Source organism: Bombus fervidus, chromosome 11 (assembly GCF_041682495.2).
Source record: "Bombus fervidus isolate BK054 chromosome 11, iyBomFerv1, whole genome shotgun sequence".
In the NCBI taxonomy this organism is placed as follows: Eukaryota; Metazoa; Arthropoda; class Insecta; order Hymenoptera; family Apidae; genus Bombus; species Bombus fervidus.
Window position 1 is genome coordinate 1,096,418 of NC_091527.1, and position 288,358 is coordinate 1,384,775.

General features: G+C 36.1%; 1 long non-coding RNA gene across 4 annotated transcripts; it reads right to left on the minus strand.

Moving 5' to 3' along the window:
• Positions 1-14,116: 14,116 nt before the first annotated feature.
• LOC139992579 (uncharacterized) lies at positions 14,117-236,560 on the minus strand. Of its 4 annotated transcripts, none has more exons than XR_011801147.1 (3): positions 235,514-236,560; positions 224,413-225,039; positions 14,117-14,225 (listed from the first exon to the last, which is right to left on the minus strand). It is a non-coding gene; the product is annotated as an uncharacterized lncRNA (long non-coding RNA). The 4 variants fall into 4 exon arrangements; XR_011801145.1 differs by lacking the exon at positions 14,117-14,225 and adding an exon at positions 151,052-151,527; XR_011801146.1 differs by lacking the exon at positions 14,117-14,225 and adding an exon at positions 198,126-198,832 and having other exon boundaries at positions 224,409-225,039.
• Between the last annotated feature and the right edge of the window lie 51,798 nt (positions 236,561-288,358).

A 288,358-nucleotide genomic window follows, 5' to 3' on the forward strand; every position in this document is an offset into this window, starting at 1 on the left:
ACCCAAACTCAATCCAACTCTAGTTCAAATCTAACGTTAGCAACAAAGTAACAATTGCATATATTGTCGCCAACTACTACCTGCGATCTCCAAGTTATAGCACTGCAATTTAAATCAATAATTATGATATATTTCAATCTAAAAGCATTCCGTTTAATATTCTAATTATATTGATATTAAGGTAGGTGTGCAAATTTCGCCATACTAACTTTTAAAATATTACGTATTTTCTAAATATTTTTTTGGTGAGTTTTCCAGATGTTTTATATCTTATTTGATTATTGTCTGAGTAATTCCCAAAAATATGTTCAAACTGCAGATGTTCATGGGATTTTATTCAAATTGCAATACATACTTCGTAATCTATATAAAAATGGGGGTGGTTTAAGCCATCATTCTTTTGATAGCAAACCCTTTGGTAGTTTAAAAACTACAGATCTTCAAACTGGACAATATTTTATCTATTTCCAAAAGAATTATCTTCAGAAAAGTATTTTTATTTCCGCAGCTATTAAACATACAAACTTTACTCTTTTTATTTTGATCGTAAAAGATTGTGCTTTTCAATTAATTTACTATTCAATTGGTAAACTAATTTTCAATGGAAATATATTAAAACTTTCTTCGCTTTGTAAACTTGACATCTCCTTCGAACCTTGAAAAATTTGAAAAAATACTTTATCCCTTGTGTTATAAACAGCGTTAATGAGGTCACACAATTGCACGTTACAACTATGTATAGTAATCTCATTTTTCCACCACGAGTAAGATGTCATGAATCTCACAAATAAACCAAAAACTCCTACACCGATTACTACGAAATAACAATCACGCCGTCATATTGATGAAAAGCAATGATAAGTCAAATGAAACGATAAAGCTGACCGTGGCTATAAAACTCCCGAAGACTTCTACAATAAAATTTATACCTCAGTTCAAAACGACCATCCAAGCTAAGGGTAAATTCAAGGGGTGTGCCATAATCGTGGCTCCAGCGATCAAACGAATTAATCCAGGACAATTTCCTTCTACTGTCCAGTTTATTTTCACGAGTCAATGCTTTTAAATTACAAGAATCGTCGGATTAAACGTTAACCCTTTACCTTATCTTTTACCCGAAAAGTATTTCCTAAAAATATCGATTTTATTTTATATTTCGTAATCTGTGCAGATGGACAAAGAAACAGTCGAAACTTCTTAGAGTAATTGTTATTACGTAAGAAATTATTATATTATAAATTATATAATTTTTATTCCAAGATACCTGGTGAATTACATAAAAATACAAAGAAATTTGAACCAACCTAGACTGAACTTATTATTAGACTGCGGATTTTTATGCAAATTTATATTTTTGAGAATGTAGTTAAAAAAATTGAACCTCGGTGAAAAATTTGTTATAGTTTGGACGTTTTACATATTTTTCATATTATGTGCGTTTTGTGCAATTATTTCCAAAATTTTCTATAAATGAATAAAAAAATGCAGTCTACTCGTAATAAAATCTCCTTCTGCCGAGTTAACTCATTCGATTAACGCAAAGTGTTAAACCAGAAGTCCACAAGACGCACTTAATTAAACGACGTCTTTTATAATCGAAATAAAATTATCCCTTCATTCGGTATTATTCCACGCGTGATTTTTATTCTACACGAGCGTGATCGATCGAGCATGGCTTTTACAGGGGCATCGATAAGATCATTAAAGAAAAGAAGAGAAAAGTTCAGAGGAGAGGAGAGAAGCCGGTCTGTAATTCAGAAGTGGGCCGAAATTATGTTGGGGTCTCGACTAATTCAGAAATTGCCCTCTCCCGTGTAATTACAAACCGAGTGTCCACCAGGTATCCCGCTTTATTATCCTAATTTACGCGCGACGGCGCTCCTTATTGCGCAATTAGGCGAGCCAGCCCCGGCCGATGCTCGTCGTTCGCGATACCGCGCTGAATTTATGGCGGGGACACGCCTGCGCGAACGATGATGGAACTGAATAGCGGTAATTGATATGGGGCGGTGAAGGGTGATTAAGATAGAAGTGTACGATATTGGTTCTCTGTCGTGTATCAATGCTAGTAAAAGATTTTAACATGATTGTTTCCTTTTTGCTCGGTCTTTTGGCAATTTGGATCGTCTGCAATGCTGTGTGATTTAAATGCTGTGCATAGTAGCATAGAAAAGAAAATTTGTAATTGCTAAACAATATCTATTTACGTATATGTAAATATCAGTAACTTTCGTATTAGGTATTTTTCTCTATGTTTTTGACAGTTGTCTATTTTAGTGTACGTATATATATGGTATCTGATTTTGATCTGTTGTTTAGGTAGAAAGTGAATGGTTTCGATGGAATCATAATCTGGTGTAAGTAATTTTCCTATAGATGGTCTTTTAAAAATTTTAAAGTCCTTTTCAAATTTCTAATGCACTAGTTGTTCTGTCTTGAAATTTTTTGTAAGAAGTTATTAACCTAGCAATGTCGAAAAAATATTAGTTTAACAGCTTCTACTTTGTACAAGCAATCATATAAAAGACAAGGGGAAAAGATACAAAACCGAGCCTACATCTCATATTTTATGCGACAGGTTTCACAAAGCGATAGATAAAATATCTGCTAAGTTAATGACTTTTCGACATGAAAAGGTTAATAATTTTTTATAGAGGATATCAAGACGAATCGACTAGCGCATTAAAGATTATAATGTTTTCCTTTCAAAATATGTATGCCACTTTCATATGGACTGTACATGTCTATCTTCAGAAAAATTACACTAGATTATGTCTCCCTCAAAACTATTCAATTTTTATCTGAACATTTTCTGTATGTGGCAGATAGTTTACCAGCAATTCACATTTGCAGACACCCTGTATTATATTTATGCACTGCTCTTGTCAAATACAATTCTGTTTTGAAAAATTGCGATGCAACTTTCTCTTGTATGCTACTGCATACATGTCATGTTTATCTTATGTTTTTTTAGTTTTAGTTTATTTAGCAGTATATTCTATTAGATCCTATTTATATTTTAGATTTTGTTATCATTATTACACATTAGTATCTTTTTATATCTTGGATTTTATACTTTACCGGACTGTAGATGTTTATATCTCAATGGGAAATTTAAAGATACAGAAATTTATAAGATATACACAATTTATAAAATATATAACTCAATTTTATATGCATGTGGGTATTCTTGGTGATCAAAACAAAAATATTTCAAGTTGACATCTTCGATGTATTTTATTTGTAGCTATTACGTTGCCATTATGTTTCATATCTTATATTTTTTACATTTGAGACGTTTGAAGACTCGTTTACCAAAATGATATAATGACTAGGTGGAGCGCTAATGATACCGGATCATGAAGGCACGTGAACTCAAGTAAAAATTGTGCGGTAAGTTAACTACGGATTAAATTTAATTCTTTGTGTATTCCGCGCACATTAACTCAATTAAAATCCATCAAACTTGTGCCAAAAGGAATGATATATGACAAAATACATAATATAAATTGGAAATAAATTTCCACCCATATACTTTATTAAAAAGTCATTGAAATTAAAAAAATTATAAAACTTGTACTTTTCGACATATTTTTTTTTGAACATTCAAACTGGTGACGACTAAATCGTAAAACACGAGCATAAACATCGAGATGAAGATACATAAGAATGCATAATGGAAGGAAAGGGGTAAACTTTATTCATATGATATATCAAAAAATTGATCAAAATTTCTTTGAAAAGCTACAAACTAATTATTCTAAACACGATATGTAGGTTCATGTAATGTCAAAAAGTAACAAGATCTAATTCAAAAACTGATCAAAACAAAAGCAACGAAAAACGCAAAGTATCGATACAAGGATCGAATACCCAGCGGTTTATCTGGAGAAACACAATACATGAATATTTATCGCGTACCGATCGCTCCACAACCTCTTGTCAGGTTTACCTGTACGCACCAAGAGTTCACCATGCATCGAAGTCTCCGGAAGTCGAGCATCCACCGATCAATGCGCTCGCGGATCGATTCATCCGGTCGGCTTAACGTGCTTGTTCAGTTTTCACGAGACTCGAAGCGCTGGTTCCTAGCGGGACCTCGCGTTAATCCTTCAGTCAACTCTATAATCTTAGCGAACGCGAAAACCGCTATATCCCAGAGGAATAACTGTCGCTGACCACGCGAAGCCTCGTCGCTGCTCTGCTCTGACGTTTCCGCGACTTCTCTTTACTGAACCATGCCGACGAATTCTCCACCAGATTAATTTATTGTGGTTAAGTAACGTTATGGTGGTTTCTATATATGTGGTTTGTATATATGGAGAATAGACAGTAGCTGATGTTCGCGTTATTGTGTATGAACACTTATCTAAATGATAAATGGGTAAATTGGTAAATGTACAGTGAAAATGAAAGAGATGAATGGAATGCCGTAAATATGCCTTTTTATGTGTATGATATAACGATTCTTATAACGAATTCAAGTGTGTAGTATAAAATAGGTGTCAAAATCGTAGAAGATCACGAATGAAAGAAATAGTACCAGGATAAAGAAAAATTACAAGGATAATTTTCCGGTATTTTTTAATATTATATTCGCTAATATAACGGTTGGTTTGTAGTAACGCGAATTAAATGATTTATTCATAAAAAAAAAAAAAAGGAAAATGGAAGAATATTTTTAGATACATGTCTTTCATTCGAAAAATCAATCAACAGTAACAAATGATTCAACAAAAAATTACAAATTTATGAAATTACCAATAAATTGCATAAATTATAACTATAACTTATAATTCGAATACAAAAATCACGAATACCTTAAACAAGTATTTCCCAAAAATTCTAGCATAACCAAGTAACTTAATTCAAGCCATAAGCTCTCACACTAAATTCAATCTTTAAGAATCATCTTTCACATCAAAGATCTTCCTGAAATTGCAATTCCTCAACTTCGATTCCCCGAAATCCCAGCGAAAATAGCAACTACAAATTCTCAACCCTGACGTGCACAGAAAAATCACCTTAGCAGGCATCGCGCGGCACCATTCGCTACTATGCACGCCGTTTCATCCCATCATGAACGAAGCAACATTTATCATTGGATAGTGGGTGGTCGCATTAAAGCTCGAAAATTTCCGAAAAATGCACTCTTCGAAATGATCCATGAACGCGTTACGTTCGCGCCGTTCACGGAACGAGCCAGCAACTACGCTGAAGCAACCACGAACTCCCACTCTCGCGTTATGCTTCCGGCATTCGGTATAACGTTTTATCGCGGAAGACGGCCATATCAAGTTGTCATGAGTTGCAGGCAATTTCGTTTCCAACGTCTGGCCGCCCTTACCACCGTCGACGCGTTCAGCGACGAAAGAAACGACGATGAAGAAGAGGAAAATGGAGAAGAGGAAAAGCGACGACGGATATGTAGATCAGCGCGGTAATAAGTGGAGAGATACGCGGTAGGGGTTAGGTAGAATGGAAAGGGTGGCATGGGATAAAATTGTTTGTAACTTATGACAGCTTCCATGGTAACCTTCGTGCCACGGGTTAAGTTGGTCTATGGGTGGCGTAGCGGTACGATTAGGCGAGCTTGTCGTATGTTGCAGCCAATTTTCTTCTTAACTCGTGACTGGCCGACGCTTTCGTACCTTCAGATGAATTGGAAGCAAAAAAATAAACGAGGGTATGAAAAAGTGGAAGGTGAAAATTAGAGGAGTGGGATAAAGGAAGATTATAGGAGGGGAAAGACGAAAGAAACGAGAAAGAAATGGAAATTAGCAAGTGTAGAATGGAGGTAGCGGAAAGATAGGTTACAGGAGTAGTTTTGGTTTTGTTTGTGTGTTTGCAAGAGGTGAATTTTTATGAGATATAGATATATATAGGAAATTGTGAATTATATGATACAATAATAGACTTCCTAAGAAATTAAAATGAAAAAGTACATATAATAAATACGCAAGATTCTTACCGAAGAAGTATTCTATATGATGATATTCAGCGTTTTCCTATGACGAAAATTTTTTTCGATTGTTTTTTTCCTTTGGGGGTTAATATTTTTATGCATTTCAATTTGTAATGAAAATGTACAGAATATTATCGAAACTGTTTTAAACAGAAATGTTCAATTTCAATGAAACAACGATGGCACACGTATAAATAGAAAAGTACTTGATTATATTATGAAAGAAATCTCTTCTTATTCCTTCTCTATAATGCAGGACTCAACAATACATCTTATATTTTGAAATATTATGAATACAAAACGACTTTCAAATTTTTACTTCAATTAATAATTATAAATTAAATTAATTTAAATTTACTATGAACATCTTGCTCATTTATATGCTCCTATTATACGTTCTTCCGAAACAACCATCTTTTCAAATTATTCCCAGCTGTGACATTTTTCAATGTAATACGATGCACGACACCTGCACAGATCGCGTATCACCAAGTAGTAGATTCGTTCAATTTAGATCTGTAGGATTCATCACATCTGTTGTTAGATTCAGCAAAAGTCTCGTTACACTTATGAACAGCGTAATGTCAGATTACGTGTAGGAAATACGACGACGAGGGAAGGAGAAAGGAGTAAGATAAGAGGTCTGTGCAGCTGTCACGCGTCACTTTAATTTCGTACTACAACGAATAATCATCCACGCGAATACCAAATTTTTGTTTCTCGTCTGCGCGCCATTACTCGTTTGCTATCGAACCAGGTACCACGCGTTTTTCTGCCACAATTCCCTCGAGGGACTAGAAACGAGTTATACGCCTCGTTAGAGGTTTCCAACGCAAGTACTTACTCGTTTCAGGCGTATACGTGGCAAGAAATTAAACGCTGATCGCCGATTTCCAACGGCCCGTTTCATTGGCATGTTCGCTTTTTGCTGCTAGACTAATCGCTGATCTGATGCTGTTAGACTCTGAGAAACGATACGTGTGGCTGCTGGCGCCGAGTACCGGTTGCTAGGTGCAAATAATTTTCTACGGAAACTGCGTTTTTCTTTTGGTTTAGACATATTTTGCAGAGAATGAAATACAGTCAAACTAGGATAAATCGAACTTTTCTAAATCGAAATTTCCATAAAACTATAGAAACTGTTAATTGTCTTCCGTTCTGCTGTAAAAATCTTCATAAATCGATACGACCGTATCTCGATAACTCTAGCTTCTATAACTAGAAGATTCGCATAAAAAAAAAAAATTGTTATATGGCAAGAAAAATATAATTTACTGAATAAAAGAAGTAAAGCACCAAAGTCATGTAACGAAAAATTCATATAAGCGATAAAATAATTTTTGAGTAATCTGTGGCATCAACAATTTTATTAGTCTAATCTATATTTTAACAGTTAAAATAGATTTTATCGCCATAGAGCGCAACTTCAGCTCATTATTAGAAGTCACGAATAGGATAAAACTATTTTGTCCGCATGTCTCGTTCCGTCTTAATATGCATATCTATACCATGAAGAGTCGCATTTTAATCTGTATTTTTGTCATGTCGCACCACACATGTGAGCTACACTCCTCACATCTGAGCTACATGATGTAGATTCACTTCGTTCGTGTCATTCACTTTTACAAATAAATAATTTATTTATAAAGGTTGTTATCTTTTTTTGAGCCGCTACAATTCTAAAGACATTAGATTCTTTAAAAAATCTTCTAGTTTTTGTAGAAATATTTTGTAAGTTCTTTCCACTTAATTCCTTTATTCTTACTCGAAAAGCTCAATAAAACAAAACCTCCGCAACTCGAAGATTTTCGCTCTTTTCTTGATATTGAAGTTATCGAGGTTCGATTGTATTTGCTGTAGATGGTTGAATTTTGTTATTTTGTGAAAAATGGATGGGTGAACTCTCCATGGTCGTGATTGAGTAGACGTGAGTTGCAAAACGCAATAGAAAATAAGATAAGTGGAGGAACAGGTATAAAAGAAAGGATAAAAAATGAATAAGAGGCGAATAATGATCGAAAATAGAATAACAAAAATACTATAGTAATTATGCACGAAATATACACGAGAAATTATTACGAGCGTGAAAGAGATGTAATTACGAAAAGGTAGATAATTATATACAGAATAGAGAACTATAATAATTTAATAATAGCTAATTTAGATATAATTTAGATATTAAAACTAGAATAATTACAAATGAAACTTTTATACATGAAAGAGTGTGGAATAAAGTTCTATCTACTGGAATAATAAATGAAGTTATTGCAAATGAAAAAATTCCAGAATGTTTTCGGCGAAAAGGAATGGTCGATTCAAGAAGCAGTGTGCGATTAAATCAGTCTGAAATGAGGCCAACATCAAGAATTGTCTAAATAGATCCGAAACTATCGTGGCAACAAATAGATGGATGTGATAAAATCTTCCAGAATATTTGAATAAGTCGTAAATTAATCGACCAAAGCGAAACGTACTTAAATTAAACCGTCTTAAACAGAATGAGTAGAATAACCTCAAACGAAACAATTGTAAGTAGAAACGTTAAACTCACTCGTGAAATGTTGTGAGATATTTGAAGGTACTATTTGCTTTTAGGAGAAAAGTTTCAATATTCAAACTTCCAAATTTCGCAATCTTTTATTGGGTCAATCTTAATTAATCATGCGTAATTATAATTTTAAGAAGAACCTACGGGTAGAATCTTATTTAATCAATCTGAAAGAATGAATCCGGTTAAATATCGTTTCTTTGACATCGATGTTTATTCAATATCAGAGGAAAGTAGCTAAAACATTCAACATCAATTATAAAAACGAATTGAAAATTGCTTGAATTGTGTACGAACGCCTTCCATTGTGCAAACACCACGCTCGGCTTTCTTTTATCATCGAATAACGCGCATGATAATTAATGCAATTTCCCTTCCATAGAAAAATTTACAAAAAGAACTAAATGTACGATGAAAAATTCAAATAACGCGCATATATTCCAGCGAATAAATTACAAACTGTAATCTATATAAAATATACAATACCCACAACCATTGTCTTTAAATCATTCTTAAAAATATTCATAAGGAAGAATATCTATTTAACCATTTAAAAAATTGCCAAATATTGAATTAGAATTAAGTATCAAAATTCATAATAACTCAATAATCATTCTAACAAAGTTTCCTAGCAGAAGCTTGTAATGTGAAATTCTATTCTTAGTCACAGATCGTTCGTGATTTCTATTGGAAAACGAGATCGAAGCACGCAAATTACGACGAACGTCGAACACGCGCAACTATAGGAACGTGAGAGTAGCACGTTGAAATCGAGGTTTGTCGATGGTCTGTGGTAATACGGAAACGAGAAAGCACACCGATTCTGGGCAATTAAAAACGACATGTCGATCGACTGAATATTTATGCATCGTTTTATACCGCGAACTTAACCACGCAGGTATTCAGCTTTACGGACGTAATTCCACGATTTTCTCATTAGTTCCGCCAATCGACGCAAACGAATACGCGGTGTCGTGTTTTCAACATAAATAAATATCTCTTGTTCGACCAATCGGACTTCCCGTATACGGTATTTTTAATTTTAAATAAACTACTAATTTTTAAAAAATTATGATAACAAACGTGGCGGTAAAATAAGGTTCGAATACGAGTGACAGAGCTATGAATAACACCTAAACGTCGAACAAAAGTAGTATTTGAACTTTTCTCAACCTGAGGAGAGCTGCGACTAGCTTCTGTTGTGTGTCTTTGTTTGCAGATGTTTTAGAGCACACCTATTGTAAATCGTATTCCAAATTTACACTTTGTCCTCTATCTTGTCCATTTGCAACTATCACTAATTAAAACATTTAGTAGTAAGGAAGTAATTTATAAATTAACTTAGAAATTGATGATGGATAAATTCTTAAAAAATACACCAAACGAAAGATGCTTATTATTTATATAATTATTATATATTACATATAATTATTATATATATTATACATTATTATTACATATAATATATGATTATTATTATTCGTATATAAAAAATAATTGTAGAAATTTGACTAGACTATTTCTAGATAAGTGATTAATTTAGTGATATCTAACGATTTACAGTATCGTTAAAGTACAATTTCAATAAAAAAACAAACGAAGAATATCTTAAAGAAAAAAAGAAATGAATCAAGACTAGAATTTTAAATAATTCTACAAGAAAATGTAAAGCAGTAAATAGAATTCTATTACATTCTTTAACGAGATACCTATTTGTCTCTGAAAGAGTTACATCAGGACTACTCTCCTCAGCTATTTCACTCTTGCCTTTGGCGGCGATTTATTATGCATGCTTACACGCTGTTTTGCAGCGCGGATTTATTCATGCGACTGGATTTTTTTCATCGCTTCACACTTTCGCGATTTTCCATGGTATTTGTTGCGCGATGCGCGATCATCGTCTGGGAATCGATGAAAGGAATCCCGTTTTTAAGCGCATCGGCTCATCAACATGGACCGGTTTAATCCCCACGACTGGACACGACGATAAAACTGGCCGGGTATTTAGGATTCCGGTCGAATTTTCATGTCAAGCCGGACAGGGACGCGGTTGCGGACAATCGCTCCTTTTTTCCCCGCCGTGGATACAGTCAGTAAACAATCCTTGTCGACACCATGTCGGAAAACTATCGACTGTCCAGGGATAAAATTGAAAACTTGTTCGGACACTGTTAACCAATTTTACGGAAGCTTATTTTTATCAGACGAACCCCGATTATAGAAATATTTCAAAAAGCAAAATTACACGTGCTTTTCGCTATTTTCGTACCGGTCATTGTTTCCGGATATATTTCAAACGATAAATAAACTTTTGTGAGATTAAATGCACTTTTATAGTACTGGTCATTATTTCTTTTCGGTTTTTTTTTAATTCGGTTGGAGGTACAGTATCATAGGAACTGATTAACATGTTCACCGTGCGGTCAATTTCTGCCGACTTTCTAGTTCAATCGTAGATATTTCTTTAATCATAGCTATTATTAATTTAAAATGAATAATCAAATATATAATTAATTTTACTTAATTACATTCTATTACAAATTATACGTCGTACGTATATTACAAATTCGGATCTCATTAAAATCACCGATAGGGACTTCATCAACACTGATTTTACGAACAACAATTCACCGACGCTGGACTTGGATGCTGGATCAACAACCTTGACCAACAACAGCTTTAATCGCCGACAATATTAACCGATAACAATGACGATTGAGATATATGATATTCTCTACGTGAACAAAGCTAAAACGCAGACTGATATAATACTCTAAACCGAACTTGTACTTTGTTCGAACTTGCTGTAAACAATTGGTTAAACTCTGTGTCGATCGTTGTTGTTATCGGTTAATATCGTCGTCGATTAAAACTGTTGTCGGTCAAAGTTGTTGTCGATCGAGTCCGGTGTCGGTGAATTGTTGTCGGTAAAACCAGTGCCAGTGATTTCAATGCGACCTACAAATTCATATAATGGTCACCGGTACTTGACATCATGTTGAATGTGTTAAAAGGGAATCTACTCTAAATGTGTCGTAACAGAGTTTAGTTTAAACTTCAATCTTAGTTCGAATTTTTCCGACGATTACTGATAAAAAATTATGTATAATCTATTCACACCTCACATTAACTTGACAGTTTTACATTAAAATTTTACATTATTGTGACAGTTTTAAAATTATTGAAAAATGACAAGTATTAATTTCTAAAAAATCATGTCGGTGGATTAAAGTTTTAATAAAGGGGAACAATATGATTGGCACGTGCCATTACACCTAACCTATCATACCATTCCGGAAACGCTCGTTACATCTGACAATTCACGAAATTGGACTAAACGTAATGGGTCGAACGAAGTTCGTAAGTGTCCCCGAACGACGGTCTGGTTCGTACGCCATTTTCGATGGCTCGATTTTAGAAAATCCTCGGTCGCCGGGCGTCCTGACCCGCGAAACTCTTCGACAACTATTTGGAACGAATTCCGAAACTGTCCGATTAACCGGAAGGACGTGCCGGAAGTACATTTCTGGGAAACTGATGCAGCGATCGTAACCATTCTGGTGTTCGTTCTGCGGTTTTGCGCGGAGAACTATTCAGAACTAGCGGCCACCGTTGTCGAAACTGTCAATTTCCCCGGAACAGTCAGTCTACCGTCAAAAATACACCGAACATCCATTTTCTACCGAGTCTTAACTTCTCTACTAAGATAAAGTTTATGTGGAAATCGTCGTAAGTTGACGAAAGTTCATTAAAAATTTATGAAACGAATTGGGAGCTCGAGCTTGGCAATTTGAATACTGTGATTACTTATTCTTCGTCTTGTCGTTAAAAGATCAATTTACACCAACTATTAGTTCCTACCTTTGCTATTGGAGATTCTAAAATTCTAAATAATTATTCCTCTATTTGAATATAATTTTTAATTCTCTTGTTACAGTTAAAAATTGTAATCAATCACAATCCTCCTTTCCAACGAGAAGAGAATAATTCGAAGAAGAAGAGAATAATAATAATAATAAACCTACAAAGAATCTCTATAAATAAAGAAACGATAAAACGAAATGAATATTTCAAAATGCAAAAACATCAAGAGTCCCGTTATAAAAACGAAGAAGAACAAATTAAATACTAAAAAAAATATATTCCGCGTAGCTATCGGAACAAACGAAGCAAAAGTCAAAACAAAACGAAAGAATACAAGAAACGCGTAAAAAGAAGAAGAATGAGTAGTGAAGAAGAGGATAAACTAAGAAAAACAATGGCAGATCGCCCGGAAATTCACTGTTCGTTCCGTAAAATCATGGTCGGCGATTCGCTTCGTCGTTTTGTTGACCACGATGAATTCCCGCAACGAAGTAGGTAAGATTAACCTACGTCATCGTGGGGGATATAACAGCCCGATGGAAGTTTCTCTATGGTTCCTTTACCACAGAGGGACGGCTACTTAGTTCGTGAGACGCGAAAAATTCAAATTCATCCTGAACGATTCTCTTTGCGCTGCCGCACCATCAATCTTTGCCCCTTAGTTCCTGCTGCTGCTGTCTTCGATTGGACACATTTGTGTATCCAGCGAATCAGTTTTTATGCTTCGTAATCGATAACGCCCGCGAACAATACCTCAAAACGCTTACAGTTCCACGAATCATGCTGAAATCCATTCTAGCCAGCTTCACAATTCATTTATTTTTTTTATATGTATACGAAGATATATTATTGAAAATATATATTTAATATTTAATTAAAAAATCAGTATACGGCATGAATAGTCATTTTAACTATATAATAAACGTTAAAAATGATCTCACCGAATAACGAGGATAATTAATATATGTAACGTATTGTATTTGTATTATATATACTATACGTAATTAATTCCCTAGTAATCTTTCCTAAGAAAAGTATTTGTACAAAATTGAATTTATTATTGTACTTATCTGTTATTTAATTAGATAAATATAATAAATTTCGTATTGGGTAATAGTACTTTTATGTGATTATAAAACATTGATATTGTTGAAACAAAATACAGAACGTTATAAAAAAACGCTTTATTGGAAAATAAGAATTTGTACAAATACTTTTTATAACCATTGTACTCATACTAAGCATCTTGTAATTTTGATATCTATTTTCAAATTAGATTCTAACTATATCAATGTAATTACGATAGTCAGTCTCATAACGGTGCTAATGAATACTTACAATATGTCGTAAAACACACACAGTTATATTGAAAAAAGGTGTTCACAAATCGTTAAAGAATACGCAACATTTTCGTGTGTCTGTGTACATCGGTAGCAGCCAAATGTATCAAATACTAGCTACACAAAGCAACCTAGACGTCTCTGTGGACTCTGTTTCACGTAGTTTCCAGTGTCCAAGAGATCATTCACAGTAGAAATATGTTAACAGTGAGTAATGAAATCGGGCTGGACGGGATTCAGGTGGAGAAAGAATCTGTAACCCGTTGCAGATTTTTCACGGTGGCATCGGCTCGGACACAGAAAGAGAGAGAGACAAGGGAAGGAAGCTTGTCAGGCTGGAGAAAGATACGAGGGTGAAAACAAAGCGCGAGATGAATGGCACTTTTCGCGTGACACCCGCGAAAAACGTTTGTCCTGTGCGAATCTTGCAGCTCGAAGCTCGTAAAAATTTCAACAAGAACGCCTCTTCCGGGGCCGCTCGTGATTCCAGGCCTCTTTCTCTGTCTGCCTGTCCGAATAGAACAAACAAGATCGTTACGTCGAAGGAACAGTGTAATGGTACTTGTAAAATCACTCGATTGTTAAAGTAAACGCGTTTTTGATGTTTCAAATGTCGCGCTGGAGCCAATTTCACCGAAATATTTACGTGAGGAGACTTGGAAAGGTTAACCTGGATGTGTCACAATATTTTCTCGAATATCTTTCAGATTGATGTCGCGTTTCCTTTATTTGATATATATCTATCATTATTGTATTCATAGTTAATTATCGTCTATCATAAGAAAATTTACCTAATCGTATCGTATTGATAGAATTATTTAAAACTGTCTAATTTTCCTGTACGATATATTTTTTTTTATTTTCAACCATTTTTAAAATACTAGCGTTATATTCTATTTCAACGTATCTCTTATACTGAGTTTCATTCTAAAAATACTTTTACTTCTTTTCATTTTAAAGATACTTCTAGATCTATAATTTTAATTATTCGGCGATCGAAGGGCCGCGAGATGTTTCAATATCGCTACACAATTGTGAATGTTTCATTAATTGATACATGCGCGGTAATAATGATCATCAGCCTGTTATTTCATAACAAGGAAGGGTAGAAAGTTGTACGAAATGGAAGTATTAATTGAATTCAACGACGCACGAAGTACACTGTAACTTGTTACTCTTCGTATCGCGGTTGGCTAGCCACAAACGTGACTGAAATCGTTTCGCTGCCCGTTAATTATTTCGTGCTTACACCAGTATCCGTCTTTAATTAACGAAATTATCGTTAATCGAAAGAATGAGCTGGTAACTGCTTCGTTTCGTTTGTTGTTGAATAAGATTGTTCTTTAATGAAGATTTAAATTAATTGAAGCTTCGAATTTATGTGGTGTTAAGTGAGATTAGATAACTTATAATTACATGTGTGTATCATCTTTCCAAAACAATCGTTACAAGGTGATTTTATTACACCTTCTGGATTTTTTCAAAGTCGTTCGCGTTATTGGTTCATACACCAATATTTTTGAAATGATCAAATATCTGAACTTTCGAGTTTCCAGCATTTCGAATCTTTAAAGTTTTAAATCTCTAAAGTTCCACATTTCCAAGGTTTCAAATACTTTCATTTTCAAACTTCTATATATAAACTTTCAAATTTCTAAATCTTCCAATTTTCAAACCGTCAAATCATTGATTTCTCGAACATACAAATTCCCAAATTTACCTTCTACTTACACGTCCATTCGCAACCATCGAAATCACAATTTGAAAAATTCACCGGAAAACAGCTTCGACTTCCAACACGTCTTACCCCGCCTGTATACAGGCGCCGTGCAATCGTACAAAACTGTATAGGAGCTAAAAAGCACGTAGAAAATGAAAAAAACAAGAATCAAGGAGTCAAGAAATGAGAAAACAAGAGGAACACGAAATGAAAGGAGCAAAAGCAGCGCGAACCAAGGCGGGGTAAATAGATAGAAATCGGAAATAGAAGCGGGTGAAGTGGCGTAAACCAAAGAGAGGGTAGTAGAAGAGAATGGAGAGAGTACGAAAAAGTCAATAGAGTTTTGTAGGTATACCAGTGGGAAAAAGTGCTTGTACGTCGCGTATCGCCCCGCTTAATGACCAGAACAGTCGACGAAGACTGAAATTAAACCGTGTTTTCTAGTTACTTACCGGCTGAAAGGCTTTCAATTCCAAGGGTTAGTGACGAACGAGAGTGAGAAAGAAATTTTTTCTGTCGACTGGGAAAGAACTCGAAGATAGAGTAGGACGTACAATGGTAGTTTTCTTCGCGTCTGACACGTAAAGAAACCGTTTGTTTACCATGAATTATGTCACTCGATATCGCAGTGAGTGGGATAAGAAGACAGCCGAAGAAAGGGAGGCTTAATGCCCTGTAGACCGGGCAAACTTCTTTAAGTGTCGTGTTTATGGAACGTCTAAATGTTTGGGAAAAAACATCGAATAGGTGGAAAATGATTTTACCATTCTCAAATTTTGTCAAGATATTTTTAAATTTTTCTAACATATAATATTCCTAAATTTGTCTAAAATTGTATAACCTTGTTAAGAAGAAAAAATGATATGATAACAATTTTTTTCAATGAATTTACTTAGTTGAACTTTGTGTTTTCACTTAATCAAGGTTTCATTTAATATTTTTTGGATCAGTATTTTCTCCATTTAGATTCTATCAAGAGAATTTTGCGGATTGTTGGCGATTTCAAGTACGCGACGCAGTAGGAGTATAAGTTTGATAAGCATTTCAAGTCTCATTTCAATTTGACAGTTTACACTTCACACGAAAATTTCATTTGTAAATTCAACAGGACTTTACTTAACGTAAGACACTCTTAGCACGTTTCATCTGGAATCCGAGTTACTATGTAGGTACTTCGATATACCTACATACGATGGTACTATATACAACGATACTGAGTTACCAAGAGAAAATTAAAAAACATGAAAATTTAGAAACAGATTGTACAATAACATATATATGTATGCGGTACAGAAGTTTACAAATATATTACAGAAAAATTTGGATAACGTAGATTATATCACATATGTAGCGCTATTACGTTGTTCACTGAATATATTAAATGTTCCAATCATGGCACAAACTTCCTCTTCAAGCTATTTAATAAGCCTATCACAAGACAGTGCCATCGAGTAACCAAGGAAAGGTCACTAGAATCTTCGGGATTTATCTAAGGTACAGAACAAATTTCTCATTGAAAGAATTTACCTTTCCAAGGAAAAACCAGTTCAACACACGATTCAATACGAACCTCAATCACGCTACGGTCGAGACAGAGAAACTAAAAATGGTTCGCAGCAGGGACACCGGAAGTCGTCACGTCAGTCATCCGGCAGCGAAAAAGTCTCTCGCGTTAACGAATCGTGAAACTCGAAACATCGGAGGACGAAGCGAGAGAATTAATTGACCAATCGGGAAAGAAACGTACTTGACCTTTTTTGTCTGTTAGCAGGGAAAGGAAGGAGAAAAGATCCACGTATTTACGAGTACGAAGCTCGATGAGGAAAACAAGCACGACCGGCTGGAATAAGTCTCTGGAGAGCTGAACGACGAGGAGGAGCACTTTTACTTCTTGTAACAGGCTCGCTTTGTCGCGCTTAATTTCAGAGATTTACGAATCGATAGAAATTTACGCAAGACACAGGCCAAATTTTATTCTCGTCCTCTCTCTCTCTCTCTCTCTCTCTCTCTCTCTCTCTCTCTCTCTCTCTCACTTAACTTCGAAGGTAGCTTGAATGGATTTTAAGCGGATTTATACGCTTCCGCGGTTTATGTGTCGAGTACTGGTATACTATACTTCGTCATTTATTTCATAGACTTCGTTGTTTCCTTCGGCGACGATCGATTCGGCTATCGTTCTGTTTGCTGTTATAGCGACGAATTTGCCTGGTCAATAGTTTCGATAGATTTAGGGTGAATCATTCAATGTAATGTTAAGTCTTTGATTCGTGACAATGACCAAATATAGTAAAAAATGGTAAAAAAGTGTTCATTTATTTTGGAACTGAAATTGTGTTTAATTACATACAATATAATACAATATATCAAGCTATTATATTTTTCATATGTATTATATTCTTGTACAATTTACGTCTTCAAGAACGAATTTACTAAGGTTGTAAGAAAATAATAATCTGTAATAATAATATCTTTAACAAAACCGATTTTGAATTCTGCTATACATTATATCCTCTTTCAAAAAACATTCGAAGAGGTATATTTCAAGTTTCTATGAAATTGTCGGAGAAAACATTTCCACTATTCGATAAAAGGCTAATTTCAAAAATTGAAGAACTCAAATCAACAAAGTTGAAGCAAAGAAAAAAGACACGAAAGTCAAAGCGATTAACGAGTAAATACTTTCAAATAAACCGTAAGAGTTAAATTTATTCAGTTGGTGGTATTCTGTAAACGTTCTAAGAGTGTTCGGGTAGCACCGAAGTGTCAAAGAAGACATAATCATCTTATAAACCCATAGTGGGTTTCATACCGAAATTTGTCTATGTGGAACGTGAAAAAATTCTTAGTCTATCGACGTTTATGGCGTTCCATTGCGGAAAGCAGAATTAATACATGACTATCGTTCGTAAAAAAAGTCGGTTTCATACTGCTGAGAGGTTTTTTGTCGGCCGGTGAAACAAAGAGAGTCCGGAGGAAAAGTTGGTAAAAAGAGGTCGGCATGAGGGAGACAGAAGATAAAGGGCGAAAGCGTAGAAAAAGGGAGGGACGTATCTTCTGGGGCGCATCAATCGCGAGGAACGCGAGAATTATCCCGAGTGAAACCGCGAAAACTAAATCCTGGCCTGGGGAAAGGCGAAATTAATGCTTGCGGCTTGCTACGACAGAGACGAGTGCAATTGAGGGGACCAAGAGGGAGAAAAGAAAAAAAGAAAGTCCCATAATCTTGAGAGGTTTCTTACGAGGACTCGTGAGGATGAAAATGGACAGCCAGGTCGGCTGAAAGGAGTCAATGTACCTTCCTGCGTGCGTCACTTGCGAAAAACACGAGTTCTTTACGAATCGACCCTCATTGATACTCCACCGCCATCAATTATGCCACCATCTCGCTTCGAACGCAAGGTGGCATCTTTAGGCTATAGCCCCACTGTGTTTCCCCATAAACATCCCTCGCCAACCCTCTTTTTCTCCAGCGTATTCCTCGAGGTACGTTCCGTTTCTACACAAGTTTCTTTCACTAGTTTGTACTTGTTGTTTTTCGCTTTGCCGCTTCTTCTGCTTTGTTAAGAAGTTTGTATAGGTAGGTATATATGAATTTGTGTTAAAGTGTATATGTCTATAGGTTTGATTGTTACTTTGTAACTTATTCTACAGTAGTTCGTTTTCTGTTGTTGGTTAAGCTTCCTTTGGGGTTTCATTGGGAATTTTTTGACGAACTTTGCAGCGTATTTTATCATATCCTTTTGCGACAATCGAACTGCTGATGAATATATTGCCAAACTTGCAAAATGGAGAGAAATAAGGAAAATAATCTTCATTGGTGTACTTTACTAAAAATCATTCGAATCTCCAATATATATATCCAATATATATATCTCCAATATATATATATATATAAAGGCGTAATAAGTCTATAAAATTACGAAGTTTTATTTGTGTTGGTACTTGGGATATTTTAATTCATTTATTTTGAGACGTTAAACAAAAATGCGAAGAAGATGCAGCTGTTTAACGCGAATTATATTACTACGTGTAACGAAGGAAGTAAGAAAACAGTAAACTACTACGTACAAGTGTGCACAATTTACAAGATCTTGTGAAAGTATCAAATATATCTAAGGAAAAATCTACTCTTCTTATATTACATTGTTCTCGTATAACTATGGAGATACATTTTACACTATTTTCGAGTCACTTTAAAACTACTCGAAATACCTATTTCTACAATCTTTATTATACGTGCTCCGTTTAAAACTACTTTCTAGCTGTGATCCTTTAACTCGGTTTATTATTAAAACAACGAAGAGATATTAATAAAATTCTCTGCAAGCGTCATATACATCCGTGGAACCTTACAATATCGTCTCAAAGTATACTCTACGTTATTTTCAACATTCCCCAAACATACTAAAAAAGATCTCCTTCTACAATCTTCATTCTATTTTCTCCGTTCAAATTTATCTTCTACCTACAATGACTTAACTCGATTTATTATTGCAACAGGAAAAAGAAAAATCTGGCCATAAGACCGTATTAAAGTCTCTAAAAATTTTTCGACGTTACATCACTCTTACATAATCATCGCATTATTTCAAACACCTTAAAAATCTTGAAGAATCTACTTCTACGATCTCAATTCCATTTTCTCCGTTGGAATCTATGTTCAATCTACAATCACTTAACTTGTTCGACTATTCAAATAAGTCGAAAATATTTAATTAACTTATCAGATGGCCACAGAATTCTACCCTGGAAACTTTCTCCCGCTACCCCTGTAAATCTTCCACTTCCCCTCTACCATCGTTCGAAATACGTTCATTGATCCTTCCACTCTGTTGGGAACCTTCTTATTCCTGGTCATTCCGCTACCATTCCTTTCCCCTGTCAGCCATCCTTCGTTCCGGAGGAATGGCACCCGTTGGACCGTTTAAAACACGAGGTGGGCGCGCGCACTTTTCCGGAGAAACTCGACATCCGGTACGTCAATCCGTGCCCCGTTGCTCCTTTTAAGAGCATCGATTCGACTTCCGTACAAACCACCATCGAAACGACTGTTACTTCGTTTGTTCGACTTGTCGGCCGACAAACGCAGAAACTTCGACAACTGGCCCGGCCGGAAAAATTAAGTCGATAAATCTGTAATCACGTCCGCCCCTTCGACTGTGCCAAGCGAAATTATGACGTTCACAACGGCTAACCGGCCACCATGGATCTGCCCCAGCTGGTTCGCCCTTCTTTTCAAGGTGTAAAACATTCTTTCTTACTCCGGTCGAAGAAACATTGCGGTGTCATAAAATAGTTGTTCGAGGTTGAAGTCTAGATGGTCGAGTATTTAGACGAATAGACGGGAGACGGGGAAGGGTGAGGATTTGGAAATTTGGTCAAGGCTGTATGAAGTTTATATCGACTATAAATTTAGTATATTCGATAAAAAGAGAATTAAATAAACGATAGAATACCACAGCTTTCTCCCTTTTGTAATAGAAGTTCTCTTCCTTTTTTTTCTTTTTTTAACATGTACAATGTAAAATTTCTTTCAATTTTCATTATAAACAAAAAGAATAGAAAAAAGAATGATAGACACGACCTAAAGGATAAAGTTCGTGTAAAAAGAGAAAGAGAGAAAATAGAAAATAACCGAAAAATACAATAACACAAAAAAGGACAATAGACAAAAGGACGGCACATCTACAGTGCACAAAATATACTCCAGAGTAAACGAAAGAAGAAAATAGCAGAAAATAACCAAGAAATCTAACAACAGGTAAGACAGTAATGCATTGTTTGGAAAATAAGAGACTCCAGACAAAACGGAAGAAGCGTCAGCAAAAAATAACCAATTCTAAGGAACCTATCAGAAAAGTAACAGAAAAAAGAATGTTACGCATCTGTAGATATAAGATGCATAACCCGGGAAATAGAACACACTATGAAGAATAGGAGAAAACCGGCAAACCGAGAAATCGAATACCAAAAAAAACCTCATGGAAAAAAGTATATTACATGCATAACCAAGGAAATAAAATATTGTGAAAAGGAAAAACGAAAGAGCGAATCCGACATTCCCATTCCTTAGACAACCCTCGACATCCTTTCAGCAATACCTTGCCACCTTCGCTTTATTTCCCAATAATTCGCACAATAACCCGGCTGCATAAATCAAGCAACGCGGCCAACTGACAGCAATTCCCTCGTCTCACGATCCAATCTCACGAACGTGGAACTTGGAAATCGTTGTTACCCCATTCCTGTTCCAGCTGAACGGTGCGAGCGCGAGGGACAAAACGTTTCACGCGTTGAACTCGAAGCAAGAACGACCGATTACGCTCTCGTCGAACGAATTCCGTTGCGCCGTGTAAAACACGATAGCGACGATGGTGGAGGAAGAAAATAAGCGAACACGAGTCGGCCGCGAATCGTTCGGTGAAATTTCGTTTGTCTGACCTTCATGGTCGTCGTATTCTATTCGATTTATGAAGTAGGAACCTCCATGCGCGGGTCCTCGAAGTTGAAGAGTCGATATGAATATTTCTAGGTCTCCGGCTGAAGCTCGATATTCGCTCGCGACGAACAGAAGTATTGGAAACGCGCAAGAAGTTTGGACAATCGAATTGTTTTACTTTGACTCTTGACTTACTTGGCTTCGGTTCGAGCCGATATGAGCGTGTTCGATAAGAGTCGAAGGATCGGGACTTTCGTTATTTGGGCAAAGGATATGGAAATTTTCAATCGATTTTGGAATTGGTTAAGATGGGTTTAGTGATAGTGAAAACTGAATTAATCGTTGATGTGTGATATTGAGCTATACCTGCGCAGGAATTATGGTTTCTATAGAAATATCGATTAGGTATATTGTTATATTAGGATTATGTTTCTGTAGGAATATTGATTATTGATATTAGGATATAGGAGGAAGATTGATTATATTCATAATATAGTTTAGTTTGAACTATGAGTTTAGTTCTCATTTCTTAGTGCAAATTGCTTGTACAAGTTATTTGAAAATAAATCAAATTTGACAAACGTACGTATAAAAGAGAAAAAAATACAAAGAATGTAAATTGTAAGGTATAAGTGTTGTTTAAAAAACAAATTGTTAATGCTGTAAACTAAATGTACAGTAAAAATAAAATATAAAAAAGGTGGTAAATATCAATCTCCAGCCTACAATAAGATTACAATTTTTTATCAATCCATAAAACAGGTTTCCCTCGACCGAAGAACACTTATCGTTCATTGTAAGATGAAGTCGATTCTTGCGACGTTCCATTCCCATCGGGTTGACACGAACAAACCCTGACAAATCTCTGTTGACTGGCGACAGACGAGCGACACGTATGTAAAGATTCGACTTGATCCTTACAGACATAATCTGATCGTAAAAGAAGCGGAAAGGGCGCGGTGTCGAACATCGATGATTATTTTACGAGCGTTGAATTTACGAGAATCTCCGTTTTCCGTATTATCACCGGCTTTTATTAGACCCTCCAGATGTTTGTTCGAGAAAAAGAGCGCCGTTTCGATACGCTTAAACGATTCGTGATTTCTTCGTGACCGGAGAAATTACTTATTACTGATAAGGATGCATACGGAATAACTAGAAATATTAATGAAAGGAACGTACGACATTTTATGGCGAATTGTGATTTTTTGGAATTAACGCGCCAAGTTGCAAATTTTTAGTGACGACAGTAGTTTGGAATATTTAAATGAAAAGATTTAAAGAGTTTAACAACAAACGTTAATTCGTCTAAATGAAAGATACAGAAATTGAAAATATAATTTTCGTTGTACGTTTAAACGAAAAAGGCTAATTTTCACAAAAATGAAGAAACGGGAGAGGCTTTTTCTGGTGCACGCATGAAACTGGCACGGAAATGACAAAGATAACAATTAAGAAAATTCAAATGAGATAACTGGATATAATATCAGCGAACACACCTGCATTTATGTCGAGCATAAAACCATTTTGTTCTCTTTCTTTCTAGATAACATAACAGTTAAAATGTGTGACATGTTAAATATGAATAAATGTTACGCTTATATAATATATAAATATGTATATGCGGTGGCATAATTTTTTAATGGAAAATACCGGATCCAAGAGAAACGCGTTGTGTTATATTTAATAGTATATCATATCACTGAATTGTACAACAAATAAGAATGCAACGAATGCGAGATTCGTAACTTTTATAAACGCATATAATGTACGTAATTTTCATGCCACAGCACCCGTATATCACGCAATGGTAACTTTTTTAATTTTCGTATGTCTTTATCCATTTTCATATCGAGATTTTTATATTTGCAGCGTGTGCCTTTTGATCTAGTATGCGTTTTTATATGCGTGTTTGTAAGCAACATAGTTGCGCAGTACGAATTTCAGAGTAAGCATAGTTCGTCAGTACTAAAGAGAAATAACGTTACTGCGCCTTTGAGCTAGTAAGCTTCTAATGATTTCAAAGAAGGCATCACTCTTTTCATCATTACGTTACGCTTCTTTCGTATATATTTTTCCAGTTTTTTCAACACACTTTTTTGGTTTCTCTTTTGTAAAATATGATTTGGTAGCTTTTTAAAAGTTACTTACTTAACAGATTCTTACTACTGATGAGTCTTCTAAAGTGTCGAACTTACCTGAAACAAACAAAATAATTTCATCACCACAAATCGTTATGAAATATTTTACAAACATGAAACTCTTTGTTTTTACAAAATAGTTTAAGCTTGAACGTACAATAGCACGTTTAAAAATGCACAAATTCAATTTCGTTTTTATAATATCTTTTATTATATGAACATTAAAGCTGTAATTCACAATTCAAACATTTTTCGTCATTTAAAAAGTAGCTAATTATGAAGTAGTATTAGAATATTTAATTCCAACAAACCTACAAATTTAATTTAACTTCTGTAATACTAAATTTAATATACATATAAATTCAGTTCCATTTATATAATATCATATTTTTGTAACGTAGAGTTTAAAACGTGTAAAAATTCGTCGCTATTTACAAAACAACATTAGTTCCAGCGAATAATGAAACGTTTAATAATCCACAAATCCAATTTCATTTTTATAATGATGCATCCAGATCCACGAAATCCCTTCAAAGCCCTGTCAACTCATTTCCACGGCGAAGAAAAACGAAGGAGGAGTTCAATTTTCTAAAACAAACCTCACAAAGAAGCTCTTCGAACGATCGATTCATTAATCCATCGCTTATCCATTATCCCTAACGCTTCGAACTTTCCTCGAGCTTTCATTCATCTTCACAGTGCGCGCACTCGCGTGCACCTAAAGCCCTTTCCTCACCGGAGAGATACACCACTGCCACAACGGGGGAAAAACCAAATTCATAAATCATCTGTCTCGATACGAGCAACTTCGTGCAACGCGTGAAAAACTCCAACTTTCTCCCTTGAAATAGAGCGTTCCCCTTAAGGAACGAGGAGTTCACCAATCTCTCATACTTTACCACCTCACTTCGAACAGCAAAAAAAGTTCTAAGAAGCGACAAAGAAAAGAGACGGATTTAAATCGTCGCTTTTATCATTGCCTTCAACGTTATGCTATTGAAGTCCCGATTAGTTGAGGATGTAAGTTGTTTCGAGTATTTAAATGGTAGAAGTATGATTTGGAAGGAGTAAAAATTTAGAAAAATTTCATTAACGAATAGAATGGTGTTACGTTCTTATATCGTATACAGAATTTTGTGAATAATAATAATCTTTTATTGATAGTGATCTTTCATTGATAAATCTAACTAATATTTTGTAAAATCAAAATGCACAAATTTTCTGGTATCAAATATTATAGTTTCAGTATAAATAATAGAAAGTTATTTATATTTTGATCGTAAAACTTCAGGAGAGGGATTATGTAGATCTTGATAGATTTGGATATTTGGATATATGAAGGTAAAGTTAAACGATTTTTCGATATCAAGCGCTGGTTGCAAATATAAGCTATATATATCTTAATCGCTACAACTGAAGGAGAAAATTATTTGTTTCGAGTGATAGCAACTTTATGAAGCTAAAATTGAACAACCATTTGGTATTGCATATATCAATTGCATTTATATTCCGGTTCCAAAAATTTGAATATCGCGATCAAGACAATCGCGAACAATTAAAACCTACTCTATTTTACTTAACGACATGTATCTAGCCCTCGCCATATAAAGTTACAATTCAACCTTATCACATAAATCCCACGAACGATAAAAAAAAAGCTGCGCCAACTCCCTTACCGAAAGAAGAAATATAGAAAAATATAGAACACATCCCACAGAAAATAAAGAAATAAAAATAGAGCAAAAAAGGAGAGATACAATGCATCTAGTGAACAATAAAAGCAGTGAATTTTCCCTGGTATCGTAATCTCTTTCCTCTTTCAACTCCATCGGAGCCACGTTTCGGCTCATCTATACAAGACACCCTCTCGTACTTTCCAAAATACGCCGGTGTGCAAACCGAATCTTGTTCTCAGTGAAATCACGACCGAGAGCTTTCCCCCCGATGATCAGAGTTTTTCTTCCTCTTTTCCGTTTCCCTTGGTACACTCGGAGGATTCCCATCGGAGGAAGATTTGTCCGACACTCTTACAGAGTCTAGAGGATCTCTACCCTTTTCTATGACCGGTGTCAAGCCGACGGACAACGAGAGAAGTTGCGCGGAAATGGCGAAAAATTCGGACGTGGTACGTGTGGCTAGCGATGAGGAGGCGGCACGTGTGATAAGTTTCCCAGTTATCACCAGATGCCGGCCAACAATTTATTTTCCTCTCCACCTCTTTCCTATCCGCCCGAAACACGCTCCGCCCTTTTATCCCCTATCCGCCTTTACCGATAGGTAGTTCTTTTCTACTTCAAACTCCATCCTTCTCTCTCATCTTGTTACTCTAGCTAGTTGATACTTCGTTTTTTGCAACTACGTTTTCTTTTTTCTCTTAAGCTACTCCCGATTTTTTGATTCAATTTATCCTTGATTTGTATTATCCTCCTCCTTGCTGCATATTCCTTTCAAAAATTACAGCTCGCTTATTGTAGGAAATGGAGTCGATCGGTCAAGTTATCAAAATCTCCTTTTATCACACAGCGACATTAAGATCAGAAAATCGAACAAATGTATTTATTTTATCTTTCTTTCGTAGTCTCCGAGTAGAAAATAAAAATATTGAGACGACTATAACAAAAGTCGATATTTGCTCGATCTTTTTTTATTTTTAAGAATATATCGCAATTATATTGCATGTTTATTTGTGTTTCACTTAGTGTTTTTTCGTGTTTGATATCGCTTTGTTACTTTAGCTAGCTGCGTTTACTATTTTTGATTTACCTTTCTTTTTGCTTTTTGCGATGGCATTTCATCACTTTTTTCTTTTTTTTAAATATTTATTTCTATCGGTTGGACATTTATCTATTGTTTCTTCGTTCCGGCTTTTATTTTGTACCTTTTTGGATTTTGGAACATGTACATTGTACATGTTTGTTCCTATCACACTTGTTCACTTCTTTAATTTTATATTTTGTTGCTTTTTCATTTTTATTTCTCCGCTTTTTCTTTATTTATTTCAGCTTCAAAGCTCTGTATGCCCGGTCTATTTTCAATTCTCGTCCCTTTTTGTGTGAATCTTGTCAACTCTTTATCCTGCTTTCAACCGTTAATTGAGAAATACTAATTTAAAGCTTTTCCAAAATTGTCTTTTCTGTAAACGTGACAATTCATTCAATTTTTTTATAATTTACCTATTCACTGACTGAATTTACAAACGTGGTGGCCAATTATTTGGTATCAATTATTTACCCTTTGTTAACATATTATTCCTCATTAGCAGAGTTGATTATTCTCAATTTACATCTAGTGCCTCCTTTATTAATATTCATACTTCGCTCAGTCAGCATATTCTTGGGAGATTTTTTTTTATTTCTGTCCTGAGATTTCTCTCTGTCCAAATTTCTCTGGGTATTTTCAGTTTCCAGTTCTTCCATCCCTCTACTTTCCGAGGATCCTTCTTTCACTGCCATAAAGGCTTGGAAGCATATAAATATAATACACGCGTGATATTTTGGCCTGTACGAATCGGAATAGATTCTGTCTTCTCCATTGTCAGACTTTCCTTTTTCTTCCTCCTATTTCTATCTATTTATTCTTTCTATCATCCTTCCTCCTTTATTAGTATTTATCTAAACTTGGATACTTTCTTCTCAAAGGCAGCCTTCTCTTTGTACGTAAGATTTTCCGCATATTTTCCGCCAATTATTTTACGTCATACTGTGAGTTATTCACATTCCTCTTCCCCTTTTTCAACTTACGCTATGACATTTCTCAACAACTGTCGTCTGGAATATTCCATTTGTAAAGTAAAAACGAAGAAAAGACCTTGAATACAATCTTTCTGTGCTATTAGATTCTAATTGCAGAAATAAGACGAAAAAAATTATTCAAATCTTTACACTTTCTGATATTTTCCTTACACCAAATCTCTACAATTTTCACTCTTTCATGCTTGATTGCCATTTACAATACATTACCATTATTTACATTACACTATGATTCTCTGGTATAACACCAGATTCACACTCTCATTTTTGATGATAGTATCTCAACAATTCCCTTCCATTTATAAAATAAAATATATATATCACTTCCCAAAGGCAGTTTTATTTCATTATTAAATTATCGTTGTAGAAATAAATTAAAGGCAATTGTTGAAATCCTCTCATTTCCTAATATTTTCCTTGCACCAAATCTCTACGTCGACGATCGTCCACTGCTCATATATCCACCTTTGACTTTTCTAGTTTCAAACATTTTTTAGTTTCTTTGTGTTCTCATCTTTGTCTCTGGCTCCACCCAATTGCCTCCATGAACACCCACGTGCGCGCGCGCACACACACACATACTCTCTCTGCATGTTCTTTTTATTTCTCTGTTTTTCTCAGTGTTCCTCCTTTCTCGATCTCTGTATGATAGGTACAGGATACACAGAGTCTCGTCTCGAGTTCTCTCAACCTGGTTTTTTCAGCGACGAGAAAAGAAAGTCTCCTCGACTCAGTCCACGTAACGCAAGGCCCGAGTCATAGATACGTGTATTAAGAACGATGTAAGCGGGCCGTTTTTTCTTTGCGCCGTGGCACGGTGCTTGAAGAAAGGGAGAAAACAGAGTCGTGGGACGTTTGCACGGAGCGCGAAACGGATGTTCTTGTGTGGATCTTCCTTTTGAGAGAAGATCTCCACCTGCTCGTTCTCGAATAATTTCTACGTCCTGCCTTGTACTTTGTCATAAAACTTTGCCATAATGCGAAGCATGGCCATTTTTAAAGAACATCCCGGAGTATGTCTATGACATAGTGTTTTAAAACGTAATTTTCGCGATATATAAGCGAATTAATATTTTTATAGGAATGGCTTTGTTGAGATACATCGAACGAATTACATTTGTCAGTTGTTTGTGATTTCTTATTTAATATATTATATTTTATCTTATTTTTTTATTATACAATATTATAATATATTATTATTATTACTATTATGAATATATTAGTCTGATTAATCATATCAAGGTTGGAAAAGTAGGTTTATTATTATGCAATAATTGATTTTAACTGCTATATATTCTGACGCAGATTTTTTCTTGCACGACTAATGAAAATAATACTTTTTTTCAAAATTATTGCAACATGCGTATATTTTTAGTAATAAGTATTGTAAGTGGAAATTTAATTTTCTTTGTTAGTAGTAGTCCATGATGTTTTAATTTAAATTATTATAACTTATGTTGTTTCTGCTCTTACATCGTAGGTTACTAGGTATACATATACATATGATTTGTATAACGATTTTTGTTTTTGAACTCATTTGACGTATTTAAGCATGAATATTTCGATATTCAGTATACGAATATTTTCTGGATTATATATTTTTTTAAATATTTTGTAAAAGATTTCCTTTTACAAAAGATTTTAAAGATTTTAAAATTATTTGATATTTTCAAATATTTCAATACAAGATTAATAGTACAATAAAAGACCTTAACCTTAGGACTCTGCTCCGGTCGCGAAATTTTACCCTTGATATTATGCAAATATTAATCTGACAAATTATAATTAGCATAAGAAGACACAACTATCTCTCTCTTTTAATTAATCATACAGTTACATCTTCTGACAAAGTTGAAAATAACTTTCCACCCTCGCAATTATCACAGAGAAACAATTTACATTAATACAATACATTTTGCCACTAAACTGGTTTTCTAAAGTCAAATATACCTATTTTTTTTATCACATTTCTGAAGATACAGCAAAGATTATAATATATAAAATATTTCTTATACCCTTTTACCCTAAGACGAAGTACTATTGTTATCAAATTGCAACATACACTGCTCATAGGAGATTAGTTACATAAGCCAAGCAAATACAAGTAAAAACGTCCTATAAGTTTAATAGACTGGCACTTATTCATGTGATATCGTAATAGTAAATGATTTTTAAAAAGCGATTAAAAACTCAAGCTTCTAATTTCTCTTCTTATTTTAATTTCTTAACATTCACATTTATATAAATCTAAATATTTCTGAATCTAGTTAAGTACACATCACTAAAAATTCGACATTTTACGTATTTTATAACCCAATTTTATCTTTTACAACCTAATATCTTATAAAAATCGACATAAGGATAAAATCGCTTTGAAATTAAAGCGCAATACATGCTTTTCCAGAATCTCTACGGCGTTAATTATTAACTTACATAGAGAAAGAAAATGTAAGTATACCAAACGGGTGGAGTCCGTCTAAGAGTTGCATCAACGGTTATTAATGTTTCAAGATTACTATCTCTTTGAGCACGCTTTCTTCTCAGCGTGGAACGCCGGAAAATTCTATTCGGGACAATTTTAGCAGAATTTTGTGCAATCCTCTGGCCGAAACGTGTACAACGTAAGTAAATACAACGGAAGGAAGTATTTCGAGACTGGGTTCTCGCGGCGCAGGACGTCGATTAAAATTACTGCTCCAGAGGTGGCCACGTTGTTCCTTCTAGGTTTCGTCAAGTTGTGTGATGTCGGAAGTTTTGCAAAATTCGCCCGCCATTCCGATATGGAAACATAATTATGAACATACAATTTGTCGAAAGTTTACGTTAATTGAATCGAGACATTAGATTAAATATTCAGACCATTAACAACCATTAATATTACGTTAACGTAACATTACATTTAAAATCTTTATCTTTTTGTTTTTTTAAATTAATTCACGGTTATGACTTAAACTTTGCTTTCTCACATTGCGTTTGTGAATTCGAAGGATCTATTTAATATCTTTTTCATGGCTATTTCTTTTTTATTTTTGGACCGTACAATTTTTTAAGGTTTCTAAAAAGAACGTAAGACACACTTTATTAATTAACTGAACCAGAGCATGATCTTAACTTTTCATCCGCAACCTTTCTTCAGTAAGTTTATACAGGTAATTCAATTGTAAAGTAAATTCCAAGAATTTTCGTTGCTATAACTTATTCCATCGCTATGAAGTTTCATACAATATATTTCTATCGAATAATAAAGTATGTAATCTTCTATCATTTCTCTCGTGCCTTAAAAACAATAAATAAAAATTATTCTGCTATCAAGTAGCTCGTGCATAAAGAAGTATTCGAGATCTTTTAAAATCAAACATTTGCAAACAATAGTAATCGCTACTAAAGATATCAATTTTCACCAATTAATTTCAACTCATTTAATTTTTCAAGTGTTACGGAAGTAACATTAAAACTGTTAGTATTCTCAGCTATTTAAAATATTCCATGCGAGTATCTGAACTCGTTTTAGTTTCAAAACTGTCAAGCAAAGTGCAATCGTTATTACGGTATTACATCTTGCCAACCAATAAAATGTCCAATTACTCAGCAATACGAGCACCTCGAGATTTTAATTATCCATTCTCATCCACGTTGACCGTGCTCCTGTAGCCGCAGTGCAATCATTATTCTTCTAACCTCATCAATTATACGAGGAAACGCGAAGAATCTCGCGTCTCCGACGTTCAAGATCGTCTGTACCGGTGGACCGTCGAAAAAACTGACTATCATTTTCCTTAAAAATATTCTTAACGTCAGTGATGGGATTTTAATAGCGGATCGTCGCCTTAACGACGCTCCGGCTAACTTCGTTAGCTTCGTTAATATCCTCCACGGCTGCTAACTTTTCTTATTTTCCGTCCAACTTCGCCGTTATTGCATTCCATTCACTCTTCCATTAACAAGCTTATTGTTATTTTTCTCTTCCACCTTTGTTTATGACTTTTTTTCGATGCATTGTTAACACTTCAACGACATAAGAGTTTCATCAGTGGACAGACATGGAATGGAAAATTATTTCAATCCTAACGTTTTAAATTCTGAATATGCGGTCAAAAGAATTTTTTAATTTTTATATTTCGAATACTGAATATTTAGGCCGAGAAACTTTTCATTTATGACATTTTAAATATTGAATATTTGCAAAAGAATTATTTAGTTCCTACTATTCGAATATCGAATATTCACTGAAAAGAATTTTTTAATTCATAAATTTCAAACACTTGTTTGACGAGTAGGTATTTGGTGAAAAGAATTCTTCAAATCAAACATTTCGAACACTAAGCATTAAATAAAAGTAATTTTTTATTCCTTACATTTTAAACACTTAACATCTGAACAAAAAGAAAGCTTGATTTTTCTTTACAAGAACAATCTTAAAAGCAATCTTGGTACAATGTGTGTTATGCAAGTAAGTACGTTAAACACGTGACACATGAAGGAAATGGTAATTTATAGGTGAGTCATTGCGATTACGGAAGTTGAAGGATAGTTTCCTTTACATATAATTAAGGGAGAAAGCATAAATAAAAACAATATCGATCTAAGAAAATAATAAATTTCTAAGTGTGCCATTGAAATTTTTAGTCAGGAAAAAGTTCGCTGTGTGTATAATTAATCGCGAAAACGTAGTTAACAGCTACTTCGACTCGAAAAATTAATTATGTACCTTAGATCTGAAAATCTTTGCATAAAATCTACGTTTAATTCCTCAGTTCCCTACAATTTATTACCGAACTTGTTATCAAAGAAGAGGAGGGGGCGAATCATTAAATTCATATTTTATGTAAATTGTGAGTTTCTCGAGAAAAATTCTAGAATCAGTTCCTTCTGTTATAATCGACTTGTAAAAAATATACACTAATTTTGCCTTTACAGAATTTTTCAAGATTCTTTTACAAGAATACTTAAAATAACCAAAATCGCAAGCAATTATAAAAATGACAAACTGTTTCGTCCTTAGTCCCGTAAAAAATTTTACAGTTCATTGAAAATCAATGGATCATTCACGGCCAACGGAAAATCGAATCCTCACTTCTCCACATACTTACGCAATAGTTTCATCTCTTATCCTTTCATCCCCCATTCATAAATTTATTCTATCTCACCATTTCCTTCACAGGCAACAAACTGGAGCTTTAGAACACACATACACAATCTGTTGAAGGTAATCGAACACTTGTAGGTAACTTTTATGAATACATATTGTTACATAGTTATACGAAACATTTTGACATTTTATAGACACTGCTATGAAACTTGACTATCACGATTACAATGATGAAGTTTGAACCAAATTTGAAAACATATTATAGAATTTGTCAGATATATTTCTCAGAGATTACAAAAGTATTTATGCAACCAATTATCCATTATGCTAATAAACCTCGGCCATAATACGAGATAAAGATAACGTATATTTTGTAGTCTCTATTTGTGGACTAATAAGCTGAAATGAATAACCTATTATTACTACTATTAATAAATCTCGATACTCAGTGGAAGCGTGATTATATTTGACATTTGTTATATTCTTCAGATGACTATTTATGGCGTATAATTTTGCACTAAGTGTATACGATAATATGTAACAATATATATATATATATATATATATATATATATATATATATATATATATATATATATATGCAATATCTAGCGATAAGTATCTTGTAATTGGTATATAAATTTTCAAATCGGATTCAAATTTGACCAATATAATCACGACAGTCGTGTCTTACAACAATAGCAATATTCAAAAAGTTTGATATAATGCATACAACACAGACATCAAACTATTCCACGATAAGTTTCCAATAACCTCGTTACGATTCGGTGTAGAATCTAAAGGCCGCCATAAAAATCGTCAAAGCAAGCAAAATACGCCATAGAAGAATATCGACGCATGATACTGGACGAGTACCCAGCCATACCACGTAGCCAATTGATTTTTAACTAACTTCATCACCAATTGTTCCTCGTCAAACGTTCCTCGATTACCGGAAACTAAACCTCCTTTCAAAAAAGAAATCTTCATTGTGCACAAGCGACACTACTTCCCTAATCGAATTCCGCTACCAATACTACTAACATCATTTTCCACGAAAAACACATTGCAAGATCCTTCGGTAAAATGAAAGGTAGGGGAGAAGAGGGAGAAGGAAGAAAATGGAGGATAGAGAACAAAGGGCGCGGGGCATGCTTTCGAGGAAAGGAAACGAGATTTTTCGAGAGGAATAGAGTTGTGCTTGAAAGCACAGCGGCGTGACTTCGTTAGTCTCATTATCAACAGGATACTAAGCGCACCCTTTTCCGGCTATCTCGTTTTTCCGACGAGCATTTCAGCTTCGTTACCGTGCATTTCGTTAGCCCGCGCCCGTCGATGTTGCCGCGCCGCTCATAACATCGTTAATTTCGCTTTATTTACTTCCCACGTTAATTGACGTTGTGCGAGAACAAAAGGGCGAGCAACGCGACCGCGTGCACGCGCCTCTTCCAATCCGCACGGAAAATTGGCTCACTCCCTCTTATGTTTGGTGCTTCAAACCCCGTTGCTTGTCCTTGGGCCGTCATAGAAAAGGGAGAGGTAATCTTTTATGGGAAATTCATGGCTAATTCGAGATTTCGTGCTGGAAAATGCTTTAACGACGTTTGATGTTGGTTTTTGCGGTTGATTGAAGGTTTTAGTAGTGGTTTGGTAAGAATTAGAGATATGTAGAGTTCCGTTAATTACTTCAATAGGATAATTTTTAACGACACAATAACAGGGGAAAAGCAGAGAATCGTTTTCTTTTTTTTATAGCGGATTTGAGATTTCGCACTGGAAAAGATTTTAGTTACGTTCGATGTGTTTTCTGTGGCTGATTGAAGATTCTAGTCATAATTTGGTAGATAATGATCGTAAGGAGTTATTATAGTTTTATTATGAATTTTAGTAGCATGATTTCAAGCTCTTATACGTTGTTTTCGACACGTTCGTAACTTTCTGTTGGAAATAATCGCGAAAATGTTCGGTGTAATTCTCTATGGTTAATTTAATATTCTATCGTTCTTTATGTGTACAATAATGAGTCTAATAAGGATAGAATAAAGTTTTCTATCTTAATAATTCTTATATTGAAACTTCTAAGAGAAACTTGAAACTTCTCAACGGATAAAAGTGTGAATTTGTTGAAGAATGTTTTAGGAAGATACTCGAGAGAACAAAACTCGCTTTTAACTTCGGTACAAATTATTTCGAAGTATTTTAAAGCATCTTATACACATACTCTAATTACAAACTTCAAAAATTCAAGAGTACATTTTTCCACAGTCGTCCACTAATTCCTGAACCTTTAACGAACCTTCAACTAACATTCTCTTCGACATCGGATCGTGCTATCGATAACCTAACGTTGGTATGATAATTCGATGTTCCACGATAAAACGACGAAGCTCGTCGTCGTCGTCGTCGTTGTCAATGTGGCGGCGTTGAGAACAAAGGGAAGTTCATAGATGCTTGGAGAATAAATAACGAACGGCCGTGCAAAGGGCTGGAGTACGAACCGAAGGGTGGAAAAGTTGGCGAGCTGAGTTATATGACGTGCGGCAGCACACTTGGGGCGTGATCCGATGTGACGTACGATCAGAAGGCGATTTAATAAATTTAACGCGGCGCCCGATGACAGCGTGTCACCGGCAGACACGGACGATCGTTCGTGCGCGGATCCGCCAAGATCGCGGACGATCAACCGTTCAAGTTTGTCATTAATCGTCTAGATCGACTGGCATCGCTTTTACGGATATAGCAGGCCTCCGCTCACCGATTTCACATTGAGAGGATTCGAGAGAATGAAAGAGGGTAGTCAGTGTGTTTTGTCGTTGCAGTGATTCCTATTCGCGATTCTGTTTGGTTCGCGATGAAGAAAGATGATGATGTTTAATTTACTTAATGGATTTTGGCTACTTTTTTGTTCTAAGAGCTCTTTATGTGTTTTACTTTAAAATTGTCAATTCTTAAAGAAATAAATGTCATTGTAGTGTTATATCTATATACTTTTAGAATATTCAGAGATGAATAAATATCTTCTTTGGAAAATATAGGGTAACAGGGTTCAAGAAAATTTATGATTACTGATTTCGTGCAAATTTAATATGTACGCTGCTGAATTTCAATTTAAAGGCATGTAAACGTAATTAATGTAATCAATAATTAGATACAATCTTTACGTTTCTAATTTATGAAAATAGATATCTTGTATTCTTTTTTTTCTTTTTGTTTTTTTAGAGCATCTAGAATTACGAAAATATTTCAGAAAAATAATATACGTTGATAAAATTAAGGAAAATTTATTAGTTAAAAAGTTACCGATATGTGAGCTATGAAAGCTTGGATCTGCAATACTGTAAAAAATAATTTCTATCTTAATTATTATGAATATACGAAACCTGTTTAATTTTTTCGAGAATATTTACTCGCGTAGGTACCACTGTATTTTACCAAAGAAGATATATAATACCTTTCTTACTTCCCTGTTATAACAAACCTTCGTTGAAAGAAAAAAGCATTCTCATACACTCATAATAGCCAAAGTCACTGGCAGAGCATAAAGTAACACTGTACCGAAGAAAGAACGCGTACGAAAATGCCATGAGAAATACGAGAATTAATATCAAGAGGGTTAAAGCGGACACATATTTCTTCTCTTACCGAAAAGCACTCCAAAATCTGAGTTAACGCCAAGCAACCCTTAAAACGTGTCTGATTTCCACTTCTCTTTTTCCTAACTTTCTTTCGGTTTCGAAAATCAAATTCCACGGTCTCCTTCATCGAAGAATTTTATCGACTCGGGGCGTTCGTGTAACAAATTAAACTGCCAACGAATAGCACAGGCATGATTTACAAAATGCATATCCGGCCGCGCCCCGTCCAATTTCGTGTATCGGCTCCCCGTCCAATTTATAGCGTGGTATTTTCTAAACCAAGCTGTTGCATTATAGAGCAATTTAGCTGGATGTAATTTATGCTTCTGTAGTTCCGAAGAGGTGGGCGAGGTGTACAATAGGGATGATTGCTTGAAAAATCACGACGAGATATGACGGAATTTGCGGCCGAGATACCATAGAAAATATGTTTTGACGAATCCGACTTATCTGAAGTTACGTCTATTTGCCATATTTATAGTTGAATTAATTTTTATCTTTTAAATCTACATTTAGATTTATTTTCATCTTTTTGGATTTTTCATTCGAGTTTGCTTTTGTTGATATTTCGAATTACTTTTATTTTTCACGTTTTTATATTAAATTTTATTTTGATCTGTGACAAATATTTGTTTTTCAAGTTTACATTTGGATTTATTTTCGTCTTTTCGAATATTTTACTTAGCTCTATTTTGAGGCATTATAATTAAGCTTTGAATAGTTTATTCTACTTAAATTTCTATATTAATGTTTGTCTGTAATCATTAAATTACATATTAAATTTAGAATGATATCTTCATTTAAAATTTATCCCTTTGAGAATTATATATTGTGCATCTATTAAATTATATTATATCTATATATTATATTATTATATATTATAATGATATTATTATTATATATTTATTATATAAAATATATTATGTATGTATTAAATATCTTATTAGAAGGTATCAATGATTTAAATATAACTTTCTTGTAATAATACGCGGTTGGAAATTTTCTGCATAGTGATTAAAGAAACCTTGAGGACGTATGTGTAGCCCACCGAGCAAGTGAAACTCCGACAATCGTCCGAAGAATTGTTATTAGCTTCTCTGTATCCAACTTCGTGATTCTCTAAGAAACTTCCTAAGAAAGATAATTATGTCACCATATGTGCTATGATTGCTGTAGAAACTTTTTCAGGCTTTATCCGATGTTACACGAACTGCTTTGAACTTTGCACTCGAGGTAAGTGTACTATACCGTGAACTTCATGGATCTGAAGTACGTATAACTACTTGAATTTTCATCCTTATACGATTATTCAAGAATAAAAGAAAGAAGAAGAGACTTGATACTGCTTATCTTTTCTTCAGTCTCCAACTTGCGACAAAAAATATAATTCTCAAGATTTTCCTTTGAACAAAATATATTAAAAAATGCGACTGGTAATAAATTCTATTATTCGCTAATGTATGATAAACAACAAGACAAGATTTCATTGATACAATTGGTCAATCGAATTCAAACTTCGGAGAAACAAACATTTCACGATGCATGCGCTAACTTAATACGTTCATATAAATTTTACTCTAAAAAATTTCAATGAAAGACACGACCAACGAAACGTCGTCCGTAAAAAATTTTGCCAATGAACAACACATGCGAAATCGATAGAATAACGACCATAGACCGCATAGAAGTGATCAAACGCCTCTCATTACGAATCCGACAGAAAATCCTTCATGATTCAAAGAAGCATCCCATTCATAACCCTGCAAATTCTCTCTGATCGAATTAACCATTACAAACGTACGAATTCCTTCGCAATCAATTTCCTTTAGCAATGGTCGAACCTCATATTCCCTCTTAACGACCATCCATCGATATCGTTCATGGATTTAACCCTTTGTTAGTTCCTTTCACGTCGATCAATTCCTATTTATCCTTTTCACTCTGAACGAGCGTAGCTGGGGAGGTTACGTTGTTGCTTTTGCAACAAAATGGCTAAAATATATGAGAGCGCTCAGCGGAATCGTTAATCTCGCCGCAGATGATCCGTAGAAAGGAAGCGACGAAACGGAGTCTTGGACGAAAAGCTTGGAAGAAAGAGAACTTGAAATAGCCGCGGGTTTAACGCAGCAGATCATTTTGAAAGTTAAATCGTTACTCGTTGGAATATGATGCGAAGCACTTTTGATACGGTTTATACATATGTATATGAATAATCCGGATCGTTCGACACCGTGCAAGAATAATTGCGAGATCGGGATTGGGAATGAACTGTGGAATTAGCCGCCCCGGAATTCGTTAATTACTAGTTGGGTAGGAAGAGATAATTTGTGATATATAGTCTGACGGTATGATCCCGATTTTCGTCGAAATGAAAAATATCGGCAGCCAGGTGTACCTATCTCTAATATAAATTTTTATTGGTTAATACACGTGTGTGTTTGATTGTGGAGTTGCTATGTGGTGTAAATGGTAAAAAATACAAAAGAAGTAAATGGTAAACAATAATGATAAGTGATAGAGAAAATAAAAAACGACTTTTTAGTGGAAATAGATGTAAATTCAACGAAGAATACGATAAGAATAGTTATAAATGGGCAAGTAATTTATTTTAGCTGTCAGAAATATTGCAAGATGAGACAACTATGGTTGTAAGTGCTCAGTAGGTCATAGTTGAAATAGATGAAAGTATAATGTACACATAAATATTGTACATTTAACTAATCTAGTACTTACACGCATCTTACGATTTATTCTCTCTCCAAATCTTTAAATCAGTAGGAATGTCAGAAATGAATATTACTTAAGTAAAAGATATTAAAATACATGAAACGTATCTTACATTAAAATCAGTTTTTTATTTTTAATATAAGTAATACAACAGGGAATTAAATATGTGTTTAAAGATATGTTGTGTATTTATATATATGTATACATTTTGGGCGATTATCCATTATTAAGACATAATTTTATTTAAATTAAGGTAATATTATATTTAAATTTTAATTGAGATTATATAAAATATAATTACATAAGATAATATAAGACTTCGATTGCGCTAGAAAGCTTTAATCTTCAATCGATTAAAATGTTTTTCTTGAGGCAGATAACAAGATAACGTTTCAGAACACGTCTTGGTTCACTGATTTGTGAAACCAGACCTGCAGGAGAATTCGAGAGAATGTACGTTCAGCCACGTTAATAATCGTAAACCGCCCGCTTAATTTCACACTAGATCTGCGCTACGTTGATTGCACGGACCGGAAACTCTCGCGATCCTGTGTTACGAATAATCACGCGATAGCTCGGACGCAGTTGATTAAAACCGGCGCGGCGGTGGCGTGGAACTATTCGGTGTTACGGTTAAAAAAGGGACGAAAGAAGAAACAGAAGACAAATCTGAAGAAGATAAAGAACCCAGCGCAAGCGATACAGAAACTAGGTTACGTTTAGAAATTTATATCGATCTCGTAAGCCAATAGATACATTTACAAGATAGATAATTTATGATAAAAATTATACTTTCTATGTCGATTTGAAAAGTTCAAATTTTCGTTAATTTTGGAAAAGAAACTAGAACAACTGTATAGCTAATTATATAACTTTCGTCAACGAAATGTTCGTGTAACAATAAAAAATGTATCTAAAATACTTATTTAAGGTAATCTTCCTATACTAGAGGTTTATGTCATAAGCTCTATTACAGTCCATCTTTAGTAAGTTTTGGTATCTATGGAGGGCGACGTTTCATCGAAAACGATGCACGAAATATCTCGATGTAATCTGTAGGCATCATCGACTATGCAGTATAATTCATCTAAGCTTTATGACGCTGGCTTTCCCACCACATATTTGGCATCTATAGCGAGAGGATTTGAAGTATCGATCGAGGCTTTCTGTATCGGAAGTTTCATTGAAAAGAGTTACGTGAAGAGAGTTACTCACACAATATCACACAGAATAAGAACAAATTCGTGATTAATGTAATAGCTTAAGAGCGATTATATCTATCGATGCATCGCACAAATGAATATTCTGTGATTCTAAGAAAATTTTTATATATATATGATACAAGTAAAAGATATGGTTATTTACAGACACCGGTGTCCATTGAATGTTTGTAAAAAGTCAATTCTTCCACATGGTTATCTGTCTCACCCACAATATATCGCATAAAGTCTTCAATAAAAAAGCAATTTAAATACTTTCATTATGTCAGTAATACCTGCAGCTTCGTTACCCGGGCCGCGTGCTTGTGAAAATAGTTCGTATCTACCGCTATAATTGTCCACAAATTCCCACGAGAAATTTTGGAAGTGTGTGCTTGAAATTCTATCAATAATATGTGCATCTATAATTCCATCTGTACTTGTTTGATCGTTTACATTAATCGTCAAATTCATCATCCGAGTCTGGGAAATCAGAATTTTCGCTTTCACTTTCACATTCAGATTTCTTTTCTACGGTATATCTCTGCCTACTGATGACATGGCTTCGAAACCAGAATCGAAAAATGTTTCCAACAAATGTCAAGCGATCTGCACACGTAAAACGTAAAGATTTTCATCATCCTAACATGATGGAAGCCTAAGAAACGGAAGATACGGAAAGTTGATGAGTCGATGCTCGTAACCCGATACGACGTAGTGACTCCTGTTGCTAGCGAAAACAAATGGATCAGTACAGTGTACTTACGCATTCCAGCTGCTAGTAGGGTCATGTGCGAAGGGTTGATTACAAACATTATTTCCCTGTGTTAAATATACGGGATTACATTTATCAAATCACTTCTACCCAGTAAAATTCTATCAAAAATTCTCACTAAAAATCCTAAATGAAAACTCTACAAAAAAGCTCAAAATGAAACATCTTTCTTGAGATGTGCTAATTCTGTAATTAGCATAACTTCCGTACCTCCAATTTTTCATTGCCCTGACTAGATTGCCCTGGCCAGATTGCCCTGCCTTAAACTAGAACCACTTGACGTTAACTAACAGTAACATCAATCTACGTACATAAATCATGATCCCATACGTGAGCCACAAAATAAAAAATCGACGAATCAGTAAATGGTGGAACAGATTCTCCACTAGGATCGAGGCTAAAACTCGATCACAAAGCCCGGTCCGGCGTGCAACAGGAATATCAATAAAGTTATGACGAATGAACTTTTCTAATTACGCGGCGAGGTACGCGAAGTCGCCGGTCCAGTCAACTAATTGCAGGTCCCTGTTTCTGCACTTGTATGCAGGTATCTTGAATCCAAAACTAACCTGCTTTGCATGTTGCATCAGAGGAATCCATGGCGTGATGGCGATGGAAGTGGAACGAAGAGGGAAAGCTGGTGAATAACGGCTTGAATGAGAGAACGTACAACAGAGTGAATGAACCAAAGAACAAACCACGGGAGTCAGTAAGCGAGTCACTGAATGAGAAAGCAAGATAGCAAGAGAGAGAAAGAGAGAGAGAAGGAGAGAGAGGGAGAGCTGAAAGACAGTGAACGAGAGAGGATGAACGAGATGGAGAAAGGGAGGAAAAAGTGAAAGAGAAAGGGCGAAGCATGAGAATCGGAAAACGATCTTGCATATTGTGGAACGGATGATCCTTGTTTGGTATCGGATTCTGCGGACTCAAGAAATGTCAGATTTGTGCTGTAAACTTTTTCTTGGAATTTTTGTTTTAGTTTGTTTACGATAATATCGTTGCTACGTGGGTAATATCGATTATATTTTTGTTATTTTGGTAATTTAATAAGGAGGCTGTCTTCGTTCGACAACATTATAATTTTCTTATAAGTTTTAATTCCTTCATAATTCGTAGAAAATTAAAGGCAAGAATTTACGTAATTACTTACATCGTGAATTTGAACAATTCAGAGTACGACAATTTGCAGGATCACATCCTTCTTGTACAGCCAATAATGTGTATTCAACAACAGCATAATTTTTTTTTTTATGGAAATGTATTCACTGGAATGTAGAAACGTATTTTCATAGATCGAATCCTCTCGTTAATATCGAGATAAAACATTAAAAATTATCAAATTCTTTTCAAACAAAAGTATCTATTTATCTATAAGACACTCTCTAATTATGATGAAATAAAATTACACCAACTTTCTATCGACATTTCTAAGATATCAATCCTATCAAAACACCCAAACTTCCTATCCCTTTCAAATGAAAATATTTATCAAGGCAGAGAAATTTTTTAATTACCTCGAGCAAGATTGCACCAGCTCCCTATGAACATTTCCATGAACTACTTTTAACTACTCTCAAATATCAAAGAGCAACCAGAAAATTCTTTCCACTTGTTCCACGAAAGTAGAAGGAAGCCTATCAATTTTTCAAGAGATCTGTCGATCTTAATCTCTCAAAACATTCTCACGTGCACCACTTTTCCCGTGTTATCGAGGAAAGAAAAGAGAGGAAGCAAACAAGTGACAGCGAAAGATCCGCCGGTTTGGAGAACAGAAAGGGATCGTACCGGTATAGTCGCCGTGAAAGAGGCTCAATAGAGGGTTTTGAACGAGGGCCACCGTTCATTTAGTCTATCCTCGAGTGCCCCTAATAACTCTAAGACTACCGTCGGTTTCAGTGGCAGCGGAGGCGCAGCTTATTATTCAACGATCGCGGTTGCTCGAGTGGGACAGGATGTACAAAGTGGCCGAGCACTTCACTCCCGGATTTAAATATCGCTCTCGCTGTTTACGGTTCAATTATGACGTGAAAGATGGCGTCGTTTGTGTGTACAGATTGTTCCAAAGTTCGTTGGCCTCGTTTTGAAATTTATCCAATTAAAAATAATTATTTCTGGATCAATGTCAATTTAGTTAAATCGACTAGATTTAGTTTAATGAATCAAATTGCATTGGATAACTGGAATATTGAAGTTGAAAGTATAATTGGCATAATGGAATTTCAATAATATTATGGGACGGTGTAAATATTAATACACCACTTTATAAGATAGTACAAATATTAATACGTTATTTTACATGTACATCTTGTTCGATGGATTAATTGACTAGCGATCCTAATTCTATTGGACTATGTACAGGATAACGTTTAATATCTCGTTGCAACTACTTCCCAACGTTCTACGGGTTATTAAGGTTTGCTCTTTCGATAAGATCTGAACGTGTCGAGGCTATGCGCAACGTTGGTTGTAGATCGTCCGGCAGAATCTATTATACACAGTAGAACTTCCGTTATCTAGACTTTCATTAGCTGCACCCTTGCCAGATTGCTCTATTATTCTGTTAGCTAAACATTCCATTATATATTATCTGATACTATTATCCTACTTTAAACGAAAGTACTTTTTATTCCATTTTGGAAAAAAAATATCAAAATTAGGTAAAAGAATAAATTAAGGACATAAATTAAATCTCTCGTAGGCGAACTGGATCATTGACAACTGAAGCGAAATTTCACTTTCAATGATTTCTTTCCCAATTCCTATTTTTATTGAAAAACTTCCATTTTCACAGATTAACGCGATTACAGTCATTTCATAAATATTGAAATTCTTTTACCAAAAAAATTTCCGTTATTAACAAATATTTTCTTTGTACCATAATAAGCTATAATAACATAATAATAAAAATATTAGAACATTTTTCATGAAATTTAAGTTTCATGCATAAATACATATCGTTATTAAATTTCTCCAGATACGTCTTTCTGTTAATCGATCGTACTATATTTTAATATCATTGATTATTTTCATCTCATCAATTTGGAATGTTCGCATAAGAAAAAAATTGCTGAAAGTTTTCGACGTAGAATACTTAGAGCTTACGTTATTGTTAATGAACATAGCTATCGATAATGCAACGCCCTGTATAGATATCAGCAAGCTGTGTGGCGGAGTCATCACAGTTGTTCGATGTTGTTGTTATATACCACTAAAGTAACATCAAAACATTCCAACAATTCGAACAGCTAAACTGAATGCAGATAAGGTCGACAAAGAACGAGTTGACCGAATTACTGAATTGATGAATCGTTCATGAAATCTTAATTGCTCCTTGAAATTTTTCTCTCCTATTTTCTTATTATTAGATATATAGCTGTTTCATTACATTACTAGTATCATTTACTAAATTTCTTCTTTAATTTTATCTATACTACAACTTTAATTTTATTTATACTACAATTATTCTTTTAACTTTTATTATCCCTAAATAATAATTGGATAGCAAAATGCAAACTCTCGTATTGTTTTCCAGATGATTAAAGTGTTCCGTATTCAATATTAGACACTTATTAGAATAATTATTAACTTCCTCAATGGAGAATCCAAAAGAAATGAAATTTCCTAATGGCGTAACATTATCAAATTTCCCTTTCGAAAGAATATTAACAAATCAGAGAAATTGAAGGATATCACAAAGTAAAAAATTGAATTAAACTATAAACAGATGTTATACAAAATTGCCAGTTTAGATATAACATTCGCAAATGATTCGCAAATTATTTATTTTCCATCGAGATGAATTTCATCGACAACAGCCGGACAACTTTCAATTCCAGCGATATCGTATTTGTGCAAGAAACGTGACGCTTAAATCTCGAGAAAGGAACCGAGGAAACCTATCTTGTATCTGGCTACAGAGCCATTGATCGTGCTCGAACATTAGATGCGGCTGTTTCACGATTTATTGAACTTTAGCCCGACATCGTTCGTGATTACCATTTAAGCCATTTATCTAAATTTGTTTTGCCGCCCATATTCAATCAGAAACAAGAATTTCACGGCGTTCGGTAACATCGTCCGCACACACCAGATTACATCTCAACAAACTCCGAAACCATATCGGCATATTCGGCCCAAAGGGAGCACGAAATCTAGTTCGTACGCGCCGGTTCGATAAAGTTTGAATCTAGTTAAAAATTATTCCGCCTGCTTAGTCGGCTTCGTTCTTCCTATACATGTATTTACGATTTTGGACGAAATAATTTGCAGCTTAATAGCAAGTTTTGTATGGTATTCCCGAAGGTTTCGATCGATTTAATCTGATCTTAACGCGAAAGAACAATATCTTGTAATTTTATCTCATATTCTAATTGTAATTTTCATTTTATTTATGACGTCACGATCTTATTTTCAGCGGTAATATCTTTGCCATATTAAAAATTATTTCTAGTTCGTCGATGAAAATTTATTTGCAATAACTTTAGAATGCTAAATAATTTATACAAGTGGGGAGAGGAGAGAAAAGAAAAAGGAAAAGATACGGCAACAATAACGTTCTTCTTTTTACGGCAGACAAACGAGAAAACTTCAGGTTAGCGAAGCTTAAACTTCGCTAACTTTATTGCCACGAACTTTGCGAGTGGAAACGTCGTGGCAGTAGTTGCGTCTTACTTAGTATTGCATACTGATTGCCAGAAGAACGAGTTCATCCTGTCGTAAATTTCAAACGCGCGCACTAATAACAATTTAGTCGGAAACAAGAGCCGAAACGAGACACTCACCGGCTCGCTTTCCGGCTCATATCGAGTCGCGATAATTAAAGCAAACACTATTATACTCTTCTAACGCGTTCCTTATTTGCACGTTTAATATTTAATTAAAGAAAAGTTTCGTTTTATTGCCAGAAAATCCTTTGAGATAAAGTTACAGGATAGTAGTAAGATACTAGGAAATTCTATTTAATTCTTGAATGTTCGAAGCTCCTTGTTTGTTTGAATAAATATCATTGCGATTTTGTAGAAATAGAAAGAGGTATTTGATTAAAATTAATGAGATAAATGAAACCGAGTTGACGACATTTTCAAAATTAGGTTTTACTACTTAAAGTATATTTGGGGAATAATGATATCAATTTTTGTATAACATACCAAGTATTCTGTCGTTGCTTTTTCACAATTCAAAGGGTTTCTCAACATATCGTTGTAAAATATTTTACTCTTTAAATTAATTCCAGAGCAAAGTTAATACTCAATTACGTAAAATTAAGTACCCCAATTAAACACATTCAAAATATTTCACATATTTAACGACGTACAAAAAATTCATAAAAATTATGGATCAAAGCAATTAGTTTGTAATTTTCCCAGCAAAGAAGCAAATAAAGCCATCTTCATGAACCACATACAAATGCCATTGACGAAGCAACATTAATAAGGAGCACGTTATTCAATATTCCTACATTATTCCCAAGCGTAAAAAATGCTTCCTAACACAACAAATTATCTCCAAACTTCTATCCTGTTAGAGGATACAACTCTGGAAATAGCAATCTTTTCTTTCTAAATATTTCAATAACTTAAAAATTAACTTCTGAAAAGTTGGTGCAATTCGTAAGAGTACCAGAATTGTTAACGTCCTACGAGAGATTTATCTTTTTTCAGAATCAAACTTTCCTAAACCCGTAACGTTTTCTCGCGTGGAACAGTTATACAAGAAACGTAATTTACAAACTTGTATTCCATTATAAAAGTAAAACTTCAAAAATCCCAATTTATTTCTCCTAACAATCTGATAATCTAAATATTAAGGATATATCGAGGAACGAGCTTCGCTAAGGAATTTTTTTAAAACGTGTAGAAGCATTAGAATCGCCGATATTTAGAATATAAAAATTTACTTTTTCGACAATTCAATATTTTGTCGCACAAAGAAAAATGTTCTAACGTGAAAAATCGGAAGAAACATATTACGTATAAAATCCTCCAATTTTTATTCTACCGAAACGTGAAACTGCGAGTACGTCTATCTTTTCCTTTTAAATATTCTGATAATTTAAATGTTAAAAGAGAAGCTTTTAAAGTATCGCGGTAAAATTCGCAGAAGTGTAGCAGAGCTGTTCGAGGTTTCCTTTCACAAGGACTCAACACTTTTTCGCGTTCTGCATAAGTAAAACGGTTCTCCGGAAGTAAAACAATTCTTCCGAAAATAATTCGAAGCGAATCGTTGTCGACGTTTCACGCCACCGCGCACTTCCGCTAAAATGGAAGCCGCCCGAACGCGCGCCAACTTTCTCTGAATTACATTGGGATCATCCGGCGCAAAGGGTATATTCGTCATAATTTCAAAGTTTTTGCTGTATGTAATATCGATATACCATTAAAAAGTTAGATAAGATGTTCCGTGAGATTAAGATCATGGGTGACGGAGAAAACAGAGTTAAGATGGAGAAGGGAGAGAAAGGGAAGATGAAACGTTTCACTGCGCTGCTGCATAAATCTTCTACCTCGATAAATAAAAATCGACGATCTGTGCGCTTTTCTTATATTCTCGCCTCGATGCAAACGACTTTTTTCGTTTGAGGTAACGATAATGCGAATTTCTTTGTTGTTAATGCGAAATGAAGAAATATATTTAACGAAGATATAAATAGGAGAATCGTGATAGAATGTTAGTGATCGAATGACCGTGAGGTTCGATCTACGTAACTTCCACGAGTTAGAATTTATTAGATGAAAATTCCAATTTTTTAATAGCGTCATAGTCATAAAATAGTTGAATCCGGCGGATTATCAATTCGCAATATGTACTTTTATATTTTTCAATCTCTTCCTGGTTTTTTCTCTATTCCCAATAATACAGTACTATTTTTGTACTTCTAAAGTCGACAATATTGTTTCTATCCATTATTTTCTCTAACGAATTTAACTGCTCAATGTTGCTTCTACTTTTCTTCACTACACTTTTCCCTTTCTTGCACACTTTGAGCTGACATCGAAATTTTTTAAGCATGTTATCTTAAGCGACTCTTCTGTTATTTTTACTCTTTCACCTATAATTCCTTCTCGTCTAGAATTTCTCGTCGTTCACGTAGGTTTCCACATATTTCAATTATAAATATTTAATTTCTTAATCTGTAAATCAACTTCTCGTTTAATCACAATTGTCATGTAATAATAGAATTATCGTGAAATTAAAGTTGAAATTCAGCAAAACAAATGAATTTCACTTAAGTTTATTTCACTCTTTAAAGAGGTAAATTTATCATAGTTTATCTTTAAGAAAAATGAAACGACACATAAAAAAGTAGAAGATTTCTAAGTAAAAAAATTTTCCAAGTATTAACAATCTACCAACAGATGAAAATTTCAGGATTGAAAACAATTATTTCACACATACGTATATAAGCGCTAATGAACTTTTTACAAAAAAAAAAAAAAAATCAGCAATAAAAGTCGCATTATGACGACAAATTGTTACGAGTAATTATCACCACAGGAATCACAATTGAGTAGAAAAAAGCTGTGGAAACGAATAACTTCAAAGAACATGCTTTCCTTTCAGCAACCAGGCTTCGCAGCAAAAGAGTTGAAAGAACAATGAGTCGGCATCTTTCAAGTAAAAAATACGACGTATTTAAATTGCACGAAGAAGAAAACGGTACTACGCGCTAATGTAATGAAACAGGAAGACTATACAGAACAATCGTTTTAAGATTCTCGCTGTTGCTTTAATTTTCACGCTGCAATGAGCCTCGTATCGTATCTCCTTCACCTCTTGATGCTTAATTAATTCTGCAAAATAAAATAACTCTCTTGAAACCATTTCGCCGGGAACAAGCAATATTTTCCCATGGAAGCCATTTAATTGTCCCTAATGGCCAGCCACCAATACCCTGTACTTAGAAACCTTTTTAATTACTATATTCGGAAACTAGACTCTGTTCTTACATTTTATTTAATTAATTTTTGCTTATTACGAGCTAGAACACTTTTCGGTTAATTATTTTGATTTTTATATCAGTTGTATTATGTTAGGCATACTAGCTGTGATATATGGATCATTAGTGATTTAAAATTTGCTAAAAGCGAAACTGAATATTATTCTGGATTAAAGATTGAGATTCTTCTAGATTAAAAATCCCAGGAATTTGATACATTTAATATTTTTCTCTTACTCGACAAATGCAATCTCCTTGCTTAAATTTCTTTTAAGTTCTGTAAGAATATAGAATGTTTTGATAATAACTGATTTGATTTAATATTAATTTAACATTCTTTGATTTAATACTAATTGTTTCCTTATCTTGCGATAAACTAGGATATCGAAATTATTGTGTTACGATGCTAACTGTCATTTCTTCATTTTTTTTGCTATGACACAAGTTGTATTTGACCAATTTTCTACGAAAAGAGTACTGCTTTATTTTTAGTTACTTCTTCATTCAATAATTTAAAAAATGTAGTTTCTAAATTTGAATCGTTAACTTTTAACATTCATTCAATACCAAGAATTCAACGATAATAAATGAATTTTTCTCATCTTAAAAGAAAAATAATAAAATAAAATTAAACCTCGGCAAACAACTCTTACTACTTACAGCACCAATTACGCGCTTAAACCATAGTTTCTTTATTGAATTTGTCAGGAATAAAGCTGTGGGTCTTTCCCAGATTCATTATGTTACTTTAATTTGTATGCCGTTTTGCGTGCAATCGGCCGTTAATAAAGAAACAACACAGTTTTGTGAACCTAATCTGCCCGAACACGCCGCCGATCGCGTCGCCGGATAATTTTAATGGATTGCAGGTCGAGTGAAATTGCATGAGCGGTTCGTAGCGTCGCGCTATAATTATCATCGGCTGACTATCAGGCCTTCTGTCATTTACAGTAAATTTACATTTCCCATTGATAGAGGCGACTTTGACGGGTGAAACGCGAGCGCGCTGCCAGCAACACCGACATCCGCTTCGACGTTATCGTCGCGCTTCCGAAAGGGTTGAACGCGTCAGCTTGAACGCGAGTACGCGTTTTAACCTCTGAGCTCGTATTTTTTTACGATATTTAATACTATCTCAATCCTCGAATTTCTATTTATTTTCTTTTCTATACCCGAACAACATTTTCGTTTTAACGAATAAAAATCAGACAAATTTAGTTTTCAATAAACGAATAAAATAACACGGAAGATTGTTAATAAATAAAGAAAATTACCGGCGGAGGATTGAAACGAAAAATAACGCATATCAATATCGATTATTTTATTCGTTTCTTAAATTTGTAAAATTTGTTAATGGTAGAAAAACACTATTGGATTGGAAATTACTCGAAAAACGCGATAGAATTAAGTAGGGAAACATCTGAGTCGTTTTAAAATACTTTGAGTTTGTTTCTTTTTCAAACTTATGCAAAGGGGCAGCTTTTCTCTTTGATTTACCGATCGTTTAATTTTACATTACGTTTATACCTTGTTAATTAATTTTTAATTAATTTTTTCGTCTTTTTGTACAGGAAAATTTAATTGGTTCGAGAAGCTTTCGAACTAAAGTTTTCAGATCGTTCTATTAGATTTTTTTTATGAAAAAAAATATTCTTTTCTTATTTTAGCAGTCAATTAATTTCTCGAAATATTCTGTTACGGTTCTATGAATTCTTTAGTAGCTTTTTATAGCTACATTTTTAAAATGATAAAAAATTTGGTTCTGTTTGGAGTACAATTAGATTGGACTTCCAGATTTTTCTACTCTGTACGTGGATTTCTTTTCTGCTCGTGGCTATTTTTATACCTTATTCTAACAGTCAGTTTGTCCCCCATTGCCTTCTATTAAATTGTTTCAATTTTTTGCCGGTTTCCATCAAGTTTTGGAATAGAATAATTTTAGAATATATTTTGACGTTTTCGACGACGAAATTCTAGACGTTTCTTCTTTATACGTTAATTTCGCTAATTTTCTTTTCGCGACTGCGTTTGTCCAAAACCCATTTCGGTCGTTGATTAATTTTGCAGCATTTTTTGTTAAATTAGTTTAATGAATCGTAATAATTTAATGGGAAATTATGAGCATTGTTCGTGTTCAGAGTAATTAGTATAATTACAACAGCACGATGGTTATAATTTCATCTGTGATTATATTAGAATATGTTCTGTTCTCTTTCTCTCGTTTTCATATTTCTTTTCTCTTTTTCAACATATTTGCGTTTACAAGAGGAGTTTGTTAAAGTAGTAACGCTGTTAATAATTAAAACTGACGATGCCTTTTCACACAACTATCTTTTCTTGTATTAATTCCGTAAATTTCCATGGCTTTTCATTAGAAGTACGGTATTTAATTTTAATTTAATGGAAATTAAATTCCGATAACTATGAACTGCTCTTTAATATTGCTCAAACATTATCACGATCAAGTTCTTATCCCAGTGTCACGTAATAAATTTTGCACGTTTCTCAGTGCTCAACCATCAAAAAGATAGCGGCAAGTTATTGCATAAAACGGATAATCTCGATGTAAATTTCTTCCATGTATTATATACATATTTACAATCAACGGAGTTATAGGTTTATTTCATAATCAAAATTCTGGCTTATTCAAAAAAGGGCATTGTTCTGTTAACAAAGTACTATATTTTATTATAATGTTAAAATTATTGGACCGGTTAAAATAGAGTGTGATAAAATGACGCGTAATGGATTTTCTTTTTTCTTTTTATAGAAATATGAAATTTGAATCACAATTTTATGTACCTATTTATCTTCATTACGTCGCTTTAATTATAGACTCATCGACTTACCAAACTTTCATGTACAGTCCCATGGATTCTTAACTGAAAGACTACGTATTCTGAAAGTTTTTTTTTTTCTAAAAAGACAAATCTGCAAGCCTTCCGATACTTTGTCCAGACGATCCCAAACCTCTCGCCACCAATAAATCACCACTCAAAGCGCCCTATTTACATCCAACAACTAGCTACACTCATCACTCTACAATCACTCTTCCGACCCTTGTGCCTTATCTACTTACTGAAATCCCATCATTTCTTTTACCCTGCTTTTGCGAGGGAAAAAAACCGAGAAAATCAATCCCCATTTTTCTCCAAATAATCTCTCGCAATTTGCCGAAGGTCCGGTCATCTGATCAAGAATAGCGATACCAAATCGCGGTCGAAATATCTTCTGCCCACACGTCGAAATACAAAGAGGCGCTCTCTTTCACAGTAATAGGAAAGGAAAAAAAAATGAAGCTGGAATGAAAACTTTCTGTTGAATCCTTTCTTCTATCGATTTTCGTTATTTTTAGTTCCCTTTTTTCTTTATTTCTCTTTAATTTTCCTTCATTCGCTTTCAAATATTTTACTGGCTTATCTAATAGCTTATCCATTGTGTTATTTGCAGCGACAAAATTTGTATTCCGTGGATCAAGATAATTATTGTACATGTTGAAGAATTAATCATAATATAACACGTTTAAATCAGAATAAAAGTAGTAATTGATTTTAGAAAAATATTTATGGTAGTGATTACTTATGTGTGTCGGAGTTTGAAGTTCCAGTTTTTAACTACACACGTGTGTATTTTTCCCGTTTTCATAAACGTATACATAATCTCTCAAAGTATGTATTCTTGGTAATTTTATTCATTAAATTTTATTTCTTTACGATGCATACTTTTGTTTGCAAAGATCTTTTACCAACTAATATACCGAAGTACTGCAGCTTTTAAAATTCTTCATCACAGTATGGTAATGAAATAAAAATTCTGATTCCTCTTACTGTAGTTAAGAATCAATACATAATAAACCAATTTCTGAGAATTTAAAATGGAAGAAATACACCCTTTGTAAAATACAGGTTTGAAAATTACCAAAAATGCGTGCGTACATATATCGCAATGAACATATGTCATGTCGTAAATTTAGAAATCTTCACTCTCATAATTTTCCAATAAAATTAATAATTCACCAATAATAAACGATCCGTCAGTCGGCGGATATTACAAATAACGACGCTATCTCGAAATCAAGACATTTGTTTCGATGAACATTAAAATACATACGTGCAAAAAGAAGTCCTCCATCGAAGCTATGGTACATAGGAAAGAGGAAAGAAAACGAAAAAGAAACAACGAAGGGGTGGCTGCGAACAAATGTTTCGAGATTTATGCACAGTACTACTATACACACTTCGGTAAAGCAACGTTTCGTTTGAATGACATGCGTCGGTATTTATGTCTGCAGTGGAGCAGTCGGAAAAGAGTGGAATCGGAAGTAGCGCGATCGAACCCCTTGGAGATTGTGACTCTCCCTGTCCCTTGTTCTCCAGGGGGTCGAATCGAGGAGCGTAGTTGTTACGTACTGCAACCAGGACAGAATGAAATATGAGAATTAGATCTTGGCTTGGCCAATTTATTTCGCAATAGTCGACTACTACCGATCTCGACATATAGAGTAGAGGTATTCCTGGTGATCTACCGAGGCGTGTAGGTTGGTTGGTCGAGGTTTATGCGTTTTAGAGGAGGAATTGAGTCCTGTTGGTTCGTAATCGGGGTTAATTGATCGGTCAAAGAAGCTTGAACCGTGAATCTTGTTTATATGTAATGTATCTCTAAGTATCTGGTTATTTTTGTTGATTTGTTGCAGCAGATGAATTATAGAGAAATTAAAGTGATTTGCACCGATAGATGAATGGTAGTGGAATTGAAAGCAATATTTTTCGTTCTTTTATATATCGGACAAGTTGTGAATTTAAATTGGTGATCAGTCAAATTTACGAATAACATGCGTTGAAATTAAAGACGTAATCTATCGAGTATCCTATAGCTTTGAATATAGCATTATTTACAGTAAGCGTGGAAATTTTCTAGATATTTCTGAAGAAATCTTTTTCTCTTAGAAATTAACCGAGTTGAAGAAAACAAAATTTTCGAGTAATAAGAATACTATGTACTGATTAGATCTGTAGCGTAACATAAGTTAGAAGACAATTCAAATCATGTTGTTGTTTTGCCTTGGAGTATCAATATCGTTAGAATACACATAATGTAATAATAAATAAATTCCGGGCAAAACAATGTCGCCGCTACGTGCAACCGTCGAACAAAGACGAATTTGAATTTTCCGACTCTCCTTTTATGTACAGTATAAATAGACGGATGCAACCAAAAAGAGTTCAGTTGTCGATCAGTTATCTATCAGTTATTAATCAGTGTCTACAAGTATTTACGAGTATCTATCGAGCATTTATCGAGTATTTATCAGCAATCTTATTTTGCAACTTATACACTGTACGAGCGTCTCAGCGAATATTGTCTGTATACTAATTTATTTAATTATTTTAAATACATTCGACGGTTTCAACAACGAGCAATCTCGTCTAATAAATCTCACGATCAAACATCCTCTACACAAGTCCAGTATAAATTGGTAACCCCGACGTGAATTGAACACGACTAAATCACTAAACAACCTCTACAGATCAAAATATAGTAACATATATCAAGCTTATGGCAGAAGATTTTAACGTCAAAACGTCGGAAATATTTCTTTGACACTCAGGGCCTTGAAAACGATCGATCCATCTTGTTTAACGAATCTCATTCTCACTACAAAAATCAACCATAAAGCTTGTCCTGCGCGTTGCATATGAAATATTCATTTTTTACGAATTTCAGACGGTTTCTCCCCTTGGATAATCGCGCTACACTGTAGAACAAGCGATTTTTCAGGCTCCGCGCGTTTCTCCACTTATTTATACGCAACTTCCATTTTCGCGGGTCGATTCGAACGCAACTACAATTTTTCTGGCGTTTCAACAAGATTTCCAACGTTTCTCCAATACATTTTTAACAAAAATTCTTCTCAATTGTGTCATAATTCATATAGATTTTACTATACACAGTCGTGTACAGCCTCGCTGAAAAGTTGCAAGACAGTTATTATATTTCGTTCAAAACTGGAAAAAGTTAAGCAATCGTTAAAAAATATGACACAATAGCTTCATTTAGCATGATACTTTATCCAACAATGAAACTACTTAATGCATAAGGTGTTAATGCATTAAAATTCATACTACAGAACATGTATGTAATTTAAAGGTCATAATATACATATTATATAAGCTATTGTAAAATATGTTTTAAAACTTCCGAGCAGAAGTGTATGTAGCTAGAGTTATCAATCTTCCTTGCATAAAATATCAAAGTCCAGAAGAATTAAAATAAGCAATACCTTGACGAAACTCCCGAAAGCAACCGAATTAACGATCAACATTTTCCCACTAAACAATGCACACTTATTTCAGCTGCGTTCCAGTTCCGTTTTATAATAGCGAAACCGGGTACCTTTCACGACAGCGAGCGAGGCGTGAATTCGTGAGGTCTCGTCGATTAATAATCGAACGAGCGAATTACGACGTTCCAGTTCATGGTTCGTCATCGGTCGCTCAATGCGGCTGGGATTATTTTGTTGATTCAACGAAACGTTTCGGTCGCGTGCAAACTGGTCGACCGTGTTTGACCGTCGTCATTTCCGTGGGTTCGCGCGTCAGCGTTATTTGATCGACAGGATCCATTCCCAATTTTTTCAGCGCCCTCTTCACATCAGCGATGAACAAAAAAGAAAAAAAAAAAAAAGAAGGAAAACAATAAAAACAGAGATGTGAAAAACAAGTACAGAAATCGTGTAAGTTGCACGTAGGCTGCGTTCGTGTGTCTAAACAACGATGAGAAAAATGCAAATATTATTAAATATGGTGGATCGGTTTTCCCTTTGTTCCATTAAAAACTCGCATTACGTCGTTATTTTTTACGCTGTGCAATCCGTGTAAGTTTTATTGTTCCACGTTTGGATTCCCGTTCCGCTTTTGTATGTTTTTCTTTCTCTTTATAATGTCGTTTAATACCATTCGTTTTATTCGTCTGCACTCCCCGCTCCCTTTTGGTTATATTTTACTGCATCGTTGTCATATCGTTCGTTACAGATAAATACGTGTGCACACCATAAGTCTCCCGTTTAACCGATCTCGTTTCGCGATTCACGAGTTTTCTCATCCCTCCAACACGTAGCTTCTCTCTTTTTTCTTTCCTTTTCCGCCTGCAAACCGCCTGGGACTATGAAGCGCGAATTAAGCGTATCCCCCTTTTATAAATAATGCAAACATGATGCATAGTCTCGCAAAGAACTTTACACCCGGTGAATTTCAATGCTACCACCTCCCAAGTGCTCCGCTTTTCCGGATACTTCAATCTCTCGTGATTTTCGAAGTATTCAGTCGCAGAATCATTGTACAATGGGATAAACTTCGTGAAGAAGGGGATATCGATAAAAGGGAAGGACAGAATGGAAATTCCGATAGAGTATCGTACTAGAAATAATAAGATAATTGTTATTAGAAAGAGTTAGTTGTTAGTAGTAGTTTTTGATTGTCCGCGATTTTGAAGTTATTCATATAATTTTCATCTTCATTTTATTTCGTCTTTTCATTTGTTGTATTTTAGTAGATAGAAATTTATTGTATAATTACGTACGTACGAATTACTAAAGGTATTAATAATAAGATTAACTCTTTCGGTAATATTTTACGTTTATTTATCATTATTTTAGTATAAAGGTTATATACTAATGGGATGTCAAGCAGCTAATATAGCGTTTTGGGAACTAATCAACGCATAATATATTGATATTGGTATACACAGTAGGTGAGTATAGGTATCACCGTCTTATTCCCCTGAGTATCTGTTCGTGACTGCACGAATTCGATTTCCCTCTTCCCAAACCATCTGATTCATCCTGTGCAAACGATTATGATAGTATAAAAGCGTATTAATGCTCTGTTCAATCTACTTAAAAAAAATTCAAAATAACTTTGTTCTCCACTCAGTCGTCATTTTCTAATTTTTGGATATATTTTCATAATCGTTATTACATTTGATAGAATCCTAAATCAGCCACTTGAATCCCAATGCTTAAATGTAAGAGACAATACATTGAACGTAACGTTCAAATATTTGCCATGTCATTGTTAAAAACTCACCCTTCTACGAATCTCTTTTCTACGAAAGGAAAAGAGATCTATTCGATTCACTCTAAGAATCCTTATATAGCTACGTTCTTCAATCACCTATCAATTCCGAATTAATTTCTAATTCCGTAAACAATCTCGCATTGATCGCAGCTGTTCCAAATTACCCATTCGAATTCCAGCAAATGCGCTCAAAAATTGCGACTTCAGCCGAGTAAAAATACGATCATACCGTTTTCCCGCAAAATAAGAAAAAAAGTGTATAAATCCTCTATTCAATTCAGTCTGAATATCTTGAAATAACTTCGTCCCTCAATCATCCATTCCAAACGAATTTTCCGTATTCCACAAACATTATCGCCTTCGCCACCATTCCCCAAATCACCCATTTCAATTCCAATAAATTCGGCCATTTCGATTCCAATAAATGCACCCAAAAATTCCAACATCCGTCAAGCAATGGTTAAAAATACGACACAGCAGCCGTCGGAAAAACGAGTAGAAATGAAAAACAGCATCGAAACTGAATGAATTTCAACGTCCATCAGTGTCATTAACGCCAGAAGCATGGTTGGTGCGTGGTCGATTTGCCTGAAAACGAGCCGCCAATATAAGTTCGCGCATAATTTTTTTACTCGGTTCAGCCGTCCTGTAAAATATGTCTCTTTTCTGTGGTGCTAGCGCTCGCGCCCCGGAAATAAATTCGACGATCGTGTCAACGAGGAGGCGGCCGGCTTTTATCCCGGTTGGCCGCCATTAACGGCGCGAATAACGCGGCCAAAGCTTTATTTGGCCGAACATATAAAACGCCCGGTGCACCTGGCCGGATAACGAGCGTGCATCATCTTGCGGCCGGCCAGCTTTTTAACCGCCCTCGAATATTCGCGTTTCATTAACAAAACATTCCAGGGCGCCACGATTGCCCGAATCTATTCGATTCGATAGTATGTTTTCCATTCGGCAACAAATAAAAATTCATTTTTCTCCTTCGGAGAAAAATTCGATTTTCCATGGCTCTTTAACTCCTCCCGAAGCTTTTTTCGATTTAACAAGCTTTTTGTCTTCTGTAATCCGTGCTAAACCTTTCTTTTCCGTTTTCTAACATTCGCCTTCTTTAACCGCTTTCCAAGAGATTCTTTGTGCACTTTTTTCTCTTTCCTGCAATATTTCTTGAGACTCTCGTTTTATCTAATCCATCTTTAATTACGCGTTTTGGATTTTTTGTTCTAATCGAGTTTTTTAACTGTATTTTTAAAATAATTTCTCCTTTTTAACTTATCTTTTGTTACGTTTTCTATCTTTTAGTCTCCTTAGTTTCTGCGATATCGTCTCTTTCCCTTTCTACGTTCTCTTCAATCCAACGTAAATCGCACGTCAGTGATTAAAATCAAACGTAATAGAAACAGAGAAGACATTCACATAGAATAGATCTGAGACAGCAAGTAGGAAGTGATATTCATGATCAGACAAGTATCACTTTTGTCGCTGTCGATTCTTATCATTACACAATCAATGACTGGACTCGTGGTTGGACTCCAGTTAATTGTGTAACGTAGCTCACGGAAATTGACGCGTTAAACGGCGCGTAGGAAACGTTGGCAACTCGTAAAATTGCCTCTGCGTTCGACGAGGCTCCGGTCCAGCCCGGGTCATTACAACGAAAACTCTCCACGGGGAGTTAATGGAAGATAACAGTCCATTAAGGCATCGCTCTGCTGCTGCCGTTAAATTGATTTGCAAATAAAAGACCTTTCCTCGGAAACGCGCGCCCTTCCGTTATCCACTTTTTACGTTGATGGATACGCATAACCCCCTGCTTTAGCTGTGCTCTATTTGTTTCTGTTACGCTATCCACGCTGTGCACCCCTTTTTAAACAAAAAAAGAAAAAACATAGGATTTATAAAGTATCGGATCGTCGAGCAAATTTTGTTTGATCGATAGAAATGACCCTTTCAAATCTTTTTTGCGAATCCTGGAATGAAATTGGTATTGATATCATGTAACGTGAACAACGATTTCGTTCAGTTTTTCAATTATTCGAAATGTTGATACGAAATTTGGAGGATGTGTTTAATAAAGAAACTTTATTACTAGTTACCTTTTTGAATATATTAGGTAGTTAAATTATACGTTATTTCGAATATTACGTTTTCAATGTGCAAAATGTCCAATTTTATCTGCTAACAATTAGTTTTGAATTTTTTATGGAACTACCACGCTCTTTCCATTCAACTTTTTTAATGTAATACCGCGACCATTTAAATTTATTACAGCTGGCAAATAATATTTACGATTTTACAATAATATAGTCTATAATCAACGTCAATGTTCTAAATCTTTCTTAATATAATGAATATTTTTATTCGTATAGAAGTCTCATAGCAGACAATTTTAAAATTGAGTATTTACCCTTTGGTAAATGATATTCATATGTTAATATATATAATATATATATTACATATACACATATTACACATATATGTAGATTATATATATATATATATATGTCGGGTTAGGGTTAACACTTGGGTTTGGGGCGTGTAAAGAATCTGCGCCAGGGTCGCTCATCGTCGGTGTACAATCGATGATATCTTTTATTGTCACAAATACAAGATAAACTACTGGTCTCGATACTCGAACGATAATGACAACGATCGTGGGATTGGTATAGCGAATCCACGGCCCACGGGATAACTGATCTACTTTACTTCAAAGTCTAAGTCGAACTCGACTTACTCCTCGTGATACAAGGATCGCTTGATTAACTCTTTACTAAGACGTAGATTATTCACTGATCGTACAAACACACTAGGTATCTAACTAATGCGACTGTAAGAAAAAGAATGACTTTCCGTCGCAACGACGCTGCAGAGGAAAACTATGGTGGGATGTGCCTAAGGGCACGAGGTCATCGGATTCGTCAAAGAAAGCCTCCGCTCGGAGGGTGAGGGAAATAGACGTTGCTGTTAATTGGTTAATCTCCATGTTGGCGGTTAGAAAAGGATGCTAGCCGCTCTCGAGAGAGAGTTCCTAGCGGGAAGCGTCGTACGTGAAGAAAGCAGATCTCCCGTATCTTGTCGCAATAGGTGACAGATATATGGGCTGATATAATAAAGACTGTTTGCCAATCTAAAGGACTTTAGTTAACCAGATCCTAAGATTTGTAACGGTTCCTCAGGCTATCTGAACATAAACTGCGAATGATGCGTCGGCATGTGGCGACCATCTTACCCAAAGAATGGGGTCTGTGTGTGGCCGCTGGAATGTTTCATTGTCAAGTGCCGGTACGGCCAATTCTTTAAAGGAAAGCTATGTAACTTCATATCTCTGTTAGGTGGAGCGTTCATCCCGTGACCGTGGCTACACTCGGCGACCGGTCGTCGCCTCGAGCCCAAGATCATTGTCTCAAGTTTCGAATGGCTGTGTTTGGGTTATTTCGTGAATGCTATTGAGGTTTTTCCAAGTAATTCCAACGGGTGGCCCCGTTGTCCTTTCATCTCCGACATATATATATATATAAATATATATATATTTCTTTTTTTTCTTTCAGTATAAATGAGTAGACGTAATAAGACGAAATTAAGCTTCCGATACTCGTATAATAAAACTAATAATAGCGGAATAAACGAAATACCGCAAAAGTCATCAGAGCGAAAATGGTTCAATTTCGCAAACTAAAAATATGTTACACTAATTTCTCTTACTTTGGTATAACCTTGCTCACGTATTCGTCGCTAAAACGTTGCAATTATTATTCTCTGGCTGTCTCCTCGTTTCCAATCCATCAACCGTGAGGAACCATCGATTTTTGAAAACCGCAGAACGTAAATTGAACAGAGGAGCCAGAATGGAAAATTACATGAACAATTAAACACGTTCCCCCGGTAATTAAGGAGCAATCGAGCAGAGCTTCCCATTTAATCCGACAACTCGATTTGATCGGTAATGAACCCGTCAGATTCCACGAGTTTAATCAAATCACCGGCGATTCGGCAAAAATGTCGGGCCGAGGTCGGTGACCGGTTGTCAAGACATGCGACGATGGAATTGGCTTGGACAAGTTGACGAGGAAATGGCGAAAATAAATTCGAAGGGTCAGCCTCGTTAAATACAACGTATTTACGTAGCCGTGTCGGCGATCGATTCTCGCCGATGGAAACACGAGCCACGTGAATCATTGCGAGTATTGCGCGCAGATAATTGAAACGCGCGTTGCTCAATGTCGAAAATAGCAAAAAGAGAGCGAAAAGGAGCAACAATGGGAAGATATAAAGACAGATCGGTCAAAAGTTTGGAGTTGCTGCATGTCAATGTAGAGTTACCTGAGTCAGCGGATTAATAAAACAAAAAACAAAATAACTTGCAGAAATGAAGTAATACGCGCACACTACTGAATCATGATAATCACAAGAGATTATTAGTATCAGTATAAGAGGATATTAGTATCAGTCGAGTAAACTTCTTTCCTTGTGAGAAGAAGCTTTTCTCTATTATAGACTTTTTATATTATTATATTCGTATCATTTTCTCTTTTGTCGTATTTTCTCTTATTGGATATAATAATCGATGAACTTCTAGATTTAAAAGCACTCCTCCTGAAACTGTTTCTTTTTTTTCACATTAGCTTAACAATATCTTTAAAATTAACTTGTATTTGATTATCGTGATTTATTGATTTTGTATACATGATTCTATATACATGTTTTATATGTATATTTTCTGTCTATATGTACATTTTCTTTGTTTATTTTATCTGGATTGCAACAATATCTCGTCCGTATTTGTTGTATAATCAGGAATTAAAGATGAAATATTCCTAAACAAATCGCACTCTTTGTATGATAACTAACTTGTCATATATTAATAATTATGGTTAATATGGAGAATATTATTCACGTCTAAGAACCGATGAAATAGAATCTATCTATGCTGTAAGTAATAATTATTAAATTTTGTTTCAACAACTACCACATTTATTACGCAAAATATTGATCGAAAAATATCAATCAGATATCCAAAATCAGCGAAATTTGTACAATCGAATTTTAAACATTTGGAAGGCAACGTCCGAACATATTAGAAAAAGAATACAGGAAGAACAAATAGAATAAAACATCAAAGTGTATGAAAGTGACGCAAATGAACAGTAGAAGGGAGACAGTAACGGTGACCAAGGATAAGCAGAAATAGAAATAAAGGAGAATAGCGAATAAGAGGTTGGATAAGAGAAACTGAGGATGAGAAGGGGATAAACGTGTAAGTAAAGTGACAAAAAAGAATTGGAGGGATCGGCGAAAACGGATTTCAGAAGTATCATTAAAGAACAACGAAGAAGGAGACAGATAAACGGGTAAAAAGGTGAAAACGTAGCACAAACGCAACTGAAGTATAAAGTAAACAATAGAATGGCAGAGTAGAGAGAGAGAGAGAGAGAGAGAGCAACAAAGCAGCAGGTCTAGATTGCGGAGTAAAGCCGCCAATAATGGAATGGAATACCTACAAAGGGAAAAACGAAGAGCCTCGATAACAAGAAAAATCCTATCACAAGCGAAAAATGACAGAGGGGGGAAGCTAATAAGAAAAAGAGGAAAATAAAATGTAGGAGGCAAACGCTATCGAACAGGTAAAGGTATTAATAACGGAATGGAAGAGAAGCAATCGAATAAACAAAGATGACGAGAAGATAAGAAAAAGATGGGAGGGTAGAAGGAGAAAGGGAAAGTGGAGATGCGAAAGAGAAAATAAGAGAGAACGTCGCTCGATTGATTTTTCCTTCAGGAGTAATATCGAGAGAGCTCGCCTCCCCTTTCTATTATCAAAGACGAAGTATAGTATAGACCTTATATCTTATGGGATTTCGTGTCGCGTAAAATGGAGTACCTGCATTGAAAAAACTTAGTGCTCCTGTACAGACCGTGATAATTTAAGAATTTTCAATTTAATTACCGAAGTTTAGATAAAATTAGTCGAGTTGCAAGAATCGTCGTCTGTTATATTCAGGCAGAAAGATATGTTTCCAAATCATTCAACAAAGAAGGTGTTCATATTTGCAGTAAATAAAAAATTTATGACTAGATTTCAGGAAGGCTCGGAAAAATTTACATTCTACTATGCTTTTTTAGTATTTTCATCTTTCTATGATCTTCAATCTCTCCTAAAAACGTAAACTAGATACCACCTACACTCCAGCGAAAATTACGTACATAAATACATATAAGCTTACAAAGCTTTGTGTGATTTATGTGTATCATTTAATTTCATCTACCAGCCACTGTATAATTTCATTTTATTAGCATTCTTTTCCAAGATCACGTCGAAAATGGTACAAAAATGTTAAGAAGGCTGTAGACCTGTCATGATACAAGAACATACGATATTTCGCGTATGCTATTATCGAGGCTTATGAAGACTATAATATCGATACATAGTTGGTCGACAAAGCTATAATTCTCACGATCCGCGTTGTATAATAACGTATAAAATTTACGCCAATGTTCACTTCGAGGGTCAGAAGCACACGTGTATTTTCCGCCGGGATGCGATTAAACGTGTGTACTTTACGAGGGTCGTGGCGGGACTTTTAAATTTCTCGGTATCGCTCGCACGCGGCGCATTCTCGCTGTTTATGCACGCGCCAGGGAAATTAACGAGATTTCTAGACCACCTTGAAAATCGATCGTCCTATGCCGAGAAACATTCCCAGCTCAAAAACTATAGTACGTGCCACGGTTTAGTATAATAACCTTGGTGTCTTATTATACGATGAATATGCAACATAATTGCGTGTACTCATATTTTTTAAAGAAATGATTTATTGGATAGTTCGCACTCTTTACTTTTCTATTCGATTTATCTTTTGCTTCTTTTTAATTAACAAAGTTCTTGAAGAATTATTGCAATTATCATTTCGAAGGTAGCTAATATTAAAGAACTAAAATTAAAATTGCCCTATTTTATCTTATAGGCCCTATCCCGCGAAAGATTTTCAATTACAAAATTTTATATAATTTTAACCATTATTAGTCACCTATTTTGATTTTATCTTAATTTTGATTTTAAACTTTTGCTTGTTGAGAATAAATACTGTTTTCCAATATCGGTAAATATCATATTTAAGTAAACTTGAAAATACAATGTTTTTAAATACAGTAGATTGTCGATTATCGGAGAAAATAATAGACAATATAATCCGATGAGTCGATAATGATACACCGGATTTTAATGTAGATTAAAATGGAGAAATACACGATGCGCAATAAAAATTTCTATCGATACATCCGGATGAAAGAATTAAATTTTAAATAATTGAAAATCTAAGTAATGTAAAATGGGAAATTTAGATAAGTTTTGTATAAATTAGATATTTCTTTTATTCCTATTTATAGCCTCAAATACTTTGATCAAGAAATGGATAATTTAGATAAAATTTAGATAAAATGACGAAATGAAAGAAACAAAACACATACAGCTAAATACATATATGCAAAGAATTCCGTTTGAAAAAGTTAGGTAAAACTGATGAGAGTGCGCAATTCAGGCTAGAACTAAATTCTCATGAAAAAAATTGCGAAAGAATAAGTATCTATATAAGTGATTTCGAGGGTGGGCTCCTTGGCCGATTCTATTTCAAATAGCTGACCTGCTTTTGGAACCTGAATCCTATTGAGTCATCGAGTATCTCTTATCGCGCTTTGACTTTTCTTCTACTTCGGTATTTCCGGGTCTTTCTTCCGATATTTGATATTTCCTTCTCGAAAAAGATTAGTTCTATCCTGCACAAAAATGTCAGTTTGAAGTCACTAAAGAAGATTGAAATATTTCAATTTTTATATTTTATCCTTCTCTCAAAATGGTTCACATTACCATAATTCAGATCAGCATAACCTAAACCACTAACTTCAATATCTCCAAATTCTCATTTTCTCACCGGTAACATAATTTTCATTATAACTGATCTCTTCCCCATTCGATCTAACATTATTTTCTCCTCCAATCAAATATAAAAAAAAGATACGCTTAACAAAGGAATCAGGATAAAAGAGGATGGAAAAATGTCTGTTACGTCCGGATTTACAAGAGACCGAATCAATCATCCGTGTCGTGAATTCCATTGTGAAAAACGAAATCCCCAAAATCGGAGAGGAAAAATAAACCATGGCTATACATCGAAAACAGCGACAGAGATGCGGGTGGTCCGTGGACGTTTCACACGGGAATAGTAACATAGCGTAACGTGGTGGACATTATACTGGCCTATGCATAAAATACGAGCCGGTGATATCTGCCGGAGATATGGGGATAAAATATAAATAGGCAGGGGCACGTGTCGTTTCGCCGAGTGCGCTCGATGAATGTTTAAGTGTTATTCCGTTTCTACGTACGACTAGCGCAAAAATGTACGCCTCATCGCGAAACGAATCAAAATCCTATTACGATACATTTTATAGTTTCGCCAAATGAACTGCGTAAAATTACAATGGACGTCTTGACGATGGAAGATGAACGACGATGGCGTTTAGAGTTGATGTAAATGTTTGTAGAGATCCCGAAATATGAGGAACTAAAGAAGAAGAGAAATGCATTTATGTGTACTTTTATATTTATAATAATGATCAATTTGCTATCTCAACAAATAAGAGGAATTTTTATTTTTCTTGCTAGATATTACGATATGATTTAAGTTCGGAAGAAAACACAACTGGGTGGTTAAGAAAATCTTCAAAGCTTCCAACAAATTGTCAAAGATGAATCTGTTTCACTTCAACTCGAAATTCTTAAACAATTAAAAGCAGTCGATATGATTTGGTCGTGCAGAATTTACATAAAATTTTCAAGATTAAATTCTTCGTAATTTTCATGGTTTGAAAGTACTTGAATATACCGGTTTCGTTAGTATCTTGCTATTTTCAAAATAGCAACTCTTAAAACTAGATATTCTTGGCATTCTGATTTTAGTTAATAGATTCAGTCACATAAAATTGAAGAGGGTCTCTGGTTGTGGAAATCGATTTTTCTATAACACGCGAGTACTTACTTATCCATTTATTCACGCGTCATCCATAAGAAAGTGGGAAATCTATAGTACGTTCATGTCTTCCGCACTGAATATATTAACAAGTTTACGAAATTATCGATGAAATTATTCTTACCAAAAAAATGAATATACATACTTAAAAATTAATCATTATAACTACATTAAATACAACTACATACTACTTCTAATAGGACCCTATATTTTCACGTTCAATCGATTGTATAAGCACTACGTGTGCTAACGATTCCAGAAACCATTATAGATACAGATGCTTAGTACATATATACGTCGTTGAAACGGTCTTGAAACGTTTATTATAGAGAAAAAATTGTGTAACAGTAAAAAATATCATGTAATTCGTGACATAAAGGGTTAGAACTCGTCTCATGCCAAGCCAGGTAACTTCGAACGGGAGAAAGAGAAAGGCAATGAAAAAGATTATGAAGGAGGACGATCGAGTATATGGAGAATCGAGTGAAAAGGAGTCAGAGATTGAACGAAGGGGGCGGAGACGGGGATAGATTTAATAAATCGCGTTAACGTCGGCGTCGTTTGAAGGATGGAAACGGCTCGCGAATGGGCCCGGTGTCTGCGTGCCTATTAAATCTATAATTGCGGTCTCCGACAGTTAGAATGAATATTTTACGAGCGCGTGGAAATGGCGCGACTATTGAAATTGCTTCCTCGTGATGCTACCCTTCCCCCTTCCCCCACGCTCCTTCTCTGCACACGGATGACGTTCCAGGATTTTCCAGAATGTAGTTTTGTTATTTCAATAGAATGAAACCGGTTTTGAATGGGACGCGGTATAATTTCAATTCCAGGAGGAATGTTTTCGCAAGGAACGTACCACGAATAGGTTATATTAAAGCGGTTCTTGAAAGGAAGGGATGCATTCTAGGCCATCCACAGCTCGAGGGATATATCGCTGATGGTATCAGACATGTAGAACTCACTGAGAGTCAACATCAATCTTGTAGAACTCAGTGTAGATGACCCGAAGTTTCCAAGACTTTATACATATGACTGGATGAACTTATATTAGTTTACATAGAGTGTTAAAGACGATATTGTCTTTTGTTAAGACTTTGAAGTTTATGGAAGTTATAATATTGAGAAAAATAAGAGATACTTCTAATTGATTTTGGATGTCTGAAATTTGCATTCAATACGAATGTCCACGTGGAACGTAATATTGTATGGTTCATGGGGAACAATGTGGCAGACTTACAATAACAAATCGAAAATATACGTAGCAGAATAGATAGAAGTTGTGCAAATAACGTAACTTTATTCATTAATGGGTTTTTGCGAAATGTTTTACGAGTTTGGACAAGTTTTCTGAAATCCCCATATTACGTAAATATTATTTCAATTCTAAAATAAGTGTATATATGTGTATGTGCAATGTATATGATAATTCGTATAATAATTGAACAATCTAAAATATTGTGATAATTTCTAGATAAAGAATTTGAAACTACGTTTCCAGTTATACTTATATTAATTATCTTAATTTTACTACTAAGTCAAAATGAATGCTACAACTATCAATACGAATTTCTTTTAGTTCCATACATTTTTGACTAAAAAGTGTTCCCTGATAAAAGAATTCCAAGTTAACTTCTTCTTTGCTTCTTAAATTCCACAGTAACAGTAGCAATTTCGAGCTTTTATAATCAATCAATATCATTGAAAGAAACTTACGAATCAATTCGCGACACCGACAAGAGAACCAAAATTTATTATACATATAATTCCTTCGTTCTTTTTCTCGATCAAACGTTCAAACCATTATTCTGACTCCGTATAACCTAGTAAATTATCGATGGTACATAATGGAATCGACTGGAATACCATTTTGTCAGAGGGGATATCATTTTCAGGGTCCAGGAGGAATGAAACATAAATATACAAAAAGACCGGACAAGCTTTCACGAGCGTTGTCACGCCGGTTAATTTTTTAACAGGCGTCCCCAAACCCCATCTAAAGCGGGGTTGAACGAGCCGCGAAATGGCTCGATGAAAAATGGCTGAAAGAAGCCATTTCGCACCGATGAGCTGGCCTTCCCTTGTCGGTGAGCGCGATACCAGCCGAACAGGTGCCAGGTAAATTACGTTTCCCGAAATAAGGAAGAGGATAAGAACCCTCGAGGTACGAGGGTGCCGGTACAAGCCAAGGGAAAATGTATTTCACGAGCTGGTTACGCCAAATTTTCCAGCAACTAAGAGAAAAGAGGGAGAATCGAGGGCTGATGGAAGAATGACTGGGGTTGAAAAATTCACCAAGCTTTGTCCTTGTTAGATGGGCTTCCTGTTAATTTCTGTTACAAGATGAAAAAGGGGGAAGTTCCAGAGCGACAGGAAAGCTTCTCGTGGCATTTCGTTGCGAACAAAATTGGAAACTGGAAGACATATAAATGCTAAGAAATTTTGACTGCAAGTAGGTAAAAGGTGAAAGGAAACAATAGAGACTGGGAGATAGGAAACCTGGCTAGCTTTAAGTCGGATCGAAATGACGAGTCGTAGTAGTAAGTCAACGAAATTAAAAAAAAAGTAGTGTTTCAGTATATACACCTAACTGTAAGTCTGAAAGTGAAAACTTGCGTATAAAAAGTAAAAAAAAAAAAGAAAAGAAAAAAAAAATAAAGAACTCATAAACTTATAAAATATAATATGTAATGTAAATTTCTATAATTTTCTTGTAAATCATATTATAACGCTAGTAAGTCACCCTCAATTTATTTTCACCGTTATTTCTTTCTTTTCTGTGCTTTCAGTATCTATTTACCTAACAGAAATTTCAGCTGGGCGCGTCGTAATGAACTTTCAACAAAGCACGCTTTTACGAAGCAAACGAAATTGGTAATATCCATAAAGCCCAGTGACGCTGACACAAAGAGCCAGAACCGTTCGCGAGCCGGAAACGCGGATATGTATGCCGTTCTTTAAACGCATCAATTTAATTCGGTCGCGTGTTCACTTCGCGACGATGCGGAGGACCAGATGGCGAGGAACAGGACCGAATTGCTCCCATCATTTGTGCCACGACGAGACCAGATTATCTTTGGAACTGAATCGAGCTGAAAGTTCCTCGGCGATCGAGTTTCCGACGATTGAACTTGTTTGCTTGAAAGTTTAGTTACACCACGACGACATATTATGATGTTCATGGTTCACAGATGGTGGCAGGAAGTCACTCTGGATCATGCAATGAATCTTGTTACGCGGATGTAATAAGACGATGTATATTTTTAGTGTTTCAGAGGATAAGTAAGCGATTAGCAGACTGCAGATTTTTATGCATTTATGATAAATTTACAAATGCAGAAATACACAAAATATATATAGTGTAAAAAAAAAAAAAAAAAAAAAAAATAGAAAATATCCAAAGTGGAGTAGTCATTATAATTTGTTAAAGTATGGAGAGAATTTGGAGAGGTATTACAAAGAACTTTATTCTAATATTCACATAACTTTGCTCGCCGCGTGGGTTACTTGCCAGAGGCCTAGGGCACCAGATTTCACACCGCGCTTTTCTCTTTTGTCTCAACGGAGGCCTAGGCCATCATGCGACGTTCACATACATACTAGGGAGGGGATACATGCTTGTATGTGTTTTCGCTCTACGTTCCCTCACTCTCGCACGTACAATACAAATGTACTATATATTCAACATAATTTTTAATAGGTCAAACAATTTTCTAAATAGATTTCATTGCTTTGGTTCTATTCACAAAGAAGTATCAACGTCCATAGTGTATCGCATCTATACTGATCAGTCTCGAGGTTTCGTTCTTTTGTGTATTTACAATTACGCATACAGGTCTTTGTACGGATTATAAAAGGATCATTTTTATTCAAATAAAGTGCTACAAAAATTCAACACCGAGGTTAAACGTACAGATTAATAGTATCAGATTTTTGTATTTGTACGAAGGTACAACTGAATGATACAAAATTTAATATACCCGAATCTAATTAATTAGTATGTAAATGTTGTAATAAATAAAATAGCGTGTACATACTTTTTACAGCCATTGAATCCAAAAGTACCGCGCGTAACCAAGAACGATCATCGAGTTATCAATTTTCCCCGAAACAAAGTCTCGCGTGCTAAAACGAGCGATTCTAGAATTTCCCCCTCGTTTTTTATCGAAGAAATTACCGGTGGTTGTATTGTATACGCGAGTGCGCAGAGGAACGGAAGCACGGTAAAATAATATGATTTATTGGGGCGCGAAATGGCCGAGTTTTATATCCGTCCGCATCGCGGAAACTGCGCTCGCAACTGAACTCGTTCCGGCGCGACGATTACCTCGTAAAATTAGCTATTCTGTTTCGCAGCTTGCTTCTGCGACCCTGTTACACGCTCGCAATCAGTTCTCGCTGCGAGATAAATTTCTAAGACGCCGGTAATTACCGCCGTGACGGCCTCACTTTTCTCCCTCTGTCGTGTCCTTTGGCGCGATGAAACGCTTCACAAAGTTTGCGTTGAAATTGAATGCTTTCACCTAAATTCTCGTTTTGGGTGCATTTAAGATGGTAATTTATTTCTTTTTTTAGCGATCTCTTTTATTGATTTTCCTAAGGCAGAGTTTTCCAAACATTTTGGAGCTGCTTTATGTCAATTCCTTTATGTCGTACATTTTAATGTCTTTTACATCTCACGTTTCGGTTGCTTTATTACGTATATTAATTATATTGAAAAATTCGTAGATATTAACGCGATACGGGAAGATATGTACGAGAACGTCGATGGAGAAAGTTCTATAGATTACTTGTAAAAAGATGCCAAACAGACCTCAAGAGCGCACTTAATAGAGCAAACCTTAGATGTCAGTCATGGCCGGATTGTACTATTTGTTTCTACTAGTCTGTGTTCATCTGTCTGTATTTCGATTGCTAATAGCATATTACAGTGCAGGAATATTTTCAAATAAACAAGCGCTTAAAATCTTCATAAAGAAATTTTCTATAAAAATAATTCCAGTTGAAAATAAAAATGTTACAATTCCCTTAAGAGAAGTCTAAGGAATAACGTTGATGAAATCGTTTGGATATGGTTCTGAGTCTAGGCTATTAGCATTACTGATTGATACTTTCACGTATTATGTTTTCATATCGTTAATATTATTTTCGCGTGTTATTTAATAATTTGCTAATGAATGCATTTGGGAGTCTATAAAATCCAGCGAGAATTGTCAAACGTTTCGTACATTATCATCATCATGATAACGGAAATTCATCATATCGATTCGAATAAATTTTAGAATTCTTTGATATTAAAGTACTGCAGGAAAGTTCGTAGCAAGTTATAATACTGGATAATAAACTACGCCGGTGTTACTCGTAAAAAAGAAAGAACATAATTTTAATATAAAGAATAATATAGTCAAGACATAAAGCTACTATAAAATTCACTACCACTGAATGAACAAATTCATATCCTTCCGATTAAATGCTTTACGCCTAGGAGCATAAAAGTAAAGCTTATGATTAAACGAAATACAGACTGACATTATTCTAAAAAACATGCAATATTTTTCTTTCGAAACGTCATTAATTGCAACGACACCTCTAATAAATTGCTGTCCTGTCAAAAATTCCAATTTTTCGTGCAAGAGGCAGTTTATGAAATAATATATGTTTATATATATATGCATATAATCCATGGTTTTGACGAATAATTGGTAGTTTGCGTAAGAGAGCATGTATATTTTGCTGGAAACTAGTCTCTATTTTGATTTTTAAGGTTGACGTAGATCATAAACTCGATTAGTTATGTCAACGGTCGTTATTTCTTTCCTATTTCAAAACATTTTGATTTGTCGATATTTTTGTCGACGTCAATTTTTAATCACTTTTTCGAGATGAGTGCGTATCATCGTGATTCAAATTAACGTAATACGTACATCCTATCGATATTGGATTTTTTCCATGAATTCTGTTTTATCCTGTTCTCATGCGTTTCGATAAATCGCGATATTTCGTAGATTTTGTTTTTTTCTTTTTTTTTTATTTTTTTTTAAATTTCTGATTCAGGCTTTCCTCGTTATGAACAACGAAGTTGTTCAATTATGAAGTAGATAAAACAGCCTGACAATACTTCAACGTAATAATAATAGAAGCATTAAAAGACGGCGCGTAGAAAGTTATAAAATTTTTAATTCTGTAATCTGCGCAATTACGAGCCATTGAAAAACAAGACGAATCACGATCTGAAATACCTAATAGAATTGTCATTGCACAATTTTGTTACACATAACTACCATGCGAAATTACTTCCATCATTTCACAAATGTATTGCATCAAATCATTTAGAAGGATTCCATAAAATCCCTTTAACTACATTTTCAAGAGAATCATCGTACTAACCCCTAACGCTCACATTTTTTTCGATCTAATCGAAGTGAATATATGAATTCTTCACTTAACTTAGATTTTTAGAACATCCACAATTCTTTGTATAAATTTCAAACCAAATTAATAATTCTTAAATAATCTTAATCATTTCTAAGTATAACCTAACTTTTTATGTTTTCTAATATTTATGAACGAGTGTGTATACTATCTACTACAACGATTAGAATAGATGAATTGATCACAAAAGTATATATAAATTATTAATTATTTCTACTTCTGTGAAACACGAGTTTAGTCGACAACGGATTATAATGAATTTAAAAGAATATCTGAACCATTTTGCCTTCAACAAACACGTCGCTATCGATTGAGGTATTGCGCGTTTTGTTGTTTTTTTCATCCCCGACAAGCATAGAAGAAAAGCACTCTCGAAGCCACAGACGAAACAGACGAAACGCGGATGATATTACGTTCAACTTTCGAGACGAAACGAAAAGGACCGGCGACGGAAAACTAAAAAACCCTTCTCGCTTTCCTTCTGCTACGATACGTCGATTCCTTTTTCTCCCCTTCTTCATTCCTTTTTATTCGCGCTTTTTCTTGCTTCTCCTTTCGTTCCTCTCTTCCCTATTTTTCAATCGATATTTGCGAATACGAATTGAACATGTGCACGCGAAACTTCGCAGCGTTTTCCACGTTTCCTGCCCGCTTCCGCACATTTCATGCGCTATTATGATCGGTACAGTCGCTGGTTGAAGGAAAAATACGCCCGGATGAGGAAGCGTGTATCTCTTGAATTGAAAACTCGCGGGCTCGTGCGCTGATATTGTCGGCGAGCAGATTGATTTTTCCTAGAATTCTGATCTCTGGTCTGGATGAATAGCCCGATTTATCCCCGATCTTAAATTTCCCGCGTTTGCGTCGTTGTCCATTATTACCATTGTCAAACTTGTCAAAATGGTGGATTTTAGAACCTTCTTCTTTATAAGTAAATAGGAACATGTCTTTCGGTAAAGTTTGGCGTTGAATTCTAATCCTTTGTTTATATTAATATTTTAATGTTACTTAAATTTTACCAAGGAAGGATAATCCAAAAATTATATTCCCCTATAATTCCAATTATTGATTGCATATCTTCCTGGATTTTAATTAACGTTTCAACCAAACGCTCCCATTTAAACACGCCTTATTCTCAATTAATACATAAATTACATTGATATTTCACAAAATTAATTTTAATTCCAGAAAATAGAGCTTTCTACCTAAAAGGTTAAAACCCCGACCTACATAGAGCAATTAACTGTCTGTCCATAATTTAATATCTCTTTATACATTTTCAATAAATTACGTCAATTATGTCAAAATACAATAAAAAAAGCAAAGAGAAAAGTGTAGTGTATACTAAAATGGAATACCTAGTAAAAAAGTCTTCATTCAATACAGAAAAAGTATACATTTTTATTCACAATTTAATATCTTTCCACGCATCTCTAGCTATATAATTGCAAAAAGAAAGAGAAAAGACAGAAGTGAAAGAAAAGTATAGTATAGTATACAATGCACTAAAATAGGAAGAAAGGATGAAAATTTCCAGGAAGAATACGAAAGTATTCACAGTAAATCAGTCACCTGTTCGCGAGTTCTTTCCACGGATCCTCAGTACATTAACAAACCCAAGAAAAAAGGAGGAGAAAATGAAGCTAGAAGCAGAAGGGTAAAACAGGTAAAAGGGATGCATAATCGAGCAGAAAATTGTCGGAGAAGGAATTAAAATCAGTGAGGAACGTGGGAGATGATCATTATTCCCGGAGCGCGACAACGCGGAAATCAGAAGGCGACCACGGCGAGATGAATCGACCGATCGATCGCCGTGACGCGCATGAATCTCCTTCTGCTATCAGGAGAGAACGATTCCCGGATCACGAGCAGGAAGCGGACGGGTGCGACACAGTAAAGCAAGCCGGTCGACCAAGGAAAAAAGAACAAGGAAGAGAGCGAAGATCCGGCCGAGTTTCGTCCTACGATCACGTCGCGTTTGCATCGAAGGAATTCCAAGTGCGATATATCAAGTTAAATTGCAAATATCGAGCCGTGGGACGAGTGAAAAATAAATCAACCGCGAACACCGCTTAAGAATATCCGCCGTCATAACCGAAGATTGAAACGCGCGCCACACGTTTCATAAACGGTGTATGGCCTTAAGGTCTGGTTCTGCGCAGCGTCGAAATCTTCTCGAAATCGGACTCGTTTCGTGCTTACTTGAAAGGAATTTGAGATTTTAGATATCTTTCCGAGAAATTGAGTTTGTCTTAGGAATTTCTTCAAATTTTAACTACATCTTAGGAAGGATACGATGTACATGTAGTTAAGGAACCCTAGCGGTACTGAAATCGAAATATCGAGCCTGAAAGTTTTAATATTTAACACTCCCTATGTCGCCGAAATGACATTTTCATTTATTATGAAAATTTTTTAGAGAATTTTTCAAAGAACTAATATATGATGTGAATTTGTACTAAAAATTTTATATTAAAAAGTGAAGAGTCTAGTAGCAGCGTTTTTGAGGTAAAGAAGTACGAAGTATGTAATCAGATGAAGTTCTGGATGAATGAATAAATGTGAGAAATGTGTGCGCATTGCATAGATATAATACTGCCATGCATGTCTATCTATGTAAGGAGCTAGCGCGTACCGTCGCGCGTTCAAAAAGTTCCTTTTCCTCTCGCATGTGCTGATATGTACTGTCTTACCACTTTTGCGAGCGATTTATTCGCTGAAAAAATGCCTTAAAATGGGAGGATATTGGCTATGTTAAAGTCATATTAATAGACTGAAAATTTTTGTGGGTACGGGTGACAAGATGAATTAACTAAAACACTTTCCTAACATTAATACTTTAAACCTATCACTTAATGCTAGTACATATTTCAACACACGTATTCGCTCCTTACAACTTTTAATCATCTTTGATACATAGATTTAATTGTTCACTCATTCGTCTTCTTCATTCATCCTTCTCATTTGTTTCTACAGATGTCTTACGCTTTCATGCAATCTCAAACCGCATCCTCAATAAATATAACCTCGCAATTTTTATACAAATTGATATTTTTAAGAATATAGTTAAAAAGCTAGAACCTACATAGAAAATTGTTTTACTTACCAAGTAACATAAAAAATATTATACTTTGGATATTTTATATATTTTTTATATTACGTGCATAATTTTGTACTTTTTCTATAAATGCATAAAGATTCGCTATCCATTAATAAGGCTTCAGATTTTATAATATATATAGGTACATATGGTTTTAGGAACGATCACGTGATAATTAAAGATTCTTTCTAGGTGTTAGTACATATACAGAGAATACTATAAAAGAAAATATTCTTCGTAGCGTGACACTCATTAATGAGAAGCAATAGTTTCTTCGCTTAAATTATTCTTCATAAGAGATCTCTTGTAGAAAAATTTAATGAGACGACAAATTGAAGGGTCAGGAGAATTAACCAAAGCTGACATTCCATATTTTCCATGCACCTCGTTATTCCCACGTTGCGAGCATAAAAGATTGCTTGCTTTCGTTACAACCAGGGAAAGATTATTCTAAGCAAGATAAAAAAAGATATCGAAACAACGTTTTCAAAAATCGTTCAAAAAATCGTAGAAAAACAACTGAAAGCCTTAAACATTGAGCAATTTCTATGATCGCTCATCGACGACCTACACCAAATCAAAAAGGCAACATAAAAAAGAGCAAAAATAAAAGGGATTGGAAAAACAGAAAACGCCATAGGACACGATGTAGCTTGTAATTTTTCCGTACTTCGAAATGGTTCCAGTGTCGCGTTTTGCAATGGGCGCGCAACTAACAAACAGAATGAAAAACCGAAACTATCCTTTCCTTTTCTCCAAAAAGGATAGAGAGGGATGAAAAATAGCTGGGAATAAAGTTTAAAAGAAGAGAGAAACTGGCAATATCCTCCTCTGCTCTCTGACAAAACGTAACATTTCGAATTAAACTACGAATAGCAGACGTGTATACAAGATGTTAAAAAATATATGGGGGATGTTTACATCTAATGTACAAAAATGCAGTTTGGCGCTTATTTAACATGTTATAATTTGCATTTCACATTCTTCCTCATTCTCACTCAGTGATCCACGGACCGAAACAAATGAGACGGAGTGTGTATAAGATTTCGATTATTATATTACAATGAGAAACATGAAGTTTCTTATAACGATGTAATATAACGATATAATAAAAACACAATTTCATTAACAAACAAAATATAATATATCTTAAACTTCTTGATGAAAACCCCTTCAATGTCCTCTTTAGTCTTTCTTCAAGTCTACTACCTAATAAATATGAAGTGTGTGTGAGATAGAGAGAAAGGTTCGTTACTTGATTCATTCGTGCTAGTATACTCCTAGCGTAAAATCGTTTATAGCTTGAAAAATAAACCTCAAACGATATTTTTGTACACGAAACTTTTTCATCGTTTTGGTGTCTAGAATCGACCCCATAAATATCCCCCACGTTTCGTGACACCCTGTAGACAGGAACAGTGGAGCAAGCAGGCTGTGTATTTTCCGAATGAAAAAGAGTCGTGTATTGATCATATAGAGGAATCGACAGAACAAGAGAGCTCCGTTGGCCTTCGTTACTCCAGCAAACACCTACGAACAAACCAGGAACCAAAATAATCCTATCGTGGAATTTATATACGCGAAAATTCAACGTACAGTGTAATTCGCCGGCGAAAAAACTAATTTTCTGGTGTCGGATTTAATACCTCCCTCTACCTTTTCCATGCTGACGATTAATACGCTCGACAAACTTTATTTAACCCAAAAATTATTGTAAAATCGCAATATTAATCTAATTATGAGATAAAATGGGGTATTAAAGAAATAATAGGGAGGGAATATGAGAATTTGTAAGTTTTTGATACTCGAGGGCAATTTATGCATTCGGTATTCACATTCGTGTCCCACACATGTACCACTTGGTCCCTGGAAGATTTGTGAACATTTGTGGACGACATGAAGTAATTCTGGCGAATTCATTGCCGGTGACTCTGTTTGGTCTATTTTAAGTGTTGAAATATAGGATTTATCTAATAATGGCCACGGAATTGGAAAGTGTTATAATGGTACTTTAATGATGATGTATACGACAGGGAATTTATAGCAGTAGTTTGAACATATCGCAAGGAGAAATAAATTTAACGAAATTTTTCGTTTATCAGTCACATTCGTGTATAGTATATCCTGGTATACTAAATGATAAGAGCACACCATCAATAATCTACCTTTAACAGCCTATTAAAGAATGTTATCTGCAATATAAAATGTGTTCTTACGAACTTTCCTTTTATTTAAAAATCATAAATTACGTTAATTATACTATTCTCTGTTAAGTTCTTCCGATATTTTGTCTTCATATAATATTTTCTCTGTGACACGTGGCTTAAAAGCTTTTGAAATTGTTGAATTAATTATATACTCTTGAATCAATAACACAAACTATCTCACGAATATGACTCGGTTGTAAATAATTAATTGTAAAATCTTGTCTTTCGTATTTTTGCATTAAAATTTCTTGTAAATTCAACCGTGAATGCATTAATATTTTCACAAAAATTTCTAACACATAAGTGTACCTAAATTAATTAACCTAACCTGTAATAGTACGTAAACGTGTACAAGTGTAAATGAATCTCAATTATTCTGTACCAACAATAACAGGAACGCGCGTGAATTTGTAAATTTCGTGGATCCTCGAAATTCCTCTCGAAACCGTTGCGAACAGTTCATCGGTCTTGCCGAAACTTTGCACGGTGAAGTGGAGCCAAGAATCACGAGCTACTTACTCGAACACTAGCCTCTAATTTTTAATTTATCCCCGGCAAAAGGAAACCACGTTCCGTACAGAGCGGAACGAACCCCTTCCCGACGAGTTTTAAGAACTTATCAGATCTCCTCGGCCCATTGACTTCACTCTAAGCATAAATCACAAACTTTATCCGAGTATAGTTTTCCTTGGCCCTAGCAGCGGCCAAGAATAAAGCGTAACTGCATCGACAAGAACTAAACAACAAAAGGAAACCTCGACTCGATGATATTGAAAACTATATACCCGACCAGATCCAAGTTCGTGATACAACTGAAGCCATCAACTTCCAGCAAATCGACCATCCTTTTCGTTTGCATACTTTCTTGGAAAGAGCGTAAGTTGCTTCGAGTATTTTGGAAACATAGTAAGTTGGGGTTGGTTCCAACGTCGAATTGGTCGATAAATTTGTTTTGTATATTGTTCGTATAAAAGAATATATTATAGGTAGATTGAAGATTTTTCTACATTTATAGCAAATTTAAAGATACTAAAATATCTATTTTAAAACGTATATCTACCAAGTATCGAAGTACAGTAGATACTCGTTATATACGAATTTGCAAAGATATCCGTAGTTGAAATGTAGCAAATAAAATAAAACTTGCTTGAAAGTTTGAAGCCCTTTACAAGTTTACAGAAAAATAGTATAAATTCTAAAATTCTGAAATTATCAAATTCTGAAATTAACAAGTTTTAGAACTAGAATTTCACAGAATCCTTAACACTGAACTTACCGGCGCGGTCAAACTGACCGCTCTCGCGACTTTTACATAAATTTATTCATATTTAAACTTTATCTTATCGCTTCATAATTTCTAACTTTTCCTAAAACATGCATATAATATATTTTTCGGTATTTAATTTTAGTTTGCTCTTTTACTTTCTGAGAAAAATTTGTACTTTGCCTCATTTTGACCGCCCGATAAAATATGATAGTTATTCTTAAAATAAATGCAATCAGTACAAAGAAAGGGCTATCTCAAGGTCAGATGACAAACAAAATCAGTAATAACAAATAATAACAGCTGTTACACCCGCTGTTACACAAGATAGCCACCAGCTGTCAAGACATATCAACTCAAACCCATAATAATCCTAAGGAACTGCCACAAAATTTAGCATTTTTTACAGTCCATTGTTACAAACATTTTAAAAGCCGAGAAGTTTCTTACAGTTATTGATCATTGTTATAAAACACGGGAAAAGCTTTCCCAACTCCACCCTCGAGTAATCGTTGGTGGAGAATGGTCAATACTCGTCAATATTTTCATATAAATATCGTCGTCGCAGATCATATTTTTACTTGCTATTGTCTTTTCGACTAGAATACATCTCGATTTTTAAATCAACTAGTCGACATCTAAATTTGCTATCTCTAAAACTCAGACAGAAAGCGTCTCAGAGCGTTTTGTGTAAAGTAAAAAAAAATAAAGCATATCAAATTTGGCAATAATTTTGTATTCCGTACATGATATTATTCTGTGATAAATATTTACCCCAGAAATGTCAAAATTTTTTTTCAAAAACAATGAGCAGGAATGACTGCTGGAATTATGAGGTTTATACGATTTGATAAAAAGAGTGAAAGAAACCAACGTTTACGAACCAATAAATTTGCAATGGTGGCCAATACAATATGGGGCCAATTTACAGAGAATTTACAAAATTGTTATAAACCTGGTGCATACATTACTTTTATGTAAAGAATCGCGGGAAAAAACCATGCAATAAAACTATCAAGTTCAGATTCATTACTACAAAAAACTTGTCAAGTAAAAAATTGTAAACGTTACAAAATTACGAAAATGTGTTTAAGATGCGGGAAATATTTATGCGGGAAATGTAAATTTGATAATAAGATATGAGGTGTACATGGGTGTGTAGTAGTGGTCTAGCCGATATAGTTGTGGTGATAGTGCACTACTACTAGCGTGTAGGGTGAGACAGGTTCTTCTGCGGGTCGCCGGTGTCGCTGCTGGGATACTGCTGTATTTTCTTCTCATTTTTGATGCCGCGGAAGAAAAATCGGACACCGGTCGCCGGGATTTGAGAACCCGGGTCCCGAACGAACGTTCGTAACCTAAGGCGCTAACCATTGCGCCGCCGTCGTCCGACGTTAGTTGGTGTCGAGTGGTGGTATTTTACTGTAGAGTACCGCCACAGATAATTTGTAAAAAATGCAGCAAAGTTGAATAAGACATATCTCTATATAAATAAAAGTGTAATTCTATTTAAGTCTATAATTGAAATTAAACAAAAGTAAATTTGGACGAAATTTTATGAAAATTCATCATTTTATATACATTTAGTTGTAAATTAACCATTATCTAAGTTAAATTATAAAAGCTATTACTTCTTTAATCACCGGTCATTTTGATCGCACACGGTAGGAATAGGTATACACGAAGTGTCGGTAGGTTTAGTGTTGAAAGGATAAATGGACTTCTGAGTCATCTAATGGAGAGATTATATGATAGAATTATTAGTTGTAAATGACGGTAGGGTTACGTTTGGTTTAGATAGTAATCGATAGTGATAGTACCTGTGGTGGATGAAATTTGGGGTTAATGGATGTTTTATGTTAACATGCATAATGAGGTGGGATTCGATGTTATCATTGAGAAATATGATTTATGAGAGACTGCATTTGATATTGGTACTTCTGCCGGCTTGCAGTCGCTGTTCTTATTGAATTATTCATATTAATGATTAGAGCTTACAACTTAACAATTTGACTGTCTGTGTCACGGAATCATAATTTTGCTCTACCACCTGTTGTTGGTCGTCGTCACGTTTACTGCGCACTTTACACGCACACACACTTGAGACAAATTATTTCTGTATTTAATAGTGTTTTATCGAACTATTAAATTAAACGATTTACAAATATACTGAGAAGATCGGGAATTTGTGATTTTAATGATCCTGCGAAATATGATTATAATCCCGATTTTGTAACTGTATGGGACAAGCAGAAAATAAGTAAATAAATTCATATAATACATAAGTGCACAAAATAAATAAAAATAAAAATAATGATATAATAATAAAAATAAAATATAAATTCAATAATGATAATGGATTCAATGAAATTTTCTTAAAAAGTGTATCACACACAATAATAGACTGAATGAAAGGTGCCGGCAGTTGATAGTAAGATGTGCGGCCATCAAAGTGTAAACAATCTAAGAATCAGTGTCATATCATACCATAACAAATTCTCTTATCATAACAAAGCTATTGGTATTTTCCTACACTCTCTTTTACATCGTGTAAAACCGTACACAATGTTGTGAAACTTCTTTCGATTCTTTTTAAGATATCACGGAACCAGCGAATCTCGACGAAAGAATTTACCTTTTGCCCCTTGTACTTTTCAACTTTATCGATTGAAGGATCGATATTTAATACAGGTATCGGCATCGTGGAACTGCAAGCCTTACAAGAAATACTACAACTTGTACCGAAGTACATCATCGCAAATCTCTTTTATATTACGATCTTCTGAATGTTACAGTTTAATTGTTCCTGAATTCAATCGGCATGTAAGTCAACTATTCCATCCATACAACATTATTTTAACGTCATTAAGCTTTGAATAAAACGTAACTTTTTTTCTTGAATTTGATGATAACAAGGAGAAGTAATAGAATGAAAGTATGAATGAAACAAACAGTTTGTCACACGATTGACTCGAGTATTAATAAAGTAAAAAAAAAAAAAAACTGTAAAAAAATAAAGTAAAGTAAAGTAAAAGTAACTATTATATCTAATAAACATACATCTACTTTAAACCGACTGCTTAGAAGAAAATGACTGAAATACTTCAGAAAATAGTAGATACGAATCGGCATAAGATTGATCTTTAATAGATGAGACATCAGTAATATTATTAAAATTTAGTGAAATATACCTGGGATTCTTTTTACATAGCGAATGCGTATAGTGTAAAAATTTTGTGTAAAAAAAGTGTTGTGAAATAACTGATTTGCAGCAAAGCATAAAATTTGCGTTGAACTAAAGCAAACAATAAATAAAGCAATTTAGAAGATTCAATCAATAAATACATGAAAGAAAAGCTAATGTATTAAAGAAAATTGAAAAAATACCTTTTTCAAAAATCAACACTTTATTTATCGTCACAATCTATTATATTACAACGAATGCGGTTTCTCATTACTGGAAAATAGTCACTCTCGTCGCTCGAAATATTCTTCGTTTGGTCGTTTTGTATCAGTTCCAATGACATATGTTTTATTTTGTCTTTTAATAATTCTTCATAGGAAGCCATACAAGTTTTCAAATCCCTTTAAAATCGCGTAGAACATTCGAGATTGGTATTAATTACAGCGAAATGATAAAACGCGTTGGAAAGGTTGCATAACTGTAACCAAAACATGTTAAATAAACTGTGCAAAAGTTAATAAGACGTGTTTAAGAAACCATGTAAAAGTCAATAAACCGTTTAAAAAAAATCATATAAGAAGAGTCCCTGGTGTATTAAATTGCATCATTGATCGCAAGGGTAGTTCCAAACTTGATAAAATAAGTGAATGCAACGATATTAATATAATTTTTACTTATAAATTTTACGTCTATCTCTAAATAAGAAGATATAAAATTAGAAATAAACTACATGCTTAATCGAATGATATTCACTTGATGATATTTCTGATAAACTCCTACATACAGCTCTTTTCCTACTGCAAACTTCTTCTTTATTATGTCCAGAACAAATTCCAAAACCATAAAAGAAGAACGAACGACCGTTCAACAGCCAAGCATCGAGTCGAAAGACCAAACGGAAGCCCGAAGGGTAAAATTCTCGGAGGAACCAGCAAAGAGGAAGTGGATATACGGGGTCGTCGTCTAGGGTACGATCAAGGCGAGCTTTCGTTCTGGGAATTTTACGCGGATATCTGAACTTACGATCGCCGATATCGAGTACGAGGAAGCCTCCGCCTCGAGACCATCGCGAACCTTGTCCAGGTCGGGATAGTGGTTGAGAAATGAGAGAGAACGGGACAAGATTCGAATAGCGGAGCAAGGAGAAGAAAAATCGTAGTGAGGGCTGATGTTTGTTCGCAGATAGAAAAAGGCAATCGAGATGCCTCGGGGTAGCTACCACGTAGTGCAGCAGAAGTTGTGCGTACACTGGATCAGAAATGTTTGTGTTTGATAGGTCGGTAAGTTTAATCCGGGTGCGGGCAACCGAGTATCTGGATACTTATTTCTATATTTCTTTTAACAATCTTTTTTCTTTTTACTAGAAGCATTACGATATTGTTTCGGATGCCTGATCTTTGAATATTTTAAGTTGAAATTTCTGAACAAATAATAAACATTGACGGATCAAACATATTAATTGTAGATAATTTTGCAAAAATTACTTCACATTGATAAAGTTTTATCACCGTTAGAAACAATTCACCTCGAAAGATATAAAGAATAAATCTAAGAATTAGAAAACTTCGAGTACTCGTTCTTATAATCGCTAACTGAATTTTTCGTACATTCTGAAATTTGTATTTTACGTCTCTGCCAGTTTAAGAATAAATAAAATGTTTCTTAATTACTAAAATTTAAGCAAAGAGAACAAAGTAACAAGTTAATGAACCTTTCTATAAACGCGCCTTTTAACACAGCATGCATTATAGCACGAATTTCATAATTTCAACTTTCAACACCCCTCTAATAACAATAGTTCCAAATTAACGATCCACTTCAAACACTCTCATCTAACTCAAATCAAAACTCACTGAAGATTTTTGTACAGCAGATTTCGCGAAACCACTTTTCCCACGAGCACATGTGCCACACGGAAACGACACACAAACCTACCACACATCCCCACATACTATATATTTTTCTATATATACGTATATGTGAAACAGAATGATCGTGCAGCAGGCGAAAGAGAACGAAAATCGTCGAGAGTAAAGGAGAATACCGAAAAGGGGTAGTAAAACCGTGTAGAACGTAGAGAAAGAGGGAAATAGGGGCAGGGGGAGAACGGAGGAAATATCAGCGGGATAGGTACAAATACGGCGCTATATATGACAGTTTGATGTATAGTTGAATTTTTATGCCGGTGAGAGATGTTATTGCCGCGTCACAGGATGAATCTCTGATATGTCGAGGGCGGCAGCGAGGAAAGTTGGCAGCGAAATCGATATCGCATGATTTATGCCTAGATTGAGTTTTTCCGTTCTTTCTCTGTATTCGACTCGTCTCTTTTCCCCTCCCCCACCACCACCGCCACCAAGCCCTCTCTCTTTTTTCAACCCTGACGTCGAAACGTCTGTTACGATCTCGCTTACTCTTTTTCCGTTTCTCTGTCTTTCTATTTCCATTGCACACTGTCTACTCGCTTTCGTTCATCACTAGTCTTCTCTTTGTCAATACGGTACGACGGCCAGGTACGACAGAACCTAATTTCAGCGAGGATTGCACGTCAGAATCGAATGCGTCGATTGGCGAGATGCCTGTTTCTCTATGTTCGGTATTCCTCCTCCTGTTCCGATAAAATTTCCGCATGAAAATCATCGCGCGCTTTAAACAGGATGCTCTCTTTTCATCGATCTCTTCTCAGTCTCCCTCTCTCTCCCTCTCTCTCCCTCTCTCTCCCTCTCTCTCTCTCTCTCTCTCTTTCTCTCTTGCACGAATATCCCGATTCAACATGGGCAAATTAGGAAAATCGAGCTCCAGCTGGGAATGAAATGGAATAGTTGTTTTGATTGTGCACCTCAATCTCTATTTGTGATTTGTACAGTGACGAGCATACGAATAGGGAAAGTATCTGTGTGAAATTCAACTTAATTTAATTTAATTATAGGATAATAATTTATAGGACCTTCGAATCTTGAAATATTTCTTATAAAAAAGAAGATAAAATTCCAAGCTATAAAAAAAAAACGTCTATGAAAATCGAAAATCTAGCTAGGTTTTAAAAGTACGTCAATACGAATTCATTTATATCTGAAGTTGTACGAACGAGGAATATTTTTTAACGTCGTACTTCGGAAAAGTCCGTATTTTCAAGGATATGGTTCCTGATCGCAGAGAATGTAGAACTTACGGCCAGGCTGCATATAAATTTCTTTTTATCGAGTATATCGTAGCACCTTACGATTCGCGGTGGAGTTAAATATAAATTTCCTTTCATGGAATTGGCACGTTTCCGGGTCGCCTTGACCCTCTCCAGGGTTTTACACGACTCTAACAATGCCATTGTAAATTCAAAATTAATTTTTCATAAAACAAGAAGAAGCGTAGCCTCCTTCCGAACTACGATTTAACTTATAAAATGGAACCAACTCCCGACGATTGAAGTGTAAAATCAAAGGAATCAAAATAAAAGTTATGTAAGGGAAGCAGTTTTTTCCATATATTTTACACATATATTTTCAAACTGTCCTAAAATTAAAGTCTATTCCAAAACACTTAGTCTATTTACAAAAGACCACCTTCATAAAAGATGACAAAAGCTATTAGAACAATCTAAGAACACAGACATTCCCTTGTAGAATACCTTATCTAAAAATCCAACGGGCCATATAAATTACCCAAAAGACCCTATTCCCCATAAATACTGCTATTATAATCATCTCAAAACACAGCTACTCGCAAGAATCCACTTATACGCTTCATGCCACAATAAACCATCTTCCATCAAAAACACCCAATCCACTTGCAAAATACTATTTCGTACGAAATCTAAAAATCCTCACTATTCACCTAAATTACGCAAAACGCTGTATCCTCTACGAACACGATGAAAATTACCAAAAAATACAGCCACCTCCCAAAAACCCATTTATTCCACCCAAAAAGCTCCATCTCCCACCGAAAACATACTATACGTTCCTTCCACTTGGACCCATCCATTCCCAAACGCAGGGTCCTTAATCCTAGGGTTTCATGGTAAGAAAAGAAATTGTCTCGAAGAGAACCAGAGTCGCACGAATCTTCCGGAGGATCGTACTTGAGCGTGCCATAAGTCGTGGACTCGTGGCAGAAGCACGAACGCGTGTCGCGGCAAGCCGTGAATGGCCCACTTCCGGTTCGACGTTGGTCGGTGGATCGCGTGAATTGTTCGCGTGTACACTTTTGCTCGAACGCGTCTGGATTTGGTCCAACCGGTTTTATGGGCGTCGCGACAGCGACGACGCGAGGACGCCCTATCGACAACATGATTTGTCCGCCTTTGCGTTCGACAAAAGCCAACCCCTATCTCGAACGTAACCCACGGGGACGTACACCGTAATTTACGAGCTTGGCCATTCTTTCGATACGCGCGAATAACGCCAGGAGGTAAAAGCGCTTTTGTTTCCGAGGATCGAGCGACACGCATCTCATATTTAGTCCTACGATTGTTTGTTCAACAATGTAATCGCAGTCAACATCGAGATATCGAGACACATTCGAAGCACGTGTAAGGCGACAACGTACAACAGGTGACGGAGGTAAGCTTGCAAGAATTGATTACAAAGCAGCTTCGAACGTGTGTGCGACTTCTTGACGATACACTAGGGTGATGGTTGAGAAGGGGTTGCTTGTGGATGTTTGGTGTCGTAAAATTGAAAAACATACGGGAGATAATTATACAAGGGAATTTTGATCATTTTCTGACAGTTTTAGAGCAATACGTAATAAAAATGCAGCGTAGTAATTACTAACTTGTTGAAGTGGTCGCGACTTCTAAGGAAACTCTACATCTGGTCTTTAGTTTTCTCAAGCACTGAAGCCATCGACAGCGCATAAACAAAAGACTGCGTCGAAGGCAAACCATAAACGGTACACATGCAACGTTGGCTCAGGGTTTTTCAGTTATAGAGTAACGCTGCTAGCGTGTGGATCTGGACCAGCTCATATTGTATTCCAAACTTTGTACTTACACTTTAATATTCAATATAAATATATATATTTTCTACCTTACAATTTATCTACGCGTTCCTTTGTATTCACATACATCCAATAACCTTAACATAACTAATGCAAGGTGGAAAAGGATCTTGGCTCTTTGGTGTTATAAAATTAGAAAATATTCAAAAGATAGTAATTAAGATAATCTTGAAAATTTTCTGGTGATTTTAAAAACGAGAATGTAGCTAAATTTCTAATTAATTTTAGGTGGGAAAGGATTGTGGTTGTTTGGTGTCATAAAATTGGATAGGATCGGGAGACAGTAAGCAGGAGACTTTTGAAAATTTTCTACTGTTTTTACGGGCGACAACAGGTGGTGGAAGTAAACTCATGGGAATTGATTGCAAAGTAGTTTCGAACGGGTGTGGGACTTCTTGACGATACATGAAAATTGTGGTCGAGAAGAAGTTTCGTGGATGTTTGGTGTTGTAAGATTGCAGAATATTCCGAAAATAGAATATTCAGGTAAGAGTATTTGGAAAATTTTGTGGTGTTTCTAAAGGAATCTGTAGTGAAAATATAGCGGAATTTGTAATTAATTTTAGGCGGAAAAAGAGGGGTTCATGGAATATTTGACGTGATAAAGTTGGAAGACATTCGAGGAATAGTTAAGCAAGGGAATTTTGAAAATTTTCTGGCTTTAGATTTAATTTTTATTTAAACAGATAAGTAGTGAGAATAGAACAAATATGTAGTAAAAGAAAAGGCTGGTCGTAAATGTTTGATATCATAAAACTGAACCGTATTCAAGATGCGAGAGAATTTGAAAAATTGTCCGATATTTCTTTTTTTGAAGAATACATAGTAAAAATCTGTTCTCCAAATTTTTGTAAATAAAATATGCGAAAAACCGCAATTTTTAGAATGAAAACTACTGTGTTTCAAAGATCCTTCGCCGATCTATCTGTTTATTGTATCATGTTACATTATTCGAGTAAATATGATTAATGAATGGAACAGAATAATTATACTGGTAAGAAGTGGCTACATACACCAGTAACACTCTGTTTAATGGTTCTGCATAATTGTTAAAGCGCAAAGCAATTATTAATCTTGTTACACGGTTGATTAATGACTGCAGTTTTTACGACCTAGACTTTGCAAGAAAATTAGAATTCCAACAATCCAAAGGATTCCACTTTTTAGTGTGATCTCTCAAGATGATAAAAATTTCCATTCAATTAATTTATGATTCATTTGTATTGTTTTCGTTATTTGAAAATGTTGGTTTGTAATACAAAAAAGGGATTCGTAGGAGAATATAATTGCACAGACAATTGTTTTGATACATAATTACATTTCTGTTCACTGTAGGGTGAATCTAGTTCAATTCTACCGTAAGTAAAACTTCATAAAAATGTAGTATCGTGGACGAAAGGCCTAAGAGATACCGGGCAAACCATAAACAATGTCGCGAGAAAGCTTAAGTGCCGACAGGTCCAACAATGTATCGTCGGTTCTTCAATCGAATAGTTACGCGGAAAAGGCCGGCGTAATCCTGGCCACGAGCGGTTGCGGGACACGTGCGTGGTGGGGCTAAGACAAAAGACAAAGAGATGCTAAGGAAGAAAGACGAATTAACAGTCAGTGTTAGTTGAGAAACCAGAGAGTGTGAATCAAGAAGTCAGGGAGTGCGAATTGCGTTGTCGAGAGAGTGTGGTCCGCGTGAGAGAGAGCGTTGGAACCGTAGTAACGAGAGTTGCAAATCAACTATTTAGTTGTCTTAAATTATAGTACGTCATTGTATTTAGTTCATGTTAAATAACCACCGTTCCCTGTCTAACCAACGCCTGTTTAATCCGTTTTAAATAAACTAATTGTAGTAAGATCCTACAGAAATGTAATACATTCGGTAATAATTCAACTATGGAAAGTAGTAAATTAACTGGACCATACTCGATTATCAAGCCATTGTATCTTTGTTGGAATCGAAATTACGTAAGATGTCATCTACAGCGAATTCGAACTATATCGTTGGTATAATAGCAATGTTATCCTAGTTAAATGATTTTAGATCCCAACTTTAGATTCGATTTTGTCATGCTGTACGGCTATAATTAACTGCAATGTAAATTGCCAGGGGCTTGAAAACGGAAATTCTTTAGAGCAGACAGTTTTCAAATTACTCCCAATTCTTGAAACTGGACGATACTTTAATCACCTTCTAACATAAAAAAAGATTAAAAATTGCTATACTTTTATAATTACGAGGTTATGTGACTCTGTAAGTTTATTTTAACGAAATGACTGAAATCCTTTCAGTGAAAGAGAAAATATCGATCAATAATTTATCTTTAGCAATTTATGATACGAAATCTAGAATTGAAAACACGCAACTATACGAATTACTATTATTTTCCGCGATTAGATCTTTGCTATATTTCGATAGAATTCGTTCGTCGTTTTCACGAATTCTATAATGCTCATCGATAAATGCATTCGTTACATCCCGGGTTAAAAAATTCGACCAATTGAAAGTTAAGTTACGAAGCAAAATGAACAAGTTCAGTTTCTTGAAGCATAGTTTGTAATTAAGACGATGTCCATAGTTTGTGAGACGATAATAAATGTCTGAGGTATTCTGCATTTGATGTGACACTTATTTAAGGATAGATTAAATAATTTTATAAATAAATATTATGAAATTTAAAACCAACGTTTAGGTTTCGTAACTACAGAAAAATATGATCTTGTGCTTTCTTTAACCTTCTTAACTTTGCAACTTTTAGTATGTTGTCATTTATAAATATAATTTATAACCACCAGTATATACTTGAAATTTTCTTATAATTTGCAAAAGTTAATTTGCAAGGAGCGAGTAGTAAAAATGAAGTCAGTTTGTCAGTGAAGAAATGACGTTGAACAATGAAAATCTCCACTTAAGACTACAAGAGGGAATATATCATATTCGAGGTTCTTTCATGGGACACGCGGTTGACATCGTAAGATTATCACACTACATTGATCCTTCTGTTTTTCATTCAGCACGATATCGCGTTGCATGCAGCATTGAGCTCGGCCATCTAGATGTATTAACGCGTTGGCCGTGAACGAATTTATCTTGCGCCGGCCAGACCTTGTCTTTCTATCGATATCGTCACGTTAACGGGGCAAAGCCAGTTGGAAGCGAAGGACGACAGCCCTTTCATGATAAATTTATGGAATTGCGTCGGAGAAGTCCTGAAGTGGACAGATGAAATGGACCGGAGGCGTCGACAACCTTCCAGAATCGATATCGCTTGATTCCTTTCATCGTCGAGTTAAATATATACATTTCAGCGTTATTTAAATTTTCTTTTTTTTTTAATACAAAAAAAAGTTTTTAGGTTTAAAAAGAATAACTAATCGGGGCTTTGTCTTTCCATTTGTATAAATGATGGAGAGTTTATTCAAAAAGCGATGTATTTAAAAATGGAATACGCAAAAGTATTCATCTAAGTACAATTTATTTTATAATCCACAAAATTATAAATTTGGGATTAGATGATTTTAATCCAACATATGTTAATCATTCAAGGTATTTACATTTATGTTTATTGATATAGGAGATACATACTAATTATTAAAATCAATTTTTGTGTGTTTATACAGTATTGACGTTTATGCTATTAACAAGCGAATGTATGTAGGCTATCTATTCATAAATAAATCTTTCGTTTTATGTTAATATCTTACGTATTGGAGTCTTTCATATTTAGCCTGTTCTGTCACTAAAATATCTTAGAAATTATGTTATATTATTAATAAATACTTTATTCTATTAGCAAAATAATTAATATGTATAATAAATGAGTTTATATCATTCTACGATCTATAGTAGAACATAAAGTAATAATTTTAAGATATCTTGTTACGTTTGAAAATATCGTACGTCGAAACATACACTAATCATCAGTAAGAGATACAAATCTGTAATCCTTCATGTAAAATCATCTCCACAAATTTTCACTCTTGTAACTATTTCTCCAAATCAAACACTTTGCTGGGAAAATTCTTCACCTACACGACGCGTCACCTCGCCATCCAATCCCTATAAGAAGAATCTATCAACCGACCAAAGATCCAAGTTTGAGGAGAACCTACTTGAGAACGTCAATACCAGTGGTGAAAGAAGATCGCAAGACAGGAAACCATACTCGACGCGCGATTTCACGTGAAACGATGCGCCTAGAAATACATGCATTCCGTATCATCGTTTCCAAAGGGATGCCGTGTCACGTTGTTGATATTTAGATAGCTCGTGTGGGTCGAATCAATTCGCGGATAAATTCAGCTAATTAATTATTCGCGCAAACAGTTCGCGAAATGTTGTTTCGCTACGTACGCCAGCTGATAATTACCGGATTTATCGACTAATGTATAATTAAGTAAATGAATATGTTCATCGTCGCTCTATAAAACTATCTACTATGTTGAAGCGATTCGCAGCGAAGTGCTAGCATGCATAGTTAAGTTGAAGTTCGAAACGAGTAGTGCTTAAGGCGCCAGATAACACGGTTGAAATTTTTATGAAAATTTTATGAAAATTTTATGAAATTTTTAAAAGAAGTTACCGTTCCATTGCGGAAGGAACTATCAAAGAAATCACGTTTCATACCGCGAGAAATCTGCCCATCCAAGTAAATTGCGTGACCAAGAATTAATTCTCTCGCCATTCTGAGTAATTTGTAATTTTAAACATTTTCTTTTCTTTTGTACTTTTGACTACAACAATTTGATATTATGGAACTGAGATGCAGAACCTGATATCATTAACAAGTATAATCCTCTCCAGAAGAATAAAATTAATTTAAAAATAATGTATTGTAATTAAAATAATATTATGTAAAATATATTATATCATAATAGAAATAATAAAAAAATAACATAAAAATTCAATTATGCAGGATTAATATAATTATTTTTTCTTCAATATCATTAAAGCGTAGTTGCAATTAACAATAATTAAAAGCTAAATGGAACTGGATTGAGAGCGGACAGTTCAAATGAGTATTTACTTAAATACATGTTATAATAAATATGAATTGCATACTATTATAGTACAACACATAACGAATATAATTAGTTATTATTTTACGAAAAGTACGATTTGCCAATTAACCAAGTCAATCGGATCGTGAAGTAAGCAAGTGATTGATTCAGCTTCCTCGATGTGGTTTCAAGTGATTCAAAGAAATACTAAGAAAGTGATTTTCGAACAAGAATTCCCGCGATTTCTTCTACGTGAAATCTCAATTAACCGATCCACGCATCAGCACGTTTTTAATTAATTCTCCTTTCCGCGATTCCGAGTAATTAAGGGAATTAAGAACGTGAAATTCGATCAAGAATTATCTCATGCTTCTATCCTTTTATTCCCAAATAAAATTGTTCATGATATAATGAACTGTGATAAACTTTAATGAAAAAAATGGCCTAGAACAAATTAATACAATACTACTTACATAGAAATCAGATTGCGTAAAATGGAATCAGCATTATGGGCTTACCTAGAACAGAAAAATAATATATTTGGTTAATTAAAATCGCAAGATTCAAGAAACGATTCAAGCCAATAAAAAAGATCAAATACTTAAATAGTGTATAAAATATATATTATATCGTTGGATTAAAAATAATTTGTAGCTGTCATTTCCACAATTATTTAAAGTCTATAGATACCTATTTGCCTATTATATGGTTAGTTTGCAAATGTTTGTGCAAATTCATGTTTTTATAAACGCAGCTTATAAACGTGAAGAAACACAATCTGAATAGGAATATCTGTTCACCTACTAAATATTATAACGCATACATTGAATATTTTATATATCGCGTGCATTCTGTGCATTTCTCTGTACGGTCATACAAACGTTTTGACGTTTAAAACTGTGTGAGGGTAGTTTACAAGTGAAATAAGATTTATCTATAATTCTATGGCCAATGAAGCACGTAGAATAGCGTAAATTAAGAACCGTTCCTTCCCCCGCGATATGCTAGATGTTCTTTAGATCTTTGTTCCAGGATTCCATTTAATTTTCCAAAACATTTACCTCGCTCGTTGTACCAGTAGTAAATGAACGTAATCTAATTAATTATTCGACGTTCTGCGTGACCTTACTACTTCGGATCTCCAAAAAAGCAAGAAAGAGCTAAGTAACAGCCAAGAATGTGTGAAGGAGAGATGAATTTAGAGAGATGGGTAAGTCGCGGCCGCAGAGAGGAAGACAGCTGATGTAGGAATTAAATTGCAACGGTCGGACTCGCGCTCGATTACTTATTCCAGCCCTGTCACTCGTAACTCTAATCCAGATTAAACGATCGATCGCGGCAGATTAGTACGTAAAAAGCGGCGACGCGTGTCGCTGCAGAACGGAGTGGTTTCGATACTACTAGCTAGATAACTAGGCGGGTAACTAAGTCCAACATTTAATGCGTACACACGCCACTAGTCATGCATAGAGTTCGCCCCCGTTCCACTACATTTTGCCACCGCAATTTTGTAGTTTAACTATACTATGCCGCGTGTAGTTACAGTTCTCAGATTTTTGGCAAACCCCTGACAAAATTGTAGAGTATTCTGGGAATTAGAAACTCGTCTGCATCCGACAACATCCTGGAATCTGATCGTTATGTATTTCCAGTTATGGGAATTCTCTTGGGTTTCAGCGTTACTGTGTTTCTTTTGTGTGCCATTGATTGTTGCTTCGGTTGCTTTTCTTTCAATTAATCGCATGTTGAAACTATTTTATTGATTTTTTAAATTGCTTATGTCGTTGGAATTTTCTCTTGATATCCTTATACTGATTTTTATTGTTAGAATCTCAGTCCAAATTTGGAAATATTATTCGGAAATTCCTTTTTTGGAATCTTTGTTGTATCTTTTATTGCTGATTTTTATTATGTCTTTGCACTGTTCTTCTCATGATTTATGATTATGAATTGCAAATGTGTCGATTTATCATTCAATTTCTAGTATACAATTGTTAACAGATAATATGGAATTTTTTTCGTTAATTAAACTATTTATTTGCTATTTCATTAGATATGCTTTATTGACGAGTATCCTAATTTGTATCTTTACCAACCCAATAACGACTAATAACATTACCATATAGATACGATAAAAACATCCACGAAATTTTCTTATGAGCTTGAATAACCATACACATGTATTCTTTTTCCTAACCACCCGTCTTTTTTTCCAGCGGTCCACCCATGCAGGTTCGATATTAAAATGAGCAGTGCCACGGGTAATCGGAGTAACGGTCGTAAATTTATTAAGACACGACATCGTATAATATGGAGAGCGGAAATAGGAAGCACGAAAGGCGACGAAAGCTTTGCCCGCCGATAGCCTTTTAGCCAAGCTTTCTCGCCCCACGAATCCCTATTCGAAAAGCTTGACCGCTCTATGAATATTTCTGACCGTCTTTTTTTTCCGCCGACAGAAAGATATATCGTAGTTAGAGGGTTTGTTCAGGTTACAGCGTTATGGACATTTGTAAATTTCACGCTCGTCACGGGTCGAAAGGTTGATGGAAAGGATTCGTTGGCTTTTGAGAAGGATCAGGAGTAAAGCTTGGGTATTTGTATAAATTTATATCGCATTACGTTTCTTTGACTCGATGTTTGAAACATTACGTTTGTCTGCCAATTTTGAAGAGGAATAAAAAAGATACTCCAATTCGAAAAGCTTAGCCAGCACTTTTCGTGATAAGGATAACTATAAATGTATACGTATATTACGTGTTGATATATTTAAATAAAGATAAATATGAATACATTCGATATCGTTTTTAAAATGAGAATTCTCTCTTTCATATGTAATTTTAATTCGTTAATATTTATAAATATAAAGAAATCCCTTTCAATATCTAGAGTAGTATGAGTCATTAAAAATCGTCAATAATATTTCACATATTATAAACAAATAAGTTAAATAGAGCATATAAGTACATCATTTTGTAGAACATTATAGAACAATTTACTCAATCATATATTGAAGCGTTTTTATGAATAATAACTAGAATTCTAGAAATGTTGATCAATATGAAATTTAACATTTAAATTAGTCAGATATTCCAAGAAAACTTTAATTCCAAGAAAAGTTTTCTAATCTTTTACAAATATAACTTCTCCCAACATAAAAATTCGCTTTCTTAGGATCAATTTATTTTTTCCAAAACTTGATTTCCATTGAACCTAACATATCGACAATCATCATCATGTGAATCATAGATTAATCGACTAAAGAAACAAAGGATATAATCAAGTTATCTTACTATAAAGTTATTTTTAGTACTCGAAAAACATCTTGGAATACTCTAAACTCGAGTAAATTCAAAGGTGCATGGCTAGTCAATTAAAACGTCAAGGCTACTACCAGTGTCCGTTTTAATTGAGCATCATCAGAAGCGACAACCTTAACTATGCCTGTCAGAAGATAAATCAAAGACCCGATGATTTTCCGACGAATTATTTTCATCCATCTTGGGAATTTCGGAAAAGAAGAAAATAGGAGATCAAGCGACTGAGTGCGACCTCGTCGATATTTCCGTCGTTTCGATTTCCATTCCCGTGAGAGATAAAAACGACGAAGATACATTATATGGCAATTAGCATGATTATTTATTCCTTTATCCGCGCCAATCAATGGCTACTGCTAAACGAAAATTAATATTGGTACTCGATATAACGCGTAATAATTAAAAGTTGCTCTTTCGATACGAGATATAGCAGAGTTTGAAATATTACGACTTAATTATTCGAAATGGCATAATTTTACTCTGGAAATTATTCGATAAGAATTGTTATGTTTGATTAGAAAATAGTCTGAAGCATTTGTTGTAATGATTGTATAATGTAGACGTTGTATAATGAGACTTTTATAAGTATTCTCGAATACTTTTCAGATATTTTGGAATAGTACAGAATAGTAAGAAAACCAGGCTTCGATATAAATGATACAGTTTATCTTCTACTGTTATGTAGTGATATATAAAAAGAATATGTTTTTCACAGAAAGTTAAGAACTTAAATTTGTAATGTAAGGAAATTAATTTATATTTCCTACAAAATTTTAGCTCGTTTCAGAGATGCAGAAATTTTTAAATAACATTCACGTATGTATGTGAATTACGAGAAGAAGATAAGAAATTCATATATTCTGTGCGTGATTGCTATCGATAAACAACAAAAATCTTTCTACTAACCCGCACATTCGTAAGAAACTAAATCCTTCATCGTAACATCGGACAAATCCCTAGAATCCCCCAGGTCCCTTAGAACCTTCTAAATAACATTACTGACAAGTCCACGTGTACCTTCCACTTCAATCTTCCCTATTTCCTGTCGGCCTTCCTTTACCAACTACCATAGCCATCCTTATTCGATCTAACAGAGCTACACAAAGCTTCAGCGCCAGAGTCTACAAAAAGGACAGTTTCATCGTAATTCACGTTTATAAGGCAACCCGACCATCCAAGTAGCAACCCTATGTTACAATCATTTGAGTAGCGACACCTTAGGGTGAATGAGGTGGAATGAAAGGAAAAGTTGACGCGAATCAGATAATATCTCCACGATAAAACATTTTCAACAAAATTTCAATCGGAAATAAATTGTTGAACTCATGCTGAGTAATGTATATGTAAGAAACATCTCATGTAATAATAACATTATCATACTGACTCATAATACTAAATTTATTATTAATATACGATTCAACGCTGAATTTCCATTGCGATCATTCTTATATTAACTTTCATGCTTTTATTATTAGTATATGATTAATTAGAAATTTTAATTATTAGTGAGGTTACTTTAAACGAAAATCTGTGAATGATTATCCCTATAACCTGTAGATTATTCTCATCGAAGCTGCAATCTTGCGAAAAGCTTATAGTAAAATATTAAATGTAAGAACATTAGGAACTCATACGTTAATTATCCTTTGTGAGATGAATTAGTGATACATACTCGTTTCGCAGATTCTCCTTGCTCTGATCTATTTGAACAATTCCATTTCTAAATTGAAAAGAATAGAAATATAGAGAAGAATTTCAAATATGTATTTCCACTGGCTGTTTGAACAAATCAAAAACAGATAGTGATAAGGAATGATGGGAATGGACACTATTTAGGAAATGATGTTTAATAGCATCAGGTGACTGGAAATAGTTGTTATGAATTTCTTAAAATTTGATAACGAAAACGCTTGACAATTGCATGCTACGAATCAGAATACTCAAAAAACTCATATTTCATATTCTATATATACTATATATTCTATATATTTTTTATATATTCTATATATTCTATATATTACAAATATTTCATATTCTACCAATTTAAAATTAAATTATCGAAATATTTTAAACACAATAATTTTATCTATGCCAATATATAATCGAATTATTTTTCTTCTATTGATCATAGAATCATTGTTGCCAAATTTAGCTGTCCATGTAGTATCACGGATACAACCAATACGAGTTTTTCCACCTTCGAAATATTATTCATGTAATCGGGTACACAAAACTCGACACGGGCGTTCATGAATCAAAGAAAACCTGACACGCGTAGATGTATATTCGTTCTCATCGAATGGTACGTATGTATATCGAAGAGGCGAAATCCCCCATCGATTGTGCATGGGCCCTCCGGTGGCATCGGTGCCACCGCTCTCAGTCTCATTAGAATCTCACTTCTTCAGTTGGATGGTTGCCGAGTTGAATCCCGGCCAATGCGGTGGCCTGCTGTTTTTGGAATTCGACTGGAGACTGTTGTTCGTACTTGACGAATGGTTCGCATGATTACTTTGTTTAGCATGAGAATACGTTCCGTTCGATCTTGGACAGTGTCTGTGCTCGAGGCGGCACGATTTATGAAGTATCTGATAGGATCCTGGCAGCGTTCTGATGCGAAACTTTCGATTGAAACGCTTCGTACCAGTCAACCGACCCGACACCTGAATAATTTACGACTCGCTGCCGGGACGATCGGCGTTTAATTGCTCGATCATTCCAAACAGATCGTTATTCGCCGCCTGAAATGATAGATCAATCGCGATCGTACGCTGATAAGCGCATCGGGAGATCCAAACGAGATTTACTAGAGAAATCGAGGTTGTATTGTTTCGTAGTGTTTATGGTCGGTTTTGATCTGGGTACGTTAGGGTTAGGTTAAGGTTAGGTCTGTAAGCGTTCTATGATTTACGGTAGAACTTCATTTATTATCTGAATTCATCGGAGAACAAACAGTTTGTACAATTCTTCTTTTTTTTTTTTGAGCATTGTGGCTATGAAAGTAATTGCAAAGTCCTGCTTAATATTATTCCCTTTAACTCGACAGTGACAGATTTTCTTCAATTAAGATTAAACACGATTCTGCCTTGGACTTCAATCTTCCTGTACGAGCAAACTATTCCCTCCGTAGGAACCTAATACATCCCAATTATGCCTAGTTCCCGGTTGATTCCTAACTATCGACATGCCATACATTACCATCAAACAAGAAAAGAATACGAAAACGAAGAAGCAAGTAGATTCGATCACGTCACTCTGTCGCAAAAGTTCTACGAATCCCACGAGATACGAGACGACTTTTTCGTAACCACGACTTCAGGATTAATATGGATCGGTTGACATGCGACAGGAAAAACAACTCAAAACACTCTGAAAGTACATTGACATCGTTTTATGTGTCAGAATCCTTTCTTCAACTAAGAAGCTAAGTCTAAAAGAAACGCAGAAAATTTCTCATTCTTCTTTTTTCTTTTCAAATTAAATTAGTCGTAAATTAGACTTCGAATGCTTGTGCAAACTTTTGTTTTTAGAAATGGTATCTAAACAGATGTTTATTTCTATATAGTTTATTTATATATAGGTACTTTATACAAAGTATAAATCTTATATAAGTATTTTCGTACGACGTATACTGCAGATATTTTTGCATCTTTAAATTTTCGATAGATGCATAAACATTCGTAATTCACGAATAGTTTGTCATACTACCACGTTGCTGAAAGAATCTTCTTAAGTAAAATTACTACTTTCATAATAATCTATGTATATAAGTATTTGTACCAATTATCGATTGTAAGGTGTAGTTCACATCGCATGGTAGGAAAACATAGTACATATAAGACAGACGATATAGCACCCAAGGGAATTGCGCTTTTCCGCCTGGAAACCCTACTGAATTTTAAGCCACATAATCCGACCGCGTTGTAATACTCTTCTTCCCTTGGTATCAAAATCTCTTTAAACTAGACAACTTCACAGAACACGCGTAGCTACAGTTTTCGGTCATTAGGAGTACAAAGCGAGGATGGAGACGCGTAACTTGAGATCGCTGAATTTGGAATACGAAAGAGATAACGTTTTTATTATGTTTATTTTCCTTTAAATTCTAGCATTCCTTTTAGACATTTCCTTGCGCACTTCTTGTTCTCGGTAGTAATCTTTTGAGAACTATTTTGTCTGTTGAAAATCTATCAAAATACATATAGAAACGTGTGTTGCTCCGATTTATTGTTTTTACTATTATACTAGAAATATGCAGATGTTTTTAGCAAAATTAATGTCAACTTTTATTAAGCTAAGAATATAATTCTATATACCTATTCATTTTTTTATTACATACTATTTTACAACTTCTCAATAATCTTACTCATCAATTATCTTACTTTTCCACTGAACGAAAGAAACATAAAATAATATATAATATACAAGGTATGGATATAATATTCATTTAATGTGAGATATAACAAGATCGTTTCTTTTCTAAACGAATCACCCTGTATAATCGGCTGCACGAGCATCAAAGCCGTTAGCACACTACTTTCAGCCTATTCTCCGTCGTCTCTCCTTCAATTTCTCCACCGACAGCTTGCCTCCCTTTTAAATTCACCTTCCCCCTTTCTTTGCCTGTCTCCCTCCAATAATCTCGTTTCACGCAACACTCTCCTTTTCTCTTCGCGATCTCTCGATTTACCGCTTCGTCTTCTCCCACTCCCCGCAGGCTTCCTTTCCTTTCTATCTTCTGCCCGCATTCGCCATCCCCATATCTGTTTGCTTAATGAAAAAAAGAAAAAAAGAAAAAGCACGTGGGAGCGAAAGCGTGGCAGCATCTTTCGTCGAACGATTCGTTCGAAACGACAAGATTCCTCAAAATCTTCCTTGATTGTTTCACACTTTTCGATTCACTGATTCCTGTAGCGTTATTTGTGCATTCTTGATTTTTTAGCGATTTATTTCATGAAAGATAACTTAGAATTCTGTCATTTCACGAAGATTTGTTCGTCAATAATCTGTGAGCGATTTTTCCAACAAATGCAAAAATTATCCTCTTATACTTATATTTGTGAGTTTACGGGTAGATACATATTAACGTTTCATTTGCAATTTTTTTCAATGAATTTATTACTGAACTTTACTTTTTGATACTGTGGTTATGAAATGGAATTCTGTGGATTTGTTTAATATTTTGCTTTTACATATTTTATTATTTTTCACGTGCATATGACTCGAGTTCAAATTTTCGAGTTTTTAGCTTTTAAAAAATTCATCAATGTTTAATAATATTGCGTGCATGCAATTTTTATCCATTATCTCCCAAATCAGTCCTTAACGAATTCATCTAATTATTCGAAATCATATATATTCATATTAAGGGAGGAAATTTGGATCTCGAAAAATGCAGAATCGAAGTTTCAATATGTTCGTCATTCAAATGTTCTTTAAAGATAGAATTAAAAAAGAGGATTTATTAACAAAAAATACTAAAGAGATAACTATCTTATGCATAGAGTGCACTCTATGCATAATTACATGTTTCAATAATACCTCATGCTACATACGATATGTTGTATTCGTTCGTTAATCAAAACATGCGACGTACGCGTAAATTAATATGAGACGGTTAGTATTAATGTTAGATGCTCTGTATCATAATATCGAATCGTTTATAATAAATCGAATAATAAATAACCTATTTTATGACTAGACATTAAAGTAAAAACGTGAAATTCCAAAGACACAAGAAATACCTAATTAATAAAAAGTATCCTAAATATATCATAATTTAATAAACTGTCTTAAAAATTCATCCTTTCAACACCGAATTGCTTTCTAACATATGTAAAAGTTTAGATCAGTTTCATCGAACACAAATAGATTTCTATTATCTAACTATATTTAGTTAGTTGATAATTTAATAAAGTACAATATAGCTAAATAAAGATTGTAAATGTTAGACAATGATTAAACGTCGAAATATTTGGAGACTGTCTGATCCAAACAAGCTTCATGGGCAGCAGAACGTTTCCATGGCGGAAAAGTGAATTAATTACAATCGAAAACCAGGGGAATATAATGTTCAAAACTGCTTGCAGATTTATACGATTCGGATAGGGCGTCTGCGGTCCTGACAATGAATATTCATACATTTTGCCCGAGCCATATATCCATTGATTGAGATATTCGAACTGATAGAAGCGAATACTCGAATTAGAACATAACCGAATACCGAAGGATCCGGTTGAACTAATTCACAGTCTGCATACGATCACCTCCACCTCCATGTTCGAATATCGTGTAATTTGTAAGCGGAGAAATAAACGTTTCCAGTCTCTGTTTAAAACATTCATCATACTTTTATCAACCTATCTTTGTTTTATATTACTTTCCGAAAATTTGCTATCATTACGTGTTCCATAGAAAAATAATTATCATTACCAGAGGTTTTATTACGCTGTACTTATATTGCTAGATCAACAATTTAGAATTAGAATCATTTTAGAAGACAGTAATTTGAAAGCAAGGTAGTTTAGAATTTTGTCATCTTAGAAAATTGGTTTATCAATAACCTAATAAAGACATCATTAGACTATGGATTTTTATACATTTATGGGAAGTTCAAGGAATATAGATAATATGGAATTACTAAGAAAGTTAGTAAAAAATTCAATATAGATAGAACTGAGAAGCGACTTCAAATTTCTAACTAGAAATATACACGTGTTTACATGCGAATGTAAATTTAACAATATTGAAGAACATTAAGAAGATCAAGGCACGCTGTAAGAAAAAATCTTAATTAAGATTTCAGAATCTGAAAGATTTATACGCAGAGTACCTATGTATCTAAAACTGAAAAGCTCCGACTTCTAAAGTTCGAAGTTCAACAGTTTTAGCATCAAAAGTTTAATACTCAAGGTTCATAGTTGACATCAAACGGATTAGAGCAAGAAAGCTCAAAATCTAGAATCTTATCCTTTAACTGTACAAATTTTCTTCTATGTGTCTTCTTAATTAAAAATATCCCGTTCAGGAATAATTACAGTTCATATTAAACGGCCGGCAATATCAAGAAGATTTATCAACTATTTTCGATATACGTAATCTGAACAGTATAGTAGATAAACAAACTTGACAAAACTTCGAGAAAATCACGTTTTTCCCCAATTTCTGTACCGTGTACAAAGTGTTAAATCGAAATATAATGTTTCTGATACTTAAAATCACCTTAATCCTCAAAGATCCTAGAAAACGCCCTATCATTTAAAACACTTAACTAACTCAAGCCCAATATAATCTTCACACTATCCTTCTCTGAAGTACCAAAAATCTTAGCTATTGTCCCCAATCACATCACATAACTCTACCTGCCAAACACTATAACCGCAACTCCTTCACCAACAAAAGTGTACCTATCGATCAGCCTGTAAATCTGAAAGCAGACCGAGAGGGCCAAAGCCAAAAAGAGGCATTTCACCGGTGGCGGTGTTTATACACAGATCTCTGCCCATTCATTGGCCGAGCGTCGTCCTCCAAGAGATACCAGCTTGGCCGTATATCATCCAAGACACGTCCGAGATCCGCTCGTGCACCTGTGGCAGCTCGCCACTTGAACCATCGTCGCGGCAAACGAGAGAAGCACCAGCCCCTGGTTGGCCATTCATCGATTTGAATGGGCGCATTGTTACCTGGCCATGGAGTAGGGAAGTGGTCTTTGCGAGGAATTCGAAGATGCCGAGTATTTATGAGCCATGGTTTCCTTCTTTGTTTACTACTTTATTTGGAATTTCTTAACTTCACTCTTCTATATGGCAATGATTTAAGAATAAAAGTTTCCATAATCGGTACAGTTGCTAACAAAAGTATTCGAACAACATATCGATGCTATACTGATTCTATTGGTTTAAATTTGTAGCCACACCGGAAGACGCTTATAAAGGTATATATTTTCTATTCTTAATGAACACATCCGTTCGCTAGCTAACTAATGTATTCACACATTAAATAATAAATGCCTGTGTTCACTGTCAACCGCGTGTATTATAACACTCGTTGATGTTCAGTACAAATTAAATAGTTAACCATTCGGTAATAGCTGCGTTGTTACTTGGTCAGGAAACGAGATGTGGCCATCGCGAGAAATTCGAAGATGCTCGATATTTATGAGTCACGGTACCTTTATTCTTCCCACCTTCGTTCCACTGGTAGCTGATGCACCGCAAGGAAAGAGAGAGGAAAGAAAGGAAGAGGTAGAAACGGTGACCGGTTGGGGCAGTGGTTGGTGGCTTAATGAAACTGACGATTGTGTAGCCGGGCTCCGATTGTAATACAGTGACCTGCGGTTTCTTTTGCCCTTAAGCTCCAATTAAGACGTTTCCTAGGTCCGGATTAAGCACGCCAATGGAAAAGCGGATCTCTTTTCTGAGCGGAGTCACCACCCCCGTTGCCTTTCGACTCCACAGCTCCTACCTAACCTAGCCGACCCGTTTTCTTCTTTTTCAACTTTGATTTTATCCTCCGACCGTTCCTTTAAGCCGCTACCTCCGGACCAGGCTTTCGCGAAGTCTTGCTCGTCGAGGATTTCTTGGATGTCGAGAGAGAGAGAGGGCGAGAGAGAGAGAGAGAAGGATGGAGCGTTACCGTGTATGCGTGGGGTGAAAATGGAAAGATGTGAACGTTTCTATCGTGGTATTCTCGTTAGATCCATGCCGATTTAGATCGCTATTGGCTATTAGAGAGGGCAGTTACATAGTTTAGTATATCCACAGTGGCTACAAAAAGCGTTCATACATAATTTATTACTGCATTTATATGGTAATTAATTAATTCCTAAGTATATTGTTTCATTGTCATTTGGTAGTATTTTCGCGTGACTAAAAAATTTAATGTGGATGTTGATAAAAAAAGCGCAAAATTCGAGAATCTCAAGTGTTGTGCAAAATTCCGGTAGCAATCTAACTTTTGTCTACTTTTTAACTTATAGAAGGCTCAAGCGAAGGTATAAAACATTTTCTGTGTGTATTATATTTTGTTTGAAGAAAGAAACGTACATAATGAACTTTCGTTTTCTGGAGCTAGAAGATCTCAAACAAATTTTTGGAAAAACGTCGTAGAATTCGACTTAAATATTCGTAAAATTATAACGAAGAAGAAAGCCTAAAAAAAAGCTTGGAAAAGAAACAAGGATGAAAAGAGAAAAGGAGATGCAAATCAGAAGAAATAGTGTTACGAATACGCTAATGATAATTCCGGCAAATAAATAAATAATTATGTGACAAAAAGTAACGAAGAACAACCTTTAATGGACTAGAATATATTTGGTCTGAAATTTCAATACAAAAACATGACGACACTTGCAGTCGAAGAAATCCTGTTCTTTAACCCGGCAGTCATTTAGTCAATGCTCGTCGAACAGGTCAATGGCGACGTACCTCTGCAAATGAGCTCGCGGCGAGTTCCTTAAGCGATCATACGGCTGAATAATTCCGAGAGACTTTTTCTTCGAGCCACTACCGGTTATTTCTACTTCCACTTTTTCTCCTACCTTCTGCTGGTTTTACCGTTTCTTGCGTTTCCTTCTTTCGTTTCATCTTTTTTTTCTTTTCTTGTCTTCCTCTCTCGTTTTATTTCTTTAATTCTTATTCGAGCGCTTTGATCATCCGCGAACAAAGAAGGGAACTCCCTCCGAGGAAGACATTGGTAATTAAGCAATCCCTTTGAGAGCGATTTGCTAAAATCTGGCGAGCGGACAAATATTTTGTCGACGCCCTCTTGCCAGTTGTTTCTCAATGATCCGAGTCGATTGATCTAATTACCAATAGTTATTCTTCTCTTTTCCCGGGCATCTCAAATAAACTTTGGATAGGTATTTTATATAGGTACCTAGTTAGATTTTTAAGTTTCTTAGATTTAAATCGGGAGAGAAGCATTCAAGGATTAAAGATGAATCTACTGGGTATTTTAACTTTTCATCTCTTTCACAATTTGTAGGATAAATGGCGGACTGTTTGAATTTTTCTCTTCATTCCTCTCACAATTCATCTTTTATTAGAGTAAAAATAGTAGCAAATATACATTGACGATTATAATACATGACGGTTAACGGAAATGTTTGCATAAACTAGATTTTACAGTAAAGTGCTATCTGTTATAAAAATGTGATATTTTAGCCAATTATTTTTTTAAAAAACATAATTCATTCCATTATTACGCGACTGTTCAATAAAAATAAATAATAGATGACACATAATACGCAATTCGTAATAAATTTACAATAATAATTGGTATGTGCCACTATTATTGTTCGTCATTATACAATTATCAATATGCTAATTTGACAATAAATTAATTTTATGTAAATACAAGATAATTTAAATACGATTTAAGTTCGAAATATGGTGTGTTTTGTTTAACCAAAGATCTTTCGATTTGTTTCTCGCACAAAACACGGGAAGAATATCGAAATATTTCAGGAGCAAAACGGAAGCACACCAATCGTCGCGTGGAACGAAATATTACCGTTTCTCATTTCCCAAGCGTACTCGCAGGACTCCTGGAACGTTAAAACACTCGTTTTCAAGCTCATCGCTCAACCGTCTCGCGGAAATTCACAGACGATTTCCAGAAGATGAAGAATATCTCTCGACCCTGGACCGCTGAATATTTCGGTTGTGTTCACGAGTTCTTCGTCTCAGGAACAGGAAAATGAGCTCCGAATCGAGATATTTAATTCAATCGGGTAGAGTTGAGAAGACTCGAGAAATCTGTTTTCGTTCGCCATGAAAGAAGAGTCCTAATGAATTATCATTTCTAACGTATAATCTATCACCTGTCAATTGGAGATACAGTTATTAAAAAATTTAAGCGTTTAATTGAAGTCGACATGTTTTATCTATGTTAGATTGATTAACTTTAATTCCACAAAGAAAGTTTAGTTATTGCTCTCTTGGCTGATAGATCGACATACCTGAAAAGAATTAGCTGTTAAAATAATAGTAGTTTGACAGAATAAATATCTTCGTAGTATTTTTTATTAAATTTAACGTGACTTCTGACATTCATACTACAGAATAAATTGTAGTATGGAGGGAATATTATTTTATACTATACTAGCAACGAAATATCAATCTGTTTACATATATGTTATGAATTATAATCAACGCTTCTGATTTTCCGGAGAAAAAATGTATTTATATATAAAATTTATTTTATTTATAATTATTATTTATTTATAAAATTGAAGAAATCAATGGTTTACACGTTGTATATATTTTCTCTCATTAAACATTACTTGTAACGTAAACAATACTTATCAATCTGCAGCTTTGACAACGGTTAATGAAATCATACAAAAGATAAACGAAATTAGTTGTCAGATTTTATTTCGTACAGTGGAAAATCAGAAATGGAAATAAAGCGACGGAAAAGGGAAAGAGAGTGTATCGTTCGCGAAAAACACGAAACTGGGATTGTTACGTATTAATTATGTGTATTTCAGGTAAACAACGATGAAATTGTTATTCTGCAACGACAATTATAAAAAAATAATATAAAAAATAAATGTGTTTCGTGAAATTCATACAGAAGTAGTGGAAAATGTAATAATTTTACATGAAATTCATCCACTTTTCCGATGCACGTACTGTTCATGAATTTAACCTTGGATCAATTTGCAACAAAGGCGGAAAAAGTAGATTTCCAAAATCTACAGAACAGTACGCTATTGTAAATTTATAGGCTTACAGAGGCTCAGCCAGGACAAAACGTGTCAACTTTTTCGACTTTTTAGATAATAACGAATTCGAATAGTTGAAAATCTAATAGTCTAATGATCCAATAGTCGTGAAGATCATATGATAAAATCAATATAATGAAAAATGATCTATTAAGTTTGTAGCATTTCTACGTATTGATATTAGTTCTGTTTTATATTAAATTGGAATATGGGAAGACTATTTACAATATAATGAAAGATTCAAATTGTGGGCAATTAAATGCAATACGTATAATTAAAGAGGAACAGAAATTGGCGATAACAAAGGTTTTGCTTTTTAATAACTTAATGTTAGATTAAAAAGTATTGTATCTTAGTTAGGAATAACATGTAAATACTATTTATTTTAAATCTCACAAAACATTTTAATACCAAAAAAACTGAATCATTGAAAGCATGTAAAATATTGAAAGAATTCATTGCTAAAAGAGGATAAAGCGTTTTTCGAAAATACAATTATGAGATTATTGAATAGATAAGTAAAATATCATTAAAAAAGGCAATATCCACTAAAACGCTAATTCCATAAAAATAGTTTACCTCTGAATTTCCCTTGTATTGTTAAAGGTCATTTTTGTTACGAGCCTTTCAGTTTTGCTCTACCAACAAACTCGACCAATTCACACACTCGTAAAAGCTATTCAAAGCTCTATTGGCCGTTAATTTATTTTTCCACGTTCACCATCGATAAAAAGAAAACAGTAAAATAAGCGACGCAATGCTGACAAGTCGAATAACTCAACAACAAAAATTGGCCGCAACGTTAATCGAATAACTTGCTGGACACATCAATCACAATTAAGAGCATCGACACAATTATCCCTTTAAGAAGCAATAAAGAGCCGGCTTCTTCGTAAAGGCTACGAATCAATAAAACCTCCATCAATTACTACAAAGTCGTCCAACAGTGTCAAGAACTCGGTATATCGTTGTGAAAGAAAATCCGCCGCGAACAACGATGCTATCTCGGTCATTTCATCAACTTCGTATAAAAATAAGAAATGCAGAGAAATGACGAATAAACTGAATACTAAATTGCTGCGCATGAAATGGATGAATTCTTAAAAGACATTCAGTGTTCATAGTTTCATAGAAAATAATCTCAGTTACAATACGGAATATTAGATTCGATACACAAATTGTTTACTACAACACGAGATTACAATTCGACTTACGGGCCAAACTGATCAACTCCACATTTTATAAATTGGCAAACAATAAATAATTTATTTCCATATTTTTATTTGTCATAAGAAAATGGCGTAAATATTATAAATTTCAAAGTGAATTTTACAAAATAATATGATTTCTCTAGCGTTCAGTCATCAACATTTTAATTTTAATCTTACATGATCAACGAGTATTCTTTAAACCTTGTTAATCACAAAGTTTTTATGATTTCACATGATTATAAAAATGTCTCGTATGCAACAACTTAGTAAAAAAAGGCGAAAGGAAAGCAAGGCCGTCATTCCGATCGGCAAATGGCATGCAAATGATCGACAGGAGTTAAGTGAGTCCAATTGAAATAAAGATGCATCGAGTTTCGACGATCGCCACGTTGCTCCGCGACAATAGTGGATGAATGTGTACGACTGCTATCTATTCTCAATCTCAATTTTAGATCAGTCATTGAATTGCAACAGACCTGTTTCAAGTTGAATTTAAATGTCTGTGACTTTTCCTGTCATTTGATAGCGTGGATGGTGATGGAAGATTTTGTGAGATTCGTTAAGCCAGACTTTAGATCAGTTACAGGTGATTAAATTCACTTTTTATTAGTTTGTCAATTTCAATACATATGTATAAGATTAATGTCCCATTTTCAATAAACAATTCGCTCTCATGAATATAGAACAAAAGATTTGGAAATTGATATTCATATTTGAAAAGCAAATATTTCCACGACAGGAAAGTTCACAGAATAAAATATCCTCGCATCTTCTTTTTAGGGAAGAATCAAAGGAAAAGTAAATACTATAAATTTCTAATTAAACTGCAACTAATCTTTTGACTACAGTATAGTATCTTTGAACACTAGAACTACAATAAATGATTACCAGAAACCATTGAAATTCTTAAAAACAGAAGTAGCATTTTCCTTTTAAATATACACTACTTCGATAGTCTTGAAATAAACGTCAATATCCTAACGAAAGCCAATAGCACCCTTTTAGCGCAAGTACATCGATGAAGAGTGAAACGTTTTGTAATATTCACGCTACAGGTACCTGTTCTCTGAGGTGAAGCAGTGACAATGGAAGAAAGGAAGAAACGAGTAACACGATTTTTCATCCCCGGACGCGACTGAGTCCGCAGCAATTAGAAGGAGCTGGCCGTTTGTCACTGGGGCTGGTTCCGCTTAACGGGGACGAGCGAAAGGGCCGCTTTAAACAGGCTTCATTGAAATCTAGGTTAACCCTTTGCAAATCCTTTCTCTCGCTGTTCGTCGTTAATTTTCCGACCGGCGTTACGGGGTTGAAAGAAAAAGCGAGAGGGCTTGCAACGTGGAAAAGAAAAAGAGAGAAAGAGATAGAAAGAGCGGAGGGCGGAGCCTGTCGTTCCAGCTCATAACTCGACCAGGAAAAAGGGCAGGATTTTTTTGTTGAATATTTCATCCGACACCCGACGTGGTTCATTTAACCTCTAGCCTGGGTGACGCGTGTGTAATAGGAGCGTTTGTAAGGTGGAGAACGTCCAAGCAAAACGTTTCAACAAACGCGCGAAGATTAGAGGAATTCGCGTTTTGAAGCGCGATTTTGTCACCGGCGACTTTGTCATCCCGCGTTAGTTCTTCAAAACAGACAGGTTATGCGCGTTTACAGGTTTGTTTATTGCAGTCTTTTTATTTTCAATTTTCTTGCTTTATCAGCTGCGCTTTAGAAGATATAGCGCGTTGAATATTAATGAGCGATTCGAAATTAGGGTCATACCGCCTTTTGTTTTTCAATGTTATAGTGTTTTTTAGTTTGTCGAGCCCTTAGAGGAATGACAAAAACCGTTTAACCTAAAACAAGCATTTATTTTATAAAAATGTAGTCAGCAAAAAAGGTTGTTTGTCTTCTCTAAGAGTGAGAAATAAGCAAGGCGTCTTTCAGGATTTTTATCTTTGTGCTCCTCTTATCTATGACAGTGATCTAAAGATAGAAGGTAATATTTTATAATTGACTCTTTGTAGGAACATCTTGCGAAATACATGCTTGCGATAACTCATAACTTCTAAATATATTTTCAAATTGGTTTCAAATTTTGGCAATATAATCACAATAAGTATTCAAATTTCTTGTCTGCCAGCATATGCACGATTAATCTATCACAATGGTATGACGAACACGACATAAAAATATAATGATTTATATTGAAAAAGGAGAATTAGATAATTGGGAGTTTTTATGTCACAACGATAAACAAAAACAAAAATATATTTTACAAAGGATCATTCAAATCGCCAGAAACGCGCCATTGTAAATGTGAAAAACTTCGACAGAAAATTACAAACTGGACGTTGGTAGGTAGTTCTAGTACTTGATAGATTTCCCGTAACAGACACATTAATAATCAGCTGAAGGATGAGATAATCACAAAATTGCCTCTAAGCGATCTTCATTATCAACTCATCTGTTTTGAATGATCTTATTAACAGCTCGATAAGAAGCAAATATCCGATCCGTTTTTTGACACCCTGTATCCAGCCAGACTAATTGTGCGAATTCATTCCCCGCGGCGACGAGGCTTCAAGCGAAACGGCACTTGAAATAATTCTCGGCGTGTCCCCGGCCCAGCTTCGCGACGTTCGTGTGAATGAAACGAGCAGCCGTTCCACCGTTGGCGACAGTTTCGTGTCCAACCGTATTATAGGCTTAATTACGCTTAATCGGCCGAAACGACCAGCTAACAAGTTCATTCAAGTGGTCGTGCAGCACGAAGACGTGTGCCCGATGGCGTTCACTTTTTTTCCTCTTTTTCTTCCTCTCTGTACTCGTATTTTCCCTCCCCCTTTCTCCTTCGTTTTTTTTTTTTATGTCGGAGCGAAGCCGATCTAATTCCCAGCAATTACGACAGCTTCGCGTAAAATCGACCTTCTTTTTTCTTCGAAGCTCTAATAAGCGAGCACTAAGTGAGATTTACCGAAAGTGTTCGTTGGAACAGTTGGATTCGACAGTCGTGTTAACGGGACATCTCTAGTGACGCAGTGGCCACGAAAAGTATTGGCACATCACTGTATTTATTATTTCATATACCTAGGACTAATTAATTACGTTCAAGTGTATTAATAATTCTTAATTAGTAGATGTTCTGGCTATACAATAATACAACATAACCCAATTCCAAGCAATGGAGCTTTAAAGAGTTCACTACTCTTACCCTGCTTAACAAAATCGTTGCAATTATTCTAAATTATTCTAAATTTTTAGACAGACGAAATATTCTGCACACGACTGAAACAAAAATTTCCAATTTTTATAATTCTGAATAATATCTATATAACTTTCTAAAAATTCTATTTCACTATATTTCTAAAGAATATCGTCCAATTTAATGTAGTCTAATCAATTCTATTAAAATAAATCCACTCACTACCACATACTCTTAGCAAACACGGAGGTTGACAAATAAAAGCAGCTGACGAAATAATGAAAATAGATCGATTACCTAACAAAAGATGCTCATTCCTTGAACGGCACCCAATCAAAACCGGAATTAAGGATTGAAGAGTACGACGAAAGATCAACATACTTGACAATAAACTGGAATTAAAAATGGATCGCTTTTCTTCGATTTTCAAGAGAACTTTTTTTCGAACATATGAGCAAAGCATCATCCAATAAATACTTTTAAAAAAGGAGCAGAAAGTTTTCTGCAAAGGAAAGGCAGAAGAAAGAATCGCTTGTAGACTTGCCAGACGGAATAACAATCCTGTCGGACAAAGAAGATTGCCAGCTTTAATATCCGTTCTTTTTCGTTTCCAATTAAAAGGTGGAAAGTCGGATTGACGTTAAATACACGGACAAACACAGCGAAACAGTGCACTAGGGGTTGTAATAGGTATTACCTTTAGGGTAGAAAACGAGCCTCATGGAATCGGATTAACGTCGTTAGACGATGCCAGTCGATCTATCGGTGCATAAGCGTTGAATAACGAATCCAGGCATAGAGTCGACGTAGAAAAGCAATAAACTCGGAGGTTAAGATCGTCGAGACTCGGCTTAATTACGCGGCTATTTAACCTAATAAACGGACAGCCGACACAACAAGAGAATGACGAGTGGCACAGTTTTTCATTCTCGCGGTCACCCGACAAGTCAGAACGTCATGAATCTTTGCTGCGATTACGACAGACCAAAGCTGGTGCTAGTTACTTGTTATAACAAAAACATCTATAAAACTGTATACCGAGGTAAAATCATGAATTATACTTATTTCAAGATTAATTAAAAAACAAAACTGACGGCTACTTGGCAATTACTTGTCACCATATTAAAGTGTTTGTCACTTTTCAATTCTATTTCAATTATTTTATGTTTTTGACGAAGACATTTAGTAAATAGAATTTTGATTACGCAATTTGTTTTATAAGTGAAGACCATACGCTGAGGATATTATAGCCCCATTTCTCTGTTGATTTTTTTTTACTTTTACACCATTTTGGTAATTAAGAAGAAGTATTTTAGAGAAATAGAAGTACTTTATAAAATAGTTAAAGAGAATAACCTGATAGGTTCTAAGATACAAGCCGTTTGGAAATACATAACATATACACGATTTTACGTAACATTAACAACTCAAATTATCAATATTTCTAAATGCTTAAGAGAGGAAAAAACAGACATATATGCTCCCAGAATGAAATGAAAAAGCAGTTTTCATATAGAACAGGCAGGGAAATGTGACTAATCACGTTTTTTATTTGTGCTCTTCAAATTGAGAAAAGTTGCGGGCCCAGAATCTTGAGCAAACAGTTTCATACAGGTTTTCTATAGTAAATGCCGAAAGCGACAGCAATTAGGCGATGAAAATCTGGTGACTGCCGCGGGCTGTCGGTTACTGAAAACTGTTTTTCCTCCCCCTCAAGCATCAGCAACCGTGAATAGGGTGAAAGTTGTTTTAAGGCAGAGCTTCATTGAAATCTAGGTTAGGTCCTCGACTTCGCCAACCTTCCATTCGATCGGGACGGAGCTATCATCGGCAGCAACGATCCCAACAGAGAACGACCAACGAACACGGAGACAACGTTGAATCCATTGGGAGAGAATAAAAGCCCCTCACAGGCTTGGCAAATGCCCACGATCCCCTCGAGTACTGTAATTACCGATGTTGCCAATTAAGCCGCGCACTTTACGTTTCGCGCCTTCGTCGTCAATTAAGCTTTCTATCTCTTCTTGAATGCCTCCCTCTTTCCTTCTGACTCTATACATCAACCAACATGATGGAACTCGCGCGCGTTTTAACTCGCGGATGATTATTCCGTTCATTCGAATTGATAAATTGTGATCATTCGAAATATGCTTGATGGTGTCGAATTTGTCAACGTCGTATAAATGGGTTTTGAGCAGATTTTTAATCGAATTTGCGTACGAAGATAGAAGGAACGGGTGAAGCGTAATTAGAGAGTCATTATTAGTTTTAACTCGCGAATAATGATTCCGTTCATTCGAATTGGTAGATTGTGATCATTCGAGCTATGCTTGATGGTGTTGAATTTGTCAGTGTTCTGAAGTGGTATTGGTGCAGATTTTTTAATTGAATTTATGTACTGAGGATAGGAGTAGAGGGTAAAGTGTAATTATAAAATTATTATTGGTTTTCTTTCTTAGAATCGAAAACGTTAAATTTAAATTTGAAGAATTCTTGAACTTGGATGTTTAATGTATGGGCAATCTTTTGAATTGAAATTTTCTAATTCTCAAACATTTTAAAATTTAAATCAGTTGGTCGTTTAAAATTAAATAAAAAACGAATGTTTGTAACTTAAAACCATAATAAGAAGATATAGTACATAAACTACTTTACCTATCCTTAAAACTTCGAGAATTCTTTTGGAAGTAGACAATATTCTAAAGGGCCGTAATAGGATTAAATTCAATAAGACCTCAAATGGCGACGAGTATACAGCTCCATCAGTTTCCTTGGTTTACGTAAGGATTAGTAAGTTATAGTTAAAGATCTCTTTTCTTTGATCCTCTTTTTCTCATGCAGGATTGTTATTTTTTGTGGCAAAAGTGAAACACTGGTAAACTTGATACTTCAGGTAGGATTTCGGTGGTGGATGATCGATTTGTTTGCCTCTTCGCAGCCTTGTAAACAGATTGCATGGGGGAAAGAAGAAACTTCTCGAGAACTCATGTCGAAAAGTTTGAAAATTTCATGGAGTATGGGGTCAAGTTGAAATTTGTCATCCATCTATTGTGGTTGACGACGCATTATCAAGCAAGAACAATCGGTTCAATTACTGTGTTCAATGACACAAGCGACTGAGACATCATTTCCCTCAGGCAAAATTTTATCAATTTCAAGAAACTGTAATTTACATTATTGCACGCGTGCTACAAACCAGAGCCAAAATCTTGTTAAATTTACGAAAATTGCCTTAAAGTTAATTTCCTTTCTTTCTTGGTATTTCTTTTGCATTCAGCTACAATATCCCTCCTTCCCAAAAAAGACACATTTTTTACTCCAATCATGTATGCATATTAATATTTTGTCCTCAATATAATTAAAAATTTCAAAGAATCTACGCTCGATGAATACTGACAATATAGTAATAAACAATAGAATACAATAGCATACCAAGAAACAACCAATCAATTAATATTTCAGACATTACAAAGGATGGTCAAATTATAATAATTACTTCAAAATTATTATTTGTTTGAAATTTAAATATGGAGTGAAAGTACCTACTCTTAAAATGAATCCTTTTACATTACAAAAGGTATCACAGAATAATCAATTTTGGAGAAAATCAATTTTTGAGAAAAAGTTTAAAGTAGAAAATTGTTAATTATTGGATCAGTTTTTCTTTTATAATTTAACTAATAGTCTCCAAATTTTACGAGTTTCTGATAAAATATCGTTTATATGTTCTGCTTACTATTAAAAAAAAGATTAAAACAATGCTATTTGGAATTGATATATTGATGCTTATATTCAGTAATACATATATGTATAATTGATATCAACTTTTCGAACGTGTGATTCTTCTGGCCGACTAAAGATATCTATTCCAATCAAATCCATTCCAATATTCTATCATCATAACCACTAAAGGTTCAGAGCAATACGTTCACACGATGGATATCGAGGAAACAATCTACCAGTTAATCTCTCAGATCGTAGAAACTGACCAGAAAAGACGTTCAGAGTTGGAGAAAGGGGATGAAATATCGAAAGGGACTGTTTCCATGAAGATAAGAATCCGATGAAAAGGGAGCCAGCACAATACACATAATACAAGCTCGACTTGGTCGAAACAGGATCGATGAGAGACAATTACTGAATTGAATTAATCGACTCTTCTGGATTGACGAACCGAAACCATGGTCCTGCCATCTGTCATCGGTATTGTTGGTCTTTTCGAGGAAACCTGGACCGACCAATCGGGGCTTAAAGTCTTATAATTCTCCGGAACGAAGTGTCGATCAAGCATCCAGGAATCTCGTTCGAGGTGTACACACTGTGGATCGAAGTTTCCGGCGGACAACGTGGCTCGATTGATCGTCCATTCTTCGTAAGCGTAGCCGCTATCAGAAATTAGAGAACTTTAGTGGGGTTGAAGAACTTAGAATAAGGAATAAACAGGATGTGAGATTGAACGGTGGATTAATAATTGTAGACGTTGTAATACAAAAATGACTAAAATAAAAAAGATACCAAGTATTTTTTTAATTTTCCTTTTTTTCTAAGTATCTACGTTATCTCTGATTAAAGAATTCAAGTTTCGCGATCTATCAATAAGAATTAAGAAGTTGAAAACTGAAAGACTACGAGTAAAATATGAATGAAATTGAAGTTTCATCGACTTCGTTGAAGGATTAGAAACGATATTAATGTAATATTGCTTGGACCTACTGGTAAGTATTTAATGTGAAATCTGATATTCAAGATCTTGATATAAAACATATCTAAGATTTCTATACAAAATATATTGAAAATCCTCATCTAAGACATATTAAAAAATCTTTATATAGAATATATACATTAATCTTCTACATCTCAGGAGGATAATAATTCCAGAAGAATTTCGCATTAAAATTTTTTAAAACCAAATAATACCGTATTTTGCACAGAAAAGAAAATAATTATAAACGCCTGTGAATTTTTAGTTATATAATAGCCTCCTTCCTTTCCTCGGCTCTATTCTATTGGTACAAAAAAGCATCAGTAATTGACAATATTCGTACGAAACATTCGAACACACAAACATCGAAGAACTTTGTATACAACTTAGAATACGTAAACCACATAAAAACCCCTAAAATATCAAACACCATACGGAGGAACGCCTACATTGTCAACTGTAGGATATCAATTGGTAGCCGAATCGCCCTTTGCAACTTCCGTAACCTATCATATTTCTCTATCAGCTGCATATGCGTTGCAGGAACCCTTTTGGTCTCGCATCGTAATAATATCGAAGAGGCCATTTGGAACTAAATCATGACAGAAGACCGTGCAATTGATACGTTTTTCCCGTAATAAGGTTTCTCGTTTGCCGGGTCTCGGCGTTCTCGCCTCGAAACTCGGCTAATTCTGTTTCCCCGTTCTCGCTAAAAGGTTTATGGAAATCATTCTTCCTCACGGAGAAAACCGGATTTCAAGGGATTACGTTGTCACGGAAGTAACGTCGCTCGCGGTGAAACGAAAGGATGAAAGAGGAAAGAGGAGAAGGCCGAGGGAAGAAGGGAAGTGGCGCCGAGCTAACAGGCTACTCTGGGGTCTTGCTTCGTCTCGTTATGAATTATTGTTTTCCTTGATAGGCTTTCAATTTGTACTTATCGCCGACGCGCCACAGAAAGCGGAAAACTTTTCGTTTTAGAACATCGCGGAGCAACGCGTCAACGATATTATGCTAATGGTCACGTTCCATGACGACCGGTTCCCCGATAACTGACTAAATCAAAGTTTTCAATTAATAACTTGTCACTAATGGTTATATCTTATTTGGAAAGTTTCGCTGTTACCGGTCGAAACTCTGTTGTTATGGTGGGTACTTTGTGAGGAACGTAATGGAAACCCGTAAAAAGCGGCTTGATTTTGCTGGCCTGGCTGCCAAGCGGCCAGGTTTAACTACCAAAAGCCTCGTTTCAAAGGAATCTCGCCTGTTACCGCCGCTTGTTAACGCGAATGAGTTGTAAGATTTTTACGTTCATTCGTATAGGCGATTTATTTTTCAGAATTTGACATTTTCTTCTATATTCCTGTTTGGAGGTTGGAGTCGTTAGCGGAGTTAGAGAGAAGAAAATTCTCTATTGTGGTTACGAAGTGAAACCGGTATTTAATTATCGTATACTACAGGGAAAGTTAACTTGTATTAAAAAATAAGTAATTTGATTGGATAGATTTTTTGCTGAAAATTAAAACAGGATGAAGTAAGAGGAAATTAACTTCTATCTCATAGATATGTAAGGAAAAGCCATTTATCAGATAAATAAATCATACAGAAATTAATTTTCTCCACCACAAAGCAACATTTCACTAATAACAAACAAAGTAAATGTAATCGCGGCCCATCTTGTAGCTGCACCCTGTTTCCATCATCATAACGCTATTTCTCCTTCCATTAAAATAATTTTCCGTTCCCTTTTCATTTTAATATAACGATGTATTCGCAACATGTACATAGCTGAATTCAAATCTTTTCTTCTCTCATCAAGCAGAATACTTATTAAACTCCAAAAAGTCTATTTACTAAAATCTAAAAAAAATCTAAAAATCTAAGAAAGATCTTTCATTTCCAAAATAAAAAATAACTTATATCTCAACCGTGCCAAATAGTCTCATATATATATACTTTCTTATATAATAACTTGTATTTCAACAAATCTTCAACTCCATTCGATAAAGTTTTTCAAAAAGTAATATAAAAACGGTATCAGACCGAGAGAAATAATAGTCTCCTAATTCCCTAACGCAATTTAACGCTGGTATAAATATTGTCCAAGAGGATTTTCATAAACGTCAAACGGCTGTAACAAAACGGCGACAAACATTCAGCGCGCATTCAGCACGCATACTAATAAATTGCCGGGTAATTCGTGAATAATCGCTTATTTCGCGCGAACATTTTCAGAGAATGAACAGTATGCGCTCTGTTGTTACGCATTTAATTTGCATAATTCACTTACGGCACGCGAACCATCGACTTCACGCAAATATTCGTCGATACCGCATTGTGATTTCGATCCCCGTCCCTATTTGCTCCCTTCTTAATTTCCCGCCCTCGAATCATTATGTCAAAGCGTTAAATTTCCCAGTCGATAACATTTACAACCAAAACGATTTACCATGCATGTGATTCATTCTCGTTTTAGATATTTCAATAGTCTTTTTTTTTTTTTTTAGATTTTTAGAATTTTCAAGGTCAAACAGATATGATACCTCTCAATTCACCCAGTCGAATTAATCGCTTATTTCCGTGTTTTAACACGGGTATCACAGGTAAAGTTGACAGTGTTTGTTAAGAAAGGCTTTTGATTCCTTCGATGACTTTGGTTGAGACAGTATATTAATTGAGCAGATCGACCATGGCATGATAATTTGTATATACATAAATAGCTACTTGTTCACAACTATACTGCGGATGTTTATGTATTTGTGTCAAGTTGTGTCTCAAAAATATAGAAAAATATGCACAACGTTAAAAATTTTTTAATTTGCAAATATAAAGTATTTTCATGTTACTATATTAGGAAAAAACATCTTTTAATTAAAAAACATTTAAAAATTTGCAAATATCGAGATATAAATATAGAGGGAATAGAACAAATTTATTTGTTAATAATATTATATTATTAGTGTTTATTTAAAGTTAACTGTCGAATTGCAACACGATACATTAAATAAAAAACGGAAAACTTATTAAACATTGAGATAAAATTTCGTTTAAATTTTGTAGTTTTGCGATATTTTTTTATTTCTCCTATTATACATACCTCAATTGGAACAGAACGTCTACTTTTTTTAATTTCGAAAATGTGATTTCATCGATATTTTTAATCAACAGTGAGGTTTCGAACTTTGGTCGAGAATAAAATAAGCAATTTCTTTTCCATAAACAAAGTTTGAGTAAGGAAGTATTATACAGTTTCTTGATTCGTCGTTTTCGACAAAGTGATTCGTTGAACTTAATCAATCAACCCTCAGAGTCACTCTGGTATCTACTTAGGTCGAACACGCCCGCATCGAAACCACGTTAACAAAATTGTTCAACTCTATCGATCACGACAAACTTGTAACGACACGTTCCAACTTCATCTTGTACCGGGTTCGGCAACAGAATTTCATATCTTCCAGAAATCGTATCGTTGTATCCAATAAATGAAAAACCACATCTACGACTGTTATTTATATATAAAATATTGTAACTAACATCGATAAATATTCTCTATTCCATGTAATTGGAACTGCAAGCTTTTAACCTAACAAAGAAAAAGAAATTGACAATTAAATAGAAATTTTCAAACAAATATTTGTTCCATTCAAGAATTCTTTGAATAGAAAATCATATTACGATTATTAATTGAGTCATGCCTAATATTAAACTTATTTTTAACGATTTTAATTTTTGAATTAAACGTATTTCATGTATTTCGTGTATAAAACTGTTATAATCATAACATGATTTGAACATATTCATTACTGAAAATATAAATACTCCAATGAATAATACTTTGGACCATTTCAAGCCTAAAATGGAACTTTAAAAACATTCAAAAATCAAAGGAATCATATTTGAACAAAATTACACAAACTAACATATTATGGAAAATCATAATACATACAAAACGTCTAAAATACAGTATTCATTCTTATATTTCACAAATGAGACAAATCATTGGTTAGATTTAGTCAATTATTAAATTCATTTTGATTATGTAAGAGAATTTATTGATATCTTCTAATTTACAACTTTTAATTTATAAAATTTAATTAATAATATTTATTCCGTTATATGGAAGAGGTGCCAAATCAAACAAGTTCTAGCATACAGAAACTCCTGAAATTACTGAAAACAATGAATAACAACCTGCTCTCCGAATGATTTATTCAAAACCGGGATCGTCAATGCGTACAACCGGTTTCCAGGACAACGCGATTCGATCGAACGTCATTATTTTCTGTGCTATTTTACATGTTTGCTCGCAGCGACATGGAAATCTGGCCGAACCAACGAGACGCCAGATATTAAGTGGAATTAACCGAAGAAAAATCAGATCTGCGAGCGTGGAATCGTGGAATTTCGAAATGAAATCGGTCGATAAGGACGCCTCGATCCACAGATGAGTCACAGATAACGACACGGGACACCACGCGAGCTGGATGTTTGCTCTAACCGAATTATGCAGATTGCCTCGGTAGCCTGAAATTAGCGTACGCGTGCCGGCTACGATAATGTTTAGCGTGTCGCCTGCTGCCGGCTTAACAGCCGCCAAGATCGCTTCGGCCGCGAACCCGCGGGCTCGCGTAACGAGATGATTTTCATATTTTACCGCCAATCCGCCATGGCTAATGTCCTTAGTTTTGGTATTAGCGGGACGAACGCGAATAATTCCGATCCATCGCTTCGTTTTGTCGGATTTCGCGTTTGACGATGGAAAGGTGTTTATAACTAACTATTGAAGAATATAGAGATTTGATACGACTAACCATACAGTTGAAAATTTATGTGCATACAAATTCTGCATTCTTTAAAAATTTGATTGTAATAATCTAGTATCGATTGGAAATCTGATTTTCGATGTTATGTGTGTAATTTATTGCGTTTTTATAACAAGTTAGAGAAAAGAAAACCATAAGTTACATCAGATATTTGAGCAATTTTATATTCTTGTATATTTTTATCAGTATAAATAATTGGAACCTAAAGAGAAATTTATTTCGTCTTCTAATGTTGTAACAAGTAGGTACTTTGCTTTAGATATGTTATGTGTATATTTTTCCATGTGTAAATTTTTCATAAATGCATAAACACCTACAGTCTAATAATGGAAAATGGGAAACATTATATTCATTTATTAAGTGGAAGTAGGTGATCAGCCACCGGAAATTTCTGAATACACGCAGAGATGTTGTGCATGTGTATGTAATTAAAAATACAAATCGGTAATATACACAATTATACATCTCGTATGATTTTCAAATAACAGCGAATATATTGCTATTTTCCTTTTCGATAGATAACACAAGCTGAACAAATTGATTCGATACAAAATCGATCCTAAATTTTTAAGAAAAATATCGACGTTGTTGATGATTCAACTACATATAGGTCAGAGGGGAGATAAGGATGAGGATTATGCAGATGATAGGTAGTTTGATTTTTTATTCGAATGGAAGTTGGTTTATCGCGCAGCGATTTCTATGATAATAAAGGTGTGTGAATTTAAATCATAAGTCGGTGTTCCGTAGCTATATTTTCTTTAACTTTCTATATTTTGTTTAAATTTTTATGTAATTTAGACACTGTATAACTATAAGGATGTTTTTAGATCTCATCTTATTTGCCGATCTCTGTGAAAAACGTTATATTATCTACTTTTTGTAGAAGAGTAATTTTAAAGTCTAGAACTAGTGTTCTTATTTGACTGGAAGATTAAATACGTGCGTTCTTAAATATTTCAAAAATATTTGTTATACAAACGATGAAATATCTAGTTACAAACAATTAAAAAAATATAACATACTTTCAGTTTTTTCGTTGTTCACACCGGTGTATGATTCTATGATACCATTTACAGCGATTAATCAATTCAACAAGTATACAATAAGTTGCAAAAATTTAACACTATTTGTAGAGCTTTTTTTATCATATATCGATGGCGTGATATAAAAAAAAGTAATCGAAACAAATCGTACGTAACGTGAAACACAGTCTCGTACTAGAAGAAATAAATGAGAAGCAATTCCAGGAAAAGGAATTCCGATCGACCCACGTTGCTTTTAGTATGGCGACGCGTAGCGAATAATTAACGTTGCATGATATAATTACGCAATGAATGGATGAACACGAAAGGATAAATTGCCTTCCATTTCGCAGCAACGACGTTAACTACTCTGTGTATCTTGGCAATTTGTGTAAAATTTGTCAAATGCAAGCTACCATTAAAGATCTTCGAAACTCTAGAACGTAAAACGACACGTTTGAGAAATTCTCGTCTTCTCTCGAGATTTTCTAAAAGATCTTGCAACTATAATGTAATATGGAATATTGGAACGTACCATAATTTAATATTATCTAAATGAAACGCTACATCTACAAATGTTTACTTTTGTAATTTAGCGGAAGTACTACACGCATATTTCTCTATTTTCAAATACCGAAACAAGCGGCGATTATTTTCTATTGTAACTTCGTACACGCAGTATTACAACAATGTTTCTACCTGTTTACGAAAGAAAAATGTTATACTACGTCCGCATTACCTATTTCCATTGCTTCTTTGTATAAAATAAGCCTAACATTTTTTTAATGGATAAATTATAGAACATCGAATAGTCCCTTCAATAACAATTCTAATACTAACGTCAAATAGTAATCTAATTCTCCAAAGAAATCCCACGATTTCCAACCGAGAAGCGTAGGTATCGGTAGATACAGGCTGATCAGCAATTTTCCTTCGCATCGGCACCCGAGTCACGATCTCGATGGTGATACGCCGCGAGCTACGCGACAATTAATTTCTTCGTGTCGCTGAGAAGCTGTGTCGTGCTCGTTATATCGCTCAATATCTTCTAATTAGTCCATTCGATCGGTTTAGGATCGAGTCAAGCGGTTGGCAAACGCGGAAGGACCAAAACTCCGACGTCGAATCTGATTTCGGTTTGTCTAACAAGCGTCGTAACTTCGGCAAGCAACTCGCGTAATAGGAAGCTACACGTTCGATGTCGAGCATAATTATGCTGCTTGCGGCTCAATGACATCAGACCGACGAAAAAACCGGAGAATAATTAATAGAACGAGCCGTTCACTGCCTGATGTTCCAGGCAATTTCGCGAGGACTATAATTAATAATTTGCTCGCGTTACTGACGAGAATTTCCTGTATTAAGAGACTGGCATTTTCAACGACGTGTTTCGCGTAACATACATACAGGAACACGTAAATAGAGCCTCGAATACTTTATAAGTGATTAGAATCGGGAATTTCATTCGTGCGAAAAAATATATATACAAATTATTATAAATACGCAGACTGCGCATAACAGATACGTAATAGATACAAAGAAATGAATAAATTGCACTATATTGTACGTAAAATCAAGTGTGAAATGTTAAATTGATATAAATATAAAAGAGATTTTCTTATTGAGAAACGATGAAACGATAAGTTAATTATGAGAAACATAAATTTGCACATTTATACAAAATGCATATAATATGCAAAGGAATATCCAAACAAGTCATATCAAACGTGAAAAAGTTAAATTGACGTAAAAGTAAGAAAGTAATAAATATAACGAAAGGATTAACCATTAAATTCGAACATTGTTTTATTATAGAAAGAAAATGAAATTCCTGTACATTTGTATGGTCTATAAATAAAAAAGTTATTTTTATTAAGGTATCAAATTGACATAAACGAGAGATGAGAAGTAATATAGAAATATTGCATTTCTCCCTTTTAATTTCCGTTAAAAATCCTACTAAATAATTGAACTTCTCAACAACATGTAATTACAGCTAAAATATTTCAAAAATAATTGTTTGAGGTATTTTATTTGTTTAATTGTTTTCATAACTTCTCTAAAATATTGTCACAGAACGGAGGATTTATTAAAGATGACTAACAAATATAACTTAGTTGATGTAGAATATGATGTAATATAATAGAATTTATTCAAATTACAATACAAGGTGAGCCACATACAACAGGCAAAGTTTTACGGTACGGAATTTGATTTCACGTAGACTTTAGTCTAAATTGTGGTTAGCGATAATTACGAGCGAAAATGCGAAATAATTGTTAATGCCAGTCAAAACACGAATGAATGATAATTATAGCCAGAATGCGACGTTAACATTGAACGTGGTTAAAATGCAATTTGATGTAAAACGGCGATGTACGACTAAAACGGCAGTTACATTTCGAGATATAATTCGATTTCAATTACTCATGTAAACAAGACGCGATTTAATTCGTCGCCAAATTACAACTTGATTCTCGTGAAATACATTTCAATTAAACCGTAAAGCAGATCACGTTAATTGCGATCAAAATTCAAGCCAAATTCGTTTTACGTATTACAAGTGCAAGTTTATGTGACAATTGATGAGAAACGGGATATTAATTATTATCAAAGCAGACGGCTATCACAGAGCCACTTAGGAAACAGTACAACATGAACCTTAATTCATCAACTTCGACTAATCTTTGTTCGCCCATCCATTTAAAATTGGTCCATCGTTGTGGAATGATAATTATTGACGGAGACCGTATAAAAATCATAGAAGCTATATTTTATCTCTTTTATAATTATATTTTCTTTAATAAGCCTTTATCTTATGAATCCTCTACTTCTAAAAAAAAAAAAAAAAAAAAAATAAATTCTACAATATAAATTGAATACTTAATACTTTAAAATTTACAACTGTATTTAATATTTAAAAATATAATACTCTAGATCTTTGTACAAGTTCGGATATACTATAATTAGTGGATGATTTATAAGATTATAATGTATTACTTTAATCATTATTGTATTTTCTAAATATTTTCCTTGTAACATTTCCTCTTTAATATTACATAATCTTTGTTAAAACATTTCTATTGCATTGTGTGACGAATTCATAACCTACGAATCCTGCATTTGCTACAGTGTACCTAACTATAACCTTACTATCTTACTATCCCCACTCTTAACCTCACCGAAGCCATAGAACTCCCGACTTTTTTTTCAGCGACAGGTTTCTATTACCCAAAGTAAATGTACTTACAATTATAAGTAAAATTATAAGTTTTCTGTTCAAATAATCAATTTTATATAATATATATTTATACAAGTATTAACACATAAGCGGAGTATATGAAAAGGTATAAGTATTAATACGTCAGAAAAGACATGACATTCAGTAGCATTTAATAAGAACATTCATTAAAAATTCTATGTAATATGTAGTAAGATTGTTAATATATACTTACAATTTTATAGCATAAGTATATAAAAGAGTAAAAGCAATACTTAGTTAAATAAGTTGTTATTAAACAAGATTTAGCGAAATGTAAGATTGAAGTAAAGAAAGTTCACTTTCCATATATTTTCATATATTTCCATATATTACCACTGTGAAATATTGTATATTTTATCTTTATAATGTTATAGTAAATTGTAAATCAAATATAATAAATTATTAATTTCATTTGAAAGTTTAATTGTACGAAAGAGCATCATGAAAATGCAGTATTTTATAACTCGTATAGTACACGTATGTATCGTAACAAATAATAACAAATATTCATTGCTATTATTATTATTACCTGCATTGCTACATTGTCTCCAAGAACTACGCGATATTCAATGCACTGTATTTGCAAGTTTCCGAAAATCACCATTTTCCAAGCAAAACACTCGAATCCATAACATCACCATTTCAAATCGCACGACTAACGTCAACGACACTACCAACACGTTCATATCATTGTTACGTATGCATACGAGTGGCGTTCTCGTTTTTTCGTGAGAGCAAGCTGTTGGCGACATGTTTTCGTTTTCTGGTCACGTGATACAAATTAAATCAAGTGTGGATAAAAATGGATAAATCGCATGGAATTAAGATCACATTCTTCAATTACGAAATACGCTTGAAATAATTACGAAATTTATGAAATACGTTCAGTTTGCTCAGTTTATTTAATGCATCTGTGTGAAATTGCACAATATATTACGGAAAGCTGTTACACCGGAACATGTGAATACTATAGCGGTCGATTATTCATATGTCATATGTGATAACGAACGTGTTAATTATGCTCCTGTTAACTCTCAATTAATAGTATTGAGTCACAGATGATTACAAAAGTTCAGGTTAGATCTACGTGTGTTATGTTCTTTGAATTAATTTAATTTTAATATATATTTCATATCTTATATATATAGCATACGTACCATTAATGCTTTTTATTACATAAAACACGAAACCTTCGGATTAAGTATACAAAAAACGAATAATAATTTATATATATAATATTCAAAAATTAAATGATATAGTACAAAGTGTTATAATACAGGTACAACTCGATAATAGATTAGATGTAAATTGTTAAGATGAATTCTAAAATTAATTCGAACAAAGTTCATATGTATATGTATATAATATAATATATACACACATAATATATGTATATACTTACATACTTCAAATGACAATATAATTATGCACCATATACAACATAAATACTCTAATTGAAAGATAATAACGTTAGCCATCGATTTGTATAACAACAGTCTTCCTATAAATCCACCTAAATGGATCTAAATGAATCGTGATACCGAGTATGTAACTTTTATATGGGAAGACAACCTAACCTTTTCTGCACTTTGCTAGAGTCTCGTTTAGAACCGATAAACTTTCACGGCACACAACACGTAAAACTGAGGAACAACACGGAAAACGGTGAATAAACCAATTGACGACTTAGGGCAGACACGAGTGAACGATAATCATGTGAAAACACACCCGTCGATGACGATTCGCCGAAAACTTTCGAACTGGCGAGCCGATGAATCGTGAGCGCCACCAACGAAGATGACTTTCTGATAGCTGAACGCGAACAATGCCCATTATTCGCGAAGAGCGCATAAAATGGCGAATTGGTGCCTCTGTCAACCACATTAAAGTTTCCATGATCGGTGACCAGCATTGTTCGCCCGTTTGCCAGCTTGTCGGATATATTTGATCGGCATTGTTGTACAAATTACATTCTCGTTAGTTCTTTTCCTGTTTTTTCTCACTTTATTCGACGTTCGCAAATTCAATTCGACATTGTTGACACTCTCTCGACACCGAATGCCGGGAAATTCAAACTTATATCATTCCTGAATAGAAGAAATTGGTTGGTTTTTTAGGAACTTTTTTCCTTTTCGAGACTCTAAGTGAATCTCCTTTGTCTTTAGCTTCTAGGATAGATTAAAATCTTTTATGGGTTCTTGTTTCAGAAAATAACCAATAGCGAGTTTTTTATGAGGAAATCTTGAAAAAAGATTACAAGTTATTCTGAGATCTATAAGCCGAACTCGTTTTTAAAAACTCTTGAGTTTAGATATTGTAAAAACACTGAATATATAATATACTAACTACATTATATTTCATGCAACAGTTGGATATATAAAAATATTTTTATAAATTGACCTATAAAAGTAAATAAAATTTGGGGTTATAGTTCATCTGTCTCTTATCGTTATGAATAAGGTTGTTCAATTTAATAAGTTACACCGTTTTATTAAAACTATTGATCGGCTCAAAATCACCGTCGTGAATAAAATCATAATTACATGTTACTGAATCTTATTTTATGAAGTTTTTATGAAATTAAAATACTGATATTTGCCAAATTTTTATGGAGATATAATGATATAAAATATATAATGATATAAAACTTACAGAAACGTACTATTATAGTCACTATAGAATAATATAATGAAACGTATATATGACACACAATTTGCAAAATATTTGGTTCAATTTTTCGTAGTAGTGTATTTCTTCTTAAATTACTTTCTTCAACTATGCAATGCTTATTTGTTAGAATATGAAGCTAGTATCTTCTAGTAGATCTTCATTATACAAAAATATCGAAGATAAGCATATGTATAACGACGATACATTAAAAAAGAGGAAGCCCTTATGGGAAGAACATCGTCAAGACTAGCAGATGTATTTTGAAACGAGCGTAACTGATACGAATATAACTGAAGGTCGTTATGATAAGTCGAATGTATCGTACAGAATCGCTCGGAGGTTCGTAATATCTTTTTAAAACCACACTATCCATGGTAAACCGTGTTTTCCATGCCAAGTAACGTAGACGTATCCAACGCTTTCTTATGGTGGCTAAAACAACGGCTGCTTCCCTTTCTTGCGTAGATAATAAAATTTCGCTCGTATCAGATAACGTTCGATCCATATTACAATACGTACTATCTGAGAAATATCGCAAACGAAAAATATTTCACCCTATTAAATATCTCGTGCACTCGTTAGGCAAAAATTCATTTTCCTCTTGTTTGCATTCGTTAACAAATGTACTCGTAATAATTAATAATTTATTACTTGGTAAATGTAAAGTATTTACTCGTGCATCATGACCGGGGAAAGCATATACGTGAGTATTTACCTGGTACGGCGCGTAATGAATATTTAAAATAATTACCGCGATCACTCCCCATTTGTATTCATTCTATGAATTTCTTTCAGTTTCTGAACTCGTACCGTGGGTATTTTATTTATGTTGTCAAACATTATATTACATTTTCTTTCGCATGTTTCACACTTTTATATTGTTTCAATTTGCTTTAATATACCTTAATTTATTGAAATTTAAATAATATTTTATGTAGAAAATACTCAAATGGAACGTATTCAGGCAAATCGCGGGTACCGGTAGTAAATCGGATGGATCGTCGAGAGAGAACGGTGCGCGGATCCAGGGGGAGAGGTAATAATTTTTTTTAAAACCGTACTACGACCACGATAGCTGCGGTCCCGTGGTCGAGGCGGCAGAAGGTAACAAAAACGGGCCTTTATTTACGGAGCTAGCGCGTCAAACGTTTCGCCTCGACAATGAAGAGAACACGGGGGTTTATGGCGCCATTCTTTCCCTGACGATCCTGACCTCGCGATAAAACTACGCGACCCCAATCGGATAAGCTACGCGGAAATGAGATGGGAACGATGAAAAGCCGAAGGCGTTCGATTCTGGCCGCGCGTGCATCGTACTCCGCGTGGCGTGGAGACGGCAAGACAAAGAGGGCACGAGACAGCCAGCTTTTCTCGGCCAAACGAACCCCTTTTGTGTTCGCTTCCTTGCTAACGCGACCAATTTCTCTTCCTCGGGGATTGCTTTCAAGGCGACAATCGTCTTTGAGGATGGTGTGTCTGTGTTTTCACTTGGATCGTGAGTGTAAATAGCTCGGGGAATCTTTTTGCGTTTGAGAGCGAAAAGGATTTCTGTGTTAAGGATAGGGTGTTAATAAAAGGTGAAAAAATGATATTTCATATGCGATGTGGTGTCAAGAGGATATGAATCAATGTGCAAGAAATTACAGATGTACGTTCATGAAACTAGAATATTTTCACATAAAATATAAAAGATATACTTTGATTTAAAATATATGCGTTACGGTTATCTTTCAATCGAAGAATTATGCATAGAATAAATTATACAGATCATATACAGAGGAAGCATGAAGAAATACGGGGAAACTTCAACAAGTATTATGATACATGAATCATTAAACAATTGGATTCCTCACTGAATATTAAAGTGATCCGAGTTAGTAATTCTCTGTCGTTAAAAGTAGTCTTCTCGAATCATTTTGCATCTTTCTCCCAATGTAGAAGTGATTGTGCGTTCGATTCTTGTTATTAATATTCGATATCCACCTGAAAATTGCATTGTTTTACGAAGAGTCGATAAAGTTTTATTGTTTCTCATCCCTCTTCTTTTCTCCTTTTATTCTCCTTTTTTTTTATAGAAAGAGAGAAGATCCGTTATATACAGAGTCGGATGAGACACTTCGTGCTCGGAGATAGGTTGTGTATGTCTCGAATGGGTTATCGGATTTCTCTAGGGTTTCTCAAGCTGGCTTGGCTTTATGGCCATCTTGAGATTATCGGTTGCTGTTTGGAGAGGACGTTTAAGAAGCGGTTGCTCTTGTTGTCCCTCGACCGTATCCTTAAATAATTGAATACAGACGAGCCGTTTTTCCGACGTGTTGCTCATTCAGGTTTATCGATGTCCTGTGCCAAATTATTCTCTCTTGGATGTACATATATCCGCATATTTAATAAATGGCTACTATTTAATACTTAATTCTTAGTATGTAATAATTTAATAAATTACATCAAATACTCTACAAGTTTTACAGGAACCTTCCTTTTTCCAGTTCATCTCCATTGTACTTTTCTACATTCTCTTAACACCTCATCCACAAAGCTGCTACAATACCATGTAATATTGATGAGTCCAATTCCGAAACTCAATCTGTTCCCCATAACATCCCTGAGACACTGACAGATACCACCATTTTGTCTTCCATTTCAAAGCGTATTCCTCGGTATCTATGTTAATTCACAGAACATTAACTTTCGGCTTGCATCACTGAATCACAAGTAACAACAGTTTATATTAACTTTAGATAAGTTACACAATTTCAATTTTAATCTGAGATCACGGATGATATAAAACATAACACATGAAACAAACTAAAATTCAGTAATATAATCTAAATGATTGTTATCATTTGTGATTTATAGGAGACTAAAAAATTGAAAAATATACAAAAGGTTATAACATTCACTAGATGAAACTTCGTTTAAGTTTTGTCTTTTTAAAATATGAATTTATATAAGCAACTACAGTTTATCATCGATCCAACAATATTAGTTAAGAATTAAATTCTTAATAAAGTTTCCTTTCCTACCGTCGCCTTTGCCCCGCAGCTACTTTCCCTTCCATATTTAACGTCAAATGAACTATTCACCGGCCCTATCGCTTCTGTATGCGCATCGAATTGAATATCAGATTTCTGTTCAGTGCTTTTTCAGTAAACGATTCCATAATCAGCGAGTTGGAGGTATCGGCTACGTGTGCCGAATAATATACATTGCATTTCAATAACGCGTACGTCGGTACATGTGCATCAACTAGTCGAAATTAAACGGGAAGAGAAATTAGCGCTTTTACAACTTCTGACAATGCCCGTGTCGAGCAGATTCGAAACGTACAAAGGCAGTTTTGCATCTTTCAGCTCGACGAAAACGTTAAATAATTTCTATGGAATCGATACAACACTCTTCAAGACCGGCCTTTCATAGTCCTTTTCCACTGATTTACTCTTACCTTCACCGTGCGAATGAAATAATCCATTGTTCTTGAAAAATTTTGTAGAACCCTTAGGTACGTGTACATTCGGTGAATAAGATCATACAAAAGAGAAGTTGAATTAAAGTTTCTGCCAGGAACGAATGAAAGAACGTTGTCCCTTCAGCGACCGGGTATTCAGAAGCGTCCATGTTAATTCACGCCGAAGAAAACCAGCTAAAACATCTCTCTGTTCGCGTTGCGATAAATTTAAGTTCACCATGTGGAAATCCACGACTGATTCAATTTGACCAGATTGTTGTTCGAATAATTAAAGCTTCTCAAATGAAATGCACGTTATTCTCTCGTACTTACAGAGTGAGACACAAATCGTTGTGCATACAATTAAAATAAAGATAGTTACGTATTGCTTTTGACAAAACCGATTTTGAAAACTCATTTAATTTGTTTCATTGTTACTAGAGTTTATTTATTATTACTATGTAACATATTTGCTTGAAGTTGACATAATTTTATTAATAGTAGTTTAATTTAATTCAATCACTGAACTTATAAATAGTTTTGCTTATAAACATCGATAGTGATGATTTTCATTATAAATACGTTGGAGATATAAAAAGTATATAAAATAATGTTATTTTATTGTTTCAAAGTTTGACATAATCGAACGATATTTAACATCTTCTCGGAAAATATTTTTTAAATTCAATTCCATAAATGCCGAGACAGAATGCAATGTCTACTGACCTCAGAGGGTGTACCACCATGATCTGTCCAATACAAACATTTTTCAACAAATATATCTTCAACAAGAAATTATATTAAATAGAAATGCTTACATTTCAATACAACAACTCGAGATATCGTTAAATACCATTCATAGATAGAACAGTTCTAATTGTTTTTCGAATCATGAATCATCCACTTTTCTTTCATATCACGAACAGAATATATCCCTGCCTGTACAATACAATCGAATTCAATTCTTCCAAATATTCTTCGACAAAAATTCTATCACGAAACCTGACCCTCTGGACCGAAAAACGTCGACGAACGACAAAAATGTCCCCGTGTTTGGGGACAATAATCGAAGAATTCTGCTCGGCATGCGAGGGGATGACGGTGTACGGCGTGAGTTTGCAAATGAATTACCGCTACGTCCGGCGATACCGCCAGGTATTTCGAAAGCAACCGGACCAAGGGAACGGAAGGCTAGGCATACCGGCGAGACTCGTACAATTATTTGAGGTTAAAGGATGACGCTGATATATTAGGGCGAGGTCTCCCGAGGAGACTGTCATCCGCAGCAAGCCGCCACTCGACGACCCATTATGTCTTCCAGATTATTGGACGTTATGTTATACCTTTCGTCCGATTTTGGCTGCAGCTCACGTCGACGGATCCAAGTAATTTGTTTTCATGAAACTATGTACCTAATCGCTTGATATTTCGATGATTTTCACATTATGAGATGGAGTAGACGAAACGCACCTTTAAAATAATGTCACGTTTATGAATTTCATCGTAATATATGCGGTCTCTGACGTGTCTGATTAAAAAGGGATGATTAATTTCGGGAAGAAATTGAAATTCTTTGGCCCGTACGAATATTGTTTATTTGATGAATGTACGATTCTGCTAGAGAAGAAGGTAGTTTCTGGAGCAAGCTTGGGATTTAAATTACATAGCGGGTCAGAGAACATAGTTCGGATTACCAAACTAGCGGTAAACTATCGGGACGTTGATCGTGGGTGAGCATGTCTCCATTAATTCTTTATCTACTAGTCAACGATTATTTTTCCGCAAATAAATATATTTTAACACATTCCGTGTTGTTCATGGAAAAATACATTTTATTCATGTTATGATTTAATTATCTAAGACAGATATAAAGGTGTATCTTTCTTCTTACAAAATTTGTATAATTTTTGTTTCAGATTAAAATTTCATTTTAAAAAATTGTCCACGCTATCAAAAATTAATATAATATCATCGAATTACATCAATATAATAAAGTGATAATATGAAATATATATACAAATCTACTTTTACCTTCAGATTAATACGAAATATATTAAATAAAAAAGAGATGGCATTTCAGTATAGGGAATTACTGCTATACCGTAATGCATTCTAAACATCTTCAAATATATTATCAAAATCAAGTGAACAGCTCTCGTAATTACCGAAACACGAAAACTTAGCATCACTCGTTCCACAGCAAATTAACCACTTACCAAATAAGACGTCGAGGATATCGCGGAGAAAATTAATATCGGCGTTTGCGCAGTATCGTTAACGAAATTTAATTGCAACGATGAGTGCAAAGATAACACCACGATCGACTACATAAATTGTGCGTAAGCATTTCCATAAGTTCGATGACTAGACACGCCGCTATGAATAACCAAATCAATCGACGACGATTTACAAAAGTTATCGACGCTCGCGAAACCTCGAAAGCTGTAGCATGCTCATTTTACGGGCATTCCAACTTCGCGAATGGTATTTTTGAATTGCTCTGCATGCCACTCGTATTTCCAGACAGATAGTAGCCGGTGATGTATACGTTGCGAAGAATTTCTGCACAAACTACTCTCCTCTTCTCCCCCTTGTCCCTGTTACACCGGGGTGTAATGAGGGAAATGCAAATTTAATGGATGAATTTGAGAAGGTGCGCTCGGATTACGAAGCACCGCCAACGGAAACGATACGTAAGATTCATTTTTATATTGCTTACCCACGGCACGAGCTAAGCTCCGACCGAAACGAATGGTTGCTTAACGTTTTTTACGACACGAACATTTCCGGAATACGGAATGACGAATGTGCGAATCCAAGTGCCTTGAGATGTATGACGTGAAGGGCGATGATCAATATTCGGGATGGAGGAACGAGTTTAAAGATTTCCGGATTTGAATTAGGATTGCTGTTTATACGTATGTGATGTATGAAGAGGTTTGTTTGCGAAATGGTGAAGTTCGATTGATAACCTTAATCACGATCGGTTAACTTTGAAAGTCGAGCGACTATTAATTCTGTTTTGTTTAGTTAAAGTCAGACACTCTTACATACAATTGAATTAATATTATTATACTACTAATAAAAGCTACTATATAATAGTTAGAACAAAATAGTTAGTCTGCGCCTCTTACGTAGTGAAATTAATATTATTAATGAAATATCTCGGGCTCTATAGGTTAAATATGACAGTTTGATAATAAAATACAATGAAATTTTATAGATAAATTTTATAAGCTACGTATCAGCTGATTATCCTATTAGATTTCGGTCGAAATATAATTTACAAGTTATTACTTTTCACCAATACTATAATTCACCAATATTATTAAATAATACATTTCTATGTAAAAAATTTGAAAAATTTATGGTTCGTAATGGTTAGTAATTGCTAGAAACGAAAAGAATTTTTATTGAAGTAATACGACCTGTATTTTGTTTAACGGATATTTACTACTTTTATATGCGTTGTAAACTGCTGGAAAGTTTTTATTGAATGGAATGGTATGTGAGTTTTATTTAATGCATATTTGCTACTTTTATGTTCAATATAAAGTATTTGAAGTGTCAGGAAGTTTTTATGTATTTCATTTAATGGATGTTGTCTAATTTGTTATGCAATGTACAGTGGTCGAAGTGATAGAAATTTGATATTAATAAAAGTTCGTGTTTTACGATGAATTTCCTTCAAAGTTACTAAAAAATATTTTCGTCGAAAGTTTACTGAAATAAAGGATATGTTTATTAATATCTTACTATTAATTTCAAATTAATAGCGAAATTTGCGGAAGATTCAGTAAATACACGTCACAAAATTCTGTATATACATTACAAAGAAGTAATTTCTACAGAAACAAAGCACATTAATGTTATAATATTTTAACTTATTTAGTAATGTCGTAGTGAAATTTCATAAAATTACATTTTATTATAATAGAAGTAATCTTATTATGGAATACATAGAAACTTTTATGGGTAATATGACTAGCATTTTTTCGTTTCTCGATATATGTATATTGAAATATTTAAAGTGTTCCCTGTCTTTTACTTTCCAAGCTTTATTGTACAGGCTACTAAGAAAGAATGGTCGGTCAAGTATTTTAAATTCAGCGAAGAAAAACAACAACTGCGCAAACATTATAAAACTTTATTTTTTTCAATTTCGAGATGGTAGATACAGCAAGGTGGTGTAGATATTGCCAAAAAGCGATTCAAAATTTTTGATCCATGTGGTGCACTTCATTTTTTCGTAAAATGCATCCCAATTTCGCGGTAGTAGATAGCGGGATAACACAGCGAATGACAGGAAGACTGATTTCTTGCGATCTGGAATACTCGGTGAAATAGCAAGTCGGTCGTCGTCCATCATTGCTGCGATTCTGACGCAGTCGCTAATAGCTACCGCTCGAAGCGGCCCTTTTGCTAAGAGACCGCAAGCGTTGAATTATATACAGGCTCAAAGGCAGGTGATAATCCGGAGCGGCCAATGCTAAAAGGCACGCCATTAAGCGTCGGTGTAACTTCTGGCTCGAATGAAAAGGGCTAGAGGCCGCTGAATCGACGGCCGCCCACGCCGCCGAAACTCGATTCGAACTTTCCCTTCGCTATCTACGCTACCCGAAAATGTAACTAGACTGCCAAAGTGGCGCACCGTTGCTCCAGCGAATAATAAATAAACCGTTCGCCTTGTCGCGTTTTTCCGACACTGTCGATTTATTCGAGTCAGACGATCAAAATGTGTGTGTAGCGTAGATTGAGCTTTGAGCTAAGAAGGGCGAAGAGATTGTACTGGATCGAATTTCGTTCGAAGCCTTTTATAGAATATTTTTCTTTTATTGCTTTTTTGACGGAATCTATGCTTTGTTACTTTTTGTGTGTACTCTTTATTATTATTTTCATGTTTTTCGCAAGTTAATTTGTTGTATGAAAGTTCGAGTGATAATTGTGGTTGAATTTTACTGCTTTTTCGTGTGGTTTTATTGTTTTTTTAGGGGGTACATTTATTATTGCTTTGTTTTTACCGTTTCGCGTGTTTTTTGGGGCTTATTTTTTCTGTATGAAGATTGGGTGAACATTATTCGAGTGGTTGAGTGGAATTGACTTTTATGGTGGTGTCATATTTCTGCTTGATATTTAGCGAGAGTTTGGACAATGGACTATTCAAGATTCTACGAGATCGTTAAAAGTGCTGACCAATTTCTTTTTTTTTTTTTATCAATATTTAAAAAGATAGGTACATATTTATATATTAAAATAATATGTGATAAAAACTATATGAGTTTGAATGCTTGCATGTTATATCGGTTAAGTTTAAATGCTTATTTGTTATATCATTTGCTGTGTTGTGTCTTATAATATATGCCAAATAAGGGAGAGAAAGAGAACGAGAGAGAGGGGGGGGGATTGAAGTTTGTTAAAGTTTTGCAATAATAAGTAATCGTCTTAATAGCCATAGTCGACAGTGTACATTGTATATAGGACGTCATCAGTTAAATTTAGCTATGTTTAGTACAGCAACAAATAAATTTTATAATTAGAAATACTTTATTCGTAAAGAATTATTCGTAAAAGTCCTCTAAAGTTAAACAGTTTAAAACTGGCATGTATCTAACATACAACTACGTATTATCAACTAAAAAGCTTTCGCGAAGGTCATTCATATTAGTAAGTTCAAAGTATCCAAAGCAGCAAGAACGATTTCCATGTTTCATATCACACAATTCTATTTCTAAGAATAGAATGGAGCACTCGTATGTCTGTATATAACTGGTTTCCAGCGGACAGAGATCTTTGTTACATCATCACGAATGGTATACCATTTCGATTACCCCAAATCTCAATAAAATAATTTCCAAATCTCCAGTGCAAGAATTTACGATTAGTTCCGATAGCAAAATATTGGTGACTCAACGTTCTTTAAGTCGTCGTCTGAATAACCGCTTTGTGCTATGTCGATAGACTCGTACCCGGACACAAGCTACTCCGAGAAACGACGCCATATTTACGAACACGGTTTCGTTGTTTTCACTTAATTAGATGCGGTGTAACCGGCGTATGGTGTTCGTAGACGAGTTAAGGTTCTCTACATTTGACTGATGGAGCCACCAGTACGAGTGGGTCTTCTTGTTTTCGCTAATTACGTGGTTAATTAACGCAACACAAAGATCGCTTTATTGAGTCTAGAAGTTAAGTCTCAAAGTTTAGATTGGTACCTACGATTATTACGTGAAATGAAGCCTGATATTTTCATTACAGGAGAAGTAAGAAGTTTATAAAGCGGATAGATATCGCAGAATGACTAGAATAACTTTATAGGGATAAGCAGTCACAGGTATCTCACTCTATCAACCCTTTTACGGTGTGACAGATTGACGAAAAATTCAGATAATTACTTGTGCATCCTCAAGGTTTCTTGAATGTTTAATATCAGATATAAAAAATAAATACCTCTAACTTTTTGTAGGAAATGAAAGTAATAACAGCATTAATGCTTTTAATCAGAGTTTAGGATAGAATATATATATATATACATACTTGTTAAGAATATAGAAAAAGTTTTATAAAATTATCGTAGGAAATGATGCTATAGGAAAAAATATATCATTATTTCTCATCCCTATCTTTGTTTTCATTATATTTTGTTTCCATTTGTTTAATGAAATAGCTGTGCAGTTTTGCGGATACCAGAATGAGTACGCTATCCAATTTTATTCATTAACCATTTCACGTAAATAAACTTATCCAAACCATGAATGTATATAAAAGAAACATTATAATTTATCTAAATAGAAACTCAAATAGTAAAGATAGAATAAAGTATTATAATATAAAATTATATTAAAATTAAATATTAAGATATTAGATATAATAAAATACAACAAATAAAAAACATCATTGCACCAGACATGAAATTCTTAAATCCGCTCACCTCTGTCTAAAAATTACCCTCTCTGGTATCCACAGACCTAGAAGATTATAGACGAACCGCCATCCCAAAATTTCCAAACGAACGATCTTCGTGCTCCCAATTAACCCTCGCTGGGAAGTTCTCGGGAGAACACGGAGAAGAAGCGGAAACATCGCGAAGACGTCTTTCTAGCCGTTTACGCTTTCGAGACACCGGCAACACAGCTAGCAAAGAAGCGAAGACCGCGCAAACGGCTTCGAAAAGTTCTTTAGCCGGTCGTCCAGGAAGGAAATCCAGGAGAGCGACGATGGCGTGAAAGTTGCCAGAGTCGTGTTGGAAGCGGGAGAAAAAAACGGGACGACGAAAAATCTGCACCTGGCATGATGAAAAGGGGCGAAGTTGCTGGATACCGGAGGCGGCCTGATGAGAGATAACAAACTTCATCTTTCTTTACAATGGCCGACACCTTAAACCACGAGTCGCAGCGTTGCACGCGGACAGCCATCTATGTATCTTCTCTGGAGGGGTAGAACGTTCGACATGGAACTCTACTGGAAAAATCTGCTCGTATTTTTTTCTCATCTCCTCCCTCTCTTCCCCTTTCTGCTTGCTTGGTATTTTTAGAACAGTGGTTCTTGACCGATGTTCCTTGACACGCTGGTGTTCCGTGATATGAAGTGTTCCATTTTTATAAAAGAATCAATTTAGTTAGTTTACGCAACTATAATATTCTTGTTAAATCAATATTACTCTTTTTATTTATGTTATGTAATTTGCGATTAAAAGCGATCTAAGAAATAAATTTTAACAAAAAGTACGTTCATATTTTTGTTGTTAGCTTTATGATTTCATTGATTTTAGCATTTCGCAAATTTTCCTCGTTATCTCACAAGTGTTCCACGATTTTGAGAAAAATTGCTGTTTTAGGGCATCAAACATCCCTCTCCCAAAAATGATGAACATTTGTTATTTACTTGAATTTGTTTCGGTAACACGAACGGCGAAACAGCTCCAGTTTTCCTCTTGCAAAGGTAACGGACAAACTCGATTGCTTTCGAACGGTGAAAAGGAATGATTGAATGACGTATTGTGCGGCCAGGAACTGCCACCTCGATAGAGAACACGCCAGAGGCAGATTTGTTTGGTGCTAGTTTACAGGTAGTTTTGTGAAAGGTATGGCGTGATGCAGTACACACAAAGGACCAATAAGAGGGCGGTAAATTTGCAAGTGTATGTTCAGATACGCGATGTAATTAAATAGACGCCAATTCGTCCCGAAAAGTGAGTGAATTTGGTAAACGGTGAAAGTGAAATTATCGTATAAAGGGTGGTAAAATGATCGTTCTTGCGTTACTTGGAACACTTAAAAGTTCGCACTTGGAACACTTAGAAGTTTGCACTTCGAACTTGGAGTTTCCAAATTTCTCTGAACTATTGGGAAATAACGATGACGATAAAATTATTCATTGACGTATATGTGAATCGGAATGGCGATTATTCCTAAATGTAGTCATATTTTAATACATAAAATTGCTTTTATTACAGATGCAGACTTTAAGTGAAAATATTCTTTACAAATAAAGAGATCTACTCTAAATGTCACGTATTATCTGACAACGAAAAATTAAATAATAAAATAGATGATACGTATAAAATCTATTGCAAATATGAAATTTGTTCTAACAGAATATATAAAACTATATGAGTAGCAAAATAAATAAATAGCCGGGACTAAAATAAAACCTATTAAACATGAAAATAACAACTATGCAATACAAAACATTCATAAAAAATGGAACACTGTTCGATATAAAACCACAACTACAAAATATCTTTTCATGCTGAAATAAGCACAAAACGAAGCTATAATAAAATTATAATATTAAAAGACAGTAAAAAATACAGATACAATAAAATATTATAAGAATGAACTTAATAAGCTACTCCCTCCACAGTATCAATAAACTCATCTCATTTGAAAAGCAAATTCAAAGTAGTTAATCAAAACATAAAAAATCATCGCCATTTCCCACACGAATATAAAACAAATTTCCCCTATCTAAAAATTTCACTCCTTTGACACCCAGCCTAAGCTACCCTTCGCGCAATTCAGTTATCCCACTCATGAGACGCGGCACGCCATACAGCTTCAGCCACATCTTCCCAGGGTTAATGCGAAGTTACGAGCTACTTAACTCGACGAGGAAGCCTGCCCGCTGTTGTATATTATCGTTACCGGCATCAATGTTGTCCCCCAGAGTAACTGCCCGATCGATGAAAGGAAATAGGCAAAGAAATTAAGCGACGAAACCGACGGGGAATTTTAAACGGACCTGCGCGTGCTTGCGGTGGAGGAAGATTCGGCTCATAGCCCCCGTTTCTCATAAAAATTAAATCTATCCTGGTCCGGTTTCAGGCCAGACGAAGACGCGATTAAACCGGAAGGGAAATTTAATCTACTTTAAACTCCTCGTTAAATTCCTTTTCGCCGCGTCTCGTCACTTTCTCCGATGGTTCGCGAATCGATCTCGTTGCCCAGAGGGGATGAATTCGCGAGAAACTGGAGCCCTGATGAACCGGATGAATACGGTTGATATCTGACGCTTGGGGTCGAACGAAAATTATACTTCGTGAATTGATAAATGCATAGAATTCAGACGAGTTATCATTTTTGGGGACTACGAGAAAACTGACTAATAGCCTATAAAGATTTTAGGAAATACTTTTAGGCTTTAGAATCTTCCTATGAGGACCTTAGAGTATTAGGATATGTCTATGATACAGTAAACGATAATTGTAAATCGTGAATTGATAAATGCATAGAATTCTGATGAGTTATCTTTTTCGGAAACGATGAAGAAAAGCGGGGAATAATATAGAGATTTGGCGGAAAACTTTGGATTTTCGGATATTTTTACCAAGATATTAGGATATTTCTATGACACATTATACAAAAATTATGCTTCGTGGATCGATAAATGCATAAAATTTCATTCTGATGAGTAATCGAATGATTTATTAAAATAATAACGAAAAATGATGAGAGCAGAATTTAGAGATTAAGCGGAAAATTCTGGTGCCGATTTCTTCTGATCCAATTTTTAAAAGGATAGAAAATATATATCTGCTAATGATCCCAATTGAAAGTTTGCGTTATCTAAAATTTCTTGGGACAGTACGAAAAGAAACATTCGCAGCAGATAGAGTTTAAAAGCAAAACCAATGGTAATGCTAAGTCTCTGAAGGAGAGAGAAAGAGAGAAAGAGAGAGAGAATTCAATTTTAAGATGGTTGGTTTAATTGCTGGAAAAGAAAATTACCCATGAATAAAGAGGGGGCAGGGGGCATCCTAAGTGTTTTTCTGTCGTGAAAAAAACAAAACCTTGCAAAAAAAAAGCGAAATTTACAAAGTATTCTTTCCAAATTCAATTCTCCGAAATTAAATAATATAAATTTCTAATCAAATTACGTTGATAAACGTTTATGCAAAGAGAAACATCAAAATCATTTCGAAACTTTAATCATTTAATTGTACAGTTAATGCTGTCCCTAAATTAGCGGTACGAGCTGAATGCTTATAGTTCAATTAACTACACACATTTACTTATCGTTCTTTAACACACAGTAAATATAAAATAAAATTGACAAACAGAAAAATTGCTTGACTAATTAATCGAAATTTGCTCCCATTCAATTAATAGATCAGTTCACAGAAACATTTCCCATATGATCTCTATAAAAGCTTTTCATTTAAGCATCGACATTGTTCCCCATTCGAAGTCCAAACACAAATGGACCAATCAAATTTTTTCCTTGTCAAATTCGATTTTTCTACGTCCGCAAGCAACTTCCAGCAACTTGGATGCACAAAGACGACGATCTAGGGAAGATTACCAAGGAGGAACGGCAAACTCGACGAACCACTCGATCGGAGAATAAAAAAGTAGCTACGAACGACCGAAACCGCAGCTACAACTAAGAGGAATAGGAACAGGAAGCACGTGAAGAAAGAAAAAGGGAAAAGAGGGTACTCTGAAGCGGAAAAAGGAAGAAGAGAAAAAAGGGAAAGAGAATGGAGAAGGAGATGGTGCATCGCGTTTCCGCAGTAATCAGGAAATTTCCCAGAAAGCAGAAGTTTCGAGTCAAAGTGATTCAAGGCCAGGAGGAAGAGGCCGGATGGCCCAGGCAGGAACATTTACTTGCCGCGATCGAATCGATGAAATCTTGTCGAGTGGACCGAAAGCTAACCACGAGTTGCCAAGGATTTACGCGAGATCTGTCGATGAGAAGGCGAAAGGTCAACGAGCTGAGCATCGCGGAAGCTCAAAGGGGGTTAGAACGGCCTTACTGTGACCTAACCCCAAGGTTGGACCACTGGTCGAACGGAAAAAGGAAACAAGCTAAAAGCCGATAAAGACAAAGAGAGAGACAAATAGGGTGAAAAAAGGAGAGAGGGTTAGCGTGTGACAAACGAGAAGATAGAAGAGGCAGAAGAGGAAAGGAGCAAGTGTACCGGGATAAGAAAGACTAGAGGGCTCTCAGTTTGCGCTATTTTCTTGTCGCCGGTCCCTGGGAGAGAATAAAAGTTAGAAGACGGACCGAAGAGGCGCGGAACCAATTTCCCAAAGGCACTCGACGATCCTAAAAGTAGTGTTCGCGCGAACGCACACGTCCTCACGCGCTATTTTTCTGCTGTACGCCTCGTTGTTTCTTTCCTTTTTCGACCTTTGCTACCTTTTTTCCCACTTTTGTTTCAAAGCGAAACTGGTGTGTGAACAGAGGGATGTGTATGATCCGGAGATTTAATCGATGAACGATCGAAAGACTGTTTTTGGAGAGTTATTGCGAGGGACACGGGAGAACTGCGTGTTTCGATGGAATTATTGAAAGAATTGGGGCTGATCGAGGAAATCAAGAGGATGAGTTGGATTGACAGAGGATGGAATCAACACGTGGAACTTGTTACTTTTTGGGATTGGTATTTGCGAGAAGGACAGGTTGTTAATTACTTTTAAACATCGATATGAGAAAGAACGAAAATAAATCACTCTTTTTGTTATTTATGAGCGTGATATTCAATTAAATGTCTTCATTCATCGTAACGAATGTAGCTCGCTTCCTCTTATTGATAAATTTTATCTAGGGGTATGTTTGTTGATAATTGTCTCCTTTCTCCTGTAGAAATAAAAAATTCACGGAATACGTTCTCGTTTATTAAAAACGTTTATTTTTAAAATTCGATACGAGCATGATACCACGATATCAGTCATAGTATGAGTCGTCTTTTTTTTAGAATTTCAGCCGAAACGATTATCTTAAAATATTTCACATTACATATAGTTAAACAATAAAATATATATACACATTATATACAAATATAGCGACATATTAATATCGATATATTGATATCGATAATAAAATACAATTTTCGCTAATAAATACATACATGCAATTGATACGATATTAAAATTTATTTAAAAAAAGCACTGAAAGAAATATTCTACAACAAATAATAAAATAAGTCCTTAAAAATGTATAGAAACGTCTTCCACGTATCTGTTGCCACGATTTCTATAGGGATGGACAAGTTAAATTTAAGAACGAACAGGAAAGAAAATGATAATCCGAGAACAGTTTCGCGCGACACACGAGAAAGCGACGCGATTCGGTTTACAAGACTCGGTTTACGCGTGCGATTCCGCGTGAAACGCAGCATTCCGGAAGCTCGTGATTATCCCTAGTGATTTCCCCTTTTGAATTCATGGACCTACAGGTACGTGTATGCCTGTGCACAAGCATCATATAACAGAAAGGAGAAGAGAAACAGGAGATATTTCTTTCTAAAACGAAATATTTTTGCGAGGGGGAAGTAGTTTCAATTTAACGCAAAGAAATTCTTTGGCGGAAAACAAGTGAAAACTAAAATCCAGTTTTTTTAAGCGAAAATCAAGAGTAAAGATAGAGCTTTCCTGTGGAAATCTGCTAGCAGAATGTTATACAAGATTTAGTACACTTTTTCCGTGAGAGTAGAAAGTGAAAATAATGGTTCTTGAGAAAGGAGAAAGGAAATGTTTTTTGAGAAATTTGTAACGAAGTCTGTCTAAAGTAAAAAGTCTGTTAAGTTTAAATATAAAAAATATAGACATTCTTTTAGACATTAGAGGCCTGGGAATAGAACTTTACTGTGGTAATAAAGAATCTTGTGATGGAAAGCAGGGGGAGACAAAAATCAAAATTTCTTGAGAAAAATCGGAAGTAATTGTTTCTATAATATGAAACGAAGATAGATATTTCTATCAAGAACAGAATCATAAAATCTATTTTTATCAAAATATGTACTTGATTGGTCTCTTATTAGATAACAGAGCTTCACTCGAGCAACAGAAAGCGAAAGTAAAGTTTTCTACTACAAAGCAGTAGCGAAGCCAAATCATTTTCCCGACATTAAGAACAAAAGACTAGGGCAAAAGACTTCTTCTAAAAAGTCAACCGTAGAAACTCGCCACGTTACATTAACAAGCCTGGAAAACAAAAGGAAACTGGATTGTATGAAACATGTAACAAAAACCGAACTTTTCTCCATCCACGCAAAAGGGACGGTGAAACGTTGTTCTAGCAAGATCCAATAAAAACGTTTTTCCTCGCAAATAAAAGAGCGCAGGTGGACAGTTTCCCTTTAGCATCCATGAAAAACTAGAAACTTCCCTCCGAACATCGTTTAGATGTACAAAAGACAGAGCTTTTCTCTGTTAACACTACGACGAGGCTACTTTGGAGCGTAGTTCTCACATTAAAGATTAACCTAGTTTGACTTTTATGAATCTTTGCGACTTCAGTAACTTAGTTTTTGCTTTCAACAAATTATGTTTCTCTCACTGTATTTCAATATTTATGAGCAAGGATTTAGAAATAAATTAATAAAAGATGTTATTTCACAAGAATCAATGATTTGCTTATTATGTTACAAACATCACTTTATGCATTCATCCTAGAATTCCAATAAGTCTATAATATCAAAAAATAAAGAAAAAGATATTATAATTGGCAGTATAATAAAAATAAAAATGACGAAATTACTTAGAGTTTAAATGTTGCAAGAAATAAAAATATTAAGGATGAACAAAATCTATCTATTTTAAACTGTTTCTTTGTTCCGAGAGGAACTCTTGCAGCACCTCAAAAATTGCTTTGATAGAAACTATTATGTGTTTTGTACGCTTGAACTAGAAACAGTTAGAAGCAAATCTTTTCCACTCTTAAAAAATATAATCACATCATTTTGAATTTTACATTCCATCATAATAAAAATATAGATATATGGATACAGACAAAATAAAAGTAGCGAGAGAGAGGGAGAGAGAGAGAGAGGGAGAGAGAGAGAGAGAGAGAGAGTAAGCTCGTCGATAGAGCTTCGTGACGATGGCAATCGGCGATTTACGACGAGTTGTTAGCAGCTGATGTACGTGCAGCTGTGCAGCCTGCATCTTACGAGCTTCTGCAGTTTCCCTTGATTGTTTACAATTAATTTGACCCGACAGTCTCCTAGCTGGTCGTAGCATGGTTGTTTCGCCCGTCTTCCATCGTTACTCTCCTTCGTTTCTCTGTTTTCCGTTTTAAGGAAGGGTTTACTTCTTCCTACAACGTAGAAAGGAGAACTTTACATTTACTTTCTTCTTCTCAATGCGTCGTCCTCTTCTCCGCGAATCTTTTACGTTTATTCGACGATGATCTAGCTCTTCTCAATTTTATGTGTTGGATTCACGTAATACGAACGAGCGAAACGTTTTTAACTTTTGAGATTATACAGTTATCTATGTTTTATATTAGAGACGACATATTAATCTCCTGGAAGCCAAAGTAATTAATTCCATTTCTCCAAGTTTCTCTATTTCGTTATGTGAGATCGAGATTAACGTTCTTCATTCTTAAGGAACAAATTGCTTACTTTCATAAGTTAATCTATCGCAAGGAAATCTCATGGATAATAGTGAATTTCAAGGGAAATGAAAAAGCACTGTCTGTAATATCATCACTTTTTTATAGGTACTTTTCAATTTATGCGATGATCAATGAGATAATATGTTTTTCATATTACATACCACAGACATGTAACATTTGACAGTATACACAGTTATCCTACTAGTTATTTTTACACAAAATCTATCAAAACTTACAAGTATAAAATCTGCTATAAAATTTCAACTTAAATTTATTGAATTACCTATCAACCTATGTAAATACCCTGTAAATTACATAGAAATTATTTATCAAGGTTCTTTTATCTGTTTCGGCCAGTATTATTTACCCTTAAACCCCTTTTCTCTAAAATACACTGCTCCAAAATCCAAATTCACAAGCCATGAAACGAATAAAATCGCGAACAAACGGCCAGTAAACAACGTTGAAGGAAGGCTTCTCAAAAAGGTCGATTTCAGATAACCGAGAAATCGCGGATCGTATCCTCTATCGAATGTTCTAGCGCTGCGTTTGGTTTTCTTTTTCCTCTCCTTTCACTCTTCCCCCGGCTCTCCTTGTCGTTCCTTTCGCTTTCTGCTGGCGTTGCTGCAGTTTTAATGCCGATCCTCCAAAACGAAAGATATATTTACTCAACAAGAGAGCCGCTTGATAAAAACTGATTATTTGTGAGGCGGGATTTATTTATGAACTGGCCACCGTTAGGTGGATTCGTCGCGGTAGGATTAATTAACGATTAATTAAAATTTACTTAACCGCTAAATAAATGCCGTGGACGTTCGGTCGACGTTGATGAGTAGCGGAGATTCGGTAGCAGCGGATAATTCTCTTGGCTGAATCGAGTTAAGGGAGAACTAACCTCTCGTTATGTCGAAAGGATAACGTGACTGGTTTTCCATTCCCGTTTTCTTTTATTTTCATGCCTGTTTGATAAGTTGGAAAGAGCGAGAATCAAGAGCTTCATGCTAACGCGATGACTGTGAAACATTTATGATGCTATAAAAGCATAGTTTCCAATAAATTAATTAATCTTCGCTGTAGGAAAGAGAGAGAGAGAGAGAGAGAGAGAGAGAGGAATTTGATGTTATAAAAGTATAATTTGAAATGAATTTAATTGATTTCTGCTGTAGAGAAAATGTCGAAGCGTGTAACAATGTTTTTAACTGCTCTTTCAATAATTTTGGAATTTTCATTCAATTATTCTCGTTATTTGTAATTGAGAATCTTGTAACAAAACATTCTTATCGCATTGTTAAAATTTTCGATCTTTTAGATAACGGATAACGCATTTTAATAGTCAAAACCTAGACTTATACCATGTACTGATATAATGAAAAATTATTTAAGTTCTGATTTACTGTCGAATGAAAATTAAGTGGTTTTAAAAACAAAACCCTCGTGATTCCATCACTTTGTGATTTAATTAAATACAATTCTTCTGTGATGTAAAAAGATTCATACACATTCGTAGCAATCGTTTAGAACGACGAAGATTTCGTTAAAAAATACTAAAGTGTATAGAACAAAAATTAAAAGTATTAGATTATTCATTCTCTTTGCTGTGAAAGGGCAAACATGGACAAGAATCCTTTTTATTATGAGACTTCGATTAATGAGAATTACATTCATCATATTTCGAGAAAATATTTCCTTATTAAATTGTTTGTAAAATTTATTGAGTTTCAAAATTGCATTATCAGGATCTATTCACAAGTTATTAACAAACACTTAATCATACAACGCTTTAACAGTTTGGCCAATCAGAGACCTGTTTTCGTTTGCCACCAGTAATTATATATAATTAAAAAGGAAATCGATTTTCCTTCCAAGCCAGTGAGTTTAGCAAGATTCCTGCCAGAGTAACTGAGACTTACTTTTAACGCTCGAGGTCGTACATCATTATCTTCATAAATCGATTGGAGTGTTAAGACCGCGCCTACGTATCTGCTCTTTATCATCGTAAATCAACGTTTTCAGGTACAGCACAGAGAAAACGAAAAAGAAAAAGCATGAGCATCATGAACTCCGTGCACCATCCTCTTCATGTACTTTTGTATCCATCGTAAGCTATCATAAAGAAAAGACAAGGAACTCCTCTAGTTACGATTGCAGCGAACAGACAAAATAAAAAATATTTCGAAATAAAAAGATAACTCGCATAAAAATAATAAAGAGAGAAATTTATTTGCAAAAATTACAATTTAATTGCACGAACTCGCGCTGGGTAGTTGCGACTGGGAAAATTTCGCAATTTGTCGGGAAAAAAAAGAAGGGAGAAAAGGTGGCGACGAACGTGACCACGAGGACAAAATTGTTCATTTTCCGCGAAGGAGCTCGAAAGTCGTCCATTTTCACGGGACCAAGATTACGAGGTTAAGTCACGACACCGGCGTAAAAGTTTCCGTTTCCGGATTGTCGTTTCCGGTTATGCGTCGTCCACTCAGCTCGTCCTCGTGAAATAATTTCCAGATAGTCAAGGATGTAAAGTCTGATAGGCTTATTAGAGCGACAGATAAAAGAGGCTCGTATACTTCAAAACGTGTACCTTGCTCTTTACGGGGACGACCGTTGCTCCTTTATTACAGTAATACTGGGCGTACGTGCATTTCGTACGTTTGTACAATGAGTCGGTGATGCGTGCAGATTGCGTTAAACACGACGCGTTTACGCTTTACGATCTTTTGCCTCACTTAACACCATGATTACCAACGACAAAAGGATGAAACTTGCGAAGAAAACATTAAAGGAATTAAATTATGAAAACACTATAATGAAATGAAAGAAGCATAGTTTCACTCGTATATTTCGTATATCGTAAAAAATTTATCTTCTTAAATTCATAATTAATTTATAATCGAGGAATTTTTTGGAAAAGGACAATTCGTAATATACGAGCCGTGCAGTAAGAATTTTTCCTTTACCAGTCATCGCTAAATACATAATAATATCCGTTTATATAATTTCCACATTTTACTGCGATGTAACATCACAGATAATATTTTTTGATAGATTTTCACGTGAAAAACAATTTTTGCGCCGAATTAAACTTTCCGAATTACCCTCAAACGGGATTATCGCGAGCCATACGAAAGGGGGAGGGCGATAATTAAAATTTCCACAATGAAACCAGTATCATTCCATTCCCGATTCCACCGGCAGAAAAAAATGTTTTAATTCAATATTCGGATGGTTCTCGGATTATCCTCGAGTCGAAAAAAAGCAAGAAATACGATGAAATCAAATTGTGATGAAAAGGAGTCCGCAAACGAGCGGAAACCGCCGAATTTTTTCGCTACATTAATAGGAACCATCACCACCGTACGTTTCACAACTATTTAAACGTTCGCTTGAAAATAAAGCGTGCGCCCGCGTGCCATCATTTTCATTAGAATAATCGTTAAAAGCTGGTCGAGTCGAAAGTTTCCAGATTGGTTGAAGCCAGGGGAATGGAACCACCTAACCCCGAACTTTCGTGGGTCGCCACTTATCGAGATTTCTTCCGGATTTCCGACGAGAGATCGGCGCTCTCTCATCGTCGCGGTACATCGCGCCATCAATTTTCCGAAAGTTTCTCTCAACGATGGAAAAAGTCGGTGAAATCTCGCCCCAAAAAAAAAACTGTTCGCTTTTGACGCGCTCACATCGTTTCTTCGCGTCATTTCTCCAACGCTGCCGTTTTTTGCATCGAGAAAACTACTCGACACGACGCGCCATCGAAGAAATATTCTCCATCTAATTTTTCCTTGGTCGCTGACTGATAATTAATTGCAGTTTGAAACGTGGCGATGCGACGAAGAAACTTGCTGTTTTCCGGGTTAGAAGAATAGCGTGGTAGAAGTGGAATTTTGAATTATTTAATTATTCATGGTATCGGTTAGTGTTTTAACAATTGTTATAAGGGGAATGAGAAATAATTTGTAAATAGAATTTAGTTTTTGTAATAAAAAAATATTATAGACAGGTATTATATTAGCTCTTTACTTTCCAGAGATCTGTACAATTCTGGCATGCTTTCAAGCGTGATGTTTCGTACAGCGAATCTTTTTGAAATCGAAAGATTTGTTTTGACAATGATGTTACAAGTGTTTCTGTATTTATTTATATTGTAGATCTTCTTTCTTTTTCCATTTCTTATCAATGAGAATAAGCAAAACACAATTTCCACGTTGTTAATGTAGGTGGCGGCATCGATGGATCGTATTTTTCTTGTCTTCGATGTTATTAGTAATTATTTTAATAAATTTAAAATACATTGAATGAAAGTGTACAAAATACATGTAAGTATATATAGAATAAATTTATATATAATATTAATTGCATTTTTATATTTATTTGATTATTTATTTATTTTCTTCTTAACTCGTACATCTTCGTTCAATGTATTTTTAACTTAGATCTACTAAGAACTCGTAAACTCATTGACTAAAATAAATCCAGAATTCTCAAATAAATACTATCGCTCGCTTTAAAATTGGAATATAGAATTACTTTCAGTACTCTGCATAATCGATATTATGTAACATTCGTTTAGCGTTTTCATGCACGAAGGCTCAAAATAAATGAAATAAATTAGATCATTTTTTCAGCCTCTCGATGACCATTAAATCAGAGTGTCCGCCAGACTTGCCTTTTTATCGTGCGTTTCATCCCCTTTAATTGCACCTGCCCACTCGTCGTTTGCATTTTATTACGCGATTTCCACTTTAATTGGTTCCTTACCTTTCCCTTGGCCAGCCGCGTAAAAGTAAATCCGTGTGATGCATTGGGACACTCGACGATGTTTCCACATCGTTCCATTATGGGATTTATGATCGTTCACGAAGGTGAATAGCCGTGAACTGCGCGTTAATCTGCTGCTCGATTTCTGTCATTTATCGAACTCTGTGCATCATTACAAACGATATCTTTTCTTGGTATAATCTGAACGTATCCATGAATTTTCTGTATTATTAAAAATAATCAATTTTGAGAGAGATTAAATTAGTTAAATGATAGACTCTCATACTTACAGTGCTATAACGAAAATATATTCTAACGTTCAAAATATAAAAGATATTCAAGAATATAGTCCTCCTAAGGATAGACGATAAATTTACGAAATTTTGTAAGAAAAATCTAATATTGTAATATACAAGAAAAAATTGCTTCCCATTAAAATCATCATCGTATAATATTATACTACTACCATACACATTCCTATAAAGATATACGCAGTCAAACTCTCTTTTCGTTTCTAATTGCAACACAAAATTCAAAGTACAGCTCAAATTCTCCATTCTTCCCATCTACGTATCACGTGTCACAAGCCACTGAACAAACACACAAGACGCTCGCGATCAAAGCAACCGCTTCAAACGAATCCCACATCTCGGCAAACAATCCTCAAGAACATTCCATCCTCGATCCTCTTATCAATTTCAGCCTTATGAATCATCCCCACTTAGCCGACGATGAACAGTGAATGAGAAACTTGGAAGCACGACGAGCTTCTGCTCGAATAACGAGTCGTAATTCAGCGCAGCTGATGGAAGAAAATATCCGAAATTAGATCCCCGGGTCGAGAGCGCAGGGTGCATGCAGGTGAACAAGAAATCAACGCGTTGCAGGCTACGGGATAGAAGCCCAGCAACTGGAACGGAGCTTGAATCATTAAATTACCTTGCTCCACCTAAGTCGAAGGGTCGTTAGAAAACAGCTGGAAGGGAGCTTCAACTCCTACCTTATTTTTCAGGAAACGGTTTTATACACCTGTCTCTTTCCTCGCGCTATTTCCTTCACCGCGGGCGTGCATAGACTCCGTGTACCCGCGCAGAAAAGCCAAAGGCGAGCAACCAGCAGCGATCCAGAAAGCTCGATCATACAACGTTGCATAGAACAGGTTTCGCGGCCGGAACACGAGTCAGGAAGCAAAACGTTTCTCTGTGTCGAAAACACGACGATTTCACTGGGGCTTTCGCGAAAAAGGCCACGCTCTTTTGGACGTACAGAGGGAATTTAGGTCTCCGTGTTAACCCAAACGGGGACTCCCTGTGACGTGTTTTTGAACAAAGTGCCGTTACACGGCCAAAGATTGAGAGAGCGATGATATTTCTCCCGCCACTCTGCTGATTTCCGTGCGAGAACCTGCATTTCCGTTTGTTCCTGATACCGTTCCACCTAAGCTTCGATAGAGCGTTTTAAGTGAATTTGATCCGCAACGAAAATTGCTTATTCTATCCATTAACTCGTGTCGTTTTTTAACTGAAAAATTGCACATGCTCTGAATCAGAGATTGGTAGAGACGAATCGATTTCAGTTGGATAGATCTATTTTTTACGATCCATACTTTACCGAATGGTAAAAAGTACACATTTGTATCAGGGAATGCTTACGACAGATTAAAAGATACTCGATTGAAAGATGTTATTTACATTACAGTAAAAATATTTATTCAGAGAGAAAAAGATTAAAATCTCTTTTACTTGAATATTCTAACATCGGCTATTATTTAAAACACGAAACGTGTTAATCCCCATACTTTGGTATCTTCACTTTTTTAACGTAAGATTTATTTATTTATTCCACAAAAATTAAAAAGAAGCAATTGGATAGAAACGTCTTTTCCTGGATTCTTCCCTACTTTTCTCTTTTTTCCTCTTTTTTTATATAACAATTTAAAGTACCAGCTGATAAATCACGTGGAAATACACGAAAACGTCACGTGCAGATCTCACGAACTAGCAGCGTAATGGGAGCGATATTCTCTCGGGTTATTCAGGACACAGAAACCAGTTCGTGATCGGACATGTCCATACGGCCGACACGGCGTTGAAAATCCCAGCCTCGTGCGTTCGACTTCGATAGCGAATAATCAAACGGCAGTTGTTCCATGCAATAAATTCGTTTCTCGAGTTACCTTTTACTCAAAAATCTATTAATTTCGATCGATGGGCCTCGATCTTTCTTCTGGGAAAAATTTTCAAGTTCTTTCCTGCGCAATAATCGAGTGATCGAATAATTTTTTCGTTGCAGGACTTTATGATTTAATGTTTCTCATAGCGTTCTTCGGTGTTTGTATGTCTACGAACGAGTGTTTAAATTTCGAAGATACGAAAAGGTTCGTATTATTTCCTTCCTTTGAGATCCTTTAAAAGGAGAATTTCAATGATAAGACTTTGCAATGAGATAGTAAAAATATTTTGTGGAACGAGAGCAATGTTTGTGGACAAATAAAGATAATTTTGCTATTATTTTTTAATTTTATGATAACTGAAGATTAGTCAGGATCTACGAAGATCAGGCCAAACAGTTTAACAAATTGGCGAGAGCTATCATTTTCATTAATAATATAAATATTAATGATTTCTAAATACTTAACTTCGAAGTCAAGATCTCAAGTCAAAGTTGCAACACCGTTTATCCAGCCAATAACATAACAAAAATGTTTAAGAAGCACAAAAAGGATATGGCGAAAGAAGAACGTGCAAGATTATAGAATCGTTCGATATTCCGTAACGTGATGTATGAAATTAAACGAAAGAGAAGCGGTGGAAATAGGATCACTGACGCAGGCAATGTGCGAAAGATGGAAAAGAGTAGGGCAAGGACAGGAGAGCAGGATTAATTTTCCCTCGCCTAAGTTCACGAGTCGCTATAAAGAAGAAGGAAGGCGTTCGCGTGCTCCGAAAAACCGACCTCGGTTCCGGCAGACTAGGCTAGCAGAGAATTAAGCACTTGCAGCCACGCAGTTTTCCCTTAAAATGGCATTAACGCCCGAATCCTTCCTTAACGATCGTCCATTACACCTTGGGGAATCGCCGAAGAAACCGGCGGCCGACTTCCGGCTGGCTGCCTTTTCGACTGTCACGTATTGCGATTTTACGTTTTATTCTTACTGCGTTCCAATTCGTCGCAGTTCGCTGGGATTTTCCACCTAAGGTATAATACTGTTGAAATCTCCTGAATCTCGTAACTTTAATACCGAACATTTTGTAGTTATGTATATCGTAAAAATTTCGAAATATGTGAAGGTTACTTATTAATGTTCATACGTGTCTTTTATTCTGTATAATAATGGTTTTCTCGTTTATTTAAGTAATTTTATTTTGTCAAAGGATTGCAGATTCTCTTGTATATCTAGGTAGTTTTATTTCGTCGAAGGATTGCAAATTTTTAATACATTTTTACAGGAAGAAAATTATATATGCCTTTCTATGTATTCTTCTCATAGGTAAAAGAAGTCTTTAGCATATACGTTGCTATAAAATGGTGAATTTAATATTAAAATTGTGAAATTGAGATCTTAACTTGCGAAGGTTTTAATTCTTATTAATCATATACTTGTTTATTTATATCATTTTTTAAACTGTGGAGGTGATAGTAAATTTTCCAAATATTTATATTTGTGTTAGAACGTCGAATAACGTTTTCATTCCATTCGACTTAATTTTATTAGAACCTTTCTCTTCAGGACTTCATAATGGCAAACGAAATAGCATAGTCGAAGCTTAAAATGCAACTTCGACGAATTTATTCGAAGCCAGACAATAATAAACAACGTTATACTTTACAATGATGACAGCTCCCGGGGATAAATTCTGGCTGTGAACGCGTTTTATATGGAAACCGCCCCGCTACTTTAATATCCGTTTCATAACGGAAATCAAAAATAAACGTTTAACCGAGTTCTCTCGAGAACAAGCGTTACAGAAAGTTTCCTGGATAAATGGCCAGACAACTTTTTACCAAGCATATTGCACCGGTTTTATGCGCGGAAATTAGTATTAAACGCTCCAAAAATCCTGATTCAACCGACCACTTCAACTTTTTCGAATTGAATTAACGACGAAGCTGCGTCAAAGTTCAAGGTTGTTCGTCTTTTCCCGTAAACGCGATTTGAAAATAATTTCTGGAACGTTTAAATGTACACTACAATTCACAAATATTCAGAATGCAGGACACTTTGGTCGATTTGTAATAACAATATTCGAATGTAGCAAAATGTTCAAATTAGTGATGAATTAATAATTGGAAGCGGCACTTACTACCTTCTTATTGGATTTAGCAAATTGTGCGTAAAAATTGTCTATTAAATAACTATTTATCTTGACGCTGAAAGTCTTCCTTAATATTTTTATTATATTTATAGGAATCGTTTTAACCTTTTCTATAATTCAAAAATTAAAGGATCTAAAGAAAAAGAATTTATTTAAGATTATGAAGAATTATTTTTCAAAAATTAAATTAATCGCATCATAATATTCCATTACAGGTACGTATAACAATTCCGTAAAATCAAATCATTGCAGTGCATATTGACTTTGGAAAATTAAATCAGTCACGTTATAGTATTCCGTTATATATTACGTAACTACAATGATTACAAATAACGAAGTCATTGTTGCTCGATTTGTCGGAGATTTTATAATTAAAATATAGCGTACCTTGATTCAATACCATTTATTCACAAAACGCTTAACCAAAGTCAGTTAATCCGAGACACTCGGTTCTCTAGCGATAATTTCGGGTATATTTCGTATCGATTTCAATATCAATCCACGATACTCTCGTAAACGCGCTCATATTCGTGTTATAACTTTGACAGTACGATGAATTAAATTAGACGTGAATATTCCGTGAAAATTTAGCCAGTTCCCCTGGCGCATACCGAAAATGGACGAATATAACACGGAATCGCGGGAACATCTTGTCACCATCCCCGCAATGCACACGAGAATGATTTCGTATTTTTCACGTTTTTTTCCATCGAACGTGACGCGACGTAGCAAACAGCCGGGGTAACTCGAGTGTCGTTGCATTTAGGAATGGAATATCTCCTCGCGTCCCCCATACCTTCCATTCAGCCGTCAAATTTCGAAACACTCTCCAAATAAAACCGTCCTACCGGTCATAAACCTTTTTTTTTTTCACGTTTTCAATGACACTGTTCATCGAGCTGTGCGCGCGTTACACGCGATTATCGATTTCATTTCTTGTTTCATCCCTGGTAGCGTGTAATTTCGCGTTTCCACGAATATATGCGTGATATTGGCTTTTTGTTTTTAGTTCTTTGTTGCTGGTTTCCCTGAGAAGTATCAGCGAACGACGATGAAATGATCCCAATGGATACGTGGGTAGAGAGAAAATGCAATTGTGATTTTAGATATAAAAGAAGATACGAATGATACCGCTTTTTTATTTTTTATTTTCACTTTTCATTCTTCATTTGGCTCGTCTTTTTTTTCATAAGGATCGGTGTAGGATGATAGGATAACTCGAATTAGTGCGTGAATAAAAGAAAAGCTTAATTCTGATTTTAGATATAAGAAAAAACATTAATCGAAATAGTAAACGTTAGTTCTTGTATAGTTTTGTATAGTATAGAGAGATTCGGATATTATGAATTTCCAGTTAAATATTATACCTGACGAAATTGTTGAATAATTTATTATCCATGACAGAGTGAAAGTACGTACTATTTATTTGTTATGGATTAACTTGCAATAAGCTGGTTTATAATTTATAAAGTCCTCATTGATAAACTTATCGTTATGTAGAGAATTTAATAACGCCATTAACTCGTAATCTGTGACTAGTAAAATTTCATTAATAATAGCTGTTAGTTCAATTGTGGAAGAGAACTCTAACAATTGTAAATGACGATAAAGTTAGTTACCACGCAACGATTGTGATCAGTGATGTTAACCCTCAATTAGTATCCTCGGGTTAAGGGTCTCCCATAACAACTTAAATTAAGTTACTCGATTATAAAATACTTTTTCATAAAATACATTTTCATTTGTGTTCTGTTTTTATGTTTTTTTGTTTGCGTAATAAGGGCCATCAATGGTATTTACCTTATAAAATATAGGGCATATATTAAATTAAAATATCTCGAAACCTAAATAAGCTAACCTAAGTTGAATCCAAACTGTTACAAATATATGAACCAACGCTAGAGATTGAGACTGAAATGTTTCGATTTTATTTCAGAATACACAGATAATAATTAGCGATATAATTTGAAATAAAGAGATTTTTTGATTACCAGAACAACCTACGTATTTACAACATATTTTGGTTTAAATTGCGATTTTCAACAAAATATGATTTTCTGACTATCTCCCAGTATACTGATGCACATACCGCAATTCGCAAAATTTGATAAACGCTATTTTAATGAATATATTATGCGTGTTATACCACAACTTTCGAGATTCTGCTAGTTTCATACTGAATTTATTATTATGGCAATAACAATGCGTTAATATTTATTAGAGCTATCTTGAGTTATAATCATTCATTTAACATCCATTTAGCAGTCCAAGTTATGCATTAACTTTTCAGTTGCACATGTCTGACATTGCCAAGTTTCTCATTTGAATAAGTTTGAATAGTTTAATATGCGATCGATATTATAGGCGTAGCATATTAAAAGGTATATAATTTAGTGAGACCTCTATCGTGGAAATATATTCAGAGCTAGATTGACTAAATTAACACCTTAGATTTTATTATTATAAATTATGTTGCACAATTGAAAGTGTATCTTACGTAGAGTCCTATTTCTTTCATTAACATCATACTATTGTTCCATTTATTTTAAGCCAATTATGCAATCTTCTGAAAATTTAAGATAATTCAGAATTATTCCCGAAAATTTCTACTTCATTATTTAATAGACTAGTTCTTAAACTAATTATTACTGAAAGTTCTTTTAATAATAGATCAAAAATTCATTTAATTATATATATAATTTTACATATATAATTTTGGAATCATCTCGTCATCATCAATCGATAATCATGGATTTGATTACATCTAATATGCTATGAGAACTTCACAAACCAAGTAACATTTCCACAACATGCGCCGACAACGAGGACACACTGACTACAAAGGCTACAACGATCATTTACGGTTGAGAACGTTAGTTGACAGTCGCTGGCTTTCAAACGTTGATGAAAACTCACAACTGAATTCGAAATAACTCGACAACTCGTAAGTTCGAGACCCCAATCAGGTCGTACACTTCGTCAATCTCAATCGACGCGAACTCGCATCGAACTTCGCGCCAACTTCCGCCGTTCATCTGTCCATCCGCCTTTGAACGCTCTAATTTTGGAAAACAGCGAACGGCTGTCGATACACGTTCCTGCATCGGTTTCGTATCGCACTTGTCACGTGCAACATGTTGGAAACAACAAAAGACAAACGCGGTCAAACAAAATCGTTTCGTGATTGTTTTTCCGATAAAATGATTATGCACTTTATTTTTGCTGTTTCTCTATCTTTTTGGATGAATCTCGGTGGATGAATAAAGCGAGAAGAATTGATAAAATGGTTGGTAATTTGATGGAATCACGAGCATGGTTTTTGATGGAATGCCTGTGTAATGCCGACGTTGGTGTCAGTGTACATGATGACCTAACACTCGACGACGGTGTCGATTTGGTAATGGGTGTCTAATCGCAAGACTGAATGCTCGTGAATCCATCGTAAACTACGTGTCGAAATTCAATTGTGTTGGAAAGAAATGAATTCTTAAAGTATAAGTGTATAATTGTTAGATATAAAAATCGTGTAAGTTAGCTATATATCATCGGTTTGCTAGAAGAATGTTTCTGAAAGTATAAAAAGTTTGTTGTAAAAGATTGTTGATAGTTCGATCATTTAGTGACAAAATAATTTTTTACTTTTTCACAATTTAGGTAATAGACATTGACTCTTCACTGTATATATTTATTGTTTTCTATTAATGAGAGTGTTACGTCGCGTGAGATGGTGCGTGCGACGTCTCTCATGGTCTGGCCGCCAAGGCCTACACATTGTTACACTGACCCGCAATAAACCTAAGGAACCACCATAAACCGAATCTTTTTAGCATAATCTTTATTCATATAAGTATTTTCGGTTTATGGATGGTCCTTAAAACAATCCTTATGTTTATTGCACGCTCTTACAAATTACGGAGAAAGCGGATGTTTGTCTAGCGAAATAGCAGGTTTTTTTCATGAACAAGGACACCCATGAGCCACATTTGCAGGAGACTTTCTCCTCATACTTTTATTTATTAACGTTGGCTATAACCAATGGTTACCCTCACTTTTCTACCGAAAAGTGTGAACAACGAATCCGCGTTCTTAGTTCAAAAATGCACACCCACACCGAGCTTTCCTCCTTAATAGTACGAGACTTAAGAGTACTGTTTTTCCAATCTTCGTGTAGTCAAGTCAACGGTCTTATCCTTAGAGCGGTCATCTACTGTTCTTTCCATCTCAGCGCGGTCATCTACTATTGCTACATATTTAGATCAGTCAAATCTATTGTTCTTTCAATCTCGACGTAGTCATCTACTGTTGCTGCAAACTTAGGCCTCACTACGGTCTACGCGACATTAACTTAATCTACTTTTTGTTTATACGACGCAACTAGCAAGTATACAATTATCAAATATATCTTACGACACGGCGCAATAATAAGTGTAATAAATTGTTGAAAATATAAATCTTATAAAACTGTTGATTACAGTTTTATTGCACAACAAACACCCCTATTATCCCACAAGAAATAAGGGAATCGACCTGTTCATGGTGTCGATTGTTATAATCGTAACGGGAATTTACGACTCCCGTTGACGCGCCTCCCCGAGACTGGACGAAAAAACAGAGGGTTGCACAGTTTTTTAATTTTGACATTCTTCTTGTTAAACAGTACGATGTTATTAAGTAAAATAATGACTTCTAAGAAAATAGTTCACGTTTGGGATAAGATTTGCATATCTTTCAAAATTGAGGATTGTCTAAATTTGTCACTCGAATTGATTACAAACCTCTGTACTTATTTCAAAAATATTTTCTTATCTCTGCTTACTTTATCGTAACATTAGCTAGATATTAGATCAACGAAATTAATTGATATTTTGTTCATCGATGTCCCAAATATCGAATATTAATCAGCAAAAATGGAATGACACAACGGGGCAGCTTTATAGATTAAATTAGAGGCTAATTTGCATCAAGTTACATCAAGTCGCATTAATCTGCAATCCCAATAAATTACAATTTAATTTATGGGTTATAATAGCATGAACTAAAAGTTAAAATTGAAACATCCAATTATTTTCAAGTTGTTCTACATACAAGAAGCTAAAAATGAAACATGGTTGGTTCACAGATGGCCACAAGTTTGTTAAATATTTATATACGTTATATTTCTCGCATCTCCTACCGTATATGCTCGGCATTTAATTTAGCCGATTATTCTAATCGTTGATTTTTATAGATTCGAGCATTATAATATTTTATAGTGTAAAATTTATAACATATAAATATCGATATATATCTTACAAACAATATATTGTACATCTATTTGCATTGTAAATTATTTTTATTATAAAATTGTTCTACCATTTTCATTAATAAACCGGAGAAAAATATGAGCATTAAAGGATTCATAACAGATAGTGTTAACGCATTTGTTTCTGAGGCTATCATAGCAAAAGAATGGAAATTCTTCCTTTCATTCTTCCTACCGAATTCTGAAGACATTTATTCATAACTTTAAATATTCCAAATGTTTAATTTCCAAATAATTGTTTCTTTGGTTCGATTAAACATTCAGGTGCTGCATACAGATCAAAACAACAGCATCCTATGTCCTTAATACATTTCATGGGTGATATGTACCCCCAACCCCTAATTCTAAATTATTCTAATTACTCGGTCGTATACAATTTAGGTAAACGTCACCACCGCGAAAAATCATTGATCAATGATTCAGACGGATCCATTAACGAATTAAACGAAGTCAACTAATATCGGATTTGGCTCGGTTTGAATTATCCTCCAACCACCGTGTATATCCTGAACCCGTATTAACGCGTTCGGCCGCATTGTAACGCTGCATTATGCCATAGCAGTAACGATATACTAATTACTCCAATATAATTCCGGCGGCGCGGCTTACGCAATTATTAAACACCGTCCAAAATCAACTTGCCCCGGAGTTAAACAAGCGACTCAACCCACCACGTCATCCTCTGGCCACTTAATGAAATTATCTCACGAGGGCAGTTCGATAAACACTCCTTAAAAAATTTCTATGACCTACCGGTACATAATTATTACGTGGCACGATAATTTTGTGAACGAGCCACATTGTGCGTTTCGGCGTAACTTGGTCCAAACAGCCTTGTTCCCACGGTGCAATAATTACTCCACCCCGATCCGTGCCTAAAGCCCGCAGTAAAATAATATATCGCTGATAGCTTAATTAACGAATTCTATTTACCTGGTCAATCGATGGAGAAAAAGATTTATGGAAATTTATGATCTCCTGAATAAGTATTATTTGAAATTATCGAAACAAATTTGGGATTGTTTTATAATTGGGGTGTAATACTTGTTTCTATTAAATCTTTAATTGGTTTGGCAATTATTAAAATGATAGAAAGTGATCGATATGGTGTTTTTTTTTTTGAGATTTGTAATAAACGATAAATAATATGTTACTTCGAGATATGCAATAAATGATAAATGATGTGTCACAATTAAAGTACTTTTTTTGAAAATGATACAAATTCAATATTGTATATGGGTCGTACAACTGGGTGTCATAGAAGTGTTAGTGTATTTTACTGTAGATTTTAGGATTTTGTGCAAGAAAAACCTGAAGTCGTAAAAGCAAATTCATGACATTTTACTTCCTGTTGATAAAACTCCTGGTATATTTACGTGTCTCTTTTATCCATTTCAACGCTTCAATTACTGCAAGAATGGGTTTCATTAAATTTTTAAAATAACGTAATTACGATTGTTAATCATGATTCTAAAAATTTTTTCCCCCTTTTCCATATCTCGTAAATAAACCGATTTCCAACTAATCCGATTATCGTCTAAATAATTGCAACTATTTATCATGAAAAGATTTACAAATACACATAAACTTCCATTTACATGAAGTAAAGCTATTTACTGTAATTCTGCGATATTGAGTCACCTTAAAGAATAACAAAGAGGTGCAACTTAATTGTCCAACAGATAACAGCTCAACAACTTCATTCAATCCTTAAGATTCATAGAAGAATTGTTGAAGTACCAAGAAGAAACTTCTTGAGGAAGGTAGAATAGCCGAGAAAGTACAGTTTTAGTTCCCTTTTGGTTTCCTTTTTCCCTTCCTTTCTTTTTTCGTAACTTCAGTTCCATAGTCTGTCGATCGAAATCTGCCTTTGCGTTTTCCCGGCTAACAAGAGCAACTCGATAGAAAATACAGTTACTGGCAACGGCGGAAATCGTTGGATCTTCGATTTATCTTATCCAACGATCGTTGTGGACTAGTTCGCCGTTTCCTCCTTTTTTCCCCCTTCTCTTTTCGTTTCGTTTCGTTTCGTTTCAATTAAGTCCTAGCGTGATAGCCGTACAAGGCTAACGTACCAGCCAAGAAAAATACATTCGAGCAACGTAGAAACGAAACGAAACGAAGAGAAGAGACTGAAATCGATATAGTGCAAGCGTATTTTTAAGGCTTTGAACAAGTCTCGTTAAAATGTACGCGCTGACAATCTTCCGAAAGATTTCGACGAACGTTTCGCCCTTCCTTGAACGCGATTCCCGCGATAAGAATGCTTTAGTTTACTTCATTCCTTGCTTTATTTGAAAGCTCGAAAACGAAAGGATTTTGTTAAACGTCGCAATAGTATATCAGTCGATCTTCCCAAGAGAGAGTTTTGTCCAGCGCGAACGGAACACGGCTATATAACGCGTACGACCACACCTTTATGCGCTATAATGCGGATTGTCGAATGAAAATTGAATAAATCACAGCGACCGTTTTATTCGAGGGGTGATTTGCTGAAAATTTAATCGCGTTCGATGCGTTCTTTTGCCCAAAGGAATGTGAATTCCGTCATCCATATTGCGGAGAGTTGAAACGTCCATTCCAAATCTGTTGAAGATTGCGTCGAGTGTATTTCACGGAAATTTTTTGTGATTATAAATGATTAACGTGAAGTACTCGTCTTTTGATTTCGATCACAGAGATTTTATCTCATTTAGTAATACACGCTGATATATGATCTTGTGACTAAGTATTTCTACATTTAGCAGTTCTTAAGATTGTTATGAACTTTGGAAAAATTGTCATCGATCTATGATACTGTCTCGCGGATTATATTTTCTAAGAAGTTTTTACAACAGAATTATGTTACTGATTTAACTGTATTGGAATTCCAATCTGTGTTTCTCTTCGTTCTACGAAGTTTGACAATAATGTATCTATGTCATTATACCTACGGCAAAAGTACATCTTAGTATCTGTATAATTAGTATCTGTATATTAGTGGCTCTCGAGCACATTGTAGCCTATCATTTGTTTGCACGCCATTGTATTTATTATATCAGTTGCATATCATGCAAGTAGATAAATGTCCATTCATTTTGTATCATCTAGTATTGTTTTCGTAAGATTACAAAAATTCGATACTGTGGATATGAAATCTGTCGAACCTGATAGAGAAAAATACCCCATTAGAAAACAAGGACACGTGCAAAATACCACTTCTTTTGCCATCTGTATGTTAATTATTAAAACAATTACATCGATTACAATGTTCTTTTACTTTTACTAAAACGTCTACGCTTGTAAAATTCATACACGTCCACCGTCAATCTACCATACTCTACACTCTATACGAACGACTCGTATTTCTCTGTGTACAGTATAACGTTCTATCCATAACCCCAAGCTTCTGTATATAGCATTCCTGTAAACTATTTCGATGCCGATTGCGATACCCGGCGGGAACCTGTCGATCGCGTCTCAATTATTAGAAGATGCCGGCCGCGCGTGTAATGCGGCATTAACTATAAATATGCGCAGGTACGTGCCGATCTATAACAGACATCTAATTACGCTAATGCGGTAATGAGGCCGCACAGCTCAACCGATCACATTCCACGGTAATTCCATGCATCGTTTAGGCTTCGAAAACACGCGGGCCTGATATTACGGTATCCCAGAATTAAAGCTCTATCAGGATGCCCGGCCACGCGGCACGCGCCTAATAAGTACCCGCCTCAGTCTCTGCTTGTATTTCATTATTAACGGCATTATTGTTACGCGTTCCGAGCTACATTACTCACTCACATTACTCACGCCCAGCGTCCAACAACCACCGCGGAATCGCGCGAACACCCGCCAGGAACACCGTATCCAATGGCAGGAATGATTCCCTCGCTCGTCCAACAAATATTGCGAACTCTGATAAAATCGTCACGATTTCGGGATTAGGATATGTGTATAATAGAATAACGCGAGAGGCCAAGAAATTTGTTGCATGTTTGACGAAAAATTTATCAAATTTTGAAAATGTGGTTCTGAAAAATTTATCGTAAAAGTTCTACCATGGTACTCAGAATGTACTCTGCAAAATATTGAACATATGCAAACAAGGTACGTATACGAGAGGAGCCAGGAATTTATAATATTTGGAAAATTTGTATGTTATTAGTTATGTTTACGAATGAAGATTTACGAATACTTTATTAGTTAGGATATACAGTCGAACTTCAAGGGGAGAACTAAAATCTTCGAGTTATAGACGTTTCGATTTATCTAGTTTTTCGGGTAAAAGAGGCCTAATAAAGGGAAATTCGACATATAAAAGCTTTGTACGAAGGCACAGTTACAATACATTCACCTTCTCGGAAAGTGTTCAACTGACAGAACACGACTACCTTCCATGTATATGCACGTGGTCGTCGTGGTCGAAGGGCAATGTAGGGATAAGGCTTGTACGATCTTATATTATTTGGAACAATCCTAACAGTTGAAAGAAAGGAGATAATATCATAATAGCATAACTATAGCTACACTTCGAGTTGCAGAAACAGTGGCGATAGAAGTTCGACTTACAAAGATCTGGCTATTCTAAAGTAAAATAAATGCATCTGAACATGTGACGAATAATTCGAGTTACACTTTTATTTTGACTTCTAGAGCCTTATACAGATTTTCAAATTAGTGAGGTCATCGAGGTTCAACTGTAATTAATTATTACAGCTAATGCTTAGCAATTTAACCAAAGTTTCACCATTTATGAAACTTATATTCTTTATGGTATGTGTCGTATACAATTCTGTTTTATTAGGAATTTCATTACTGAAATCGATGACTGTCGTCCTCGTTCAACAAATATGGCGAGCTCTAATAAAATTGTCACGACTGTCTTCGGGATCAGGAGATGTAATAGAATGACGCTCCCGGCTAGGAAGCCTTGATCAAAGTAATATTTTTACGTGAGGCGATTCCTGCAGAAACTGACGCGAAACTTGATGTGGAAATATCAGTAGAAAAGGAAGGTGAATAGTTGATTTTGGAGAAATTTGTGCGGTAACGAAGTCTGATGAGAAAAGAGAATATATAGAGGCAGATAGAATTGTGAATTAAATTCGTCGTGACTTTAATTCATATAAATATTTAAGCAAATTGAACATTGTTTACGTTATATGTAAATTATTTCTCACGATGGTCTTTTCGAATTAATCATCGAATCGAATTAATCAGATTTTTATTTATCTCCAAACTGGAATTATTTTTTCGACCAATTTGGTAATAAAGAAAAAGAAGCATTTTTTAAACTATTTTCCTCAATTTTTCTGGTCACTTAAAGGGTTAATTCAGAGTTGGATTTTAACGATTCTCTCTGCACGGTATAATGAACAAATTGAGAAAAATCTCGAAACTCTGTCGTAAATATACATGTTCTCGAACCGAACCGAACAGCCGATCCAACTTGTATTATAACGTGGCTTGCAGAACTGCACTCCTTCCTCGTTGAAGTTCATGCATTTCAGCAAACTTTTATTTCCGGCGCGATAGAGATACCATGCCGCAGCGACTTCACTTGCAAAAACAACGTAATTCAAACAGCAATAAAGATTCCCGTTGCGTTTGGTGAACAAGTGTTGCCAGTCTATACAGGATGGCCCACACAGCTGGAGCTAATCATATGTTTTGTTTAGTCTAATTTAGAAAAAGATTATCAGTGAAAAAAGAACGACTAATCCAAATAAAATACTATATTCTTTTTAAATATAACCGCGAGCATTTCACGTTTATATAACTTTGTCACATGGAAACCTATATTTTTTTTCTACTTTTTTATGGCTGGCTCAAACTCTCTCAATACTTCGCACAAAAAATTTGTTATAGCGAAGTAATTGAAAAATCATTCGTTCGCAAAACATTTGAAACAAATATTTCCATCAAAGCAATCCAAACGTTTCTGTATTGAATCCCAAATTCATATTTCATACGCCAGTTTCTTCATTGTTTTCGTAAATGAATCGAGTTATTGGTCTATGGCTGTTGTTACTCGATAGATTTCTGTTCGTTCTCTTATGGTGCATTTACATTAAGCGGACGAATACTCGTTCGCGTCCCACTCTGTAAAAATTAAAATATGAAAGTAGAAACGCATGTCCGTTCATGCCTTCCCAACGAACGCGTGCGAACGTTTGCAGAGATTACACGCGTGCGAATGTTTGTGCAGATTACACGCTTATGTCGCGAAAACACGAATGGATACACGTTTCCACTTTCATTTTTTTAATCTTACTAGAGTGGGAATTGAACAAGCATTCGTTCGTCTGACGTAAACGCATCATTAAATTCCAAATAATCCTAGAACAGGAGCAAAGAAGAGATATTCTTTAGAATCTCAGCTAAGGTAACCATTACCAAACGCGATAAAAAATTCCTAACATAAAGATTACTAACATGCATACAAGTGCAAATTTTAAAATTTCATTTGTGCGCCGCTGTGGATTCAGCGAGGCCAATAGCGAGTCGACATTAGACGCGGTTTCGTGGCGAATAATTCCAACAGGAATTATTAAATGTAACGGTAACGCCATGATAATTCATCCCCGTCGACAACGACATAATTGCACGAGGCGACACGGCCGCGTTAAATATCGCGCGGCGAATCTCGCCTGGGCGATACTCGCGCGTATCACGGAGCGCTCGCTTTTTACGTCGAGCTCGTGTTACCAGCGCGCATAAATAGATTAAGCACCGCTAACGAAACGCCCCTGGGAAACAGGCCGTTACATAAACGGGGATGAAACGTCGTCCCGTTGTTACGACGATCTCCCTAAACGCTGCAAGAATATTTTTACGTTTCTATAATCTACGGTAACATGGGATGATAAGAATTTCTGAGCAATGTTCTAGGTCGAAGAATGTTAGTCTATTACCGACCAAGTAATGAAATAATGTCCGAAAGTTAAGTTTGTGACATATTACTATAACATTATAGAAAAGTGAATGAAACAATTTATGTACTTGTTTTTTCAAGATATATAATATGTATTGGAATAATAGATGCTTTAAATATACCGATGTAATATAACATAAAACGGTCTTTCAAAAATGGTTTCTGAAAATAATCGAACTTTATTTTATTAAAACTACATTTCTCCTGTAGCGATGCAACGATTCGCACGATCAACTAATGTGTTAAATAACTGTAGTACATCTTTTTATGGAATTCTTTTCGAACGCTCGTCTCAGTTTTGTGGATGTTTTAAATGTTGTCATAATGTTCACCCTTCGTTGTTATTTGAAACCGCGGAGAAAAAAGGTAATTGCGCTGTGCTAAATCTGGCTAATAAGCTGGACGGTGTAAAATTTTAATTTGGTTGTTTTCGAGAAAGACAATTACAGTCGCTGCATGATAAGCCAATGCATTATTACACAACAGAAGCACATTCTTCGACGCGTGTACGAACCCTATTCTGATGTTGATTGTTATAACTCTGTTCCTAACAACGTGACTGTCATAAAAATTTGATGTAATGATAATAAAGGATGTATTTCTATTATTCGATGTCGCCAGTGGTGTTTTTTTTATCTTAAGATAAAGATGTAAGATGTTCGGTCATTTTTGCGACAGACTGTGCTACAGATACAGAAGTGAACTACACAAATCAAAAATATAAAAAGATCACGTGATCTAAAAAACCCTATTTTATCATAGCGCTATAAATACTCAAATTTCATCGAGGATCGTAAAATCATACGACTTAGATGGAAGAAGAATTCGTGACCAAAAACATACTAAGCAAAATCTTGAGATTCTCATGCACAATCTTAGAAAACAAAATTCAATATCGTAAATGTTTGACAAAAAAATACAAATGAGAAAGAGAAATTTACATGGATCTTTTACTTTTTTATAAAGGAAGATTTATGAAAAACGTTTGTGTATCGAAGAGCGTGTTAGTGTTACAATATATTGGAGAAAAGGGTATGTGAATGGCAAAAGAAAGAAGATTTAGAGAGGAATTCGTGGATTAATTTTTCATTTTTCTCTAATACTATAGCGATATTAGACGACAAAAATGAATTTGTGGGGAATGTTTGGGGTTGAAGAATATGATGCTATAATACTTTTGTCAATGGGGTGCATTAACGTTGAAAGGGCGAGGATTTAAAGGGAAATTTGTATTGGGTGTCGACTGTTACCAGACATTACCGTCGCATGCTGTGAGGGCAACCACGATCGTAATTTATCATTGATTCCGAGAAGAAGATTCCTCGTGGTATTCGACTACGACCCCGTTGTATAAGATAGCGTTTAAGTTGTACCATTAAAAAGAATTCGTAAATATCGCATATTTTAAGTAATTAAATAATATTTCTAGGTATTTTATAACAGTGAGAAAGTTTATAACAAAATTCAGGATGTACTTGAAGAAATATTGAACGTACTCAACAGAACATTCGAGACTGATCACGAACATTCGCTTAGAAAACGTAAGTGTTGTTATTCATGTTTATGAATTTATACCTTATTGGTTAGATACAATATGATAATTGCTTTGAGAATTTAACAAAAATTTCACTATAATTTAGTGAACTTAGATTCTTTAATGACATAGATTAAACGCATTCTTGACAACCAAACAGAAAATTAAATACACAATTGAGTTTCATTATGGATATCATTTCTCAAAGCAAACTATTGGTTAGAATTTTCTTTCGATTACGCGATGTTATCTTACTAAATCATACAAAACGAAGGTTTCATTAATCGCCGCGCGTAACAATACAACGGGAACCATTTGCGAACAAAAAATGCCAACGAAATTACATGGATTTACTACCAAGTGGCGTGGACAGAGATCATTACGGCCTACGTAAAGATATCGTGATTACTGGTACGAGCTACCTCGAAGAAAAAAAGAATCCGAAACTTGGACTGCAAGTAATATTCCACCCTCTTTAATTAAAACGCCCTATCTAACATTTTTCCATCTTTCAAAATATGTATATTGAAATATTTGAAGGATCCTATGTTTTTTGAAGCGAAGTTATATTAGATTGGCTGCATATGTAATGTTGCTTCAAGTAAAATTCCAATCATATTTTTTCAAATACAATGCAATTTTTTCCAAATACAATGCAATTTCTTCGAAGTACATAAACTTATAATTAATTGAGGTAATTTTTACATATTTGTGCACTTTCGTTAAAGATCAAAATATCGAAATTGATTAAAATATTGAAATATTATTTTGTTATGTCTTTATTATATTTTATTTTCAGCTGAACCTGATATCTTTCTTTCATCCTTGCCTGCCTCTTACTACCGTAAAACATTATTTTCAGTTATAACAGTGACGTTAAAATAAAAGAAACCAACAAATATATACTTATTATATCTTTCTTCTATGATCTTTGACTGGTAGATAGGATATTTGAACTACTTAAAAAGAATGACAGTATATTTATATCGAAACGTAAAAGTGCAGTTAGCCGTATCGTTTCGATCGACGAGCTCCCAACAATGGCCGCACTCCTAACGGCGTCAAACCGTCGAACCTTCTTAACTTATCTCGTCAAAAGCGTCCAACTTTCCTGGGATCCAGCGTGTCATGGCCATAAATCAACAGAAAAAGACGTAACATCGCGAATTTCGTGACAGAAGTCGGCGACGATCTCACGGAGATTTCTACACTGCTGGGAAAACTGTAGAAACGCAAAATCCGAAGGCTCAACTTTCTGGTAAACAATCTCGTGGAAGCGAATCAGAGGGACTTGTGGTGGACGTGACAAACACGCCAAACGGTGGCAGTCGTGCAAAGACAGGAATTCCTGTTTCTTTCGCTCGATTTACTTTGTTCGATGTATTGGTTAACGTTGAATTGATCGTAGATTTCGAGGTGTAGGTATCAGAGCATTGGTTCACACTGGAACTAGTAGGTTAGTTGGAGTGACCAATGCAGAATTGTTTAAAGAAATGTTGTTGATTACAATTACGATATATTAGTTAGGATCTGTGGATGTAGGATATAGAAGCTAGGCTGTAGGATCTGAATAATTTTTCTTCTAAAATATTAGATGGCTCGGAAAATTCGATAGCTTGTTTATCATGGGCTTTTATGAAATGGAAAAATTTCAACGCTCCTGGTTGAATAATAAAGAAAAGAATTTAAAGAAAAACATGTAATAACTGTAGCGGTCCATGGCCGTAGAAAAAGTTTCAAGTTGAAACAGGAAATTCAAAACTAGGAGAGACCCATATTATTGTACCTTTGAACACTAACGTTGTTTTGGGTTACAAGGTCTAGATTGTTATTGCTGTTTCTTGTAATTTTCAGTTAGAGTTATATAAGAAGGTTAATTTTTTTGTAGTAACATCCGTTAATATAAATGCATGAACGTGCTCCCTATGATATTCTTCTTCATTCGCTTGGTATTGTAGCTTTGAGTGAGCGACGATCAACATCAACATACATTATCTCTGTACATATACTTGTTTCAATATATCTTGTTATTACAAACTCATCCACTCGTTTCTTTATCAAACAAGCCTACACGTTGTACACCTCACAACTTTTATTATCAGTAAAATAAATTTCTATTTTTCAGTGGAACAATATTGAACTACGTATATTTATGAAAAGCAAACAAGAAATTTTGAACCATAGCTAGAATGTTCGATATTATTCGTGGAATAATAACTCATTACTGCTTATTGGCTTCATAAAACTTATGCAAAATTTTCAATCCAAATCTCCAAATTATCATAAATTTTAACCATCTCTCCAATCTCGCTGACCATTTAGAAGATGTAATAGAAGATCGTTATCGTGAATTGAATTTGAATTCGATTTGGCTTGATTAAAGTTTAATTTGGTTTCAATTTCATCAGTTGTTAGTATAGATGTTTCACCGAATACCAAATATCTGGTAGAATAATATCAATTCGCTACAAAGATTTCTTTCTCGTCTCTGAATTCTACGTGAAACTTCAAAATCTTGGATCCAAATTACTATTATAAATTCCTATTATAAATAAACTATTAAATATCTTCATCGCCTCTCCAATTTCATTAACCAAACCATTTTAAAATTTAGAGGATGTAATAGCAAATGGTTGTCATAAATTCAATTCGATTCGATTAAACTTTAATTTGATATTGCTGATCGTTAGAATAGTTGTTTCACTTCGAATATCAAACAGCGCAACATTTTCTTTTGCCATTCTAAATTTTACGTTAAACCCTCAAATCCTCGTCCTAAATCCCCAACAAATTATCATAGATCTCAACCACCTCACCAATCTCGCTGACCAAACCACAACACACAGTAAACGCTCGAGGGTAGAAAGAAAAATAGCCTGCGAGATAGTCGGCGTTAAGGCAGAACGATTTCGCAGCCGGTCAAACCAGGTAGGACAAACGTCATTTTTCAAAGCAACCCCCGTAGTTTCCGCTGTAGCTAAGAACCTTTACCCACTTACCACCATTTTGTGCTAATTGATTTCAAGTGTAACGAATTGTTTGGAGCGCGTCGCAACTCACGGACTCGTGCCTTCCAGCCAGACAAATGGGTTACAGGGTGTCACCGCGGCGGCTCCGCGTCACGAGTGGTAAAACTCAGCCTCGTCGTGACAGAGGGTGCGAAAACGGTGAAGAATTCGCGACAATGCTGTTCGGGGAAGCGATCTTAATTCACCGCGAATTATTAATGCGCGCTAGGACTTGTATGTGGCTGCGATTATGCCGTGTGGAATAATTATTTCGCGGTGATGTATCGTCCGCTAATTCTTTTGTCGTTTAATTTCGGAGAGACGCGTATTCATCAACGTTGTTCGTGTAGTAACAATCGGCCTGGAACGTGGTATATTATTCCAATTGCATCGGAGGCAGCCGGGAATCTGTGTCTTGGGACATGGGGTAGTTTGCTTGGCAAGAGTAGAAATGGCTGGTTTTGTGGAAATTGTGAATTCGGTGAAGTAAGTAAAGCGAATACATTTTTTTTATTCTGGGGAGGTGAGCTTGGAATGGAAAGTTGTGTAATTGGAACATTTTGTGGAAAATAGATGGAAATTAGTTTATGAAGTTGGCTGTGTGTAATTACTATAAAGAATTAGACGATTCGCCTAGCGAACATAATTGATCTTTGATTTGTTAAATTATCGAATCATTCAAGGTAGTAAAACATTCTTTATTTTTGCAGGAAACATTCTAGCTACTAATTTCTCTAAGTACTGTGTGATCAGATGCAACGTTACTACATTCAATAAATCTCGAATTTCAATATAGGTTGCATCAGTATACTTCGATTAAGGTAATATGGTTTCCCGACACGTAACCAATCACACAAGTGCGCGCGCGCACACACACGCACACACACACAAAGACAAGTTGCAATAAAGAAGAAAGACACAACAAGGTTAGTGTGCAAGAAGCGTTACGCAATGTCGTCACTGTCGACCGCATCCATTTCTTGCTTGGCGATCAACCAGTCAATTAAAAAGGGAAACAAGAAGAAACGATCTTCGTCTGTTTTTCCTTGCCCTGTCTACCTTTTTTCCAATGATCGTTGACGCGATATCAAGATCGATGAGGCTGCGATAAAGCTGCTCAACTGGTTTCGTTTGGCACCGACTTCTTGTTTCATCGACATCCTATGGTGGTCAATCGAGTCACGTACGATTGGTGGATACTTCTCGAATCTGTCACGCTTTGTTTCGTGCCCAATCATCGTGAATAGAAAAACTGATATCAACCTTCTCTCGTCTATAGACTAAGTGTCACGCGAAGCGATATCGTGCATAGATCTACGGAAATGGAAATTGATCTACGAGATATTTCATTTAAAATATGACGAAATTAACGATTCTAAATATATATACATTACCAACAGCAAATTTTTTAACCTTTCTTTCGTAGGTAGATGTATTGAAAACTAATCTGTAATTAATCCGTAATTCTATCTATAAATTAGGTACCAGAAATGTATAATTCTGTGGTAATCTGGAAAACTAAATTAAGCTATTCGATGTAACTACGCTAGTTTTCAACATAAGCTCCAATACTGCATTGCGTTATTTTTTTGAATTATCTGAAAATATCGGAATATTTCTGTGGTGTCTATATTATCTACACATACGTATAATTAGCAAAATGCGTGTCGTACGGGTTTCTGATTCGCACTAAAAGGGCCAGCGATCATTTTAGCCGACTAACGACTTAGCAGAAATTTTTACATTCGCTGGGAAGCATAATCGTTCGTAAACTTTTTATTTCCAATGGAAGATACGAATTTTCCCGTGCTTTGTTCAAAATAATAACACCAAAAGTACAACAGAAATCCATCTAACTGGGATATCGGGAGAAAGAAACTTTGACGTCCCTGATATCGGACTTTCAAATTTCTCAAATTTTTTATTTACAGTTTCCGAATTTCGCAAGTTTTCTATCACAAGATATTCGACACGCGATTGCAAAATATCGACAATTCCACGAAGGCTCCATGCATTCTATTTTTAATGGCCGCACAGGAGACGCGGGTCGCGTAACCAGTACACTATCTGTCTTGAAAGAACGTGCGCGAGATCGTATTCATCGAGAGGTCGAAGTGCAACGGAAGTTAAGTCGCGGCTCAATTCCGCAACGTATCGGACTCACCGTGGAAGAAAACAAACGACACGTAAAGGCGTAGGAGTGTGTTCAAAGAGAAAAGTGGTTCGCTTTGGCCTTTGCTGCTTCGTCGACGGTTGTTTCCAAGCTTTCTACAAGTGCATTGTGTGTCGCGCGCATCCGGTGAAGACGATTTTCAAGTCGACCCGATCAAGTGCCGCCGGGGATTGGATAGCCAGTGACATTCAGGGAATTGCGATTTCTCTGGAAACTGCCGGCTTGGAAACGAGTTTTCAATGGAATCGAGCTGAAATCGCCGATGATGACATTTGTTTCGCTTTCTCGAATTTTATTCCTCGGAAGATTTGGGGCAGTTTAACTGCTAAAAGCGCATACGTTTACCATTAGCGATTATCATTATTTGGAAGAAATAATAGGGGAAAATCTGATCATCACGGATTTTGGATTTTAATAAGGTTTCGCGAGATGAAATATTTCGTTGAAAGTATCTCTGTTGAATGTTGATAAAGCTTCGTCTATATATTTTGTAGGACACGAAACACAATCCTTGTCACACATATCATTGTGTAATTTGTACAATAAGTTATAGAAGTAGAATTCCAATTTCACAGGAGATATTTGTATTTTCAAAGAGCATCAATTAGGAGAGAATTGGAAATTGCTCTTGAGACTTTAATCTATCCTTCATTTTTCTAACTTCTCTTATCTTTAGTACCAAAATAACATATTAACAAAAAATCAATATTAAATCATAAACCAATGGATATGAGAAGTTTTAAAGACAAATGAGAATTGAAACATAGTTCGATAATAAGCTCGGAATATTTAATTCCAGAAATTAATGATATCGATTTCCTGACATATGAATCTCCTTTCATACTTCTACATTTTGCTCGAACAATGACTAGAAGTAATAAAACTTTAAACTCTGAAGATTATCATAAATCTTGAAAGCTATTAGTGACTCCGCATCAAAGGCTAATTAGCATTAAATGGTAATGCGACCTAAATTTTACGTTCGATAATTCTTTCTATCCAGAAATTCGCTTCATCCTTTCCAATCATCCATCCGTAAGGTCTATAGGATACCAACACTCTATATACCAGATCGTAGATTGTCTCAGCTTTCGATAAACCTGAAGATCGAGTATTCAGATATGTAAATAGAAATTCCTGTACGTAACGCAGAGATACGGCTCGATAACGTACAAACTATCATCGATTTATCGGGCCAAACAATCCCTTAGTTTGCTTGGATAATCAACGTCGTATCTTGGCTTGCAATTGCATTAGAAGATGGATATACAACTACTTATTCGACGGCACGTTACAACGTATAAAGAGGCCTTTAATTACATGGCATTCATACGTCGTTGTAGCGGTCTAAAGAGACGTCAGCAGCTTCGCAGTACAGAAAGCCGCGAAGTTAAACAGCGTTGGTCGCTACTTGAACGACGAATAACCATGCAGGAACTCGGCTACTACCGCTCGCGGTTTCAGAGTTAAGCTACAATTCTATGGACTTTGTTGGTTAGGGTAATCAATTACGACTGATGCAAGAGAAAGAAGAAAATTTTGATAAAAAAGGAAAGTAACTTTTATCGGTGCGCTTTGAATTTATCTAAAGGTAGCTGAGAAACTTTTTGAAAAGGGGATCATAAGGCAAAATGGCGAATTGAGCAAACTGCGCTTGAAATTTTAATACGACGTTTGGATTGAGAAGTGTAACGATTTTTAAAGATCTTTGTAAATGTATTTTCAAAATAAACATTTTGCAGTAATCCGATTAATCTGGCTAAAAAATATATGGAGCATTTATGTATTTAGACTTGTACATTTTTTCAGTCAACATTTGAAACAGATAGAACTTTCGGTGTCTGTAAGATAGAATATCTTTTATATAAGATTCTTTATATAACATAGAACTTTAAATATTTCGAGCTCTCTTTATCTACTTAAAATTATAAACAATTGAGAAGCAGCTTCAAGAAATTAGAAAAGCAGAAACTCCGAAAGATAGTAACGCTCCAATGAAAATTATTATTCGAATCATTTTACTATTCTGAATTCTCAAAAGTTCCAAGCTATCTTCTCCTCCGACCCGACTTGGCTCTCAAAACCACCTTTATTCCCACAACTTTTCCTACTATCCTAATTTTAATGATATTCGAATAAATCACCAGGTGATTCCGAATACTACAAAAGCAGACCACGCTTCGTAAGACGATAATACCAAGGTGTCGAAAACGTTGGCGCAATAACAAAGAGTTTCATCGTGTGGGTAACAAGTACATTTTCCCAAGGATCGATATGAACAAGAGGATCCTCCGGTATTCCCCCTCCTACCCACCTCCTCCTCTCTCTCTCTCTCTCTCTCTCTCTATCTATCTATCTATCTATCTATCTTTCTCTCCTTTCTTAACCGAAAGCCAGAATTTAGCTCGGCGCTTGGGAAATTTCATAAATTACCAGCGAAATGGAGAGAGGCCGGTTGATATATGTGGGCTAGCAGGATTTATTCCCGCGACGGACTTGACTTTCGTCGTAGCCGTTTCGCGTGCTAGCTGCGCGATGTCGTCGCATTTCTATGCAAACGCATGTATGAAGCTGGCGGTAAACAGTCAAATTATGAGCATGACGGGATTCGTGACAGTGGCATATTAGCTTGTCAAGAGTTCTTTTATGAGAAATGGAACGCGTAAAAATTCTTTTGTATTCGCCAACGATGGAAAACTACAGAAATTATATTGCACACGTTGATGACGTTGAATTGTGCCTATCGTAACGTTCTTGGAACGTTGTTGATGAAATTCGGAAATAATGTATATTTACGACACGACTGGAAGTTGATTCGATGAAATTACAATAGAAACGTCGATATTTCATTTAATGGGGAAAATGAAATGTAAAATTACAGAGATTATATCATAGATATTGCTAACAATCGATTGTACCATCGCAGGGTTCCTAAACCGTTGTTGGTGAAATTTGGAGAGAATTTGTGGTAGATACGATATGGTTAGAAATTAATGGAATTATGATACAATATTGGATACGTGATTTAATAAGGAAGATAAAGGTATTTGAAGCAATGTCTAGATATTTGATGAAACAATATGTTGAGTCGAATTCTTTAGTGTTCTTTAGATGGTAAGCTGAAAGTTCGAAAGACAAAAAAGGCGCGCGATTAAGTTTTATGCGCATTATACTACTTACTAGAGAAATGAGGAGCAACTTGAAATTTCTTTTTCACGTGGAAGACCTCATTTTTCAATAAAATGAATTTATGACAGTAGTAGATATCCTAAAGATTCCCGTGTGTAATTTCCAGAAAAATTCAAAGTACATAATATTTCAAAAACCACGAGAACCTACATTCACCTTCATACGATTTTAGAAGCATTACCGATGAAATTTCAAAGAAAATTCAGATAGTTGTTGAATTGTTGAATTTTACGTTGGTAAAATCACAGAAATGAAGTGACAGAAGCTGTGACTTAATCGATTGTAGAATTCCTGGAACGTCATCGATGAAATCCAAAGGAAAATTTGTGGTAGAAAGGCTTTTAATTGGAGGAACATCCACAAAGTCCATCTTCGAATCGTAGAGATTCTTCGGTGGGAATATTACCGGAAAACATCTCGTAACTTTGAAGCATCTCTATCAAGAATGGCACGTATTTTAACGACGGCATCTGCTTGTAAAACGTTGGTTGAATGATTACGATGTTGATACGACTCGGCGTTTATCGTGTCTAATTCCGTCTTCAGATTTCATACCTGCAACCACAGTTTACGTTTTCTCGTAACGACTCGTTCGTTTTCAGTTTCCGTAACGACATCATTGTTCCGTAAAAGATCCGTTTTAAGATCTAAAGATCCCCCGTAGGATTTATAAATATCGACACGATGAGAAATTCTATCGTCAATATGAAGCTATATCTTGTTTCAGTAAAAATATGTTCTCGAATCTAATAATAATTTGAAATTAAATTTCCAATTTCTTTGACGTGTTATTTAAGCGTGCTAAGAATATTTTTCTTCGTTCTAATTTAGAAATTTATGACGAAACGTGGAATTAAGTGAAGCTTAATAAAATTTCACATGAGGTACCAGTAGATGGATAAACTTCCTAGATAAACATATCATTCTGCAGGCTCATTAAATTATTCTAAAATAAATCTTGACTTTGATTATGAAATAATATAGAATATAATATCTTGTGGATAATCTTAAAAAATAATATTGAGGATAAATATACCATAAAGAGTTTCTAGCAAAGTTCCAAGCTACAAAATTTTTTCTTATTCACTTTAAAGAACTTTAAAAGAAATTATACTTGAGGTTCTATAATACGCTAAAAAGAAAGAGAAAAGAGAAAACTGATTAAAACTATCATTGCTTAATAAAATCACTCTCGTATTCATTTTCTCAGGCAAAATTTAGCTATTCCACATAGAAGATATATTAAACTTAAACTTTTCTTGTTCATGTAAATAATCCTTTCTTTCGCATCATTTAAAGGAACTTTAAAAAGTAATATCATTGGTTCGTTCGTGCTCTCGCGCGACACTTATCTCGTAACACCCAGTATATTGAATTCAAACTTTCCTGGCAACGGAAAAGTTTCGAGCGGCTCGTTGCTGGGAACAATTTGCTCCTAAACATGTTGTTCTTGAAACGGAGAACGCATTAGGCGATTTAACGGCGAGAATGGGCACAACGATAAGCATTATTCCGCCGATGCCTAATTGGTCGCAATTAGGTTTCGAAACTAATATTTCGCCAAAAATGTTGGTCAGAATGCCGGTCTTGAGGACTCCCCATTTTAAACTTTTACCAAAATAGAAAACTCGAATGAGAAGTTCTCTTCGTTCCTGGTAAGAACTAGTTTTGACATTAACAGCTGCGTGCCGCTGCTTTTTCGTCTGGAAAAAACTTCCCACGTCGAAACAGCGTGGAATTCCTAGGTATACAAATTTAAGTACGGACAACGTGTGCACGCAATTCCAAAAGTTTCCGGTTTATACGCGGCGGACATAAGGACATTAAATTAGAAATTGATAGTTGAAAGATGTTAAATTTTGACGCTGCGGATCGATCGTTTACATTGGCTACTTTGTTTCTAATTTTTTCTAATTTGAATTCTTTCTTACAGAAACTATGTAAATTTAATCCTTAACTACATGTAATAAAATATTTTATAGTTAGCAATTTCTGTGTCATAAAGGTATAGAAAAGTAATTTTAAAAAGTTCGTAATATCGTGCTGCAATTTTTACTTCTTTTATTTCTTGGCAGAATTCCTTATTAAAGAGTAGTTTGTTGATGAATGGTCTTATGTGTAGAATATGCGTATAAACACATAAATTAGAAACTTTTATCTTAGAATGTAGCTGAGGCAACAGCTATGATTAATATGAATTGCAACTATTACATTGGACTGTGCACATTCTGTTATAGCTGCTGCAATGAGTATGTATTATACAGATATACTATTTATTATATTAAAAAATAGAGATTAAATTTTATATCAAAATTCTATACACGTCTCTAAGAATAAAACGTTAGATTTAAGTTTTATTAGAAATCAAACAACCACTGTTTTCAATTTACTATGTTCTTAATTCAACTTTCAGTATAAATTCCATATCAGTTCCATACTCGTGCACTATTATCGTTTTATATAAAACATTATTTATAAACGTCCCATAAAATTTATATACGAATATAACGCACTCAAAAAATATTATTAAAAATTTTTATATAAGGCAAGGGAAAAACATTACAATTTGCTCTACTCTTTTCCAACTTTTTTCTTCCATGGAGGTTCCGGTGCTGCTCAATATCATTGATTGCCAGAGGCCAGAAATCGAGCGATCGGAGCGAAATTTTTATTTGCCACAGCTGATTCCATCCTTCCTAGCTACTTTCATTTCGCCTGTCGCCTTTTTCCTCATTTTTGTCGGACACGTATAACGCTTCCGATGGCTTCTAAATTGATTCGATTTTCTCGTAGCTGCGGCAACAATTATGTCAGCGCACGACATAACTGACAATCTATCCCGTGGAACAATTCCACGCTGGCTCTCGATGGGGAACGATTATTGGCTCGCAAGCTTGCGGAACAGGAAAATGAAACATCAACGAGCGTGAGGGGCGATCGAAGAAACGAGTTGGTTCCGTTGAAATATCATTTACCGATTCTTTACTGGTCCTTTCTATTGTCACGCAATATCGTAAAAACCACGAAATATCGAGCTTTTCTCGAGAAATACAAACGGTACATTTCATGCCTCGCGATTTGAACAATTATTATAGATTTGTATGAATATTCTGCGTTGTATAGAACTTTTCGACACTCCATTTGTATTGCGATGAGAAAAATGTGGATGTTTATGCATATATAGTCGTTTTAAAAGAGAAAATATATATATGTATATAGCAACATCTTCTATCTTTTGAAAGAAAATGGTCAACTATCATGATGATCATCATCTTTATAATTTATTGGATGTTGGTGAAATAGCGTTGTTTCTTTTAAGATATACCGTAAGTGTAAACGTTTGGTTTGGTAAATAATCAAGACACCAAGATGATTGCTGTCGAAGGACGAACAAAGTCTCACGTTATGCGTATCACAGTGCGCAAATATTTGCTTTACATATATGTACCGAGGCAAATATACGTGAAATGCAAATTTTTTTAGAACTTTTTCTATTCTAATGTAAGATATAAAAGGATATATAGATTCCAAAAATAAATACAGCTCATCTAAATAAAAAAATTTATCAAAGTCGTCGTTACCACCAAACATCCTGTCTAAAATAACTCTTCAAAACCAACAAAACTTTCCAACAGCTAAACACCCGTACTCATGAAAATGCCATACTTCCATAAGTTCATTTATCGCAAGATGACATAGATAATAACATATTCTAAGATAAATTGAAAATGCAGTATATATATTATCGCTGTTGTACTTTTTAATTTATGGAATCGATCAATGTGGTTTCTGAACGACTCATATTCTATATTGTTTACATTTTGTAATATCATATCATATGCAAAATACTAACAAATTATATATAACCTTTTACACTCAACGGCCTCATCGGTCAGACGTAGCAGCAACTCGAAGTGATTTTGCGCGTGTGGGACGAGAGTTTTGTAGGTAAAATAAAATGATTTTATACAAAAATTAACTTCAAAAACATTATATTTTAATAATCTATATATATCTACATCTTTAAACATATCATTTTTAAATATTTTTTCTGTATTCTTTTTTTACGGTAATTTAGAAAACATCTGTCAAGATGCATCCTTGGCTTGTCGGGACAAATATCGCAATTATAAGTTGTTTCGTGTCTTTCTCCTGCTTTATTTCGGTAAGAATACACCTTACAATCCCTTTTTGTTCCTGTTAAAATTACATGGAGATTTTCATTTGACCGAATTTCATTACAATTAGCAGTCGACGTCGAAGCTCGATCTGGCGGTTGTCGAATATCTCCTCTCAACTGGTCTACTAAAGTTTTTATAAATCGCAGGTGGTTAATTGGCCTTTCGTTTTTTCTTTTTTTTTTTTTACGGAATGTGTCTGGGTTATTTCGTGAATGCTATTGAGGTTTTTCCAAGTAATTCCAATGGTGGACCCCGTTGTCCTTTCATCTCCGACATATATATATTTCTCACAGGAGTAATATATATTTCTCAAAACAAAACCATAATCTACGACTAGTCTATGAATTGAGGGTTTAATTGTTCATCGCCTAATAGCAACCATTATTTCCGTTCGCCATTCATTTTATCTTCTGTCGCAATAAATGTAAATTTCGATCTAATTCAATCAAACCATCTTTCCCTGCCTTGTGCAAGCGTATGTGTGCGGATACGCGTCGTCAGGACGATTGTATTTTTCTCTGGTCGAGAAGAACGGGACGATAGGCAGGGTTGCAGTGTGGAATTGGAATTCGGCGTTTCCCCCCGAGCTTCCCCTTGGCTTCCGTTAAACACACTTCCGCGGCAGTTTACCTCGCGCTGTTGCAACCGGTCGTCACGCGCGTATAAGTAAGTGCGAGTACTTACAATATGCGCGTGTGTGCAATTCCACAGAACTTTCTGCCTGAAGATTTCCAAGGTTTCGAGTAAACTTTATTTTCCGAGTAGCTCCGCGGCAACTGAAATCAGGCTGGATTTAAAGACACCTATGTTTCCATCTCTTTTTATCACTTCGTAAGTTTTCTATGACATTCTCTGTCTATCTGTCTTCTCGAATACATCCCTTTTTAATCCTTCATCAACGTTTCTTTCTCGTTTGATCATTATTCGCGAAGGAATGCGATTTATAGATCACGGAAAATTGCATGAGTCCATTTTATAGAGAGTCCTATTAAAATGTGAGAAATCTCGAAATATTTTATTCTTGAATTTTTGAAGTTTCAATGTTTCGACTTTTCAGATCTTCCAAGCTTCGAAGTTCGAAACCTCTGAACTTTTAAAGTTTCAGAGTTTCGAATGCCCAAATTTTCGGAGCTTCGAAGTAACAAATTTGCGAATTATCGAATTTCGAATATCTAAATATCCAATTTTTTAAATATTTCTAGTTTTCAAACTTAAGATTCCCGAGAAATTTACTTTCTCGAAGAAGTAAGGTAAGGCCTACATTACCAATTATTATTTTGGCTACTATGGTATTATTGAAAAAATAAAAGATGAGCTACATAAAAAATATGTCGTTCAAAAGATATGAAATTTTTGTGCGAAGTGTATGGGGTTTAAGATTCAAATTTTATCGTACAGACAGGTCGAAGCCAGAGCCCGGTCTATTAACCCTAAAATGGCGTTACGACGTACTCACGTACCTACCTACTACTTCATCTAAAGCACCTTAAAACTTTCTTACAGCCTTGCTTTGAGGGAGGAACTGTCTTTAAAAGAGAACAACGACACGAATGACCAAGGCCTGAAGAATGGTACAACCAGACCAGGATAAAATTTCTGTATTTTCCTTTTAAGGCTCTGTGCATTAACCTTCCGGCCGCTATTGATGGCAAAAATTTACTAAGATCATGAACGGTATATCGCCTTACTTTAATATAACTCCATTTTTAAATTTCATATATGAACACGAGTTACGAATATTTCAGACAATATATATTTTAAATAATGTGAAATGAATCATACAGAATCATATCATCTTTTATCCTTAAATGTTCATATCAACATGCTGATTAAATTAGGAACTGTAATTTGAGCAAAGCATCGTTCCTAGTAAATTACCTTATCAACGAAATCTTAATATCGTACATAATCAAGTTTTCTATAAAAATAAAATTCTTAAAAATCTGTTATTTTTTTCTCTAAGATATTTTCCACTAGCTTCCATTCTTCCAATGAGATAACACGTTTAGATTCCACGATACAGTTATTCCATAATTAAACCCATCAAAACTTACATAAACACCATCTGCATGATGAAACAATTAAATCTCCCGCCCTGTATACAAAAGGGATTAAAAGAAACATAAAATCGTGGCGTGGATAACACTGAGCTGAAAATGACTCTGAAAACCGGGTGGATTTTGCTTCAGGTTCATGACAATGGAAGCACATTGCTGGATAAAACGTAAACGGAAGGCAAGGAAGCTCATAAACAGGGGCAGAGAGATCAAGCGGGCTGTCGGTCACGTTTCCCAAGATTAAAGGGTTTCCCCTTTGCCAAGGCGCGGCGAGGCTCAACTTCCGGACAAAATGCAACCCGCTAAATATGCGGATGCGCAAACAGAGAGCCGAGTAATAAGTGTTTATTGCCTTTCAGAAACGCTTGCCACTTTATGCCGACGGGTACAGGCTGTGGAACCAGCGAGCAGACAGCCAGGGCAAACTAAGAGTGGCAGTTGGTTAAGTTTAAATTATACGATGCCCGCTGCGAAACTCCGGTGCGAAACTTATACTTAAGATTTTAATTACTGCGCTCCCACTACGAGTAACTATCGTCGACGAGATAAACGGGGGAGGAAGAGGATGGTATTTGCGAAGAATCGTTATAGAAAATAAGCTCGAACGGGACCGTTCGTTGTACCGAAGCGTAGTTATGACACAGTGAGGAAGATAACGGAGAAAATTGCTTGTATTTCGCAGAGATACATTCAAGTTGTCGAAATATCGTCTCATATTGAGTTTCGATTTTCGGGTGGTTTGGACGAAACCGAGAGAAAATGTATTTTTTTCGGAATTTTCGAGTTTTGAATTTTTTTACTACATTTTCAAATTTTCAGAGATTCAAATGTTCAATAGATCAAACCTTTTTATCTTTTTAAATATTCAGATTCTTAAATATTCAGATATGCAAATATTCATACGGTGAAATTTTCAAATATTCAAATATTTTCACGGAAATTTTCAGGTATAAAAATATCCAAATTTTTCAATATTTCAATATTGAAATTTTCTAATATTTAAATTTTCGCATTCAATTACTCAAGCTTAATCGAAAGAGATTCTCTTTTAATGGATTGGTCCTTCTATGGCAAATAAAGTCATAATCGAATGTGTTGCGGTATTCTATGAACCAGTTTTGATGGGCCGTGGTCAGAAAATAAAATGAAGTTTTTCAAACCATCGCACTTCGATGGAAAAAATTTTTTCAAACCTCTAAATCTTTTAATCCACAAGTTTTCAAATTATCAAATTTTCAAGTTCCCAAATACCTAAATCTGAAAGATTAATCTCCATATTTCGTTAATCTCCTTCCAAATTAAATACAAACGGAGAATGAAATAAAAAAATTGCTGCATCGAAATATCGCCTATCGTCAGTAAAAATTTGCGAACATTCAGAATATTGGAATAGAAATAACGATAACCGCGGTGCACCAGCTTTCGATAACACTCGCCACCTTCCATCTCCCTATCTTTTATCGGGGCAAAAACTCAATAAAGATGGTATCATAACGAAGCAGAGAATTATCTTATGTAAATATTTACACACCACCTGAAACGAGGAGTTTCATAACGAATGAAAATTAGACCGATAAATGCGCGATCATAAACCGATATAAAAATCCATCGTGCAAAAAGAAGTTTGATATACTTGTTATTCAAATATTCACAAAACGAAACGTTAAGGCGCAAATCATACTGTTAAATAATATAAAATTTGTAATTTTCGTTGTCACCATTTTACAAATATATATTAAATTAAATTAAATGTTAACTTATTTGTTATATAATAATATTGTATTATAACATATAATGTAATTTGCTAAAAGATCTTCATCCCTAATTTACAAAACAGCGCGATTACGTATCATAGATCTCCGATTTTAATTTATTAAAAGTTTTCTGGAATAAACAATACGGTATGTAATTTAATATATAAAAATTTTAATTGTTATATTATTGTAACATCATATTGTGAATGACAAGTGGATGAATTAATTTAAATACAGAACAATTTACGTAATTGTAGGTAGGAAATGTTGAAACTAATTCGCCGCCTTCGCAAAATTCATTTCGACTTTTAAACAAAACCACACGTTGTTCAACTTGTTGTGTGATAATGTGGAGTGACACGGATCATCGAATTACTTGGAAACGCATTAGTCGTTGTATTAACTATGAATGGGAATTAATTTCCGCTTTGACGACAGGACGATAGCAGGCGATACGCGACGACCGCAGCACTAGCATATCGCGCCACCGCCAGTTTAAATTAGAAATGTACATATTACGAGAGACCCATCCAAAAACTTCTCATAAAGTCTTTTCGTACAAATTCGACGAATAAATTTTATATGAGAAATTTTGTAAATTTTCTCGTTCAATTCCTTCATTCTGCTCTTTCTTCTCTTGTTAATACGATGTATTATACTTTATAACTAAACGTGTACTCGTGAGGCATGAAAATTTTATCAAGTGCTTATTGTTATATACAATCGCAATAGAAATAGAAATGAAATTTGCTTTGAAATAACTTTGAATAAAAAAGAATATTTTTTGACCCCATTCTCTTTTTCACTCTGGGAAATAGAGTCAACGTGAGATACGAATAAGAGCGATGGTTCATGGTTAATTCGAAACGAATTAGCATAGAATCGAATCAGAGTGGACGTGAATTCATAGCTGTCCGTTATACACATAGACTAGAATTTTTTAGCGCTTATATGAACTCGTATAAATCGAAAAAGCTGGAATTACGAAATCGGTGAACAAGTTCGTTAATATTTTATTATTTTATTCTTCCCTTTGTTAAATACGATTCTGTGACTTTATATCGGTTTCGCGGAAACGGAAATAAACTTGTAGCGATGTTTAACGTAAGGTTAAATATACCTATATTATAAATAATACGGAAAAGGAAGACAGAAGTTATTTAATAAATACTATTAATAAATAGTAACAAAATACAAGATCGTAAGTAATTAATAAGTTGAGTGAAATAGCGGCATGATACTTGACCGAAAAAAATAATTCTCCTTACAGTTCCTTGTCAAGCATAAAATCGACTTCTAACATCTAAAGATATGTAATAGTAATCCTTAATAATTTTAAAAAGAGAGACGAAGTTGCAAAATTTGTTATGCACTTTTACAATTAATATGATAATATTCAATTTAAACACTACAAACTCAAAATCATAAGGAAATTGGTCCACAGAAAAATCCAATCAAAATGCAACAATGCATGCAAACATATTTTGGTTCTTTCCTAATCTATTAGAACAAGAAAACGTGTGCAAATTTCATACAGAAGAACTATACAGAATTTTGTCATACAGAACAGAAAACAACACGGATGATGCCCCAAAACTAAAAATTAGGTAAGAAGCATCGGAGGCATCTTCAAATCATTCTCTATCCACGATAACTTCTTCAAACTTTAACAAGATCAATCAACTCGATGTCTTTCGCAGCTCCTCGAAACTTCCAGCGAGAAAGCAAACGAGATAGAGAAAAAGCTCCGTTTCCGACTGACCTCTGACCTACATCCATAATTAGCAAAACGATATAGTTGTATACGAAATGGGAACAACAACGAACATCATCGTCTCTAACCTCTATCAACCGGATGTGCAATCGTGTACCAGGTGGTTTATTGCAAAAGTTACAATCGTTGAATCGAAGGGAACGAAATGGGGGACCCTTCGAGTAATCGAAAAATCGATGAACGAGCACGTGAAAGTTCCTTAGACGGGGAACAACGAGACGGAGTCTAATTATGGTGGTTGTTAGCATTAGTGACTTGGATGCTCGTCTTTTCAGGGTCGACAACTTTTATCGCGACCACGTTCTTCGTTCTAACGCCCCATCTTCTCGCTTGTTCTACTAACCGAGTTATTCGTACTCTCGCGACGGGTATTGTTCATGAAGTCGCTGTGCACAACTTCACTGGAAATGAGGTATATGGATTATTTGATCGGGCGGTCGTTTCGTTGACGACCGCGAATATTTAAAAAGAGAATCGCTCTCCGATCTTCGAGGAGTGCGGACATGTGCGTTCTGTCGTTATATATAAAAGCGTCTAGATTGTGTCGTTGCGATTACTATTGTATCATATTAAAGTGTGTAAATAAACAGCGTATAAAAGCGCCCCGACGCAACAATATTATAAATTCTATCTGATTACCTGAGGTGAAATTAACTGCCCTTGTCTACTTCAACCACACGCTTATAGTGCATTTTGGTATAATTCATTGACAGATTTTTGCATGGCAGTGGCAAAATGGACAGATTCGTAATTTATTAGTCGTTTCATTTTCACGTTAGGAGATTTTGTATTAAGAAATGTACTTTGCTTGTGAGGCACTGTTCTCTACGGTGTATGTATGTCGGGAAATGTAAGGTCTATATAAACAAAATCCATAAGAATTACGTATATGCGATAAACGAATGCATTGCGATTTTATGTGACAATATCTGGAAAATGAATGAATGTCAAATGACGGAAGAAATATTTGACTTTTCTTGTCAAATATTTTACAGACGATAACCGGTATGATCAAAGTCAAGGCTTTCTGATAATACCAATTTTCTGCAGCGATGAACGCAGATAATAAGTTATGAATGCTTGTGGTCCGATCTTACGGAAACGTCAAATATTTTCCGGCAAACATAGTATGTTTTTAAGAGCCTTAACAGTCTTCCGCAAAATAAATTAATTAACAAAATTAATGAACAACTACTGACATTCCATCTTGCCTTTTTCTTTCTCTATCTCATCATCGAGTGCAAATATGTATACTTCGTACACCAAGAGAGATAATACAGATTACTTTGTGCTAAAAAGTGTATTGGACAATTTTTTGCCAATGAACCAGAGAAAAATTCGTATGTTAAGAGGTTAAACAGAGGGCAATTTTCTTAACCGGTGTCGGCTGTAGCAACCACCTTCCAACCGGTTACACATCCGCTTGTTTATGGACACGCGACGATGAAAAACGATCGATGTCAGGAAATTATTTCGCGAAATAGTGGAACGGGTCGTTCTCGTTTTTCTTGCGGTTATTATACCAAGAATGCATAAATCAGTAAGAAATTTTTATGATAATAAAGTTCGAGTATAAGAGTAATGATTTGCCAACGATGGCGTAAGTTATTTTAAAAGGCCAACTACAATATATTTAAAACCCTAACTAACTACTTATAATTATAATCCTGATAAAGTTTTATACATGCATTGATGCTTTAATCATTGCTCATAAAAATACTGTACTTTACTGCAATTACTATCGTCCAGAATAAAAACAGCAGAAAAGAATAAGAACGACATAATCCATCACATAAAGCGTTAAAAGACTGCCTGTTGGAAAGAAAGTAACGCTTCCTCTCCTTCGGCCTCGTCTTCCGTTGCAGCTTTCAGGACTTGCTTTGTATTTTCATAGAAAGAAAAATTCCCGCGGAAGCTTTTTCTATCTACAAAGAAAATTCTTATATTAAAAAGAACACGCATTGAAACTCACGGGATTACCGTGCGTCATATTTTTCATGCTGATAACGGATATTTAAAGCTACTGAAACGTTGTTCTGGCTACAAAACGGAATTTATATTTAAACAAGAAGCGATGAAACGATAAAAGAGATACACATGTTCTCATTCCCCTTTCCATTGTGAAATAAAACGTAAAATCGAATTTACAGGCCGGCAGAATGGAAGGTAACCAATTAGGAGTCTGGCGATACATCGGTGCTTGCAATCAAGGCGTGTAAATCGTGCTCGATATTAAATAATCCGGCGTTTATTTATTCCACGTCGAAAGATTAGTCGAGTTTATTCGACAAACGAAAAATTCCCTCCGTTTGCTGCAGTGATATGCAACTTCCACTATATTCAGTCGTGAATTTATTTAACAGGAAAATGGAGACAGACGTACAAACCAATGTCACTGTCAGAACAAGCGATTCTCCTCTGTCAATTTCGATTTACGATCACGCTACGCGTCCCGGTTTAATTCCCATCGAATCAGTTATAAATCTTCCATTAAACAAAAAAATTGAGCTAATAATTCTGTGCTTCGATTTTCCAGTTATTCTTATTAACCACAATATCAAAAACGATATTAGATACGTTTAGTTTAGATGTTCAATGAATTTGAATGCATTCGCTAGAAAACTGAGGAAACACAGTGGGACACGAAAGTATTTGAACACTTGAGAATTTCAGCAATACAGTCACGATGGTCAAATCCCATTATAGCATTAATGAAATTTCGAAATGTTTTGTATAACACATGTACTATGTTCATGAAAGATTTCTACCGAGTAAAAACGAAAAATATATTGTTTGGAATAAGATTTACCTTTCTGATTTTAATGATCTTAAGATATGTTGTTAAACTCTGCTTTAATTACAAAAATAAGCGTGAATATGTATTTACTACCACGTATTGTATTTTTTTTTAATTTGAGTTAGATTTAAGTTATGTCAGGTTGAGACGTATACGCGTGTATCATAGAAAAGCAATTACTAAATAAATAGAGTATCCTCTAAGAAACACGATTTCTCTCAATGTTGTTTAAAATAGTGAAACCTAATAAAAAAAAAGAAAAAATAGAAAACAATTGCAGAAACAGGAAAAAAATAGATCAAACATTGAAAAATGCTTTATTTATAAGGTAGCCTAACAGATCGACTATTTAGTCATTTTAGACAGTCATTTAAAACCTTCATAGAAAGAATTCTATAATTAACAAACGAAGCTCGTTTTCTTTCTATTTTCGGCGGTTCGAAGCGGAATTAAAATTACCAGGAAAACAAAAGCTGAGAAGCCTCGAGTTGCGATCGATCGATCGGCTGAAATTTGAAAGAACGAGTGAAACGGAAATCCTCGCACAATACACCGATTATAATTTACTCCGACGGATGGTCCTCTTTGCAAAAGTTTCCCCGGATCAATAATCGGCCGGAAGGAAGAGAAGAATAAAAAAAGGAACTCACGTTGGAATCCATCGAACGCTTCTTTGATTATTTCCGCCCATGAACAGACGGGAAGAAAGCTTTAGAGAGGACGGTTTAATTAAAAATTATCCGCCTTAAGTATCTTTTAAGTTCGAATAGCGACTGTCAGAGATCGTGACGCGTTTGAATGTGCGAGTGATTTCGTTGAAAATCCGATTTATTTCTGAAAGTTCAGCGACGAACGCGGATTTGGTGATTTTCAACCAGATATCGACTTGTTTCTAGCACTTGATTGTCTGTTTTAATCATATTAATGAATGTGCTTAATCGATATTGTCTTTCACGATTTGTTTCTGTTGTTTTAATCAAATAAAACGGTTGATTGATAAAAATGTAAAAGTTATTAAAGAGTAAATGTATTATTAATAGGTGACGATTGAAAATATTCTGACAATTATCGAATTATGGTTTCGAGGACAGATCTGATTACGTAGTGTTTCAACTTGTAGTTTTATAATAATCGTGTAAAACGAAGTGATCAAGCTTAGAAGAAGAAAATAACACGAAACACTTCCTCCTGATAGTAAGACTAACAACTCAAGTCCGAGGAGAGTATCGTCTCTAATTGCGGGCAATTACATCGATCAGGTTTCTACGGCGCTTCGGACAAGAAATTCCTTTCAACAATAATTTCCACTTATCTAAAGTTGCTCGACTTTGCTATCTTTAACTGTCAAACATAGGAAGAAACTTTTCTTGGAACTTAATAAACATGTCTGAAGGTAAGGAATAAATAAGAATGTCACTTACAGTCGGCATTAAAGATATCATATTCGAATCGCATATTATTTTCACGCTAGCGAACGTTTACTTGCTTTTTAACGCTAATTTTATTAAATCATAAATTAATACGAAATTAAAATTACAAATTAAAATCCGTAAACTAAATTTTTAACATTTTCCGTGTAAAAGCAATGACCTTTCGAAGAAAATAAAGCAACGAATATCATCGAATATTTAAAATCATTCGAAATCTGCTAATCTTAGAAATGATCATTTATCGTTTCAAGCGAATAAAGTTCACCAAAAAGGCAAACGAAGTCATTATCAGGCAAAAAGAGTCGAATGTTCTGAAACGTTCGACTGTTTAATAAAAGACAAATGTGAAACACGAATGAGCCCCAGTTTCACGATTATTATACTTGCATGAGGAACTGTATCTTACACGGAAAGTCACGCAAGTAGCTTAAACAAAGATTCATAGAGCTGGAGTTTCGCGTAACGAATCGACACTGTGTTTCGTTCGTCCCTGTCGCGTAGGAAATTCAAACATCATCGCGAATATTTTAGAATACTGTTAGCTGTAGAGCAGATTATAGCATACCTAATTGTATATCTTTCATTTTCAATAGTTAAATCGAAGATCTTTATGCAAGTTTACATTTTTATGAACGTAACGAAATAATTGAAACCAAAATAAAAACTTGCTTCACCAACTGAATATCGCAACACTTACATTCTTTTCACCTTTAAATTTTGTACAAATGAACAGTTAATGTATAATTCGGATGATTTGGAGCGTGATATTCCATGGAAAGAAATATTTGTTCTCTCACTCGTTCTCCTCGAATTTTGTCAAGATCAGCAGTATTTTATTACCGAAGAAGAGACTCGGTAATTTTCAACCGGATTGAGATTTATAGCCATGGTTGTAAGTTTATATTTAAATTCGGATAAATTCAAATAACTTCAACGAGTTAACCTACTTTCATTTTGTTTTCGTATCAATTACGAATTAATATCCGCTACAAAATGCAACACGGGAAGATATATGTTCCCGTGCAAAAAAACACTACGAGCAGTATTGAAGATATTTGTAAAAATAAATTTTACTTGCCACAAAAACCATTTAAGTTGTTAAATTTACCATTATATTGACCATTACATCGACAATTCTCAAATCGTTAGATACAATGAAAATATGTGTACAGATATATTTATCCTCCTTATATTAGCGCAACCTGTATATCTTTTATAAACGATATCTATAGCAGTATCGCGGGGGAAACATTGAAAATTAGCGAATATCGTTAATTTCACGACTTTACGTTGAAAATGATTACCGATAAACTCCATCGAACCGCACGCGACACGCGCAATCGAATATTTCCGGCTAACATCGTGAACATTTATAAATGAATGGAATCCGGGAAATAAATTCTTGCCGACCGATCGGACCCGATTCCACGAGCACGATATACCGTGCGAACCGAGGCGGGACTGATTCCAACGTAAACGAACTGCGTTTGAAATACCTGGCGCCGAACGTTGGCGAACCTGAATCTATTAGAATTAATTAATAAGTTATTTAAGCGGCAATAAGGCCGAATCTACCGAACCAATTAACTACTGTTCCAGGCAATTAGCAGGCTGGTTATATTCCATTGCTATTACAACGTTCACAACGAAATTGAATTTTTCCGGATCGCGAAACGCGATGCTGATACTCGATCGTTGTTCGATTCTGTTTTTCCATTTTCGTTCTTGGTACAGCGAAATTTAGCGTTTTTAACGAGTTATATTTGATATCGTCTTCTGTTAACTATAGAATTACATGCAGTAATGTTCGCAGCCACTTTTTACTGTCCACTTTAATTAAATAATATGTCTTATTTAATGTTCTTTTTTATTTTTCTAGATATGATGAAATAGGTTACAGGTCTCTGTGTTTCCTATGTTATAATCATTTATAAAGTTATAATAGTTATAATAGTAATATAATAGCAAAGTTGTAATAATAATTTGCTTGATTTTGAAATTCTGATCAACTCATTTTTAATCACACACTTCCTTATCCGATCTTCTCATTCAACCTGTCATACTTTATGCTTATGCTGTACTTAACCTACTTACAACATACTAAAAGTGTAAGTAAAGTTAGATTATATATATGTGTGTGTGTATGTATATATATGTATGTTGGTATGTATATGTAGACTGTTACAAAATAATGACTAGATATTTGAAATTGAATGAAGAAACACAAAGATGACACGAAGAAAATGATAAACTGGGTATAGTAAAATTTAACATATTTAATGAGAAGTGCTACTTTCCAATGAACTAATTATTGCAATTTCCAAGCTATCTATAAATTAAGATATCTAGTGAACATATAATAATTCATAAAATTTGTCATCTTTTGCATTTCACCTTTCAAGCAAATGGTCTTAACTTATTTACCTAACTCATCTATGTAAAAGTGACATAACTGGAAGAAATTTTTCGATAGAAGTATACAAGAAAAGGAAGTAGACAAAAAAGATATAATAAGAAATATTATTTCTGTTGAAGTGGTCATCACTTCTAAGAAAACTCTACATCTGGTCTTTAGTTTTCTGAAGCACTGAAGCCATCGATAGCGCATAGACAAAAGACTGCGTCGAAGGTAAACCATAAACTGTACTCAGGCAAACGTTGGCTTCAGGGTTTTCAGTCATAGGGTAACACTGCTAGCGTGCGGATCTGGATCAGCTCATATTATATTCCGAACTTTGTATTTACACTTTGTATTTAAAATATATATTTTCCACCTTGAAATTTATCCACGCGTTCCTTTGTATCCACATACATCTAATAACCTCAACAATTTCAAATTTTATTTAAAAAAATTATTTACTAAACACGTAATATTGACAAAAGGGATAGACTCTAGAAAACAATAATGAAATATTTTTGTAATTTTCCATTCTTATTCCTGGAAGTTCCCGTTTGCTGGTTCTGATACTCCTCACACAGCACTGACCATTTTTAAACTATGCCGCTTTAAAAATACACGTGCGATATCTATATTCCGTCCCTAGAATAAAAGAATTTTGAATGATAGAACTTGGCCCTCGTAAACCGACGAATCTTGTCAAAACATTTTACCAACAGCGATTTCGAAGCACATAGAACGATTCATACAAGACGTTATAAGATCCACGTAATGTTCCAAACATTTTTCGAAGTTGCTGGAGGGTACCGGCTGGAAAACTATCGCGATTTTCCAAAGTCTGGTGAAAAGCAATCGCGACTCTTAAACGAAGATCCTCGACGGTAGGCTTATCGTGGATCTCGGCAAGTATCTCGAGGGTTATCGCGGCTCCTTCGCGAATCCCCAACAACTTATCACCGGCCTTCGACAACTCTGGATCGCCATCTTTTTCGAGCACCTTCGAGTTTTCCCCGCCTCTTTCGCCTTTTCGCTATTACGCCTTGTTAACGCATCGAGAACTAGCGCTCTAAGCTGATTCTCACGTTCCATGGTGAAAATAAATGACTTCAATAAATCCTCGACGAAGGAACCGTAAATCGAAGCATCGCACGTGAATGATGGACGTATCTTAAAATTAAATATTAGAATAAAATCTTAAAAAGAATCTTAAAGATAAAGTTATGGAAAAGGTTTCTTTTTTAGTTCCTCGCTCTTACAATTTTTCAATTTCTCAATTTTTCGTTTTTTGAATTTATATAGTATTTATGTAAAAATATACATTATCATAATATCGAATACAGGCAGTATAACGAGAGAGTATTTTAGATATATTAAGCTTATTACACACGATACTTCTGATAATAAACTTGGATATACTCTAACCTAGTTTGAATGTTTTCCTCTTGACTGCTTAATTAGAGCGTCAAAAAACTGGTTCGATGTTAAGTAATTTGCCGAGAAGTAAGAAATTGGACAGTTTGATGAATGTCCGATGGCCGTGTTCGATAATGATTCTTAATTTTAAGTTGGAACCTATTTCCTATTCTATGACTGATCTTGATAAATATTAAATAATTTTAATGTAATGGTAATTTATTATCGCATTTCTAAAAACTGACTTTCGATGATAAATGAACATAACAGATTTACCACGCTCACGTTATTTACGAAACCGGTATTTTGCTTCATATTCGTTCTGCTTATAAAATCAAATAGTTGTTACGAATACTGCCATTAAAAGACAACTATGTAACGAGATATAAATTATACTTCGAAGTATATTATCAATTAGTATAGCAAAGTACAAATCAAGAAGCTCATAACAATTTCAAACAATCTTTTCCCAACAATGATTATCAAAAGATACTTTTAATTGAGAGAACTGAAAACCGCATTAATCTCTCTATTATCGTAGCAAATGCAGCTCGAAAGTCCTTTCGGATTATTACATGGTACAAAGGGCTGTTGGGTCGAACCGTGGAGCAACAGTCGCGGTATGAGACAGGAGGTTACTTAGTTTCAACTCTCTGGATATCTCGCTATCGTGCCTCTGCCATGTACATTGGCTCTTTCTCCATTGGATATCAACGTATTTACACGGATACACGCGTATACTTTCGGCCGACAGTCGCAGTGACATCTAATTTGCCTATGAAACTTACCTTTTCAACTAAAATTATGCTCTCATTTTTGATAACCGTCTATAAGCACCAGCTCCTCGTTCCGGAAGTGCTCTATCAGAAGTGTTCTAGCAGAAGTATGTCTCTTCTCGTCCTCGTGGAATGAAATATTAAAATGACGCAACGCATCAGAAACCAGACTGAGAAAATAGATTTGCGGTGTGCTACTTTGCGTTTTGAGGAGAAATGAAAAATAAATGAAGTGTTCTCTTGTATCGTAGATTCGTTTTGTTTTCCAACAAGATTCGTTTCAACTCTTTTGCCGTGCCAATATTGGTACAGTAGTTATTTATTATAGACTACAGCTATACAGATTCCTATATGTTGTGCGTCTGAATGATAGAACTAGATACAGTGACATATGAAACCCTCGGAAGACAAATCGATCAATTTCGAAAATTTTATAAATTCTTCAATCTCATTTTACGCGGGTACATGATTAATATCCAATTTTTTAAAGAACGAATGGTTTACTCGTGTAAGTTTATTTATTTCACGTAGATAACATGCATAAACAATCGTAAATTCCAAGATAAATTCTTAAAAACAATGTTTCTAATATACAATCGATTTTGATTAGTGCAGTTTCTGAATGAAAGATATTTTTCGTAATAATAAGTAATAAAGTTTTACAAAAAAAAAGCCGAAGGCACGATTAACCTTACAAAGAATTTTAGCGAAATTGCATGTTGCGTTTAAGTTGACAATAATTGAGTATGGTTCGTACAACTAATATGTTAACATTAGGGTTGGATAAAATAACGTTCGAGGGAATATAGGTACATATAATGAAATAATTGATTACCTATTAAACATATTTTAATACGAATGTCCATTTTAAAGTTCCATTTAGTCTTGTTATGATATTTATAAAACTGAAATTAGAAGTTATAACTTTTCTACTATATGATTAATAACGAACTTTAAGATGTTCCGTGGACTAATAACGAGGCTTGAATTTGACCGACTTCGATAAATTTCGTTAACCTTGTTCCACCCGTGCAGAATCTTTCGGAAAGTTAATACAGAAGTTGAATTCAGTTCGCTAAAAGTATAACGACCCTGCTTCCAACTTAACTCGGGCTCATTCAAGCCGCTCTAAGTTATTCTTTTGTACAGAAAAAGCCAGAAAATGATTCTCGTTCGTACTAAACTATCGGGGGAAAATGTTTTTCTTTGAAGGAGAAATTTTAAGATTCGTTGCTGTACTTTGAATTCAGCGCACTATCTAATCAAAGAAAGCTTTTCTCCATAATATTTTTATTGAAAAATTTAAGTCGATTCAAATTTCAACGCGAACTGTTTACTATAGAATCGATTTTAAATATAAATATCTATGCCCTTTAAAATAGATACATATAATAAAGAAAAATCATTTCCCTTGGAGAAAAATTAAATTCGTGATGCATAAGATATTGTCTTAACCTTTTGTCTTATAATATCGACTCAAATTTATAACATAGATTAAGTACAAAATATAACGAAGACAAACTATTATACGCGTATTAAAGTGTAATTTTAATTCCGAGTATAATTCCAATTTACAAAATGATGGATTACCGAGTTCGAATTTACGTAAAATGTTTTAATATTCTGATTCGGACATAATATTAACCGTCTCTATAAATTCATGTGCACACGAATGTCTACCACGCGAGCAATATATTTTAATATCATGTCAAAAATGAAAAATGACTTGGATCAACATCTTAAACTTGAAAGAGAAAAATACACAAAGAAAAATGAAACTCGCAGGAAATTAATTAAAGATTCGTAATTAAAATTGAAAGGTAAAAATTTCGATAGGATAAATTCTCATAATCAACTTCCACCTGAAATTGCTACCCCTCCAATAAACCTAGTAAAAACCTTACAATAAAGTACTGCCAATTAATTATTCAAATTACCGCCACATACCGTGACAAACATCTACCAAATATACTTATCAAGTTTTCGCGCTTATCAACTGCAATCCAAAATCCTATACAAATAAATACTTCTCACACTCGTTTCACTCTCGACACGCATGATTCAAGAGCGGCGGGACGTATACGGCATACGGACGCGTGCCGCAACGACGATTCCTGCAACAACGTCTAATTTAGTCGTCGGGCCCCGCATTTTCTGCTCTATATAAGGATTCCCGACGACGCCTGCAACGGCACCATCGCGCTGGATTATTGTGCGGACGAAACGAGTATTACGCTGCAAATGACAATTTGTTAGAATTCTCTCCGGGCTTTCCATGCCTCTCACCCCCGGAGCCGTGTTCCTACACAAGCTGCCTGCTACTTTCGCCACGCTTCGCGCAACCGCCGCCTCTCTCCTCCTGTCCTCTTTCCGTTTCCAACCCCCACCGCCAGCTGTACCGCCCTGTACGAGTAGGAGAATTCGCGTTCAGCTAGCACCGCCACTCCTGGAAATATTTCAGAAACAGCTCTCGGTTCTTGGCATCGTACGTTTCGCGAAACAGCCGGTATGAAATAGAAGGAGAAAGGAAGAAAGAGAGAGGGACGAAGAATCTCGCGGGGGGATGGCACAACGCACAGGCTGCGACTACTTTCGCAACCACCCTTCGTATTCTTTTGTCTCGTATTCGCATAGGGAATCGTGGCGTGGAGCTCGCTCTGACCACAGAACCGCAGTAAGAGAAGCAGCCAGTGTACTTTCGCGACGAAGGATGGTGGAGGAAAGAGAGAAACGGAAAGGAAAAGGGGTTGGGGATAGAAGGTCGGAGGACTCCGGATAGACGGCGAGGCAGGCCAATATGATAAGGACGTATTTTAAGGTTCGATGAGCATCGGTTTTCCTCGTCTTCCTTGTACAACCGATATACTGCATTCTTTCGCCGGTACCTCTCAATATCGCCGGGTTCAATTGATCGTAACCCATTTTATATATTGGCGCGGTAAAAATGTCGCGTTTCCTTTTTTACCTGCTTCTCCAGCCTCCTACATCCCCCCTCTCTCGTTCTCCCTTTTCTCTTCATCTTTCTCTCGTTTCGTTGTATTTCTTTCTTTTCTCTTCCTATATCTTACCGAATCGTTCTTCTTAGTTTCATTTGATTCTTTTGTCATTCTTTCTTTCTTTCCTTCTCGTTCCTATTTCCTCGGTTTCGAACACTCGTGTGCTCCTACACCAGGTTTTTTCTTCCCCACTCTCAACTTTCCTCTGTTCTCTGCTCTTTCGCTTGGATTCTTTCCGATGTGCGCGAGGCCGAGAGCCTCGAAGTCTTTCTCCCTGGGCGGAACGATTGCGCCTGGATCCAATAAACGCACTCCATTGTAACTACCAACCGCGGCTAATTGCGACATAGAGCGAATTCCATGGCTGGACGGAACGGATATCTTTGAGGTAAGACATCATGCTTGAACCTGCTCAAACGCGGAACCGTTCAACCGGATATCCTTCCTGACTTTTGCGGTAGCTCGTTTGACGCTGCTACGCCCGGCAATCTCTTCTTCCGGCTGTTTTCAGCGTCTATTGCTCGAGAGAAACGCTCGAGAGGACGATGAGGGTGAAATAACTTCGAATGAGAAGTCATTTGATATTAATAGTATATATTTGTATATAATAATAGTATATATTTGAATGCGTTAATCAGAATGCATTTAATATCGTTGCGCGGCCGTCACACAACTGGTTTATGCACAATCGTTTATGGTACTTAGGAAACCCGTATGTACAATTAATTATCGTTTACACAATTATTTAATAACACAAGGATAGAACGCGACCGTTCACTATTAGGTACCGGAAGTGTCTGTCGTCCAATATTTTATGGATATCGCCGAAAGTCGATCGTTTTCTTTCTATTCCACCGTGGCTCCCGTTGGCTCTGGCATTCCACGCTGTGACTATTAAATACTCGAGTTCTATACTGTCACAGACTCGAAACAATATATTATGTATGTCCCTCCAGGACGACGCCGAAATCATGTACGTATACTTATTATGTTAATTTCGGCACGCCACATTATTACCACGACGCGTTTTCTGTGTTACGTTAATATCCATATGATAAACCTATATAAGATGTAAATTTCGTCCGTGATTTTCTGTAATAGAAAGTGAAAATTGTTCGCGATTTTGTGCTCTAAATTAATATTTCAATATTGCAAAGTGGTAACACCAATAATAAAATGTTTATTTCTTGATATGCGGAAGTATATCCGACAGGACGACATTTCGACATATTCGACCCGTTGTAGAGAATAATATTGGAACAATAAAAAAGGACAGCCTAAAGAAGATCCATCAGATTTATTCGTACAATAATCTTTCGCATCTAATAAATAATAATGCAGGCTCATGAGTCGATGATCGAAGAATCTCAAAGAATGGGAAGACCTCTATTCCCAATATACGTACACAAAAGCACCCTTCCTTTGCTATACTACCCTCGACAACACTATTCATCTATACGAAAAGGAACGAAAAAGAAACGAAAAAGAAAACGGCGGCATGACAGCGCAAAATCGAAAAGATCCCAATCGATGTGCCGCAACGTAAAGGTTTAAGACATCCGTCTCGATGTGGAGAGAGAAGGGTCACCGAAAAAATTTCATTACACCTACGTTTAGAAGCCCGTGAATTCCTGCCAGCCTCCTTTCGCCCATTCATCCACAAAAGAGTCTTATCGATAGCGCTATTCGTTCCGCGCTCGCCTCGTATACTCGTTAATGCTCGCTCGTTCCAAAAGAGAGAGTTCCCGGATGGCCTAAAAATTTCGTCGCCTGAATCTCTCTCTCTCTCTCTCTCTCTCTCTTTCTCTCTCTATGTCTCTCTCTCTTTCTGCTTTGAATGCGTTCTATTAAAACGAAGGCCAACGAAAGATTCACTTGGTAAACAGGGATGAAAACGAACCATGGATAAGAGAGCGGAAGAGTGGGCATCCGTCGAGTTTTGGTTCGCAAACAGAAAGAAATACTGGGATATATAAATACAATTTCGTCTCATTGTCGAGTCGTTCGGATATTTGAGATCTGGTAGAGGACAGTGACGAGATGTTGCGATTTTGTGCTAGTGATATCGCGGTGGTTAAAGAGGTTTGTATTTGTAGTTATGCAATGTATACAAGAAGGATTTTGAGAGTAAATGTTAGTTACTGGAATAATGGAGTAAGTGATATTAAGATGTAGGGGGATCTAATGGAAGATTTATACGTTTATGACGATATGATACATCTTTAGCACGCTGTGCGTGTACGTGACATCTCAAGATCTATGCAGCGAACTGACATTCCAATTTTTGCTAGTGATGCTGAACGACCAATTAGATTTATATTTAAAAGAGATTAGATTTAAAAGAGAACATATGGGGATCGTACTTTTTAAATAAAATCATACATCTTTTAACACGTTCGTCAGAATGCAGTTAATATATTAATTTCAATATTGCAAAGTAACAGAGTGTTTATCTTAAAGTTTATATTCAAAGTTATTTTATATTCATTTTCAATTCAATTCTATATCCATTTACCGTATATTACACAGTAAAAGTTGGAACGATGTCGAATGAGCAGCACGCTATGGTGTAAAGATATTAAAGATGCTAAAGAAATTGAATGGACGTCTTAAGAAAAATATGCAACCCTGAAAGCTTAAAGAAATAGAGTACATCTAACAATTCTTTTCGTTTACAAATATTTAGTAAAGGATCAAGATGTTTATAAAAAATTTTAAGCAGCATCTTAATTCTATGTTCAGGTTTTTTTATTGCATAAAATTGTTGAATGGCGAAGTGGTACAACATTATTTAACTGCATGGATATGGATAGCAAAATCTTGTTTGCTTACACCTAATGGCAAATGTGACCGGAATATAAAAAGCAAAAAATTTTTTGAATAATTATTTAAAATCTTATTAAAATAAGAAAATGACGGTTTGTTAAAAACAAAATATTATTTTTCGCTGAAAAAAAACGACTGAAGGTTTATAAAAATTCGACGGATTAAGATGTCAAAAAAATCGTACGCTACATTGTTCATAATTTATTTTGATTCAATTTCGCACAAAAATTGTTTTACTCTTTACATTCCAGTCATATTTGCCGCTGCGTGCAAGCAAAATAAGGTTCTATTGCATATGGAGTCGAATAACGTTGTAACATTCCGTCATTTTGTAATCTTATAGAATAAAAAAAATATGAATCCAGAGTTAAGATGTTGCTTTAAGTTCCATATAAAAATCTATATCCTTTATTAAATACTTATAGGCGAGAAAAATGTTAGATTTACCCCATATGCTCAGACTACCAGGCTTGCATATCTCCTTAAAGCGTATGCAACAATGCGACATCATTGAAATTTCGTAATAATGAAACTGTGAGAATCGACAGCTTCGAACTAGGAGCAATTTTGAAAGAGCGAAAGATGCTGTGCTATTTAACAGATTTATATTTCTAATAAGGCAATGCATACAAGCAATATGATACGAGAAATATAAAACGTGGTGCTGAGGCGAGTTGCGCGATATGTCGTCAAGCATTGTAGAAATTTGCAGTGGTTGCGATTTTACAACATGATTAGATAGTTTTATATTTCTAAAGACGCAATGCACATAATAAGTGTACACATGATCTAGCTGTCACACGCTAGATATTGGAACGCGAAGATGTTAAAGACATTAAATAGATGTTCTATATAAAAGCCATGCGACAATATAATGTCATTGAGATTTCGTTATGCGATAGCATTATGTGATTCGACAGCTTTATTCGGTATTTAAAAATACTGAAATTTGCTCGGCAGAAGTGAAAGATCTTAGAATATTTTTTCCTCTTCTGAGCGAAGGAAAATATCTGTTATTATTTCTAATGACGTAACAATGAACATTCTGTTAAAAATATTGAAGTATATTGAACAGGAATTAAAGGTGCAAAGAAAAGACATTATTTCTTACTATTTTTATGATGCAATGCACACAATTCCCAAATTTATTTGATAAAGATGAGAAATGTTAGAGTATTTTTTCGTCTTCCGAGTAAGATAAAAGACTGACAAGGATCGTCTTTGTTACTATTTCTAACGATGCGACGACGAACATTGTGTTGAAAATACTGCAATATATTAAACGAAATTAAAATTCTAAGTTATTTCTTTATCTTCGCTTAGAAAAGTTCTTATTTAAAAAAATGTCTTATTTTTCGCAAGAAAAGACGAAGAGTACCAATGATCCTTTTTCTTATTATTTCTTATAACGCAATGCACATAGACGAATACATAAATCGCATCGTTGGAAGAACAGATTTGTCGATTTGTACAATATCACCACTACAAAAATTAATCTGCCAAATCATACAGCGTCACCGCCACAAAATCACAACATCGCAAGAGTCATCAGTACCAGCCCTAAGAACAGAATACCAGCGTGAAAACGCGGCGCCCTCGCGCTGTCTGGGATTTACCTCTTCTCGAGCACGATCGCAGCGAGAGGAATCCAATAAATGCAATCTCTATCGTAGCTGCGAGCTCAAGCTAATTACAAGAGAACAGAGAGTACACGGGATAGCATTGGTCGTGGAAGAATCAATCGGATATCATCGACGAGCGACAATCGATGCAATAGAGCCAAGTAGATAGCGGCGAAATACGAATCCACGGATAAACTCTACGAAAAATCGGCGGACATTCTTCGAATACGTATGTCTCTTTCTCGATTCTTTGACACGACTCCTTCTGTTGAACGCGTTCTTACGATTCTTTTGTGTATGGTTCGCCTTTGTAGCTGGCCAGATACGAGCAACGTTTAACGATGTTAACGTGGAGCGCGTGGACGTACAACGCGAACCAGTGGACTCCTTTTGGCACGAGATCAGAGTAACGCTCCGTGTATTCTGTTACCTATGTTTCTACAGCATCAGCGCCGGTATAGCGAACTTATAAAATTGGGCACGAGTCAGAAGCAGTCCGGTCTTTGGACGTTGGAACAAAGGGATTAAAGCTAAAACCTTGGCTAGAATGGTACGAACGAATTCTTTATACGTTGGAGACTTCTATTTACGTTCTTCGTTTTTTCATTACTTGAAATAATAATTAATTCAGATATTCTTATTATCCTGTCAGAAAAACGATTTCAAGATCGACTTTGTAGTTATTTCGCACTTTTTAATATCGTTCATGTTTGACATTGTATTTAGACAACTGAAACAGTAAACAAATATTATACGTACTGTAATTAATGTAGTCTTTTATTCTACGAAACCCTAACAAAAAATGCTCTGTGCGTCCATAAATAAACCTTCCCTATGAATGAGCTGTAGGACGTTAATCAAGACGTTCGCTCTGTGATTTAACTTACAGCTTTCCTATGTCTCGAATACTTAAAACCCCCCGTGTCTTTCCACCAAGACGCTGGTGATACTAGTTTCTGGTACTGCGCTTAAAACTCGTTCGCAGAGTTGTTGAGGACGGGGTCCGGCGCGCGATCGTATCGTTCAAAGTCGAAGTGCCGGGACGAGGCAGGGACGAGTCTCGTCGATTGAAAAACTTTCGAACTAGACAAGTTTAACGGGGCGCGGGACACATTTTTAGCGAAACGAGGCGGCTCGATCGTGTCTCCGTTTCCCCCGGGCTGTGTTTGTTCCGGCTGTTCCCCGGGCAATCGATGCCACTGAAACAATTTCCAGCAAGATTACTCGGTTAATTCGAGGTTGGAGTCAACAGACAGGCAGCGAAGACCGCATGACAGGCTGGGAATTGTTTGAAATAGTGGGAACGCGGCCTCTCTCGCGGGGGCGTCCCTATTTGTGTGTATGCGTCTGCTCTTGCCTTCTCTTTTTTATTTTCCTCTGACCGAGTGCAAATTCGTTTCTGGCCACTGCTCGTTACTGCCGATTGATGTCGACGTTTAATTACGAAAGTACGCGTTGCCGTGAACCGTACGACCCATTCGCTATAAACGGCAAACTGATCGACTCACGCGTCCGCGCTTTTATGATCTCTGTGAAGCGACGTACGCGGTTATGCTAGACGGAAAATCTGTCGCATTTTCACCACGCGACGCAACGCTGCCTGCACTGTCCATTACGTGCTGGTGCTGCGTGCGTTTTCACGGGGATTTCTTAACTTGTCAGTCAGATTCTTTAATGAAATTCTACTTGTTAGTTTTTCCTTTCTAACGGCACTGCAAATATTTCCCGATATTTTCTTGTTTTTTTCTGTTCCTGCTAATCACTTTCCGGCTAAATGTGTCATTCATTTTGAGAATACAACGCTTAAAGTGATAAGTCGGCTTCATAACAATTCAAAAGTTTAGTTACTGTCAAAATGGTCGTTTTGGCTTAGGTAATTTTCTGATCAAGGAGTTGAAATGAAATTAGTCGAGGTGTTGAATGAAAAATGATGATTTGGATATATATCTACTTCTTCCTTTCTTTTTCTTTCTTTTTTTTTTTTATTTAGGGTTTATAGTCGCATTGACTATTAAGGTCATGAGTGACTTGAGACAATTACGTTTCTTTTTTTGTACTGTACATGGAGATTAGAAAATTTTTCTGACTGATTTTAATGGTACATATAATAAAAAGCCGTACATCACTATAAACTGATATATGTCTTTATTTGGACGATTTTTGGAAAAATTTATAATAAAATCATTACGACGGATATTTTTATTGAATTCTATTCTAAATTATCTGGATGCGAATGATTTTAATCAAGGGGAAATTGTGCTACGGACTTTTGCGCGCAATCTGCGAATTCAACTACAAATTTGAACGCAACAGAATTTTAATATAGTACGTAACTTGTACTAACTTCTAAGCTTGTCACACACTCACACTGATATTCTGGACGCAAACTATTTTTCCATATAACAAAATCTGTCGTAAATAAATGAATTCTGTCGAATAAATTTTTAATTCTATGTTCAAAGAACTTAGTGGAGGCATAATAAAATGTTGAATTAAACAAGTAATAACAAATGGCATGAAACAAATCAAATGTTCAAAACTATTTAAAGTTGATATTAAAAAATTATTGTCGCGTTTACATTTGATAACTATTCCAAAATATCCGAACAAATTTTCGCAAACTTACTTTTATCAAGCCGTTAAATCTCCTTCTAACATAAACCCGAACTAAAATTCTTCATGCCGAAAACTATTGATCGAAACTTTAATATCTTTCCGATATCGCGCGCTCGTTTCTCTCTCCTCTATTTCTATACACAACGGACCGCCATAGACCGAGTAAGTTAACCGTCTGTAAAAGCAAGGAATTAAACTATAAAATCGGAGAAAAATTGTTAACGTCACCGCCAACAGAATTCTAAGCCCGAAAAATTCGCGTTATATCAGCGAATCGTTTAGTGGTTCGGCGTGACACGTATCATATCACGTTTTACTATTCATACATTGAAATTTTTCGCAGATTTATATTCCGTTTTCATTGGTATTGTAGAAGGATGGCCGGGAAAGACTGCCGGAATATTTCTGAACCGCGTAAAAACTTTCATATCGGTATTGTCACCGTGGACCGGTTCCGCCTTTCAGCTTTTGTATTTTGATTCCGGCCAAGAAAGAAATATCCATTCTGTAAACGGGACATAGGACACAGCAAAGACTCGAACCGCGCCACCACGATGAAATATGCAACGCGAGAGCGCGAATATTCGTTTCCATCTATCCCCGTCGATAATTGTAATTAAACACGTCCTACATATTTTACACTTTATAGCGCGCGATCACTGTAGCCGAATGAAATCGTTGGCTAAATTAATCATTCACGGGATTGCTAAATTACTCCGTCCAATTAAATTAGACTCGTTCATCAGGTTTTGCATTATTCAATTTCGTTAACCAACCCACGTTCCGCATGCATTTTTCCGCAAGATTGCGTGCTGCGATAAGTACCTACTTGGTTAGAACCGAGTGGTATTTTGAAAATGCTAATTTCGTGTGAAGGAGCTTGAATCTTTATCGTTTATGTCTACATAGGTCACTTTGATTAGATTGCTTGTTTCTGCACAATATTCTTGGAAATTCACGCGATGTGGTCGAAAGGAAAATGTTAAGCCTTTAGATTGTACCTTTAGAACCAGTATGTTCTGATTAATTGTAGAAACAGAAAATGTGAAATGTATCATTTTTTTTGCTGTATAATTGCATTGTTAAGACAATATGATACATCCTGAATAGAACACGTTCTTAATTTCTTCATAAAGATTTTGTGCAGATAATTAAAAAATAACCAGCTCTAATTGTTCGACCATCTCGGCTATTGTTCGCGTCCTTCAATCTTTACGATTTTACATAAGAACGAGAACATGATTCAACTTTTATTATTAATGTAGGCACTAATTGGGACATACATCCATTACGTTATAAGAAGACATTCAATATCTCAATTTGTAAAAAATATTCAGCTACCGCACATTCTTTTATTCAAGGACCATAAATAAAAAGTTTGTTAAACATACATAAACGGTCGTGTGAGCCAGTAATGGAATTTTTTCAAACGTGTAAATTTATATCTACATTCATAAACCAAAAGAATGAATTTGGCTTCACGCATATGAACTCACAAGGCTCAAAAAGCTAATTACGTACAATTTTTGTGGAATTTTCATTTAATTCGTAGTCATAAGGAAGTATATAATTTCGAGAGGAAAAATTAATATCGTTAATTAGAGAAGCAAATGTCCGTGCAAACGAAATCATTGCATGGTCAAACATAGTACGTGGATCACATTCCGGCAGGCCACGGTTCGGCTGCAGCAGGCCTAGTTAGTTGTATAAACATGTAGTCGTCAATATAATTTCACCGCGATCGTGCACGATGATTCGTTACCGTTTCAATTAACCTTCCAGCTGGAACAACACGGTGGGTGAAACGCTCTATAAGTTCAAACACATCAAACTCGACCCGGCGAAGAAAGTCCATCGACACATTAAATAGTTCGATCTTCCTTGCGCACATTTGCACAAAAGCTTCCCGCGGTTTATTTCGGCGTTCTCTATTTACCGTGTAAAGCTTGGTCAACCAATCAACCCGACGATTCTCTATCCCATCTACCAACGACTCTGAGCCATTCACCCTCGCGGATGTTTTACCGTCATACGTCACTTTTATTTCACGCTGAAAGGAAGTGTGCACGCCTTCTGCGCGAAATCACTGTCCGGCACGAAACTTACCTCGTAAAGCCCATCCCGGTTCCTGAAACTAGGGGAAATTTTTATCGCGTTAATAATCGTAACTCGCGTTTCACGTGCGCCGATATTAATGGACGATTGAACGCGGTTACCACGAGCCGTTACTGCTATAAAACGCAGCTCGCGAACCTCGCGGTCCAGTTACCACACGTTTCCAGTACAATTCTCCAAAGTCGAATATCAATTCCATATCGTAAAATTTTTCGGCTGGCTGAACCACGGTCTTCCACGGTCTTCCGCGGTCCTCCAACACTGACCACAATCGGATCCAGTCGGACACATAAGTCATTGCCGGCCGACTAGAGTTACCAGTCGGGGCTGTGAAACTCGACCAAGGAAAGTCGTGCTTGAAAACACGGTTCGTTGATTCTAGCCTCTCAAGGACGGCGAGCAGTCGCGACGAAAGCGGAGTTAGACTTCTGGTAGTGAGAAAGTGATAAAGCGAATATAGAGGTTTTGCAGTTGCAGGGTGTGTGTTGGATATAAACTGGTGTAAAAGACGTAATTATTATAATCATTGTTTGTTCTATTGGAGAATTTTGAAAAAATTCACGCGGAGAATTTTAAGAAGTTTTTATTGCGAAAACAGGAAAATGAAACATATGTGAAAAGATGGAAGAGTGGGTGTTTCGTGATTGGAGCGTGTAGGAGAAGTAACTTTTTATAATTGTTAATCATAGTAATTTGAGCGTTCTAAATTGGGAATTGCCTTATGATGAAAATTTTATATGCGTGAAAAGGTGTAATTAAGATTTATGGGCACTTTGTTGAGGAATTTAAAAAAATTTAGCTGCGAATTTCGAGAACTTTCTATTAAAAGGTTTCTATTAATAAGGTCCTATCTGCAGGAAAAGATGAAACGAAGATTTCACGATTGCAGCATATTTTGTACAAAGTATGCATAAAATATGAATTAGCAAAGAATTGTTATATATGAATAATCATTCTACAGGAAATTTTGTTGGATTCTTTTATAATATTTCTAGCAGAATATTTTTAGGAATTTCCCCTGGGAAATATTACATACAAATTATATGAACGATTATATAATTTCTTTCTCTCGCCAGTCACTGTCACGTACAATTAAAACTAACGAAAAAATGTGCGCTCTACAAAATCAAGTGACTCATTCACATCATCATATAATTTTACAATTTTAAGGATACTTTTTTTACATATTAGGTAATAAGGATGACATTTAAAGACAAAACTCTAATTCGAATAAATATGATCATATCTGATAATAAGCCCTAAAAATGCAACATCCTTTGAATAACACTTTAGACTTTCTTAACTACCATGTAGTAAAAACAGAAAGCACAGAAAACTATCTCAAGGTATATATGCAATTTCCTGCTGCATCTGCAAAACCTGACAAACAAAGCGACGAAAAAACGAACAACACCGTTCCACTGTCAAATAAATCAACCCCAAAGAGTCATTGACCGGGAACCCGAGCGCAACGTTTCACACCTTAAACCAAGTTAAACCATTCGGGACCCTTAACGAACTAAAATTCTCCAAGTTACACGTGCCACGATTAGTCACCCGAAACTAACCAACTTACACACGAAACACTAAAACATTCGTGCGCCAGTCTATTTATTACAACGAGCAGTTTTTACCTAAGCGAGTAACTTTCGAACAAGTCGAACAAAATGTTTTGTGCAAGTTGAACACAACAACCGATACAGGCTGGTTCTGCCAAGCTCGTCGGCCAAACGACTGGAACTTGCATGGAAATAACGAGCTTCCGCTTTGTTGCTCAACCATTGCCTTCCGCGTTGAGGCTCGCGAGCGGCCGAATTAATTGGATTAGCCTCGCGCGCACTTTTCTCCATTCTGCACTTTGACCGTCGCTATTTTAGATAGTCGACGACGATAGCGGGGAGCATGAGGCGGGCATGGGTTTTCGGGCCGTAGGACCACGTCCCGGGAAACCCCGATAGATCTGATGCTCTCTTACAGTCGGGTGGCAGCTGGTCGGTGCCTCTGGCGCCCGTCAATTTTGCCGATCCGATGCGGAGAGTTTCGGAGAAGTTGGTGGGCCCATGCCTGTCAAGACCACTCACCTCACCTTCTTGTGGGGCCCCCCGACACCCTGCACCGGCTTTGACCGGGACAGGGTGCGAAAGAGTGAGTGGCACCAGGACGGACTTTGTTGATGACCGCGGCGACAACAATGACAAACATCATGGATTGTGACCAAAAAGCGAAAATGGTTTACGGTGCAGGGGAGGGATACCCCAGTACCGGCGCAGCGGTGGGTAGTCAAGTGGGCTCACCTGCGTCGTCATCTCACGACCACGGCTGTTCGGGGGTGGACCGCCAGGCCCCCGGATGTGTTTTCACGTCTGGTGAGGCGGGAGGCAATAGTACGGAGATTCATAAGGAACCTCCGAGAAGAATAACAAGAGCATCGCGGAGAACCACGGGCGGGGCGGACGGCGTCTTCCTCGCACCGGCCGCGCCGGTAAGGGAGCTAAGAGCGCGGACGAGGTCCGATGACGGGGATTCGGTCGCCTCTTCCGCGTCCCGGTCATCCCGGGGATCGATCGTCTCCGGGGGGAAGAGAAGGCGCATGATGACGCTGACCCCGGAGATTTCTGTGGATTTGGCGCTGGACATACGGATGAGCTCGGCGGCCGACATGAGCGCCGAGTTCACCAGGCAGGTGTCTAAGATCTTGCGGGTGGCGACGACAGCGCCGAACCTGAAGGGAGCAAGTGTCAAGGACCTAAAAAACGCGGCGGCCTACGTCGCCGCCGCATGGAGGGAGCTTAACCTACAGAGGGCTGAGGTGGTCCACAGCGGTAGCTCCACGGCCGCCAAGCTCGCGGAAGCAAGGCTGACCGCGTTGGAGGAGGAAAACGCGGCCTTGCGTAAGGAGAAAACGAGGCTGGCCGCTCGCACCCACGAGTGCCCGCGGTGCAACGGTCGGGCTATTGAGCCCGGCCACCCTCCGCGGGAGGGGAAACAAGAAGGCGCGCGTCTGGACGCCCTAGAGAAAAAGATGGGCGAACTCGGTCCCTCCATCATGAGGGCCATCGAGGAACGGTTCGGGGGCCGAAGACCGCGCAGCCCCGAACCTCGGCGCAAGGCGGACCAACCCGCTGTCCCACGCGTCACCCAAGCCACAATGCTCCCGAGGGAGCAGGAGGGTGGCGAATGGAGGGTGGTGGAAAGACGGCAGCGGAAGAAAAGGGCCGCAAGGAAGGAGGAGAAAAAAGAGAGAATGCCCGCTGCTCCTTCGTCGCGAGTAACGGGCGTACGGAAGACGGGCGTCGCACTGGTGGCTAAAAAAGGAACGGCGCAGGCGACAAAAACGGCCGGGCTCCCCCGCGCACCGCGTACGTCCGCGGTGACGTTGACTATCAACGAGGGGGCTAAGACTTCATACGCCGATGTTCTCGCGACGGCGCGACAGAAGGTCCCGCTTGCGGAGATCGGCGTCGAATCCCTCGGAATGAGGAAGTCGATGACCGGGGGTATAATTATCCGGCTCCCAGGCGACAGAGACAGAGGAAAGGCGTCGCGATTGGCGACGCGTCTGGCCGAGGTGCTGGATCCGGCCGCGGTGAGAGTAGCGGCCCCGAACAGGACGGCGGAGCTGAGGGTGGCCGGGATAGACATCTCGATCGCTAAGGAGGAGCTGCGGCAGGCGCTGGCCTCAACGGCGGGATGCGGCAGTGCGGAAGTGCGGGTCGGAGAGATCCGCACCACCAGATACGGCCTTGGGACTGCATGGGTAAGGTGCCCAGTGGCTGGAGCCCGGAAATTAGCCCGGGACGGGAAAGTAGCTCTGGGATGGTCCACGGCGAAGGTCACGGCTATCCCGAAGAGACCCTTGCAGTGCTTTAAATGCCTGGAGCTGGGGCACATGCGGGCAACCTGCACGTCCAACGTGGATCGCGGGCATCTGTGCTACAGGTGTGGCGGTAGCGGGCATCGTGCCAGGGGGTGTCCCGCCTCCGCGCCCAAGTGCCCGTTATGCGAGTCGCTGGGGGCGCCAGCCAACCACAGGATGTGCGGGGCGGCATGTGCTCCGCCGAGAACTAAGAGGAAGCCACCGATCCGTGAACCGACCGCGGAGGTAACGCAAGAGGGGAGCACCGTCGAACATTCAGCGGCAGATGGCCGGGAGGAGGCCATGGAGGTGATTGAGGGATTTTAACCGTCTCCTCCAATGCAACCTGGGCAGATCAAGAAGGGCGCATGACCTGCTCCTCCAGACTATCCGGGAGGGAGAGGTCGCCCTCGCGACAGTGGCCGAGCCGTATCGCGTCCCTGACGCTCCCAACTGGATCGGGGATTTGGACGGACTGACGGCCATAACTTGGACGCCGACCCTGGGCGCCTTTGGCACCCTGCTTGACCGTGGCAGCGGCTACGTCGCGGTCGAATGGGCAGGAATAGCGGTGGTGGCGGTCTACGTCTCCCCCAACAGCGGCCTGGCCGCGTTCGGGGACTTTCTGGACGATGTCGGGGAATGCGTCAAAAGGTGCTTTCCCCGTCAGGTGCTGGTCCTCGGGGACTTCAACGCTCACTCGACGCAGTGGGGGAACTCCGCGACGAACGCCAGAGGAAGATGGCTGACAGACTGGGCTGCGGGACTCGGACTCCTGCTGGTAAACAAGGGTACGGCGAGCACCTGCGTGGCGTGGAGGGGGTCCTCCGTGGTCGACATCACGTGGGCCACCTCGAAGCTGTACCCGAGGATCCGTGACTGGAGAGTGGCCGAGGGAGTCGAGACCTTGTCCGATCACCTCTACATACTTATGGAGGTGGTCTCGGAGGACTTGGACGAAAATAACAACCAAGTCGCCCGAGGTGGTGCGAGCCGCTCCGGCCCGCAACCACCCAGATGGCGCCTGAAGGAGCGGGACAGGGAGATGTTGCGGGCGGCAGCCATCGTCTCGGCGTGGAGCTGGGACGCCCAAGGGACGACCAGTCTGGGAAGCGTCGACGAAGAGGCGGAGATCCTCCAAGAATACATGAACGCGGCGTGCGACGCCTCGATGCCGCGCTCCGTCCCGGGCGGTGGACGCAACCGCAGCGTTCACTGGTGGACGCCGGAGATAGCGGAATTGCGGGCGAGCTGCGTACGGGCACGCAGAAGATTCCTGAGGGCCCGTCGCCGTAGAAGGACGCGCGACGAGGAGGAGATCTCCCGCTGCTACGGGGTCTACAGAGAGGCGAGACGAACTCTGCAGCGGGAGATCAAGATCGCGAAGGCTCGGTCTTGGAAGGAGCTGATCGAGGCGGTTGAGTCAGACCCGTGGGGGCGGCCGTACAAGGTGGTAACGAAGAAGTTGCGACCCGCGGCCCCCTCGCTGACCGCCAACATGGATCCGGTACTGCTGGCCAGGGTCATCGGGACGCTGTTTCCGCGGCAGGACAGCGACGCGGGGCGGTCGGGATCGTCCCTCTCCTCCGGCGGGGGCGAGACGTCGTCAACAGCAGCGGTGGCGACGACGTCGACGGAGCGGAGCGAGGAGCTGCAGGTCACTCAGGAGGAGCTTCTCGCGGCGACTAAGAAGATGGCGTCCCGGGATGTGGCACCGGGTCCGGACGGAGTTCCGGGCCGAGTCTGGGCGGAGACGATGGAGGTGGTGGCCCCTCGCGTGCGGCATCTGTTTACCCGATGCCTGAGGGAGGGCATCTACCCGCGGATATGGCGGATGGCGAGATTGGTCCTGCTGCGAAAGGAGGGTCGTCCGCCGGAGTCGCCGTCAGCGTACAGGCCGATATGCCTGCTGGACGAGATCGGGAAGCTCCTCGAGAGGGTGATCGCCGCCCGTCTGGAGGCCCATATCTCGGGGCGGGTTCCCGGATGGCACGACAGTCAGTACGGCTTTCGCCGGGGTCGCTCCACGGTGGATGCTGTGAAGCGGGTGAGGAGCATGGCGGAGGACATGGTTTCCCGCTACGGAACGGCGGTAGCGGTCTCCCTGGACGTCAGCAATGCCTTCAACTCAATCCCCTGGGCGAGGATAATGGAGGCTCTGCGACATTTCGAGGTGCCGGCGTACCTGGTTGAGGTCATCGGAGCCTACCTAAACGATAGGTGGATCACCTTCACTGGGAAGAACGGGGAAGAGAGAAGGCGCGTGGAGCGCGGCGTCCCGCAGGGTTCGGTGTTGGGACCAATCTTGTGGATCACGGCCTACGACTCCGTCCTCCGATGCCCGATGCCCCCGGGCACGGGCTTGGTCTGTTACGCCGACGATACCCTGGTACTAGCCGGGGGACGGTGGTGGAGTGAGACCGTGATTCTCGCGGAAGACGCTGTGGCATGCGCGGTGCACGCTATACAGCGACTGGGGTTGAACGTGTCGCCGGCCAAGTCGGAGGCCCTATGGTTCTTCGACCGCCGCCGCAGGGGATCCCCTCCCGATGGTTTGTCCGTGGCCATAAATGGCGAAGCGGTGCCGGTGAAGTGTCGTATGAGGTACCTGGGCCTCACCATCGACAGTCGGTGGACGTTCGGACCACATTTCGAGCTCCTGGTCCCGAGGGTGACGGCTGCAGCCAACGCCTTGTGCGGCCTTCTTCCGAATATAGGCGGAGCAGGGTCGGGAGTCCGCCGACTCTACGAGGGAGTGATCCGGTCCCGGGTCCTCTATGGGGCACCGGTGTGGGCCCAAGACCTGATGGCCAACCGTCGCAGTCGTACCCTGGTGAGGAGACTGCAAAGGACGATCGCTATCCGAATAGCCAGAGGATATCGAACAATATCCTACGAGTCGGCGACAGTGCTGGCGGCGTCCCCCCCGTTCGAGCTGCGGGCCCTCGAGCTCTGTCGGGTGCATGAACACCTGAGGGCACCGCCGTCGACGGTGGCGCTGTCGCTGGGCGGCCTCTCGGCCTCGAACGTCCGGGAAGAGGCAAAGCTGGAGATCTGGGAGCGGTGGCGCTCCCAGCTGATGGAGGAGGACGCCAGGCGGCCACACCGAGCCGTCCGCGCCGTGCTTCCCAATTGGGAGGCTTGGAGAGATCAAGGCGGGGTTCCGCTCACCTTCAGGACGACACAGATGCTCGCCGGACACGGGGTCTTCGGTGAGTACCTGCTGAAGATCGGGCGGGAGGTGACGTCCACCTGTCACCACTGCGGGGAAGAGGAGGACACGGCGCAGCACACGCTGGAGTTCTGTCCAGCGTGGGCGGAACCGCGGCGCGTCCTGCAGCTCGACATCGGCGAGAGGTTGGCTCCGGAAGCGGTCGTTGAGGCCATGCTCCGAGGGCCCCGGGAGTTCAACGCTGTCCGCGCCTACTGCGAGGAGGTTATGCAGAGAAAGGAGCGGGCAGAGAGGGACCGGAAGAGAAGAGCCGATCCCAGTAGATCATCGCATCAACGTCGCAGGGGCTCCGTACGACGCAGGGGCGCGGCGCCGCCGTCGCTGCCCCGGGTGCGCCAGATTAGGGGACGTGGCGCTAGGAGGAGTGGTTCCCCCTAGCTTCCCAACTCAAGCCGGAATGCCTCCCTAGACAACTACAACGGCAGGGAGATAGACGACGAGGCTGCACTCGGTAGTGATTCGCAAGAGACCCCGGGTGCACCTCCGAACGTCGGGATGACCACCGTGGGGTTTTAGTCGGTAGGAGTCCGACACTACACGGTCGTTGCTACGCAGCGCCGAGTGTCCATGAGGATTTCCCCACGATAAAAAAAAAAAAAAAAAAAAAAAAAAAAAAAGTCGACGACGATAGCGACCCGTCTTCAGGACGCAGTCATGGTTTCCATCAAGAAAAAGAGACAGAGAATATAAAATCGGTGTTTTTCTACAAAGAGCTTGGAGCTGTTTCCTCGCCGGTGGATTAAAGTTCCGTTTCTTTCCTTGTTGCTTTCTTTCTTCAACCCATCTTTTTCTTTCTTTTGACGTAATTAAAAGATTACGATCAGGAAGCTCTCGCCCTCGTCACCGGAGATCGCGGCTCGATGCGGCTCGCGTTCAAGTAATTTGCAAGTTGGTCGACTCTAGTTAGTCTGCGATGACGCCGTGGATGCATCTAACGAGAAAAAACTTCGTTGAAATAAGAACGGATTCCGTCAATCCCAGGTGGCGCACCAACTGCGCGGGAAAATTAACGTCGTGCGAGTGCGATGATCGAGAAGCCGACGAAAGAGTTGCTGTTTGTGAGGGAAATCTCATCTCTGTTTTAGGTGTCTTTCGAGACAAATACTCAACAATTACGGGAAATAAAAGAAAATTTCACGTATCAAACGAAAATTTTAATTCTGTAATCCTTGCACCATACGTGTAGAATTTGAATTCTTTTAATGGGTTTGATTATTAGCGCTTATTTTTATTTGTAATTATTGTTCGATTAATTTTTATCATTATTCAGTTCTTCGTTTCTGAAAGAGGTTTTCAGTATTGACATCGGTACGGTACGGTATTTTAAAACTATGTTATAACGTAGGTACAGGTTATCGTAGGCGCATAGGTTCGATTAATAGCTTAACTAATATGGGCTAATTATACAGAAGTGGATAGTGAATTCTATAGACACATATACAATAACCTTTTTTAATAATGAAAATTTAAAGATTTAAAATGAAAGTTTCGAGTGCTCGTTGAAGTTAGATGAACGTACATATCAAAATTTGAATACCAAAATGAGATATAATAGCATAACCTCCATATCAGCAAAATAAGCACCTTTTTACGAAGAGTTTTACCGGCATGAACTTGCCTATTGCAAGACGAGAAATAGAAGATTCAGAAAAATATAAATTTGCATAAGCATCCACCCTCTATTTACAAAATAAAACACAATTCCTCTCGCTATCCCCTATCAACTCTCTATTATGTACCTCATCATAAAACTTCCTACACACCAAAAACTTATGAATTGTTAACCACTCGTCTTATAACATCGACTCAATCTCGTGTAATCACGGTGCAGATGTGTCGAGCATGGAATGTACCAAAGTTAAACTTCAGTTTTAATTCGCGGAGATTAAAGTCGGCCGAACGCAAATGTTCGTCCACGCCACGGCAATTAAACTTTAAGTGGCTAATTCCACCGTAGACACTGGCTAAAAGCATCACCAAAGCAAAGGGAGGTTGACAATAGCTGCGAGCACTCACACCCTCGTGAAACGCGCGTATTACATGACCAACCCTCGATGCAACAATCTGTTTCGAGCCAGCAAAAACCACTTTTGCCCCTTCTTCTTTACATACCTGTGCCACATTAAGTCTAGACTTCAGACTCTAGGCCCTAAAGCTATTACGCTAACAGTCCTTTGACCGCGTGAAGATTGTTACTCTTTCTCTGTCGACTCTTGGCTGGCAAACAGCCGCTCACTTAGGAAACTAGCACAATAGGCACCGGTGAACGACTCGAGTCATGTCGAGTTACGAAAAACGCTAGGCCCGAAGGTAGACATCCAATTAGCCGTTTTGTCGGAACGAAAGAGGTGCGACCACGGAGATTTCGTCACAAACAAGAAGTCAAGGAGGACGAAGAGGAGGCGGACGAAAAGGAGGCGGACGAAAAGGAAGCGGGTGATGACGCAATAATTCGTCGATAATGTCGCCACGGTCTCGGACGTCAAGGATCGGGGGGATGCGACTTGAATATGCGAAAGCAAAGTCGATTCGGCGTGTTATACACGCTCGAGTGGTCGATTAAGCGATGCGGAGTGTTTTATTTAATGTTGAAGGCGAAACGGAAGTAATTATAGCTCCTCGAAGCGTAAAGGAAGGTCCTAAGGAAGGAAGAGAGATGGTGGTTGGTTATAGCCAGCGGGCCGAGAAACCAACGGAATCCAAGAGTGTACAAGGAGAAAGGGTCGTAAAGAGAGAGAGACAGACAGAGAGAGAGAGAGAGAGAGAGAGAGACAGACAGACAGACAGACAGACAGACAGAGAGAGACAGGGAGATAGAGAGAGAGAGAGAGACAGACAGACAGACAGACAGACAGAGATAGAGGGAAAGAGAAGGAGAAGGGAAGGTGATACTTGATCGAGCAGGTGGTTAGACAACTTGACTGAGCTACGTAAACTGAAAGCATTTCATTAATTAAAGGTACCGATTAAAATCGCATCTTCTGGATATCACGTTAACGTTAATTAACGTGCTTACTCGATGTCATTTGGTTACCATGCGCGGCGACATATCGATCGACTTGATGGATTTTATATCGAGATTAAACGTGGTGTCAGGAAGATGGTTCGAACGATTCGTGATATGCAAAAATGTAGGTGGTAAGGAATAGTAAACCCATAGTAAAAGCTCTTTAAGCATTGTTGTAAAAGATGAATCGAGATTTTTATAAGAGTTCAGTTTTATCGACTTTTATAAGAGGATTGTTTAACCCTTCCATTGACCGAATCATCGTTAAGCTTTGTGTTACGTCGTTCGACTCTCTACCTGGACCAGGCCTCGCATCGCGAGCGGGATGGCAACCATATGTCTGCACATCCTTATTGCGTACCCTAAAGAATCTCAAGGACCGACCATAAATCTTAGAAAATTCCAACTAAAGTCTTTCAGATCGAACAAAGATCTTTTCTACGAAAGCGTTTTCTAAGATCTCTGGTTTGTGTCCGGAAAACACTTGAAAATAATTTTTTTCCGCACGTGCGATGCTTCCCACCACCAATCTTCCATCGAGGGCGGTAAGGCCCCTCCTAGTCCACCAACAATCGTAATAGCCAATAGAAACAATGTCTATTGCCCTCACTTTTCTGGCCAAAAACTGTCATCAACAAATCCGATGATCCTGTGCGCTAGACACACCCTTTCCTAGCTCTCCTCTGACCCAGCATCCGTCACTTTCGTAGTCCATTTTCGTCGTCAGAACAGTCAACAAGTCTACCACGGTTTTACCCTTAATTCAGTCCGTTCGTAAAGTCTAACTATCTCATCGAGAGATATCGTCAAGTCGGGTCATATTTTCTGTAACGCATTAACTGTACTCATCGTCAAATACTTGTGACGCTCATAATATTGTGTGATCTATTGTTGAATATATATGTCATATTAAACTGTTAACACAGCGTTGATTTCAGTTAACCACCCCTGTTATCCTAATCGAAACAAGGGGAACGACTATTTCGCGGCGTCGATTAGCCGAATCGTAGCGAGAATTTACGCCTCTCGCTGACGCGTTTTCCTCGCGACCGCGTCTCTCCGCGAACGGTCGTAACACTTTGTAAAAAGTTAATTTTCAGCGAATATTAATCGCTAAGACATATTTGCTGATATTTTTGTACGAGAAACGTAACGCATTAATGTTTCATAAAATCGTTTAATTAATTGATAATTTCAATGTTGAGTAACATGCTGAATGGGTGAATTTAATTTATTCTGCTTTACGGCGTTTTATATTTAGAATAATTTAGATTAATTTTTAATTTAGATATTTTAAATACAAAAATTTTTGTGTCACTATTCCGATCTTAGCATATTTGAATTTTAGGACTGTAGTTCAATTATGATGATTAAAATGAAATTTAAGTATTAAAATCAGCGTCCCAAAGATAGGTAAAAATTCCATGAATATCGAATATTGTAAATATAATTAGGTTGGAGAGGATTAATTAATGCATTCTGTTGGAAAATGCATATTAATATATACATCAGGAAGATTTAAAATTAAATAGATCCACGGAGTATTAATGTTGACACAACGTTTGAATGAAATATTACGCAATAACGCGTGAACTCCGAACAACATTACCCGGATGTATTTTCCATAAAGCTATGAGTTAAACTACATATTTCATTGAACATGCAGACTGAAACAAATATATAATAGTTTACATTAAGAGATGCCTTTCTATAAATTCGACAATTTTAATTAAATAACTTGATTACTCCAAATTTTTATTTTTGTAACTCATCGAAAAGATACATAAAAAAATATCACTATCTAAAAATTTAACAAAAATATAACATCCCAAAAATACCCTGAAATAAAATCGCATAAAATTCACTGTTTATTGTAAATTTGTTTTTTGTGTATCTCGCATCTCGTAAACATTTCGTCGTATATGTGCTGACTTACGAATTTATGACACAATACGTTCTTCTACAATTCCAAAAAATATGGAAAACAGCAGGCAACGTACTCTCACTATAATTACACCATAAAATCATAACATTCCAATATACGAGTACAAATTCTTATTCAACCAGTGAAATAAATACAATAAAAATATCAATAACATCTAAATCTTTGTTAGTTTTCCATATTAGACTATTTAAAAAGACAAAAGCTAACTTTAATTACTAATACACTTTTAAATGTCGTTTACAATAGATTCTTCGCTTAATACAATGTTTGGTTCAAATATATCTATCTCGAACCACCAACATCAACTCAAACATCGTAATAACTAAACTGCGAATTTTTATGCAATTTCATATTTTCGAGAATGCAATTAAAAAAGTACAGCCTCGATAGATAGTTATTTCACTTGTCAAATATTACAGGAAGCACAGTAATTTTCATATTTTGTATATTTTTTCATATAGTATACATTCTATGATCTTTTGCACTTTCAAATTTCGCGTAAATACATGATTAATTCACACCACACCCTGCATATATAACGCACCCTTATCCCATCAACGAGATAAACAACAAATAAACCACCCAAGAAAAGAAACAAATCATCGAAAGAAAGAAAAAAAAAAACAACAAAATGTGTCAAAAAGAAAAGAAAAAAAAAAACAACAGAAACGGAATGACAAACGCGAGCAAAGAAACAGCTAAACTACGTCCCTCATTCTATTCAACCCTTGGCAACCCTTGTAAAGACAGATGCTTGCGGCAGCGTAGGCGAGGGCGGCCGCTTTAATTTCTTTTTGTTCCACTTTATTTATACGGAACGAAGCATTGTGCGCCGTCGCAGCTAATGCGCAAATTGAATCGTCTAGCGGCAAAAGCCACAGAATACACCGGCCATGTAATTTCGTTGCTCGCGAGCGAAAATGCGGGAAAGGGTGGGGGTTTTTAACTCGTTTACCCATTGCGGTTCTAACGAGACCGCTCTCGTCGTGGCTCGTCGCGCGACTCGCTCCGCTCCGCTCGTGATCGCAGTTCTGGCGCGGGGCAGATCCACGCGATACGGCCGCACGGACGACCGATTGTTTGCCAAAATGACGTTACAGCCGCGAATCGAGCCTGCCTCGAGGGACACGAAACCGCCTTTGATCCTGCGAATTTCACCCTGGCCGCAAACGCGGCCACGTGGTCGCGTCGATTCCATTCGATTCGCTTTGTAGCCTCCAAGTCGCGTGCAATACTCGCAGATACCCCCAATCAGATTTGTCGCCTGCGTCGTCGTTTGACCAGCGAGCTGCTCGTTATTAACGTAATTGCGGCGCTTGTCATGTATGTCTTCTAGATTAGAATCAATATATGCGACGATCTTGAAGCAGTTATTATTAGACTGCGGATTTCTGCCCTTCTTTGTGAAACTTCAAGATACCAAAATGCGCACAAATAACGTTTGATAGATGAAACAAATTTCTATTGAAATCTCATTTCTTCACGTATGTTCGGAAAAATATAAAAATGCATAAAAGTCTGCAGTATAGTCATTTATACAAATTCATACTTTTAACGAATATAATACAGAAAATGAAACTTTGATAGAAAATTGAATGACAACCTCGAATAAGCGTCTAAAGTACATTTAGCACGTTTTGGATTAGGGTTACGATCAGGTTTAAAAAACAGTTTTCAAAATTACACTATTTTGTGGATTTCAAGCATCTAATAATTCAGTTTGTTCAACATTACATCACCTTCTGATTACGTTCGTTTTCAACTTGTGTGTACTGGAACGATCTATAGGGATCGTACAACCACATTCTATTGATAATTCAACTTTGATCAAAATGTATTATCGATCATTATTCGAGGTTTCCCATTTAATTGTTTTGCAAATTTCATGTCAAATGAGACAAAAATGATATGAATGAAATTTCGAAACAGAGAGAAAAGTTTGTCAGCTGATTCATTGATATGTGTTTCTAGCGCAAAATGCTATTGTTCATAACTTGAAAAATAGTTACTACCCTCCTTTGGAAATAAACGCACGTGACTAAATCGTTCACATATTAAAATACAATTTTCCTGTTTGCCAGTGACGATTCACGTAAACTTACCCCGGAGGGTTAATTAAATATAAATTCGAATTTGCTTCCAGTTCGACGAATTCGAATTTAAATAATCCCTGCAGGGGAGGAAACGTATTTTCTGGTTGCATTGCCCATGAATGTACTGAAAATGTTAAAAAATCCAGTTAAGCCGATTCTCTTTATTACATAACATGAACACACCGGCGAACGTAATATTTTTCACGTTGATATTTAATTTCCTTCGTTCCCTTTTACTGCGTTAGACTCATCAAAATTAGATAATGTCATTATAGTACAAAAATAAAAAGTAAATAAAATTCGACATTTAATCCAGCCACTTAACTCATTACTATAATTTCGCTGAAGTTTCACCCGAATAATTTTTCTCAAAAAAATCCCATTAAATTATTTTAATTTACAATTAAATTACCAAACGAACAATTCCTTAACCTTTATGGGATGAATGAAATCTGCAAAAAAATGGCAGTGTAACGACGTTTACAATAAACAATCAAATAAAACAACTTCGCTACGGCACAGAGAATGAAACAAAAATCGACTTAACCCGTTGTCATACTCTCGGTGCAGTTTCATACCAACAATCCTTTTCGATCCACCTTTACATTAAAAATTAAATTACCAAATAAACAATGCTTTAACTTTGTGAGATAAAAGAAATCCGCGAAAATGGTATGGTAACGGAATTTACAATTCACGAGAGAATACGGAACGAATCGTAAACGTTAATACACGTTAATACATCGAATTGCTATGTGCAGCAGTTGATAAATCTGCGATGGTTGAAAGGGATATAGAACAGACAAAATAAAAAAGGATATAGCAAGATGAACAGGTCAATACGGATGGTACAAAAGAACGTGATGATGCCGTACAGTCATTTAGTTTGCTAATTAATCCTCCGTGAATATGTTGGCGAACGGAAACAAGAATGATGGAATTTTATACCTCTTTATGCAACAAAGTTCCAGTTGACGTAATTATACACGTTGTACATGAGACATGCTGGTAGCGAAGGGATACGCGCGAACAGCTTGCATCACACGATAATTAATTAAATTCATGCAATGATCAGAGCATAACACCGTGATTTCAAGTTAGTTTTTCAGTTAATTATTTAGGCAAGATCGCACCGAAATATCAAAGAACGATGCGAGAAAGCCACAGGTTGCCGTGGCTCGCAATTTCTCGCCCCGATTTTTACTCCCCCGCAAGCGAATACTTCGAAACTAATGGCGCGAAACTAATGAGCGATTCGGATAGATTAATACTAGGTTCGATCGAAAGCTTTCTGAAATGCGAACGTGTAAAAATTGTTAACAAGTGAAGAAAAAAACAGGTCATACGGTACTAATATCATCTTTTAACAATGGAGAAGTTGTATGTAAACACCTAATAGAATATACGATAGCTGATCTACAATCGAATCGAAGGGAACATGAAAATTTCGTAATAATACGAATCAACAAATCCATGAAATCGATCATTTAAAACACAGACATAAAAGGAAAAAACCTCAGATCGAAGACTCAAGTGTAAAGATAGTACGTCGAAAGGAAAACAGATTTCCCCTTTACTGCGTTGTTCGTTAACCACCCCAAAAGATATCACCCTTATTCTCGCGAATCCATGTTCAGGAAGCGTAAGAAGCAAGAGCACGGAAAGCGTTTCGCAACATCACTTCGTAGGAAGCAAGTTGGCAATATTTTTCCACTTACCTATCTCCTGATTCGTGATTCTGCCGCGGCACAGCGTACAAGCACCGAGGACGAGAAGAAATGACAGGAGCGTGTGAACGGAGGCGGCCATCTCATCCAGGAGCATCTCGACGCTTCGATGTCACGTCACGTCACGTCACTCGTAGTCACGTCAACGACACACGTCTCCCCCTTCACCCTTTTCTCCCTTCTCTATCTCACCCTTTCTTCTCCCTCGACGATGCACACAAGTTGTCCTTTTCCTTCTGAAACGACGATTCCTCCCTTTTGCACAACGATGAAGTACACGGAGAGACACGGACTACCCGTGCTACCGATTCGAGCTTTTTTTCTCTTTCCAAGCGAAGCTTCCTCTTCTAGCCGGCTCCGTGCTTCCGACGCTCCCCCACCTCCTTTTTCGCCGAGCTAACTCGCGCCAGTTTCTACTCCAAACCACTTTCTGCGATTCAAACTCTCATCCGTCGATTGCCACCACCCTCTTCCTTTACTTCACTCCCTCTGGCTCGCTCTGTCCCGCGTCAGCACGCGCGTCCTCGTCACCACGCGTACGGTTCTTCAGTTGCTTCTGCAGCAATCCCACATAACCCCTTTCTTCTTTTTTTTCAGGAGTTTCGCGTTGCTCACCACCTTCGAACAGAAAAAATCGTCGCGCGTTTAGATCGAGAGATACAAAAAGATGGACGAGAGAGAGACTGTGTCGCCTACGATGATCAAATGCCGTCAACGACCAACTGAAGAACACAAATAGCTTTCATGCATTCAATTGACGTGGCCCACGTGACGGATATCTCGTCCCTTATACCAAATCTGCATCGTGAGATTAAACGATTGTGCTATGTGATCTCTGTCAAGATCTTTAGTTTTACGTTGTTCCCAATAATGTTATTGGTGTATGGTGTATATTGGTGTAATCGAATTTTCCATCTTGTAATTCTTTTATTTATTTACAGTAGAACTACGTTCACGGGAACTTCGTTTATTGGAAGAAAATTTTAGGTAACGATAAATTTTTCCGAACTTTTATCGATTCAATCCACAAAAAATAACTGAAAAGATGTGGTAGGTACTATGAAAATAAAATGAAGAGCCTGACAAAAAAATGTCTTCATTAGAAAATGTGTGTAAATATTTTTTTGTAGTCACTGTGTATACACTGTTCCTTACATTATAGTTTTTGTTCGTATACTTTTCGTATTAATTTCTTTCGTACAAGTTTTATGCTTTTTTAAATGACTTTTACTTTTCTTATTTTTTTCTTTATGTTCTTTGTAACAGCTTTGACCATCGTTGCTGTTTCTTAAATTTTCATGTAATAATAGAGAATATTGAAACACTAAAGAATAAGGAAAATTAGATTTCAGAGAAGTAGAATAAGAACTTATTTTTAGAACTGGAGAGTATTAAATTCGGTATCTAGTAAATGTAAAAGATCAAAATTATAATTGAAAGTAGAATTCGATTTGGCTCGATTAAAATCTAATTCGGGTTCATTCGATTTGCCATACTGTAATAGGTATTTCATTGAATATCTAATAATGCAACGAAAGTTTCTTTGTCGATTCTGAATTTGATGTTAAACGAGGGCTCAACTTATAAAAGGGTTCGCGGAAAGTGTAAAAACATCCGTTCGGAGAATTCAAAAGGAAAAAGAATCTTAAACAGATGCTAATTGATTGGGGTTAGGTAACGAAGGACTGCCAGTGGAAGTTCATTCTCACTTTGAACGATGTAGCATAATCTGTTCTTCTTGTTCAATTTTTTCTACCTCTTTCACTAATTAATTTTTTTCAATTTAACAGCTCTCCTCGTTCCTTTACTTGACATATTTGTAGTTAAAACTGCTTTTGCTGCATTTCAATACGTGCATAATAAGGAACTAATTAATTAGCATTCTGTAATGTTTTCGCTTGGAAATGCATTACTTGAAGAAAAAAGATGTTGTTAACCGGAGAAGAATGGCGACAAATAATTAAAGAAAAGCATCCTGAAAGTCAAATCCTATTTGAAAAAAGGGATACCGTTCTCCCGGAAAAATTTCGCGTTTGCGGACAATGGAGATGGACACGTTTCACGTAAATTGAAAACTATCAATGCAAGATCGAGTGGGCTTTGTGCGTTAACGATTTGTGACACGCCGATACACGAGGTGGATTGCGAATGAAAGAGCTGAAAATAAAACGCATCATCGAAAAAGCGCGCAAAAGATCAGCATCCTAATTAGTAATTTAAATCAAAAAACGAAACGCTGTTGTGACCTATCTGTAATATTGAGCAATCCATCTGAAATTCAACGAGGACTTTTCCACCTTTTGCACCAATCGTAATTTTCAGCTCAAAAATCGAATCGTCCAACAAGAATTAAAATAATCCTTCGATTATCGTCCGAGTATGAGGTAAAATCATTTTTCTCAAGAGGAACAACTCCGACGGAATAAGGAATAAAATTGAATAAATGGAGCTTGTTATGATAAGGGAAAAATACTCATAATATTAGAAAATTGTTTATGCTATTTATATATTTTTTACACATAAATATCCCATAAATGTATAAATATCCACAGTCTAATTATCACCCAAATATTCCCTGCATACACGCTATTCATAAAAACCTGTCTGTTCACTATTTTTAATTTTTTTCAGATCTACGAAATTCTTGGAATCAACAGTTGTTCTTCATAACGATCATGTAAATACATATTCAGGAAAATTGTTCAGGATTTTTATCAAAACATTTTTTCCACGTTTCTACAGTAAACTGTTCGTAAATACTTAGTAAAGATATTGATAACAAAATTCTTCAAGTCAATTACTTCTCCTAACAAAATCAAAATATCGAAATATATCTTTCCTATTATCCTACCACAACGGTAAATGTATATTTCAGAAGCAATATTTCTCCAACGAAAATTCCCATCGTCTCCTATCCTTTTACTTCATCACCTACCCTCAAACTCAGCTGCTTCTTAACCAACAGCATGGTTCTCGATTCGAGCGGGTAACTCGTCTGGGACAAAAACTAAGTTGAAAACTCGTTATCGCAAGATTCGCGAGAGCTTCACGGCGCACCGAGTCCTTCGTTGAAACGTGTTTCTTTTCGTGTGTGGCGCAATATCGCGAATACAGCGCCCGTTGATATCGAGCTTGCAAACGTTAACACGTGAAATTTCACTCGATCGCGCCACCATTCATGTTCACCAATCCCATCCGACTCCCCTGCACTGCCGCCATCTTTCGCCCTTTCACGCGTTTCACAACCCCCAAACGCATACGCTTCTCTCTTTCCTTTTTCTTTCTTTCAATGTTTTACTCCCACACACACAGACCAATTCCATTCTGCTGATTTTCCTTTCTCGCGCATGCAAGGTCTCGTATTCAGTTCCAACAGCGATTGCACACCCATTACAGTCTGCTGCTGCGAGACGATGTCTCTCTTTCTCTCTCCATTCTTTCTCCCCCTTTTTTTTTTTTTATATTCCCCTATGTGTCGCCTGCTGACGTTATGCATTCGTTGTAATCGCGTCCTGGTTTTTCGCCAGGCCGCTTTTCGAAAACGGTCGCGTCGTTCGCTGGTCTTTTTTTCACATTCAACGCAAGACCCTTTGGAGGTTGGGTTTGCCGCGTGTACGAGGTTGCCAGGGAAATTCGGCATAGCCAAGGTTTTAGGGACCGACGATACTATCAGATGATACCGATTTCGAAAAAGCGTCAAGGCTTGCTTTTTGTTCGATAGTTTGGCCATATTAAAATTTAACAAACGTGAACACAATGTTTATGTGATAGGGCGTTTTGTTAGTATAACCTTTCTTCTGTTCGAAATGATTCTTGCGCTTCTCTAGGTGAGAAAATTTGAGATCTTCAACTAGAATTTAGCTATAAACGCGAGATTTCCATATACATGTATAAACCGTTATACAGTAGAATTCGTATAACTAGTTACCAATTTACATGTAGAGTTGGTCAATGTGGTTTTGGAACGAGTCGTTTGTAATACAAGCCTCTCGAAAAGCCTGTCTGATCACATTCGTTTTTTATCAATTTCTTAATTTCATTACGAAAGTATACGAATGACTTGCTATTACCTCAAATTCATTTGTTTTAAGAAGATGACATAAAACATAAATTTCTGATATGCATTTAAAAAATAGTATTTGTAACATTGTCTCTTTGACAATGATACGTATGTGGTGTATACAAAGATCGCTTAGCGACCAGCAACTATGCTCTCACTACTACAATAATGATATTAAAGCGTAGAGAAACCTGAGTTCGCAAGAATTTCACGGATTATTTCAAAATATTTACGTACCAAATTTCTCACACAAAGTAACCTTCTTCCGTCAACCAAAGAACAGAATCCTACTCAATTGACAAAATATTCTGAAGCACGGATTGCACTAAAATTCCTCGAATTCTTAAGAGAGATCAGGATGGACGACGAACCGTCATAATGCGCGGAATGTAATCGACCAGAGAGAGAAAGAGAGAGAAAGAGAGTGCGAGAGAGAGAGAGGGGGGCGACCGCTTCGAGATTTCCATGTAAATGCATCGACGCGCGCGCAACTATTCGGCGGTCAGTTCGAGGGGCTCAGAGATTGAACCCTAACGATCCTCTCTTCACCCGATCTCTCTGTCCCATAAACGTGCTGGCGCAATAAGGGGCGTAGCAGGAGAGCAGAGAGAGGGGCTGGTTGGTTTGACAATAGGCGAATCCGACGGCGACGGCCACGGGAATTCGATTGCACCAGATATGCACTCCCCAAATGCAACGTCAGTCTTTCAGGCCTCAGGAAAAGCCTGGGAGCTGGGTTTCCGTCTTTTGTACGTCGCACTCTTGCGGCTGTGCGCTCGTTCACTGGAGCGCGCGCGCGCGCGCTTTATGAATATTCTTCGAATTTTAATGCGCTTTCCGACGACAATTCTCATTCACGAATTCGGGCCAGCCGTTGTTCCGAACAGTCGTCGACTACGTTTCGCGAACCTTGGCACGCTAACAGCACACGCAGGACGTGCTTCAAATTCGCCAACGCGTTCGTCGAATATTAAAAGGAATATAAATGAAGGGCGTAGAAACGACGTGATTCTCTTCTCTGTCATCGGCTTATGAGAGTGATTTATTTGTCGTGGTTGACAAGGGTAAGGTGCTTTGTATAGGGTTATAAATACGAGTAGTTATTGTTAGACTGTGGATGTTGATGCGAATTCATACTTCTACGAGAGTGATTTAAAAAATGAAACATATGCAGAGACTCGTTTCACTTTAAATATTGCCACGTGTATGCTTTACTTTGTATATTTTATGCATTATTCTCGTATTACGTCATGCATTTTTGCAACTTAAATTTTTTTTAATGTATAAACATTCGCAGTCTAGTTGTTTTATATTCTAAATAATTCTTCAATATTTTAAAAAATATCACATTTATAATAATACTTCGGTACATTCAACAATATTACGCTCTTACAAGGGTATTCCCTTGACCGATACACACCAACTTTGATGAAACTTTGCACAAGTGTTCTTTGAACCTATCTCAGAATTTAGTCGTAGTTCGTTCGTGCCCGTGTTTTACTTTAAGGCAGAAATCAACCCTCTTATCCAAGCCGGCCCGTATATGTAGGTCCTTATAAATTGTAAACGACAAAGGATATGAAAAAATGGTTTAAATAAAAGTTATATCGTATCTTGAAACTTACAAATCTGTGTGAAAAATTTCTTGGAAGAGTTATTTTTTATGTCATCATCGTAAAAAATCAGTTTTTCGAAAAAAAAACAACTCTCGCGCGGCTTTATGAATCTCGACACACGGTATGACTTTTATTTCAACCGCTTTTTGATATCTTTTGTCGTTCACGATTTATAAGCACTTACATAGAAGGGCTGGCTCGAATAAAAGGGTTGATTTCTCTTTTAATAACGGGCACGAACAAACTGCGACTAAATTCTTAGGTAGGTCCAATTGTACTATATCATAAAATTGTATTATAAAATATTATATATATAATTATATTGTTTATTATAAAATAAAAAACACATATGAAAAGTTTCATTAAAATTGGCGTGAATCGATCAGCGGGGTTCCCGTGTTAGTAGCTAATACTTTTTCATTACTGTAAACAATATTACATTCTTAATGATTTGATAATACTTTCGCCAGTATTTTTGACGATCTTATCTACACGCTAACAAAAACTTTATACTAGGCTCAACGATTCGCACGAAATCATCTTTCTTGAAAAAGATTGACCAATCGATTACACAATAAGTGTAAAATCTTCATCGAAAGAAAACCACAAACGATATCCTCAAATCACAAGAATCATAATAAATACACGTGAGAAAAAAAAAGAATAGCAGTTCACCATTTTTGATCTGACACGCTCGAACGCAAAATCAACAGCTGAAAATCACGGGGTTCACAATGGATTCGAGGCAGGTGGAATTGCACCGACAAACGACTGTGTCCTTCGAATGGAGCGAGTCCTTCTTATTTGCGTCCACAGACGGGCTAAATTGTTTCCTCGATAGCGAGCCTCTTTTAAGAAAATTGCTGGTTAACCAGCGACAAGTGTCTAATTTGCCTTCGTTCGACTCTACTATAACGGTTCCTGGTATCGTGATACTTTTCTGATGTCGCACAACCTGCGAACTTGGAAACAGAAACGTCGAACAATTTGGCGAAATTGTTTTCTTACGAGTTAATGTCGCTTTTCGAAAAACGCTACGCCATTGAATCGCACACGGAGTTGTCCAATTCAGAAAATTATTCGAGCGTCTGTTTCTTTATGAAATTTGCGTAGCCAGGCTCTTGGTGAAACAACATTTACTCAAGAGTAGATTGCAAATTTTTATGCAATTTCATGTTTTTGAACATATAATTTAAAAAGCAAGACCTCGGTAGAAATTATTTTACTTGACAAATATTATAAAGTGTACTATATTTCGGATAATTTATACGCCTTTTCAAGTTATGCGCATCTTGTGCAATTTTGCGCTTTCAAATTTCCTATAAGTGCATAAAATTCCGCAGTCTAACCATAAGATATCGGTTATCGAACGTTCGACATAACGACGTATGTTCGTTTATTAATTGAAGCCTCTGTATTTAAAAGTACTGGAATTATCTGACTACAGTTTCACTGGGACAGGTAAATATCGAAATAGTAACGATGCCATGCAGTCGCGTTATCGACCGTGACAGCGTAAATTTGCTGATTATTTATCTACCGACATCTCGGATTAAGAGGAATATTAATTGAAATGTTAATTTCGGTGAATAATCTTCAAAATGACACCTTTTGTCGATTTTTGTCGAGATCCGATAATTGCAAAGTAAAGGAAACGATTGGAACTCCTTGTTTCTTTCGAAAGTTGTTTGAATAGTTCGAGTAATTGTTTCTTGAAATTACTTTCGATTAATTTAAACACGTCTCTCCTTTTTCGAAACTTCGTTATTGAGCACAGTGGTTTCATTAGGTAAATAGTTTCTTATCTATTGTTTTAATCGTTTTTCTCCTTCAAGTGATTTGTTTCATAGAAACCTTTGGGAGAATTAATGCGAATTGTATTTTCACGAAATAGGTTCCACTGAATTCCACGCGTCATTTCCCCTACTGGATGGTGAAGAATTAATTTCCTTAAATTAACCGCAACAAGGGTCAAAGGACAATACGAGCCTTAAGGGTCTTGTACGAGGACCAGAAACCCGAGATGGTTCTCCATTTTCTAAGGTTTCAACTATAATTACTGTCTAAATACCGCGCCATCGAAATCCAAGCTCAGAGACGCCGAAATCTATTATATTAAATCCACTTCTCCCATGACGAATGCGGCGATCCAATATCTATACAAACGACGCACCGAAACATGGCTGAAAATTTTCGTCGAAACATGGACGTGGACGCAAAGAGAAGCCCAGCGTAGCGCAAAAAAGCAAAAAGCTTGTGCAAACGTCAAACAATTCTGCAACAACGACGAGGAAAGAATAAAAATAAAAACGTTCAAACAGCAAGAGTGTTCGTATGAACTGGATGCAACAACGGTATTTGCAAGGTTTTGTCGCGAGTTTCGTTGTCACGCTCGGAAAGACATCTTCCATTCTCGGTGCAACCTCGCGGTGGAACGCCAGAAGGGTAGCAGGAGAGGAGTCAGAAGGATAATAAAAAAAAAAAAAGGGAAAGCGTAGAAAAAGAGAAAAAGAATAAAAAAACTGCGCGACCACTCTAAATCATAATTACATCGTCCGCTCGTCGGCTCTGTTAAACTGGGTCGTGAGCATCTTTTGCGCCGCATCAGACACAACTGCTGTAAAAATGAATAAGTACGACAGAAAAGCGGAAGCGACGTCAGAAAGACCGACGTGAATTACAGCCATTCTTCCTTATTCAATTCGCCGCCACCACCGCCTCGAACTACCATCCCTACCGCCACCAACGACTCCGACGCCACAATTCGCACTTCTCATCGAACAGAACACGCTTCTCGCTACTCGCTGTTATTATTCGCGATGATTGTTTCCGACTGATCGACACCTTATTGTGCAAACGAGCCCGGCAACCTGATCTTACTCCATTAACGACGCCTTGATTGAGAAAAGCCTTCTGTTTCGGACAGGCATTTCCACCAACTCCCGAATAATTCCGTAATTAAAGTTTTCCCGATTCTCTCTTACCGGGTTTTCACAAAATCTTCCCCTCTTCATCGCCAGCTTCTCCTTCGTTCCATCGTTCTCTCTGCAATTCGATTTCGCGGAAATTTTGCTGCCTTTGTCATTTCGTTGCTTTGTGGGTGATAAATAGGCTGTGAGTATCTCTATCAAATTTTATAATTTTATGACAGGAATTGGAGAAATATAACTTTAGACAGGAATTTGTTTAGCGTATTCGATATTATGCAAGGCTGTACGAGACTGGGTGGGAGGCTAGTTGAAGAAAGATAGATTTGATTGGTTTGCGACGTAATGGGCCCATCTTCGCTTGATACGATAATAAATATAAGATATTTGTATTTTTGTTATTAACGAGATGGTCATAAATCTGTCATCTATTAGGCACGGAAATTTTTCATCAGTTTCGAAATTTCTAATAGAGTTTCTAATACAATTTCTAATCATCTATACACCGAGGAGGATCAAGAAAACTACATATCTTGTCATTGCACCTTCACGCTACCAATAGCTTTACCTAAATTACCTTGTAAGTTATCTTATTTTGGATATTCCGTGAATTGTGTATATTCTATGCATTTTTGTGCTCTTAAAATTCCAACAATTACAGACATTCGTAGTGTAATAATAACCATAACCACTTTTTTAATCCATTATCACTATTTTCCTCTGGTGTACACACGTCTTCGTATTAGCTGACATCGACCACCGTGGTCACTTATCCGGGGATTCGAAGTTTTAAGTGGATTCCGAACCACAGATGCCAAGAGCACAACAGAGTTCTTAGTGAGCTGCTCTCCTCTAACGAGGAGAACGATGCGCGCGACGTTCTAGCTAGTAATTTGACTCGAATTTTGCACATAGTTAAAGGGTAGTATATATAATAATACGATAAATGAGCGACTCTCGTTGCTCGAAATTTTGCGACAATGAAGCGGGTGAAGTAACTTTCCTGTTTTAACAATTACAATTGATACGGATAACGATGCGGGCTCGTGACGTTAAAGACTCCGGTGATTAATGCCAATTCGATCTAATAATCGTCGCGATTGAAAATTATCAGTATCAGATAATCCGAATGAGACAAAGTCTTTGATGACTTGAACTAATGACTATATTAATATTACGAATAATTATGTGTTTACGGGAAACTTCAAGTCATAGAAATGTACGAAATACGCATGATGCAGGTATAATGAGTCGTCGTGGCAAGGCTATTTTCATTAAGGTAAAATTTTTCCAAATTTCACCGTAAAATTAGTATACTCTATTATAGTGTGTCTTACTTGAATAGCAAAACGGGGTTCTTTTAAAATATTAAAATATTCTACAGTTTGTCAGATATTGTTCTCTTAAGTTCAAATATTTTTGTGAAATTTTGCTATGAGATAATTATTGTTATTTTACACGTTAATAAATGAACTTTAATAACTGTTAAACAAGGTGAAGGTTATAATATTTAATAGTTAAAGCAAGTCTTTATTTAGATTTTATACTTTTAGTTGTGTCTGTAATTAATATGGTACTGATTTATATTAATTTTTAATTGCATGATTATGATTAGAAGTTTCTACTTTAGAGACATCCAATTAGTAATGTAAGAACAAAGGACTGACAGAATAAATTGAAATTTGTTATGCTCGATACATAGGAAACGAAAACTACTATTGTAGCGTTAATACTTAAATAACCTTTCCGAACAATCTATGCATCTTGCTTAATTAAACGACTAAATAGTAACATGTATTTCTCTTATTAGTTAAAGCTATTAATTATTCTTAACATCGTGGTCCAACTATTATTCCACCCACATACAGACAGAGGAGATTCCATTGAGAATTCTCCGAAACATCAAATATCTTCTAATTATATTGCCATGCAAATAGAAGGGGAAATTGCGAAAATAGAGTAGAATCAACAGCTTCGATGAAGTCTTCAATTGTGTCAGCATTGATCAAAGTTAAAAGATACAATAACTTCTCATTATATCCTAAAATATTTTGGAAAGGTTGTTATGAAAGTGATTTGCGTTGTTATTTCAATTATACCTCCACTTATCAAAGTGAAAAGACGCAATATCTTCTCATTATCTCACTAAATAAGTGGATGAAAGAATGATGATAACGTTAAGTTCGACAGTTCTAACGTTCGTCTCCTGATATTTTTATATTTTATGCTACCGCTCTTAGGAATCATTCCAATAAGTAGAACAAGAAACGTGAACATCCGACGGATCTGGAGAACGTTGACGATGTCCGTGACCATCCCTAACCAACTAGATTTATCGCAAAGAACAAACTTATTTTCATCCCTATACACCACAAAATTCAAAAGAGTAACACTCGTGTTCCCTCGAGTACCCCATTATATCATGAAATACACGAAACGAGTGAAGTGTTCACCCACAAATTCCCAGAGATCTCTGGAGGCGTGCTTACCTGTTCCTTTCCAAAGTCAATCGCTTCTCTGAGAACGCTGCAACAATCGAAGCTTCGACGATCGACGAACCACGTTACACAATTTTCACCAAAGAAATTGTTTCCAAGGTTTTCTAATGGTTTCTAAGGGTTGCCGATTCGAAGAACGTTGTCGAAAATTGTTTTTTCTTTGATCAATTAACAACTCGTTAACCTTGCTCGCTATCGAAAGTCACCAAGAAACTTTTTCTTTCACCAACGATTCACTAAAACCCAGAACATAAACATCGTTCTACGATCTTCCAGGTCTTACGAAGGGTATCGATAAAATACTCCACCCCCGTCCGCGCTTCTTTCGAGTACACACGCATACACAAGTAGCACAATCTGAATTCGAATACGGATAATCGTTCTCCGAGGGAAGGATTAACCGGCGTACCTGATGCGTTACAACTTGTTGAAAAGTTGGAAAGATCGATCTCGCGCGATTAACGCGCGTGTGTACCACATAGTAGCCTCGCGATCCGTCGCCCGAGTAGCTTGTCACAAGACCCGTCAAGCTACCGGGCCTATTGTCCATCGACCCTCGCCACGCGACAGATCCATTGTCTCGCGAGACAGCGCGATATTAGCGGAACCTGATCACCATTCCTACCACATTCCTTTAATGCAACAAATTAATCAACTCAAATCCGTCGATCAACCTTGATATTATTAGTCAATATGACCAATTCGATCATACACGTTTCCCTTTATCTTTATAGAAACATTGACAAAAACTTCATTCTGGTAACACGAAGAAGTATAACGAACAAGTGTTCCCTGATGTGTCACTTTGATCACTGTGTATATTCCAATTCGACTCAATTTGGCGCGCGATCGTATACGCTCGACTTCTTTCACTCTTGCGGCTGTTTTAACCGTGAAGGACGACCAGTACTGGATAAAGGAAGCGATTTCGCGCAGCGATACTTATATTGTTCGCTCGGTGTTCGTGTGGCGCGCGCGCGGCCAACCCCCTGTTGTCGAATCAGTAGCAAAGGAAACCTTAGGTCGTGTCGCAAGGACTACTCGGTAATCACTGAGAGACGCGTTCCGTGAGACACGAGGCGCGCGCCGCCTCCCCGATGGAGCGCGCCCGGAAAAGCCCGAATGGGGCCGAACAGCCACGAACGCGGACAGCCGGAGGACGCGACCACCGAGAGACCGATGGGCCCACGGCCAGCCCCAACCGCCTCCAGCCACGAGATTTCCTTGTCGCGGCTTTCGAGGATGCATGTGCTCAACTCCACGCACGACACCCAGTGTCCAAGCACGGGAATGCTACTGCGTCTCGCTCGGTAGATCACGTTGCGAAATCGAGTATCTACTCCAGGCGATTTTTCAAAGTTGTTGTTTTGTGCAGATTTAGATTTCGGGTGATTTTCGTTGGATTATATTTTGATGGAGGTTTTGATAGCTTTAATGGGATAATTATAATGGAGAACACGTACAACGAGAAGTGTTATAGACTCTTACCTGTTTTAATTTGCGTTATGAGATTTCTTATAGGATGGGTTAGATGGTGCTAAGGGATTTTTCAAAAATATTCCTTTACGCGAGGTTCGAGAGTTTCTTTTTTAATCAAGTTTGAAGAGTATGCTGGTTGTTTTTTGTAACGGAATTAGGGACAAAGAATTTTAACAGATACGTATAATAATAAATATTACGAAGTACCGCCTTCGCTTGTTTTACGTTATTTACATACTATCAGTTCAGCTTAGAATATCTTGTTTGAGCGAAATTTGGAAAATAATCGACTAATTGTAGGCTTCTTAATGAATGAATAGGTTTCAAATAGGGAGAGAAATGTCTGAATATTAGTATCCTAACATATGAGATGATTAACTGTATTACTAATAACAGTGCATCTAAACACTGCTATGCATCAATATTAATTACAAACCAATCATTAACTCTCCCTATCCAACATTATCATCACTTTGAATGAATTTCATAAAAACGACAAGAATGTGCAGTAATTTACCAATCGAGTTAAACCTATTTCATTGAAGCTTTCTGAACGAGGCAAGATCAATTTCGTCGAATGAACGTAATTCGTCAAATTCCAACGAACCGGTGGTTCAGTTTAGATAACGGGAAACGTTTCGTCGCCGATCGACGTTCCGTCGAATAACCCAGCGCAGATTCGATGCGGTAATGTATCGAGGTGTTCGAAAATGTAGATTTTTCGTGAAATCGTATACACCGAAAATGGCACCGCTAATGCAAAACATGTGTTCAATTTAAACCGATGTTCGTTCATGATGGCAGCACGACGGAAGGGTGCATACATACGCACTTTGATATACATACCTTTACATGTGTATAGGTATGTATATTTTTTGTGGACGCATCAGTGGCCTCGTTATTTCGCGAAATGTTTTATTTTATCGTACAACACCACGAACCGAAATGCCGCTATTAATGCGACCAAAAAGGGGTTCGCGACGCGTCATTGTGTCCTTGTAACATTAAAAGAACCTTCGAAAAATTATTCGGTCGGGCAATGGTGCTAGAAATTACAGATTTTTTTTTTTTTTTTTTTTGAAGTTATTTATATTTCATTGCTTTTATCACACGTAAAAGTCACGATTTCGTTCTAATTAAGATGAAAACGATGTAATGCGTGTTTTCGAAAAAGTGCTTGTGAAAATGGAGATGAGAAAATAAAGGTGGGAACGTAGTACTGTACAAAGGTCTCAGGCCACTTGCCAAACGGAAATGTTTTGTCTTCATGACTGAATATATAGATACTCGAATGTTCTTTTAAATTTGTCGTCATTTCTCAACAAGTGTCTAACGCAAGAATTGATAATTTAGGAAACGATTGATTAATTTGAAATAATTAATATTCTATACAAAGAATTCTTTCTGAAATTTTGTGAAACAATTTTGCACAAATTCATTTTGTGTTATCTGTTCTTTTTCTTTTTTAATATTTCAAACAATCTATTACAAATTTCTTTCAATTCCTAAAATTGTTTTATACGTGTTTCGAAGCTTAAGTAAAATTTAATTTGCGATTTTATTTATCGAAGTATTCCTAAACAATTTATGTAACGAAAAAGGCTACAACCAAATGATGTCACAAAGGCAGTATCTATCTAAAGATTCGTTTGTGTATAAACATTCCATGTAGAAATATTTCTTAAAAACGTCACTAGTTATTATTACCAAATCGCTATTACAAATGGCCTAAGCACTTCCACAATACTGTATGTAAAACTGAAACAAGGAGGGAAAGAGAGAAAAATAAATACGAGGATTTTATTGCACAATTTAGAATTATAAAGGAACAAGTAGGAAAAGGAATGCTCGAGGAGCAAACGAATTGAACGAGCGATTATTTTGTCTTATTGGGGGCTATGTATTTTCATTAACTCCTTACCCAACGCGTTTTCAACGCCCTCGAGCGTAAAACACGGATCCGTTCTTTCGCGAATTTCCCGTGCTGTCTCGCAAAGCCTGTCGTTCGCCTGAAAATTCTTGGCAAACCGTAGAATCGTGAAATCTACTCTCCTACCGTAACAACGTTTGTACATGTTTTTCATGTCGCTTGACGTGCGACTGTGTTAAGTTCAAATACCATTTGCGTAGCGGTGAAATAGATACTGGCGCGACTGTAGTCGTGTAACCATAAAAGCTGATGTATGGTAAAAATCTGGCGGTATATTTTCCAGAGACGGTAATTTTACTTTAAGTATTTATCGTGTGGCATCCATAAACGGTGCAAGATCGTTTTTTACAGTTTGTATCGAATATTAATTAACGTTGAGTTACGAAAAAGACTACGAAAGAGACGAAAAGATCGTTATTATAAAAATTAAAAATAATGCATTAAGAAGTTAATAAGAGAGAAATGATTTTTAAATGCAAAAGAATTTAAGTCACAAATTCTGACATAGAGTCAAACCGAAATCAGATTTTCATCCAGTAGATATGCATTATTAAATCGTAATGCTATGTTCTGTTAAACTTTATGTCCAGATGTATCCATCACTATAATAAATTGTAAATATTTACTATGTGCAATGTTTATTCCGTAAAAATTTGCATGAAGAATTCCATTCTTCCAAACAGGGACCACTATGTTTCCTACTTTTAATTTATTTTTTTACTAATTAATATGTACATAATGCTCCGTCAATTATAAATAATGTTACTCAAGGAAAAGAATTACTTGAGAAAAAAAAGAACAAAATAAGGCAATATAAACCTGATAATTCGCAATTGACACTAGTACATGAGCTTTTAACTTTGGGCTGCTTGCAGTCAAGCGATATACATTCTGTTAGTTCAGTTCTGTTCAATAGTTGTTACTATTGACTCCTACAGGTAGAAATGTTAATATTTTTGAACTATAATACGAAGAAAAATAGTTGGAATTACGCACTTTGTGATACTAACAAAGCAGTTAAAAAAAGGGAACGATTAAAACAAAGAATCTTTATAAATAGCCTTCCTTATCCATTACACCATCCTTGATTTAAAATTCTTCGCTATCTTAATCGAGGTATTTCCATCAACCAATCTGCTCTATCTGCAATTCCCCCGATCCTTCAAAAAGAAATTTCGAAACTTGTAACTAGTCTCCCAAGAAACCGAGATCTGATTTCTCGATCCACGTCCAACTGTCTCGTTTTTATTCATGGGCTGACAGATCCGCGAAAGAAACCGAATGACGCACCAGTAGCGCGAAACACGTATAAATAAATCGTCGTTCGGATTACACGTGTCACACTAGCGAAGTATCACGATCAGTGGTTGCGATCCACCCAAACTGGGGTTTCTCTCGCGAAACGCCCAGATATCCCGGGCACGTACTTACATCGCGTCAGCGCGTAGGAGAGTCGCGGAGACTTCCATCCGTCTCCACGAATACACTGAGATTTGCTTGTCGCGGCTTATGAAAATGCATGCACTTCTACCCGCTGAGTGGATCGAGGAGAGCGAAGATCGCGATATCATCTTGCTTTACCTGCTGTGTGTACACATCGATAAGAGTGTCGGAGTGAATATGTATTTTCACCCTGCATGTTGTCGCGGATAATCAACCCCGTGATAACATTTGCGAAGCGTAACCTTTAATTATTTCTCCGCGTGACTGCTTTTATTACTCAAATTCTGGATTTCTTCTGCTTTTATTATTGGAATTCTGATCCTTCTCTGCTTTTATTATTTTAGAATTTCGATCTTCTTTAAGGTCGACTTTGTATTTTAAGCGTATTTGTAATTTTTATGTAAGGTTTTGTAGTTTTGGCCCCTTGATAAATGTAATCAAGTGATGAAGAATTTAGGGTACCTAATTATTTCTTTATCGTCAGGATGTCTTTCGTTCTTGATATTAGATGCAGAGAATATATAGTTCCAATTCTTTTTGCAGGAAACAAATATTAATGGTTACGTTCTCGTGCTACATCAAAGTATGTTAAAATGAGGAATTATAAGGGTAATTTTTAGCTTCTCCTTATTCTTCGACTAATGGGCGAAATTTCGAATTTTATGTCCATTAGAGTTTAACTTTAGAGTGAATTTATTAGAGTTTCACTTTAACTATAAATTACTCATATTAAGTACGTCGTCACTCTTACGCAGAGTATCTCGATTAAAAATTGATTCAAGTAATGTAAAGCAGTAATTTAAGACTTTCGCAAACCGATATTACATAATCGTGTTCGTTCGTAAACAACTTTAGTTAAGCATCGTTTAATTGAATATTGTTTTCTTTTTCGTTTTCACTGTAATTAGTTTACCCAATTAATAACTTCTCATAATTCCACGTTTACCAGTTTTTTTATATCATACATCGGATATTAACAAGCTCTCGTTTATAAATATATAAACAATCAGAAAAATCGAAGCTAGTCACGATGCTCGAGAAACATTATGATAGCATTTCAAATCTGACAATATCCAAATGCCTCAATTCCGATAACAAGAGATGGAAATAATTCGAACGAGTCTGTTACTATCATCGTTCGATAGAATCAATATAGAAGCATCGACTCCGGCTTTGTCGATCGAACACCACGTTTATTTATCCCGACTTGACAGCCTTTTTGCCGCGATATAAAACCATCTATCCCATTTTACTAAAATACAACCAAGACCGTACCATATCTATAAAACAAAAAACGAAGGAGGAAAAAAACGTTGAAAAATGTTATCCTTGCGATTCGTTCTTACTGCCTTCGCTTACGGGAAAGAGGAATATACCGAATGCTTCCACGTTTTAAATCGAATAAAATTCAATAAAGATCGAAGGGAAAGACCGTTTCCACGATTTCCTTCGATATCCTACGATACCTTCCGTACACCGGGGCATGGAATAAAAATGGTCCGGTAAATGGTGTAACATAAGTTACAATTTCACGTGTCCACATGGTTTATTGATTTAAGTTCCTTAAACTCTCGGAGCTCGTTGCCTTTCGGATCGGTTTATTTCCGTTGGCAAGAAAGGCATCACCGGGGCCAGATGGCGGTAAGTGTTTTTTCTCCCGTGAATAAAGGCAAGAATACATTTTGCCGCAAGTATGTATATACTCGCCTGAGGAAGAGGTTTCTCGAAGATTATAAGGTGGAACCATCTTAACGCGCACGATGGACCGTGAGAGAGGTAGAGAGAAATAGAGAGAGGAAAAGAGATGAGCTATCCACTCTACTTGCAGAGTGTCAACCCGGCAGGTGCTCTCGCGAGATTTGCTTGTCGGGGCTTATGAGCTCGTGCCTACTAGCCCTTATAAAGAGATATTGATATTATGACTATTGACATTCTATGATCGCCTTCGAGATATCCGATAGAGTGCGTAAAACGTGCACGCCTCGCGGAAATACGTTAAAAATATTATATAAGAAGAGAGCCGCATGTCAAGCGTACGGAAACCTAATGAGATTCTAACAGTAAGAAAAACTTGCCATTTAGAGTCTAGAGTCTCTGTTTGAAGAGACCAATTACTATTTATTAATATTTTATACGTAATTTCCCAAACATATCCTATTTTTCTTCGTCTAACATATTCACTGTTACCAACGCATGTATGTATCTTTACTGCGACGATTGGACTAAATTAATAATACAACTGCTACAACTGTTGCATTTTAAAGTTTGTTTGTCTCAACTAAAATGACTTAAACAGACAACCAAATTGATCTTTATCATTTAAAATAGAGCCACATTTATCTTTGTTATTTAAAACGAACGCATTTATTATTTATTATGTAGAATAGAAATATTTCCAACTAGGAAGAAACTTCCAAAGTAGGTAGACGTATAGATATATATATAACAACATCGAATGTATTAGGTGTATTTCACCTATCAACAACGTATGTTTTTTCGTTATCAAGATCAGAAACTAATTACATTAAAACCTTCATCTATCACACGTTAAATCGAATCACGATCAGAAATATTTACTAAGATACATCGAGAAATTTTCCTATGTTCGTCAAACACATATACGCTGACGTTTCCTCGAAACACAAACGAATTCAATTTCCTTGTGAAATGCGAGCATACCGTTGAGCGGTTGATGCGAGCATCGCATAAAGCGTTCGTTTGCTTAATCCGCGACTTGTCGGGTGGCCAATTATTCAAATATAATTGAATACATACATAGAGAATTAAGAGAAGTGGAATGATCCGAGGCGAGCGGCCACGATGATATATATTCGCGAGCGAGCATCGTTATTCGTTTGAGCAGCAGCGCTACGACGGGTCTTTCTTGTCCCTAACAACTCGTTTTGCTCTTTTTCGTAGTTGGAGCACCGACATGCCAGAGAAAGAGGATGCCTCGAAATCGCTGCAATAAAAGTGAAGCGTAATGAGAAAAGTGGACCACCTTATGGTGTGTTTGACGTTCTTTCGCCTCGCATTTTATGAAACAGTTAAGGTTTTGTAAATGGTGGGTACAAGATAAGTATATACAGTTAAAAAGATTGCTAGTCGAAGAAACGAGTTGAGATTGAAAGTTATTCTCTATGTTTTCTTCCATCCTGAGTGAAAATAGTAAGAGAACTACTTCTCAGCCAGAATAAAACAAACTTTGTACTCAGCCAGTACAAAGTGTGGAATACAATGTAAGCTAGTTCAAATCCGCACGCTAGCAGTTACCCTGAGACTAAATAAACCCTGAAGCCAACGTCGCACGTGTACCGCTTAGGGTCTGTCATCGACGCATTCTTCTGTCTATGCGCTATCGATGGCCTTAGCGCTTGAGAAAACGGAAGACCAGATGTAGAGTTTTTTTAGAAGTAGCAATCACTTCAACATAATTAATAATGTGTGTTAATAAAGTTAAAATTTATAAATTAAAAAGAAAGAATATATAAAAACACATACATAAACTATACCTCTCAGACTAAGGTAGCAATAAAATTCTTTCGTGATTTACATATGAAGTTCTCAGAGAACTAATTAATCAACTCCACTATTTGTAAATTTAAGATTAACGTTCTTATAGACATTCTCATAAATAGACTATGGATATTTATAGAAATTCATGTTTCTATGAATACGACTGAAAAAGTAAGACTAAGAGTAAGACTTTTCGATATTATATTTTATGCATTTTTTCCTTTTTCCTCTAAAGGAATAAAAATCTGTCATGTGTAAACACACAAACTGCTCCTGGGGAAATCGAAAAAGCCGATAAACGCTAAAATTTCGCTAAAAAAGGTATAAATCAAACGGCCACGCATAAAAGACATTCACAAAGAAAGAATACCTAGAAATACCAGCTTCCTTCAAAAAAATGAAAAAAAAAGTAAATGGCCAAAAATGTTGGGAAAGACGGAAAAGACGTCTTTCTTACACATTCAGAGAATACGATTCGTAAGTCGGAAAACGGACCGTAGGTATCCTGCAGTCTCGTCGCCGGAGTTTATGAGAATGCATGTCATTGTCCCCATTGTGCAACTCATAGACCACAGCGGGAGCACGAACGACGAGATCTTCGAAGTGCTCGTAAGAAGGCACGAACATCCTCTACGCATGATCTCCCATTGTTGTAAACGCGCGACACGATATAACACACAGAGCGACTGTCTCCTTCTGATTACCCACATTCAAACTGTACGAATGGAAATTCTCTTTCTATCGCTCAGACCGATTGCTCGGTGTCCATCAAAAGTTTACGACACCGTGTTACTATCGGTAGGGGATGGAAGTGATAGCGATGGAACATTCGAAGATTGATGCTCAATTAAATGAAAGACAACCGAAAAACGAAAGAGAAGTTCCGAGAAGGAACTGGAAGGTCGTGAAATTGGAACTAAATGTATCAAGGGATACAAAGTAATTCACTTAATTTGTACTTACATATTATACTACGTATAGAATAAATTCGAGGATAAAATTTCGCCTAATTCGCCAATGACAAGTTTGATGACAAAGAATTAAGATCAAGATATGTATTTCATTGACCATTGGACTCTTTGTTGTTATATTTTTGATTGCCCAGATTACTTGATAATTTTATTTGTTAAATCATTGTGTTATCAATTTTAATTTAATAGTCAAATATCGTTTTACCGAGTAAAATATATCTCTGTATAAAAATAAAATTCCCCATTATGTCATCCTACCAAAATAAAAGCTTAGGGCTCTTTCAGGGACGATAATTGTTCTCTTTCCCTATATCAATTTCAGAATTCGAAATGAACACTACTAACAGTCACCGCTAATGCTCGATTCTTATAAAAGATACAATTAATCAACATGCGTGTTCTATACGAATAAACCTGGTCCACCAATCCGGTATCCTGATCAGAATATTTCATCAAGACTAATGATCCCGTCGACGATCCATCTACTTTCATTTTTATCCTAATGAGCAAATGTGATCTCTCTGTCGTGCTTAGTTGATCGAAACCAACCTAATCCGACAATCGAGGGGAGAAAATACAGAGTTGATCGGTGGTTACTGGTGGATAGGCGCCTAGGTCGATCGGTTGATTGGCTCGAATACTCTTATATAGGTTTCACGGTACCAACCTAATACGCTTAGACTGATCCCGGCTATGTAGACAGAGGTATTACCACTATGGTGCAACGATCAAGTGACACGCACTGGTTCTCTCAACTGCCATGGTAAAAAGATGACACTGTTCTACTATTCACGAGTTATACATGATGAAGTTTCGCAACGCAGAAAACATCGAGAAAATGTCGTTCAAGATTGTTTCGCCTGGCGCGATCATTTCCATCCAAGAATTGAGCGGATCGAGATACGGAGCTAATTTACCTCGTTTCGCTTGTTTTTAAAATAGAAAATAAATCCAAGAGATTTTGTATAAAATCAACAGAACAATTAATGTTACGACAACCAGTATTTCTAAAATATTAAAAAAATAGACAACAATGGCATATATTTAATGCCTACATCAAATAAGAACTGCAATTTAAATAATATGGGACTAGTTGATGGTACATCAAACTGTAGCGGCACATGAGCTAGAGGACAATTAAAAATCATATTGTTGTTTTGCCTCGGAGTATCAATATCGTTAGAATACACACAATGTAATAATAAATAAACTTCGGGCAAAACAATGTCGCCGCTACGTGCAACCGTCAAACAAAGACGAATTTGAATTTTTCGACTCTCCCCCGACCAGTATAAGTAAACGGACGCGATCTCAAGCGAGTGAGTATCCAACGAGTTATCAACCAGTACAGTTATCTATCAGTTATCAGTTAGTCGCGCGAATCAGTATCTACGAGTATCTATCGAGCATCTATCGAGTATTTATCAGCGATCTCATTTTGCGATTTATACATTGTACGAGCGTCTCAGCGAATATTGTCTGTATATTAATTTATTTAATTATTTTCAAATATACTCGACGGTTTCAACAACGAGCAATCTCGTCTAATAAATCTCATGACCAAACATCCTCTACACAAGTCCTCTATATATTGGTGACCCCGACATGATTTGAACGCGACTAAACAACCTCCACAATTGGTGACGCCGATGTGCGAAACGTGAACATTCACAATGTCGAGTACCGACAGACAACTTCGTACAGAATTCGCAGACTCAAACGATTCAAGACTGCACTGGGAGTTCGAGAACGAAGAAATGGGCGATAGGACGCCGTCTCAATTCTATACGCATCTGAGGAAGCTCGCCCCTTCGTCAGCCTCCGACGACTTAGTGCTGGCAATCTAGAAGAAACACTTCCCAGCGAATACTCAATATGTACTAACTGCGCTGAGAATAACGGAAACGAACACCCTGATCAAGGTGGTCGACAACATCCACGGAAGACACTCGGAAGCATCCGGATTGCAACAGCCCGGACTCTGTTATTTCCACGCGACATTCCATGGCTGCGCAAAGAAGTGCCGTTCCTCAGGCACCTGGAATCAGAAACGAGACCTATCACTACGACGAACACGAAATGGCGTTTCACGGTGGCGAACGTTAACCCGCCTTTCATCGGCGTGGGCATCACCTCTGCACGTTATACAAGGAAGAACGGAGGCCTACGACACCGCGGCGACCGTGTGTTGGACGCCTGCATCGTACCGACAGATATCCACCGTCGCATATCGAAGACGTCGCGCAACATCTGCACGGGTTTGACAACAAGCGGTCGACGCTTTACCCGGCATCGAAATGACAAACCCGCAGATGTCGAAATTTCGCAACCGCACACGAAAACGACGAGCGAAGTCGTACGACCGTATGTACAACAAAAAAGAAACTTTGTAAACCAATTTAAAAAAAAAAAAGAAACGTTATCACTGGTAGGAGTGATGTAGCGGCACATGAGCTAGAGGACAGTTCAAAATCATGTTGTTGTTTTTAACTTTTAAATTACTGTCCTGCAAAACTAGGTGTGACATTTAATCTATGATTTATCACATCTAAAATATTGGCGGTTAGATTTAACGAGTTAACTCGGCTTACCGCGTAAACACACGAACATTAACTGTGAAAATCGCTCGAAAGTAATTTGGCTTCTTCCTTTATTCGTTATGTAAAAGTTATACAAGCTACGCAACGAAGTGGGATGAATCGTTTTTAAAACGAGAGCTTTATTACTTCGCGACGATGCCGAAGCAATTTTGTTTTCCGTTTGGTTCCGCATGAATTCACGTACATAATTGAAGGATTCGGTTGGTCCGGTCGTTGCCAACGAAAAATCCAGCGGGGGAAAGATGAATTTTTGACGAGGTGAAAGCGAGAGAACGTGAAAAATACAAGCTGCCGTGCAGGTTTGATGATTTGGAAGTGTCCGAAACGCTAATGTTTCGCTTGATTGACCGTTTTTCGGTTTTTGCTGCGCGTTAGAAGAGAGATGTTTGAAATTCATAAAGCATTGAAACCCGTGTTTCGTTCCGTTTGTATTGAATAACGCAAGCTGGAAAGATTACTGGGTGAATTAACGGTTACACTTGTCAGGAAGGAAATTGGAGTACCACAGGAAATAGGTAAAACTGCTTGTAACGCGAAACTCATTTCATAAGGCGAACAATCTTGATAGAAGGATCTGGGTTGTGAGACATGGCTTAACTATTTTGCATTCATGCTGCAGTCTATTGATAATTTTTGCTGCACTGCAAATTTTCAGTTGTTTCAGTTGCTCAGAGAATGTCAGTTTTAATTAACAGGCTGAATATAATAAATTAAATCAAGATTTTGAGGATTTAGATTTAATTAAGTATTTCAACTCTTGATAGTATCATTTCCTTCATTTCACGATTAATAAAGTTATTGTATGTATGTTTTCGTGATATGGAAAATTATATTATAAAGATATGAATGACACGTATATAAGCAGCATTAGAACGAACTCTTTTCTTATCAACGTATTTCACGCTGTGGAAACCAAAATAGTCGCCAGAGGTGAAATTTTCATTGAGTAAATAAGACGTTTTTTGATTCTGTAGTCGAACGAAACGTGTACAAAGGGATATCGAAGTATCAAGAATTCAACACCATCTGGGAATTTATCTATAAGTAAGTATTCCATTAATATCTTGCATTGCGAGATATAGAACTTGTCATTAAAGATTATTGATTAAAAATTAAGGAATTTTCGAAAGAATAAACAAGATTTTTAATAGATAAGATTTAGAATAATCATGTAATTATTTTTCAAATCGTCTGGATTGAATTCTTTGTCATTCTTCACTCTATCAAAGGGTTGAACAAAAGCTATTTATTATCTGGATGTAGTGATTCGGTTAATTCCCATCTGTTCTTCTGAATCACATATAATGCAGTACTAACAGTACGTGATGCAATAGATGTTCATTAGTTAGATTTTTCTAAGTCTAGTTGTTAATTTTCTGAATTGAGAGCGTCGACCGAAAGAGCTAATTAAGCTTTACGTCTACTTAACCTTACAAGATATGGATATCCTAGAGTTCTCGAGGATGCTTATGACTCTGGACTTACTTCACGGAAAACTTATTTCTAGACCAAAAGAAAATCCCAAGTTTCATCCCTAGATATCCGCTAAATATTTCATAGGTCTCACTTGCACGTTCTCCAATGTATTGTATGCTGTATGACTTGTCGATGTTGATGATAAACCATAAATAAAGACAGAAAGAAATTTCAAGAGAGATGAATCCCGTCTCTAAAATGTTTCAAAATTTAAAAATAAATATTATTATTAATATAGTGAACTATCTTTTCTAAAACAGAAGATAACGACCATGACACAATATCTTCATATCTAACTAAGGAAATAAGTAAATAAATAAAATCGTGCATCATCTCTCCCTCTTTCTCTCTCTCTCTCTCTCTCTCTCTCTCTCTCTCTTTTTCTCACCATTGTGGATAAAACAAATGATTTCAATAAAGGTTATATTATTTTGTTAAATTAATTTGTGAAATTAATTTCGAATTCACCTTAGATTAATCGTTTTAGTATCATAGTTACAGATTATCGAAACATGTTTGATGAAAATAGTGCATGTTTAGATTACAAGAATACTAAGGAGTATAAGGTAAGGAGTAAGGTAAGCCTAGAACATCAGTGTTTGCTAGATCGTTATTTTCCTATACTTATCAATTTATGGTGGCTTTTAAATAGTTCACTTAACGGATTACTACGTTAGAGAACCCTAATCCATCTCTCCTAAATTGGTTAGTTGGGAATTTACCGACAAATACCACGAAATCCCTATATTTAACAAGAATCTTTCATTCGCTCTGAATTAAGATCTACGAAAACCTAACCGCGATCAACTCGCTCCAAAATATCCGCAAAATTTCAACATACAAGAAACTATATCGAATATTCACCTACTACATACGTAATCCCAAACTTTCGCATTCAGGTCACCTTCTAATACAACTTCACGAACGAGCAGACGGAGTCTCTAATCCAAACACTACATCCTTCAACGATTCCGCCAGCGAGAAAAATAATCGAGCAGTTAAGATCACCGCGTGTCAGCACGCAAGAATTCCGTAGATTCCACGAAGGTACGTGTCGGCTCGTACGATGCTCGAACAAATCCGGTTAAGAGGCTCAACCGGGTTTGATTCGGTGGTTACACTAATACATTTAGCGAGCTGCGTACCGCAGTCGCGCTCCTTGATCGTTAAACAATCTTCACGAATATCGTTGATGCAAATATCACCAACCAATTCTCCCGCTCTTCGTTTCAGTTGAAGATTCCGTTTCAGCAGCGTGAGTTTCCTTCTGCTCCGAATAGAAGGAAATACGAGGGCGACTGTTATTGGAGGATCTTCGTCCCTCTCACCCCGTTTCAACCCTGTGTGCACCGTGAATCCGTCTTTGTTCCTCCGTTTCCGTGTCTCCTCTTTCACGCGCCCTATCCATCCAAGTTACTCCCTTGCACCCAACCCCCTTCTGACGCTATTCCGCTTTCTGTCTTTGTTCCACGATCTCGATTACCGATTTCTCGCTTTCATGTTTCCCTCTGTTTCTCTCGTTCCAATCTGTGTCCCATATCCTCCGTTTCTCGCGACGTTATCGGTGCCGCTGGTCTTTACCTACGTCTATCAGCCGCCCCTCTCGCTCTGTCTTTCTTCGCAATTCAACGGAGGAATCGGTGGCTCAGTCACTGTTCCACTCGAAGGATTAAGTGTATATCAGATGATTCGAGATTCCGTGGAATTGAATGTGCCAATGGCGGTTGACGGATTATCATGGGGAATCAGGAATTTTCTTGGGGAATTCCGGTTAATACGAGGACTGGTTGTTGAAGGTTTGTGGTAATTCTCGTGGAATAATTTAACCCTTGAAATAGCGTTGGATTCTGTTTGTTTTGTTTATCAAATTTGATAGCGCTTGTTAATCTTGATTATTCGACCGTTTAAGAGGATTCAAGGAGGAGGAAAATCTTGATGGATATTATATTTATCGAAGGTAATAACGATTATTATGTACAAAAACAATTGGTAATCCGAGTAAAGATCTAACGTAGTATTTTATCATCAATATCACGAATAGTTTAGTAATGAAGATTAACGACCGTCGTTAAATTTGATAAATGAAACTTACATATACGTGATGGTTTATGTTACTTACTACCATCGTCTTCTGTACTACTTGTAGGAAGCAAATTGTCGGACATGTGTCATTGGGTTTGAGGATTACTATGCTCCCTGCGACAGTTATTACGCGTATACTACGCGTCGCTTAGGTCGCTTTATATTCACGTGGAGAAGTTTGCTAGATTTTAGAGATATTTTGCTTGTTTTATAAATCGTAACAATCAATACGAATTTCCAATTCATTTTTCTAATCAATACAAACGTAACTACCGAACGACGTGTCTCATTTTTTCTAAGAGTACAGGAAACATTGTTTCAATGGTGGTCAAACGATGGATGCCAGAAATACAATTTTGAATTGCTCTACCGGGAACAATGACTCGTTGAATACGAATCGCGTCTTTAACGATCACACACGTACCCGCAAAAATTTGTAGGTTCGACGATAGATATATCAAATTGAATAAAGTTAAAATATATAGAGGAAGAATTACGGGGCATGAAACGTTTACGCAATACGCGAAGTGCGAAGGATGAAGAATAACAAAGAAATATCAAGATCGGTGACGCGAGGCTACAATATAATCAAGCGTATATTTTTCCTGATTTTTTTTACTTTCTCAGCCTTTTTACATACTATTATCCCGTGCGTTTTCATGAATATTTTCGCCAGAATAAACACTGTTTCAATGCGGGCATATAAACGATCTAGTTTTGCTTTATCAGGGGTCGCAAGCGTGAACGAGCGACGAAAATTATGTATAGAATAGTTGCATCTCTCTTACTTTTTTGGAAATCCAGCCACGAAGATTTTGTAATTGCTGGAATTATCAAGATATTTGACTAAATAGAGAAATATGAAAAGTATTGTTAAATACTGAAATAAAGGATATAAAATTGAATGAAAGTCACTCTCAAATAATAATCTCGTTTCATTGCAAATTTTCTCTTATGAAATTTGGAGTTTTTAACAAATCTTGCAGAGAATATAAATATATTAATTGATAACGTGAGAAATCTAGAGGATATAGAAATAATTATTTTCTAAACTATTAGTTTGAATCCTTCGACATTTTATCACACTGTCTAAAGATTAATATGTATATAATAAATATACCTTAACATGTGATGCCTTAACATCAGTATGAACATATAAAATCGTTCTGACAGATGGTTGAATGTAATTGATTATTGCATTTATATTTGTTTCATTTCTTTTTATATTTGTTTTCATATATATTTTTAAACTTATTCATAAGTCAAGAGTATAAGATAAAATTAAATAAAATTCACTTGTAAATATTAATACATAATTTCTTTTTATCGTGTATATGTTCTTCTTTCTGCTTGTGCAATATACATATAATAGACTCTACACATAGATTTAACGAAGTTACTATGATTCCCTAGACTTGTTTGGAATTTAGATAGTCATCAAACCATGACATATATTAGCTTCAATCACGAGGAACTTAGTTTTTCAAAATAATTTGTGTAAGAAACATAACATGTAATATACGGTATAATGTGATCGTTCGGTGGAGAATGTATTAGATCAACGCAGAAATTGTGTTCTGTGGTAAACAGGAAGCAGGAATTCCCCCATAGAAAACTTTCCGAAGCTTACTACTCCCTATTCCTTATAGTTTGCATACATTTGTAAAGATAAATGTTTAACGTTGAGATTATGCATTTCTAGCAAACAAGAGTCGTTATGACATATTAGAATTTATCGATTGTTTTTGGTCGAAAATTCTTTTTACCTAGTCATTTAAAAAAGAAATCTTTCTTTTTATTAAGTTTTACTGATAGGCAAAATATTAATATGGAATAGTACTTAAAACTTTAACAATATCTATTTTCGTTTATGGATACATCGTAATTATAAATTTATCGACTATGAGAGAAACCAAAACTACATATCTTTCCAAAATTACGTCAATCCTAAATATAATAGATCTGATGTTTCTTTCAGGAATGAAACAAATCCTAACAACGCTTATTAACAACTTAATTTTAGTACACTCTACAGGAAAGATTAAACATTTGTCTGTATCATATCGCCTGCTTCATCTAACGATCAAACCCAATTAATCTAACAATGAAACCCTGACATATATCAACCTTACTGACCCTTAAATCACCGATCAAGAATTAACTTCAAGAAGTATAAGAACCTTAATTCAAATCATCATTGAGATACAAACCACATAATCCAATTCAAGTGACCGGTCGTTTTTATCGCTCCGTGGACGATGTTCCATGAATCGGCGAACTTTCTGGCTCATTAGACTCAAGGAGGAATCTGATTCGACTGCCTTAACCTGTCACCCCTGTTCGTTTCACCTCTTCCTTTAACCAAACCGATTTCACCGCGATTCGGTTCAGATGTAGACGAGCGATTGTCTTCTCGAAGCGAGTCTCCTTTAACAAGGCTGAGTCACCGTTCCACTCGAAGGATTAAGCGAGTATCAGATGATACGAGATTCCGTAGAATTGAATGTGCCAGTGGCTGTTGCCTAGGCACGCCGATATACCAGAGGATTATTCTGTTATTTTATCGGAGACTCAGGATCGAAATTTGTTAGGGGTTGAGAACTGGAAAAAGAAGAGGAGATGAGTAAGAAGGGCTGCAGAATTAGGCGTGTATATTTCGACTATGCGTGGATTCCACATGATGGATTGTGAAATGACTTCTTCTAATTGTATGTTTGTTATTTTTATGTTACCAGTGGCTATAAAGTAACTTGAGTTTGTATGCAGGACGGAATATAAAATTTCGTGTCTTTAACACATTGGTCGATTCATTTACCAATTTATCGTTTTACTGCTAACCAATCTTGTTAACTTGTGTTTTGGTATACGTCGTCAATAGTCCGATTTATTAATAGATTTTTAAGTCTCCATTCGACAGTTATATCAATTCGAATATTGTATGCTTACGGAAATACAAGCCTACAATACTCATACTAGAAATGTCCAATTAGATCCAAATCAATACACTTCAACAAACTTTCGTTGCAAAGTCCGATATATGGTATATACGTATCTTAAGGCGCAATTTCAATTTCAGACCAATTCGCAGATGTCACCGCATGAGATTATTACCCCCACTCTCTTTTCTTTTCTTTTTTTTTTTTTTTTTACTTTCCTGTAAACTCATTATGTTTCTTTCTATAACCTACTTTTCGCAACTTTATTTCTTTGAACAATGACGCTTTATTTCTCACGATTCAAACGCATACATCGCATTTCTAATGACCTTCCATTAGTTATTCTACCTATGTTATGAACTTTAGTTCATTTTTTACCTGCAACAAGTTCTCCGTTAGATCCAATTAACACAGGTAATAAATTAATTTACCCAGAAACCTTTCCGAAAAAACACTGTTTCACGACAGTGAAACATATCTGTTTCATATGCTTCATATCTATTCAAATGATAAAAATTAACATATTAATCAGCAAGCAATAAATTACGTAAATGGTCGTTGGAAAAGCTTCATGAATCTATTTAAATTGCTTGTCACAAACAATTAACTACTCGATAACAATCGAAAAAGATTTTTTCATTAATCGAAATCCAGATCTTAATAGCTTTATATTTCACATTTTAAATTTTACCAAATTTATACCGAATATCTAAATATAAAATAATATGGTATAAAAATAACATGCAATTACGATAAATAATACCGTAAAATACAAACTGTACATTATTTGAAAAAAGTGTTTCGGACAGAACTAGTCCATTTCGAGAGGAACATCTGGCGATGATCGCAGATGTTATCTAGGTGGAAGCGCCTCCAAGACTTAAAGGAGATCATTGTTTTTTTAAACGGTACAATACATTTGTTAGACGCCATTCGATGCAGTTTTTAATTCTCTACAGAAGAGTATACAGGTACTTGATTCGAAAAACGATTAGTTTAAAAGATATCTTAAATTTAATATTCTAAGATTTGTCGTATAAATGATAGTGAAAGATAAGGGAGCGTTTACAAGTTTTTAAGCTTTTATTTTTATTCAGTAATAATATGTATACAAAAATACAAATATATACATAAAATAATACATATAACAGACAAAAAAAGAGTCTCGCAAGAGTAGCGATTATTTAGGATCGAGGTATCCCAGTTGCAACCAATGTGCTCCCATGTCTCTCGGGCATTCTCCCGGCTCCCGGTCCAACAGCAACCTCGCAGTCATTGTTTCTCCTGTGGAAGGGTCGATGTTCACCAGGCATCCTGACCGTCTCAACATAGTATGTTGGGCCACACGGTACTTCAGCACTTGGTCCGCTTGGACGCGCACGCCTGGAAGGCGGATCTTCCTAGCCCATGGTGCCATTCTCGCCAACTTCCTTGGCAACAACGGAATCGAATTGAGGCTTTGGTAGGTTTCTATTCCCCAGTCGATTAAAAAAACGGTGTAACCCAGTTTGTTGCAAATGCTTTCTCAAAAGCTTTCAAAATTTCACATGCTTGGTTTCAATCTCTTCGCCTTCGGGCAATACGCCATGGGCTGCGCCATCATCTTCCAATTCAGCATTTCGGTTATTTTGGGCCATCCTTCTATGCGCACTCAAATGGTAGTAAGCGTCTCGACTCGCACCACCCTGACACGAATCCCTTCTCGGAACTTAGTACGTTGAAGATCTCCACTTTCCACAAGTCTCGTCAAAAATTTCGAACGTCAATGTTTGGCTATGCTGATTTGTCTAGTCACTTCTCGAGGTGAGACGACGCTCTGGACTTACCGAAACTCGGACCGCCCTTATATAGAGGGTAAATGTCATCATATATTGCGAGTAATAGTGGGACTATAGTGGCGTACTCTACTACTAATTCGCTCACCGTTTGAACTAAACGATCTTTTTCATTTATCTTGCTTCACTCGTTTCTTGTCCTCGCAACGTTTTATAACAGTGTTAACAATATACAGACAGAATATATAGTTTTTGTTTTTAATACGCCAGTGTCAGATATCAACTGCTACTTTTCGTTAAAATAGATATATTATTATTAGATGCTCTTTTTAACATGTCGGTCCGTATCCTTATAATTTTTTAGAATCTTCAACTTCAAGATGTCGCTTCAAAATAGAAAACGAAGACCAATTTGAAAAACACTATCGCGCTATGAGTGTGAAAATTGTGACGTGGGTCTATGTGTCGTACTGTGCTTTCAAATATATCACACTTAATTGTATTATTAATTATTAAAGCAAATTATTAAAGTTAAAATATATGCATCATATCTTTACAAAAAATTAAATTTTTAATTATTAAAAACTTCATTCCAATGTGCTTGCGTAGAGAACAGCATTATCTGTCACATACTGCAGTGCTGTATTGTTTACACGTAATTCACGTCAAACTCTGCTGTACAAAGAAACAGCTCCGCACTGAATTCAACCGCATCTAAGTGGTTAAAGCAACTGCTACGTATCATAAGTAAAATATCCAAAATTTTCAGTCAGCGTATCAACAATTTCTTCCTTGATTTGTTAAAGACACCAAGTGAAACTATAGTATAAATTTATCATACCGAATAAAATCACTGCATAGCCTCCAGCGATGCAAGAATCAAAGACGCAATAGAAAGCGGGCGTTTATCATCCACCACGTGAGGTCCACGCATTCGTATTCAATAATTCGGTCCCAATGGCAAAGTGATTAAAACTGTCCGCAGCCGACAATCTCGAACACGTCGTCCCATGTAATTACCGGTCTACCATAAATCATTCCTCTCGCGTCAGCGGTGTTTCACTCGTAAAACACACAAACCGTGCCCCCGTGGAAGGGGTCCAGATCTAGGGAACCCAATCGCCCTTACCAATAATCACGCGCAATCTTATGCCTCCGTGTTCCTTCACGAAAAAACCACCGGTTTTCTCTTCGCTAAGAAGGATCGGCACCGTTGTTCATCTTTTTGCTTCTCGAATGCCCGGAAGATGTACGGGGCGTGTAACACCTATCGTATCGACGTGGACCTCGTTCCCCGTAGTCTAGGTCTCGAACACGCAATTCTTGGTTACGTTAATCTGCCGCTGGACCCTTTGGAAACCGGTCTAACGACCACGCGTAAACATAATTGTCGGATGATTGGCGGGCAACGAGGTGTTTCGAGGGAGTTGCACGGTTGTTTAGAATTCAGGCTATTTTTCTTTCTGTGTATTATAGCATGTTAGATTCGCTCGTGTGTTATCTTTATGCAGTCGGTCGAACAAAATTCGACTGTCGAAATATGCACGCCCACTTTTTCGCCTGCAATAAGTGCTTAGCAACCCCCTACGCTACGTCACAATAATGTATCTAAAATATTCTAAAATATTATATATATACTGTAGTAGTAATATGGTGTATTACGAGCATCGTAAAGTACTTAAGCAGTTTTTATTGCTGATATATACATTGAAATAAGTGAGATATACAAAATATGCAAAAGATGCCCAACAAATGTACTAATATTCCTTTCGGATTAGTCTCCCATTAAGAAGTCGAATAAATGAGGTTTGAATGAAAATACCTAGGCCATTAAAATTATCGTAACAATAATTATTATTTATATAATACAAAGAAAACTTCCTCAAAAAACCACATAGTTAAAACTACATAGGAATCGATATATTAACTGTATAACAAGATAAAAGAAAATTCCTCTACTCATCATAAAATAAAAAAAGAAAGCAATATCAAATAAAGGCAGGAGGGAAGACCGAAGCAGATAAAAACCAGAATATTCGCATCGTTAACACATACGGTGTCCGTTATAGTATATCTTCTCTATCGATATCTCCGCACAATAGCAAAACGATCGTAACTATCCCAGTTTAGCCAAGAATATTCAACAGCCGCGAATATTCATTCCCTACGCAGGAAAAAGAGCAGAAAGGAAGAATTGTTTACGCGTTCCGAATTTTCACGTAGGGAAAAGGAATGAAGGCGGTGGTACGTGTATCCGCGATATGGATGTCGCATTCTCGAAAGATAGCGAGATCACGGAAGCGAGACCAGAAGAATGGGGTTCGAAAATAGTGTCGCGGATCTGTTTTCGTGTGAAACTAGCTGGCTCGGCAGATGCGTTCGCCCTCGTAGCGTCGGTGAATATGGGCCGCGTGATAAGAAACGTGCTTCGATTTAATACCGGAAAGATAGTGCGATTTCCACAAAAATCAGCCAACTGGCCGATTCCGATATCATGTTTTACCGCCATTGGTTTCTCCTACTATGTAAGTCAAAGTCTTGTCTGAAGAACTCACGGAAAACAAGCTTCGTTTTACTCGTAATTCCAAGTCCGTGTTCCTTTATCGCGTATTTTTTTTTTTCCTTTTCCTGTCGGAGCTAGGGAAGATATTTGTCCCTTTTCAAGCGTTAAATGAAAATTTTTAAAGATTCTAACTGCTTCATAAACGCATAATTCACGTGAAAGATGTTTCATGCTATATAAACTATTATATTAATGAAAAGAATATATTATATTATAGAGAACAAAGTTCCTGATTATGTCCGTTGATTTCATATTACTTTTATAATTTCTCGTTTTTAGTTATTTAAATTTTTTCTCGATGACTAAAATTCCTCTAACGCAAGATTGAATTATTTCAAGTTGTAACACTTTCGAAATACATGTGCAACATAATGTAAAAGTATAATATAAAATACAACATATTACATGCAGTTATGAACTCCTATCGCAATACCCCATTATGAACTATACATATACATATAACCTGTACATAGAAGCTATGGTATATCACTCACCAACGCCCAGGTGTCAATTAAAATATGTCACGGAAAGTGTTGAAACAGCGAATCTGCCAAACACGTGGACAGTGTAATTGTACCAGTGACCAGGGTATTGACCAACGCATGGGTAAACGATTTTTTTATTTCTCCCTCCCTTTCTGTTGTTCCCTCTGCCCCATTGTCTGTGTGTATATACGGATCGTTTCATTGTTTCGAAAAGTGAAAGCCGAACCGCGGTCCTACTAACTATATTTCCACGGCACGCTTTTGCGATTTGGGATCGCTCCATGGTCAGGTGACGAAATAAAATTGTCCGCGATATTCGCATTACCGTGACAATTGGCTTTTCACCCCTCTGCCTTTGTCCAACCCGTTCGACGTTCTCCTGTTCGTTTCGGCGTAACGCGATCAGGGAAAAAAAGCTAATTGTCGCGGCCAATAATTCAGGCCGCATCGGCCGACGAGTAAAAAGGAATTAATTTCTCCTAATTAACGGGACGATACTGGGGAAATACCCTACGACCGCCGCTGGCTGGTCGAACGGTTTATTAATCCGTTTTTGCTCGTTATCCCGCTGCCACCGTAGGATACTTAAATGCCACGTAAATAAAGGAGTCGTCTCTTTATCGGACGTTACTATTATGATTTTTTTGACATTCCAACGTTTGCAAGCCAGCTCGGAGAGTTGAGTGAGATCCATACGAATGTTAAGAGCGCGTTAAAAGAAAGATTAGAATGAAATTTTTGGGTAAGTATAAGTAAGTAAAGTATAGTGTTTAGTATAGAAGTATAAATTTAGAACCACAATTGTGATTTAGATTTAGAAGCATAGTTTTGGGTAAGTAGATATAATAACATTTTAATATTAACAGCATGACGTAAGTCTTTACGAAATTGTACGTGTATGGTATTTTATGATTTTTGTACATCTTGTTATGAAAGCTGTATTTAATGGTTTTGAATTTTGTATAAGTAGTAAATTTTACTAAATGTTACCACAAATCAAAGTATAAAATTCCTATCGAATCAAGAGAATCAAAATGAATGATACCTTGTTTTATACATATTTATTCCTGACACTTGCTTTTGAGCAAAACGATTGTTAAAACGTATATACCTTTGGAATTATGTAATTTTAACATCTAATGTAAATGCTAACTTTGTTTCATAATATAGGTTATTTGTACTGCAAGATACAGTAAAACTCCACAGCTCCAAAAATTATATGTACTTTATGGACGAGAAATAGTTTATACGTATAATCTGCTGCTCGATCTAACTTATACGTATAATTTGTAACAGCGCGCAATAACAAATTAGAAATACATCCTAACGAGCTAGCTAAAATCCTGACACAAACTTCAACGGTCAGAAAACGGAAGAGAACGAAGACATACAATTTACTATAATGAAAAATAATGAAACACTAGTGAGTGTTATCCACATGCACACAATATCCAAATTATCAAATTTATTAGTTATCTCGACAGAACCAGTTATAAATTGATATAGATATTAAAAAATGTATAATTGGAGTTCATGGAATGGGAATCCACTGCCTCTCTCCACTATAATTTTTCGTTCATATAAAACGAGTTCACGTTTAAATAAGCGGATTCAACAAGCACGGGTAGATTTAATCGGGTACTGACTAAAATTTGGGTCAAATAAATGGAGTTTATATAAACTGAGTTTTACCGTAACTTATGGATGAACAAAGTCAATCTAGAAAGTCGTATCTACGTTCTAACAATCATGTTGGTCAAAATAGATGAGTATCCGATGATTTATGGTCGAGGGTGTACATACTTCAAAATCGAAACCCCAAAAATACACTACTTTAGATCTTTAAAAATTACTCATTCTGACTACTTTAATAATTCTAGTATCAAATCTATCTATACTTTGACTACTCTAATAATTCTAGTATTAAATCTGTCAGTGTTTTGATCATAGTAATAATTCTAATATCTATCCATCTGGTACCTCTTTATTAAAATTTAAAAATTGAAGAATATCTTACTCGAACCTACTAATCACTTAAAACAAAAAAGACCCTCGTTCCATTCGAGCACTCGTCGCATCGGAACCGACAAACCGATAATTCCACGTTTCTTTCTTCCAATTCTTCCAGATTTGCAGCATCACGTCGTACCACCATCAAGAGATGCCAGGGAAGAAATTTAACGAAACGCATGAAAAGGGCCGACCACTCGTAGGACAGTCGCGAAAGGATTTAAAGGGGAATCGTCCCGGGACAGAAATCACCGGACAACCGACTCATGAGAACAAAAAGGAAGAAAAAGAAACCGAGCAAAGGAAAGACCGATCCTTTCTACCGTGCGCTAGAGATCGAACCTACCGATAAACGGGATCTTAGTAATGTAGCTGTCAGATCGTTTAATTAAGGAATCTTAAGAGTATCGCTAGCTGCTCGATCCAAGTGATAGGCTGACGTTAGGGGACCCATTGAGCGACCTTGTACAGCGTACGAAGAACGAGCCAGAGGGGAATTATGTCCGATTCCTCTTTATTATTCCCCGTCCCACTCGATCGCCTTTCGATCGCCTTTCGATCGCCGATGGTAATACATTCCACTTAACCTCGACGATTAAAGACGCGTACATAGCGCATGCGTGTGCCATTCCGTGCACTCTTTGAATCGCTGGCATGTTTGAGACTTGCTTTTGATTTCAGATTGTACGAGAAGATTGCATGGGCGAGGAGATTGAAATGGAGATAACTGAGGTAACAAACGAATATAAAGACGGAGTATACTGAATAGATTCTTCGGGGATACTTAATTCCGACTCATTCCATGGGGGAATTTATTTTGGATCCTACGTATTATTCTGTCATTCTAGGGTGGAGGATTCTGGTTGAAGTTCGGAGGTAAGGAGGAAAGTTGCGTTGAAATATTTGATAATGGAGAAACTGTGATCACTCGCGTATATGCATGCACACTCACACGCACGTACACGCACAGATCAAGCTAATATTTTCGTAGCATCTGTAAAGGAATGGCAAAGAGAATCATCTACATATATTTCCGCTTCTCAAAACACAATTGAACATACATTTTCTGGCATTATTACCGGCAGGATACTATTAATTCTGATGAAACGTATCGTTGGCTAAGATCGGTTGGTAGGATATTTGTTGCACGCGCAAGATGATTGATAGTCGAAGGAGAATCGAGGCGACGCGACGTTTCAAGACTAATGATCTCTTTCGACGTTCTTCGAAAGAGTTATTTTTGCGAGCTTACTTTCGCTTATCGCGGCCACCGCCTTCCCGGGTTTCACAGAGCTTGTTTAATAATGAAACTGCTACCTTATGCGGAATACATCGTGGAAACTGCATGATGCCAAGCTTAATCAAAATTCTATCGCTCCAGGCATTCGTAAACTTTCCCAAAGCAGAATAATCCGGTCTCCCTGCTCGTTTTTCTGAATTTGCGATCCCTTCGACGGGGGTATTATACCTACACACGTTAATTTATGTAATGGAAATATTTCCGGACTGTTTCACTTAAAACAATTCCCAAATGGATCTTTTTCTATTTTCTTATAAAATATATGTAATTACATATGTGAGGTGGATTTAATATAAGTATTAGATATTATAAAAAAGATATATTTCTCTAAAGATATTAAACATTTTTTAAAATGCTTTTATTGATATTTCATGTTTCATGTTTTCTAGGAAGAGACAAAGGAGTTCTAAGTCGTTGTACAATTATTTTCTTTAAAAAGCGCACACGTTATGGATACGATGTAAAATGTTTTAGCTCGTCAAAATTTTTGAGCAGATAATAAAATAAATTTCATGCTAATATATCTTTCTTTTTCCCTCCGAAAAGAATACTCACCTAGTAAATATAATACGTTTCCTAAAAAAAAAAAAAAAAAAAACAGTTAAATCACACGCTTGATAAATATAACATAAAATATATATCATCCCCTACCCCACATCTCTCATTATTCCTCCAAAAAATCACGTACCTACAAATTAAAAAATATGTAAATATCATGCAAGAAATGATATTTCTTTATGAATGTTCGAAATAAACATTAGTTTAGTAAGTATGATGCAAAAAGTTCTGTTTTGATAACTTTTGTTAAATCAATTAAAAACATTTCTGATAAATATAATGCAAAAACTTAAAACAAAAAAAAATATATAAATAGGAACTAAAATAATATAAAACTCGCTATATTACACATTACAAAAATATCTTTCTTTTCGTTTAGATATCTCTTTCCGTTTCTCCAAAAAGAAGCACAGATTAATAGAATGTAAAAAATTTACATCTCCATATTTCCTTCGCTTTCAAATAAAAAACGCGAATTTTTCGGCGATCGAAAGAAAAACGTTTTAAAAGGTAACACAATCGGCGCATACTTTCGTCACTTATTATTTACATTTCGACAAAGTACATTTCGACATTATCGGCGCGGCGTTATCGTGGTGCAGTTGCGATTCCTAGCGTAATAAATTTCGCGAGGTCCGTTGTAACGAGATAAACGGCAACTTATCTTCGTCGTGGAAGATAACTGGACGTAGTTCGAAACGGCAGGGACGTTAATATGTTCTCCCCGGAGCGAGACCTTAAGGTAAGACAGGTGGTAATATGCTAATCGACCCGCTCTCCCTAAACCTGTTCAAGGCTATCGCGTGAAACTGATAAACCGATACGGAACTCGAATGCTAACGATTCGATCGAGCGGAACAAGACAGCCACCACAGAGAAAGTTAAAGCCTCGTTCAAATTAGTCAAGTTACCTGAACTCAAGCTCTTTCAATTGATCTATTTTTCAGTAGTTATCTACTCGAGCTCAGGTTATTCGAATTTGAAAGATTCCAAGTCAAATGACTCGACTTATATGAACACAAATTTGAACTAATTTGATCTGAAAAAATTACTTGAAATTAAAAGATTCCAAGTCGAATAACTCGACTTGTATCAACACAACTTTCAAGTAATTTGTCTACACATTTGTATTCATAAAAAATCGAGTATTTTTACTTGGAATCTCTGTAATTTAAGCGATTTTAATTGGACATCTAAAATTTATAGAACCAATATGAGCAAACATGAAATTTGAAACATTATCGTTTATGATTTATCTTGTATTTAATTTATGTAATTATACTGTTCCATTCAGCCAGCAAGTGTTGCTTCTTTTTAATCGGATAGAATAAAAACTTCCATAATTTCACTTAAAATTTGAACATTTTTCAGATCAAGTAAAATAGCAAACGTTCATTAGTAAAAACAACTTAAAGTCACTTGAATACTAATACCTAGAAACCAAACGTATAAAATAAACTGATAATAAATAAACTCACGATAATAAAGATTCAAGATGAATTCAGATCGCTTAAATTCAGTTAACTCGTCTAGTCTGAACGGAACTTTACAACTCCAAACTTTCTCTACCAACTGAACCAGTTACGGGCGATTCTAAAAATGATAGAAGATGAATATTTTCTCCGCGTAAAAATACAGCGTTCAATAACGATAAGCCATCGCGGCGTGAACGTTTACGATTAAAAATCAAAGTAGAGCGGTCATTTTCCGATGATCTAGATAGCCCGATAATACGTAGTAATGATATACCTCGCTGGCGCGAAGACGTTCGTCGGTGGTGAACCTGTAACTTCGATTTTCGATAAAAAATATTGGCTGGTCCAAGAATGGAAACAATATACGTAGATCTCTATCGTTTAATTCGAAGCTTCCTTCGTGGGTAGATTATCTTTGTACATACATGTTCGAAAGTAAACTGTACATAGTGGTTTTGGTTTAACACCAGCGATAAGCGGAATGTTAAATGGATCGGTGTAAATGTTTCACGCCGTTTCGGGGGCGTAAAGCCGTGGTATGTGTGGTTTCTGATATATTTAGTCGATTTGAAAAAGCAACGTTCACCCATTAAATTTCGTAAATTCCGTAAATTTAACATTACTCTACAGAAGTCGATTAAAGAGAAATTAAAAATTCTACCTTGTAAACTTTCAAAAACCGATACATGTTCTACAACCAACGTCGCATAACCCAATTCCTAAATTTCTTTTAAAGACTCGTTTTAATTCCGTTCAAACACGGTCTAAAATCCAAACAGTGTTCTTGAAATTGATAACACTTTCTCTCCTAAAGATTTCACCTAGGACCTAAGCCCTAAAGGCACGCTCTTCCGAAGCTGACTTTGAAGACAATACAGAGCCCAGTTACCAGAACTGTAATCGCATCGATGATTCCATGGAATAACCCATAATTCACAGCTTGATCGCTTGGGGCTGACAGCTATTATCCTTTGTAATGAGTCGCGCGTAAAGCAGATTGTCAGTTTGCGTCCCATCGATTCCGTCACTGGTAACTCTAACCAGTAAGTGAAACGTTTCCACGACAGTGACATCTTCAAGATAATTATCAGCGTATCCATCGATTCTACGGTTGGTCGGTCTATTTAACACCGATATAGCCGTGAGATCGGTTAATTAAGAAATCTTAGGTGTATTGGTCGAAGTTTGACGAATAGAAGGGAAAGAAGACCTTCGATCTTCAATCATTCAGATAAAAGAACTATTCGTGTTTTCTACTAACCGGTTCCTTTTGACGAATTATTATTGGCCACTTTACCGTGTACGTAAAGTTCGTTATTGGCCGGACGATAGTTTTCCTGATTTATGACGAAGAAACGGCTAAGATCGAACCGACGGAGTTTGTGGAATCTAATGAAACTAATATTCATCGTTTCTTTCGACAAGATTGTTTTGTGAGCAACCTGACGGCTCATTAGCCCGAGAATTCTACAACAGGTAAGAGTTCGGTTACTGACGTGGTCAACACCGCTTCTTGAGACCTTTTTTAGGTATAGGATGAATATATAAAAAGATAATTGTGTGTTTTATTGTTAGAAATGAGATAGAAAATATGGTTATTTATGAAAGTAAATTAAAAGATAACGTTAAGTCGATAGGGAACATTACGATATTTATACAATACATATATATATATAATATACGATATCTATTTATTGACAATTAAAAATATCATTTTGAAAATATTGCAATTTTATTTTATTTTATATCGCAATTTAAATTCTAGACAGACAGGCGGGTTATTCATAATATGTATTATAAGTTTCTACATTACATATTTTAAACAGTTTAAAAAATCAGACAGATCATAATTTTCTTTTATTAGAAACAATAAATGTAGTAAGAATTTTAAAATCTACGTTAAATACTGTAAATAATTTAAGCGATCAGAATAACGAAATGTTGTAATTCTATTTAATAAGAAACGATAAATGTGCAAGAGCCATGCATGGCATATTATAAATTTACATTATATACTATGTCTAGTTTATCTACCTTACTAAGATAAAACGATTTACTCACATTTTTATTACATTCATCAAACAATAGTTCCAACTACGCATTCTATCTCCTAACATCCTATATAAATGCTGGCGTGGCAAATTCAAACGAGACGAAGCAATATAAACCTTTAATACAATGCAACCCTCCTATTCTTTATACGGGTCAGCAGTAACAAGATAATTGGCTATGAAAGAATAGAGACATGTTTAACGATCATCTTCGCTCTTTCGTAATTTCGTGAACAGCGCGTTTTCATATTTGGGAACGACACGTTCCGCCGCCTGTATGAAACGTCCGTATTTCCACGCTGAAGAAATTATTGCGGGAATTAATTGATTCGGCAATTAGAATTCAATGAAATCGACCCCACCATTGAAATCGCGATGTAATTTATAGAACTAATTTGATCAGCCGGAGTCCAGATTATTACGAAACGTCATAGTTTCAACATTAACGCGAAGATTAATATCGCGGCCTCAATAGGATCTCCATGAAAATTATTGCCAATTTACCTAAGAATTTCTTCCCGTCTATTGATATTTAATACAGAGGCACTTTTAATTAAAACACACCTATAGAAATAAAATAATAATCATTTTCATATTTCAATATTATGGAAGTCGTTGAAAATTTTTGACAGCTTGTACCCGATGGTAGGAATAACTAATGTTCAAGCGACATATGTAGAATCTAAAATTGACATTTTCAAAATGAAATGTAATTCTCCATCTGTCTCCGTGAGCAACGACATTTCGTTCTTGAATTGTTTCAAAATGAATTTTTATTTTTATGGAAAGATAGCTCAAAATATTTAATTTAACGAACAATTCTACGACCTACATCGATTAATCTCTTGCATTTTGACAATTTTTAAAGGGCTATTAATCGTCAACTCTAATACCGAATGATATGTTGTTATCAGTTAATGCCAAAAGTTTGGTTTTGGAAAGAAAAAGATTATAAATATCTGTAAATATAAATGTACAATCTCCTCTTCTCTTTTTCATTCTTGTATTGTTTAATAAAATCACTGGCAATTTGTAAAATACAGAGAATTAAGCTCTTAAATTATTTTTTATACTTTATTTATATATTCATAATTGAATTCTTAATTTCTTATTGAATTGCTAGGCTGTTGGCGGCGGCAAGCAGAGAAGTTGAATGAAACGTTATTAATTATGTCTAATAACCATGTTTTTCAAACTTTCAGATTCTGTATCCAACATTTTGTATCTCCCTATAAATATGTAGATGATGCTGTTTTCAACGAAAAACGATCTGTGGATACACAACGTGACTTGTGTTCTATCGTGAATCGATTAACTTCCCGGATTGCGTATCGGAAAAGGCCGCCTTTAAAGTGTCACGGTAACGAGCGATACGACAATATTTATGAAAATCGATACGTTATAACATCGAGGAGAGGCGGGAACCGGGAACCGATTCGAGCTATACGAACCGAACACGATTCTCCGCCTCTATTATATTATCGTTGGAACAATACCGGCAATTACACCCCATAATTATTCAACATTATTATCATTATTTAAATCACGCCGTCACTATCGCGTCACGGGCGCCGATATTGCGTATCCGGTACAAAAGCGTCGCACAAAACGCCGCTCACGCTGCAGGTATTAATCACTCGATTCGATCGTAAATCGTTCTTCGATGGTGTCACGCTCTATTCTGCCTTCTCGTTCCTTCTTTCTGCTATATTATAGATCGTATTTATTATGTCGCAATAACGAGGTTCTAGCAGTCGTCACGACAGCAATATAGAAGCTCCGAAGGAAACACGAGCCGATTCGTCGATGAACGAGTCAATAAAGATCGTTGAACAACAGTATAGTGGCTCGTGAAAATATTCGAATACTTATCATAGAAAAATTCTATGCATATATTGTACGTGCTATAGAAAACGTTTTACAATTTTATTGGCACTTGTCACGACTATATTGGGAAAATTTGAAGCCGAGCTAAAGATGTATGTGGAAATTACATGATCGTATTGGTAGAGTTTGAAATGAATCTGAAAATTTATATATGAATATTTGTTCCGGAATATTTGTCGCAAACATACATTTCGGGAAGATCATCGAAATAATAATCGATTATTAACTACATTGGTAAGCTATGATATTTAATGAGATCATTCTTGGCACTGATTATACGTTAAATATCCAATAAACATCTCATAATTCTTATATACATTTCCAGATCTGTTTTAAATTTGGCAAACTATATAATCATGATAATAGATCTCACTATAATAGATATCATCATAGTGAAATGTTAAAATGTTCCGTATGACACATTAACATTTTGCGATTTATATAACATATTGAAATAAAAATGTCCACTTCTATATGATAATATCCACGACCTTCCTATTTGTAAATGAAACAACGTTATTGGTAAATCATCACTTATTTCGACAATTGAGATCCTAAAGCAGAACGCAGACCTAATCCAAACCTACAAACCATACTCTCGAGATGTCAGTCAATATCGTCCCTCGATAGCTCAATTTACAACCCCTATCTTGTACCGTACAATAACCGAGGGAGTAGAACGGGAGAAAGAGACAAGGAGATCGTCTCGCACAGAATAGAGCGAGCGAGCAAGAGAAATAAGAATAGATGTGACGTTTGTGCGAGAAATCGCGTCACGCGTTATTCGTCTACGCTAGGTTGATCGCAGATTGGCCTGCATCGTAATTATGACTGACTCGGTGAAACTGGTAGTGGGTGCAGTACGAACGAGCAGCGTCGAGCAAAAACCCCGGAGTTCAAGCATCCGAGACCACGGTACGAGAAAAAAACCACTGCAATATTAATACACGTGAGTAGCGGGCCAGAGAAAGGGTAAAACGTCAACAAGGACCTACATTGTGTCGTTGATGTCGGCTGCTGGCATTGATACCGTCGTCATTGACGTTACGTGGCGGTGCAGCAGTGCGAGGGTAGGTCTACAAAATATCGCCGCTGTTTGATCAGCTCGCCCATTTACTCAAATGGCGTGAAATTCAACAAAGCTGCTGAGTGGCATTGGCTATCGCTCTGGCCCTCGAATATCCGTGTGGCCAAAGCGCCCAGCCACACAACAATGTTCGCCAGGCATAGACTGCACTTCGCGCCAGCGGACACGGCTCGCGAGCCGACCAAGTTCGCCTCTTCTCTCCATCGCTCGAACCGGACATCCCCTAACCGGCACCTAGCCGCCCCGTCAACCCCTCGAGCGCCCTTTTAAAGCACCACTAAATCCCATTTCGCCCTGGGCACCAGCTGATTAAATGCTTCTGCCGAAGATGCAAAATTCTAGCTCGCAGGGAAAAATGAAACGCCAACGGGAAGCATTCCCGTCCTTGTTTCGTTACGCTTTCGACATTTAGCTCTCTGTCTTCTTTGTTTAGCTTTGTCGGTAGACTAATACGCAGCGATGGGATCAAGTTCGATATGTATCTAGGTATTGACGAATTCCTATCAGTTTCGATATTATATGACTCGGTTTATAATATTCAGTTAGATACTACTCGTAAGAGGTTATGTGACTATGTTAACATTTGGAAACGTCGAATCTTGAAGAACAAAATATATTATGCACTTATATTATACATTTCGAATATTACGCACATGCGACACGTATTCAATTTTGTTCAAGCTTAATATTATTAATGGAAAGTTATCAAAAAGGTGTCACGGACTAATCTTCCGATTAAAGTACTGATTAAAAATTAAAATATACCTGATTTGCACCTAAACTTCAGAAAATTTATATCAATAAGTAAAAAAGCTAATTTATTATTAGTATTAATGTAAAAATGAAACCAATAAATTATATACCATTTTCAATGATCTAACACTATTTACTTCTTATTAACCTTCCATCTCGTGATTGCAGGATTCTCGCGTTGTTTACATCGAGATAAATAAAAATTTCAATGAGGTTCCAACGCCCAATCATGAAATATTCGAAACTTCACAGTTAAATTCAACTTTACTTGTAATATACTTGATCCCATCACTATCGCCCCCCCCCCCTGTTCGCGAATCGAATACGTATTTACGTGGCTCTATCCCAGCCGGTTTCTTGCCGCACGTGCACGGCTGATCCTGTTTCGAGGTACAAAATTTTTCGACCAGCTGTTTTTGGGGAGGAACAATCTACGGCTCGTTAGCGTGCCACCGGTAATCCTCGAGCTGTCGAATGTGATAATACACGGAGTTTCCATGTACTCTCACACGTGATGTTTTCATTTTCACGGTGCCAGCTAAATTGGAACAATTTGCAAGTTGATGGTAGATGTAAATTGAGAGGCTGCTGAAGAGGGGAGGCGGAGAGAGAGGGAGAGAGAAAGAGAGAAAGAGAGAAGATAGATGGGAAAGGGTGCAATTGTAATCAGATCCTTGGCTCCACGAACGCCGAATGCGCCTCGCTTTAAACTGCGCGTATGCAATTGAACATCCAGTTTGCCGATGTTCTAACTATTAACTGGCGGAAAAGCAAGCTGAAACTTGTGGTCCGTTTTTATACTTGATCTGCTTACGTGTCGTTAATAATCCGCTTCACGAGCTAGGAAATTGTATAGGCGAGTTGATATAATTATGTAAGCGGAATAATTTCGCGGATGGAACACAGAAATGATGCGTACAATGCGCTGAGAATGCATAATGCAGATATGAACGAGATAATAAATCATCACCTGAAACGTGGTAAGCAACTACTCATAGATAAGACGTTTACATAGATCGTGTGGATAATTTTTTGTTGGCTTTTGACACGGAGTAAATGGAGAAAGAGCAGTGGAATTTTAGACATTTTGATTACGTATTAAATGTATAATATCGTGTGTTCAACGTTGTTCGAGTCATGCAAATGAAAAATAAGTGATATTTATTTTATAAACATATAAATAATGAATATTATTAGTGAATAAAACTGCAAGGTCTTATACAGAATATTACAAATGTGCTCCTGGTAATTATTACATATAAAGCTATATCTCTTATGATTTCCAATACAAATATGACACTTAAAATATTTCTGAAATTCAGTGGTGATATCGTTTTCATTCTATTATTATCCCCGGTCGCCATGGTTGCATTTATCATATCTATGTTTCTGAAACGTATCCTATCATCTTTCAAATTCAATACCACGTACTTCGCTATCTAGTAAATTCCTATTCGCTAAAATGTTTACCACACTTCATAGCACTACTTAGCTTCTAGAAATCCGAATTTTTACACGGTCTTCAACGCAAACAAATATAAGAATTACAAGCTTTATTGTCCACCTTTGTGAAACTCTCGGGTCTTCGACGATCTAGGCATCACTGTATTTGAATTTTTCTAGAAATTAGTCGAATTCGGCAAATAGATTTCAATGTTACCGTTCGTGAACGATTGGTGCACGTACAGTGGAGAAAACAATGGCGTCACGAAGTCGATTGTCAAAAGCAGACGACGATGAAACGCGAGTGGACGTGCGGATCGAGCGAAATTACACGCTCGACGCCGTGGGAGATACGACGTTGGATCGATGACGGTAATCAACAAACCATCGGTTACCATTCTACGAAGGGAGAATATCGGGTCCACGTCTGACAACCGTTCATTCACAGGGGCCATTCCTTGAAATCCAGAATAGGTCTCGTCCTATGAACGTTTCGGCGAGCCGGTATTTAGCCTATCAAACGGAACACATCTGACCGCGTAACACGTAAACGATCCTGCAATTAGCAGCGTTCCACTCAATATCAGCAGCCAACGGGCGTGATCCTTGACGATAATCTCCCTTTCCGAAATTCCATTAGACGCGGCCAACGAGCCAACCGATATTATCGTAAATTGCGCGTTCGACGGATTTCACCGTCGAAATTTCTTACCTAGCACTCATTAGTAGCGGCTGCTGCTGCTGCTGTTGCTGCTCAGGCTCAGCTTCTGGTGCTAAATAATTACCAGTACTACGGTATTAGGGTTAAAGTCCGGTCGAAATTAATTCGTTACATTGACAAGAAAGCTAGTACATAATTCGTACATGATGTTGTCCCTTTTTGTGAGTTTTAATTAAATATATATGGAATGTTCAGAGTAGATAATACAAATTTGTGTTTTAGTAAATGTAACGTAACGGTAAAACGAAATAAGTGGATAAGTAAATTAGTGGAAAATAGCGCAACTATATTTTAGCTTCAATTTTGTAAAGTTAATATGATATTAAATTCTATATTTCTATAGAAAAAAATCGTACGACTGTTTGTTTACGACAGTAAGTTGTAGTGTAAGGACAGTAGTAAGGTTTAATATTTAAATATTTAGAAACCTACAGATTTTTCAATTTTAAGATCCTGTTACTTATAGCTTATTTTTTCTTACTTAAGCTTCCTGCATAAAAAATATAAAATACGAGAAAAGTTTTCTTATTTCAAGAAATATAGCCTCAAAGCGTAAGAATGACTATGAAGTAGCAGAAATGTTTTCCTACGCTAAAACATATCGACAATAAGTGTGAGATAGGAAATATGGCATTATATGCAAAATGGTAGAAATATTTTTCCATCGCAAAGAAGAACAATTATAAACCTTGTAAAAAAGAGCTATCAAAAAATCAGTACAGAAAGATGTATGTAATAACCGCAAGAAAGAACAAAAAGTAAAACAGAGAAGAATATACATGTAAAATACAAAAACATGTAAAAATGAAAAACATGTAAAATATCCAAAGTAAACCAATTATTATAATATTTAATAGATGAAGGATTAACATTAGCTTCCATTTTTTTTTATTTTTTATTATTATATTTTTAGGCTGATTGCAAAGATCAACATAACCATATCAGTCGTATCTCATTACAGCGCTGATAAAATTCTAAAACATTCCAGATAACACATACGTATAATATGGACATGAAATTATTCCATGATAGGTGTTCAGATATTTTCCTTAGTGCCAGTGTATATCACCAAAAACGCAATCCTTTTTTCCAACCTTTTTCATCCCTCGCAAATTTTCTTTTCTGTTTACTGTTGCTACAATGTTCGCGAGACTAAAGTCGAGGTGCACTCTTGAGCTTTAACGAAAAATCACAGCAGAAAAGTGAAATAGGATCAAGATCGAAACAGAAGAGAAAGAGGAAGAGGGGAGAAAGAGAAGAGACGAGGAGAACAACTTCATAGCGGAGGGAGAAACGGGTGTATTTATTGTAGGGACGTATGCCACATAACTAGCGGGTTGTCTTAACTTCCATTCGGTGTTCAGATTGGGCCTGCAGAGCAGGTCTCCTTTCGCGGCGCCGCGCCTTTCGGATAGATGGTAGGTGATGATTACAGGTTAGGAAAGGGAGGTGCTCGGTCGCCGCGTAACGACGTACCAGCGTCGACACGCGCAGGGTTAAAATATACCGAACGAGCTGTTATCCGTGACAGCTATGCCTGTTCAACGATGCCCTGAAGAATGCGGATCAGCGAGGATTTTGAAACGGGATGCCGGGTCCCAAAGCTATGACATAGCTCCGCCGTGTTGAGGACGCTCCTATTCACCTATTATCGGCTGTCAGATTAATTAAGTGTAATATTCTTCGGACGATTTTAGTTAAGTTAATTTGCCCTGCGTCGCCGACGTCGGTGGGGACACTGGAAATTAAGAACTTTTTATTTAGAATCTTTAACGTTTTACAACTTTTTCATATTTTAGAATTTTTTAATATCCTAATGAAATTGGGATTATTACTTTTAGGAATTTGTTAAATATTCGGTTTCAAATATTTCATTGAAATTCGGAACAATTAAAGATTTGCGGTAATAGATTACGCTCTTTAAGTTGCATTAATATACAGTTGTTTCAAACGTATTTTTACATCACACTGTACTTGTTATAGCATATTGAAATATATTTCGTATCATTTAATATAGTACTTTATATGATTACAAGGATTTGATGCTATGAAAGTGAAATGTAGAACCTAATAAAAAAAACTCTTTATTAGAGGAGTAAGTGGTAAAAATGATTTTATACGAAAGTATCTGTAGACGTTGTAAATTCTTTCTGAACGCCATTGTAAATTCTTTTACAAAAAAATATTCTTACTTTTCAATTGTATACCGTTTAACCAACCCTGCGAATATACAAAATTTATATCCCGTACATCGACCTTACGCAAGGTATCCACGAGATAAAAACATTGTTTTCCTTGCTTCAAATTCTGTAGTGACTTCCAGAATAAAACAGGAATCCCTTTTAGTCGACCGTCTAAAGATCGCTCGTATTCGAAAGAATGATAATTTCATAACCGTCATAGGATAGGATTACGTAAAGATAAACTGCTTGAAAGCCCAGGAAGTATCCTTACCGGCCTTTTTATATAAGTTCGTATAAAACTGGAATCAATGAAACCAAGTAAAGAGATTCATCTCCGTCGTAGTAATTATGTAATTACATTTTATATTCTCGTCAAAGTGCTTTCACCGTTATACGCGCCTTTCACTGTGCAACAGATACATCCGACCGATAAGCAGAAAGAAGAAAATACCGCTCAAGAAAAGATATATACTGGTTGCTTCAAAAGCGTAGATCAACCATAGAAGTTTTTGTTTGATAGATATATTCAGAATCTTACTTCATCTTTCAGAAAAGAAGGTTTCAAAATGGAAGATTCAATGTATTAATTTATTATTTCCTATTTAAATCCTTAACTTATAATACCGAATCATATTCGTCACAAGCTATAGTCGATCCACTACGAGCAAGAACCGTATTCGCCTTGGATCTTTATTTTAATTTCAGATTTCATTTCAATCCCTAAAACTAAAAATCATTAAATTCAAACGTATAATATTTTTGACAATAATCATAGTGCTAAAATCAAGTAATTAAATTTAACAAAATTAGATCTAGCTACTCGAAATAAATTATAAAGCGAGAGGTTAACAGACCGACAGTTTTGAGGCATGCTGTGCAGCATCAAAGAAAGTAAGACGTAAAGTCGAAAAAAAATATTCCTCGCGAACTCGTAAACTAGATACATACGATGAATCTCCCCCCCCCCCGCCCGTCTTTTATCGACCACCGTTCCACCTATCACTGTTCCACTTTCTTTCGCTGCTTTATTATTCCGTGATCGCTGGCGTATTTATCGGCGACGGAAGTCCGACGTAGGAGCATCGAGGCGCGAAGCTGAAACTGATTGCGACGCGAAACAAAACCGAACAGGCAAAGAATGGCGCGACGAGTTTACCAGGGGACGAAGCGAAATTTTCGTCAGAAAATTATCGGGCTTGGGATCTAACGCGTTTTATGATAATCAGTTGAAATTCAGCGAACAATGCGATTCCATCGAGCTGTCAAACCAGCGGAGACACACAGCTCGCGCGACGTCGAATGAATTTTCCCTCAGTTTGTCCATCTAATTATTGCGCCGAAATTTCTATAAATTGTACCATGCTACTTTTCTGTTTGTTATATTCCAGTAGCATAACGTTCCTATTGAATGTTCTAGCAAACTTTATATACCGGAATGCAAACGATGTCCCAGTTTCCTTGTTGTCAATAACAATTTCTATTTGATTTGGATAAACGTTTTAAATGATATCTGTGATGTTTTCATTTAGTTCTATGACTGGTGATTTGTGGAGTTACATCTCAAACTGTCACAATCTGCAATTTGCGTTTATACCAATTATGGAATTGATAGGAACGAGCATGGCATATTAGAGTGGTGATATAAAAAACATGACATGCATGAAACTGTTTTCTTATAAATGATTGTTCGTTGGTATGACAAACTGCGATAAATTGCAAAACATACGATAATATCGATGTGATAATTAGTCAATTAGTAATCAGAGAAAGTGCATCAAAGGCAAGAAAACAGATATCCACAACTAGAATTTGTAGAAATGTCTAGGTGAATTCTGTCCAAGATAATAGCTAGTTGCAGCTAATTTTTTGGTCAACGATATTTGTGGATAAAAGAAATAAAAAACATTTTTCAAATGCTTTCAGACGTTTTTATAGGACTAAAAGGCGATAATTTAAATTTTCATTTGTCACACCTTTGTGATGTTTCACAAATAAAAAAAACGTTTATGATACTAAATATGGTGATACTGATAACGACTGATAGTAATAACTTCTGACATTAACAATAATCGATACAGCGTCGATTAATAAAATAATTAGAACATTTCTTACACATCTTAACGAGAATAAAATTTCTGAAAATAATCTACGTATAGATGTTTGAGCTAATAACGAAGTTTAAACATAAACAGGCTAAATCGACGAAGTTGTAGCTTGGACTTTTATTGTCTTCTCTTTTCAAGGTTCATTATTAAATTACGCTGAAATTTAAGCTTTACTATAGTCGCGTTCAAGTTAACTATGTAGCTATGTAAAACTATGTAAATTCCATAATCTCAACTTCAAAGACATCTCGCTTCTTTTTTCTAAGGTAATTTTTACCGAGCTTTTGTTCTTATAAGATGATCCCCTGATATAGCTAATTGAATTAAAATCCTCTTTCAAAAGTTTCAAACCAAAACAAAGATACTCTCGTAACAAATTTTTTTATACACATTTTAAGATTGAAGAACATTTCCCAAATTATACAAATCAGTTAATTGATCTATCTGACATAAAATAATCCTACAAAAACATTGTCTATGTGACAGAAAAATCTGTAACTTACACTTGCCACTCATCAATTCTCTAAAATTTTCCATTTTCCCTCTCTTTCTCACCCAGTCAATTTTCAATTTTCGCTCTCAGCTGTACGAATAATTCGTAAATCATTCGTCAAAACTCGTCGATGCTAATTCAATGCAGCGTACAATTCCCAAACGGCGCACGGGGCAAATTAAATACTCAAGGGATGGTCGTTATTGCGAAACTTCGGTATAATTGACGTCAGGAGTCATCGACGCCTCGAAATCAATCACAATATAGGAAGGCTCGAGTCCCTCGCCTAATTCGTAAAAGTTTCGCCAAACGGATCTGGTAATGGAACTAGTTGCAGCTGATACCTTAGAAGCCCCGAGGAACATTCACCGAGCAAAACTCGCGACGTAGTTCTGTACGGTTGCCATCCAAATGCAAAGTCCTATCTGTAATGCGAGTGTCAACCAACTTTATGCTCGTGCTACTCTCTACGTCCACGTGTGTTTGAATAAGCGTATTCACTAGTATGTCGGTGAACGCTGGTTCGAGGGGTCGTAGGGCGAGGGAGCACGCGAGCAAAGTGACCCTCGCTTTGTACGGGCGAAAGTGCGGCTATACGGTGATAAGACAGTTTCCATGGTTCCCAAATGGCGATCGTTGATAACAGGGAGCAGCGAAGAGGATGGAAACGCGATGAAACGTAAAATCGGTTACTAATGTCACTTCGAACGGAGTTAGGCGACTCGGGCCATTATACGTCGTCCACTGAGAGCCGCTGTGCACAGTCGGACAAAAACTGATCCTCGAATTCGTAATTGAATCGAAAAAACGGCGGGTCAGCCAGAGGCGGAATTCGAACTGGTCGGATAACGCATGTGTAAATGACTGTTTCTACGGCTAAATCGGCCATTCCGTTCGACGAAGAGCGATTAAGGGGTGGTTTACGCTTGATGGAAGCAAGAAATTGTTGGTCAGCCTGTGACTGCTGATGGGCATTTTGTGCCTCGTTCATCTACTTCGTTTACGTATGCGCGTTTCGCGTCGTTAGGGAAACTTACGCTTCATTTTAAGGGAAGTTAAAAAAGTGGTTTTCAGAAATTAATTGGTAGTTTGAATTACGTTGCTGAGGGTGGGCTTGGTCTTGTGTAATTGATACTACGTTTGATTATTAGTTCCTTGATGATATATCAAGTTAGAGAGATTTATACACGGTACAATTAGTAAGTTTCAGTAACAGTTAAAGTAGCTTTACATTCGCAAACCACAAAGGAAAGGTATGACAAGTTCATTTTTGTTCATTTTCTCACTTCGACACCACTTGTAAAATAGACGATTCCGTTAAACAGAAATATCTTTTTTTTTTTTAAAGTATTGCATTGCTCTAAGAGCCTTCATAAATATTATAGAATATCATTTTAGAGCTTAAGAATTAGAAACCGGAGAATTTAGAAGAAAAACGTCATAGAATACGCTACTTAATGTAAGTTAGAACGAAGCAAAAGATATAATAAAGTTACTCCTTTTGGAAGCACGTGGGCGTGGCTATGAAATTGCTCCAAATTATTCGGAGAACAGAATTATTAACGCAATTGCCCTTTCCAAAAATACAAAGTTTTATCGCGCCTGGCTAAGTTGCTTCGAAGAATATCAAGAGTTTTCGTTCGGAAGTTCGAGCCGTTTTGAAAGCAGGGGCCAACGATGCATTTGTGTGCTGCGGCAGCGCACGCCGTCATACTTGCCCTTTATTACAATTCGTAAAAGGATGAAAACCAAGAAGATATGACAAAAAGGCTGATACTTTAGGAAATGTCGCTATCGTGTTTTATGTTTATAGTGATTGGAAAGATTACGTTTATCGAGCTCGGTGCGTATCTACAGTTTACGGAATGGGAAAGAGAAAGAAGATCGCCTGCAATGCATCCTTCCTGACACTACAATCTCTTTTCAGCGAAAGGCTCTAATCCATCATCGTGTATTTTTTTTTTTTTTTTTTTTATTTAAGAAGCATCAGAACGATCACGATGAATAATTCTAGATTGCGTGGAAAGATCGAAAGAGAATTTTAATGAGACATGACTTTTTATATCGCGGAAATAATACCTTTTTTTCAGTTAGAGATGTAGAGTTGAAGAGAATCGTGTTGCGCGAGAATCATTATTTCTGGATTATTTCTTTGTTAACCCTTTCGACGTGGATTTTCTTTTCATCAATAAACACAATAATATAATAATTTTTATGTTATATATTCAGCGGTTAAAAAAATAAGGTTGAGCATATTGTTGAAATCAGGATATCTAGTCCCAAATTTTTTACAACTCACACTGTTTACACAGTTTTTTCAGGTTATGTTATAAACCTCGCAGTATCGACGCGAAGTACGCTTCGAGTAGCGGTCATAACGATAAACAACTGAATTCAAGAACATATATCCCAGTAGACATACTGAAGTTTAGTCTAGTTTCGCTAGTTATTAGAGAAGACTCTACGGATTTATACGCAGTTATAAATCTCAAGAGATTAGATTCTTTCAGTTGTTGGAAGGATTTTAGGTCCTATTTGCATTGTTGTCAGGGTTTGATGAAGTCTATTGTTAATTGAGGATACTGGTTATTCATTCCATAAGTGAATTTGATATTATATTCATATTATTTCCTGTATTCTTCAAAAGGAACGCGCTATGTTGTACTTTAGCAGTCTACAGTGCTTGTCATACAGATTTCTTGGAAACTTCTGACAAACATTCATTGTACAAAAATGTATATAGAATTAAAAAATAGGTAAAGAAACTTGGTCGCGAAACGTCAAAGCGTATTTCCACAACGTCTCGAAACTTCGCAAAGCTTCCAATCTCATCCGGAAATGTATCAATAGATCTAAGAAGAAGCCTTTGACATTCCAGTTACAAGAGAACACGCATTACTTCGTCGTGTTCGTTCGAATTCGCCGGTTGTACGCTTTGACGTCTATTTATCCAGTATCGGGTACTTTCATTACTCGAATTCAGAATCCTTCTATCCAATCTTCCAGCTATGTCTGGCTTTATGTTAATCTCCTCTCAGACGATCCTGTCCAAAAATTACGCGATCTTCGTTCGTTCCGTCGTCTGTAATAGTGAAATTGTCCGCATCTCGGCAAGTACAATTTTATCTCATAGGATGCTTCTATTGAGATATATGTAATTTTGTGCGCTACACCGAATCAATCGCGCAGTAATAATGCACATATATGAGTTTGAGCATGTGTGTGAGTATGTGCGTGCGCAACGTCTCGTATAACAAAAGAATGTCACTGTTCCGTACACATGATAAAAGTGAGACTAGAAAAGTGCTGAAACACGTGCAATGGGTATCTGTGAACGTCTTGTAAATCACATATTAAATAAATACAAAACTATTTTATTATCATCTCTACATGTAATGAAAATGTTCCTACATATTTATTTCGGCGATTACAATCCACAATTCTCAACAGCTTCGAAGTTCACAATTAACCTATTGACATAGTAATTTTTTTTCTCAGTAAACATTCTTATGTATAAATTTTGTAGTGATCTTCAAAACCTATACTTGTACCAAGTATCTTGTATACTTTCAGCTTCTATGTATATTTTCAGATTTGTTTCAAACTTTACTAATACAACCATTATAACAGGTTCTCGTCACGATGCCAGTGAAATTTCACAATGTTTTGTATAGCATAAATAATAATATATTTCTAACTGGTTTCTATAAACATTCAAATATTTATATTAATAATTATATTACAGTGGATTTACTGTATACATATGTAGACTTCACTGAAATTTTTATGTGGATGTTTCGCGTTTGGAGCACTTGTTTTATGTCTGCAGTTTTCGTTTATCAGTCGTGAAGTGAGCTTTATAAAAAAAACAAAGAACAAAACATGTAGATTAACAAGGAAAAGCCACAGAAAAGCTCATGAGTTAACAAAAGAAGGTTTCAAACGAATATGTATGTCTATGGACTGAATTGTATCATAAACATAATGCTGGAAAGCCTAGCTGAAATGTGGCTGTCTAAATAGCTAGTGCGTAGGAAACGAACCAAAATATTTTACACGTATTGGTTTAATAACTGTCCTCGTTAATGAATCCACCGTTTCAAAAGCTACAGTTATCGCTGCATTTCTATGGAACTCTGTATAATGCGAAACAACAATTGAATAGTAATAACATTGTTGTTACTTGCCCAGAATTTCTAAAGAGCGTTTCTCATTAAAAAGACCATGTTTAATGAAATAACCCCCTTTCTCTAATTTTCTTATTAGAAGTGAGAAGAGAAACAAAAGAATCGTATCTATAAAGTAGGAAATTTCTAAAATGGAAATTAAGTTCTAGAAAAGAGGCATGAAGAGAAAAAATGGACTGTCACACATCTTTTTCAAATGTGAGCTTATTTATACTAAGTATATTTATATAACTTGTGTAAGCATATTTATTCTATATGATGTATTTATATACATATTTATTTACATATTTATTAAATATATTTATTCTAGCAAATTCTATCAATCATAGAAAAGCGGAGAAATTCATTTTTTCCACATTAAGCTCGGATGTTATCGAATCAATTGTTGCACTAAATATTTTTAAGTGCCCTATATACTACATCGAAATTGAAAGAGAAAGAAATTTTATTGTCTTCTTTGTGCCAATTTTTTTTTTTTTTTTCATTTGATTAAAAATAGTTAGTCATTATTTCGTAACAGCCAAGAGAGAATAAAAGGCACTTCAAATTAACATACCTTGAAAAATGAAAAAGTGCTAGACAGGATATTTTAGTTAAGGTTGTTAGACAACAGATAACATTGTTTTTTTTTTTTTTTTTATTAAGTTAAATTTATTAAGTTATCACCGTTACTCGACTTTCTCTGGATATCTCAAATATTTAACTATCGAACCAAAATCGCTGTCTAAAAATCTATACAACTATTAAACTCGTCAGTTAACTACCTAAACAAAAAGCACAGCGTTGAATTTTGCGAATTCACCCCCGTTACGCTTTCGATTCATTTATTTTTCCTCTGTATCTTTTTTCCCCCGTGGCTTCGGTGATACGCTCAGTGAACTCAGTTTCGACGAAAAATAGATTAAAAAACGAGTCGTTGTTTGGGCGAGGAAAGAAAAAAAAAAAAAGAAATCATCTCTCTGTCGCGTCCCTTGATTCTCCATTCGGCAAAAATCCAATGTGTCGCGTCGGGTCGTTAATGTTGGTTTGCCTCTTTCCGACTTTAATGAACTTCCGGAAATTCAAGACGGGCCACCTTCCGCGACCTTGTAATGAAATTCGACTGGGACGTTATTATGTTCCGGGTGAGGCAGTGGCGACCGCAGAAGGTAAAACAGCACCGCAGCAAGTACGAGTGATTAGGGGAGGAAATATGATAGAATTGTAAACGTTATATGTTACGGGAAGCTCCACAGGTAAGTACGTTCCAATTACGCTGTAGCTTACGGCACACGGGTGTACGCTCTCAGCCAGTAAGTTTAATTTACAGAGAGGTAACTTGACGAACTTGAAATGAACCATGGAAGAAAACTAACATCTTCTCCCGCCATTGCACGCTGCGAGGGTTTAATGAATTTGCGACTGCGATCTGCAGAAAACGATTGCACTTTCTTATTTCGGATTAGTGACTCAAGATATGGAAATTTTTAGTCATTTATATTGGAGGAAGATATTAAAGAAATAGGCGTTTTTGTACTTTTTTGCAAACGATAAATTCTTGCACGACATTTAACAGCATCTCTCAAGGAAGAAAAACATGTTATTAGCATTTATCTGAAATATGATGAGAAAGTTGCAAAATATGGAAGAAATAAAAGCATGGCAGCGATCAAACTCATCCACGCATTACAATTAATCTTCATTTTCTTCAAATTTTGATCCAACTACAAAATAATAATTATTCATCTATATCGACATAATAATTCCTCAGAATTTCTGCTGATAAATCAATTGGTTTGAAATTGAGCGAATTTGAAGTACCTCCAGATTGTTGCTACGGGAGAACTATAAACAACAATACGCTGACCAAATTTATGCCCGTATATGTATGTGCTGAGTGTCATGAAAGAACTGTAGTCAGTCTAAAGACAGAATCAATGTAAAGCACTTGCGTTTGAAATAATTACGAAGTGCGAAAAGGATCTGGGTAATCAGAGATATTATTAAGTCAAAAACCCAAACTGACGAGACTTTTCTGCATCACAGCTGTCAACGCGGATGTTTGGAATGGACACTTTAAATTCCAAATTGCAATAGTGTCCGATTCCATCAATTGGCGAAAATATCAAATTAAAATGCAACTTAATAGCAGCATTTTGATTCAAATAAAGATGCATTCACGACACTCAAATAATTTAAAATATTTAATTTGCGTATTAATTGACAAGAAAGTGGATCAGAGTTGATGAATGTGTTATTGCTCACTGTTCGTATGTAGCAAAGATTTTGTGGTAATTCGGATTTTCTCGATTCCAAATTTCAATTGATTTACCAACAAAATTTCTAAAGAATTATTACGTTGATGGATCTGTATGAAAAGAAGATGAAGATTAAGTGTATCGCATGGGTAAGTTCGATCGCAGTCGATTTTTCATTTTTACACTGATCTTTTTCAACTGTTCCATTATATTTCGGATAAATGATAATAACTTTCTTTTTCCTTGGGAAATGCTCTTAAATGTCCTCCAATTTATCCATTTATTTTTTATTATTCTTTTGTACTTAGTATGGAAATATATAAATTGGTAATTTAAAGTGAGATAAAATTAAGCGACTGCCGATTAACATTTGAATCGAGTTTGAAGCCTAATTTTAATTCCAGTTTTTTAGATTAGAAATTGTTAATTAGAAATTGCACGTGATTGTGCATATATCGTATAATAAGTATATTGATTTATAATAAGTATTATTGATTAAAGATTATTACTTTCATCACAAAAGAGCATAACACGTTAAAAACATATATTTGTACTGCCATTAAAAAATTCTATCTCTTTCGAAAATGCAGCTCGAACTCGCAAGCGAGTTATGTTAATTGTATTTTGTAATTTAAATCAATACGGCGTACATATCGTACAGCTTCGTAATTAGCAAATTTGTAGGATCGCTAAGAGAAACATACAGAGATCGTTCATTGTCTAACACACCTGCGTCCTAAACTTTTTAATTCCTTCTCCACAAATAGTCGTACACAATTGTACGTAAACATCGCATCTACATATTATTTCTCATATGACTCGAAAAAATTTGCGCAAAAGTTATCAATATCGTCGCAAAGTGTAGTAAAATAATTTATAATAAATTACGAAAAACTGAATAAGTAATTTGAAGATGCAAAATAGATTTATTTAGATAAAAATCAATAATATTATATACTTTTCTTTCCTCAATTTTTTTCAACAAAAGTTCTCAAAAAGACCCATGTTTGTTGGGGTATGGGCCATAAATTAATACTAAAATCAAGTTATATTAACGAATTTATGAAAGGTAATAATATTATACTTTCCTTTCACTTTTTTCGGTGAAAGAGATTCTTGAAAAGATTCCATTTACTAAGCTATAAATTCTAAATTGAGATAACAACAAAGTTACATTAATTTATTTACACGGAAATTAACGATATTATTATACATATTTTCTACACTTCGGACAAAAAAGGAATTCATGAAAAAATGTAGTTTCGTTTGTTGAACCATGGACGGTAGGTTAATACTACAACCAAGTTACATAGAAAAAAAGTTTTGCTTGTCGGTTGGTCCGATATGGCCGGTTCGTTTCGCTGAACCTTTTTCGAAAATTTATATGGCAACTGCAGCCAACATGCTTCCCTTGATGTCAGCTAACAGAATATAGAGTTTCGATGATTGGAACGACTTTGAGTTGCGGGACGACATGACGAGAAAAATTTTCGTTCGTTCCCAAACCAATATGACTACCTGGTTTTCGCAACTTTTCGATGTAACCTAAACCACCTATATCTTCGTATTTAATCAAACGAGAATTCCTTTTATAGATTACATGTTTTAAATCCATATGATTTAAAAGTAATCAAAAGCGAAGAAACAGTTTTAAATTTCATATAAACAGCTTTACTGCTTTTACATTCTACCTTTCAAATTCCAAATTCAAATGTATTAATATTATATCGATATATTATATCGAATAAAATCATATAAAGTAATATTTGGTCATTTTACATAAAAATTTCTTATCATTCATAACGGTACTATTATCCTGTGAAATTTTGAACATCGTAATCATCCTTACAATATCCACATTTTCATCGCTTGTGTTACATGTATCATATCTGTGAAAATGAAAATCTAAAGAAAACAAGTAATATTATAATAAAAATAAGTAATATTTAACAGAATATTAAACATTTATATCGTCAATATCTAACGATAGATGTATTCATCCGCAATCTATTAATATAAACTGGAAGAAAATGTATATTTTTTAAATTGGTAGGAAATTGCCATCCATCTATCCGATATAATTCCATAGACAGAAAGCAATAGCGGTGTTACCTGCGGAAACTGGACGATAACTCTGAAAATCGTAGGAACGGTTGCGCAACTTTTTTCGAATAACCCATTTTTAACGAGTCCGCGTGCACACATTTCCAGTATAACGGCGCATCGAACTCCAGTTACGTTCGCGCTCGATTTCAACGTTGGAAAACGCTTGAACGGCTCGAAAGTGGCATGGAACGGTCCAGCGACAAAAAAATTGGCTCTCGCCGAACATCGTCGCGAAATAGAAGAAATTATCGATTCGAGTATTAATGAGAATCGAGGACGAGCATGAAAACAGGACGCGACGCGAAAGTCGAGCAACCATCTTCGACGTTAACGCGTCGTAAACGCGCGTGCTGCGTCGTAATCGTAAACACTTTTCTACGCGACGTTAAATACCATTGTCCCATCGTTTCATACTGTTGACAATAAAAAAAAAAAAAAAAAAATGTAAAAAAGAGAAAAAGAAGCAAACTTTCGACGGAAGTCAGAAACGTGCAGCAGATGCGCGTCGAGTACACGTACCACAGAAAACATTTGCAAAAACGGACGATCCACGATGTGAATTGCAACGATCCAGGCTACGAGTGGTTATATTCATATTGGCGAAGGAGAAAATGATATTGGTATGATCGAGAAAGTTATCATAGCCGTACAGATAAAAGTGAAATCTTCTATCCCGCGTTTTCCATTACATACGTCCCTGTCATGGTATTTATGTCGCAAAGGCTCTTCTATGTACATACGGTTTACGAAGACGAATATATTGTAGTATTTTTTATATGACTAGATTAAGATTACGCCTGACAGCGTAAACTTATTAAGAAAATGACAAAAGAAATTGAAGACACGAGTTCTTGAAGTATGTAGAAATATGTAATTATAACAAGAAGTTCGCACTGGAAGGTAAATTTCTAACAGGAGTAAATTTCTTCAATTTCGAACAACACAATTGACGTACAAGCCGTTTACACATTTGTATGATGGTTGTCGTTACATCCTTGACTCAGTTTCAGAACATGTCAGACTATCACAGACCTATCGAAGTTTACCCCGAGTTCAGAAGAGGCAGAATTGATTAAGACAACATTGCAGTATTTCTATTGTTATCGAACAAAGGAAATTATAGAATTACAAAGGAGAGATATGAAAAGCTGCACCTGCTGTTCTTTATGAAAAAAATTAGTTTTTAAATTCAATACGTCGTCAACTAATTCCATATTAATTTAGCTGTTTTCAATTGATCGAGGAATTAATAATAATAATAATAAAATATATATATGCACTGCCACCCACTCACAACCTATCTACTACACCGAGCAATATAAAAATCAACAAGTATAGACTTATCGTGGTTTTTCCGTTCAAAAGAAGGCAAGCTTTTACGTTTTAACAATGCAATAGCATTTACTTATTGCAATATTTTGTCGTTCCTTTGTATCGTTCGCGGGCTGTTTGCCGTGCAACTGAATCACGGTATTCCGAAGCAATACCACCGCCACTTTTGAACTACATTCCTCTGGGTATCGTTTGAAGTTTTTGCGACAGCGGAATTATCGAGGAACTTGTACACTTTCAAAATGAAGTTTTGTGCCTTGCTTCATGTTGTTAGCGAACATGTTGGAAGCTTTTGAACTTCAGGACGTTACGAAGAAAAAGGAAGTGTCTATGAAGCGGACTCGACATTTCTGGTAAATTTCCCGTTAAATTTGAAAGAAATCCTCGTTATTTTTTACAATCAGATACGTCGCAGCACTTTGTAATTGGCTTATTAGCGTTACTTAATGCTTCAGTATGGTCGTTTGTAGTAAAAAATGTAAAAAGGAACGAGATCGTTAAAGACACAAACCATCCGTTTAATTTTCTCAGGTAATTGGAAGGGAAGATCGACGACATTCGATCGGATCTCGAATCGTCAATTCCATTGCTACACGTCGTAAAGATAACAGCTACGTAAGAATTCAATGTCTCAGTCGGAGAATTTCCCGAATTTATTCATTGGATAATTAGTAACTTCTTCTAGGTGTATAGATCAATCTAATTGTATAATAATTTTCGAAGCTCATTAAGAGAAACAATGGATAATTTGTATACGTTTTAAGATGATTAATAGAATGAATTATAAAACAGTGAAGGCACTTAAAAAATACCAGATTGAACGAGATTGAAACATTGTCAGATATATGAGATTCGGTTTAAATAAATGAAGATGTTACACGTGTCTTATTAATTCTTTAGAAGAGGGAATATATGCGTTGATTTATGATTAAATTACGAGCCAGGATTATCAGAGATTTTATCTTGAATCAGCTTAAATTTGTAGGTAATTAGAGGAGCCAAAGGAATTTCGTATGCAACAAACGACTTTAGAACTCTCTCTGCTAGAACGAAGATATTTTTATCGTATGATCAAAGGATCGTACGAGAGATGATATATGTAATTTCTTCGGGCATCTTCATCGTTATGCAAAGGAATACCTTGCATGATGCATAATCGAAGCATAATGGAAGAAAAATATTTGCAACATCGTTTCGAAAGAATGTATAAATAAATTTTAATTGCAGATCTAATTTGCACAATTTCTCTATGAAATTAAAAATGATGTTATAGAAAATTGAAATATAAAATCTACTTCGTGTTATCGACTGCCACTTTATTATTTAGAGTGCTACAAAGAAAAGTCAAAGACAGTCGTGAAGAAGAATAAAAAATGCTTAATTAGGAAAGGTTCTAGATATTTCTTGATATAAGGATATTTTAACATAAAACGTAATTTCGTATGCAGCATACGAAATATTTAGAATTACATAATTTACATCTTGTAAGACTACTGGACGAGCTTAATTTTCTACGCCATAATAAATAATAGAGAAACACGTGTGTTTCGGACAATTAATATCAAAATTTATACGTACATGTGAATATTGCGTTCGAAAATTTCAAATAAAAATTTCAAATACGTTATTACATTTCACTGCAAAAAGCACTT